Here is a 274,011-nt window from a genome sequence, read left to right on the forward strand (position 1 = left end):
GTCATGGAATGTATGAATGTACTTGCTGTAAAGATGTTTTCGGACTCCCTGTTACCTATCTATCTTGCATCACTGACAGTTGTGGAGAATAATTCAAAATACAATTCTGGATTATATATACTCCTTGTTCATCTAGTAGCTACTCTCACTCTTCATGTTCTCTTCATACTTTTGGATGACATTATGCTATATTACTATCGTGTGTGTGTGTGTGTGTGTGTGTGTGTGTGTGTGTGCTGGTAGTAGGGCTAGAACTTGGCGCCGGGGCACTGGCTCTTAAATGTTTCACTCATGGCTGGTTCTGTACCACTTGAGCTACAGCTCCACTTCCAGCTTTTTGTTAGTTAATTGGAGATGAGAGTCTTGAGGATTCTCCTGCCAGGGCCGGCTTTGAACCACAACCCTCGAAGTTTAGCTTTCTGAATAGCTGGGATTACAGGTGTGTGTCACTGGCACCCAGATCTGTAATATTTTTATGTTTTTATTCTTTATGTACAAATAAATACAAGTGGAAAAGGTAAAAGATCAAGGAAAATTTCTTGAGTACAAACTGATAGGACTGATGGCCTAGTGGCAACAGTGCTTGCCTCCCATATATGAAGGCCTGGGTTCAATTCCCCAGCACCACATATACAGAAAATGGCCAGAAGTGGCGCTGTGGCTCAAGTGGTAGAATGCTAGCCTTGAGCAAAGAGAAGCCAGGGACAGTGCTCAGGCCCCGAGTCCAAGCCCCAGGACTGGCAATAAATAAATAAATAAATAAATTGATAGGATTGGAATTCCAGCTTTTTTAAAGTTTGAGGGAGGGCTAGGAATATGGCCTGGTGGCAAGAGTGCTTGCCTCATATACATGAAGCCCTGGGTTCGATTCACCAGCACCACATATATAGAAAAGGCCAGAAGTGGCGCTGTGGCTCAAGTGATAGAGTGCTAGCCTTGAGCAAAAAGAAGCCAGGGACAGTGCTCAGGCCCTGAGTCCAAGGCCCAGGACTGGCAAAAAAAAAAAAAAAAAAAAAAAAAAAAAAGTTTGAGGTAGACAAAGAGAATAGAAAATAACTGAGACAGAAGCCAGAGTATGAGGATGATGGTTTGAGTTCCTGTCCCTCTACGCTGATTCCATACTCCCTAAGGAAACTTCTGGTGCTAATTTTGTTTCCCAAGCTGACTTTTCTTCAGGGATGGCATTATATTTCTTAGGATAAATTAGTAAATTGTACTCTGGTGACTTAATCACTACCTAGGTGAAATAATAAAATCAAATTCTTGAACTTGCAAATCAGAAATTTTAATCAGCTCCTTTAACAATCCCCCACAAGGATCAGTTTCATGATTGTTCTGTCACTCACGGAGCAGTCACGAAAACAGATATTTTCCACCGTCAGTATTCTGTATGGAAGTTCACAATAAGGGAAACTAAGATTATCCTCAGAAAGATTATCCTCAGATTATCCTTGCAGAAGTAACAGTAGCAACATACATAGATTACTCACTGAGGCAGGCCTGTTCTAGGCACTCTAAGAGCTCTGAGTAGAGAGAAACATTGTTGTGGGCTATCTGCCATAGTGACAAAACCTCCAACACACACCAAAGGGGGGGAGGGGGGGGCGGAGGAAAGAAAGAGGAAGAAAAAGAAAAATGAAAAGAGAAAGGGCAAGTGAGCTGGGCATGGTCATGCATACTGGTAATCCCAGCACTTAACAGGTAGAGGCATGATGATCACATGTTCACAGACTAGCCTAGACTACATAGTAGTGAAATTCTGTCTTAAAACACAAACAAGCTGGGTATGACAGTGCCTGCTTGTGAACCCAGATACTAGGGGAGCAGAGGCAGGAGACAACTCCATGAAAAAAAAATAAATAAAAAGAGAGAGACAAAATAAAAATAAAAGCAAGAGAGCTAGGGTCTGGAAGTGGTACAACACTTGCCTATATGCCTAAGACCCTAGGTTCAGACCTCATAGTACACAGAATGGAGGGACTGAGGGAAAGAAGGAGGGAAAGATGAAGAGAAAAAAAGAACTTGAAGCTTAAAGAGATTGAAAGGCACACATTTAAAGTTGGAGCTGGGATATAAACCCTACAATTTTAGCCTCAAAATCCTTTGGTATTAATCTGTGTTGAAAAAACTTCCATAGGGGCTTGGAATATGGCCTAGAGGTAAAGTGCTTGACTCGAATATATGAAGCCCTGGGTTTTATTCCTCAGCACCACATATATAGAAATCAGCCAGATATGGCGCTGTGGCTCAAGTGGCAGAGTGCTAGTCTTGAGCAGAGAAGCCAGGGACAGTGCTCAGGCCCTGAGTCCAAGGCCCAGGACTGGCAAAAAAAGAAAGAAAAAAGAAAACAAAGAAAAAAAAAAAACTCCCATAATCTTAGTACAGTTGTGGGGCTTGAACTCAGGACCTGGGTGCTGACCCTGAGCTTTTGTGTTCAAGGCTAATACTCTAGCACTAGGAGCCACAGAGCTACTTTTTTTTTTGTTGTTGTTGTTTGTTTGTTTCTTTTAACAATAATATTGTATTATAAAAGCATTTTACAACTTCATCCCATCTTTGAGTATAAGTTACGGGTATGTGTGCTAATGATTATCTGAAATCATTTCTCTATTCAGATCCATAATCCAAGTGCTCTCTGACTGAATATTACAAGGTTTTCTAGTGGTTAATCAGAGATAACTTTCCTGTTTACGCTAGCTTCGAACTGCAATGCTCAAATCTCAGCCTCCTGAGTAGCTGAGAGCCACCAACACCTCACTTTGGCAGAGTTTTTGAATGTGAGTAGATGAATATTAAAAAATTTAACTACCCTAATTCATCCCTTGTGAATATGTGTTGAGAAATACTGAAATTTAATCAAGGGGAACTGGGAATATCTGTAGAATCAGGATATGAAGATAGTTTTAACCGAATAAATTCTATCTAACCTGGGAATGGAAAAAATGCAAAATTCAGGACTTATTTTTGTCAGTCATGGGGCTTGAACTCAGAGCCCTTAGCTGTTTTTGCCCAAGGCTAGAGCTCTACCACTTTGAACCACAGTGCCACTTCCAGTTTTTTGGTGGTTAATGGAGATGAGAGTCTCACAGACTTTTCTGCCTGGGCTGGCTTTGAACCACAACCCTCAGATTTCAGGATGAGCCACCGGCATGTGGATTCAGAACTTATTCCCCCCCCCCCCCATAGTTTATCTTCAGCCTTAGGACAGGACCTGAGACATAATTGTTAGGTTTTTAAAGTAGGTAGCTGGTAAAGGAGAACGCCACGTGGTATTCAGGCAGGAGAGAAACGTTTATTACCCAACTGCTGGCCTGTGGCCTAGATGATGCATGGCTGGAGAGAAAGGATAGAAGGGACCACTAGGGCAGGGACAGGTGGGTGTGGCCAGGTGGATTAGGATGTGACCTCAGGGAAGGGGAAGGTAACTGCCTCCAGGTCTGCTGGTTATTCAGGTAACTGGATGGAGACATAACCAGGTTGGGGGCATCTGCATGGAGCCCTCCCAGGGAGGACCTTACAATAATGTACTATCAACGATTATTTGTTAAATGAATTACTGTCATTCAACACTGCCTTGCTAACCAAATAGATATACCAGTATTTTTCTAGCATATTTATATTATCTCGTATATACTGTTTCCTATCTCATTTTGAAACAACTCTAACAAAATTTTATGTTCCCTTTCTACAAATAAAACCATTGTTGGCATTTTCCCCAATCAACTGATGACCTTATCTTATATGTCATGGAGGGAAAAAAGCTTTTAGGCAACAACTCCCAAGTCTTCTACTATTGTGAGCCTAAACCATAGGAGTCACTCTGCTACCTTAGGCCCTGCTGTGAAGCATGGCCTTTCCCCAAAATTAGCTGACGTAAGCCTTATCTTATGGGGTGACACAGGCAGCTTCAACCATAAACCTTAATTAACCCCACTGCAACAAAATCCTCCCCCCACTCTCATGCACCTCACATAAACCAGACTGCAGAGTACTCCCAGCCCCTAGTGAAATTCTCCACCCCCAGCCTCCTAGCCATATAAACCCCCTTGGCTCAAGGACAAGTGTGGCTGCCAGATAGGGTCAGCCTGTCAGCTTGTTGTCAATAAACTTTGCTGCATGGGACTTGGTGTCTGCATGGTCTTCTGGACTTAGGCTTTCAACTACCAAATTTATACATCTACCTACAGCTCAACCATTCCCCACAGGTCTCTCCATTTGAAATAAAAATATGTCCTAAGCTGGACACTGGTGGCTCACACCTGTAATCATAGCTACTCAAGGAGAGCTGATGATCACTGTTTGAAGCCAGCCCAGGCAGGAAAGTCTCTAGCCATCAAAAAGCTGAAAGTGGGGCTGTGGCTCAAGGGGGAGTGGCGGCCTTAAGCAAAAGGTCAGGGACAGCACCCATGCCCTAAGTTCAAGCCCCAGGATTGGCACCAGAAAAAAAGAAAATAGTGTTCCTAATTTGTGTCCCAGGTCAAATTGTGTGTGTGTGTGTGTGTGTGTGTGTGTGTGTGTGTGTGTGTGTGGTTTGCCCTATATGCTATGTCCTCTTCTCTCCTGTCCAGGTTTCTAGTATCATTTCCAATAGTAAACAACCTTGCCCTTTAAGCCAATTTTGAGTGTTCTTCATTCAATTCACTGAGCTCCAGCAAGTCTTGCCATTATTAAGCAAAACAATCCTAGGACTTTTGCCTTTTACCTATTCTATTGTGATTTCTTCCCTGGGAGAAAGTGTTGCTTTCTCCTTTTTTTTTTTTTTTTTGGTTTGTTTTAAGGTAGCCTCAGGCAATCCTCAGGCCACCTATCCTAAGTACATGTGATTATGGGTGTGAACCACCGACTAGCGCCACTTTTTTTTTTTTATGTCTAAATGATATGGGCTTTAAGTATGGATATGGTTTGAGTTAGAAATTGATGTTAGTTTATTTTCTCTCAGAAAAAAATGTCTCAGCGCCGCTTCATTTCCCCACTGACATGTAACACCATCCCTTGGAGCTAACTTTCATTTGGGCCTAACAACCGTTGCGGTTTCTTTTCCTCCTCCCACTAGGGATGCTTTGTTTTGGTGGAGGTGGAGTTTGAACTCATGCTTCCCGCTTCCCCTCCCACTTGAGACACGCCTCCAACCTGGCGTTTTTCAGGAGGGGACTGGCTTCAGATTATGATCTTCCTATTTACAGCCCGCTCCCAGGGCTGGGAGCACCGGCCACTGCTCGCACCAGGGAGCTCCTCTCTCTAGGCTCTTAAGACCACTTTCCACCTTCCCTCTCATCTTCAACTTCCAGCTCAGTCATCTCCCTCATATCTAGAATGTCTGCAGAAGTTCCAGCTAGACGACTCAAGACTCCAAACGGCCTAAAAGAGGCGAAGTGGACCAGAACTCCGGACAAGCTGTTGCTAGGCGGTTGTTAGAGCGTTTGTAGCGCAGGCCTCACAGACACCACTGAAGCACTCGGCGCCCTAGTGACGGAATCAGGCGAGCGCCGGCGTCGCCAGGGAGTGCGTCAGTGCGCGCGGGCGACAGGGGGCGGGCCCAGCGGTAGGTCACGTGCCTCGGTTGCCTACGCGCTGCTGGGCCGTGGGAAGATGGCGGACGGAAAGGGAGACGCCGCCGTCGCCGCCGCAGCCGCCGTCGCCGCCGCAGCCGCCGTCGCCACCGAGGCTGAGGCTGAGGCTCCGGCGGTAGCGGGAACTGGAGATGGTACCGGGACTGAGGCTATGGTTCGGGGTCATCGCCCTACATCACCGGCACCTGGAGCCCCGGGTCTGAGACCGTGTCTGTGGCAGCTGGAGACAGAGCTGAGGGAACAGGAGGTGTCGGAGGTCTCATCTTTGAACTACTGCCGGAGCTTCTGCCAGGTGAGGGGTTGACTGGCTGATTGCGGGTAGCGGGGCGGGGAAGAGGCCCCGGATCCGTGGCAGCCTCCGAGCTGCTCTGAGAGCAACACCACCCCCGGGTCTCGCCGCGCCCCCAGGCTGGTAAGGCCCAGCCGAAAGCTCAGGGCTGGCCCCGCTTCGCCACAGCCCGACTTTAGCCACTGCCCTGGTGGGTTGGGCTGCGCTCACTGAGCCCGGAAAGCGCCACCGGCTCCTGGGAGAGGCCGTGCCCTGTCTCCTGTGTCTTAACCGGGTGGTTGGCGTTCCACTGCCTCCTGAGGGATTAATTGCCCGTTCCTGCAAGAAGATGCCCCCCTCCCCTTTAAAGTGGACTGCTGATTTCCTAATTGGAAAACCAAGGTTTTGAGTTTTTTTTTATTTTGTTTTGTTTTTAATGAATTTGCATGACTTGTCTGTTGAGTCAACATCTTCTGGCCTAATGACAGTTGGCTTTGAAAGGCATCTAAGGGATTTCTGTTTAGGGGTTGTGGAACTGGTTGGTTGGTTTTGCCCCTCACCCTTCTTGAGGGTTTAACCTTTTCTTGTATTTATTTGAGGATTCTGCTACCAGGAACTGGGCCGATGAGCCTTGTGGTGGTGACTAGTCTCGAGTAAAAGAAGAGACAGAGATAGACAGTATGGCCTCTTTTGGTAGTTATGTGGATTATTTCTGTGCTATAGGGGTCCCAACCTATAACACATATTTGTGGATGTATTCTGTTTGCTCTTGATCATGCTGAGGTTTTTCTCAATGTTTTCAAAACGTAAACATTTGCATTGTTATTTCGACACCAGATGTTTATACTATCAGGTTTCAGGTACCCCTTTTGCTTCTCACCGGGTGTACCTTAAGAAAATTCAAAATAATTGCAGTGTATTGGTGCTTGGGCTCCTAATGAGCAATCCAGTGTGCCCAATGAATTGTGGCATTGGAATGGGAGGAAGGGGTTAATCTAGAGCACAATCAAGAGTTGACTTGCACAGCCCCCCCCCATCCTAGAGCATTTTCTCTCTATGAATAGAATTTTGTCCTTGTTAATCTTTCCCATACATTGTATACAGTTTTGGTGTATACAACCTGTAATTGTTTTCTGCTTCCTTAATAGTAATAATCACTCTTATTTGATGAACTGGTTTTATACCACAAGATTTTTACTTACTACTTAGACCGATGCCAGGCCCTTTACCAAGTGCTGAGGGAGGAGACATGAGTAAGTCGCCAGTACTTACGATTAATGAGCTTACTGTTGATAGGATATTGTAGAAATGACATTATTTTCAGAGTAGTTTTGTTAATAATGGAAAAGGAGATGTTGTAGAGACAGTGGTGAGGAGAGAGCCCTCATGGGATATCTTAGAGCAAAGGCAGTAAAAATAATTTTAAAAAGGTTAATTATAGATTGTGATATGTGCTTAGTATTTGGAGAAGCCACTTTGATAGGATAAGGCCCTATGCTAAAAGATGAAAATGAATCATGTAAAGGTGTGGTGGTGGGGAGGGGACAGAATTCCTGTGTCCATGGTAGACTTGAGAAGGAACTCAGAATGCTAAGGGAAAAGAGGAAGCTACCTGGATGGGGAAGTATGGGAGCAGGAAAACAATTATAGGTTTTGTTTTGTTTGTTTTTTGCTTGTTTTGTTTTGTTTTTTTGCCAGTCCTGGGGCTTGAACTCAGGGCCTGAGCACTGTCCCTGGCTTCTTTTTCACTCAAGGCTAGCCAGCCAGCACTTTGCCACTTGAGCCACAGCGCCACTTCCGGCTTTTTCTATATATGTGGTGCTGAGGAATCGAACCCAAGGCTTCATGTATAGGAGGCAAGCACTCTACCACTAGGCCATATTCCCAGCCCCAATTGTGGGTTTTGAAGTAGGACTTCTCAACTTGATTTGTCTTCCTGCAAATGTAACAAGAATATAGATTAATTTTTAATGTAGATATTTCCAGTCCGATTGAAGCTTGTCAAAAGATAAATGTGTTTTGATGTATTTAGGGCTTACAGCTCCAACTTTATTTTAATGAATGTCTTGAATTTTATAACATCTAGAGATGTAAGGGCCCTGAAGAATTTTTAAAAGAAAGTTTCTCCAAAACATTTCCAGAAACAAGTGTTCCTGTACTATTAGGCTATAATAGAAAAGACATGATATTGACAGGTAGCTGGGTCCTATGTGACTACTACTTCTTAGCTCATGACCTTCAGCAAACCATTACTGTGAAACTACTTCTTTGACCTTTACCTTATAATATCTTACACATACAGCAGGACTGAAAGTTTATGTACAGCTATCACAAAAAATTTGTTGTCATATTTTTGCTACTCTTCTTTTTCCTGTAGCCAAGGTAAAGTCAACAGAAGCAGAAAAACTTTTACCATTGAATAGCTCTTGCTTCCCATTTGAAAGCCTGAATAAAGAAACATGATTGTGTGACTGAGTGCTGACAGAAGTTAGACTATAGAGATAGGTATAATAGTATTGCATTATAAAGGCTTAAACTGTGCTCATGGGATGTTTTCTCATCAAATGTTTACCCAGAAATGACTAAGTATAGATTTCTTGTGCAACATGTTTGGACCATATTCTCTTGTCTGTTGCTGCCCTTAATAGAAATGGAACAATCTTTGAAATTGCACTAACTCAAGAAATAAAATGATAGATGAATGGAATTGAGAAGTGGTTTTACTGTAGGCATATTTTCAATTTGTTCAAATTTGTAAAGACAGTTAAAAATTCCAGAGGTAATATTTATTAAGAAAATGATACCCAGATAAAGTTATATTCAATGAAAGTTTGTATTCAGTGACTGGGATATAATGCTTTTTATTTTTTACTTTTCTGAAAACATATTGTTTTTCTGAAAACATTATTAGATAAGATCAATGTCTTTGTTTTGTTTAAAAAAAATGATGTGGGGGCTGGTGGCTCATGCCTGTAATCCTTGCTACTCAGAAGGTTGAGATCTGAGAATCTCAGTTTGAAAGCCAGCCTGGGCAGGAAAGTCTCCAAGACTCATCTCTAATTAGCCACCAGAAAACCAGTAGTGGCACTGTGGCTCAAAGTAGAAATACTTGCCTTGAGCAAAAAGAGCTCAAGGATAGTGTCCAGGCCTGGCTTCTTTTTGCTCAAGGCTAGCATAGCACTCTACTACTTGAGCCACCATGCCACTTTGGGCTTTTTTCTATATACGTGGTGCTGAGGAATGGAACCCAGGGCTTCATGTATATGAGGCGAGCACTTTACCACTGGGCCATATTCCCAGCCCAAAAAGTTGAATTAATTCTATTTATTTATCAAAATAACTTATTGTAAATCCTTCCTGAGATGAAAGGAACTGAAAGATATAGGCATTGTCACTTACTTAGCCATTGGCTACTGTGTAAGTATTACTTGAACATAAGCACCTCATTGAGCTGGCTAACAACATGGAAGTAATATATACATCTTGGATAAAATGGACAGAGGGATTGTTTATTTCTGGGTGGGACTAAAGTGGATGGCACAAGATTTCATCACAATTCTTAGAACAGTGTGCAATTTAAAACTTATGTGTTATTTCTAGAATTTTCCATTTATTATTTTCAGACTAAAATTAACTGGTGGTCATTGAAGCCACTGATAAAGGGATGGGAACTACTATTCAGTCTTCACCTTTAAACTAGCACTACGAACCTCTGCATGCTATTTTCTATAAGTCTTAATTTAATCTTTTGGCAAATGAAATGATAATACTAATTGTTCTCTGTGTTACTATGTTGTTAGGACAGAACTAAAGAGTTGTCTTTGCGGTTATTTGAGATAATCCATATTTCATATATTTCTTAGTTTTTTAGGAGAATAAAATGAAATGTCTTTGAAACTTTAGTCCAAGCTTGCTTTTCTATTCTCATATAGCCTGTTATACTCATTTTTAATTTAATTTTTTTGAGATAGAGTCTCACAGTGTATCCTAGGCTGGCATAGAATTTACCATATATGTCTGGCTGGCCTTGAACTTGTGAACTTTCTTTTTTTTTTTTTTGCCAGTCCTGGTTCTTGGACTCAGGGCCTGAGCACTGTCCCTGGCTTCTTTTTGCTCAAGGCTAGCACTCTGCCACTTGAGCCACAGCGCCACTTCTGGCCATTTTTTGTATATGTGGTGCTGGGGAATCGAACCCAGGGCCTCATGTATATGAGGCAGGCACTCTTGCCACTAGGCCATATCCCCAGCCCCGAACTTGTGAACTTTCTATCTCAGACTCCTGAGTGCTGGTACAGGTGTGCAACTGACATTTACATTTATGCACATCCATGGATTCTTTACATGGAGTCCATGGACCAAAAAGTGTGATCACAGTTATGTATGTAATTAAAATTTTGCCTGTGAGTTTGTAAGTGCTTTATTAGGAAAGACTATTAAAGTTCTTATTTGATTCTTCAAGTCCAATACTTATTTACCAACCAACTGACCTCCAAAAGGATAGAATTGCTACTGGAACAAGATCTTAGGTCAAGCTCTTTTTTTTTTTCTTTCATTTTATTAAATTTCTTTATGAGTCGCTTGCATATTGATGTTAATAAGTTACCTTAGGAAACTTACCAAGATAATTTTCTCAAGGCCGGCCCTTAAAAAGGTTCCATCAAAGTTTTAAGTTGAAATGTGTTATTATTTTCATAGATCCTACCCCCTGCCCCTTTCTTAGGGCCTCTTTCATATTCAAACCCTCCATATCTCCACTGGATGTATCCCTTTGTCTTTTAAATACCCTAAAGTCTTTTCCATTTATTTTAAAGATAGATAAATAGATAGATAGGCAGACAAATAGAGAGGATAAGATAGGATAAGCTATGTAGACTACCAGGCCTACAGATAGATAGATAACAAAACTGCCTCACTGCATTTCTTCACAGCAATCAGGGTCCCTCTCCTACTTCACTTTCACAAACCTCTCAGTTCTACAATTTTGAATATTGCACTTTACAATTTCCCACCTATTTCATCCCACTTTGGTCTGACTGTCATTGGATCAAGCCAAAACAGCTGGCATTAAAGCCAAAATGTGCAAAGTGTGCTCTAGACAAGTCCATGTTAATATCCATGTACATCCCATGGATGCTAAGCTAAAGTGCTATCACATCTCATCCCTTCTGTAGTATTCAAAAATTTATCCATGATTGAAAAGTCCAGCCATTTACCTACCTATTTCATAAAAACATTAAAACATTTTTTGAGGAGCCTAAAACTTGGAGGAGTAGCCTGAAATGAACGATGAGTATCTCACCAAATATCAATACAATGCCTACCACTTCTAAATTCACCTTTTCTTTTCTTTTCTTTTTTTAACCTATTCTTTGAAAATGCACTTGAATTCTTTAAATCCTTTCCTTGGCCGGTGGACACAATGTTAAGTTTTGTTAGTGAGAGACACAAGAGAAAAGGATTGTGCTTCCTAGTTCCTATGTATTAGTTCAACATTCCTTTTGCAACATATGGTTTCTCCAGTGTTCAGATCCTGCACCCACTCAGTGTCTCCAGTATCCAGCGCATTCAGAGCTAGGGACTTAGGTGTGACCCTTAGTCAGTCAGCACTCAGCATCCAGCACTCAGTACCCTGCAACTCACTCCCCTTGGTTCCATGTCCCCATCCGCTGTATTCCCCTCTAGGCAGCTTTTGGAGGAACACCTCCAGTGAAATACTGTGCTGGGAACAGCTTTCCCAGAAACATAGAGGGCATATTTTCAGCAAGTTCCAGATGATAAAGAGAGCAAATTTCCAACACAGCATAGCCAGAAGATTTCCAGCAAATTCCAGACGGTGGCTACCTAGCCAAAGTTCCAGATGGTGGATTTCTGGCAAGTCCACCAGCACATGGGCATAAGGATTTTTCTGAGGGATTTCTTCACTTAGTGACCTTCAGCCATGCCCTCTCTAAGGTCAAGCTCTTTTTGGTGTTTTGTTTGAGACAGGATTTTGCTAGGTGAACTTACTATGTAGCATATGCTAGTCTTGAACTTGCCATGTTCCTGCTGTAATTACAGGTGTGAACCACAATGTTTGACTTTAAGCATTCTTTGTTATTATTATTGCTATTATTATAGTGGTGTACAAAAGGGTTGTCAGGTAAAAAAGAGTATGTTTCTTTTTGGACATTGTCACTCCTTTTGCTTTCTCCCAGTTTTTCCCTCCCATCTACACCTACAAGTTGTCTAGTTCATTTTCAACATAGTGTCTAGTGAGTACCACTACTGCATTTGTTCACCCTTTGTCATCAAGCATTCTTAATATCTTTCCTTTTTTCTATCACTTTCTGTCATGGGGGGGTATAATTTTCTTTCTTAGGGTTCAATGCAAATATTCCTGTCAAAAGTTTTCCTTAACTTCAACAACAGGTTTTCTCTCCTTTATTCTTTATATATATCTTACTTTTTTTTTTTCTTTTTTTGCCAGTCCTGGGGCTTGGACTTGGCCTGAGCACTGTTCCTGGCTTCTTTTTGCTCAAGGCCAGCACTCTACCTCTTGAGCCACAGCACCACTTCCTGCCTTTTCTGTTTATGTGGCACTGAGGAATCAAACCTAGGGCTTCATGCATGCTAGGCAAGCACTCTACCACTGAGCCACATTCCCAGCCCTGATAGTACTTTTCTTGTCTCTGTCAGCTCATGCTTTCTCCTGTTGCAGAAATGTTTTCATTAATCCCTTCTCTTTTTGACTGGCTTTATCTACATTTCAATCTTATGTTCTAAGTTGTAAATATACAGTGATCTCGTTAGTCACTTGATTCCCTTTTCCCCCTTCTTTTTTCTCTCCCCTCCCCCAGCCCTTCTCCTTCACTCCCCCCTCCCTTTCTTCCCTCTCCCTCTTTTCTTTCCTGTGCTAATATTGGGGTTTGAAATAAAAACTTACTGCTCTTGCTTGGCTTTTTCCCTCAAGGCTACCACTCTACTACTTAAGCCACACCTCTACTTCCATCTTTTGACTGGTTAATTAATTGGATATGAGTATCTCTGCTAGGGATGGCATCGAACTGGGATCTTCAGATCTCAGCCTCCTGAGTAGTTAGGATTATAGGTGGGATCCGCCAACTCCCCCCCCCCACTCCCCACAATCTCACTATGTAGCCTAGGCTGGCCTATTCTCCTCATTCTGTCTCCCAAGTGCTGGGGTTAAAGATGTGCACCACCACCACTGACTCCCAAGGCTATTTTACCTAAAACAGCATTTTCTGATCACTTCCACCTCCATATCTCTTCTTTATTTATCACTGTTAACTGATCTGTTTCTTCAACTGGAGTAGAAGTGCCAAGTGTTAACTGTTATAGTCCCTTGTACTTTATGGGAACCCAATAGATGCTTGCTGATCTTTATTTCTTCCTTTCTGGAATCCATCAGACTTTTTGAGGATAACAAACAAATCTTACCCTTCTTTATTTAAAAAAATGGTATTTGTTGTTGTTTTGTCAAATTTTTTTTTGCCATTTCCCAGCAGGAACCAAGCCTTACTATTTGTATCTTTTTGTTTTATTGTTTGTTTTTTTGTTTTGGTCGGGGTGCTTGAACTATGGGCCTGGGTGCCTTCTCTGAGCTCTTCAGCTCAAGGCTATTGCTCTTATCACTTGAGGCACAGTGCCACTTCCCGTTAAAGGGAGAGACTCACTACTGGCTTTGAAACCTGGAACCTAGATCCTCAGATCTCAGCCTTCAGAGTAGTTAGGATTGAGCCACTGGTATGAGTAGGTAGGATTATAGGTGTGAGTAGCTAGGATTATAGGCATGAGCCACTAGCGGCTACTATTTGTATCTTGATCACTTAAGAGTAAAACCTCATTTTTTGTATTAAAATACAATATATTTTATATAATGTAATGTGTGTGCGCACGCCTGGGTGTACGCACCTGTGTGTGTGTGTGTGTGTGTGTGTGTGTGTGCTGATTCTGGGTCTTGATCTCCTGGGTGTGTCCCTGAGCTTTTTTTCCCTCAACCCTGGAGCTCTACCACTTGAGCCATAGCTCCATTTCTGGCTTTTTGGTGGTAACTTGGAGATAAGAGTGTCACAGACTTCTCTGCCCGGGCTGGCTTTGAATCTTTGAATCATGATTCTTAGATTTCAGCCTTTTGAATAGCTAGGATTATAGGCATGAGCCATTGGCACCCAGCTAAAATAATCTTAATAAAAACTTTCATTGTTGGCCAAAAGCCAACATATAAACCATTATATGAAAAGTTAAGAGTTCTGGGGTTGGGGCTGGGGATATGGCCTAGTGGCAAGAGAGCTTGCCTAGTATACATGAGGCCCTGGGTTCAATTCCCCAGCACCACATATACAGAAAAAGGCCAGAAGTAGCGCTGTGGCTCAAGTGGCAGAGTGCTAGCTTTGAGCAAAAGGAAGCCAGGGACAGTGCTCAGGCCCTGAGTCCAAGGCCCAGGACTGGCCAAAAAAAAAAAAAAAAAAAAAAAAAAGAGAGTTCTGGGGTTATCATTGAAGGGTAAGAGAACTTGTGTAGCAAGTGCAAAGCTTTGGATTTAATTCTCAGCACTGTTTATCTTTGAGTGGTGGCACATTGGCAAATAGCTATAATCCTAGCATTTAGGAGTCTGAGGCAGAAGAGGATATTGAGTTCTAAGTTAGCTTGGGCTATAGAGTAAGTTCAGGGGCCAGCCTGGCTTATATAGTAAGATCCTCAAAAAAATTGAAAAAAAATCTCTCCTGTGCCAAACATTCAAGGGAGGGATATTTTCATTTTACAGATAGAAAACAAATATAGGGAATCAAGTGTTTCACAAGTAGTGGTGAGATATGTAGATATCAGAGCCCATGCTCTTTTTCCCATTTATCAGCATTTCCTAAACATTTTGTGCTTGAAGATTATGAATTGGCTAGGCATGGTGTCTCACATCTGTCATTCCAGCTACTCAGAAGATAGAAATCTGGAGGATGAAGGTTCCAGGCCACCCTGGGGGTGGGGGTGGGGGAGTGAGCACATACCATCTCAACAAATAGGATAGACATGGTGGGGTGTTCTGTAATCCCAGGAACAGGTGGGAGGATATCTATCCTGGGCATGGTTGTATATGCCTATAATCTCAGCTACAAAGTGGGAGTAGGAAGACCATGGTATGAAGTTTGTCCAGGGCAGAAAACACAAGACCCTGACTGGAAAATAAGCTGAAAGCAAAAAGACTTGGGGACATTACTTATTGGTGGAACAAATAATTAGTAAGTGCAGGCCTTGAATTCAAACCCCAGTACTGCACTCTTGCCTCCCCTCATATAAATCAGAAAGCCTTGTTCTTCGGTTAGTTTTCTGTATTCATATAAATTGGATAATTCTGGGATTAATCATTCCCTCTTTCCTTCCTTCTTTCCTTTCCATCCTTCCTTCCTTCCTTCTTTCCTTTCCACACAGCTGGTGCTCTGCCACTTGAGACATACCTCCAGCTGCCCATCCTTTTTTTTTTTTTAAGGTTGTTGTTAATTAAAAAATGATATGGCAGACTTTTCTGCCCTTGCTGTTTTGAATCAGCTCAGACCTCAGGTCTCAGACTCATGAGTATTTAGGATTATAGGCATGAGCCACTAGTGCCTGGCTAGGTTTTTTTTTTTTTAATTAAAAAAATACTTTTTTTTCTGATCCTGATGCTTGAACTCTGGGCCTGAAACTGTCCTTGAGGGTTTTTTTTGTTTGTTTGTTTGTTGTTGTTTGTTTGTTTTGCTCAAGGCTAATGTTCTACCACTTGAGCCCAAGCTCCACTTCTGGCTTTTTGGTTGTTAATTGGAGGTATGAATCTAATAGACTTTTTTTTTTTTTTTTTTTTTGCCAGTCCTGGGCCTTGGACTCAGGGCCTGAGCACTGTCCCTGGCTTCTTTTTGCTCAAGGCTAGCACTCTGCCACTTGAGCCACAGCACCACTTATGGCCTTTTCTGTATATGTGGTGCTGAGGAATCGAACTCAGGGCTTCATGTATACAAGTCAAGCACTCTTGCCACTAGGCCATATTTCCAGCCCCTCTAATTATCTCTTATCTCTACCAAAAAGCCAGAAGTGGAGCCACTGAGAGTCAAGAGGTAGAGTGAGCAAAAAATCCTCAGAGAAAGCAATTAGGCCTTGAGTTCAAGCTCCAAGACCAGGACCAAATAAAAAAATTTTAAATTACAAAAAGCTTACCAATAGAAGGTACACTTATTAAATTCCAAAATAATTTGTTTACATTAGTTGCTATGTTCACTGTATTTGGCTTTTTCCTTTGTAGTGATCATTTGGTTTCATCTTTTGTTTTGTTTTTTGCCAGTCCTGGGCTTGAACTCAGGGCCTGAGCATTGTCCCTGGCTTCTTTTTGCTCAAGGTTAGCACTGCACCACTTGAGCCACAGTGCCACTTCTGGCTTTTTCTACATATGTGGTGCTGAGGAATTGAACCCAGGGCTTCATGTATACAAGGCGAGCACTTTACCACTAGGCCATATTCCCAGTCCCTATTTGGTTTCATCTTTAAAGCACTTGGTAAGTGAAAATGTTAAACTAGAGTAAATTATCCTATGATGTTCTAACAGTAAATGTGGATAAAATATCACAATTTGGATCAGTCTTATATTTTGACATGAAAAAGAAAGCATATATGTACATTTGTAATTAGATTTCACTTTAAAAACCTCATCCCAGTATGCTGTTACTTTAAGTCTTCGTATGGATCTGTATTCTTACCTATAGAATTGAGTGTAGGGGCTGGGAATATGGCCTAGTGGCAAGAAAGCTTGCCTTGTATACATGAAGCCCTGGGTTCGATTCCCCAGTACCACATATACAGAAAACGGCCAGAAGTGGCACTGTGGCTCAAGTGGCAAAGTGCTAGCCTTGAGCAAAAGGAAGCCAGGGATAGTATAATACTCAGGCCCTGAGTTCAAGGCCCAGGACTGGCAAAAAAAAAAAATAGAATTGAGTGTAATAGAAAGTTACCCATAAATGGATGGGTGGATCAAATGGGACATTTGTTGCTTTTGATGGAAGATTGATCCTTTCTTATAGAAATAATCCTTTGTATTCTTTTTTTTTTTTTTTTTTTTTTTTGGCCAGTCCTGGGCCTTGGACTCGGGGCCTGAGCACTGTCCCTGGCTTCCTTTTGCTCAAGGCTAGCACTCTGCCACTTGAGCCACAGCGCCACTTCTGGCCGTTTTCTGTATATGTGGTGCTGGGGAATCGAACCCAGGGCCTCATGTATATGAGGCAAGCACTCTTGCCACTAGGCCATATCCTCAGCCCCAATCCTTGTATTCTTAACATTGTTTCAAAGAAGTTTCTTGTTTTTGTTTGGTTTGATTTACTTGAAACAAGGTCTTGCTGTAGTGTAGGCCCTAGTAACTTGAAACTTGATACTCTCTTTCTTCAACTTCCAGCTGGAATTAGATGCTTGACCCGAAAACTAAAGAACAACAAAAACAAAAAGACCTGTACCAAAGTTTGAACTCAGGACCTTGAGCTTGCTCAGCTTGCTTGCTGGTCTGGCACTCTCACCACTTGAACTTCATTCTTACTAGGCAGAGACAGTCTCATTAGGCTAGGATATGGTGTGTGAGTGTGTATGGGGGCGGGGGGGGGAATCCAACTATCTGTATATGTTCTTGTACTTCTCTTGAATATTTTAGTTAGCAGTTGAGTTCTCATGTGAGGTTTCAGCTATCATGTTATTGCCTAATCTTGAAGATATGCTGTGTCTTTTTCCCAAGTCCTTTATTATAATAATAGGCTATCAATAAATACTTGTCAAATGAATAAATTATTGAGTATTATATTCAGCAAACATTAGACTGGAGGCTCTCTAATAGGACTTGGAGCAGCTGAGGAGTGGTAGGCCTATAGAGTTTGATAAGACAAAAATAACTGACTTCAAGGAATATAAAATCTGGTTTCGAGTACAAACATTTTAAGCTTCCTAATTGTTAGATTAGCTGATACAAACAATAATTAATTTTACTGATATAAACTAGAATTTCTAACATTGATTGTAGTACATTTCATAAGGGCAATTAGAAGTTTGGTTACATAAAGGTATGCATATATTCTGCTTTCCTTCTCTACTCAGTCTAGCTGAGACAGGATTGTGTGGGGATTGGTTTTATGATCCTCCTAACCAATTTTTTTAAAATTAAGATTTGGGGTTTGATTAAATGATGATAATGTTGTTCTGATAATACTGAAGGCTAGTTATATAAAGTGATTTTAAGTAGCAAGATGCTACATAATAGGTATAATAACTTTGGACAGATTTTCAGATACCGTAATATGAGGTTTTAGTTCCAAGCCAGCCTAGGCAAGAGGGTCCATGAGACTCTTATCTGCAATTAACCACCAAAAATTAACCACAGCTCTAGTGGTAGCCTTGAGTACAACATCTCAGGGGAAGCTAGGTCCTGAGTTCTAGCCCCAAGACCAGCACAAAACTGACCAAACAAACCAATGAATAAAATTAAATTGGTTGGCATAAATTCTTAGAAGCTTAATCAGTTTTTGGTTTTTTTTTTGGCCAGTCCTGGACCTTGGACTCAGGGCTTGAGCACTGTCCCTGGCTTCTTCCCACTCAAGGCTAGCACTCCGCCACTTGAGCCACAGCGCCGCTTCTGGCCGTTTTCTGTATATGTGGTGCTGGGGAATCGAACCTAGGGCTTTGTGTATCCGAGGCAGGCACTCTTGCCACTAGGCTATATCCCCAGCCCCTAATCCGTTGTTTTATGTGCAGGGAAAAAAAAGGTAGATTTTTTTTTTTTGTAACCAAGAGCTAATAGCTATTCTCAGAGAATATACCTTCCCTACTTCTTTCCCTTTCTCTCTTTCCTTCTCTCCCTGTCTCTTCCCTGGTTTGCTTCTTCCTAGTACTCCTCCTGTTTTTTTTTTTTTTTTTGGCCAGTCCTGGGCCTTGGACTCAGGGCCTGAGCACTGTCCCTGGCTTCTTCCCGCTCAAGGCTAGCACTCTTCCACTTGAGCCACAGCGCCGCTTCTGGCCATTTTCTGTATATGTGGTGCTGGGGAATCGAACCTAGGGCCTCGTGTATCCGAGGCAGGCACTCTTGCCGCTAGGCTATATCCCCAGCCCCTCCTTCTGTTTTAATTGCATGTTGTATTAATGAAATTTGTGAATTTCAGAGTTGTTTACTCCAGATCTATAAGGAGAATAACTATAGAATATTTTTAGTTTATTCTTAAAATTTATTCTAATGTCAGAAGAACAGTTCTTTAACTCAACAGATACAAGTGATGAAAATAGAGTCCTGTAAACCAGAGCCTAAAAAGAAGCTAGGAGCTGGTGGCTTACAGCTCTAATCCTAGCTACTCAGGAGGTAGAGATCTGAGGCTCCTGAAGCCAGCTGGGCAGGAAAAATCTTTGAGACTCTCCTCTCCAGATAACCACCAAAAAGCCAGAAGTGGAGTTATAGCTAAACTGGTAGAGTGCTAGCCTTGAGCACAACAGCTCAGGTACAGTGCCCAGGCCCCCTGAGTTCAAGCCCCAGGACCAACACACACACACAACCCCCAAAACAAACTAATAAAAAAAGGTAAGGGGGAAGTTGGGAGAAAAATGAGGGAGGAGTTAACGAGTTTGATAAGAAATGTACTCACTGCCTTACATATGAAACTATAACCCCCTGTACATCATCTTGACAAGAAATAAATTTTAAAAATTAAAAAAGATAAATAAAGGGGCTGGGGATATAGCCTAGTGGCAAGAGTGCCTGCCTCGGATACACAACGCCCTAGGTTCGATTCCCCAGCACCACATATACAGAAAACGGCCAGAAGCGGCGCTGTGGCTCAAGTGGCAGAGTGCTAGCCTTGAGCGGGAAGAAGCCAGGGACAGTGCTCAGGCCCTGAGTCCAAGGCCCAGGACTGGCAAAAAAAAAAAAAAAAAAAAAGATAAATAAAAAGTATCTATTAGGAAAAAGGGGATATAGTAATGCATTTTGAAAAGAGTATTTGTTTCTTTTTCTTAAAACAGAAAAAAAACATGTTTCCATTTCCTGGATTGTTTCACTTTTACTTATAAAATAATCAAATGTTTCATTTTATTTTTTAGACTTTATTACAATATGCGAGCAACAAAAATGCATCAGAACATATTGTGTATCTTCTGGAAGTATATCGACTTGCCATCCAAAGCTTTGCCAGTGCACGTCCATTTTTAACTACTGAATGTGAAGATGTTCTTCTAGTGCTTGGCAGATTAGTACTGTAAGTTTAAGTTTTTAAATTAAAAACTTTAATGGCTCTGATTTCTTAACCATATCCTTCTTGATGGAACTTTAAACATGCCTTTTCTCGCCCATTTCATTTGGTTTGTTGTTTTTTTTGTTTTTAGTCTTTTTGTTGTTTTTTGTTTTGTTTTTTTCCAGTCTTGGGGCTTGGACTTAGGGCCTGAGTACTGTCCTTGGCTTCTTTTTGCTCAAGGCTACACTCTACCACTTGAGCCACAGTAGTACTTCTCTGGCTATTTCTGTTTATGTGGTGCTGAGGAATCGAACCCAGGGCTTCATGCATGCAAGGCAAGCCATATCCCCAGCCCTTTAAATCTTTTTACTCTGCTTCTTGCTGCCAACATTCACTATACATCTAGCTAAAAGCAGCTAGCAATAACCATGCCACAGCCTAAATGCTGGGCTGCCTTGAAACTTCCTCTGTGTCTGTCACAGTTAAACTCAGCCTCTCACTGTCTTAGGGCACAGACAAAATGCAAGCAAGTTATTTGCCATAGTATAACTGTCATAACCTCTAGTCATTTCCCAATAGTGTCCTTGTTCTTATCTGAAATTTCATGAGCACAGTTTTTACTGTCTGCATTCCCACTGGCTTTCTGAGTCTCTGGGTTCCTGCCAGAATCATCCAGCTTTGCTGAGATGAGAGTTCTAGAGCTGCTCTAGCCTTTAACTCCACCTACTCCCAAATTCCTTCTGTAAACCAGTTCCAAATACTGAAGAACCACATAGTAGGTTTAGTTATAGCAATAACCCACTCTTGGTACCAATCATCTGTGTTAATTTAATCATTGCCATGACCAGATAAGGAAAGAAAGGTTTTTCTTGGCTCACAGTTTCAGACCACCAAGGTGGGGAGGACCCGTCAGAGCAAAACAGCTTACATCATGAAAGCCACGAGGCTGTGAAGAAGCCTGTACTCAATGGCTTTTTCCCTTTCCCTTCATGTGGATTGCAGTCTATAGAAAACTGCTGCCAACTTTCAGAACAGGTCTTCCCTGCTTAGTTACCTGGAAACACACTCAGGTGTGCTTCACTAGTCCTCTCTGAGTCTCTCTGAATTCAATCAAGCCAACAGAATTAACCACCACAGGTAAAGTGCTCTAGCCTTGAGCGAAAAGCAGCTCAGGGATACTGTGTATCCAGGCCCCAAGTTCAAGCCCCATGACCAAAAGAAAAGAAAAAAAAAGAACCATCACAAGTATCTGATCCAAATGAATGAGCATCTGGAAATTATGGTTGTCTTTGAAGAACTCTCTGTGAAGGAAATTTCTGCAGTTTGATTATATTATTTGAACTGAGTAGTATTACCAGAAGAAAACTATACAAAAGTACATTTTAATAGTCTGTGGTCATTTAGCTGTTGCTTTAATATATGGCTGCCTTGTAGCAGACAGAATTACACCTTTAGTGTATTACTCATCTGCACATTAAGTAACTACAATGATTTTGAGGTTTGGGTTTGCATTAAATTGTTTAGTGGGTAACTTCTAGTCCCTGTGGTTGGTTCATTTCCGTTTTCTCTGGCCTAACCTGTTTTCATTCCTATTCTCTAAAGCCAAATCCTGTAATATACCTATATGGAATGTATGCATTCTTGGTTTTATAATCCCATTGTTTCCCCACCAAACCTCACTTTCTCTGTTAACTAACCTATCCTAATCTCTAAGGGGTAAAGTAATACTCTGTAGGATTTTAGAGACGTGTTGCTTGATTGGTTCTTTGAGTTCTTTATTCAAGTAGTTATGTTTCCTTTTTAAAGTCCTTCCTGCTTCTTTCTCCTTATGTATAGGTAATGCTTACAGTAGTTCTGGAGCTTGAACTCAGGTCCTGGGCACTGTCCCTGAGATTTTGTGCTCAAGGCTAATGCTCTACCATTTTGAGCCACAGTGCCATTTCTGTCTTTGTAATAGTTAATTGGAGACAAGAATCTCATGGATTTTCTTGCCTGGGCTGGCTCTGAATGAACCATGATCCTCAGATTTCAGCCTTCTGAGTAGCTAGGATTACAGGTGTAAGCCACCAAAGCCCAGCAAAGCAACTATTGTTGTCTTGCTTGGTTTATTAGAAATCAAACAGTAATTTTCCCAACTATTATGCTTCTGCAAGGGATAGAAACCTACACTGGCAACAGTTACATATATTTGTCACTCTGTCACCTAAAGTCATGCTATCATGGGCTCCTATTTTTCATTTATAGAGTCAGAATTATTCTATGGGTGCCTTGCCCTTCCCCCCCCAAACAAGCTAAATAAACCAACTTAGAATATAAGGATATATGTTCTAACTAAATGTATTAAAGCAACAATGTGAATATAAAGCCTTCTAAGTTTTTTCACTTTAAAAAATGTACTTAAAAATTATCTTTAAGGGGGCTGGGGATATGGCCTAGTGGCAAGAGAGCTTGACTCGTATACATGAGGCCCTGGGTTCGATTCCCCAGCACCACATATACAGAAAACAGCCAGAAGTGGCGCTGCGGCTCAAGTGGCAGAGTGCTAGCCTTGAGCAAAAAGAAGCCAGGGACAGTGTTCAGGCCCTGAGTCCAAGGCCCAGGACTGGCCAAAAAAAAAAAAAAAAAAAATTATCTTTAAGCAGTTGTATAGGGGAGGTATCATTTATCAAAGCAGTATATGATGCAGTGCATTTGATCTGTGTCCCCCCCTTCAACAATCTCAAAAGAAAATTTTGGGAGCTGGGAATATGGCCTAGTGGCAAGATTGCTTGCCTCCCATACATGAAACCTTGGGTTCAGTTCCCCAGCCCCACAAATACAGAAAACGGCCAGAAGTGGTGCTGTGGCTCAAGTAACAGAGTGCTAGCCTTGAGCAAAAAGAAGCCAGGGACAGTGCTCAGGCCCTGAGTCTGAGTCCCAGGACTGGCAAAAAAAAATTTTTTTTTAAAAGTTCAGAACAATCTAAACAGATGAGAAAAGTGTGTTCAATGTTGCTTTGTACTATAATTACTGCTATAACCACCTTCATATACTTATTCATATTGTAGGAGTTGTTTTGAATTACTACTTTCAGTGTCTGAAAGTGAGCTGCCATGCGAAGTCTGGGTACCATTCCTTCAGTCTCTACAGGTGAGTCAAAATTTTGGGTTGAGGGATATTGCCAGGTCTTGAACTCAGGAACTTAAACTCACACCTGGCTTTTGCTAATGATTGGTGCTCTACCATGTGAGCCATACCTCCAGTCTGGCATTTTGCTGGTTAGGACTACAGGTGTGAGATACTGGTGTTCAGCTCCAGGTGAGTGAAATTTTATTTATTTTAAAAAGTTCTCTGTATAGGGGCTGGGGATATGGTCTAGTCGCAAGAGTGCTTGCCTCGTATACATGAATCCCTGGGTTCGATTCCCCAGAACCACGTATACAGAAAGTGGCCAGAAGTGGCGCTGTGGCTCAAGTGGCAAGAGTGCTAGCCTTGAGCAAAAAGAAGCCAGGGACAGTGCTCAGGCCCTGAGTCCAAGGCCCAGGACTGGCCCAAAAAAAAAAAAAGTTCTCTGTATAGGAATTTGGTACATAGTTACTCCTAGCAAACTAAAATTGGTAACCCTGAAACAAAATAAATTCATTATATGTTGGCATTAAGTTCATGAGATGAGAAAAAGGACTTGTAGGTATAAATCCAAAAGAGCATGTTAAAACTTAAAAATATTAGCTTATATATACACATATGTATATAATTTTATTTATTTTTTGTTCATATAGTACTGAGAAATTGAACCCAGAGTACCTCATGCACGCTAGGCAAGCACTGTACCACTAAGCCACATTCCCAGACCCCCCCCCCGCTTTTTTATTTCAAATGCAGGTTTGGTGAGACATCTGTAATCTCAGTACTTAGAAGGCTGAGACGAGGTTCATGAGTTCAGAGCCAATCTAGGAAACTGTTTCAATAAAAGGAGAAAGAATGTTGTCTTCATTTAATTTTGTCTTTACATATTTTAGAAATTAAGAAAAAATTTCCATTATTAAAAAATAGAATAAATGTAAATATATACAAATATAATACATATATTAATAAAATATACAAGTATAAATTTAAAATAGAATTAATAGAAATAAATAGAAAACTAGAATATATTGTTATAAGGTAGCATATTTGTACACTTACATAATAATTTCCAGTATACAAAATTCCATTTTTATTACATTTGAGGTTTGTTTTTTCCCCTAAAACTTCAAAGATTTTCCCAAGCCTTCTAAGTTTCACAAAGAGCTATAGTTGCCATCATAGATTTTTGTTCATGCGTCTTATATTGACTCAATTATCACCTTTCTGTGTAGATGAACCAAACAGAAAGTGGCAAGTTAGAGTGAGATAGGGGGAGAAAAAAAATCAAGAAATTACAGCAACAGGAGACAAATTTGCCTGTCAGTGATGGAGACAGAAGTATTTAAAAATTACACATAATAAATAGCAGTTACTCATTTATTGACCACTAATTTTATTCACTGCCCCAGTAGGGGCCTTTCACTGATGGTTAGAGTATTTTCTAACTTCCTTGTATTATACTGTTACCTTGGTAAACAATTATCAAAGAAAACTGAGCCTCCAACAAGAAGGGACAACATCACTTCTTGGGTTAGGGTTAGGATAAAAACTGAGCTCTGGGGAGAATGGCAGACCACCCTTCTGTACAAAAGTAAAATTCTTGGATGGAATATTCTATATTTCTTGTGTGTGCATTCATTTTCTGATACTGGAGGGTCATTTGTGTTTTTGGCAACATGGACTTTTTTCTTTCTTTCTTTTTTTTTGGGGGGGGGGGCAGCCCTGGTCCTTGGACTCAGGGCCTGAGCACTGTCCCTGGCTTCTCTTTGCTCAAGACTAGCCCTCTGCCACTTGAGCCACAGTGCCACTTCTGGCCGTTTTCTCTATATGTGGTGCTGGGGAATCGAACCCAGGGCTTCATGTATTCGAGTCAAGCACTCTTGTCACTAGACCATATTCCCAGCTCTCCTCCCTCCCACTTTTTTTTTTTTTTTTTTTTTTGTGCCAGTACTGGGACATGAACTCAGGGTCTGGGCACTGTCTCTGAACTTCTTTTGCTCAAGGCTAGCACTCTACCACTTGAGCCACAGTGCCACTTCTGGCCTTTTCTGTTTATACTTGAACTTTTATACGGTATTCTATTTTTGGCCCCCTTTCCTTCACCCTTTGTATGTAAGTACTTAAAAGAGTACCTTTGGCAATTACCTTGTTTTTCTTATGCTGAGAAGGTAAAATAACACCTAATGAACTAAATTTTTATAACATTTTGTGTAGAGCCACCTCTTACTTGAATAATAATTTAATAGAAGAATTTAAGTAATTGTACAACAGTATTTAATAAATATTTAAGTAAGCAAAACTGGTGTAAATGAACTGAACAACTCATAGGGGAAAGGGGAAGGGGGGAGGGGGAATGAGAGACAAGGTAACAAACAGTACAAGAAATGTATCCAATGCCTAATGTATGAAACTCTTAACCTCTCTATACATCAGTTTGATAATAAAAATTAAAAATAAATAAATATTTAAGTAATATTTCTGGCTGAAGGAATAGGCTGAGAAGACCTCACAAATACTGCATAGTCATTTACATGAAAACTGTACCAGTGGCATCAAAATATTTAAATCAGCTCCTGTGAAGGGAATCTGGCCATTTTGATTGTGCGACACTGTAAATATTCAATAGTAATTTTAGGATTTAATTGATTATAGTGATAATTTTACCTGAATAAATAAAGGTAAACATTAAAGTATTTTTCTTTGGTTCTGGCTAGGGTGCTGTCCCTGAGCTTTTTTGCTCATGGATAGTGTTCTACCTCTTGAGCCACAGCACTTCTAGCTTTTTGGTGGTTAATTGGAGATAAGAGTTGCATGGACTTTCCTGCCCAGGCTGGCTCCTAACCTCAATCTTCAGATCTCAGCCATTTGAATATCTAGGATTTCAGGTGGTATGAGCCACTGGCATCCAGATCTTTCTTTAAAAAAAAAAAAATCGGGGCTGGGGATATGGCCTAGTGGCAAGAGTGCCTGCCTCGGATACACGAGGCCCTAGGTTCGATTCCCCAGCACCACATATACGGAAAACGGCCAGAAGCGGCGCTGTGGCTCAAGTGGCAGAGTGCTAGCCTTGAGCGGGAAGAAGCCAGGGACAGTGCTCAGGCCCTGAGTCCAAGGCCCAGGACTGGCGCAAAAAAAAAAAAAAAAAAAAAAAAATCAGTCTTGGGGCTTGAACTTTGGGCCTGGGTGTTGTCCCTGAGCTCTTCAGCTCAAGGGTAGTGCTCTACCACTTGAGCCACAGTGCCACTTCCGGTTTTCTGATGGTTAATTGGAGATAAGAGTTTCAGGGGACTTTTCCTACCTGGGCTGGCTTTGAACTTCGATCCTCAGATCTCAGCCTCCTGAGTAGCTAGAGTTACAGGCGTGAGCCATCCAGCTCTTAAAAGTATTCTTCAGCTAGTTGCTGGTGGCTCATGCCTGTAATCCTAGCTACTCAGGAGGCTGAAATCTGAGGATTGCAGTTCCCAGGCAGGAAACTCTGTAAGACTCTTATCTCTAATTAGCCACCACCCAACTGGAGATGGTGGTAGAGTGCTAGCCTTGAGCGAAAGAGCTTCAGGGACAGTGCCCAGCCCAGAATTCTAAGCCCCATGACTGACACCCCCCCCTCCAAAAAAAAAATACCTTTTAGAAAGTACAGAGCATTGAGTTTAAACCCTGATAGTCCCTTACCCCCCAATATCCTTTAGTTGAAAGCACCCTGGTTTTGTAAAATATGGCCATGACTTAAAGCTGTAATAACAGTTTTGTGGTTTTGTGTGTATGTATGACTTAGGAAAACCAAATTTAAATCTTTGAATTTACAGTTCAGATTTATTGAAAAGGTAAAACTACTTTTTATGGTAATTATTAGCTTATTTTCTGTATTTGCTCATTTGCTCTTTTTCTTTTAGGAGTCACATGATGCATTGTTAGAATTTGGGAATAATAATCTACAAATATTGGTTCATGTTACTAAGGAAGGGGTGTGGAAAAATCCAGTTCTTCTTAAAATTCTTTCTCAACAACCAGTAGAAATGGAGGAAGGTAAGTCTTTTTTTAATTATTGCTTTATAATGTTTGTTTGATGTACACAGGAATTACATAAATCAGATAGAGTACATTTCTTTTTGGACGTCATCCCGGGAAGATAATTCTTGAAACATTATTGCCCGTATAGAGTTGAAATTGTGTTTTACCAATATATATATACTTCATTTTTCAATTTTCTTGTTTTTTGCCTGTCCTGGGGCTTGAACTCAGGGCCTGAGCACTGCTCCTGGTTTCTTTTTGCTCAAGGCTGGCACTCTACCACTTGAGCTCCAGCACCACTTCTGCCTTTTCTATAAATGTGGTGCTGAGGAATTGAACCCAGGGCTTCATGTATACGAGCTGAGCACTTTACCACTAGATCATATTCCCAGCCCCTCAATTTTCTTTTAAGTAGTAGAAATCAATTTTTAGCCCTTAATATTTAGGTAGCATTTAAGTATCCCTTTGCATTGAGTAACAGTACTCAGTTTCCGAGTAGAAATAATCTTCTGTTAGTATTGGTGGATAGTAGAGCTATGCTCACATTTTTTTCACTGTTTACTACAGCTGAGACCATGGAATAAAGTGCTTTTTAATTTATACTTTTGAAAGAATTCAGTGTTTTATAGAAAAATACAAAGAATAGAATTTTTTTTTTTTGGCTAGTCCTGGGCCTTGGACTCAGGGCCTGAGCACTGTCCCTGGCTTCTTTTTGCTCAAGGCTAGCACTCTGCCACCTGAGCCACAGTGCCCCTTCTGGCCATTTTCCATATATGTGGTGCTGGGGAATCGAACCGAGAGCTTCATGTGTAGGAGGCAAGCACTCTTGCCATTAGGCCATATTCCCAGCCCCCACAATTTTTTATTTGCAAAACTGCTGCTTTAAGACCAGAGAAATTATGTATTTGAGTTGACCTTTGTATTTTAGAGACACTAAAGTATTCAATATAGTCAACAGCTTTAACTTTATTTGCTTCAAGTTTGTTGAAAGGTCAAAGGATCACATAAGTATTTCTGAGATTAAACATGTTTCACAACAATTTAAATCTTTTTGTCAGTGTGGAAATTTGAACTCAAGGCTTTACACTTGGTTAGCTCAAGGCTGGCATTCTTCTACCTGAGCCACACTTCCAGTTCTGGAACTTTACTGGTTAATTGAAATAAGAGACTCAAATTTGTCTGCCTCGGCTGCAACTCGGTCCTTAGATCGAGCCTTCTGGGTAACTAGTATCCAACCACTGACACCTAGCTTAGGTTAATTTTTAGGTAGGGGCTCGCATTTTTGCTTATGGCTGGCCTTAGACAGATGCCCTCCAAGCTATGCCTCCCATATAGCTGGGATGGCATGCCTTTGCCCTTATGCCTGGATGGGTTCTCCATAACTTTTTGCTTGAGAAAAAGTAGCTGAGTGGGATAAGCACCTGTACTTACTTTCATACTTAATTATTTGTCTGTATATTTGTGTTGGTGTCAGTCCTGGGGTTTGAACTTAAGGCCTGGCGCTGTCCTTTTTTCCTAAACGCGGGTGCCCTACCCTATGAGCCACAGCTTAATTTACAGCTTTTTGGTAGTTGTTTAGCTATAAGAGTCTTATGGACCTTCCTACCTGGGCTGGTTTGAACTTCCATCCTCAGATCTCAGTATGAGCCACTGGCACCCAGCCTTCCTTCCTTCCTTCCTTCCTTCCTTCCTTCCTTCCTTCTTTCCTTCCTTCCTTCCTTCCTTCCTTCCTTCTTTCCTTCCTTCCTTCTTTCCTTCTTTTCTTCCATCCTTCCTTCCTTCCTTTTTTATTTCCTTCCTTCCTTCCTTCCTTCCTTCCTTTCTTCCTTCCTTCCTTTCTTCCTTCTTCCCTCTCTCCCTTTCTCCCTCCCTCCCTCTCTTTCAACAAGTTCTCACTGTGCAGTCCAGACTAACTTGAAACTGGACATCCTCCTACCTCAGGAGCCTTTTGACTTTGAGATTATCCATATCTGAACAAGTTAGAACAAGAAATTTGATGCTTTGAAATATCCCAGTTAGCTGATTTCTTTATCATGTTTGATCACCATGTACATGCTCTTTCACCTTATTGTGTCATGAGAAGATTGACATGAAGATGTTTCACTTTATTCTTGGTTCTGTGCTTTGATTCTGTTTATTATTTGCACTGACAAGAAAGAATGAGGAAAAGAGCTGTTAAATAATAAAGAAATTGATGTTTATTGCTTTATGGTTAAGTCCTCAAATGGCATCCCTTTGTAAATGTAGGGAGATGAAGGCTAAAATACCACCTTATTATTGATAAAAGATGTTAAGAAGACAGTGCCAAGAACAGCTATGCACTTACTGCTTAGTGATGGGGATACATTCTCAGAACTGAGTCATTAGTTTCTATGTGTGAACATTGTAGAATATACTTAACACAAAGCCACTCATTCAAGGCTGTTTCTGGCAATCAAGAGGTATGGTAAATATAAAATACTTGACTGCCACTGGTATAACCTTGAATACTGTTCATACAGTTGGTTTGTGCCAGTCCTTGGCACTGCCCCTGAGCTATTTTGCTCAAGACACTCTACCACTGAACCACAACTCTACTTCCAGCTTTTTGGTAGTTAATCGGAAGTAAGAGTCTCAAAACGTTCCTTCCTGAGCTGGCTTTGAATCATGATCCTCAGATCTTAGCCTTCTGAGTAGCTAGGATTACAGATGTGGGCTACTTGCACCCTGCTTAAAAACTATTTCTTGTTTTTGTTTTTGTTTTTGTTTTTGCCAATCCTGGAGCTTCAACTCAGGGTCTGAGCACTGTCCCTGGCTTCTTTTTGTATACAAGATGAGCACTTTACCACTAGGCCATATTCCCAGCCCCTTAAACTATTTCTTTAATAAGTAGTAGGAATGTACTCTTCTTTAAAAAAAAAAGTAAATAAGGGGTTGGGAATGTGGTTTAGTGGTAGCTTGCTTGCCTAGCATGTATGAAGCCCTGGGTTCAATTCCTCAGTACCACATAAACAGAAAAAGCCAGAAGTGGCACTATGGCTCAAGTGGTAGAGTGCTAGCCTTGAGGGAAAAAAAAAAAAAAAGATGTCAGGGACAGTGCTCAGGCCCCAAGTCCAAGCCCTAAGACTGGCTGTTGTCCCCGCCCCTGTCCCCAACCCCCAAATTGATGTAATGGGGCTGGAGATGCAGCACAGTAGTAGAGCTGCATAGCTAGCATGCATAAAACCCTAGGTTTGATTCCTAGCACTTAAAAAAGAAACGATACAGCAATGGTTTAAGTGATTGTAATTTACTAAGTAAAGTTAGGGTTTTTTTTTTGTGTGTGTGTGTGTGTGTGCGTGTTTGTTGTTGTTGTTTTGCCCATCCTGGGGCTTGGACTCAGGGCCTGAGCACTGTCCCTGGCTTCCTTTTGCTCAAGGCTAGCACTCTACCACTTGGCCACTTCCGGCTTTTTCTGTTCATGTGGTGCTGAGGAATCAAACCCAGGACTTCATGCATGCTAGGCAAACACTGTACTACGAAGCCACATTCCCAACCCGTGAAATTAATTTTATCTCTTAGAGATAATAACTATGATTTGTAAAGTTCCTTCTATGTATTGGGCACTGTAGCTGTGCTTTCTTATGTCATTCACTGTATAAAATATCTGAGAGATCACACATTCCTGAGACCATGTAGTTAAAATTATGGGGGTAGAATTTGGACACAGATGAAGTATAAAAGCTTTGGCTAGATATTGATAACCCTTTAGTTGCTAAGTATATAGTTTTCTTTTAAAAATTTAATTGTCAAGATGACATACAAAGGGGTTACTGTGACATAGGTAAAGTAGTGAGTACGTTTCTTGTCAAACTTGCTACTTCCTCCCTCATTTTTCTACCATCTTCCCCCCTCCCAGGTATATAGTTTTCTTAAGTATGTTTAATATATAAGGCGTTGTGCCTAGTACTCTAGAGAATATAAACGATAACAAGACATGCTAAGATAGGTGGTAAGACATGGTAAGATAATAAGAGAGACAGACCAACAGAGATTGACAAGTGTTACCTACCTTAAAGAGAAGTTTAGAAAACTTATCACTGGGTTTCTTGTTAGGAAAACAGATTTTAATGCCTTATTCTAGACTGAAAGAATCAATACGCATTTTAATAAACTCTCCAGTGATTCATTAAGTATACTCTCAAGTCTGAGAAACTTGATTAGCTTAACCACCTAAAGGTGTTTTGTTTTTTTTTACTTACTTATTACTCCCTGGCTTCACATGCCAAATTCCAGCCTCTTCTTTACTAATATGTAATGTTACACATTTGTTGAGTATTTCTTACTCAGAAATGGAGTGTTTGTATAGTACATTGTACACTCATTGCTTAGTTGCTTATTACTCAGCCTACTCAGAGCAGCATTTTCCAAAGTGTGTACTAAACCAGGAACATATGTTTTACTGGGTACTGATAGTATGTATAAAAGGGTTCTCTGGTCAAATCAGTTTGGGAAGTATTAGGTTAAATAAAAATCGAACAGTTTTCTTTATTGCAGGACTGTTCAGAGATTTGACCAAGGAATCCTTTTTTTTTTCTAGGAGTATCTCTCAGGTCTTTTGGTCGGTGGAACACACTTTGAGAAATGCCTGGTTTAGAGGAAACAGCACCACTGGCTTTGGAATCCTTGGCAAGTCACCTAATCTCTGAATATTAATTTTCCTAACCTTAAAGCGGGGATAATACTTGCCTTGGTGGTGGTGTGAAGAATAAATGAGAAGTATATAAAAGCATCTGGCATAAAACTTGGCACTGCCTAAGTACTCAGTTGATAGGCATTAATAGTCAGTAGGTTACTTTTTGTATCTTTTTACATTTATGCTACTTTATTTCACCATTCCTAGTCTCATTAGAAAATGGAGATGATCAAATAATTTATGTTCAGAGTGAAACTAATGATTATGTGGAAATCATAGCAAATTTATTCTTCGCTCATCTTTATTAGATAAGTATTAAGACCAGAATTATCTTCCCACTTACATCAACTGAATTTTCATGAAGTAAAAGCAAACCAATAAGTCAGGTGTGAGTGGCTTACACCTGTAATCCTCGCTGAGATCTGAGGATCATGGTTTGAAGCCAGTCCAGGCAGGAAAGTCCATGAGACTCTTAGCTCCAATTAACCACCAAAAAGCTGAAGTGAAGCTGGGTGGGACTCAAATGATAGAGCCATCAGCTTTGAGTAAAAAAGCTCAGGGACACAGTATTCAGTCCCCATACTGACACACACACATACACTCACACACACACACACACACACACAATAGGATTGACATGTTGTGTGGTATGTTATCATAAAACTTTATTTTTTTTCTATTTCCTAGTCAATAAATTGATTGCACAAGAAGGACCTTCTTTTCTGCAAATGCGAATAAAACATTTGTTGAAATCTAACTGCATACCCCAGGCTACTTCTTTATCAAAACTATGTGCAGAATCCAAAGAAATTGCACATGTGTCATCTTTTCAGCAAGCCTATATCACATGTTTATGTTCCATGCTCCCTAGTGAAGATGCTATTAAGGAGGTAAGTAAATTTTAAGTTAACTATGAATTTAGTAATTTGTATAGGTATTACCTTGCTTATTTTTTCCATCAGAGTGAAAAACAAGATTCATTTTTAGGCAAGTAAAAAATTACTTAATTGTACATTTAGCAGTTTTAACAGATTAAATGTAAAGTTGTCCTCTTAAGTGGACTTGAAAGTAAATAATTAAGAAATCTAAGTGATGTTTATGTGTCTGGGTGATGATCTACTATTAAATCTTCTAATGTGAAATCTTTTAATGTGAAAGTTTTTTCTTCTTACAGTAATAATTTTATTCTTTTTAAGAAAATTGTTAATAATGGCATGAAGGTATATAAGCTAAGGAGAATGGGACTTAATTTAGCCTCTCTACATTTAGATTTAGACATTGAACTCTGAATGTATTTTGAGTAACAAGTGGCCAAATTGGATACCATGAGAAATAATAACATTGTTGAGATTTTAAGCTTTGTATTAATGATCATATTAAATGCTTTCTTAAACAGCCTAAATTATGCCAGGTGCCAGTGGCTCATGCTCTGTAATCCTCACTACTTTGGAGGCTGAGATCTTAGTATCACGGTACAAAGCCAGCCCTAACAAGAAAGTTAGTGAGACTCTTACCTCCAGTTAACCACCAAAAAGCTGGAAGTGGAGCTGTGGCTCAAGCATTAGAGTGCCTTGAGCAAAAAACTTGGGGACAGTGCCCTGATTTTTAAGTCCTAGAACTGGTACAAACAATCACAAGAACCTAAATCATTATTTTTCTTAGAAAATTTGAAATAATTTTTATTTTATTTTTATTTATATAAAAATTTTTATTTATTTATACACATATTATTATCCGTCATGGAGCTTGAACTCAGGGCCTGGGTGCCAAGCTTTTTCACTTAAGGCTAGTGCTCTATCACTTTGAGCCATACTGCCCTTCCAGTCTTCTGGTGGTTAGTTGGAGCTAAGTCTCACACTTTTCTGCTTGGGCTGGGTTTGAACCATGTTCCTCAGATCTCAGCCTCTTGAGTAGCTAGGCTTACAGGTGTGAGCCACTGGCACCTGGCATTTAGAAAGATTCTTTTTTTTTTTTGTGGGGAGATGGGGGGGTGTCGATTTTCTAGTAATTTTTGATTAATTAGGAATACTTCAGTTTTTTTTAATGATTTACTTTTTTTTTTACTTGCTATTTAGATTTGACTCATAAATTCTTGTTTTATTTCTGTATTGAAATTGTGGGGGTAGGGGTGGGGTGGGGGTGGGTGGGGGTGTGGTGGGGCTTGTACTCTGGGCCTGGGCACTGTCTCTGAGCTCTTCAGCTCCAGGCTAGTGCTCTACCACTTTAGCCACAGCATCACTTCCGGTTTTCTGGTGGTAATGAGATAAGAGTCTCATGGACTTTTCCTGCCTGGGCTAGCTTTGAACGTTGATCCTCAGATCTCCGCTTCCTGAGTAGTTAGGATTATACGTGTGAGCTACCGGCTCCCATCTAAAGGGTTTTTTTCTAAGTGTAGGAATCCCAAAGATCTGGTCCTGTGCTTAAATTTTTATGATAATTTTGTTTGTTTGTTTTGCCAGTCCTGGGGCTTGAACTCAAGGCCTGAGCACTGTCCCTGGCTTTTTGTTTTTTGCTCAAGGCTAGCACTCTACCACTTGAACCACAGCGCCACTTCTGGCTTTTTCTACATATGTGGTGCTGAGGAATAGAACCCAGGGCTTCATGTGTATGAAGCAAGCACTCTACCACTAGGCCAGCCCCCTATGATAATTTTAGCTCTAAGTATCCTATGGTATTGACTAGGATCTAGTGATCCTTAAACCTTTTCATTCTGCATTGTTCCTGTGAAGTACTTTGTGAGTCTCTCCTTTTTTCATATCTGCTTGATTACTACAAATCACAACTTTCTGGTTGGGTTTTTTTTTTTAATTGGTTTTTTTGTTTAACTGTATTTTTTTGTGTTTTCTTTTTTGGTACTGGGGATCGAACCCAGGACGTTGCACTTGCTAGGCAAGCGCTTTGCCACTGAGCTACATCCCAGCCCCAAATCACAACTTTCTGTATTTACCTATAGGCACAGGGCCAATTAAATGGAGAAAACTCCAACCTAATCTCACTTTAAATAAATGATATTTCTTTATTCCATCCACTCTCCCATCCCCTCAGATTACCGTTTCTTGCTTTGTCCCTTCTCTTCAAGCCTATATTTTAGTATTTTCTGCCCCATCTAATAATTCTCTGTTGATGAACTTCTCTTATTTTTCTGTGTAAAGTGAAGCACCTGGAAGAGAATAAGCTTCTTCTGTAACATCTGTTCACTCTTCTGAATACATGTATATATACGTTCCCCTTTGTTAAGGATGAGATACAGATTTCACCAACTCTTGCATTGGTTACCAATCCCACAACAGTTTAAAAAGAAATGATACTGGGGTTTGAACTCAGTACCTCCCATTTGTTAATAACAATAATAATAATAATAATAATAATAATAATAATAAGCAGGTACTCTGTGACTTGAGCCATGCCTTCATTCCTTTAGTTTTCATATAAGGTCCTGAAATTTTGCCTGGCCTGGCCATGGATGGTGATCCTCTCAAGTAGCTGAATTCAGAGGCATGTGCCTCCATCACCTGGTTTCTTTGTTGTTATAGGGTTTCAATAATTACCATCTGCCCTGGGTATCCTTGAACTGATCTCTACTCTCTCTAGTAGTGGAACTACATGTGTGAGCCACTATACCTACCTGCAATTCTCCTTTTCTCTATCATATTACCAGTTTCTCTTTCTCTGATGTAATCACTTCTTCAGCATTTACATTAACTTCTTAAATTTTGAAAAAATAAATCTTGAGAGCCTACTTCCCCTTGTAGCCATTGCCCAGTTTCTCCCTTGGCTTTCTAAACATTATTTCCTAAACTACTACTGAACATTTTTTTTCTCTCTTCAAGGCATTCTAAGAGGACATTTTCCTTTACCAATCCATCACATCATTAAATTCACTGTTGACTTTTATATTATATTCTTTTTTTTTTTTGCCAGTTCTGGGGCTTGGACTCAGGGCCTGAGCACTGTCCCTGGCTTCTTTTTGCTCAAGGCTAGCACTCTGCCACTTGAGCCACAGCGCCACTTCTGGCCGTTTTCTGTATATGTGGTGCCTCATGTATATGAGGCAAGCACTCTTACCACTAGGCCATATCCCCAGCCCCATCACTGTTGACTTTTTAGATTATGTCTTAACAATTTGACTTCTCAACTTTGCCTCCTTAACAGTTTTTTACTTGGATAGCACAGTATCCTGACTTCCTAACTACTTAACCTCTTATTAATTCTATTTTGATTTTTCCATGACCTAATGTTATAGTTCCCAGTGATTCTGTCATTGATCATCATTTCTCTTATCTACACTTTTCTTTTTATTTATTTATTTATTTATTAATTGAACACAAATTTTTTGACAAGGTGTTGTGCAAAAAGGGTACAGTTACATAGTAGGGCAGTGTGTACATTTCTTGTGATATCTTACGCCCTGTTTTTCTATCTCTTCTCTAGGTCAGGTAGACATATATACAATATACAATGTATCAAGAACATATACAGTAGCCACGTGGCCACACCCAAGAAAGTTTGCCTAGGGCTTTAAATGTAATGTCGATATTAGACCATATGTCGACAGTAGTCTTATATGAACGTACATACATAGCTTTTGAGCTATTGTATTCCCCTGAGAGGTCAATTTTTGACCTTTATATGTTGAGTAATTGTTTGGTTTTAGTTACATACTGTTGGGTCGCTGCCCCAATCCTGTGGGGAATACTATTTGACAAGCAGTTTTTGGTTATCTACACTTTCTTGATTATCTAGTCTCAAGGCTTTAAATGCCATTCAAAATCTGAATACCAAATGTTTCCTCTCCAGCATCAATCTTCTTAGAGGAAACTTGTTGCTCTGGAGATTTCTCACAAGTCATATTTGTTTCTGGTAATTCAGAAAAGAGGAGTTTGGCTGTAGAGTTCTGAAACTCCCTTATGGTTGGCTGATTGCTTAATTGGATTAACTGGGGAAGGAATGTCATGTTTTAGTCACAATATGTAGGCTTGCTTCCTTTTATTGATAGCTACTAGCCATTTAACCTTGCACACATAGTTTCTTTTTCTTCACCTGTAAAGGGTCCAAAACAAGTAGTTATATTACCAAATGGCTAGATAGTTCAAAAGAAATATAAGACCAAGAGCAGTTCCTAGCATATCATAGACACTATATAAATAGATTCTATAACTAGGGAGAAGCAATCAAGTACACTGATCAGAGGTAAAATACAGATTTAGATAGATAGACGCTTTGGTATACACAGATAATTAGCCTCTTATGAGATCATTTGCATTTGTGTGTGTGTGTGTGTGTGTGTGTGTGTGTGTGTAATTAACTATAAGCCTACACAGGTTTGCAAGTTCTCAGGTAGAGTAAGCAGATAGACTATTGATCTCTAATAGCAGCTGTAATATTTTGTGTTTGGGAAACTTAAAGAGTAAGGTGTGTAATAGTTTCAGTATCTGAGACATAACAAGAATTCAAAAGAAGCTGCTAAACTGTGGATTTGATTCCTCCCCATTCTGTAACACATTTTTCTTTAATCTCTCAACCTTTGCTTATTTAAAACCTGTTTTGTTTCTAGCATTGTAGTAGGCATTGGTAAATACAGAAGTGTATATCGGTAGTTTTGTTTTTGTCAGAAACAGTTCTAGGAAGATTAGTACTAAGTTATGTGATACTGGCTATATGTTCAGTAGAAATATATGTATATATACATATATACATTTGTGTGTATATGCATATGTATATACGTGTGTGTGTATATATATGTATGTATACACACATGGAGAGGGAGCCAGAGGCAGAGAGACATTTATAGAAGCTTTGTGGAAAACTTAATGCTTGAGTTGGACCTTGAAATAATGGTGGTGTTTAGATAGATAGAAAGGTTTAAGGATAATTGTTGGGTAGCAGAAGTACAGATATCAATGTATTCTTTGCCAGAACTCACTATAGAATATCTTCCTTGGGCAGAAAGTGTAATTTGATCTTGTGGGAAGTAAGATGTGATGTGTTGTGTGGGGAGAAAAATGACATTTGGGGGGGGGTGGCATCAGTTGTAGGGCTTGAACTCAGGGCCTGGGCTCTGTCCCTGAGCCTCTTTGTGCTCAAGACTAGTGCTCTACCACTTGAGCCATGCACTACTTCCAGTTTTTGAGTGGTTAATTGGAGATAAGAGTCTCATGAAGACTTTTCTGCCAGAGCTGGCTTTGAACAGCAATCCTCAGATAACAGCCTCATGAGTAGCTAGGATTACAGATAGGTGTGAGCCAAGCCATGGGCCTCTGGCTTGACCCTCAGGTTTTCTACAGTCAAAATTGGGAAGGTTTGGAAAGTAGAAACTGCTATGGTTGAATATAAACTAGATTTAGGACAAGATTGTGGAAAAAGAACTTGGTGGCAGGACAAAAATACAGGATGAAATACAAGATAACCTTGAGTTTGTAAGGCTTTTTGACTAGAATGGCAAAGGGGTAGAGAAACAGGGAAGGGAAAATCAGCCTTGTGGTGGATTTACTTATTTCTTTGCCTTTTTTTTTTTACAGTGTTGGGATAAAACTAGAACTTAGGACCTTGCTTGTGCTAGAGAACTCTACTTTTATACACGGTCTTTCTGGTTTATTAAAGTAACAAGTTAGGGACTAGAATTGTAGCTCAGTGGTAGTGTGCCTGACTAGCACGTATGAGCTCCTGTATTTGACTCCCTGTCCCCCCTCCCCAAATTAATTCAACAGATGAGTTCCAAGGAACTGTTACAGGAAATGTCATTTGCTAGTACTCTACAAGGGTTGGCAGTCCATGGCCTATAAGCTAAAATCCACCCGAATACATTTATGTTCTATTTAACTATGGGGATGTGTTCTGAGAAATGAATCATTAAGCATTTTCTTCTTAATACTAATATCATAGTATATGAACATGTATCAAGATGATATAACTTACTGTACACCTAGGCTATATAGCGTATACTGTCATTTTCAGTCTGGCTAATGAAGTACCTTTATGCAGCATATCACTGAGTATATCTGGCGTTTTGTTTTGTTTTTCTTTAGATTGGTTTGCCATATAAGTCAGGCTGACTTTGATCTTTTTATGTAGTCTAGGCTGGCCTCAAACCTCCTTTTTTTATTCTTTCAGTACTGGTGTTTGAACTTGGCTTTAGGCTTGCTTGGTTTACTTGCTTGACTGCTTACTCACTCTTTTCAGTTGAGCCACACCTTCAGCCCTGGCTATTTTGGAGATGGAGTCTCTTTGACTTTTCTGTCTGAGCTGGTCTTGAAGTACAATCCTGTATCTCAGCCTCCTGAGTAGCTAGGATTACAGTCATGAGCCAGTGACACCTAGCTTAAGTGAATGTTTTTTAGGAGTTTACACCATACCTGGATGTCACTAGTACAAAATCATGTTCATTTATGTCTTTGTGCTGTTCTGGAAGAGAGCTTGTAACAGATAATCAGCCTTTTTACAAAAACTCTTTTCTAGCCTTACAAGAACCATATATTTTTTCAATTATTAATTGTCAGTCTCCATATCAGTTAGTTCTTCATGTTCTACCAATAAGTAAATTGAAGCCAAGATGATAATATTCCCAAAGCCGCCCTACATGCCTTAAGCTAATTATAGAGCCAAACTCAGGCCACAATGCAGGTTACCTGGTTTCTTGGTCAGCCATCTTTCCACTGAATTGTATATCATCAGTGCAAAGTGATGAAAAACATGGCTTTTTTCTCTGTCTCTCTTGCTCCCTCTCTCCCTACCAACCCCCATTACTTTCCCCACCCCCAACCCCTCACCCAACAAAGTTTGGGATTTTTAACCCAGGGCCTCATGAATGCTAGGCAGACTATCTACCACTGAGCTATTCTTAGAGTTATCCTAAGAGCTGTTTCTCAATTGGGAAAATCTTGGTGGTACATCATTTTTGTTTATGTTTGTATGTGCACACAAATGCAACTTAAAAAATTCTTATAATTTGGATTATATTTATTCAGAAACATTTTGCACACATTTTTAAAGGGTGCATTATATGGTAATTAGTTTCTTATCTAATGATGCTTTCTTTTGCCATGGACAACTTTAGAAAATATTAATCACTAGATATTCATCAGTTGGAGACGACTTAAGTCAAATATTTTAAGGTTTCATAGTTAAATATTTGGCATTTGCTTCTTCTCTCTTCTGGAGAAGAGTTAAATTATCTTTAGGAGCAGCTGGGAATAAAAGTTCTTTGTACGTTGGCACCTGTGGGTATCTCAGTAATGGATGTGTGTAATGAGAAACCTCTGCTGGGGACAATTTTGCCAAACACATACAATTGAGATTAATTGACTGGGTCATGTGAAAGCCAGGACTCAGAATCATTGCATAAAAAGACCTGTCAAATCTGGTAGGTCTAGAAAGCAGAATACCTTGTCCTGCAGTTCTAGGTTATAATATTTTTTGTTTGGTTTTGTTTTTGTTGCCGGTCCTGGGGCTTGAACTCAGGGCCTGAGCACTGTCCCTGGCTTCTTTTTGCTCAAGGCTAGCTCTCTGCCACTTGAGCCATAGCGCTACTTCCGGCTTTTTCTATATATGTTGTGCTGAGGAATCGAACCCTGGGCTTTCATGTATACGAGGCGAGCACTGTACCACTAGGCCGTATTCCCAGCCCTAGATTATAATCTTTTATTTATACAGAATTTAGAGAAATAACATTGCTATTAATTTTTATTAAAAGTTACAGTGTCAAGTGGATGATTCTGATTTTTCTTTACTGAAGAAGGAAATCTTTGCAAAGATAAAAATTTCTACATAAAAAACAAAGAATAAGAGCTTGGCGCTCCTGGCTTACGCCTATAATTCTAGCTACTCAGGTAGTGGAGATCTAAGGATGACCATCAGAAACCAGCCCAGGCAGGAAAGTCCAGGAGACGCTTATCTACAGTAAACTACTCAGAAAAAGCCAGAAGTGGCACTGTGGCTCAAGTAGTAGAGCACTAGCCTTGAGTAAAAAAGGAGCTCAGGGACAGCACCCAAGCCCTGGATTTAAGCCCCAGGACCAGGAAAACAAAACAAACAACATTTTAAACACGAAGTGCTATTACTTTAAAGATCTAAAAGCATAAAAATTAATTAGAAACAAAACTAAGACTTCTGTCAATGTAGGGGGTCCATTTCATTGTTAATTTCTAAATGAACTGTACCTTCAATATCTAATGTGGTTGGTAGATACCATAGCAGACTTATTTCTTATCTTGATGGAGAAAGGAGAAGACAAACATGATATAATTTGCTTGCCAGTTTAACACTATTGGGAATTGACAGAGTCACTAGGTACAAATGATAAACACAGCAAATACATTTAAACAGAACCCACTGGGAATTCACTTTGGGAATAAGAGGAAAAGTAAACAAGAGCATAAATATTCCAGATATAGTTTAAATAAAAATCAATCTTAAGATTGAGTCATAAGCTAGATCTAAAATAAAACTGGACATGGAACTTCTACAGGGCTCTAGATATTCATACAGACTAAAAGAGGATAGCCTTAGGGCAACAACCCAAAGGTGTAACTTCTTTGAAATTTAAAATCCTATTAGTCAAGTCTGGTGCTGAGGCTCACCTGAAGTCCTAGCTAATCAAGCAGCTGAGATCTTGAGGATTAAGGTTCAAAGCCTACCCAGTCAGGAAAGTCTGTGAGACCTTTATCTCCACTAAATTACCAAAAAAAACTGGAAATGAAACTGTGGCTCAAGTGGTAGAGAACTAGCCTTAACTAAAGGAGCTCAAGGACAACACTCAGGCCCTGAGTTCAAGCCTTAGGAACAGCAAAAATAAATAAATAAATGAAAATAAAATACTGTTTATCAAAATAAGTTATAGGAAATGGAAACATGAGTTTTTGTTGTTATTGGTGGTGGTGCTTGTTTTTGCTTTTGGGTATTTTTGTAGGGGAGCAGAGAGGGGCGCAGAAGGGGAAGAGAGGAAGGGTGAACAAATGCAATCATGGTATTCATGGAAAATGAACTCTGTAACTTCTTGGCAGGGACTGTAGGAGGAAACTGATGGAAAGGGAAGGAATGGATTACATTGTCCAAAAAAAGAAATGTGCTCATTATCTGATTTATGAAATAGTAACTCCTTTGCACATCACCTTAATAACAACAAAATTATTTTGTTTAAGAAAAAAAAATTGAGTGCGGGGAGAGGTGGTTCACACCTGTAATCATAGCTACTCAGCAGGCTAAGATATAAGGATTGCAGTTCCAAGCCAACCTGAGCAGGAAAGTTCGTGAGACTTTAAAAAAAAAGAGAGAGGTTTTGTTTGTTTGTTTATGTTTGCCAGTCCTGGGCCTTGGACTCAGGGCCTGAGCACTGTCCCTGGCTTCTTTTTGCTCAAGGCTAGCACTCTGCCACTTGAGCCACAGTGCCACTTCTGGCCATTTTTCTATATATGTGGTGCTGAGGAATTGAACCCAGGGCTTCATGTATATGAGGCAAGCACTCTTGCCACTAGGCCATATCCCAGCCCTCATGAGACTCTTATCTCCAATAAATTACTCAGAAAAAAACCCTGAAGTGGCACTGTGGTTCAAGTCCTGTGGCTTAAGTCTTGGGGCATTAACCATGAGCAAAAAGAGCTTAAGGGCAGCACCCAGTCCCAGAGTTCAAGCCCCATGTCTGACAGACAGGTAGAATAAAAGATTGAATCCTAAACCAGAAATTGTTACAAAATCAGTAAATTTAAAATTATACTTAATACTTTCGCTTCATTCTTACAATCATTGGGGGAGATGTGACACATACTCAATATATACCAATATACCAATGATGGAAAGGTTGTAAAGAAACTGAGGATTAACCTTTTAAAATATTTTAACAGCTAGAGCAGTTGTTGGTTTATTTTCAATACAGGGTCTCAGGTCTCAGCTCTATAGTCCTAGTTGTAATTGAATTCACCACCATCCTGCATGTGTGCATCCTCTCTTGTGTGCTAAGATATAGGCACTGGCTGAGTTTACCCCACTCAGCTCATAGTGCTTTTTTTTTGAGGGAGGTGGTCATTAGTGGGGCTTGAACTCAGGGCCAGGGCACTGCCCCTGAGCTCTTTTGCTCAAGGCTAGGCTTTGACTATCACTTTGAGCCACAAGCCATCTCCAGTTTTTTGGTGGTTAATTGGAGGTAAGACTCTCACAGACTCTCCTACCCAGACTGGCATTGAACCATGATCCTCAGATCTCAACCTCCTGAGTAACTAGGATTATAGATGTGAGCCACCAGTGCCAGCTCAGAGTTCTTTTAAACAGCCTTGAAAAGATATCTTTCCAGGATTCAGTGTGCATCTCAATTTTACTTCTAGTCTCACTTTCATGGGTTATGTCTATTTTGGTGGATATATGGTTTCACTGGGTTCCGATCATTATGAAAAGTCACTGAGACACATCATTTTGAAAAATCTAGTAGGACATTTTAGCTTCTCTCTGATAACAGATAACCATGAAGTTTAATAGGAACCTTAGTGACTTGTCTTTTTTCAGTTGATTTTGGTTTTTGAGATGATGGCTCCTGTCTTCCCTCCCCCACATGATTTAATATTTAAAAACAAAGAGTGCCTGAGAATTCTTACTCCAAATCATAATCCTTTCTAATTTTTTAAAATAATGTAAAAAAATTAATCCATACCCTTGTTTGTACCTTTGTTCAACATTTGCAAACTGTCTTTGCCATTTGTTTTACTTAGCTTTTTTTCCTGAACTACTTACAAGTGGGACAATGGCACTTTACCTTGTATATACTTCATCATATAAAATGATTACATTAAGGTTCACTATAAAAAAGGAGAATCCTTTTGTTTTGTTTTTTGACAGTCCTGGAGCTTGAACTCAGGGCCTGAGCACTGTCCCTGGCTTCTTTTTGCTCAAGGCTAGCACTCTACCACTTGAGCCACAGCACCATTTCTGACCTTTTCTATAAGTGGTGCTAAGGAATTGAACCCAGGGCTTCGTGTATATGAGGCGAGCGCCTTACCACTAGACCATATTCCCAGCCCTGATGTCTACGTTCTTAACAGGCATAAAACAGAAGCACTAGTGCTAGGAGTCATGTTTAGCAACAGGAAATTATTTCAGTATTTTTGTGAGGTGTTTTTTGTTGTTGTTGTTGTTTGGTTTGGTTTGGTTTGATGCTAGTTCTGGGGCCTGGACTCTGGACCTGGACACTGTCCCTGAGCTTTTTTTCTCAAGGCTAGTGCTCCACCACTTGAACCACAGCTCTACTTCTTGCTTTTTGGAAATTAATTGGAGGTGAACATCTTAGGGACTTTCTTGTCCAGACTGGCTTCAAACCACAATCTTTAGATCTCAGCCTCCTGAGTAGCTAGTATTACAGTTGTAAGCCACCAATGGCCAGCAGCCTAGCCTTTTTTTAATAGACATATTTGTTTGTTAGCATGTTTTCCTTCCATCAGTTTTTTTATTAAGTGGGACTAGTTCATGGTAGGGTTTTTATATAACCTTCCATTGCAAGAACCCTTTTACCTTGCATATATTTAGCCAGTAGCACAAGCCATCCCACTAGACTTACTTTTGTTCTTTCAGTATTCCCCGAATACTTGTTTATTCTTCTCCTATTTTTTTTTTCTTGTGTCAATAGCAGGGCTTGTGTTCTGCCACTTGAGTCCACCTCCAGTCTGACTTTTTGCTGGTTAATTAGAGATAAAGAGTCTCAGGATTTGTTTGCCCAAGACTGGCTTCAAACCAAGATCCTCAGATCTCAGGCTCCTGAGTAGCTAAAGGATTACAGGCCTGAGCCACTTGGGCCTGGCTTGCTACAAGATTATCATGTTTTTCAGACATGCTTAGTTAGTGGTTCTTTGAAGTGGTTTCCTTTAGGCCCTTACTAGGATGGGGTAAGCTGTGTATTTTATTGTCTGTATCCAGAATAAAATTGAGGAGAAGGATGAAAGGAAAGAAAGGGAGGGAGGAAAGGGAAGACAGAAAGAAAAGAAGAAAAGCCAAAACCCTGCAATCTCATCTTCCCAGGAGACTGAGGCAAGAGGATTGCAAGTTCAAAGCCTATCAGGCAGCTTTAGAAGAACCCTGTCTCAAACTTGAATTAGAAAGGTGTTAAGAGTTTGGGGGGTGTAAATTTGGATGTAGAATACTTTGTAAGCATGTATGAAGCTCTGGGTTTAATTCTTAGTGTTTGGGAAGATGATGCTTGATATGAAAATAACATTAGGTTATTATGTATGATTTGACTGTATATGGTAGTAGTGTTTCTGTATGATTTTTTAACTGTATAGTATTTATGTCTGTATTGCAAATGTAGAGGAATTTACTTATAAATTCCTTGTTCCCTTCTTGTTTTAATAATTTCAAATATGAAATACTCATGTCATGCTATTCAGCCATTAGTCAGTACAAGAGAATTATATACTTAAAATTCTTGCCTTGTCAGTTATCAAAGATAGAAAATGTTGTAAAGAAGTTTCACATTACATAAAGTTTACAGGAAAAGTCACCATTTTCTTTTTAACTTAGTCATCTCATTTTTGATAGATTGCAAAGGTCGACTGCAAGGAAATACTAGACATCATATGTAATCTGGAATCTGAGGGTCAGGATAACACAGCATTTGTTCTTTGTACGACTTATCTTACCCAGCAGCTCCAAACAGCAAGTGTATATTGTTCTTGGTAAGTATACTTAGTTTGTATGTACATTTGTTAGTTTACAGCATAGCATTTAGGGTTTATTTGAATAAAACCTTGCTTCTAAATAAAATCACTTAAATAAAAATATCATCTTTATCTAGTCAAGAAAGGGTAAATAGTTCTTGATCATCCTATAAATGATTGTCTGATGACTCCAGTGTGTCCTACCTTAAAGGTAAAAATGTGACATCATTTAGGTGTTAGATTATTTTCCCATACATTTATTAGTATTTTTCTCTTAATCACTTGTTATTAGGAAACTCATTAATGAAAAGGATTGATTCATGTAGGTTTCTGGTTCATATTTGTAGAAAAGGAAAGCCTAGCTATACAAGAGACTGAGAGTTGAGGATCCAGGTTCAAAGCCAAAGTGGACAGACAAATCCTTGAAACTCTTTATCTCAATTAACCACCAAAAAGCTGGAACTGTAGGCATGGCTAAAGAGAAAAAGCTAAGCAAAAGCTTGAGGCCTTGAGTTGAAGCCCTAATACTGGTAACCAAAATTTTTTTTAATAAATCAAATTACATTATTTTGTTTTTAGTTATTTCTAAAACATAGGAAATCTCTAAAATATGACTTTTCAATAAGTCTATTGTAGTGTGGTTAAGGCTATAGAATATTAGGTGCTATATACAAGAGTATGTAAGAGAGGTACCAGGGAGGAAGTAGTTTGAGTGGGTTGGATTTGCATAATCATGATTAAAGAGAGTTCAAATATTTCCAAACCTAAAGATGGCTTAAAGCTTGAAATAGTATTTTCTTGGAAAGGTTTTCATATAGTTTATCCCTTACTTGTTTTCTCATGTCTATCTAGCTTTTTATTACTGTCTTATATGTTACTGTAGTATGTGTGTGTGTCTGTGTGTGTGCGTGCGTGTGCGTGCATGCATGTGTCCTGGGACTTGAAATCAGGGCCTTGATGCTGTCGCTGAACTTTTTAGCTCAAGGCTAGCATTCTACCACTTGAGCCACAGCACCACTTCTGGCTTTTTGTGGCTAATTGGAGATAAGAGTTTTATGGACTTTCTTTCCTGGGCTGGCTGAGATCCTGCCTGAGATCATCAGATCTTAGCCTCCCGAGTAGCTAAAATTTCAGGCATGAGCCACAGGTACCCAGGCACTGTATTTCTTTTTGTTTACTATCTTATACAGAAATATTATTTGTGCTGTAAATTATCTTGCCCAATCTTTATAATAATCACTGTACAGGTAGTCAGCAGGGGATCATAATAGGAAATGATTAATAGAAATGTTCCTCTGGCCTATTGAGGATCCATATTGAGTAAAGGAAAGAAAATTATAGTTGGGCTGGGATATAGCCTAGTGGCAAGAGCGCTTGCCTCGTATACATGAAGCCCTGGGTTCGATTCCCCAGCACCACATATACAGAAAATGGCCAGAAGTGGCGCTGTGACTCAAGTGGCAGAGTGCTAGCCTTGAGCAAAAAGAAGCCAGGGACAGTGCTCAGGCCCTGAGTCCAAGGCCCAGGACTGCCAAAAAAAAAAAAAAAAAAAAAGAGAATTATAGTTACCTCTTGTTTCCAAAGGCTTTTCTTTGGGGTGGGGGTGTAGAGGGATATTAGAGGTAGAGTAATCATCACATAAAATAATGAATTTTACTAGAGAAAGTTAATCTTAGATATTTGTTCAAATAGGATGGTTCTTTTGTTGTGCTGAAGATTTTCTGTACTTAGGAACAGGGCATAAGGAATATTTGTTTAAAAGAAATCACATTTGGGGCTGGGAATATGGCCTAGTGGCAAGAGTGCTTGCCTCGTATACATGAAGCCCTGGGTTCGATTCCCCAGCAAATGGCCAGAAGTGGCGGTGTGGCTCAAGTGGCAGTGAGTCCAAGGCCCAGGACTGGCAAAAAACAAAACAAAACAAAACAAAAACCCAAAAAACGAAATCACATTTATTTTAAAACACGTATCCTAGAATTTATTTCTTATAGGTGTGGGGAACCTTTTTTCTGCCAAGCCATCTGTATATTTGTAACATAATTTGATTACCATGCAAAATAATCATTATAGGAGGCGAGCACTTTTCCACTAGGCCATATTCCCAGCCCCAAAATAATCATTATAGGCAGATGGCTACAGGCAGCTGATGAGAAGTGTGCCTGTCCTGCCCTTATTTTCTCAGCCAGACGTTCTCCACCTACTATAAGAATTATCTGTCTTAAACCATGGAAGATAATATTTGAAATATAGACTGTGTACTTATTACTCGGAACAATTTTTATTTTCAGAAATTTCCTTCTGAGATATTTATTGACCATAAATAGATTTTAAAAAACCAACAGCAGCAAACTGCTGCGTCATTCCTCCCTCAGGTCCTGGGGCTTACACGCAAGGCCTGGGCACTGTCCCTGAACTTCTTTTGCCCAAGGCTAGCACTCTACCACTTAAGCCAGGGCACCACTTTTAGCCTTTTTTTTTTTTTTTTTTTATGAGTAGTTTATTGAAGATAAAAGAGTCTCACAGGCTTTCCTTCCCAGGCTTGTTTTGAATCCTCAGATCTCAGTCTCCTGAGTAGCTAGGGTTATAGGTGTGAGCCACTGGCACCCTGCTACTGTATCATTCTTAAAAAAACTTAAGCCCACACCTGTAATTCTATTCTAGCTGAGAGGTAGAAATCAGGTCATACACAGTTCTAACCCAGGCATAAAGTTATAATGAGGCTTCATCTCAACTAACAAAAGCTGGATGTAAAGTACACGCTTGTTATCCCAGATGTGTGGGAAACACAAATACTGATTGTAGTCCAGGCTGGCCTGGGCATAATTTGACACCGTTTGGAAAACTAAAAGCAAAGTTAGCTGAGCTGATGGCTTAAGTGGTAGAGTGCTTGCCTATCAAACTCAAAGCCCTTAGTTCAAAGCCCAGTACTACCAAAAATAAGATATATCACTTCACTTATTCATTAACTCCACTAGTTGTTTGCTATCTGAAAAAAATCTAGTCTTACAAGAATGCATACCATGTAGCAAGTAATAGCCATGCAAGTAATAAAATAACCATTTTGAGTGTCTTATATTAAATTGTGTAATTATTGTTACTACTGTGTAAATAAACGCAATTATTATACATCGAATTATCAGTTCATTGACTTGGAATTCTAGAACTAGTTTTCAAGCCGCTATAATAAGCTTTCAGTGAGCATTTGACTGTCTTCTATTTTCTGTAACATCTCTGTTTATTTGTTTTTGTTGCCAGTCCTGGGGCGTGGACTCAGGGCCTGAGCACTGTCCCTGGCTTCTTTTTGCTCAAGGCTAGCACTCTACCTCTTGAGCCACAGCGCCACTTTGGGCTTTTTTCTATGTATGTAGTGCCGAGGAATCAAACCCAGGGCTTCATGTATACGAGGCGAGCACTTTGTCACTAGGCCATATTCCCAGCCCTCTGTACATCTCAACTTAAATTTTCATATGTTGAACGTTTGGTTTCTTTACTTTTTTTTTTTTTTGGCCAGTCCTGGGACCTGGGACTCAGAGCCTAAGCACTATCCCTGGCTTCTTTTTGCTCCAGGCTAGCACTCTACCTCTTGTGCCACAACGCCACTTCTGGCCTTTTCTGTTTATGTGGTGCTGAGGAATTGAACCCAGGGCTTCATGCATGCTAGGCAAGCACTCACCACCAAGTCACATTCCCAGCCCACATTTGGTTTGTTTTTTTTGGTTTTGGTAGAACTAAGATTTAAACTCAAGGCCTTGCGCTTTTGCTTTTTGTTTTGCTTTTGCTTTTTGTTTTGTTTTGTGCTGGTACTGAGGCCTAGGCCCTGTTCCTTAACTTTTTTGTTCAAGGCTGGCACTCTGCCACATGAACCATAGCAATTTCAAGCCCAAGCTAGCTTTGAATTGCAATCCTCAGATCTCAGAATCCTAAGTAGCTAGGATTACAGGCCTTGGCCTACCTGACTATCATCTTGTTTATGCTTCCCACTGTAGTTGGGATGACAGGTGCATGCATACCATCACATAGGCCAGAATCACTTTCACCTGAGATTGAGACTTGCAAACTTTTTGCACAAGATGGCCTCAGGCAAGTCTTGATCTTAGCTTCACAAGTGGTTAAAACTTGGATTACGGTGGTGAGCTACTACACCTGGTTTACGTTTGATTTCTTTCTTTCTTTTTTTTTTTTTTTGGCCTGTCCTGGGCCTTGGACTCAGGGCCTGAGCACTGTCCCTGGCTTCTTTTTGCTCAAGGCTAGCACTCTACCACTTGAGCCACAGTGCTACTTCTGGCCGTGTTCTATATATGTGGTGCTGAGGAATTGAACCCAGGGCTTCATGTATACGACGCAAGCACTCTTGCCACTAGGCCATATTCCCAGCCCCTCTATTTGATTTCTTAGATGTATTTGCATGTCCTGTTCTGCCCCAACTGGATTATGATATGCCCCAACTGGACAGTAATATACCAGGATCATGTATGTTGTTTAATTCATAGTCATGTCCCATGTCTTGTAAAGACGAACATGTGTATTTTATTTAATCATATTGTATAGGAAAAATTTGATAAGAAAAGAGATTGTGAGAATCAGTTGTATTGTAGCTTTCAAGTATGTTTATTTTTGTTTCACTAAAATACTTAAATTCTGGATTTCAGTGTGACATTTAATTTTTATAAATTTGTTTATGATTTATTGAATTAAGATAGGCAATGGGTTAGTTTGAAGGTGCAGATACTCTGAATTCCAAATTTAATTGATAGGTCATCTAAACATTGGAGGCATGCATACAATAGACACGGTTTCACTATGGGTTCTTTTCTTTCGTTAGTTGTGGGGCTTGAATTCAGGGCCTGGGTGCTATCCCTAAGCTGTTTTATTCAAGTCTAGTGCTGTGCCCCTTTGAGCCACAACTCCACTTCCAGTTTTTTGTTTTTAAATTTATTTATTGTCAAAGTGGTATACAAAGGGGTTACAGTTTCATACGTAAGGCAGTGAGTACATTTCTTAACAAACTTGTTACCTCTTCCCTCATTTTTCTCCCACCTTCCCTCCTCCCCAGTCCCCTCCTCCCCCCACTTCCAGTTTTTTTGAGTTGGAGATAAGAATCTCACAGGGACTTTTCTTCCCGGGGTGGCTTTGAATCTTGGTCCTCAGATCTCAGCCTAGGATTAAAGGCATGGGCGTTTGTTTTTTTCTCTGTGTGTGTGTGTCTAGGGTGTGTACGTGTGTGTGTGAGCACGCATGTGCATGTGTGCAGCACACTCAGTCCAGAGAGGCTTGAATTCAGGGTCTGGCTGCTGTCCCTGAACTTTTTTATTCAAGGCTCTTCTACTTGAGCCACAGCTCCATTTTTGGCTTTTTGATGGTTAATTGGAAATAAGAGTCTCATGCACTTTAGTGCCAAGGCTGACTTCAAACAGTGATCCTTAGTGTAGTTAGGATTATGAGCATGAGCCATTGGTATCCAGCCACTTTCACTATGTTTTTAATAATTGCATCACTGAAGCAAATGAAAAAGGATTTGTCCTAGTGCATGTGTGAGCCAACAGATTGTTAGTCACTATTGATCAGTGACTTCAGTATTTCATCATGCAGATTTGAATTGATTCTTGAAATAACCAACCCTAGCATACTGGCACATTTATATGTTTGAGTAGATAGTAGTTTTAATTTATTGATCTGGAACTATAAAATAGTTATAGAGATACGTAACATAGTGAAAGGCTCCCTTTTTTTGGCTAGGAGTAAAGTTTGAATTCAGGGCTTTTTGAGTTTATTCAGCAGGCACTCTACCACTTGAGCTACCTAGAACGTTTTGTTTCTGCTGTTTAATGGAATAGATCTTTCATTTACCCCAGAGCCAGCCTGGACTGTGCTCCTTGGTTACACTTCCCATGGTAACTGGGTTAACTGGCCTGTGCCACCATATATGTAGCTTTTTAGTTGGTGAGATGGAGTCTTGTGAGCTTTTTTCCCCAGGCTGGCTCTGAACTGGTATCTTCATAATCTCTACCTTTCAAATAGGATTACAGGTATAAGGCACCATACCCAGCCAAAATGCTCTTCTTCAGTCATGCTTATTTGGAGTTAAGATAGTGGAGCCTAGATAGGGACTATAGCTCAGTGTAGATCTCTTGCCTAATGTGTGAGGCCCTGTGTTCCATCCCTAGCATGGGAAGCAGGAAGAGGAAGGAAAATAAGTGTTCATAGAGCCTAAAGTACTTAATACTTGATTTAGAACAAATCAGCCTACACATTCTGATTTCATATTTCAATATTTATTTGAGAAGCCTAACTTTTCAACCTGCCTTTTACCTCTTTAGAGATTTGGGCTAACTAAAACTGTTATCTAGTTTAGTGATGTTTTATGTTTTTAGACTCTTTTTTTTTTTTTTTTTTTTTTAAAGAAAAGGTCTCACTATGTAGCCTAGGCTTGCCTAAAACCTGTCTGTGATGCTCCTACCTCAACCTGAGCCCTGGCATGCTAGGGCTCTAGGTAAAGAATTTTGGATATTTGACATTGTTTACCTTTATCAAGTTTAACTAGCTTTGGTGAATATATTCTGTTCAGTAAGATACATTTCACATACATAAACCCACTTGTGTGTGTAATATACGTTATTTATTTTTTTCCAGTTCTGAGGACAGAACCCAGGGGCATGCCCCTTTTAAAAAATAATTATGCACTTAAAATTTTTTTTTCTCTTACTTTGGTTGCTTCAATTTGAAGCTAGGCTGGTGAGTTTGCACCACTAATCCCAGTTATAGGAGAGTCCATAGATAGGGAGACAGAAGTCCAAAGCCATACGTAAGCAAAAACAGCTGCTACCTAGAATTAACACAAAAAAAGCACAGATCAAGTGTAAGAGAGCCAGCCAAACAATAGAAAGACTCTTAAGTTCAAATCCCAGTACCTTGAAAAAAGAAAGAAGAGGATACTTATATCTAATAAAATAATCTTGTGAGTATAAAAAAATGAAGTCATCCCAATTTACCTGGCTGGTGGTTGTTTCCAAAGTGGCCTATCTTGCTTTTTACTTCTGGCTGGTGAAACAGAAGCAAGCAAATAAATACAACTATTCAAAGTCATTTTAAATTAAATGTATTCATTGTAGCTTAAATTTGTCATCATTAGCTATCATAATCCTTAAATATATATTTAATTTTATTTATATGTAAATATAAATTTATATTTATATTTATTTTAAATATATATATTTTTGGCCAGTCCTGGGTCTTGAACTCAGGGCCTGAGCACTGTCCCTGGCTTCTTTTTTGCTCAAGGCTAGCACTCTACCACTTGAGCCACAGCGCCACTTCTGGCCATTTTCTGTATATGTGGTGCTAAGGAATCAAACCCAGGGCCTCATGTATACGAGGCAAACACTCTTGCCACTAGGCCATATCCCCAGCCCCAAACTTATGGCTTTTTCTATATATTTGGTGCTGAGGAATCGAACCCAGGGCTTCATATATACGAAGCAAGCACTCTACAACTAGGCCATATTCCCAGCCCTGTATATATTTTTCAAGGCACTATATATTCATTTCTATCTTTGAAGCAAGTTTGAGTTAATAGTAGTATATTAGTGCCTTAAAACTTAAATTATTTTTATTGTTTGTTTGGTTTTTTTGGCCAGTCCTGGGCCTGAGCACCGTCCCTGGCTTCTTTTTGCTCAAGGCTAGCCCTCTGCCACCTGAGCCACAGCGCCCCTTCTGGCCGTTTTCCATATATGTGGTGCTGGGGAACCGAGAGCTTCATGTGTAGGAGGCAAGCACTCTTCCCAGTAGGCCATATTCCCAGCCCCTTAAATTATTTTTAAAATGTGAGGTTTAGCCAGGTGCTGGTGACTCAAGACTATAATCCTAGCTACTCAGGCTAAGAAATCTGAGAATTGTGGTTCAAAGCGAGCCTCTGCAAGAAGGTCCATGAAACTCTTACTATCTCTAGTTAACCATCAAAAAGCCACAAGTGGAGCTGTGGCTCAAGTAGTAGAGTGCTGACTTAGAGGAAATAAGCTCAGGAACAGTGCCTAGGACTTTAGTTCAAGCCTAAAGACTGGCACTAATTTTTTTTTTATTTTTTAATAAAAAAATACTTCAGAAATGCATATTATTGATTGAAGTTGTACTTAAAAGAACCACTTTAAAAAAATTAAGTAATAGTATTTTCTTCTGCTTTGGTATTCACTTTTTTAGGGGGGGGAAGTCTTTCTTTAAGTGGTTCCCCCCCCCCCCCAGTGCTTTTGCTTCATCCTTTTTAGCATAAATGTTTTTATTTAATTTATTCCTCTGGAACTTTTCTTCATTTTCCTAATATTTGTGTGATCTCTGTTTTGTTGTTCCCCTTCTCTCCCCCCAGTGCCATTTTGTTTATTTTAATGGTATTTATACATTCCAAAATGTATTCCTGGGGCTGGGAATGTGGCTTAGTAGTAGAGTAAGCCGCTTGCCTAGTGTGCATGAAGCCCTGGGTTTGATTCCTCTACCACATAAACAGAAAAAGCCAGAAGTGGCGCTGTGGCTCAAGTGGTAGAGTGCTTGCCTTGAGCAAAAGAGGGTCAGGGACAGTGCCCAGGTCCTGAGTTCAAGCCCTAGGACTGGCAAAAATAAATATATTACTATATAGCATCAGAGCAAGAAGGATTCCATAAGATCAGTGTATAGAATTGTATTATTGATAAGGTAGATTCTGAAGTTACAGTTGTCTTGTTTTTATTTCCCTCAAAACACAAAGAAATTAGAGTTTTCTGGGAGGTTTTATAACAAAGTTACTAGTTTGAGGAGGAAGTCTTACTGATTACAGATAACTTTTCATCTTTTTATTGTCACTATTTTTGGGTTGCTTTCATTAACCAAAATATGAAATTGCTTGAAATGGAGCAGCAAAATACCATTTAATTTAAATAATTTGACATAATCTTATTTTTCTTTATAGGGAACTGACTCTTTTTTGGAGTAAACTGCAAAGAAGAATTGACACTTCTTTAGATACGTTTTTGGAACGCTGTCGTCAGTTTGGTGTCATAGCTAAAACACAGCAGCATTTGTTTTGCTTGATTAGAGTTATACAAACTGAAGTGAGTACTTTATGCTTTCTGTGTTGATTGTGCATGACAGAAGACCTAAGTGAGGTGCTAAATTGTCATGCAATTCCTCTTAGATAAGGAAAAAAATTGACATAATGGAGTTTAATAAAATATGGAAATGCTATATCTAGCTGTTTCTTGTAGGTTGAGTTATTAGGAATCTTTTTGTTTTGTTTTTGTTTTATTTGGTTTTCTCCTTTGGTACTCTATTCTCCCTTCCTAGTGTAACTTTCCATATTCTGTAATGTATTTGAAATACATTTAGTCTTATCACACAGAAGATAGGAAGGGCAGAGAGAAGGGGAAAAAATCACCAGAAACATACTTGTATTCAAACAAGTTAGATGATCATTTTGTTTTGTGTATGTATGTGTGTGTCTTGAACTCAGAGCCTGGGTGACTATCGTTTAGCTTTTGCACTTTAGGCTAGCACTCTACCTCTTAAGATAAAGCTTAGTTTCTGGTTTTTTTCCTGGTTATTTTGAGAAAATATTCTCCTGACCAGCCTGACTTTAAACCATGCTGCTCAGCTCTCACCTCCTGAGTACCTAGGATTACAGATGTGAGCCTCCAGTGCCTGGCTCTTTTTTTCTTCTTCCTTTTTTTTTTTTGGGTAGTGTTTGTATGAGTATGTTAGTATTGAGACTTGAACCCAGGGCCTAGGGGCGGCCCCTTAGCTTTTTCACTCAAGGCTTTTACCCTGTCAATTGAACTACATTTCCATTTTTTTTTTAATAGTGCTAGTGTTTGAATTAAGGGCCCCATGCTTGTTGGGCTGGTGCTCTACTGCTGAGACATGCCTTCAGAATGTTTTCCACTAGATACTATTAGAATAAGGTTTTGCTTCTTGCTCAGACATATACCTGTACTATGATCTGCCTAGCTTATGTTTTTTGTAGTCTTGGGGTAAAAAATTACCACCATATTTGGTGTTCATTTTCCCTCCAGGGAGGTAGAGACTTGAGGATTTTTCTGCCTTTGCTTGCCTGGTATCTTGACCCTCCCAGTCTCAACCTCTCCCATGTAGCTTAGAATAACAGGTGCATACCACATGCCCAGTTATGGGTTTGAAACTTCTCTATCCCAGCTATGAAGTACAGTTCTCCCAGTCTCATCCTCTCGAGTAGCTAGATGTGATCCACTGGTACTAGTCTGATCATTTGTGCTTTTTTCTTTTTGTTTTTTGCTAGTCCTGGGGCTTGGACTCAGGGCCTGAGCACTGTCCCTGGCTTATTTTTGCTCAAGGCTAGCACTCTACCACTTGAGCCACAGCACCACTTGCAGCTTTTTCTGTTTATGTGGTGCTGAGGAATCGAACCCAGGGCTTCATGAATGCAAGCCAAGCACTCTACTGCTAAGCCACATTCCCAGCCCTTTTTGTCTGTTTTTTTTTTTTTTTTTTGTATTGGTACTGGGGCTTGAATCAGGGTTTTTTATTCTATTCTCACTTGGTTTAGCTTTGTCACTCATAGTTGATGCTCTACTACTTGAGCCATACCTCTAGTTTCAGCTTTTTGTTAATTAGCGATAAGAGCCTCTCAGATTTGTCTGACTTGGCTGAATCAGAATTTCTATTCTCAGATCTCAGCCTCCTGCGTAGCTAAGATTTCAGATGTGAGTCAGCGGCACCTGGCTTGATTTATTTTAATTTATGGCTTTCAAGCCCAGTGTTGACATGTGCCAATAATCCTAGTTATTGGGAAGCTGAAGTAGGAGGACCTGACTAACCTTGAATGTGTGAGACCCACCTCAAAAACAAAAATTTTAGAATTTGAAACTTAATTAGCCCTTTTTAAAGAATTATGTGATATAGCCAGGTGCCAGTGGCTCATGCCTATAATCCTAACTATTTGGGAGGCTGAGATCTAAGGATCACAGTTAAAAAGCAGCCCAGGCAAGAAAGTCCATGCAACTCTTATATCTCCAGTAAACTACTCAAAAAAGCCAGAAGTGGAAGTTGTGCTGTGGCTTAAGTGGTAAAGGGCTAGCCTTGAGCAAAAGAAGCTCAGAGACAGTGCCCAGGCTCTGAGTTCAAGTCCCAGGTTCAGCAAAACAAAAAAAGAAAAAGAAACATGTGATGTAGCCTATATGCTAGAATCTATATGTACTTTGAATGGCAGAAAATCCCACACTGATAGTGGCCTAAAGTAGATTGAAATGTTTCTCCTTTTGTATGTAGGAGTATACTCTAAGGAAATAGGCCCAGTTGTTTTATTGGCTCTCTATGTCAGAAACCTAAGTTACTTTTATCTGCCATTAGTGCTTCTCTTCCATTCCATATTCTTCCACCTAACTATTATAATCCTAGATAAAATGTTTCTATTCCATGTAGCAAGATGGGATCTGTGTGGGTAAAGCCTCACTGTGATACACTTTTCCATTTTTACACATATACATGTAGCCACAGTGCTCCAAATGAAGCGAGGAAATATGTTCCTTATTATAGGTGACTTTAATTAGGAAGCAGGTGTTCTGACTGGGTGTCATAGCACATTGCTGTAATCTCAACAATTGGGAGGCAATGGTAGGATTGTAAATTCAGTTCAACTAGAGCTACATAGTGAAACCCTGTCTCTAAAACCAGAGTTTAAGGAATGTAATTATAGATTAAATAGAAACATCCAGTGTTCTTGTTCAAATTGTATCTAATCCAGTCTTGCCAGTTGAGACAAGTAGGATCTAAATGTAACTTGCATGAAGAAAAATTTAAGATGTTTTACAATTCTATTTGCCTAAGCTTTTTTTTTTTTTTAAATGATGTTTTGGTTTGCAGTTGAGACAGAATCTTAATTACGTAGCCTAGGCTGACCTCAAACTTTCAATCTTGTTTGTCTTCTGGAGTGCTGGGATCATAGGCATGCTCTAAGAAGTTTAAAGCTAAAATATCTTATTGATGGGCACTAATATAATCTCCCTTTATACAAAAATTGTTTCCCTCCCCCCCTTACAGGCACAAGATGCTGGCCTCGGGGTGTCAATTTTACTATGTGTCAGAGCTCTTCAACTCAGATCAAGTGAAGATGAGGAAATGAAAGCATCAGTTTGCAAAACAATTTCCTGCCTTTTACCAGAAGATTTAGAAGTTAGAAGAGCCTGTCAACTTACAGAATTCCTAATTGAACCCAGTTTGGATGGCTTTAATATGTTGGAAGAACTGTATTTGCAACCAGATCAAAAATTTGATGAAGAAAATGCACCAGTTCCAAATTCTCTTCGGTGTGAGCTCTTACTAGCTTTAAAAGCCCACTGGCCTTTTGACCCTGAATTTTGGGACTGGAAAACTTTAAAACGACACTGCCACCAACTTCTAGGTCAAGAAGCCTCAGATTCTGATGATGATTTAAGTGGCTTTGAAATGTCTATTAATGACACGGATGTTTTGGAGTCATTTTTCAGTGACTATGATGAAGGTAAAGAAGATAAGCAATATAGAAGAAGAGATCTGGCAGATCAACATAAGGAGAAAAGAGACAAAAAACCCATTGGTTCTTCAGAAAGATACCAGAGGTGGCTTCAATATAAGTTTTTCTGTTTATTGTGTAAACGGGAATGTATAGAAGCCAGAATTCTTCATCATTCTAAAATGCATATGGAAGATGGAATTTATACCTGTCCAGTTTGCATTAGAAAATTTAAGAGAAAAGAAGTATTTGTTCCTCATGTGATGGAACACGTTAAAATGCCACCAAGTAGAAGGGACCGCTCTAGAAAGAAATTACTGTTGAAAGGCTCTCAAAAGAGTATTTGTCCAAAGAGCCCCTCTTCAAACTTGGAACAAAATCAGTCATTGAGTGAAGAAGCTAAAGGAGAGTCTCATGAATATGTCACATTCAGCAAATTAGAAGATTGCCACCTGCAAGATCGGGATTTATACCCTTGTCCTGGTACTGACTGTTCCCGTGTGTTTAAACAATTTAAGTACTTAAGTGTGCATCTGAAAGCTGAACACCAAAATAATGATGAAAATGCCAAGCATTACTTGGATATGAAAAACAGAAGAGAGAAGTGTACTTACTGTCGGCGACATTTTATGTCTGCATTTCATCTGCGAGAACATGAACAGGTGCATTGTGGTCCTCAACCTTATATGTGTGTGTCTATAGATTGCTATGCTAGGTTTGGATCAGTGAATGAACTACTTAATCACAAACAAAAACATGATGATCTTCGTTATAAATGTGAGTTAAATGGCTGTAATATCGTTTTCAGTGACTTGGGACAGCTCTACCACCACGAAGCACAACATTTTAGGGATGCATCTTACACATGTAACTTTCTGGGCTGTAAAAAGTTCTATTATTCCAAAATTGAATACCAGAAGCACCTCTTAATGCATAATGTTGAAAACTCAGGTGGAGACATAAAGAAATCAGTGAAACTTGAGGAGCCTGAAGTAGGTGAAAAGCAAGATTGTGTTGACCAGCCCCATGTACTTGACCAAATCAATAAATCACATTTACCTGAGGATCTTTTCTGTGCAGGACCAGCTGGTTCGCAAGTGGATGCTACAGAAAACCTGAAAGAAAACAGTGACAGTAATTCTAGTGACCAGTTAAGTCATAGCTCTTCGGCTTCTATGAATGAAGAGTTGATTGACACACTAGATCACTCTGAAACTATGCAGGATATATTACTATCTCATGAGAAAGTTTTTGTGTCCTCTAGTTTAAAAGAAAAATGTTCCGATATGGCAGTTTGTTTTGATGGGACAAAGTTTACCTGTGGTTTTGATGGTTGTGGTTCCACGTACAAAAATGCAAGAGGAATGCAGAAACATCTACGGAAGGTACATCCATATCATTTCAAACTCAAAAAGATAAAGACAAAAGACTTCTTTCCCTGTTTGGGTAATCAAACAACTGACACGTTTGATACAGAACCTAAGCCCTGCTCAGATACAAACAGTGACTCCCCAGATGAAGGTCTTGATCAGAATATTCACACTAAATGTAAACGAGAACATCAGGGTTATTCTTCAGAGGCCTCCATTTGTGCTTCTAAAAGGCCATGTACTGAGGATACCATGTTGGAACTTCTGTTACGCTTGAAACATTTAAGCTTGAAAAATTCAATAGCGCATGGATCTTTCTCAGGGTCATTGCAGGGGTACCCATCCAGTGGTGCTAAGTCTCTTCAATCAGTTTCGTCTACTATCTCAGATCTTAATTTTCAAAATCAAGAAGAAAATATGCCAAGTCAGTACCTTGCACAATTGGCAGCTAAGCCTTTTTTCTGTGAGCTTCAAGGATGCAAATATGAATTTGTAACTAGAGAAGCTTTGTTAATGCATTACCTTAAGAAGCATAATTATTCAAAAGAAAAAGTCCTCCAGTTAACCATGTTTCAACATCGATATTCCCCATTCCGGTGTCATATTTGCCAAAGGTCATTTACACGAAAAACGCACCTTAGGATCCATTATAAAAATAAACATCAAATTGGCAGTGACAGGGCAACTCACAAACTGTTAGACAATGAAAAATGTGATCATGAAGGGCCATGCTCAGTAGACATATTGAAAGATGATTGTTCTGCACAATTTGGAGGTGATCCCAGCAGTAATTCTGAGAAAACACAGTGTCATTCTAAAAATGAATGCAGTTCAGAAACAGATTTGGAGTCATCTTGCGAAGAGACAGAAAGCAAAACATCTGATATTTCATCACCAACCGGCAGCCATAGAGAAGGAGAAGGAAGAGAGGGGCGAGGCAGCAGGCGAACTGTTGCTAAAGGAAATCTGTGCTATATTTTGAATAAGTACCACAAACCATTCCATTGCATCCATAAAACTTGCAACTCCTCATTCACCAACCTAAAAGGCTTGATTCGCCATTATAGAACTGTACATCAATACAACAAAGAACAGTTATGTTTAGAGAAGGACAAAGCAAGAACCAAAAGGGAACTTGTAAAATGTAAAAAGATATTTGCTTGCAAATATAAAGAATGTAATAAACGCTTCTTGTGTTCCAAAGCTCTTGCTAAACACTGTAGTGACTCTCATAACCTAGATCAAATTGAAGAACCTAAAATACTTTCTGAAGCTGAGTCTACAGCAAGATTTTCGTGTAACCAGCCTCAGTGCCCTGCTGTGTTTTATACCTTCAGCAAGTTGAAACACCACCTGATGGAACAGCATAATATTGAAGGAGAAATACATTCAGATTATGAAATCCATTGTGATTTTAATGGCTGTGGCCAGATCTTTACTCATCGCAGTAATTACTCACAACATGTCTATTACCGACATAGGGACTATTACGATGACCTGTTTAGAAGCCAGAAAGTAGCAAATGAAAGGCTACTAAGGAGTGAAAAGGTGTATCAAACAGCTCACACTCAGGTGCATGAACATCAGACTAACAGGAGGTCATTTAATGCTAAAACTAAAAAATATGGCTTAATCAAAGAAAAGAAAGGTCCAATTACTTTTAAAACGAGAGCAGAAGCCCTCCATATGTGTGTAGAGCACTCTGAGCACACACAGTACCCCTGCATGGTTCAAGGATGCTTATCTGTGGTGAAATTGGAGAGCAGCATAGTGAGGCATTACAAACGCACCCATCAGATGAGCAGTAACTATTTAGAGCAACAGATGGAAAACCTTGTTGTTTGTGTTAAGTACGGTACAAAAATTAAGGAGGAGCCACTTTCTGAAGCAGAGCCCTGTATAAAGAAAGAAGAAACTACAAGCTATGAATCAGAACACACACAGCATGGTCATTCCCCGGGTAGCAGTAATGCAGCTCTCCAGAACACTGATTCCTGCCATCCAAGTGAAAGGGATGGAGGTCAGAAAGAGTGTACAGAAAACAATCCAGTTTTTGATGCAAACACACTACTCTACAGGGGAACTTTAAAATGTAACCATAGTTCAGAAACCACTTCTTTGGAACAATGTAATATAGTTCAGCCTCTTCCCTGTAAAGTAGAAAATTCCATACCTAATCCCAGTGCAACTGAAAATGGGAATTATTTCACGAATTTCCAGCTGCCTCTGCCAAGGATCAAAGAAGAACCTGGGCAGCATAATTCAAGTCAAGAAAACACTGTAAAAAATTCAACCCATGTCCCAAAAGAGAATTTTAGGAAGCCCTCACAATCCAGGTCATTTGATTTGAAGGCTTACAAACCTATGGGATTTGAATCTTCGTTTCTGAAATTTATTCAGGAAAGTGAAGAAAAAGAAGATGATTCTGATGATTGGGAGACTTCAGAGCACTTAACATTGAGCGATTCTTCACAGCCCAGTAATGACTTAGCAGGGAGTGTTGTGGCAAATGACAATGACCCTGAAGTTGACATACCTCATTCTTCCAGTGACTCTGCAATTCATGAGAACCTGACTGCAATCCCACCTTTAATAGTAGCTGAAACAGCAACAGTTCCTTCCTTAGAAAACCTAAGGGTTGTGTTGGACAAAGCATTAACAGACTGTGGAGAGCTTGCCTTAAAACAGCTTCATTATCTTCGGCCAGTGGTTGTCCTTGAAAGATCTAAGTTTTCTGCTCCAATTTTAGACTTATTTCCAACAAAAAAGACAGATGAGCTTTGTGTAGGGAGTTCCTAAATAACAGTTTTGCTTTAGAAACAGACTGGCTCCAACACTGGGGACAATTGCCAACATGAACAAAGGCTGAGAACCAGCCACACTTGTTTAGGTAGAATAGGCTGTGTATTTACATGAATGTATAATATCTATGTCAGCAGTATTGGCTGAGTCCATTAGCTCTCCAGTTGGTTTACTGATTGGGTTTTTTGTTTGTTTATTAAAAAGAAATGGAACTGTACTCTTGTTTGGTGCTAATTAATACATCAAAATATACTGGGGCTTCCTTTTTCAAATAAATGTGCATGATTGTATATGGAACAGATACTAAGATCCCAGGGTGGGAGGGCTAGGGAAGGGATAAGGAGTTCTCACTTGACTTGAATGTGCACCTGAGGGTGCTTTGTGTAATATATTGTACACTACAGCATCTTATATTTTTTGAGTTGAGTTTCAATAAATGACAATTTTTCACCCATTTTATGTTTACTCAAAAGGAGTTTTCATACTACATGTAAACTGGAATTGAACATGTATTTTCTGGAGTGTGTGTTCATATTTTATTCCAGTAATTTTTATGTTAACCAAACTATTCAAATCAAAGGTGGTTTTTTTTTTTTTTTGGTAACATTTGTCTTGAAATTTTGTAGAAAGAAAATTCTGAAATTGACTTTTTAGCCTCAGTGTTCAAGATAGTGCCTAAAGAAGGTAGTTCAGAAGTTGGTCCATTAGACAGGAAGAGGGTATGCCAAGCAGAACATGAAGGGCAGAGCAGACTCAGGCATGTTTTTTAGGGAACTACAAATAATTTGATATGCTGGCAATAATGGGATAAAACTATCACACAGATAAACAGGAGCCCTTGGGGCTGGGAATATGGCCTAGTGGTAAGAGTGCTTGCCTCGTATACATGAAGCCCTGGGTTCAATTCCTCAGCACCACATATACAGAAAAAAGCTGGAAGTGGCGCTGTGGCTCAAGTGGTAGAGTGCTAGCCTTGAGCAAAAAGAAGCCAGGGACAGTGCTCAGGCCCTGAGTCCAAGCCCCAGAACTGGCCAAAAAAAAAAAAAGATAAACAGGAGCCCATGAGCTTATGTAAACTAATGAGTTTGGTCTTAAGTCTATAAGCAACTGAGAGCATTTGATGTTAAGCATAATAATACACTCAACTTAGATAACCCGAAATGTCTAGTATGAGACTATTGAAGTAGTTGAGGCATACTTGGTAAGGCTGTGCTGAGAGTTACATCAGAGGGAATGTAGATGAACCCAGATACATAAGGAGCCAGGAAAGAGGAGTAGATGTTTGGGAAGATGGAAAGCCAAAATGAGGTTGGTCTCTGTTAAGTTTCAGTGGGCTATGGAAAATCTATAATGTCTGTAGTGACAAGAATAAGAATGTGCTGTTTGTTACACATGGTTTTGACCAAGTGTGGTCAAATTTTGTACTTGCTTGCCAGTGATACACCTTTCTGTACAGAAGTAAAGTTGCCTTGCTGAGACAAAAAAAATTACAAAAATATTTAATTCCCACTTAGACAGTATGCAACTCAGTTGATATGGAGAAATTATGTGTGATCTGGTATTTCCCTACTTTATAAGTTTGTGAGAATATGCTTCCCACAAAGCAGGTGATACCTAAACAAGATAATGTTAGGGCCTGGGAATATGGCCTAGTGGTAGAGTGCTTGCCTGGTATACATGAAGCCCTGGATTCCTCTGTACCACATATATAGAAAATGGCCAGAAGTGGCTCTGTGGTTCAAGAGGCAGAGTGCTAGCCTTGAGCAAAAAGAAGCAAGGACAGTGCCTCAGGCACAGAGTTCAAACTCCACGACTGGCCAAAAAAAAAAAAAAAAAATATATATATATATATATATATATATATATATATATATCTTAATTTTTTGCCTGTACTGAGATTTTTAACTTAGGGCCTTGTGATTGGAGTGCTCACTTGGCCTACTCAGCTTGCTCCCCCTGGTACTTTACCACTTGAGCCATGCTGTCGTTCTGGCTTTTTGCTGGTTATTTTGAAGATTATGCCTTGAACTTTCCAGGCTAGCTTCAAACCTTGGTCCTCTAATCTCAGCCTTCTGAGTAGCTGGGATTATAGGCATGAGCCACTGGTGTCCAGCTATGTGCTTGTTAAATGATACATTTTTTAAAATAGTTAAATTTTTAAAAATTTGTATTCATTAAAAGGTGGCATGACTTTATTGGAAGTTAGGCAGCTTTGTGGGAAAAGTTAAACTTCCATAGTGCCATACTAAACTCTATCCTGAACATTCATGGTTTGGGTTTTTGCTTAAAACTGACATTCTACTTTCAGCCATATCTCCACTTCCAGCTCTCTGTTGTGTTGGAGATCAGTGTCTTAGATTTGTTTGCATGGGCTGGTTTTGAACCAAGATCCTCAGATCTCAGCCTTCTGGCTTGAGCCACATTCACCTGACACATTCATGGTTTTTCCTCAGAACCATGTAGCTGCAGATATTAAGACTACTGTGGGCTGGGAATATGGCCTAGTGGCAAGAGTGCTTGCCTCCTACACATGAAGCTCTCGGTTCGATTCCCCAGCACCACATATATGGAAAACGGCCAGAAGGGGCGCTGTGGCTCAGGTGGCAGAGTGCTAGCCTTGAGCGGGAAGAAGCCAGGGACAGTGCTCAGGCCCTGAGTCCAAGGCCCAGGACTGGCAAAAAAAAAAAAAAAGACTACTGTATTTGTGGAGAATGGTCTGTTGTTTGGGATACTGTCTCATTTTGTTACCTAGACTGGCCTCCAACTTGTGATTCTCTTGCCATAACTTTCTTGGTAAGTGTGCTGACACCCTTACTGGGAAAGGAAAGCTTGCTTCGTGTGATTCAGAAAATTGTTGCTCTGCTTCCTACCACAAAGTAAACTAATGCATCCAGGCATACAGTACTGTCTTATAGCCTGTAGTGTTGTGCTAGGTCTAGAAAGCCTACTCTATTCTGACATGCTTGGTCTGCACCTGCAGGAGTGACACTGTATTTGGAGGTCTGAACCCATTTGAGGAAGGGATGGGCCTAATGGTAGGTATAGCTCAGTGCTGGGGCATGAGGCCCTTTGTTCAATCCTTAGCACCAGAAAAACCTATTAGTATTTGACATGTAGTCTGGGGGAAAAGTCCCAAGAAAGTTACTTAAATAATAAGCCAAATATTTACTAAGCACATACCATCTGCTAGCCTGAGGATGATGAGTGTTGAAAGACTTGTTCATTTTCCCAAGAGTCTAGTAGCAAAGACACAAACAGTACAGATAGTTAAGTAAAAGTTATGCCCCAAATGCTCTGACAATAACGACAAGCATAAACAAAAGCGAGATGAATGCTTCTGTGAGAAAATGTTTAAACAAATCTGGAGTAGCAGTAGGAGTTAGCCAGGTAAGGAAAGGGAAATTGTATTGCAGTACAACATCGTGCATTGGTAACTTGGAGCAAACTGCTATAGCTGGAGTTGGAAGAATCAATAGAGGGGAAGGAGGGAAGAATGAGAAGGTAAAGAGGGACCATGTACTTAGTGTCCTGCAACTCCGTTCTAAATTAAGATTTTGTTTGTGCTATGCAGTGGTGGCTCTTTTACACAAATTAACAAATTTCATTACAGCTCTGCAAAAAGCCATCTAAAGAACAGTTTGCCAGGCACTGGTGCCTCATGCCTGTAATCCCAGCTACTCAGGAGACTAAGATCTGAGGATCATAGTTCAAAGCCAGCCTGGGCAGGAAAGTCCTTGAGATTCCAATGAACCACCAGAAACCTGAAGTGGAGCTATGACTGGTAGGCAGTACTAGCCTTGAGCACAAAGTCTTATACACAGTACCCAGGCCCCAAGTTCAAGCCCCATTACCAATCAGAAAAAATAAAATTCGGGGCTGGGGATATAGCCTAGTGGCAAGAGTGCCTGCCTCGGATACACGAGGCCCTAGGTTCGATTCCCCAGCACCACATATACAGAAAACGGCCAGAAGCGGCGCTGTGGCTCAAGTGGCAGAGTGCTAGCCTTGAGCGGGAAGAAGCCAGGGACAGTGCTCAGGCCCTGAGTCCAAGGCCCAGGACTGGCCAAAAAAAAAAAAAAAAAGAAAAGAAAAAATAAAATTCATTTCAGTGGCAACAAAGCATGAAGTTAGTAAGTCCTAATGATATGATACAGAGAATTTCTTCGTGGTAGTGATGTGTGTGGGTGATACCACTAAAGAAGGGCTGAAATTCCTGCATTGACAGTAGTGGTAAATTCATTATTGAAAGTTCAGGTATTCAAAAGAATCAAAAACGTTGGATTATTTTGAAGCACACTGTACTTATAGATTCACAATATCATGTGTGGCTGGGAATATGGCCTAGTAGTGCTTGCCTTGTATACACGAAGCCCTGGGTTCACTTCCTCAGCACCACATATATAGAAAAGCCCAGAAGTGGCTCAATGTCTCAAGTGGCAGAGTGCTAGCCTTGAGCAAAAAGAAGCCAGGGACAGTGCTCAGGCCCTGAGTCCAAGCCCCAGAATTGGCAAAAAAAACAAAAACAAAAACAAAAACATAACTATATGTATTTGGTCTTAACTGCCCTTAGTAATAATTGCCCTTATCTGTATGTGTGGCACATGTTGATTTGAGATAGGTTTCATTGTATAGCCCAGGCTGGACTCAAAATCACAAACCTTACCTGGGTTTACAGGTATGCTGGCATAGCTCTTTTACACAAATTAACAAATTTCATTACAGCTCTCCAGAAAGAGCCATCTAAAGAACAGTTTGCCAGGCGCTGGTGGCTCATGCCTGTAATCCTAGCTACTCAGGAGACTGAGATCTGAGGATCACAGTTCAGAGCCATCCCAGGCAGGAAAGTCCATAAGACTCTATCTCCAATTAGCCACCAGAAAACTGGATGTGGTGCTGTGGCTCAAGTGCTAGAGTGCTAGCCTTGAGCTGAAGAGCTCAGGGACAACACTCAGGTCCAGAGTTTAAGCCCCACAACCCACAAAAAAGAATGAGGGCTGGGAATACGGACTAGTGTCGAGAGTGCCCTAGGTTCGATTCTCCAGCACCACATATGTAGAAAAGAGCCAAGTGGCTCAAGTGGTAGAGTGCTAGCCTTGAGCAAAAAGAAGCCAGGGACAGTGCTCAGGCCCTGAGTTAAACACACAGGACTGGCAAAAAAAAAAAAAAAAAAGAATGAACACTTTACCTGAATATAATGGCTCACACCTATAATTTGTTACTTAGGAGGCAGAGATAGGAGAATCAGGGTGGAAACCAACATAGGCAAAACTTCAGCAAGACCCTATCTGAAAGAACAAGTGAGGCAGTGTTACATATCTTTAATCCTGGCTGTACAGCAGGTTTAGATAGGATGGTCTTTTTGCAAGCTCTGGGCAAAAATGTGATATCTTAATCTGAAGAATAAAAAGAATTGGCAGTGTGGCTGTAGTACTACATGAGCCCCTGAGTTCAAACTCCAGTACTGGGGAAAAAGAATGGACAGTTTGGGGGCTGGGAATATGGTCTAGTGGTAGAGTGCTTGCCTTGTATACATGAAGCCCGGGTTCCATTCCTCAGCACCACATATATAGAAAAAGTTGGAAGTGGTGCTGTGGCTCAAGTGGTAAAGTGCTAGCCTTGAGCAAAAATGAAGACAGGGACAGTGCTCAGGCCCTGAGTTCAAGCCCCAGGACTGGCAAAAATAAAACAACCCCAAAACAAACAAGAATGGACAGTTTTGGGCTGGGGATATGGCCTAGTGGCAAGAGTGCCTGCTTCATATACATGAGGCCCTGGGTTCGATTCCCCAGCACCACATATACAGAAAATGGCCAGAAGTGGCGCTGTGACTCAAGTGGCAGAGTGCTAGCCTTGAGCAAAAAGAAGCCAGGGACAGTGCTCAGGCCCTGAGTCCAAGCCCCAGGACTGGTCAAAAAAAAAAAAAAGAATGGACAGTTTTGCTTATAAATACATTTGTAGAAGTGGAGGTGGAGCCCAAGTACTATCACACCAGCCTTGAGTGAAAAAGCCAAGCAAGCATATAGGCCCTGAGATCAAGTCCCAGAAAAGGCATGCATACATACATACATACATATTTGTATTCACCTATAATAAGTGCCTAGTATGTGCCAAACACTAGGGGTACATAGAATGATAGATGGCCTTGGTTCTTGTCTTCCTTGAGTTTACACTAGGAAAGAAATGTTAACCCCCAAAATTGTATAAATAAGGCCAGGTGCTAGTGGTTCACACCTGTAGTCCTAACTACTCAGTAGGCTGAGATCTGCAGATCACATTTCAAAGGTAGTTTCATCAGGAAACTCTGTGACACTTTTGTTGTTGTTGTTGGTTAAGGGGCTTGAACTCAGGGCCTGGGTGCTGTCTCTGAGCTTTTTTGCTCAAGGCCAGTGATCTTCCACTTTGAACCACAGTACCACTTTTGCTTTTCTGGTGATTATTTGGAGATGAGAGTCTCACGGGCTTGTCTGTCTGGGCCTGAGTTCAAACTCCAGGCACACACACACAGATTGCACAAATAAGTATAATTGTGCTGGGGCTGGGAATATGGCCTAGTGGCAAGAGTGCTTACCTCGTATACATGAAGCCCTAGGTTTGATTTCTCAGCACCACATATTTAGAAAACGGCCAGAAGTGGTGCTGTGGCTCAAGTGACAGAGTTGCTAGCCTTGAGCAAAAAGAAGCCAGGGACAGTGCTCAGGCCCTGAGTTCAAGGCCCAGGACTGGCAAAAAAAAAAAAAGTATAATTTTGTTAAGTGCTTTTCATGAAAGTAAAAATGTGGACTGGGAATGTGGCCTAGTGTTAGAGTGCTTGTTTCACATACATGAAGCCCTGGGTTTGATTCCTTAGCACCACATATTTAGAAAACAGCCAGAAGTGGTGTTGTGGCTCAAGTGGCAGAGTTGAGCAAAAAGAAGCCAGACAGTGCTCAGGCCCTGAGTCCAAGCCCCAGGACTGGCAAAAAAAAAAAAAAAAAGGGGCTGGGAATATGGCCTAGTGGCAAGAGCGCTTGCCTCGTATACATGAAGCCCTGGGTTTTATTCCCCAGCACCACATATACGGAAAATGGCCAGAAGTGGCGCTGTGACTCAAGTGGCAGAGTGCTAGCCTTGAGCAAAAAGAAGCCAGGGACAGTGCTCAGGCCCTGAGTCCAAGGCCCAGGACTGGCAAAAAAAAAAAAAAAAAAAGAAAAGAAAAAAGAAAAATATACCATGTGTTCCTAAGTCAAATTTTTTTTTTTTTTTTGGCCAGTAAAAAAAAAAAAAAAGAAAAGAAAAAAGAAAAATATACCATGTGTTCCTAAGTCAAATCTTTTTTTTTTTTGGCCAGTCCTGGGCCTTGGACTCAGGGCCTGAGCACTGTCCCTGGCTTCTTCCTGCTCAAGGCTAGCACTCTGCCACCTGAGCCACAGCGCCCCTTCTGGCCGTTTTCCATATATGTGGTGCTGGGGAATTGAACTGAGCTTCATGTGTAGGAGGCAAGCGCTCTTGCCACTAGGCCATATTCCCAGCCCCTAAGTCAAATCTTGAGAAGGAAGTGAAGTCCTCATCTGTGCAAAGATAAGCCAAATGAGGCTCACATGTAACACTTAGTCCCTCTGCAATACTGTCCACATTTTAAGCAAGGGGCCACCATATTAGGTAAGGCAAGTGTAGAATCACTGCATCATTGCAGAAAGTGCTGTTTGACCATGTAGCTAGGACTAGACAATGCTTCAGAGAAAGCAGGATGAATGAACTGAAACCACGCAGTGGCTGGCAGATTGTGAGTGAGAAGGGTCACTGGGTGAGTAGAAAGCAAGCTGACCCTGGAATAGTGACATCACAAAGCCCAGCTCACAGTGGCTCCAGAACACTTGAGCTCCTCCTGGACCACTCTCCCTAACTCATGTCTAGATTCCTGAAGCCTCTGCACATGTAGTTCCTGGAGCTGCTGCTTTAAAATGCCACCATCTCCACCTTCATCGTTTACCTGGGAAAGCCTCTTAGATTCCCTGTCTCTTGGCACAATATGGAATTGGCTACAAGCAAGTTTTCTAGGAGACACTAATGCTCAAATTCAGCAAACAAATTTAGGGCTGCTAGATAATCTTGGTGCAGTTATGCAAGCCATCCTGGGGATTTCCTTTTTGATTTTGTTGGCAATAGGATTATTTACCTTATGGAGACGAAGCGTTCGATCACTTCAGGTTGTACTCTTTCATTACAGAAAATTTTAGTTATAAATTGAAACTTTTCTCTCTCTCTTTTTTTTTTTTGGTGTTTTGAGATAGGGTCTTACTATACAGATCAAGCAGGTCTTGAACTCACTAGGTTGCCCAGGCTAGTCTCCTCAAAGTTGAGATCTGAGGATCACAGTTCAAATCCAGCCCGCGCAGGAAAATCTGTGAGACTCATCTCTAATTAACCACCAAAAAGCTGAAAGTGGAGCTGTGTTTCAAGTGTTGAGTGATAGCCTTGAGCACAAAAGCTCAGGGACGGTGTCCAGGCCTTGAGTTGCCCAGGACCAGAACACATACACCCAAGCCTCCGATTCCCAATGCTGGGTTATGAATTTCATTGTGATCAGTTATCTTCCTGGTTTCTGCCACCCAGTGTTAAGACCATACACATAACAAGGGTGACCAGCTATCAATGTTGGTTGAAACTAAAATATCCTTGGAAATCTCCATCACAGCCTTTGAATATAAAAATTTTCTCACAATGGTCTTGAATTTGTCTGCTATCATAAAATAGGTAAAGCAAGTTTTTAAGAGGAAAGTCTTACCCTAAACTTGATCATTTTTTCTTTAAGTGCCTATTGCATTACAAAACAGGCACAGTTTTACAACCAGGATCTTGGGTGTGGCCTTTCTGTTCTTACTATGCCACTGTCTTTCAACTGATGAAGTATACATATTTGTAAAGTCACATTTTTTTGTGCCAGTATAGAGGTTCGTTCCTCCTCCTCCTCCTCCTCCTCCTCCTCCTCCTCCTCCTCCTCCTCCTCCTCCTCCTCCTCCTCCTCCTCCTCCTCCTCTTCCTCCTCCTCCTCCTCCTCCTCCTCCTCCTCCCCCTCCTCCCCCTCCTCCTCCTCCTCCTCCTCCTCCTCCTCCTCCTCCTCCTCCTCCTCCTCCTTCTTTTTGGTTGTGTGTGTAATTTTTTTTTCCTGGGGCTTGGACCCAGGGCCTAGGCACTGTCCCTGAGCTCCTTTTGTTCAAGGCTAACACTCTACCACTTGAATCACAGTGCCACTTCCAGCTTTGTGCATACTAGGCAAGCACTCTACCACTAAGCCACATTCCTGGCTTGTCCCTTGGCTTTTTATTTTATGTTATTTTGCTCAAGGCTAGCACTCTACCATTTGAACCACAGTTCTACTTCTGGATTTTTGGTGGTTAATTGGAGATGAGTCTCATGTACTTTTCCTGCCAAGCTGAAGTCATACTTTCACTATTGTGTTTTTTTTTTTTTTTTTTTTTTTTGGCCAGTCCTGGGCCTTGGACTCAGGGCCTGAGCACTGTCCCTGGCTTCTTCCCGCTCAAGGCTAGCACTCTGCCACTTGAGCCACAGCGCCGCTTCTGGCCGTTTTCTGTATATGTGGTGCTGGGGAATCGAACCTAGAGCCTCGTGTATCCAAGGCAGGCACTCTTGCCACTAGGCTATATCCCCAGCCCTCACTATTGTGTTTTAAGAAGATAAGTCTCCATTAAATACACAGGGTATTTGGTGGAAGAACATTTCAAATCTTACATAGTTCTATTTAATCTCCAACAGGAATAAATTATTTGTAGCATAAGTGTTTTTGGAGAATCCCAGTAATTCTATGGAATGGATAGAGGTTCTTTTTTCATGAGGAAACAGGTATACTGAAACTTAGTAGAAATTTAAGAACTTAAAAGAGGGCTGGCTTTCTTTCTTTCTTTTTTTTTTTTTTTTTTTGCCAGTCCTGGGGCTTGAATTCAAGGCCTGAGCACTGTCCCTGGCTTCTTTTTGCTCAAGGCTAGCACTCTAGCACTTGAACCACAGCACCACTTCTGGCCTTTTCTATATATGTGGTGCTGAGGAATCAAACCCAGGGCTTCATGTATACGAGGCAAGCACTTTACCACTAGGCCATAGTCTCAGCCCCAAAAGAGAGCTTTCTTATAGAGCAGTTTGGTAAGTGCAGACAGAAATTATTACCGGGTCATTTTGTGGCTTTTACTTATTTTCCTATCTTGCTGCTGTTTAGGAATCATGGCCATGGGGCTGGGGTTATGGCCTAGTGGCAAGAGTGCTTGCCTTATATACATGAGGCCCTGGGTTCGATTCCCCAGCACAACATATACAGAAAATGGCCAGAAGTGGCGTTGTGGCTCAAGTGGCAGAGTGCTAGCCTTGAGCAAGAAGAAGCCAGGGACAGTGCTCAGGCCCTGAGTCCAAGGCCCAGGACTGACCAAAAAAAAAAAAAAAAAAAAAAAAAAAAAAGAATCATGGCCACATACACTTTCTATTTTAACCTCTCCAAACCTTTCATAAGGTGGGGACTGGTGACTCAGGAGACTGAGATCTGAGGATCACTGTTTGGATAGCACTAACCTGGGCATCCTAAACCACGAGTCTCTTACCACCAATTAAGCAGCAAGAATCTGGAACTGGGGGCTAGGAATATGGCCTAGTGATAGAGTGCTTGCCTCATATACATGAAGCCCTGGGTTTGATTCCTCAGCACCACATATATAGAAAAAGCCAGAAGTGGCACTGTGGCTCAAGTGGTAGAGTGCTAGCCTTGAGCAAAAAGAAGCCAAAGACAGTGCTTAGGCCCTGAGTTCAGTTCCTGGGACTGGCAAAAAAAAAAATATGGAACTGGATATGTGGCTGAAGTGTAGAGAACCAGCTGTGAAGAAAAAAGTGGATATAGTTTTGCAAAGCTAGAGTTTGAACCCAATTTTTAGGATACCAAATTTCATTTTTTACAACCTCATTTATTGTAATCCAACTTATCTAAATCCCCAGCAGAAGTGTGTATATGTGTGTGCATTTATGTGTATAGACACAATGTATACCTCAGCCAAAAAGAGGGGCATTATGGTGGTGCTAACAGCCTGAGCCTAGGAGTCAGAATATTTGTGCTCAAATTGTTGTTGAGCCATCTGTTCTGTGAATTAAGAACAATCACTTCACCTCCATACCTCAGTTTCCTGATCTGTAAGATGGATATGCTACTGTCACGTTCTTATGAGGCTTACAGGAGATACTGAATGTATCAAGTTCGGCCTATATAGATAGATTCAATAAGTAATGCTAGCTTGTATAAGGAAAAGATGTTGTTTATATCCTTATCCTAGCAGGACTCTCTCTTAGCATTTTAAATTATTTTTGGAGGGGCTGGGAATATGGTCTAGTGGTAAAGTGCTTGCCTCATATACATGAAAGCCCTGTGTTCAATTCCTCAGCATCACATATATAGAAAAAAGCCGGAAGTGGCACTGTGGCTCAAGAGGTAGAGTGCTAGCCTTGAGCAAAAAGAAGCCAGGGCCAGTTCTCAGGCCCTGAGTCCATGCCCCAGGACTGGCAACAAAAACAAAACAAATAAACAAAAATAAAATATTTTTGGAGGGTCTGGTACTAGGGCTTGAAATCAGGTCCTTCCTGTACTCTTGCTTGTGTTTTGTTTTTTTTGGTTGTAGCGCTTGAACTCAGGGCCTGGACACTGTCCCTGAGCTCTTCAGCTCAAGGATAGTGCTCTACCACTTGAGATACTTGAGATACAGTGCCACTTCTGGTTTTCTGGTTATTAATTGGAGATAAGAATCTCACGGACTTTCCTGCCTGGGCTGGCTATGAACCGAGATCCCCAGATCTCAGCCTCCTGAATAGCTAGGATTACACGTGTGCGCCATTGGCTCCAGCTCTTGCTTTTTTTTTTTTTTTTTTCTCAAGGCTGGTGCTCTACCACTTCAGGCATACCTGCACTTTTGTTCTTTTGCTTGTTAATTGGATCTAAAAGTCTTGGGTATTTTTCTTCCCTGACTAGCTTTAAACCATGATCGTAAGATCTCATCATTAAAACTTTTTTTTAATGTCCAGGAAGTCTAGTTTTTCAGACTACCATACATGGAAGGGAGACTTCTTGGATTGTGATAGGGTCCAAACTAGAAGAGACAATATCATAATGGTTACGCAGTTGTTTTTCCTGCATAAATAAGTCATGCATAGGCAAGGTAACTTCTAACAGGTCTGTTGGCATGTGGTAAATGTTCAAAAAATGGTATTTATTATTTGATACTTTATTAAAAGTAAATTAAGGGGGCTGGGAATATGGCCTAGCAGCAAGAGTGCTTGCCTTGTATACATGAAGCTCTCGGTTCGATTCCTGGCACCACATATATAGAAAATGGCCAGAAATGGCACTGTGGCTCAAGTGGCAGAGTGTTAGCCTTGAGCAAAAAGAAGCCAGGAACTGTGCTCAGACCCTGAGTCCAAGCCCCAGGACTGGCAAAAAAAAAAAAAAGTAAATTAAGGCCTGGGATGTGTGTCTCAAGTGGCAGAGCACTCATCTAGCAAGTGTGAGGCCCTCAGATCACCCCAGCACCACACACACACACACACACACACACACACACACACACACACACACACAGAGAGAGAGAGAGAGAGAGAGAGAGAGAGAGAGAGAGAGAGAAACTCCAAACTCCTACCACTTCAGATTGTGTTGATACTCAAAAGATTAGGTAGGTGTGAAAATGTTTCATTAAAGGCTTGATGTAGGAATGAGGGATTACTGTTACTATCAGGTTTTGTTTTGTGTCTAGGTGTTAACTGGGATTTTCATAAATGAACAAGTAACACTCAACTCTTCTTTGTTCTAGAAAATAATGATCTTTGTGATCACACTCTATCAACTTTACAAGAAAGGCTCCGATTTTTTCCAAGCTTTGCTAGCCAACCCAGATGGAACTGTTCGTCCGATTGCAGAGGGTGGTAATCTCTTACTATCTTTGGGGCTGCAAGAGAAAATTTTGAAAAAGCTTCAGATGGTGGAAAACAAAGTGAAAGATCTAGAGGGCATGATTGTTGCCCAGAAGCCTGCCACCAGGAGAGATTGCTCCTCTGAGCCCTATTGCAGTTGTTCCGACTGCCAAAGTCCTATACCTACATCAGGGTTTACCTCCACGTCTGAAATGTGATGACCCGCCAATCTTTTCCAGAAAAAGTACTGTTTCCCTCATGCATGCAGTGGTGTATCAATAAAGATAGAGAACTGCCGGAGCCAGCCAGCAGCGAAAGGGAATCCTGATTGAGGGGGCAAGGATTAAAGAAAAAGAAAGATAGACAAGAGAAAAAAGACAAGAGACAAAAGATGGGGTTCGGGAGGTCTGCAGCTCAAGATTATAACTCAAGACTGCAGCCGCGTTTATTCTTAACTTCCAGCTTATATGCAGTTTAGGAACCAGGGAATAGCATAGGGTTGCTAAAATTCAAGAACACAAAAAGGCTTTGAAGTTTGCTACATCTGATGGCAGTAAAGACAGGATGAGGTTGATTAACATAGGAATGGACTCGTAAAGCAATACCGGGTAGGGGCTGAGTTACTAGTAAACAAATGTCCTTGCACTTAGCATATCCTTGTGATGATAACACAGCCAGAGGTCAGAATGAGATTAGCTGCTGGCTCGGCTCCCAACATCTCCCCTGTCTTTGTTTAAAGAAGCGAACCCACCTGTCTTAGGTTGGGTGGGTCACCTAGTCTGCCTTACCCATCATGGGGAACTTCTTCAGAGCAAAGGTGAAGGCCCTGTCTTAGGTCAGTCAGACCGAGACCTCCTCTTACCCGTCTCTGGCTGCAGTTCCTCTCAGGGGAAATTCATTTACTTGGAGCTTAATCTTATGCATCTGGCTGGCTAAACTCATAAAAGAGTTTTGCAATAGACGTATAATGCAAGGAAGGCATAGGAAAACCATCAGCAAAAGTATCCCTGAGCCGAGCAATGTCATTAGCAGCCCCTTAACATCAGTCAAGGAAGGGATATACTGTTGAAGTTGTTCAAACAGTTCTTTTGCTGTTTTTGTCACTTCAGAGTCCAGAAGTGGAGCTTGTTCTAGCCCAGCTATTTGCCTATGGAGTTGAAAAAGATCTAAAGACAAATTATTATGGTGCCAAATACCATTAAGATGTGCTACAACTTGTTCCCATGGATAGCTTGACCCATTATATTTATTGGGGGGGGGGGTCACACAAATAAAGTCAAACCCAGAATGACAGCGTACCCATTGCAAGGTTTGTAAAGCACAAATTTGTTCTCCCAGAGACAACACAGATTCATACAATGCTTCTAATTTTTGTTCTACCTTATCATCAATCCTGCCTTGAAAGTGCAGGGCTTGCGTAGTATTATGAGCAAGCTGATTAGCATAGTGAGCTGTTTGCACACTTTGTGTTAAAGCCATAGTAGCTGCTGCAGCAGAGGCAGCTAAGGAAATAAAGGCTACAATGCCTACTATCAATAAGCCTATAAATCTTCGAGGGCGTATGAGCTCTTTTAGATGTTTTAACACTTGAATACCTGTTTCTTCATACCAAGCTTCAGATATGTTCACAGGAAGCATGACAAATGGAGGCTGCTTAATAACAATTGCAGAACCAGTAAGACCACTATACAAGCAGTTTGTAAAAAAACAGTTAGTACAAGTAACATTGAAATACATGGCTCCTATAGAAATATTAAAAGGTCCATACATAATGGCATAAGGAGGTGTTACACAACTCATAATATGTTTTAAAGGAGAAGAAGTGGGCCAGGAGATATTATTTAGGGCAGCCACTAACATCCAGACATGATGTTGAGGGTGTCCATTCATCCACCACAGACCTGGGTTGTACTTGTTGGTGAAGTTGGCTCCTGACCAGTCCATCAACTGAGAATTAGTCCCTGAAATATTGGTTATAAAAGGTTGTTCATGTCTACACTTTATGGGGTGCAGTTCTCCCGTGGATTCTACAATTTGAGAAGAATTGGTGCAGCGAGGTATCATGAAGGACGATGTAGAATTAGCATGTACAGGGAATCCAGTAGGCAATGAAGTCATTTTTATATTATACACTTGACTGTTATCAGGAATCCAAATTCGATGATTTATGGATTGCATTACAGTGCAGCCTGGAATATGACTGTTGGAGTCAGTTGTAAAACATAAAGGGGTTCCAATGCCAGAAGCTGCAAAATCTCCCATTTTAATGTGTTGGACAAAAGGATCTGGAGCTGTACTGTATGCTGATCTGTTGACATGGCCGAACACCTCAGTTCCTTCCCAAGGCGCAGAGTGTACAGTCAGTGGATCTGGCACATAAGCCCAGTGGGTCAGCACTTGTACCATTCTGATGAGTTTTCACAATCCGAATGCAACGCTCAGGTAGCCAGTGGGCATCATTTTCATCCTGTGAAAAAACACAAATGTCCTCGACCCCATGTCAATATTGGATCGGGCCTGTGCCAAGCACCTGTTAAAGGATTGTTCCTTAACTTAACTTGGGCAAAAGCTCTTTGCTCTCTCCTTTCCCAGAACCGCTGTGCTGCGGAAAGGCCATTACAGTCCAGATTTTAAAAATTTAGTACAAATAAAGCATGAGAAAGAATATTAACAGGAGAGGGCTGGGAATATGGCCTAGTGGTAAAGTGTTCGCCTTGTATACATGAAGCCCTGGGTTCATTCCCCAGCACCACATATATAGAAAATGGCCAGAAGTGGTGTTGTGGCTCAAGTGGCAGAGTGCTAGCCTTGAGCAAAAAGAAGCCAGGGACAGTGCTCAGGCCCTGAGTCCAAGGCCCAGGACTGGCAAAAAAAAAAAAAAAAGAATATTAACAGGAGAGAGGGGGTATAATCCCCCCCCCCTTTAATTTAGAAATTTGGTGTTTTAACAAACCATTGGCCTGTTTAACAATTTCTTGACCTTGAGGATTATAGGAAATTCCTGTAGAATGAACAATTTGGTAAGATTTGCAAAAAGTTTGAAAAGCTCGTCCAACATATCCCGGACCATTATCAGTTTTAATATGTTTAGGAAGACCCATAGTAGCAAAGCAGCATAAGGCATGGGAGATACAATGTTTGTTAGCTTTCCCATAAGAGGAGTAGCCATAATAAAATTAGAGTAGGTGTCTATGGTAACATGGACAAAGCGGAGCCATCCAAAAGAGGGAATGTGGGTAACATCCATTTGCCAAACATGGTTGGCCACTAAGCCTTGAGGGTTTATAATAGGGAGTTAACACTTTTGAGGGAGTAGCAGGCAAGGAAAGCCATAGAAGGGGTCCCTTCTGCCAGAGGACCACTGTTGGAGAATGAGGTGTAGTTAAAATATATGCTTCCCAAGGGGCTGAGTAATCAATATAATTTACATGTTGGGAAGAGATGGCAGAATTTACTATGCTTAAGTCTTCAGCTGCTTCAATTGTCATTTGTCTGGGAGATGCAGGGTCAGGCTCCCCTTTAATAGATCAAATAAGGGTTTTGATTTAGCTGTGGATAATTTAAGATAAGGGTGAAGCCAATTAATGTCTCCCAGAAATTTTTGAAAATCATGCAAAGTACGCAAGTGAGAAGTTTTAATCTGTAATTTTTGACTAATAAAATAATAAGGACCTCAAATATAACTAAAAGGGATTTTTATTTTTCTCTGCCTGGGCTGGCTTTGAACTGCAATCCAAGGAGTCTTAGCCATAAAAGCCCTTTTTATTTTCAATTAAAGCAACAGGAGAACAATAGGAGTAGAGTTTACCTGTAAGTTGTTAAGAATTGACCAACAAATAGCTACCAGAGTTCTGCTGTAACAGAGAACATCAGACTGAATGAGATCCATGTGCCATTAAATCAAATATTATTTAACCTTACCTTACTGGCAGGTGGAAGAGAACACAAATGAATAAAAATCAAGAGGGCAAAGGGTCAGGACAATGTAAAAGTCTCAGCTTCAGTGGATCTGAAGTGGCTGTGTCTTACATCCCAAATTAGCAGGCCAGCAGGAGAGATGGGTTGCATCTGGGCAAGGCTGTAGTGGCATCTCTCAGAGTCTCCTGGATAGATTGTCACACCTCCTGCTGGGTTGCCTGCAAATTTCTACACAGAATGGCTAAAGACATTTGAAACCTCCCAGTATTCCTTGGTTGCTTACTCTGAGTACTCTGGCTTTTGTAGGCTGGTGCCCTACTGGTTTAAGCAGGGTGACAACTTCAAACAGATTTCAGAAGGCTTGGGCCTTTGACCATCTTCCTAGTCACGAAATCCACATAGATTAAAGGCCAACCAAGTCTGCTCTCTGTAGCAGCCAGAACAGTTTCTGAGTCATGGAGGGAGAAGACACCAATGCTACCCCAATGCAACCCTGTGGCCACCAAACACAACTCTGATGCTTATAACCTTGGGAGTCTCGGTTGCAACTCTGTCATGATAGGCCTGCTATAAACCCAACTCTAATTTTGGGCAGGCAGAGCCAGGGTAATAGCTCTCTGGACCTGTCAAAATCCTCACAGGACTCCTAGATTGCCTGAGCAGTTTCCGATGCAAGAGAGAGGAATCAGTAGTGAAACCAGGCAGTTTGGGAGCAGACTGTGGAGGCAGTTCCCTGTAGCCACAGACTGCCACGGTCCACGCAGCTAGCACACAAGTCAACCTGTATCCTATAAAGCAAAATATTAATCCTGGGTCAGACAAATCTAGGTTAGCAGTCACATCTGCACAGTTGTTCCAAAATGACTCTGGTCCCTTGATCTTAAAGAGTTTATGAGAGCACAGGGAAAAAAAGAAAAAAAATGGAGAAGCAAAATATTAGTCTATACCAAATAATTGTCAGGATCAGATGTACACTTGACTTTTAGCATAGATAGATATAAAGAATAACACACTGGTTTTACATCATTGTACTTACATCACGTGCTGTATATTAGAACCTTTTGGAGTTTTTCTTAGACACATTTGCTTGGACCCAAACATGATCAGTTTGGGTTTAAAACATGTTCTTTTTTTTTTTTCCCCAAGTTTTACCAAACAGACAGACAGACAGACAGACAGACAGTTGTGCACAATCTTTGGGGCATGCTTAGAATTGTTCCTTAATTGGCCATGTAAGATTTCTGGAATTCCAGTGGCAAATGATATTATTTTGCCCATATTCTAGAACTAGAACCACGTGGTTAGTTAGAAAACAAAAAACCATTCCAGCAAACCAAAATTTTCACAGATTATTTGAGAAGCCACATTTTGAGAAACCAAGTGGGACACTATGACCAGAGAAGGTCCAGAAGATGGGAGACAGGACATGAACAGAATACAGACTGTGGCAGGGCATAATGGTGACAGAGCTGGTCAGAGCCTTAGCAGGCTCACAGCAAGACACCTTTTCACCTTCCAGCATTTGAATTGCAAGGCCACAGTTACAGAGAGTTACCAGGAGCTGGAATCTCAAAGTCCCTGCCCAGCCTCCAGGAATTTGGCATGCCCATCACCTGGGGGATGGGTGGGCTTCCACCTCCAATGAATTCTATTATGCCAGAGAAAACTTAGGATTTAGCCAAACAAGCAGAATTTAACTGAGTCTCCAAACTTAACATCAATAACAAAAATAGAAAACCTTTCTTTGAGTCTTTCAAAGCAGATGTTAAACAAATATTGGTACCTTTGGAAGCTAGCACCAGCCCATCCTATGTCACAGGCAGGCAGGCAGAGTTTAGAGAGAGGCAGAAAAAGAGACAGAACTTCATCTGCCTGAGCACTCATAGAAGTTAGGTAAGTCCTGCAAAAGATTCCAAATATGTAAGATTGGGCTCAAACTTGAGAAGCTTTCCTGAAGCATTTTAGACCGTCCCCCACTTGATGAGCAACCAGCAGAGCTGAACTAGAGATCAGTTGACTCCAAATACCCACAATTGCTGATCCCCTTGACCTATCCCAGTGGCTTTATGGAAAATCCAAGATCCCAGCTAATGGTCACTCACCCTGGTTGGAGTTTTAAATCTGTTATTGCCATGGTGGATGGAAGTAGAGCGCTCGGTCAGGAGAAGTTACCTCGGTGGTATTAGCATTTCCCTAGCCTTAGGTCCCCCCCCCCTCTGTGAGCAGCCTGCACCTAGGAGAGCTGTAACTCTGCCAGGACTGTTGGTGGGGGCTCACCAGTATCTACCTTTAAAGGAGTTAGTTGCTCTGGATGAAGCTGTGACAATAGGGCTATAACTGATTTCAACATACTCTCAACATGGGTCAATCTATCTTTAGTAGGCTCATTGTATATTTTTTCCTCAGTGTCTGAGCCATCTGAGTCTTCCTTATTAACTAGCCCAGTGGGTTCAGATTTTATTAATTTTCTTAGCTCTTCCCGGGCAGCTGCATAAGCTCCCAGGGCTGGGCGATGCTCATCAGGTCCCTGTTCAGTTTCTCTGGTCGACTGATTGAATCTAATCTATTCATGTCCAGGATCTAAACAATCTCTGACCAGGTTCCAAAAAGTAAAAGCGTCCACTGTGTTTTTTTCAGGGCCTTTTGTGTCATAATGTCCCTGAATCCTTTTTCCTATTTTTTGCCAAATTTCTAAGTTAATGGTTCCTTCCTCTGGGAACCAGGGGCATATTTTCTCGATGAAGTGAAAGAAACGTTCTAACTGACTTTGCCCCACTTTCACTCCCCGGGCATGAAGCTTCCCTTTGAGGGCTTGCACGTATAGTGTGCAACTGTTACCTAGTCCCATTATATTTCACTCCTGACGATACTTTCCGTACTCTCTCCTGCTCTCTTTCCCAAGTGATCGGATGTCCTCTTACCTCAGCGGGGTCCTCTGCCTTCATCCCAGGTGTTCAGGTCCCTGTTCAGGCGCCACTTTGCCAGAGCCAGCTGGCAGCGAAAGGGAATCCTGATTGAGGGGGTGAGGATTAAAGAAAAAGAAAGATAGACTAGAGAAAAAAAGACAAGAGACAAAAGATGGGGTTCGGGAGGTCTGCAAGATTGCAGCCACATTTATTCTTAACTTCCAGTTTATATGCAGTTTAGGAACCAGGGAATAGCATAGGGTTGCTAAAATTCAAGAACACAAAAAGGCTTTGAAGTTTGCAACATCTGATGGCAGTAAAGACAGGATGAGGTTGATTAACATAGGAATGGACTCCAGCTGACATAATAAAGCAATTCCAGGTAGGGGCTGAGTTACTAGTAAACAAATGTCCTTGCACTTAGCACATCCTTGTGGTAACAACACAGCCAGAGGTCAGAATAAGATTAGCTGCTGGCTTGGCTCCCAACAGAGAACTATATTGAAAGTACTCTGCAAGGCCTGGCTCTGTGTTCAGTGTAACAGGCTTCTAAGTGTGTGTGTGTGGTGGAGTAATGTGGAAGATATTGTGGCAGTTCAAAATGCTTAGGAGGCTGAAGGTCTAGCTTGGTGTGACACTACTTGCCTAGCATGCACTCAGCCATGGGTCCAATGTATACCACTGCTCACACACGTGCGTGTGTGCACACACACTTCTGTGGGATTTGGGTGCTTCCTCAGCAGGCTGAAGACTTTAAGGAAATGCAGCCATGAAGGAAAGAATAGCCAGAGTAGAATGAAAGAAGGTAGAGAAAGGGAGGGTACCCAGAATTAACAGTCTGAGGTCCATGCTGAAGAGGTTAGACAGAATTTAATATATGCTTTTTTTTTTTTTTTTTGGCCAGTCCTGGGGCTTGGACTCAGGGCCTGAGCACTGTCCCTGGCTTCTTTTTGCTCAAGGCTAGCACTCTGCCACTTGAGCCACAGCACCACTTCTGGCCGTTTTCTGTATGCGTGGTGCTGGGGAATTGAACCCAGGGCTTCATGTATACGAGGCAAGCACTCTTGCCACTGGGCCATATTCCCAGTCCTAATGTATGCTTTTTAAAAGTGCTGTTTGAGGGCCATGCTGTGGACCCATCCTGTACTTGTACGCTACTCTGTGCTCTTGCGCTGTGGCTTAGTAGAAGAAAAAAACTGCAGTCCAGGGACCCCCTGAATCAATTACTCAGGTGAGCAAACTTAAGAGTGAAATATTTAATTTTGGGCTAGGAATGTGGCTTAGTGGAAGAGTGCTTGCCTAGTATGCATGAAGCTCTGGGTTCGATTCCTCAGTACCACATAAACAGAAAAAGCAGGAAGTGGCACTGTGGCTCAAGTGGTAGAGTGCTAGCCTCGAGCAAAAAAAAGCCAGGGACAGTGCTCAGGCCCTGAGCTCAAGTCTCAGGACAGGCAGAAAAAATAATAATTTTCTCTTTTTGCTGCTGCCTGCTCTTTTGATGCCTTGTGAGAAGCTTGAGAGTTTGTCCTGAATGCTTCCGGAGCATTCATCCTGTCTTCCCGGACAAGTAATGTTACAACAGGGAACTTCGGTGCAGAGGGGTGATACTGTCTTTTTTGTTGCTGTTGGTCCTGGGGCTTAAATGCAAGGACTAGGCGCTGTCCGGAGCTTTTGTAGCACTTTTAAGCACATTTTTAGCTTTTTTTTTTTTTGGCCAGTCCTGGGCCTTGGACTCAGGGCCTGAGCACCATCCCTGGCTTCTTCCTGCTCAAGGCTAGCACTCTGCCACCTGAGCCACAGCGCCCCTTCTGGCCATTTTCCATATATGTGGTGCTGGGGAATCGAACTGAGAGCTTCGTGTGTAGGAGGCAAGCACTCTTGCCACTATATTCCCAGCCCAGCTTTTTTTTTTTTTTTTCAAAAAAGCTTTTTTAGCTAGCACTCAGCCACTTTGAGCCACAGCACCACTTCTGGCTTTGTTGTTGTTGATTAGAGATAAGAGTCTCATGGATGTTTCTGCCTGGACTGGCATCCTCAGATCTCAGCCTCTTGAGTAACTAGAATTACGGGCATAAGCCACCTGGGCCTGGCTTTGTATTAAAGTGAAGTGAGCTCTTATCTGAGGCCCAGCTTGGTAGGAAGTGAAATTGGCAGGAGGCTATTGTGGGGAACAGGGAAAGGCCTAAGGGGAAAATGGTGGTAGATTGTTTTCTTTTTCTTTTTCTTTTCCTTTTCTTTTCTTTCTTTCTTTCTTTCTTTTTTTTTTTTTTTCTGGCCAGTCCAGGGGCTGAACTCAGGGCCTGAGCACTATCCCTGGCTTCTTTTTGCTCAAGGCTAGCACTCTGCCAACTTGAGCCACAGCGCCACTTCTGGCCTTTACTTTTCTTTTTTTTCTTTTTTTTTTTTTTTGGCCAGTCCTAGGCCTTGGACTCAGGGCCTGAGCACCATCCCTGGCTTCTTCCCGCTCAAGGCTAGCACTCTGCCACCCGAGCCACAGTGCCCCTTCTGGCCGTTTTCCATATATGTGGTGCTGGGGAATCGAACCAAGAGCTTCATGTGTAGGAGGCAAGCACTCTTGCCACTACGCCATATTCCCAGCCCCTGGCCTTTTCTATATATGTGTTGCTGAGGAATCGAACCCGGGGTTCATGTATACGAGGCAGGCAAGCAAGCACTCTTGCCACTAGGCCATATTCCCAGCCTCTAGATTGTTTTCTTAACAGATCTGAGATTCCACAAGCTTTATAGTGTGTGCACTGTGCCACAATAAATATGACCAGTCATTTGAATCTGACATCTAAATGAAGCATGTCCTTTGGTGTGTAAATACACAGTAAATTTGTTGCTGTGTGGGAGAGAAACTAGCTCCACAGGCCAACAAAAAGTATGGCAGTCTCTTCATTGGCACCTTCTTAATGAATTTCCAAGAGTACGTGATAACTCATAGTTTCTGGTGTTAAAATGCAATCCTTATGTAAGATGAGACTTCACTTTACAGTGTATAAGTTCAAAAAAAATAAATAAATGGGGGGAAGGGTGGGAATGGCTTTGCTGAGAGGAAGTGACGATTTCCCAGACAGGATTACATAGACAGCCAATGAGTTAGAAGGTATTCATCCTGGGGATCATCCTGAAGACACATGAAAGAAGATGGCTTGCTTAAGGAACACAGAAAATTTCAGACTGGCTAAAGCACAAGCTATTCCTAGCTGAGTCATTAAGGATTTTGGCTTTAAAGAGCAAGGACAGAAATCTTACCTTCAAATCCATTTTAATTCATGACATGGTGACAAGAACAGATGGGAGTTGACAATGGGCAGCATCTGACAGTTCAGATGGAGTGCAGCTGCCAGTTTTTGAAAGTCAATGTCTATGTTGTGCTGTCCAAGCCATCTTGTCTTTATTGCTCTTCTGGGGCTCATCAAAGGAAAGCATTAGAAGGGCCCTGAAGAGTAGACTAATGTCAATAACAATGGATCTTTAAAGTTGTACTGTACAGTCTGGACATCACATTGGAAGTGGACCATTAGAGGTCTTTTAACTGGAGAATAATGTAGATTTAGCGGCCTGTGTGGAACACAAAGTAGAATGAGGAATTTGAAGAAGATGAAACAGACTGACTGCTCCTGTTAGGACGCACAGTATAGAAGAAACCAATGGGGGGGCTGGGAAGGTGGCCTAATGGTAGAGTGCTTGCCTAGTATGCATGAAGCCCTGGGCTCGATTCCTCAGCACCACATAAACAGAAAAAGCCAGAAGTGGCTCTATGGTTCAAGTGGTAGAGCACTAGCCTTGAGGCAAAAAGAAGCCAGGGACAGTGCTCAGGCCCTGATTTCAGGCCCCAGGACTGGCGAAGGAAGGAAGGAAGGGAGGGAGGGAAGGAGGGAGGGAAGGAGAGAGGGAGAGAGGGAGGGAGGGAGAAAAAGAAGGAAAGAAAGGAAGGAAGGAAGAACAAAAGGAAGAATGAAAGAAAGAAGCCAGTGGGATTGGCTTGATCTTGGCTGTCAGCTCCTCTACAAGTGTGTGTGTGAGACACAACATAGTCGTAAGAGGTTGATACCAAGAATTAATTCCTAATGGTAATCTGAACAGTTATAGTCAGAGCACCAATTAAGGGACCTTGGGATGTTTGAAGAGCAGAGAATCAGGGCAAGATAGGGAGCTCTTATCATTCAGGTCAGCAAACTATTTCTGTATCAGTGTCTGCCACCCCGGGGAAGAAAACCCGGATTCTCCAGTTCAGCCTTTTTCCACCGGCAAATTCCTACCAAGAATCTGTTCTGAGGCTCCTACTTTTGGCTTCCATGCAGACCAGTCTCTCTCTGTTGGCACTCGCTTTCTGCAAAGGAAAACATATTATTATTGTTGTTGTTAATAATAATAATAATCTTCTGTAATTCACTTGACTTTCCACTGATAACCCCATAGTCCAAGATATCACCTCACTACTGGACTTTGTGTGTGTGTGTGTGTGTGTGTGTGTGTGTGTGTGTGTGTGTGTATGTGTGTGGTCCTTTTTCATACTAATCACATGCTCCACTGCTGGGAGCAATGCCTCTAGCCCTTACATGGGTTCTCGAAATGGCCTCCTAAGTGCACACCCTGCTTCCATTTCCACATGGTAGCCAGAGAGATAATCAGCTCTCTACCCAAATCCCACCCATGGATTCTTTCATTACGAGAAAACATCAGGTTCTCAATGAGGAGGCTGTGCTTGATGGCTCGACCTGCACACTCCTCATTCTCTCCATTCATTCAACACCCTCTTCCTTTTTCTTAGATGTATTAAGCATTGGCTCACTTCAGGGTCCTAGCACTTGCTAGCCACACTGATTGACATGTCCCTCCAGCCCCCATCAATATACGGTACACCAGCACATGCTGCTCTCCCTTTCCTGCTTCTTTGTAGCACTGGTGCCCACCTCCAGTTTGACTTATTTGACAAATTTGTGACATAGCATTCCCTATAGAATGTAAGCTCAAGGGAAGGAGGGGCTTTGTTTGCTCTGCTGCAACACTGGGGTTTGGTACTGTGCAGACTATTTCTGAATGAGGAAACTTCACCTGGTCCTGTTTATTTATTTATTTATTTTTTTAAATTTCATGGCAGAGTCTTGTTTCCTCCATGTCAGATAAGTGTGATGGATACTATTCTAAGCACGAGCTAGGGGCATTGCAATCCTAGCTACTCAGGAAGCTGAGAACCAGCCCAGACAGGAAAGTATGTGAGACTCTCATATCCAATTTACCACCAAAAAGCTGGAAGTGGTGCTGTGGCTCAATTGGTAGAGTGCTACCCTTGAGCAAAAAAGCTAAGGTTCTATGTGCCCAGGCAGAGTTCAAGCCCCTCCATCAGCAGACACACACACACACACACACACACACACACACACACGCGCGCGCATGGGGGGTAGCTAATGCACTATTATGCTGTTTTTTACTGACAAGGAACTGAAACACAGAGTGTTCAAGGCATTAATCAGACTTTCATCACTGTGTCCAAATACCGAGGAAGGAAGAATTTATCTTGGTTCACAGTTTCAGAGGTCTCAGTCCGTCATGTCAGGGAGGGCATGACCAAGAGGGGCAGCTATATCGTAACAACCAGGAAGGAGTTAGAGGGGAAGAGAAGGGAGAAAAGAAGAGAAGAGAAAATAGAAGAGGAGAGGAGAGAAGAGAAGAGATGGCTCCCAAGGCCCCTCGGTGACCTACTTCCAGCTAGACCCTATCTCCTCAAGTTTCCAGAACCTCCCCAAATTAGCACAGCCATCTGGGGACTAAGGTTTTGAACAGTAAGTCTGTGGAAATGTAACTAGTATCTTGCTAATGGAAGGTGTAAGCAGCTTGATGATACACCTGAGCTCTTGCTCACAAAGATTGAGGGTGGTAGGGTCTTCTGTGAGGCCTTGGATTCTCAGGTGAAGATAAGGGAAAAGAGGGCATAGCAGCAATGGCCCAAGAAAGATGGTGTCTGCCTCATCAGATACTTAAATTGGTATCTAAGCATTTTTGACACAAGTTTCAATCATTGCTATGGATGTACATTCAGGTAAATCATAGACACTGACATTTTAAGATAAAATGGTTAAATCACTTTATACAACGTAACCACTAGAATCTACAAAATAGTAACCAACTTCATCCATTAGTGATCTTTATTGTTTCTAACTATATTCAGGTTCTTTTTGTGTATGTGAGCTCATCATACTGGGACTTGAACTCAGAGCTTCTTACTCTTATCTGGCTTTTCCCCCTCAAAGCTGGTACTCTATCATTTGATCTACAACTCCACGTTTGGCTTTTGCTAATTAATTAGAGATAAGAATCTCATGGATTTTCTGCCTAGACTGGCTTAGAACCACAATTCTCAGGTCTCAGCTTCATAAACTAGGATGACTAGTTCTTACTGCTAAATCAACAGGGTTCAGTTTGATCCCTGTTTGTTTTCTTAGATACAAGGGCTAAGAAATATTACTCAAACACTAAGTATATGAAAATGCTAGTAGTTTTGTTTTAGTAATGTCATTTCTTTGGTTTCTAAGTAATATTCCAAAAATTAAATTATATCCTTTATCAGCTGACAAATTGTTCAGGTCCACCATTGATTTTGCTGAAAGCAAAATAACTGTTAAACATCTGACTTATGAAGGCATGTTATACTCTGTTTAGCTAACATTAACTTTCTCACGTGATCTAATTATACAGATTACTTTCTCTTAGAAGGTTAAAGTAAAATTCTGACTTTGGGTTTCAAATGAAATAAATATGGTAACAGCCCAGTGACCACATTTCACTCGTGAATTTCAGAAATTATATGGAGCCTTATTTTTATTCTTTGCCAGTTCTGGGGCTTGGGACTCAGGGCTTGGGCACTGTCCCTGGCTTCTTTTTGCTCAAGGCTACCACTCTACCACTTGAGCCACAGCGCCACTTCTGGCTTTTTCTGTTTACTGAAGAATCGAACCCAGGGCTTTGTGCATGCAAGGAAAGCACTCTACCACTAGGCTACATTCCCAGCCCCAGGTTTGAGATATTTCTGACCTTGCTCTTGTCTTGCTCTAGAGAATACTCAGGGAAAATATCACCTTTGCCTTAACCTTGGGGTGGATCAGATGAGATCTGCTAATGAAAGTTCTTGTCACTACTGCCATCCTCCTCACTAATATGCCTGAGGTCCGAACGTCCCAATACCCAGGCCAAACTACCCCTTGGAAAGGCCTTTTTTCGCAATCAGTATCAAGTGGATGCACCCACTGCCGTTTGAACAGCTGAATTAAAAAAAGGGTGTGTGTGGGGGATGTGACTCCTTCCTTCCCAGCTACCTCAGGCAGTACTTGCTAAGTCTGCCTACTAGTGCAGCAGAGGCGACAAGGGACGGAAGAGAACTGGGACCCTGGAGGTTGGAAAGCCAAGAGGGCGCCAGGCGCGGAGGAAAACCAGAACCCGGATCCGGAACCCAGCTCTGGGAGCGGGGAGGGAGGGGGAAGCGTGATAGAGAGACACCGCTGAGAAACGGGAGGGGCCGGAAGTCTGCGTCTGGACTCGGGCTCTCTGGGGGCCGGAAGTGAGGACGGAGGGGCAGGCCTCAGTCTAGCAATCACTGCGGAGCCCTGTGGAGCGTCTGCACGGGGAAGAGTGTTTTTGTGACACTGCCGGCGGCGCGGTGCCGGTGCGATGGGGGCGGGCGTCTGTGAGGAGCCACTCGGAAGGGACCCATATCTCTGCGACACCGCTGGGACTCTGTGAAGGCACGGCCGTGCGTGCGGCGCCGGCGCACGCTGAGGGGAGCCCGGGCCGTGGGCTTGGGTGGCCATGGGGTCGTGGGCGTCGCTGGACTCGCTGTGGGAGACGCCGGCTGAGAAGCGGATCTTCGGAGCTGTGCTGCTCTTTTCCTGGACGGTGTATCTGTGGGAGACCTTCCTAGCGCAGCGGCAGGTGAGTGGACAGGGTGGGCCCGGGGCCAGCCTCGCCCGCGACCCCGCAAGTCTCTGCTGAGCCCCTGGACTCGTCCAGATGGCGGCGGCTGTGGAGTGCGCGCGCGTGTGTGTGTGTGCGTGTGTGCGTGTGTGTGTGTGCGTGTGTGACCTCAGGGAAGCTTTCCCCTGTGTTATCGGGGGGGAACCCCTCGACTGTTAGGGCCCGCAGAGAGGGAAGCTGCCCTGTTTCCCAGCCTCGTGAGACGGATCCCGCGGCCCAGGCTGAGCTTTTATCTTTGCTGTTAAATCTTCGAAAGGAAGATGCTAAAATTTCCGAGTCACAGCTTCCCCCAGAACATTGGTGGGATCATGATTCGGCCACAGGATTAGGAAGCTATATTCGGATAATAAAGATTGACCGATCCTTCTAAGGATTTGCACTCGTGTAAAAAAAAAAAAAAACAAAACATTGATTTTACACACACACACACACTCCCCGCCAAACATTTTGTTTTTCATAGAAGTGGCTTCATTATTAAATTAAATAGAAAATGAACATCAATAACAATTCCCTGGAAATAGTCAAGCTGCAATGAATAGCTAGAAAGATTAGAGATCTGGACTTTAAGTGAGAGCAACTTTAATTGACAGCGTTATTTCAATGTCTGACTGCTGGTTTGCTTCCCATATGTTCTTTTGTGTACTCACTGTAATCCTCTTGGTGATGGTAAGGAAAACCCTTTGACGTTTTGTCTTTGGTGGCACCTGGATTTGAACTTAGGGCCTTGTGCTTGCTAGGTGCCATTTTCATGAGCCATGGCAGCCTTTTTCTGCAAGTTCCTCCTTTTGGTTTATGTTCTGCCTGAAGCTTTATTGTTTTATTTTCTGGAACGTGGGAGGTGAAATGCTGGAGTTCTTGCCTGTCTAGTGTGTGTTGTACCACTTAGCTCTCATTTAACAGAAAGTTTAATTTTTCTTTATGAGTCAGTGTTTGGGTTATGTCTCAATCTCTTCCTTTAGCTCTATATTCAAAGATAAACGATATAGCTAGTTACACTGACATATGTGTTGGATAGCTTCATTAGTATAGAATCTTGCTGGCCTGGAGAAGATCCTGTGTGTAAAGTAAACACAGTATGTGGTGTAAAATTGGAAGGTGAGATACTGAGATAGGTCTCACTTTAGGGTAGTTACAATAACTAACTACCTTTAATAGGGTCTTTGCTGAATTATGCTTTAATTTAATGCCCTCAGCTTTTATTTATACACCATTATAGAGAAAGCATTTGTTTTAGGACCACTGTAAAAGATGAAGTCTTATATTTTTTTTGGCATCTTTCCTGTGTTATGTCCTATGGGCTGAAATTACTTTTGGTTGGCATAGTGAGAAACACATATTTGAAGACTTTATTTACTTATTCGTTCATTTGTTTATTTAATGTTGGTCCTGGGCCATGAACTCAATGTCTGGTACTGTCCCTGAGCTTTTTTTTTTTTTTCCTCACAGCTAGCACTCTACCACTTCAGCCACAACTCCACTTCTAGCTCTTTGGTGATTAATTGGAGATAAGAAGCTCATGAACTTTCCTGCCTGGGCTGGAACCAGGATTCTCAGATCTCAGCCTTCTGAGTGCTAGAATTACAGACATGAGCCACCAGTCATGACTCTGATATGTTTCTGTTACTTGTCAAAGCTTCTTTAGTTTGGCTTGTAGGCCATTAGACTGTTCACATTATCTGTTGTACTTGTTAGTGTGTTTACTTTTCTTTTCTTTTTTTTTTTTTTTTGGCCAGTCCTGGGCCTTGGACTCAGGGCCTGAGCACTGTCCCTGGCTTCTATTTGCTCAAGGCTAGCACTCTGCCACTTGAGCCACAGCGCCACTTCTGGCCGTTTTCTGTATATGTGGTGCTGGGGAATCGAACCCAGGGCCTCATGTACACGAGACAAGCTCTCTTGCCACTAGGCCATATCCCCAGCCCTAGTGTGTTTACTTTTCTTTTTCACGAATCTGGTTTCTGTGTTATTGGATATATGTTACACCCAGAATGAGTAGTACTCTTGGTGATGTTCCAACTTTGGTTTGTACAGGAAACTGAAATATTGAGGACATCTCTAATGGTTGTTTCTGGTCTGCTAGGTTCAGTTTCTCTGGTTCTGCTTTTACTTTTCTGCATCAGTCATTTCAGTGATGAGTTTATCTAACTAAATGTCAAGTATTTGTGTATGTTTGAAACAGATTTTGCAGCCTTATGTGGTAAATTAAGGTTATAAAACCTTTAATGTTTGATCACAAATTATTGTAATAAACAATTGACTATTTTGTTAAAGTGTCTTCTTGAAAATGTTTCAGAGAAGAATATATAAGACAACAACTCATGTACCACCGGAGTTAGAACAGATCATGGATTCTGAAACATTTGAGAAATCTCGACTGTATCAACTGGATAAAAGTACTTTCAGCTTCTGGTCAGGACTCTATTCAGAGGTCGAAGGCACTGTGAGTAATTCACTTCTTGGACACATAATCTCTCATTGTTTAATACTTTTCAGTTCTTGTTTTTATTTTTGTTATTTTTCTTGTGATACAAGAGAGTACAGTCCCTATGAATCTCAGGATGTTTTCTTTTTCTCTTTCCTTTTTTTTTTTGTTTTGAATTAATGGTGGAGGTCACATCAGGGCCTTGAGTATGTTATATGTTAGCCAAAGGCTCCACCACTGAGGTATATCCCAGCCATAACCTTTGTTATTGATAGTATTGTGGTGTAAAGGAGGCAGAAACATAACTGCTTTCGGTTGAAAATCGTAGAATATGGTGATTGTCACATGAAGGCCAGCTATGAAAAAAAACCTTACATTGTATGTTGTTCTCATAACAGGCCCTAACAGTTCTTCCTGCCTTTACCTTGGATATCTAACCCCTCCTCCACTTTGCAGCCACAGAAACCTTTCTAAATCATAGTTTTTATTTTTGTTTTTTAAATTTAAACCATCTTTATTGAACATATCAAGTGTATGTGATTACAAGCTGGGCGGTGGTTTTTCTGGTTCTGTTTTTTTTTTTTAAATTAAATTTTATTGACAAGGTGTTGGGCAGAGGGGTATAGTTACATAATAAGACAGTGAATACATTTCTTGTGATATCTTACACCCTCATTTTTCTTTCCCTTCCCTAGATCAGGTAGGCAAATATACAATATCTAGTGTACCAAAATCATATAACCACATAGGGTACACCACAGGAAATTAATCTAGGACTTTAAAGATAATGTCAACAATAGAATCCTCCTGTGTCCTTCTCTTGGAGTTGTTTTTGCTTATCCTCATCTTGTATGATCATGTGTACATAGCTGTTGAGCTATTGTGATCCACTGAGAGGTTTATTTAGACCTTTTTATGTTTAGTAGTTGTTTGGTTTTAGATACATAATATAAAGTCGCTGACCCAAACATGTGGAAATACCATTTGAAAAGAAGTTTGTTGTTTTGCAGACCTGGTCTCTACTGTCCTCCTCCCTCCCTAACAGTCATATGTCAAGGAGACCATGCCCCTTTGTTCTCTGTGTTCTAGGCTTGTCTCGCTCAACATTATTTGTTCAAGTTCTGACCATTTCCCTGCAAATACCAATATTTTATCGTTTCTAATCACTATGTAGTATTCCATTGTTTATAGGTACTACATTTTTTGAATCCATTTATCTGTAGTGGGGCATCTGGGTTGTTTCCATATTTTGGCTATTGTGAATTGTGCAGCAATAAGCATGGATGTGCAAGTGTCTTTATGATATCTTGAGACCTGTTCCAGATAGATGCCTAGCAGTGGTATGACTGGGTCATAGGGTATGTCTATGCTGAGCTTTTTGGGGAACCTCCATACTGTTCTCCAAAGTGGTTGTACTAATTTTCACTCCTACGAACAGTGGAGAAGGGTTCCTCTTTCTCTGCATCTCCTCCAGCATTTGTTGTCTGAGTTCAGAGTATAGGCCATTCTAACTGGGGTGAGGTGGTATCTCAGGGTTGTTTTTATTTGCATTTCCTTTACTTCCAGAGATGTTGAACATTTCCTCATATGTTTCTTTGTCATTTTTATCTCTTCTCCTGTGAAGTCTCTCTTTAGTTCCTTTGCCCATTTAATAATTGGTTTACTGGGTTTGGAGGGGGTTAGTTTTTTGAGTTCTCTGTAGATGACGGATATTAGGCCTTTGTCTGTTGCTGTGCTGGTGATCCTTTCCCATATGGTTGGCTGTCTTTCTAGTTTAATGGCTGTGTCTCTAAATCACAGTTTTGATCATGTTACTGCCCTACATAAAGCCTTGCAGTAGCTTACAGGTTCCCTCAGAAATATAAATTTCTTTTTTTTTTTTGGCCAGTCCTGAGGCTTGGACTCAAGGCCTGAGCACAGTCCCTGGCTTCTTTTTGCTCAAGGCTAGCACTCTGCCACTTGAGCCACAGCGCCACTTCTGGCCATTTTCTGTATATGTGGTGCTGGGGAATCGAACCCAGGGCCTCATGTATACGAGGCAAGCACTCTTGCCACTAGGCCATATCCCCAGCCCCAGAAATATAAATTTCTTGATGTGGTTTGATTAGTCCTTTTTGACCTACCACAGTTTCTTTTTGTTTTGTTTTGTTTTTTGCCAGTCTTGGGGCTTGAACTCGGGGCCTGAGCACTGTCCCTGGCTTCTTTTTGCTCAAGGCTAGCACTCTGCCACCTGAGCCACAGCGCCACTTCTGGCCTTTTTGCATATATGTGTTGCTGAGGAATCAAACCCAGGGCTTCATGTATATGAGGCAAGCACTCTTGCCCTATTCCTAGCCCACCACAGTTTACTTCTGCTTATCTTTTTTATTCCTTCCTCCAATATTTTTTGTCCCTTATGGGACTTGAACTCAGGACCTGGACGATGTCCCTGAGCTCTTTTGCTCAAGGCGCTTATAGTGCTCTACCACTTTGAGCCAACCCAGCACTTCTGGTTTCCTGGTGGTTAATTGGAAATAAGAGTCTCATAGACTTTTCCTGCCTGGGCTGGCTTTGAATCTCAGATCTTAGCCTCCTGCATTACAGGCATGAGCCACCAGCACCTGGCTCTCTTCTCTTTTTGACCATACTATATCCTGCTTAGTTTTATATGACTGAGTCTTTCCTCATGAAGTATCTCTGCTTTAGGTGCCATGCTTCCTCTCCATCATGTCTTCTTCTTTTTTTTTTTTTTGCCAGCCCTGAGACTTAAACTCAGGGCCTGAGCCCTGTCCCTGGCTTCTTTTTTCCTCATGACTAGCACTCTACCACATGAGCCATGGCATCCGGCTTTTTCTGTTTATGTGGTGCTGGGGAATTGAATCTAGGGCTTCACGCATGCTAGGCAAGCACTCTACTGCTAAGCTACATTCCCAGCCCCCATCATGGCTTCTAACTGGAGGCTGGTTACTCCCTCTTCCGTTAGAATCCAGCTGAGGGGCTGGGAATATGGCCTAGTGGCAAGAGAGCTTGCCTCGTATACATGAAGCCCTGGGTTCAATTCCCCAGCACCACATATGTAGAAAACGGCCAGAAGTGGCGCTCTGGCTCAAGTGGCAGAGTGCTAGCCTTGAACAAAAGGAAGCCAGGGACAGTGCTCAGGCCCTGAGTTCAGGGCCCAGGACTGGCAAAAAAAAAAAAAAAAGAATCCAGCTGAGGAAGTAGAGCTGTGGCTCACCCCTGAATTCTAGCTACTCAGGAGGCTGAGATCTGAGGATGAAAGTTTTTTTAAAAAATATAATTCTATTGTTATTATTAAGGTTTTTTTTAAATAGAAGGCTTACCATTTCATAAATCAGGTAATAAATACATTCTTTTTTTTAAAAAAAAACAAAACATCGCCACTTTCTTCACTTCCTCCCAGTCTCCCCCTCCCATCCCTGCCCACGAGTTACCTTGGTCATTTTCCACATAGTGTATACTGAATAGTGTGATCCTATTTGTTTACCCCTGTTCCCTCCCTTTCTGCCCCCCCAAAAGAAAATAAACCCAAAGCAAAAACAATACCAATACCACCACCAACAACCATAACTACAAAATTCACGTTTCCATTTCTTGGAGTTTATTTTGATAAATAATATTTTCAATATTCAGAGAAGTTACACCTTTGGGTTCCTTGCCTGAGAGTATGAGGATCAAAGTTTGAAGCCAGCTCAGGTAGGCAAAAGGCCTGGCTAAGTTTTGCCTTTAAAAACACTTTTTTTTTAAAATGTCTTTACTTGTATGAAGGAGTTTCATTCAACAAAACAGTTTATAAATACACTATATCTCAAACAGTGTCACTTCTTCCAATATTTTCACCCTCCCAATCCACCTCTTCCCTTAAGTTTTGCCATTTAAGCCTCATGTTTTTCCTTTAAAATGAAAAGTAGATAGATACTAGATCTTAACGTTATATGGTTTGTGGAAAGGACTCGGTAAGATAATGTAAATGAAGCGCTTGATACAGAGTTCAACACATAACCAGCACTTTGTCTTGGGTTTCTTTGGGAAGATTACTTAATCAATTTCTCTCTTTCTCCTCTCTCTCCTCTCTCCTCTCTCTCTCTCTCCTCCCTCCTTGCCAGTTCTGGGCTTCAACCCAGGGCTTGGGCACTGACCCTGAACTTCTTTTGCTCAAGGCCCTTTGAGCCACAGCGCCACTTCCAGGTTTTTTTGTTTATGTGGTACAGAAGAATTGAACCCAGGGCTTCTTGCATGCTAGGCAAGCACTCTACCACTGAGCCATATTCCCAGCCCTACTTGACCTCTCTTGTATTCATTGCCTCATCAATAAAATAAAAATGATTATACGTTCTACCATGCCTGATTTTTCAAGCACTAGAATTGCTTTTGTTGGGCTCACTAATTCTTGTCTGAGAATATCCCCAGGAGTGTGCTCAGTGAGATTAACATAGAGAAAGTTTATAGTTCCCTGGGCTTTGTGTTTCAGTCCCCAAAGTAAACTTAACAAGGTTTGGAACATCAGTTTCCAGTGTATTTATAAATCATTCAGAATTCATATTCCAACTACCCTTGATATTTATCTAAAAGCTGTACTTTTAATTATGGGTATTTTAGCCTTTCACCAAAAGCATTTTAAATCCTTACTTTTACATTATTTATTAGTATTGGGAATAGGATGAGAGAAGTGCCATCACCGGTCAATTAGCTCAACAACTGCCAGATAATGGTGCCAAGGCATATCTTTTGGGAATAAGGTTTACTTATATCTGAGATTGAGTTAATTGTAATAAAGTGGAAATGCCTGGACATTGAGTTAGGGGAGTGTTTACAAAGGTAATCTATTTAAGTAATGATTTTTTTTTCTTTCAGTATTGGGTTTTGAACTTGGGGCTTCATGCTTGCTAGATAGGTGCTGCACCACTAAGCCGTACCTTCAGCCCCTTTTTTCACTGGTTGTTTTTCTTTTAAAGATAATCGTTCACTTTCTGCCTGGGCCTGAGCCTGAGCCTGAGCCTGAGCCTGAGCCTGAGCCTGAGCCTGGACCTCGATCTTCCTATACCATGCTTTCTAGCCTAGCTGGGATGATAGGCACTCATCACCATGCCGGTAGTGTCTTTCCATTGGGATGAAGTCTGTTAGACTTTTCTGTCTGGTCTGGCTTGGAACCATGATCCTCTTAATCTCAGTCTCCAATGTAACTAGTATTATAGATGGGGACACTCTTGCCCATCTCTAAGCAATTATTTTTAAAAATTAATTTATTTATGTCAAAGTGATGTACAGAGGGGTTACAGTTTCATATGTAAGGCAGTGAGTGCATTTCTTATCAAACTTGTTACTTCCTGCCTCATTTCTCCCACCTTCCCTCCTCCCCAGTTCCCTCCCCCCAATTAATTTTGATTATTTTTTGTTTATATGGAATAGAACCCAGGGCCTCATGCATGCTAGGCAAGCACTCTGCCACTAAGCCACATTCCCAGCCCTGCAATGATTTTTTTTTTTAATGTTACGTGTTTAGTGTCTACCAGATTCACCTGGAGACTGCTGGGCCCACTTCCGGTGTCAGTGTCTGATTCAGTAGGGCTGAGAATTTGCGAGTGTGTGTATGTGTTGTGTGTGTGTCAGTCCTAGGGCTTGAACTCAAGAGGCTGGGCACTGTCTTTGAGCCCTTTTTTGCTCAAGGCCACCACTACCACTTGAGCTACAGTTCCACTTCCAGCTGTTTTGGTGATTAATTGGAGATAAGAGCCTCATGAATTTTTCTTCCCCTGGCTGGCTTCAGACCAAGATCCTCAGATCTCAGCCTCCAGAGTAGCCAGGTTGAGGTTTTGCATTTTTGATACATAAGCAGATGTCCAGAAATCATATTTGAGAACAATAGTGTTAACCTAATCTAGTTAAAGGTGTGGCTTAGGTGGTAGAGCACCGGCTATAAGCAGAAAAGCCAAGGAGAACATAAAACCCTTAGTACAAGCCCTGGTACAGGCACCAAGAAAACAAAATGAAACTGAAGGGGGGAATGAAGAAGAGTTAAAGTAAACCCCATTTTCAGGCAGCCCCCGTTTTGTTGTCTGTTTAAACTATGAGCAAACCCAGGGCAAGCTTATTAGGGCCCAGCCGGTCAAGAACTCTAACCGCCTGGGAATGCTTAACTCTAACCGCCTCCAGAATGCCTCGAGCCCTGAGCCCTAATCTTGCTTGCTTGAACACCTGATTGCTGTAACTTTGTTTTTTGCCTTTATAAGCCCTGTGCAATCGCAGTTTGGGGCTTCCTCCTAAACTCCGCTGTGTCGGTGGGTAGGACGAGGCCCGAATTGTAGCCCGCCTGAATAAAGCCTTGCTTTTGCATTTTGGAATGTCTGAGTCTCGGTGGCCTTCTTGGTGGTCATTTTGCGACTTGGCATAACAAAACTAGTCCCACACTTAAAATACCCTGCAAGACGTTGTATGCTGAAGTACACTGAGCTGCTCTCTGACTGCATTTCATTATTTCCTTCCCCCCACCCTGTTCACATCCCTTCTAGTCTCTAGTGACCTCGATTTGGCTTTTTTTTTAGTAAGATCAGTTGATTTCACTTCCTCAAAATTGCTGAGAACCCTGGGTCTCTTTTTAAACAGCTTGAGTATGTATAAGTCACCATACCATACAATCCACCCATATATAGCAAAAAGGGTTTAGTAGTCTAAACTTAGAGTACCTAAGTGGTTTATTCATCTAAATATATAAGTTTTCCTAAATAAAATAGATCTTTTTTTTTTCCTACAGAATTGATTGCTTTTTTCCCTTTTTTTTTTTTTTTTTGGGTGGGTGGGGCAGTCCTAGGCTGTGAACTCAGGGCCTGAGCACTGTCCCTGGCTTCTTTTTTGCTCAAGGCTAGCACTCTGCCACTTGAGCCACAGCGCCCCTTCTGGCCATTTTCTGTATATGTGGTGCTGAGGAATCGAACCCAGGGCCTCATGTATACGAGGCCAGCACTCTTGCCACTAGGCCATATTCCCAGTCCCTTTCCTACAGAATTGATTGCTTTTTTCCTTTCCTTTCCTTTCTTGTCCTGTCCTGTCCTGTCCTGTCCTATCCTATCCTGTCTTGCCAGTCCCTCAAGACCAGTACTCTACCACTTGAGCCATAGCTCCTTCCAGCATTTTTGAAAAAAGTGATTAATTGGAAATAAGAATCTCAGGGACTTTTGCACAGGCTGGCTTCAAACTGCAGTCCTCAGATCTCAGCCTCCTGAGTAGCTAGGATTGCAGGCAAGAGCTATTGGCGCCCAGCTTGTCCTTTTCTTTGCTATAACATGTTCTTTCACAGGATAGTGTCTAGTACTGTTCGTATGTGACCACTGTGTGCTTTGTTTTATAGTTTATTCTTCTCTTTGGAGGAATCCCTTACCTCTGGAGAGTTTCTGGACGGTTCTGTGGTTATGCTGGCTTTGGACCAGACTATGAGGTATGTGATTCATTCACATGTACTAATCAGAGTCCTTTTTTGTTGTTGTTGTCAAGCCTTATACTAAAGTTAGTTTTGTGTGTGACTCTGTGTATATGTGTGTATTGGTCCTGGGGCTTAGACTCAGGGCCTACACGCTGTCCCTGAGCTTTTCTGCACAGGGCTAGGGTTCTTATCATTTGAACCACAGCTCTTTGGTGATTAATTGGAGTTAAGAGTCTCATGGACACTTCCCTGCCTTGGTTGGCTTCAAACCACAATCCTCAGATCTCAGCCTCCTAAATAAATAGGTGTGAGTCTCCAGTGCCAGCTAAATTTAGTTGCTTTTTTACTCCTACTATCATTCACCTTGCTTCTCTGCCTGCACCATCCATGTGTGCTCATGTATTAGGATAATGTAAGGTCCACCCCTGGGAGGGCTCCATGAAGATGCCCCCACCAGTTTAAATCTCTATCCAGTTACCTAGGTAACTGGCATACCTGGAGGCAGTTACCTCCCCACTTCTCTTGAGTTCCCACCCTAATCCATCTGGACACACCTCCCACCCCTGCCCTAGTTAAGGCATGGCTGGGGAGTGACACTAGAGCCTGCCACACATGCCTTGGATTTAGCAGCTGGCTGGCAGTTGGGCAGAATAAAGTTCTCTCTTCTACCCACGTGGAGTTCTCCATCATAGGTTGTCCACTTGAAAAAATCTCTTACAGATAATGCTAATCACTTAAATAAAAGTGTCTGTGACTGTTCACACAGATTTTAAATATATAACTAATGTACTAATGATGAACATTTAGATTAACATAATTTTTTTCTTGTCCCCTTCCCTCCTTTCCCCTTTTTCCTCCCTGGGTTCAGTTCCCAGTACTGAAAAAAGAAAAAGAAACTTAAAAAAAGTACTTATCCTTTGACTGCAAACATTTCATTTCTCTGAATTGATGGAGAAGACCTTGTATTGCCTACAGGATCAAGCATATGGCTTGGGATAGAATAAGTACTAGCAAATACTTGACTTGTTTCCCCGCAGTTCACTTGAAACATGAATTACCTTACACCATAAAAACTGCCTTTTTACCTTTTCATGCTTAGATCACTCAGTCTCTGGTGTTTCTGCTATTGGCTACTCTTTTCAGCGCATTGACTGGATTGCCATGGAGTCTCTATAATACTTTTGTGATAGAAGAAAAACATGGCTTCAATCATCAGGTAGAGTAAAGAATAACTTTTTTTTTTTTTTTTTTTTTTTTTTACCTAGTCCTTAGCCTTGACTAAGGGTCTGGGTGCTGTCCTTGAGCTTTTGTGCTCAAGGCTAGTAAACTACCAGTTGAGTCACAGCTCTACTTTTGTAGCTTTTTGGGGGGTGAGGGGGAGTTAATTGGAAATAAGGGTTTCACAGGCTTCAAATCTCAGTCTCAAACTCCTGTGTAGCTAGTGTTATAGGTGTGAGCCATTGACATCTAACTTGAAATAACTTTTTTTCATTCTGTTTATAAACATTGTATTAAGTATTTCTGTTAGGGGGCTGGGGATATGGCCTAGTGGCAAGAGTGCTTGCCTCGTATACTTGAGGCCCTGGGTTCAATTCCCCATCACCACATATACAGAAAATGGCCAGAAGTGGTGCTGTGGCTCAAGTGGCAGAGTGCTAGCCTTGAGCAAAAAGAAGCCAGGGACAGTGCTCAGGCCCTGAGTCCAAGCCCCAGGACTGGCCAAAAATAAAAATAAATAAATAAAAATAAAAAGTATTTCTGTTAGGTTAGAAATAACTTTTTATTTAATGTATTATTATTATGGTCCTGGGACCAGGCTTGGGTGCTGTCCCTAAATTCTTTTTGCTCAAGGCTAGTGCTCTACCACTTTGAGCCACAGTGCCACTTCTGGTTTTTTGGTGATGTTTTGAAGCTGAGTCTCTCCTGCCTGGACTTTCCTGCCTAGGCTGGCTTTGAAGCCCAATTCTCAGATCTCAGCCTCCTGAATCACTAGGATTACAGATGTGAGCCACTGACACCGGCTCCTGAACTTCTTTTGATCAAAGCTGGTGCTGTACCACTTGAGCTACAGCTCTACTTCTGGTTTTTTTTTTTTTTTTTTTTGGATAATTTATTGGAAATAAGCATCTACAGATTTTGCTGCATGAGCTGGTTTTGAACCATAATCTTTAAATCTCAGCTTCCTGAGTAACTAGGATTATAGGTGTGAGCCTCTGGCACCAGGCTAGAAATAATTTTTTTGTTGTTGTTGGTCATGGGACTTGAACTCAGAGCCTGGTCACTGTCCCTGAGCTCTTCAGGTCAAGGCTAGCACTCTATCACTTTGAGCCACAGTGCCATTTCCCATTTTCTGGAGGCTAATTGGAGATAAGAGTATCACATTTCCTGCACAAGCTGGCTTTTAGCCTGATCCTCAGATCTCAGCTTCCTGAGTCTCTATGATTATAGGCATGAGCCACCAGGACTTGGCCAGAAATAGCTTTTAAATTTGAAGATTTTTTTTGTGGTTTTATTATTTGCTGGCAATAATTTAAACATAATTTACTATTTTAGAGGATGAATTAGAAAAAGAACTTCAAATGTAGTAAAGATCATAGTTTAAAATCATGCTATACAGTCTTTGATCACTTGAGTGCTTTTGGCTAATAATATTTAAATGAACTTGTTTTAAACTATCAGTGTCTTAGGCTGCCTGGTATTATAATACAGTCTTACTGGTTGTAATTTTTCAAATGGTTTTGGATTCACATACTAGTTATTTTACAAAGGAAATCGGTTCCTTAATTTACAATGGTGATATTTTCTCTTTCCAGACTTTGGAGTTTTTTATGAAAGATGCAATCAAAAAATTTATTGTGACTCAGTGTATTTTATTGCCTGTGTCTTCGCTTCTACTTTACATTATTAAAATTGGGGGTGACTATTTTTTTATTTATGCCTGGCTGTTCACATTAGTTGTTTCTCTGGTGAGTAAAAACATGATTTCATTTTCTTTTACAAAGTTGGTTGGTGAGACTGAGAGGGTGGATGGAATATAGAAAGTGCTCATATACATTTACCTCTTGATTTCTGCATCAGTTTTCTCTTTATGCTGACTTACAGATGCTAAAGGCTACTTTGTTGGATCACTTTCAGGGATCCAGTTGCCAGGGTAATAGGGCTTGGTATTTGTGACTTTGCACCAGAATGGCTGACTAAATGTGACAATCTAATGTCTTAATTGACCCTCCAGTACCTGAAAAGCATGAATATTTTAAAGAGAAAATAGATTTAAGAGGATTAAAAGAAAAAAGAAAGCATATAATTTCCCGGCTTCCTTCTGCCTTCTTTATCTCTGCCTTCTTGTCTCCTCTCCCTTCTTTCCTGATATCACTGGGGTTTGAATTCATTGCTGTCCCCTTGCAACTGGTAGGCGCTGTACCACTTGAGCCATACCCCCAGGCTTTTTTGCTTTTATTTACTTTTGTGGATAGGGTCTTGTTTTGTTTTGTTTTTTGCCAGTCCTGGGGCTTGAACTCAGGGCCTGAGCACTCTCCCTAGCTTCTTTTTGCTCAAGGCTATAGCACTCTACCACTTGAGCCACAGCCTCACTTCTGGTTTTTTCTGTTTATGTGGTGCTGAGGAATAGACCCAGGGCTTCATGTATATGAGGCAAGCACTTTACCACTAGGCCATATTCCCAGCCCAATAGGGTCTTTTTTGCATGGTGATTTTTGCCCGTGGCCAATTTCAGGCCTTAATCCTCTTACTTGCTTCTTGGGAAGTAGAGATCTGGAAGATTACAGTTCTAGAACAGCCTGGACAAAAAAAAAACAGAAAAACACAGAGCACTGAATGCCATTACAATCAGAGTGTACAGTTATAAACTACAGGCAATAGCAGAAAAATAAACCATGCATCAGAGAACTTATATAAAGATGATAGTCAAGCTCTTGTAATACTTGTTTAGCAAAGACTTGGTCCATCAAGATTACTTTGCAAGACAGAATATGCTTGGTTTATGAACTACCCAGAATCCTCAAGATGGTTTTGAAATGATTATTAATTTCCACCCAGAGATCTTGCCATTAGAAGCATTATCTTCTAAAGTAAGTTAGGCTGATACTTTGACTTAATTCATTAAACAGATAGCGGGCTCTTACTGTCTGTACTATTTGGGTCTGGGAATACCAGAGCAAATAAGTCTTCTGGTGTCAAGTTTTGGTGAACATAATTGTTGGAATATAATTAGATGTATATAATACGGGGTAGTTTTTCTTTAAGAACATATTCACAGGTTGTGTCATTTACTTCTCAGGTCCTTGTCACAATCTATGCTGATTATATAGCCCCTTTATTTGACAAATTCACACCTCTGCCTGAGGGAAAGCTTAAACAAGAAATTGAAGTAATGGCCAAGAATATTGACTTTCCTTTGACTAAGGTGTATGTTGTTGAAGGTAAGGCTACCTGGGGGTAAGGAGATATCATTGGAATGCTTTGTTTTGAATAGTTTTTAGGACTTAAATGAAAGAATGAATTGATTTTTACTGTTTGTTTAATTTGTTGTTTAAAAATTAGGATAGCACAGGTGCTAGTGGCTCATACCTGCAATCCTAGCTACTCTAGAGGCTGGGATCTAGAGGATCAAGGTTTCGAGCCAGCCTGGGCAGGAAAGTCTGTGAGACTTCTATCTCTAATTAAGTACCAAGAAAGCTAGAATTGGAGATGTGGCTCAAGTTGTAGAGCACTAGCCTTGAGTAAAACAGCTCAAGGACAGCACCCAGGCCCTGAGTGCAAGCTATCTCTCCCGACGAAAATATCCACTGTTCTGGAGGACTGTTAATCTTATAAATTTCCAAAAGCTTTATGTGCTACCATCTGGTACTTCAGATTAGCTAAGCTCTGCTTTTCTGATGATAGTCTTTGAAAGTTAAGCTGTTTGCTTGCATAGAATTACTGAAGTCTCGGGTGTTGTAGCTGAGCTCGTGTGCGGCGGCAGCAGCACCGAGACGTTTGGCGCGATGTCTCACACCATTTTGCTGGTACAGCCTACCAAGAGGCCAGAAGGCAGAACTTATGCTGACTATGAATCTGTGAATGAATGCATGGAAGGTGTTTGTAAAATGTATGAAGAACATCTGAAGAGAATGAATCCCAACAGCCCCTCCATCACATATGATATCAGCCAGTTGTTTGATTTTATCGATGATCTGGCAGATCTCAGCTGCCTTGTTTACCGAGCTGATACCCAGACATACCAGCCCTATAACAAAGACTGGATCAAAGAAAAGATCTACGTGCTCCTTCGTCGGCAGGCCCAACAGGCTGGGAAATAATTGAGTTGGAAGCATTAGGGCACAGGGGGTGGGCTTGGAACACAGGTGTGTACAGTGTGCTATAGTGGGAGTTTGTATTACAGTGATGCTGTTTCCATTTTGTTACACTCTAGCCAAGATCGAATGTATTAGATGAAATGTGGGGATCTTTTCAATTGAAAGCCCTCATTGTATCTTTTTCTTTTCTTTTTTTTTTATTTAAACATTTTTATGATGATTTAGATAGGGAAGTTGTTCATTGACAGTTAATGTTGGTTCCAGTCCTTCAAACTGTTCCTGTCTACTTTATAACATTCAAATACTAATCCTTCAAGATGGGGTGGGATGGAAACAATTTAGTTATGTACTCAGATAAAGTCTTAGTGCAAAGTAAATAAATGTTCTTTAGTTATAAAAAACAAAAAAAAAAGAATTATTGAAGTCTCAAGGAAGCCTATAACCAGGTAGAGAAAAAGTTGTTTGTTTTTTTTTTGAGAAAAAGTTTTTTAAGGTACTATTACTTCTAGAATCTGTACATGAAAATCCACATAAAGTGAATATGCCCTGTTCTGCTTTCTGAACTTGACAGCTGTGAGATCTTGGACAAATCACTTCCTCCCTATAGGTTTTGGATGTGCTTTCTCTAGATTACAGTTTTCGGTAAAGTTTTCGGCACCGTCTCTTTTTCATCTATTCAATTCTGCTATTGCAGAGCAATATGTAAGCCCATTAATATGAATCTGTCTCAGTGAAACTTCATACACAATAAGCAGCAGTTTGAATTTGGTTAGTGAGCTATATAGTTTGCTGGTACTTGCTTTAAAGTAAAATGTCACCATTGAGAAGCAGCTTTGTTAGATAAAGGTAAAGATGTAGAAATACAGAAGCCATTGCAGTGTGAGGAGAACAAAGATGGGCACAACTGGAAAGAATTAATTGTCAACAGTCAGAAAAGTACATACATCTTGGACATTGAGTGGCTTTTCAGGTTGCACAGCCACCTATAGCCACAATTGGAACAGTGAAGATTTTGTGGGGCATTGATAAAAGAACTGACATTTTATACTGATTTTTTTGTTGTTGTTTGTTGTCATGGGATTGAACTCTCAGCCTGGGCACTGGCCCTGAGCTCTTTTACTCAAGCCTAGCACTCTACCATTTGAGCCACAGCTCCAATTCCAGTTTTTGAGTAGTTAATTGGAGATAAAGAGTTTGACTTTTCTGTCCTAGCTGGCTTCAAACCGAGATCCTCAGATCCCAGCCTCTTGAGTAGCTAGGATTACAGGTGTGAGCCACCAGTGCCTGGCTTATACTGCTCTCTTAAATCTTTGAAACTCATGGGAAAAGCTGTCAGAAGCTTTAAGCAGAGAAAAGGCATGGTCTGGCTTATTTTAAACAATTACGGGCTTTTTTTTTTATGGAGAATGACCTATAGGAAGAGGTCAGAGTAGAAGCAGAGACCAATTAGGTAGGAAATTATACCTTTTTAAACTAGGGCAGTAGTAGCTGATGAAGAGAAATAGATGCATTTCGGATGAGTTTTAGAGGTAATCTGCTAAGAGATTACCAGTTGGGAAACAGAATTGACATCAGGGAAATAGCCTAGATTTTTTTACTTAAGCAATTGGGGTAATAGTTTTTTGAGAGGGAGAGAACTAGGAGCATGTTTGTGGGGAATTAGACGTTCTGAAGGCTGTGTTATAGACTGAGCTATATCTTTTTAAAACGTTGTACTGGGGCTGGGAATATGGACTAGTGATAGAGTGCTTGCCTTGTATGCATGAAGCCCTGGGTTCAATTCCTTAGCACCACATATATAGAAAAAGCCAGAAGTGGCACTGTGGCTCAAGTGGTAGAGTGCTAGCCTTGAGCAAAAAGAAGCCAGGGACAGTGCTCAGGCCCCGAGATTACTAAAATCCTGTCCCTGGCACCTGCAGAATTAATTCTTGACTACCTTGCTTCCTTGTGTAATTAGCTGACTATTCAAGAGTTCCCAGTGATGTATCTTGACTATGCCTGGGATTTTGGCTAACTGCTGCAGATGCTGGAGGAATGAGTACTTGACTTTTTTTAGATCTCCCATATGAGAGAGAAGCCATCTCTCAGATTTGCATGATGTGGGAGCTCTGAGCTCTGCAAGGAGATTCTAGAAGTGAGTGGGGAGAAAAGCACATGTAAGAATATACACAAGTTTGAGGTCTATCCTGATGGAGCTTTTCCTGTAGCCACACATCATTGGAAACGCCTCATACAGTAACTTGGTGGTTTTGCTTTACTCCCAGGTCTATTTCTTCGGTCTATGGGGTGGAACTACAAGACAGCTAACAAAGTGTGTGAAAGCCCTAGTATATATTTTTTTAGAATATGCTCTCTCTCTTCAGTATTTTTGATGCCAGTTCTGGGGCCATCCTTGAGCTTTTGTGTTTATTTGTTTTGTTTTTTGTTGCCAGTCCTGGGGCGTGGACTCAGGGCCTGAGCACTGTCCCTGGCTTCTTTTTGCTCAAGGCTAGCATTCTACCTCTTGAGCCACAGTGCCACTTCCGGCTTTTTTCTATATATGTGGTGCTGAGGAATCAAACCCAGGGCTTCATGTATATGAGGCGAACACTTTACCACTAGGCTATATTCCCAGCCCCCTAGTACATTTTTAACCTTAAGTATTAGCATAGCTCTCAGATCTGTACCAGATCCTGAATGATAGCTTGTGGATGAGTGTTATCTAAACTCATTCTTGTTTTGAGAAGATGTCAGCAATTGAAAATCAGGCAGATCTGCTACTCCAAAAGTGATCTAAAAGTAAGTTGCTTAAAGATATCAGATCCTGAAGATCTTAGATGGGGACTTTAGAAGTTAATATCTTTCTTATTACTAAAGAAGCAATAAAAAGAACCCAAATAAAAGAAGTGTGGACTGACAACTTGTAGAACACCTGCCTAGCAAGTGTGAGGCCCTGAGTTCAAACCCTAGCACCACAAGGAACATACAGTAATTCTAGGAGGAATGGTCACTAACCACCAGAGGATGACATTTAAAAAAACAAAAAACTGGGTACTGGTGGCCTGTGCCACACAGGAGACATCTGAGGGTTGTGGTTCAAAGCCAGCTGGGGAAAGTCTTCATGAGACTCTTATTGCAAATTAACCAAACCAGGATCTTCAGATCTGAAGTGTATAGGCCTACTGTAGGCCTCCTGAGTAGCTAGGATTATAGGCATGAGCTACCATTGCCTGACTAAGTGTGCTTAATTTAAGAAGCTCTAGAAAGAGAGAAAAGCAGAAGGGAAGAAATAAAAATTCATACCTGTGGGACTCAGTAATATATACTTCAGTATTACACATTTTTTCATAGGTTTATGTTTATGCTGTTCAATTTTATATTTCTTTTGGACAGTACTGAAACCGTACATATATGTGAAGTTTTGTTTCTTTTGCAGTGTATTTATCTTTTTTTGTTGCTAAAATCCTTTAAAAGCACTGCTTACAATTTCATTTCATAGCTGATGGCACTAATGGCTCATGCCTGTAATCCTACTCAGGAGGCTGAGATCTGAGGATCATGGTTCAAGGCCAGCCCAGGCAGAAAAGTCTGTGAGACTCTTATCTCCACTAAACTACTGAGAAAAAGCCAGAAGTGGCACTGTGGTTCAAGTGGTAGAGCACTTTCCTTGTGTACAAAGAGGCTCAAGGACAATGCCCATGCCCTGAATTCAAGCCCCAGGACTGGCAATAAAAAAAGAAATTCATTTCTTAGCTGTATCTTAAATTACTGATTCCACAACTGTCTAATATTTAGGCTCATTTTGCTTATTATAAATTGTAAGTATTCGTTGGCAGTGATGTAGGAAAGTAGCCAATTCATTGCCGGTGGGGCTCTCCATTGATTGAGTTTTGCTCCAGATACTAAAAAAATTGAGAATATCAGTGTCCTTTTCGGAAGTTCAACTTCTAGGAATTTCTTCAAGGGACTCCAGGCTTTTAAATTATATCCCCTGCTTTGAACTGTCTTTTCCTTAGGATCTAAGCGCTCTTCCCACAGCAATGCTTATTTTTATGGCTTCTTCAAGAATAAGCGAATAGTTTTGTTTGACACTCTACTAGAAGAGTACTCAGTACTAAACAAGGATATCCAGGAGAAGTCTGGTATGGAAGCTCGCAGTGATGGAGAAGGGGACAATGAAGAAGTGAAAGCTAAAGTTAAAGTGAGTTCTTTTCCCAAGAGGCTCTGCCTTAGTTTCTATGGAAGTGTCTTTGATAACTCAAAGTAACACCAGTTTCTATGCAGTGAGGAGCAAATTTAGGGAGATTACCAAGTAAAAATCCCATGACCCCTTATAAAGTTCTGGTATTGTGAGAGATTACTAACTAATACATGTTGTTGTATTTTAACTACCTTGGATTTCATGCTCTTGGCTGGCATTGTGCCATTTAAGTCATGCCTCCCATCTGGCAGTTTGCTGGATGATTAGAAATGAGGCTTCACAGACTTTTTTTTTTAATGGGCCTGCTTTGAACCTCCATCCTCCAGGTTGCAGCCTCCTGAGTAGCGAGGATAACGGGTTTGAGCCACCACTTCTCAGCTTCTGGCTATTAATTGTAAGAGATATCTAGGATAGCTCTTCTCTGGAATTTTACCCTTTTGAAGACAAATATAATAACTGGAACCATCTGTCTGAAAAACAATTTAAGTAAAGGAATAATTCAAATATATATAAGCTGTATATGAAAACCTTCTTGTTGTATAAGAAAACAAGTCCTGGCTGCTAAGTGTTATAAAAGGATGCACACTTCAGAGAGATGGGTTTTATGCACTTACTTAAGTCCAAGACATTTTACCTCAGCTTCTTTTTCTTTATCTCTAGAAAAATATAAGACTTCCCATCTTTCTAGCCTGCTTTGTGAGCATCTTACTGAGTCAGTGTATGAATTTTATGAAAAGGAAGTGCTATGTAAATGTGAAAAAGAGATGGTACTTATTTCTGTCTTTATGTAAAATTAGTGTGGAAAGAAAAGAAAATCCAGTTCTGCTTAAGAGTCTACCATACATCATCAAACTTAGGATTTTTTAACTGTCATCTTATTGATAAAGTGGTATATATTTTTTTCCTAATCTAAGTTAGTATAGACTGTAAGCCTAGCAGAATTGGGGAATGTTTGTGATTCAGTCTTCCTCATTTAACCCAATGTCTCACATGGAGCGATGGTTTGGTGGCTGTTTTATTAAGCCAAGTTTTGCACAAAAGTCTGATTGTTTAAGTTAGATTCTTTGAAAGACTATTATTAAATTCAGAGTTTTCCCCTCTGTACATCACCTTGACAATAAAATTAAATTTAAAAAAACTCAAAGGTTCAAACTTTTTGCATGTTGTTGATAATTTATGTTCCTTTTATTCTTAGATTCAGAATAAGAAACAGGGATGTAAAAATGAAGAGGTACTTGCTGTACTGGGCCATGAACTGGGGCACTGGAAGTTGGGACACACGATCAAAAATATCATTATTAGCCAGGTAAGTTTAGAATGACAGTTATATTTTTACAGTTTTTATTTTAAAGCATAGCAGACCCAAGAGGTCATATAGTAGAGAACTTAATATAGACTTCAAGGTAGGTATGTTGGCACACCTCTGTAATCCTAACACTCAAGAGGCTGAGGCAGGAGAATCTCAAGTCAGGTCTCATAACAAGTCCTGGGGTTTGAACTCAGCGCCTGAGCACTGTCCCTGAGTGTCTTTTGCTCAAGGCTAGCACTCTACCACTAAGCCACATTCCTAACCCCTTAAATACTTTTTTTTAAACCTTTTTTTCCTCACTTAAAAGTAATTACATGTTCACCAAAAATGGTAGAGCTCAAAAAGAAAAAAGTAACTCCTTAGGCATAGGTCCTCTGGGTATTACTATCTTTAGCCAGCAGGTTTTCAGGCCATGGATGAAATAGTACTACCTTGTTAACTGGTTGTGTACATATGTAGCCTTAACTGATCCAGGAGTTAGGTTTTTTTTTTTTTTTTTGGTTTGTTTTGCCAGCCCTGAGCCTTGGACTTAGGGCCTGAGCACTGTCCCTGGCTTCTTTTTGCTCAAGGCTAGCACTCTGCCACTTGAGCCACAGTGCCACTCCTGGCCATTTTCTATATATGTGGTACTGGGGAATCAAACCCAGGGCTTCATGTATATGAGGTAAGCACTCTTGCCACTGGGCCATATTCCCAGCCCAAGAGTCAGTTTTTTGTTTTTGTTGTTGAGACAGTGTCTCACTATGTATACCTGGATAGCCTGAAAGTGAAGATTGTACTGCCTCATTCAGCCTCCAGAGTGCTAGGATTGCAGGTATATGCTACTGTATCTGGCTTAATTGAGTCTTCAGTAGAGCTTGGTACCTTTCTGATGATCACCTTGTTGTGGGGGATGGGTTACATGTGAAGACTTTTGAATCCCGGGGCACATTTTTGTTGCTGTACATCTTTAGGTATAAAATGACTTCCTTAGGGCTGTGAACGTGGCTTTGTTGTAAAGTGCTTGCCTAGCGTGCATGAAGCTCTGGGCCCAATTCCTCGTTACCATATAAACAGAAAAAGCCAGAAGTGGCCCTGGGGCTCAAGTGGTAGAGCTCTAGCCTTGAGCAAAAGTTGCTCAGGGACAGTGTCCAGGCCCTGAGTTCAAGCCCCAGGAATGGCAAAAGAAAAAAGGAAGAAAATGACTTCCCTAGCTTCAAATTGGTTGTATGGGTACATGGGAGGAAGACATTATGTAAATCCAAATCCAGGTTCAAATTAAGTGGTCAGTCAATAAGGAAAATCCACTGTCATTTCAGTGAGGAAAGGCTCCAGTGGAATTTACCTTCTACAAGGTAGTGGGGCTGGTACCTCAGAACTGGGGTTGATTGTGCCTTCTGATAGATTGGGCAGCTGGCTCTTGTCGGGTGGAAGGTCAGTGTTGTCCAATGCATTGACTCCCATCTCAAACACTTTGGTCACTGGTCATGAACCCCTTGATCAAGTCCTGGAGTGGCAGTAAAAATACACTGGCTGACCTCCACAGATCAGGTGTTTATACCTGATCATCATGTACCTCCTCTACCATGAAGCTCTTTGCAAACTTTTGTGTTACGCCAAGGTGCAATCTTACTGTGAGCTGTTTTCCACATACCTTTTGTCCAGCTCTCCTTGTTTTAGCCATCCTCTAGTTTGTCCCACAGCCCCCTGCTCAGCCCAACTGTTACTTGCCCACTGACAAGTATCTCCTCAGCTCAACAGATGTCTCCTCCACCGATTGGGCAGACATGATTCCTGCAGCTTTCTTCACTGAGAGTATTCCCTGTACCATTGCTTGCCTTCCAAGACCATCCCTCAGCAGTTCTGTAATGCCACAGCTGACTATTCTCAGCCAGTACCACCATATTGCTACTTATATAATACGTTTTATTTTTTTCCTTCTCAGTTAAATGACTCTAGGGGATTCCCTATGAGTAAGAACTGATTGAAGGGTGGTGTATTGGCAGGAATGGACATACTGCAGAGCAGGAACACACACTCGTTAACTTCTTCCTACCTTCATAGCCTATTTGCTTCATTTGCATGCCTGTGCAACTTCTGTCACCTGATGAGTGATGGCTCCAGCCTGTCTAATGATAGGCGGCTTTACATAGCTCAGGTATCTCATGGCCAGGATTTCAGTCTCCAGTAGGGAGCAGTAGCAAACCAGAACTTAATTTTCAGGAAGACTCTGGTCACTTGACAAAAATATATGCATAGTCTCCTAAGTGTGGACATTGTCACTGGGTGTTTTCTGTGGGGCTTGCTGTGGTGCATGCACTGAGTTATCAAGGCCAAGCACCAGAGCAGCTTTATTTTATTCCGGGTGGTGGGCAAACCTCATAGTTCAAGCTGCATTCTATGCAACAGCTTCTTGAGATAGCTGGTAAATAGTTTGAATAGCACACTTAAATATGGTAGGTGTGGCTACTCTGAGTTCCTGATCTGCTTAGGGAAAATAATGGCATTTGTTCTCCAACTTTACTTTAAATATAGACCCCACCCCCTTCATTTATTGGTAAATATAGGTCTTGTCCTCCCCCACCTCCCATCCCTTTCTCCTTGGCCTTTGTAATAAATGATTCAGTACTGCTCCAGCAGTCCTAAAGAAACTTAAAGGAGCTCAAGGAGCTTCCACATTAAGGTCAGATGGGCTTGGTGTCTGATCATGGTCTCATAAAGCAGAATCTGTTCTGGTCTTTTAATACTCTTTTGCTGTTGGCCATGTCAGACTCAGTTATAAAAGGCTCAAGTCAATCCTACCACTGTAGAAAATTGTATGGTTTAAATATTTGGTGAATTTTTTTCTTTTGAGAATATAAGGGGAAAATTATAAAACTAAACATCCTCCTTAAAATCATACCATGATATTTTGGTTTTATTTTTGTGATATTGTTTATCCCACAAATGAAATCAGCTTAGTAATAACCTAAAATTTTATGTCCTCTCTTCTAGATGAATTCTTTCCTGTGTTTTTTCTTGTTTGCTGTATTAATTGGTCGGAAGGAACTTTTTGCTGCATTTGGTTTTTATGACAACCAACCCACTCTAATTGGACTGTTGATCATCTTTCAGTTTATTTTTTCGCCTTACAATGAGGTAATGTATAGTCTTCAAAACGATATTACATATTTCCTTGTATGTTTCTAATCTGGAACTCAGATGGAGGTTGCCATTTCTGGGGTTTGAACTTGGGGCTTTGCTTTGTCAGCTGGCACTATACTTTTGAACCACGCCTTTTAGATAGATGTGGAGTTTTATAATAGTATAAAAAGAAATCAATAAATTATAATGTATAGTTTTAAAAAGAAGATGAAACAATCTATTAGCCTCTGATTTATTGATTGGCCAGAAATAGAGAATCACAGAATAATGGTAAGTCCAAATAAAGAAAAAAAATAGACTTTAGTCTTGAAATCCTTGATAGAAATCATGTACCTCAGAGATTAGTAGATGGAGATAACTATTGGAATGCCATATCCTAGGTGATGTATTCACCAGTGCTGAGATGAAACTCTTTCATGTATGAAGCATGTGTAGAGCAAGTTTGAACAGTTCAAATAGGGTAAAGGCATCTTCCTAGGGAAAATGGGGTAATTGCTATTGTAGAGAATTTGAGAGAGAATAATCATAGCTACTCAGGATACTGAGAACTGAGGATCAAGATTTGGAACCATCCTAGGCAGAGAAATCCATAAGACTCTTTTCTTCAGTTAACCAGAAAAAAGCTGAAAGTGCAGGTTGTGCCTCAAGTAGAGCACCAACTGTGAGTAAAAAAGCCAATCATGAGAGCAAGGCCCAGAATACTAGCATAAGAGGGATGAGGAGAGTGATGAAAGAAGTGACATTGATCAAGATGCATTGCACTCATAAACTGATTTGTTGATTAGTAACTCCTTTTTACAACTAGTTGAAGATAATAAAAATATAGTTTAAAAAAACAGAGGGTCTGGGAATGTGGCTTAGCCGTTGAGTGCTTGCCTAGCATGTATGAAGCCCTGGGTTCGATTCCTCAGCACTATATACACAGAAAAAGCCGAAAGTGCCATTGTGGCAGAATAAGAAGAGTGCTAGCCTTGAGCAAAAAGAAGCCAGGGGCAGTGCTCAGGCCCTGAGTCCCAAGCTCCAGGGGACTAAAGGCATGGCTCGAGTGGTAGAGTGCTTACCATGCAAGCATGAGGCTTTGAGTTCAACCCTTGGTGCTGCCAAAAAAAAAATATGAAAACCTTCAACAAAGATGGTAGGTACTAGTTGGCATCCTCTATGTTTGTATTTATGTGTTACAGAGGGAATGAATGAACAGTTTGGGAACCTAAAATAGAGATGGAGGTAGGGTATGTAAGAAGAATTGAGGGCTGGGAATATGGCCTAGTGGCAAGAGTGCTTGCCTTGTATACATGAAGCCCTGGGTTCGATTCCCCAGCACCACGTATATAGAAAGAAACGGCCAGAAGTGGCACTGTGGCTCAAGTGGCAGAGTGCTAGCCTTGAGCAAAAAGAAGCCAGGGACAGTGCTCAGGCCCTGACTCCAAGGCCCAGGACTGGCAAAAATAAAAAATTAACAAAAAAAATTGAGATATAAATGTATTGAAGCCAGTTAATGAACTCTTATGAGAATGTGGGATCTTGCTATGTTGCCCACATTAGTTTCAAACTCTTGGACTCAAGCCAACTTTCCTGCCTTAGTCTTCAAGTACACTACTATACCTGCCTCAGTTAATGTTTCTATCCCAAAAAGTACATTCAAGGTTTGAAAACTTGAGACAGAATTAGATGATTTTAGAAACTTTGACTTTATTTGGAAATTTATTTACTAATTGGACAGATTTGAAAAAAATCTTTGTTTAAACATTTATATAAAAATATTTTATGTTAAGAAATAGACATTGTGAAGGCTAGGAATATAGCTCAGTGATAGAATGCTTGCGTAGTGTGTGTAAGGCCCTGGCTTTAATCCCAAGCACTTCCTAAGAAAGGAAGGGAAGAAGGGAGAGAAGGAAGAGACATGTCATTTAATTTTCAGTACAAAAACTACTCTTTTTCCTCAGAATTTGTGTGTGTGTGTGTGTGTGTGTGTGTATACCAGTACTAGGACTTGAATTCAAAGCCTTATACTCTTTGCTCAGGGTTGGCATTCTACCACTTGAAGTACTGCTCTACTTCCAGTTTTTTACTGGTTAATTGGAGGTAAAAATTTGGCGGAGGTTTTTTTCCCCCCATGCTGGCTTTGAACTCAGATCTGAAGATGTAAGTCTCCTGAGAGTATAGCTAGGTTTATAGCCATGAGTCACTAGAACTCAGCTTAGAATTTAATTAATTTTAAGTGAAAATTCCTTTTATAATGGTTGTCAGAAACTGTGTACATATATGCATGTGGTGTGTAAGTATCACAGTGAAACTCCTAGGTAATTAATTCGTGCTAATGAGTGTGTGTGTGTGTGTGTGTGTGTGTGTGTGTGTGTGTGTGTGTGTGCTTTGAACTCAGGGCCTGGGTGCTGTTCCTCAGTTTTTCTACTCAAGGTTAACCTCTAGCATTTGAACCACAGCTGCTCTATTCTTGGGGGGGGGGGTGTGTGTGTGTGTGTGTGTGTGTGTGTGTGTGTGTGTGTGTGTGTGTGTGTGTGTGTGTGTGTGTGTGTGTGTGTGTGTGTGTGTGTGTGTGTGTGTGTGTGTGTGTGTGTGTGTGTGTGTGTGTGTGTGTGTGTGTGTGTGTGTGCGCGCGCACGTGTGTTTATTGAAGATTAGAGGACTTTCTTGCCTGGGCTGGCTTCAAACCACGATCCTCAGATTTCAGCCTTCTGAGTGGCTAGGATTACAGGTGTGAGTTACCTGTGCCCAGCTTAATAAAAAATTGTTAATGGAATTACATCCAGATGCAAGTGGCTCACATCTATAATCCAATCCTAGCTACTCAGGAGGCTGAGATCTAAGGATTTCAATTTGAAGTCAGCCCTAGCAGGAAACTCAGCTCCAGTTAGCTACCAAAAAAAGCCAGTAGAGCTGTGGCTCAAGTGGTAGAGTGCTAGCATTTATCAACAACAACAAATCTTAGGAACGGTGTCCAGGCCATGAATTCAAGGCCCAGGGCTGGCACCAAAAAAAAAAAAAAGAAGTAAATGTGTAATTATTCTGATCTTACTGCTTTAGCTTAGAACACTTAAAGAAAATTCAGTTTGAGTCAGAAGGCTGAGGCAGGAGGACCATAAGTTCAGAGCCAATTTGGGCTACATAGGAAGACACTGCTCCCCGACCCTATTCCCTAAAAAAAAAATTCAGTTTTGGAAATTATTGTTGGAGGCTGTGAGCATGTTTTGAAAGGTGGATAAATGGTGAAGGATATTAAGAAAGAAAAAACAAAATGGCCTGAGTACATGAGTCGGATGTGACTTGGAAAGATGGTGTGCATTAAGTCTACATCACCAAGGAGAGGTGCACTGCATCCACAGCTGCTCAGCCTCCGGGGGCCTTCCCAGCTCCCCTCCTTCCCAGAGAGCTGCCCCTCCCTCAGCCTCTCAGTGAGAAGTATGGAGAGTGCCCATGTCAGGGCCTGGCACATGGCAGAATCTCATAGACGGTCATTTTATAGGAAGGGGGACTTTCATGTGGATGTATATCTATTTGGGTCTGTTTGTTGGGGGAGAAAAGCTGAATTTGTCACTGCTTTCTCACCCTTAGTTCCTAATTGTAGTGTTTCCCTGTCTAGCTGCTGTTCCTTGTATTGTAGGCCAAACTTTCCATACCCCAGCCTTTGACACTTGGGGTGATGATAAGGATACTGTGGATGATAAGGGGCTGAAGCACTGTCCTTTCCTGTTTCAGGTTCTTTCTTTCTGCCTAACAGTCCTGAGCCGAAGGTTTGAGTTTCAAGCTGATGCATTTGCCAAGAAACTGGGGAAGGCCAAAGACTTATATTCTGCTTTGATCAAACTAAACAAAGACAACTTGGGATTCCCAGTTTCTGACTGGTTATTTTCAATGTGGCATTATTCTCATCCTCCACTACTAGAGAGACTTCAAGCTTTGAAAAATACAAAGCAAGACTGAGGTGCTCATGTTCTGTGACTGGAGGCATTTCTGATTATTTCTGTCCTGGTTCCAGCTCTTGATGTTTTTAAATTCTTTTTTTTTTTTTTTAAAGAAGAATGATTGAGTACAGAAAAGTCCAGATTTAAATACATTTAATATCTCATTTCAAAAATAATTTTAAGCTATTCTTACAACATTGTAAAAAATTTGAGGCTTACTGTTTTTAAAAGCATAGTTTTATCTTTGACATTTGATTTACCATCTCTGTAAATTCTTTAACAAAACACAAAGCTGTTTTATGTGTACACTTCTGCAGGATCTGATGGGGGGGGCACCACCTGAGGCCTTCGGCAGAGCAGGTACTGCATCTCCCATGCTGCCCACACCTGAGTTGAAGTCTCTTTTTATACCTTCATGCTGTTATGACTTAAGCTAGCCAATCAGTGATTTAAATTAGAATGAAAAATAATAATTGATAAGGCTGTTACTTAAATGAAAGTCATTAAGACGTGTGTGCTACTGTGTCACCAAATTTCAAGTCTCTTGTGTTGCACACTGATCAGGAATTTTTTAACAGTGCTTTCAAAGTAGAAATTATGTACAGGATGTTTTAAATCGACTTTTGGGTTTGCTTTTAAGAAAAATCTCAAGTTTTATCTTTCCTCCCACCTGGTGAAATGGTTCCATTAGGAGCCTTTTCTTATTCTCTTTCCCCTCCGCCCCCCCCCCCCCCAATAAATAGTATTTCCTTTCACTAATCAGAAATTGCCATTTTGTACAAGTCTTACAATGTTCAAAGTGGCAGAACATCAAAGGAAGATGAAATGACATTTGAGAAGACATAAAGGTATTGCAGATTGTCTTATTACAGGCAAAGACATAGTTTTCTATCTCTTTTAAGAACAGAAGTTTGTTTTTATTTTTGTAAATTTTATCAGTAAATACTAAGCACTGTTTAATTAGGCCTGATTCCATTTTTTAAAATTGTAGTTCTTGATATTATTTCAGAAAAAGAGTTCATGAAATCTTTCCAGTTATACAGGCTTTGTGTGACCGCTTTGCACCTCTGTCCACTTCTGAATGAAGACTCACTTGGTAGCTGATGGTCTTCTCATGAGAACATTTAGCTTTTGCGCGTTTTCTCCCAAGGGGGCTCCACCATGCCTTTTGTATCTGGCTGTAAAGTCTTATGCTCAGCTGACATTTGAATGGTATCTTCATGTGGAAATATAAAAGTCTAGCACTGCATTATTTTTTTTCCTACTGCTAAAACAGAGCAGTCTCATGGTTTTTATCCATCCAGCAGTCTTTTTCCTATAAATTCATGCCCAGATAATTGCCTTTCCTTCCTTCTGTGCCTTTTAATACAAATTTCAGTTCTGCACAAGTAAAACATTAAAAATTGCCAATGCAGATTTATGTACTCTGTCTTTAGTTTGATGTGACTTGTGTGTCCTGTGTTTGTTATCTAGAGGAATAGCGTGGTAGCACGTGGAGAATCATGCAAAAGAATAGCTGTAACACTGAGTGCTGGTAATCCGATCACCATGCCTCCCAGAGTCCTCCCCGCAGCCTTCCTCCCCACTCCAGAGCATTACTGGTTCTCACTGATGCTTCCTCCAAAGCTTCATTTGGATTTACTTTTTTTTTTTTAGCATTAATTATTTTTAATTGTTATTGTAAAGATGATTTACAAAGGGGTTACCATTTCACAAGTCAGGTAATTCTCCTTTTTTTTTTTTTGTTTGGTCAGTTGTGGGGCTTGACCTCTGGGCCTGGGCACTGTCCCTGAGCTCTTCAACTCAAAACCAGTGCTCTACCACTTGAGCCAGAGCGCCAGTTCTGGTTTTTTGGTGGTTAAGTAGAGATAAGAGTCTCACAGACTTTCCCAGCCTGGGCTGGCTCTGAACTGCGATCCTCAGATCTCAGCCTCCTGAGTAGCTAATTCTCCATTTTTATAATTTCAAATGGTTTCGAGTCTGCCTACTCCATTTGCCTCTTTGGTCCTCCTCATGTATGGCATCAGGAATCAGCTTTTTAATATGTGACTGACTGGATGGCTGAGGTGTAGGGTAGGTCAGAAGGAGACTTGTGGGGCTCCTAAGATACTGAGCAGTAAGGGAGAAAGTAGGGAGCTAACCAAGGAAAGAAAGTGGTAAACTGCATTGCCATGCCTGACAGACATGAGGAGGATGGGATCAAAGCCTTGAGTAAATTGGCCTGAGCCTGGAAGGGTTGATCTCTGTGTTCAAGGCAGAATCTGATGAGGGTGGGGGTGACTTAGATCTTTGCTGAAGTCTAATAAGTAAATTCTGCCTCTATTTGTGTAAGAGCAGAATTCAGTTGCTTTAGTGATGGTTTCCATTGGTTCCTAAACATGAAGTATTGCCCTCTGAGACCACATACTTGTTATGCTGGGTACAGTTTGATAGCAGGTCACATGGCTAGGAGAAAATGGGTTCTTCTGTTATCCATAATAGTTTACTAAACAGTTTGACTTCAGAAGAGTAGGCATGTACCATGTATTCTAAACTCCCATGGTTTAGGAAACCAAGACTGCTTCTACTTCATGAGCAGATCACTGTCCTGTCTTTTGTGTCGAAGATCTCTGGTGCTAAATAACAGTTAAGACTGGGGAAGGGGACTGGGAATGTGGCTTAGTGGCAGAGTGTTTGCTTAGCATGCCTGAAGCCCTGAGTTTGATTCCTCAGTACCACATACACAGAAAAAGCTGGAAGTGGTGCCGTGCTCAAGTGGTAGAGTGTTAGCCTTCAGCAAAAGAAACTCAGGGACAGTACCCGGGCCCTGAGTTCAAGCCCCAGGACTGACAGAAATTTTTTTTTTAAAGGCAAGGTACAATAGTGTCCCCTTACCATGGTTTTACTTTCTGACCACAATGCAAAAATACTATCTTTAGCCTTTGAAGTGAGACCATTCCCATAACTTTATTACAGCCTATTGTTAAGGTTGTATTTTATGTTACTGCTGATCTCTTATTGTGCCTGATATGTAAGCTAAAGTTTTTCATGTATGTATGATAGAAAAAAAAATGTGATATGTCTTAATGACAGGGTGGTCTACCAAGGTGTTTAGGGGCATCTTAGAAAAAGAACTGCAAATGTAAAAGGCCTTAACATGGGAGTCAGCCTGGAGAGCCTGACTAGTGTGCAGAGAGGCTGGCATGCCGTGGAAGAGGCATGGGAGATGAGGTAGGGGGAGGACAGTTTTCAGGGCCTGGAATGCCTTTGTTAAGAATACTGGCTTTTACTGGGTGTGGTGGGAAACTGCTGCAGTTTTGGAACTGTAGTCTGACTTAACAGAATTACTCTGGTTTCTATGTTAGGAGCAAAAGTGGAAGCAGGGGATGATTGCTGGGTCTCCCTATGTTGGTTCTAGACAGTTGGGCGAGGGGGCCCTGGGGGAGCAGTGTTGAACTTTTACAAGGAGTCGGCCACCTTGCTGCAGTGTCCTTCCTGTTAGACTTCCTAAATCCCTTTTCCTAAAAGCAGACTCGGGGGGGTCTAGTTCCAACCCTTTGTTTTGGGTAAAGGGATCTAATCTAGGGCCTCATGCATGCTAGGTATGTTCTGTACCACTGAACTGTGCCCCCAGTCCTCTACTTCCTGTTGTGTTGGACTTTTTTGCCTCCCAAGATGCATCTGTGCTTGGTGGTGTGATGAACCATGGGAACAAGTTGAGCCATCAGGAATACACCTAGTTCTATACAAGCTGAGCCCAAGTCCCTGCCCCTAGCAGGGTGATGAGTTGAGTCTACTGAACATACTACTTACTTAATAAATACTGAACAACTGCTATGTCCCATCTCAGACACTAATGGAGAATAGAATAGCAAATAAAGCCAGGCGAGGTAGCTCAGATCTATAGTCCTAGCTACTGAGTAGGCTGAGATCTAAGGATCATGTTTTGAAGCCAGCCTGGGCAGTAAAACCTATGAGACTCTTATCTCTAGTAAATTACCAAAAAGGCCAAAAGTGGAGCTATGGCTCAAGTTATAGAGCACTGGCCTTGAGTACAAAAGCATCAGGAACAGCACCCAGGTGCAGAGTTCAAGCCCGAGGACTGGCACAAAAACAAAAAGAATAGCAGATGAGAAAAAAAAGTCCTGCTTTCGTGGAGCTCATGTTTTAGGTGGAGTGGTGAGATGTGCTGAGAAACTAGCATGCAGGGGATCTGGAATATCAGGATAGGGTCCAGGGTGAGGTTACTCTGAGTAAAAGCTTGAAGCAAGAGGTCTGCAGGTGGTTGGAGGGTGCAGGGGAGATAGCATTTCAAGCAATCGGATGGTCAGTACGTGTGGCACAGCATGTTTGGGGATCAGCTTAGCCCATCCTGGCATGGCTTGAGTAGAATGGACCAGAAACCTGAGCACCAGAGTGTGGTCAGAGAGGCATGTGGGAGACCTGAAGATCACATTAAGTGATCTGAGTGAACTCGGCTACCCATCAGGAAGTCTTATGAAGGGCACTGGTCCTTGGGCCTTAGTCCCCTTTCAGCCCTTTCAAATGCCTGAGTCACAGAAATGAAATTACCAGCATATGGCATTTGTGAATCACCTTCTTGGGTAGCAAACTATCTAGTGGACTTGGTCTCAGAAAGTCACTGAGAGGGACAAGGAAAGGACTCCGGTTCCATGCAAAGAAGTTTCAAGGAGCAAGCTGGTTCTCAAGGTCCAGTGTGAACCAGGTGTAGTCCAGCCTAGAAAAGGGAAAGGCCTTCCATCACCACTCCAGTGAGTATAGAGAACTTGCTAGAGACAAAGCTCATGGCTTTCAGCCCCTTCCCTTCCTCCACGAGGCCCTGGAATCTGCCTTCCATGGGTCGCATGCAGCAGGGGCCTTCGGTGGACTCTGGAATGCAATAACAAGGACCCACCAAAGCACAGGGCAAAGACACTTTGGTGACCTTTGGTGTTTTCCCACCTAATCCTTCTTGGGTGTCCCTGGACTAGGTTAAGTGGTTGTGGTGTCGCTTGTGCTAAGTAGGTGTGTTGAGGGGCAGGGAGGGATGATGATGGGCATGTTTTGAGGTCAGGGAGAACCAGGCTTCAGTGGTAGCCTTGTGTCTTTGAGATGGGCTGGGGTTGACACAATGCTTCACTGGGGGGCAACACATGCCTAAATCAAGCCTGAAACAAAGGAGTTGGTTACTCCTTGAATTCAGAAGCTCCTGGTTATCCCACAGAGAGATGGGCCAGGAGCCTCTAGACATGGGAGTTTTCTTCCCAAGCCTACGAGCGCCTGGAAGAAAACAGCTGGACCTTCCAGTCACTCCAAGATCCTATCCCAGAGCCAGCTCACTCAGCACTGAAACTCAGGGGCCCTCGACATGCCAGGTCCTGGCAAGACATAGGTGTGCTACGCTTCGGCTAAACATGATGTGGTTGAAACTTTCATCTCCAAAGATGTTCCTCAAATAGGCCATTCTATACCAGTGCACACAAAGGCTGTGCCCTGATGAAGATGCCCCATGTTCTCCCTCCCTCCTGGAACCTTTGAATTCCCACCCTGCCTGGGCAGCAGAGGCCACAACCTCCCATCTCCATCTGTAAAAAGCTGAGCCTTGCCGGGCTGTGGTGGCTCACGCCTGTAATCCTACTCAGGAGTTAGGAGGCTGAGATAGGAGGATTGTAGTTCAAAGCCAGGCCAGGCAGGAAAGTTCTTGAGATTCTGGTCTCCAATTAACCACCAGAAAACTGAAAGTGGCACTGTGGCTCAAAGTAGAGTGCTATTCTTGAGCAAAAGAATTCAGGGACAAGGCTAGGAATATGGCCTCGTGGCAAGAGTGCTTGCCTCATATACATGAAGCCCTGGGTTCGATTCCCCAGCACCACGTATATAGAAAATGGCCATAGGTGGCGCTGTGGCTCAAGTGGCAGAGGGCTAGCCTTGAGCAAAAAAGAAGCCAGGGACAGTGCTCCCAGGGCCCAGGAATGGCAAAACAAAAATAAAAATAAATAAAATTCAGGGACAGTGCCCAGGCCCTGAGTTCAAGCTTCATGACTGACAGAGAAGAAAAAGAAATTGAGCCTTGCCAGGCACCAGTGGCTCATGAGGAAATTCTAGCTATTCAGAAAGCTAAGATCTCTGTTTGAAGCCAGTTGCGGCAGACAAATCCATGAGGCTCTTAACCAGCAAAAAGTTGGAGTTGAAGGTGTGGTTCAATTGGTAGATTGCCAGCCATGGGTGATATAGCTGAGTGAGAACACTAAGCTCTGAGTTCAAGCCCTTTATCAGCATAGGAAAAACCGAAGAAAAGAAATTGAACTCAACAATGCATATCCTGGTTTGTACCCAAGTTGAGGGTTTATATTTACAAAAGACTAGTGTGGAACTTAGGAAAAAGGGGGTGGGGTAGGACAGAGCAATGCCAGAAAGAGAAGGGAGAGGGTGTTTAAATACTCAGCTGGAAGGCAGGAAGTAGTGAGGTTGGCCTTGACCAGAAAGTCCAGAGGGAATGGGACAGCACCGGCAGAGAACTCAGTCCACCTGCCCTGAGAACAGGATGACCAGTAGAGACTGGTGCAAGTGGAGGAGATGTTGGGGACCACCCGAGTGGTCCTCTAGGAGGGAAAGCCGCCCTACTCCCTTTGCGCGTTGACTCCCCAGTGACACTTGCCCTGTTGGCCTCATCTTTTCACCGAGGCTCTCCCCTTCCCCTGTGTTGTAGAATTTCTGCCCCTCAGGATCTCTGCATCCCAGACAAAGTCCTGGAAAAGCCTGGGCTGGGGCTGCGATTCATGCCACACCACCAAGATACTGGTGAGCTTCATCCTAGCCTGTTGTTCATGGCCCCTTGATGGTCCCAGGCTCTGTGAGACGGGCAGAGGCATAAGCTGAAGCTCCAAGGCAGGCTGCGGGCTCACAGAAGCCAGGCAGCCCCACGGGGCCTGGCAGGCCAGGTCGACCTGCCTCTCCTGGAGCCCCTGGGGACCCTCGGTCTCCATCTTTGCCATTGATTGCCTGGCCAGGCCGGCCAGGGAATCCTGTGAAAGAGAGAATCAAGACATCAGGGCCTGGGAAAAATGGGGGAAAGGTAAAGGAAAGGGTAACATTGTCTAAGAAGCACTGTACTCATTACCTGACTTATGGAATTGTAACCCCTTTGTACAAATCCTTAATAACAATGACAACAACAAAAAGACATCAGGACCTCATTGGCCTTGGCAGAAGATGAGGAAAACAAGGACAACTATGCCACAGAAAGATGAGGCTCTGGGCTGGGAATGTGGCTTAGTGGTAGAATGTTTGCCTAGCATGCATGAAGCCCTGGGCTCGATTCCTCAGTACCACATAAACAGAAGAAGCCAGAAGTGGCGCTGTGTGCTAGCCTTGAGAAAAAGAAGCCAGGGATAGTGTTCAGGCCCTGAGTCCAAGCCCCAGGACTGGCAAAAAAAAGAAAAAGAAGAGGCTCTTCCACAGACAGTCTAATTGTTCCCAACTCCCGATCCCTCTTTTCTCTTTCCTAAGTGATTGTGGCATGTCCCAACTTCCAGCCAAACCCCACCCAGGGGCTCCTGGGTGCTCCAAGGTGACTAAGGGTAAATCCTCAGAGGAAGAGAACCAGGTGTCCTTAGGACATTAGTTCCTAAGCTTAGTGACCCAACGGAGGCTGAGCAGGGCTAAGGTCTTACCTGGGATCCCTGGGGGACCTGGCATCCCAGGGTGCCCACGTCCTACTTCTCCTTGATCACCCTTCTCTCCACGCTTTCCTGAGGACAAAAAAAAAAAAATAAAAAGTCATAGTTTTCCAGAAATGAAGGGTGTTTTTCCTACTTTGGTGCTATCTGTTTCACAACCATCGATCCTTCCAGTATTATGCTAGTTTTAAAAAGGAGACAATTGGAAATGACCACAGAGGCCTTGTTAAATAAAAAGGAGGTCTAGAAAAATGGCAGAAAATTATGTACTTAATCAAGTTTATTTTGAGTGTTCAATAACAATATCTAGACTTTCCTTTGTATCAAGCAGGGAACTGAGAAGAACTCTCTAAATCCACTAGAAATGTAATTCCCACAAAGTGCTAAGAGGTTAGTATCATGAATGTCTCTATTTTACAGATGAGAAATCTAAGGCAATTAAATCCAAGGAAATTCATAAGTATAGGCAGCTTGTCTAAGGGCCAAAGCAAGAAAGTGGCAGAGTCTGAATTCACACCCAAGTCTTGTGGCTCCAGGGCTTCTCTGTCCTATCCCTGGTCTTCCCACCCATCTCTAAAAACACCTTCAGATGTTCATGGCAACCCAGGTGCTGGTGGCTCATGCCTGTAATCCTAGCTACTCAAGAGGCTGAGTTCTGAGAATCGTGGTTCAAAGCCAGCCCTGGCAGGAAAGTCCATGAGACTCTTATCTCCAATTAACCACCAGAAAACTGGAAGTGGTACTATGGCTTACGTGGTTGAGCACTAGCCTTGAGCTGAAATGCTCAGGGACAGTGCCCAGGCCAGAGTTCAAGCTGACAAAAAGAAAAGAAAAGAAAAAGAAAAAGATGTCCACAGAGGTACCCCATGCAAACGAAAACAAAACCTCCCACAGCTATAAAATAACACAATCATTTCCATCAGTCTGCTCCAGGCAGCTCCCAGCAGTGTCTCCTGGCCAGGTTGCTGAGGAATGCAGGGAAATGTCTGTGTCTCACCCTGGAACATGAACATGAGCCGGGAACACAGGAAGCTGAGCAGTCAGCTGCCTCACAGAAGCCCCTGGGGCAAAACTGCCCAGTCCCCATTTCTTCACAGAATGGCACTCACCCTTGGGTCCTGTGTTGCCAATTTGACCTACGGCTCCCACGATGCCAGGAATGCCCCGAGGGCCAGGGTGCCCATGCGCTCCTTGCTTGCCTGGATATCCAGGAGGCCCCGGAGGTCCTGGGGGACCCACCATGCCGGCTGCACCCAGGACTTCCCGTTTGGCACTCACAGCCACCTCTGCCAGTTGCTCTGGAGGGAGGAGATGGGTACAATGTGCATCGCCAGTGAGCCTCACTAGGGAAAGCAGTGTCCTGATGATGCCTGGTGCCTTTGTTTGTAGGTGGGAAAGGCCCATGGTTGAGGCCAGGCCCTGTTTTACAGAAGTCAAGGGTCCCAAGTGGTTTTCTGAGGTCCCCCCGCTCCCTGGGGACAGAGCTAGATAGGAAGGCCACGTGCAGTGTGAAGGGCCCGGACTCCTCCCTCACCTTGCATCATCTTCAGCGCCACGTCTATGATGTGCTGGTCACTGGCATCTCGACCCTGAAGGCAGAGAAGGACTTTGAGGAAGAAGCCCCCGGCTGCCAGGGCTGTCCACTCATACACGTCCATCTCTCCTGCTCCCTTCTTCTAGCCACAGTCCTGACTGTGTCAAACTCATCCCATCCTCTCAGGCTTGAGTGTGTAACTAGCCTCAGGGGAGCCAGTGGACCTCTGGGAACTCCCAGATTTCAGGTAGGGGAACACACACACACACACACACACACACACACACACACACACACACACCCTCTGGATTCCCTGTCCTGCCCTGAGCCAACTCACCGGCACACCCTGTCTTCCCGGATGGCCTGGCAAGCCTCTGTTTCCAGCTTGTCCTCGAGGGCCAGGCAGCCCTGGGTACCCCTGCACGCCTGGGGCGCCCGCATCCCCGCTGGGGCCAGGGTAGCCTGGCTCTCCTCGGACTCCTTGCTGCCGGGTAGGTGAACATAGGGTGGGTGAGAAGGTGTGGGTGGGTATGGAGGGTTGGTGGGGAATAGAAGGGGTTTCAGGGCTGCCTGGGAAAACGGGGCGACCCAAGAAGAGAAGGACAGGGACCACACTCACCTGTCCCTTTGGCCCTGGCTCACCAGACTCGCCCTGAAAGCACAGGAAGTGGGGGGATCACTAAACAGTGGGGACCCCAAGCCCAGTCCACATCCCTACCTGTTCCCGTGTTCCCATCAAGCTCACCTTCTCCCCTTTCTCTCCTGGGAGGCCCGCCACACCCGGGTCACCCTGCAGAAAGAGAACCATGGGTGAGGCAGCACCCAGCTGGGGAACTGGGGTTTGAATGTGGGAGCCAGAGTGGATGCCTGGAGATGGTAAATAGGATGGATTGGGGTGCGGGGTGTGTGGGCGGGGGAGAACTCACCACTCCACCACGGGGCCCAGTCTTCCCTGGGGAGCCCTGGAAAAAACAAGGTAAGAAGCTTGGAGGGCTCCTCCAGTGGAACCCACCCAGCCCCCCACACCCTTTTCCAGCCTCTCCTGGCTCACTAGACCAGAGCTGGGACCCCCAAGGCCTACAGCACTCAGGAAAATTCACTGAGTGCCACCCAATCAACCCAGCCCAGTAGCAGGCTGCTTTCCCTGGTATTGTCAGGTCCCGAGTGGCACCTTGTCTCCTTTGATGCCTGGTAAGCCTTGGGCTCCTGGAATTCCTGGGGGGCCTTGCTCCCCCTTTGGGCCCTGTGGAGAAAAGAAACCAGAGTTGTAAGTCAAATGAGGGGCCTAGGTTATCCTCCCTACTGCCCACCACAACCAGACTTAGCTTACCTGTCGTCCTTGGGGACCTGGCTGTCCCACTGGGCCCCTCTCACCCTGGTCACCCTGAAGTGGAAGAAGAAAGTTGCACCTAGGCTGGTGGTGAGGGCAGCCTCCCTAGCCAGTCCCACAGCCTGATACAGCTAGGTGTCCTCTCCATTTCTGCAGAGGTCCTTTGCACCATTTCACACATCAGAGAGAATGGAGATCCCATATCCGGGAGCACCAGCTGCTCCAAGGATCTCCTCCCCCAGAGACCACAGCACCCGGCACTCACCTTCTGTCCCATAATGCCCTGGGGACCAATTTCTCCTCGAGGCCCTGGCTCTCCCTGGGAGAAGGGGAGATGGGAGGAAGGAGTTACACAATAGGCTTCTGGGACTTGATCTTCCACACCTTGCTCACTGCCCCATTTTTCACTCTCAGATGATGGGCCTCTGCTGGGGAAAACATCCCAGAAAGGAGAAAACGCTTCCCTGGCTCAGTGGGGCAAGAGACCAGACGAAGCCGGACACTCTGCAGGCTGGGGCTCTCCTGGGTGGCCTCAGCCCGGCCCTGCACTGAGTGCAGGGTCCTTTGGTCCTAGAGTGCCAAAAGCCCTTGTTGGGTAAGCAGGAGAGGTACTCACCTCCTTTCCAGAGGGACCAGAGAATCCAGGGAGGCCCTGCTGGCCCGGCTCACCCTGCAGGAAGAGTCCTCCAGTCAGTCTGGTGGTCTGGTCAGGCCTTTGCTTTGTTTAGGCCCTGAGAACCCTGAACTAGTCTATAACCAATTGAGTGGGGTAGGGGAGAGGATGCTCTCTGTGAGTCCTTTGGGCTTCACCAATTTTCCCGAGTGTGTTTTTCCTTTCAAGCTATGTTCTTCTTTCCTTACTAAGCCAGGCTGAAGAGGGTGGAGGGAGGTGACAGGAGGGAGGGGGGCAGGCCCCCTCATTGTGCAAGGCCTTTTGGTGCTGAAGCCATGCCCTATTCCCACACTCTGGTTCTCTGGCACAGATGGGATCAATTCTGCCCCCAGCTTGGGGTTCTCTCACCTTGTCTCCAGGGCCTCCTTTTGTCCCAGGCTGGCCCGGCACACCCTGCAGAAAGAAGGTGACATCAGTTTCTGCCCTGGCACAGGAGAGCCCCACACACCTGCTTTGGCTCCCTCCCAATCCCAATCACTTTCACTTTGGGTGAGTTGAACAATGGAAATCCCAGGCATAGTAACTTGAACTTGACTGTACTTCCCACCCCTGCCTGGACCCTGGTAGGAGAGGGGTGGGGTACTGGGCCTGCATCCATGGGGAAGACATGAGCTAGGTGCACCTAAGCACATAGTGAGAACTCCTAGAGAAGTACAGATAAGCAGGCCCTGGCTGGTCTGTACCCCCAGCAAGGAGTCTGAGGTCTGGGCTTCAGATTGTGTGACAGAGATGGGCCTGGGTGGTGAGAAACACCAAGAAAATGGAGAGGACAGCAGGGGTCTTCCCTAGGTCTCTTCCTAGCAGAGGGATCAGCTAAGGCCTTATGATGTGGAGATTAAAAAGACAGCAGGCCGGGCACCAGTAGCTCATGTCTCTAATCCTATTTACTCTGGAGGCTGAGATCTGAGGATCATGGTTCAAAGCCAGCCTGGGCAGGAACGTCTGTGAGACTCTCATCACCAATAAACTAATCAGAAAAAGCCAGAAGTGGCGCTAGTGGCTTGAACTGGGCTTGAACCCAGAGAGGCTCAGGAAAAGAGCCCAGGTCCTGAGTTCAAGCCCTAGGACTGACAACAACAACAAAAACAACAAACATAACAACAACAACAACAACAAAAAGCCACATCAGTATTAAGAAGGGAGAGGGCAGAGGAATGGGACTGATGATGGTGGTCCTTGAACTGCGAGATGAACTTTGAACTGAAGGAGTGAATCTGTCCCATTTGTAACTGGGGAGGATTGCAACAGGCAATGATGAGGTCTAAACTGAGCCAGGGAATCACAGATGCCGTCATGAGGCAAGAGGAGTGCCTCACCAGACACTCATGCCCTCACAGGGAGGTAGGCAACAGAGTGCCTGGCCTCTCTGAAGCTGAGGAGAGCCCCTGTGGTCCCACCTGATACTCACCGCCAGGCCCTGGTGACCCTGGCTTCCTGGCCGCCCTGCCTGTCCTGCACTGCCCTGGAGAGACAGAACCAGAGGCACAAGTTAGAGTTCTGGCTAGAGGATCTGTGGCTTCCAGGTGCAGATAGGGAAACTGGGGTCCAAAGAAAGAAGGGGATGGAGCCCCTGGGTCCCAGAACTTTAGTATCAGTATGACAGAACTCAAAGCCCTGGGTAGGCTGGGCCCTGACTCTCCCCAGACCCACCTGCAGCCCCCATGCCTACCTTGGTGCCAGGTATGCCTGGAGTCCCATCCTTGCCATCGATGCCTGGAGGACCCTGCTCGGGAGGAATATTGAAGGGAGTCTCACAACTGGGGAGATGTCTGGGCTCCCACCCTTGGCCCCCTGAATGCTGTGGTGTGCGGGAAGTGAGCCTGTTGTGTTGTCTCTGGAAACCCCATCAGTTAAATAGGGGAGGGGAGCTGAACAGACAAAGGGTTTTGGGGTCCTAGCCCATCCTTTCTTTATATGGATAGTGCCCAGAGTGCACTTGTATCCCATGATCTCTCCTACATTGTCATCCCTATTCTCAGGAGAGGAAGCCAACACTTTCCCAGCTGGCAGGGCAGCCTGCCTGCTGCAGAGTTCAGTGGAGAACCTGGAGCTCGTCTTTCTCTGGAGTTGTAGACATCCTGGCCTCTGTCTGGGTGGGGCAGGGCCCAGGCCTCTGGCACTCACCGTTGCTCCCTTTGGGCCCATTATCCCCTGTGGTCCTCGAACACCTTGGCTACCCTGCAGAGCAGATAGAGATCAAGTCACCTCCAGGATGCTGAGCCCATCTGGCTGTGCAGAGAGGGGAACCCGTGAGATGGGGGCCTCTGGGTCCCCATGGCACAGGCCATACCGGGCAGTGTGTGGAGGAGAGGACTTAGAAGTTTGCTTCTGCCGTGGAGGCAGGGCAAAGGGGTCAGCGCCATGCAGTGGGCGGGGCTGGCAGGGTGTGCTGGGAGCCGCAGGCTTCCACTGAGACCAGAGCTCACGGTAGGTAAAAATCGAAAACAAGCAAAACAAAATCACAACAACCCAGGGGGGATGTGCGGGCTTTTTTGTGCGTGATTCAAATAAGATTTGATTTAAATAAGAACTACAAAGACAGTTCAGAGATTACTGGAAAAACTGAAGGCAGATTGGTTATTAGGTGATGTTAAGGGATATTTATTTCTTTGTTAGTTGTAATAGTGATGTGATCATGTGAAAAAAGTGGCTGAATTTTTTGGCAACATATTCATAAGTATTTACAGGTGAGGTGGCACAAAATTAAGGCTTTCTTGGAAACACCAGAGCAAGAATGGGGGTGTTTGTAGCTCAGTGGTAGAGTCCTTGACAGCAAGGCTCTGGGTTTAACCTCAGTTCCACAAGCAAGCCAAAGCGGTCTCAGTGAAGGAAGGCAGGGAGCAAGTTTCCATGGCACAGTGTTAAGAACTGTGGATCTGCAAGATAGGGACCCATTGTATCATTCTACTTCCTATATGTTTTAAAACTTGCCTTTAAAAAACAGTTCACTGCTCTTTGCTGCTCAAGTTTTGTGCAAACCTAAAACTGCTCTGAAAAGTCTGTTAATTAAAAGGAAAAATAAATAAATGGACAACTGGATCCAGACCAAATCCTATTAGCCTCGTGGCTGATCTGCTGGAATTTCATTCCCTGCTCCCAGGGACTTCCGGTCTGAATCCCCTGGCTTCTGTCCAAGCCTGAGTCTGGATCTACTGCACTCAGCACAGATGCTCAGACTCTCCCCTGGCAGTTAGCCGTAGGTACAGACAGACATGAACATGTGTACACACATGTGCACACACATACACACACACACACACACCAGCCTTGGGCAGGGCTGAATCCTGCCCAGTACTCTCCAAGGCCCCTTTCCAGACAAGGGGCAGCGCCCCAGGACTTACCACGTCACCCTTCTCCCCAGCTCGGCCTGGTGGCCCCCTTGGACCTTCCTCACCCTAACAGAAAGGAGACAGGGCTATAAGTCACACAAGCTGGAGGAAGCAGAAGCCACCCCAGAGCTGTGGACTCTCTAGCCTGGAGCTGGGAGACGGGCCCAGGCTTACCGGTAACCCGGCAGCGCCGATGGAGCCAACCATGCCTTTGTACCCACGAGGACCCTGGAGAGAAGGAACAGTTGAGGGTGGGACCTGGCTGGACCTCAGAGGCTCACCAGCTGGTTACAACAGCTCTTAACAGGACACCCATAGAGTCACTTACAGTCTCTCCCTTGGGTCCTGCCACACCTGGGTAGCCCCTGATGCCTTGGGGTCCCTGTCAAGACAGAAAAAGTGATAGCAAGGGCAACCTCCATGCCCAGTTCATGATGCCATTTCTGACCCCGCCTCTTTCACAATGCCCTGTTAAAAGCAGGCAGATGGGACATGCTATGTGTGTGTGTCGGGGGGTGGGGGGGAAGGTACTCCACTGGGACACACAAAGAACAGTTGCAGCCCTGGCCCTCAGCCAGGACTTCTGGCTGACAGCTTTGGCTGTTGCCTCTTCCTTCTGGATAGTCAGCCTCAGCTTCCCTCTCCCCGCCAAAGACACCCCTATGCTGGACACATTCCTTTTTTATGAGCTAGAGTCCTGTGCTGGGAGAATGACCCGGTTGGGGGGGGGGGGAGCTCCCAGGGTGAGGGAAGCAGGCGGCAGGTAGAGTGGGGAGGTTGGCAACCATTCCTTACCGGTGGTCCGGGGATGCCTTGTTCTCCAGAAGCACCCACAGCTCCCTTGGGGCCCTAAGAGCAGGATAATCTATCAGCCTGGCAGGCAGAGAGAGAGACTAACACAGAAACGAACAAAGACACCAGCCAGCTTCCCCAGTGAAGACAGCCAGAAGGCTGGTTGGAAAGGATATTACCCCATACCATCGATGGGAAAATGGAGGCTGAGCAAGAAGACAGGACTTGCCCACAGACACCTTGGTCTAGAACACAAGCCTCTTGTTGAGAGCTGAAATCTGAGGAAGGAAATTGGAAGCCAGCTATGGCAGACAAATCTAAAGAGACTCTTATCTCTAATTAACCAGCAAAAAAGCCAGAACTACAGCAGTGGCACAAGTGGTAGAGCACTAGCCTGGAGCAAAAATACCAAGTGAGAGCACAAGACCCAGAGTTCAAACTCCAGTTCAGAAAACAACAATAAAGAACATAGGGCTGGTGCTAGTCGCTCATGTCTGTAATCCTAGGTACGCAGAAAGCTGAGATCTGAGGATTGGGGCAGACAAGCAGAAATTGCCCCCCCAAAAAGCCAGAAGTAGATCTCCGGCTCAAGTGGTAAAGCACTAGCCTTGAGCATTAAAAAGCTCAGGGACAGCACCCAGGGCCTGAGTTCAAGCTCCAGTACTGGCACAAAACAACAACAAAGAACAACATTGTTCTTCCTCTTGTCTCTCATATCGAAGTCTGTTCCCTCAGCCCACAGGGACAGCGGAAGGATGACGAAGGGGACAAGCCTAGCTACCTCCATACAGCCTCCATTCCTTGGTCTCCAGCCCTTACACTCACCGGCTTCCCCTGACGGCCAGGATCCCCCAGAACCCCACGTTTGCCTGGATGGCCCTGAAAGGAAGGAGCAAACTTAGTGAGAGTCCCCTCCAATCACCTGCTCTACCTCCCAAGGCCTGGGCCAGAACCTCTCACCTTGACTCCCTGCAGCCCTGGAGGACCTTTCACACCTGCTGGACAATTGGTTGGACACTGGAAAGAAAATCCCCAAGGGCCTTGAGGCCTCTCACCTGGCCTGGGCCAGCTGGGCAGTGCACCCCATCTTGCCCATTCCCCAGCATCCTTCCCACCTCACCTGGTTGGGAATGCCCCACCCCACTGTCTGTGGACCCTTTCCCTGTGGCTACCACACCCATCGGGCTTGGCCCTGAACACTGCCTCTTACCAGGAAATCTGCACTGCCTTCCAGGCCTTGGATGGTTCCTGGGCGCCCCTGAGAAGAGATGTAGGACTATAAAGAGGGAGCTAACCTGGAACTTCCCCACTCCAAACACCTTCCCTGGAGGCGCACATGGCCTGTGGGAGGTCAAAAGACCCTTACCGGTTTCCCAGGAGGACCTGGGGGTCCTGAGGGTCCCTCTGGTCCTGGATCCCCCTGGAAGCAAGAAGAGCCTGAATCATACCAGCAAACAACCCTGGCCCAGGTCACCTCCCCTTCCCCTCTTCTGCTACAGCCCTGTGCCCCCAGCAGTCCAAGGCACCTACCTCCTGAGAGCTGCTACCTTACAGAGATCAACAAACTTGGCAGGAAGTGACACTAGCCCTTAATCTCGCTGAAAGACATTCTACAGGATAGGCTCAGAAGGACAGGTTTCTGCCCCAAACCTGGAGGAGCTTCCTGCTGGCTAGAAGCAGGCTCTGATTGATAATCCTGGGGAGGCCACCCCAACTTGCCAGGTTGGAGGCAAAAGGCAAGAAGAGGCAGAGTAGAGGGTGTCTGGGGCTCACCTTGGGGCCTGGGATTCCAATCTCACCAGGAAGACCAACAGGTCCAGGTGGTCCCTAGGAAGCAGCGATGTGGGTGTCAATGGTTAGCCCAACCTGGGCTGACAGGGGAGGACAAGCACCCCAAACTTATACACCACTATGATTAGGTAACCAACTCTGGAGAGACTGTTAAAGTGGGGCTTTGAGGACCAGATTCTTCCAGAGTCAGTGGATAAACCAGACAGGGCTGACCCAGGGTCTCTAACCAGCCTGCCCATTCCTAGAAACCCTCCTGTTGTTCCCTCCCTCCTTGGGAGCCCCGAGGAGCTTGTGCTATCCTTGAGGACTTACAGGAGGCCCAGCGAAACCAGGACCCTGCAACAGAAGAAAAAGAAATGGGTTCATGGCTTCTTCTGCAGGGTCTCCCCCCCTCCCTCACAGGCCCTTGCAGGTCATACTCACCGGCAGACCAGGGGGGCCTGGAAGTCCTGGCTGACCCTGAAGGAACAGTGGGAGAGGCTCAGAGACTGGGGTCTCCTGTGTCCCTCCTCCTCCCTACTGAAACCTCTCCCACACTGTGACCCTTGCTCATCCTCTCTGGGTACACAGGACATTTACCTTGACTCCAGGAGTTCCCATGGGTCCAGGCTCCCCCTTGGCTCCCATTAAGCCCTGAGGAAGAAAGAGAAGAGGGTCAGTAAGGGACAACTTGCCCTCCACCCATAGACAGGGAAGTTCCAGGGGATCCTCCAGCCTTCTAGACCCTATGAAGGCCTAGGGACTCCTTCTCCCTTTCCTTAGTTCCCATAGTAACCCCGCAAAGCAGACAGAACCATCCTCCTCTTTTAACAGAGAAGAAATCAAGATGCAGCCTTGTCAGCCTAGGCCTCATGCCTCCCAGTTTAAGAGTCTAGAAGTCTGGCCATGTGCTTGATGTCTAGGAACTTCTTCTGAGCCTTCGTTTTTTGTGTTTGCTTAGCTTTCTGGATGGATGCAAGGACTACTGTGTTAGTAGCAGACAATATGCTTTGTAATCTTCATAGGATGGAGTTGAGTTTGGAGAGGGCCCAGTGGCCAGGCCCAGGCTTCATTATACCTCTAGAGCCAGCGTGGCAGAGGCAACTCATGAAGCTTTCTCCTTTCTCCCACCATTCAGTGCCTAGGTGTGTCCCCCATCAGGAGACTGACGCAGGCCCCTGGAACTGTGTCCAGAAGTCCATGGCTGTGGGTGCTCTAGGAGCCTTTTGGGACACAATGTGTTTATCTTATGAGTTACACTTGGGGTAGTACAAAGGATGAGGAAGGAAAGAGGGGAGGAAAGGACAGGGGACATAGGCAGCCTATCAAGTATACTCCATATGATCCCTAGAGACCGGAAATGGGACACCAAGTCCCACACCCGACAGGAAACAGAGCTCCTCTCTGGAACTCCGGCTGCCAATGAGTCAAAGCTCCTGGGGCAGAGGCTCAGTGCTGGTGAGGCGACAAATCATATGAAAGTGAAGAGGTCACACCTACTGATGCTTCATCTGCCTCCCATCTCTGGACAAAAGCTGAGCAAAGGCTCTGGAAGTCAGCAGGCGGGGAGCCCCAACCTGCCCTACTCAGCACCCAGGTACTCACGTCAATGCCCGGCTTCCCATCGGGCCCATCGGGCCCCGGTTTGCCAGGCTCTCCTTTGGGTCCCTTGAAAACAGAGGCAGAATAAATATTAGCCAGAGGACAGCAAGAACTGGCAAGGTCAAAGTCAAAGGAGAAACAGCACTCACCGGAGGGCCAGCTTTCCCAGGGGGCCCCTTGTCACCCTGCAAGACACAAACAGGTGAGCCAGTACCCTATGCACAGGCTTGTCCAGTGAACCCTGGCCCCAGATGAACTGTCCTGTGTTCCTCTCTTCCGTCCCGGGTCCCCTCTGACTTGAATGTTTAGGAAAAGAGCTCCCTTTCCTCTAAAAAATTAATTAAAATAAAGGCCAGTAGCCAGTGGCTCGAGCCTATAATCCTAGCTACTCAGGAGTCTGAGAGCTGAGGATGGAAGTTTACAGCCAGCCAGCCTGGGCAAACAGATCTGTGAGACTGTTATCTTCAATTAGCCAATGAAAAGATAGAAGAAGAGACGTGACTCAAATGAGTAGAAAAAGCTAAAGGAGAGCAGGAGGCTCGGAGTTCAAGCCTCAGTACCAACACTTTGTGTATACATATATAAATCATAGATACATGAGCCCAACCAACCCCAGCCAGCTGGAAGAGGGGGTATCCACATGCAAGTGGGGTTTAGGCCTGCTGATGTTGGTAATGTGCCAAGGTTTTCTGTTTTGTTTCATTTTTATGCTGGCCCTGAGGCTTGAACTCAGGGCGTGGGCACTGTCCTTCAGCATTTGTGCTTAAGGCTAGCACTTTGAACTACAACTCCACTTCTGGTTTTCTGGTGGTTTATTGGAGATTAGAGTCTCACAGCCTTTCCTGCAGAGGCTGGCTTGGAACTGTTATCCTCAAATCTCAGCTTCTTGAATAGCTAGGATTACAGGTATGAGCCACCAGTGCCCAGCACGGTGCCAGTTTTAAAACCTGCAGATGGGGCTGTGGCTCCATCTAGGCTGGAAATACTGATGGGTCTATATTGGGACAGGGTGGAGGGAAGGCTAGATCTTTTGGAGAAGCTGAAAAAGGAGAGAGAAGGGTAAGGGGTGAGGTGGTCAGCAGCTCTAATTCTGGGCTCTGGGTCTGGAAAGTTAGAGATAAGGACCAAGGGGGACAATAACGGGGTTAGATCCAAAATGTTTCTAAGAAAGGACCTCTTGCCTAAGCTGCAAAGGACTCCTGCTGAGAGCCAGGCTGGGCATATGAAGCCAGACTCACCCCCAGTGCCCCCCCACCCCCAGAAGAACCTCAGGCATGCCGGAGCCTGAAGCAGTCAGAACCTGGCTGGAGTCCAGGCTCCTGTGTTTGGGAGTGGTGGGGGCACCAGGCTGAATAGAAGTCTGTCCAGACGGGTAAACATTCAATGGGCCTCCTGGGAGTCTCCAGAATGAAGCATTTAACCCTCACTCTGCTAGGGAGAGTAGGGGACACACAGCTGATTGTAAATCTAAAAAAAGCAAAGGGAGGAGACAGGAGTGTGGCCAAAGTTGGTGGCCAAATTATAGGCGCGCTGGTCATGGATGGCGCAGTGATGGCACCCGGAGACCTGACCGAGGCTCCCCAGCTAACCTGAAGAAATAAATGCAGGGGTGCCAGGGGCAACGGGAAGGGTTAAGATGCCTCCCAACCCAAGAGACGAGGAAGGGAAGGGCGAGGGATAAGGAGGCTTTGTGGGCTGTGGCCGCCGGACAGAACAGCAGTCCCTTGTCGGTGGGTGGGTTTGAGGCCCCTTAGAGCCGTATTTCAAGGCCAACTTGAGGTTTTCGCTCCACAAACAGGGCTCCCCGTGAGCCAGGCTGGCGCCGCCTACCGGCAGCAGCGAGCGCTGCGTCCCCAAAGTTCTCCCTCCCACCCACCCCACCCCGGGGCGCACAAAGTTCTCCTTTGTCCACAGCCTACCCCCGCTCCCCCCCACCACGCTCCGGCCCCAAATTACACACTCACGTCGATGCCATCCGAACCAGGCACTCCCGGCGGCCCTGGGGGTCCCGGGGGCCCCGGCTCTCCCGGAGGACCTCTCTGCAAACACACACACAAGAAAGGAGGCAGCGCTCAGACCGCGCGAGGAGCCGCGCGTCGCGTCCCGTCCCGGGAGCGGCCGGCGGCACCGGGCAGCGGGGTCTGGACGCTCGGAGATGGGTTTGCCAATTCCCTGCGAAAACCCATCGGTACCCAGGGGTCCCGTGTGCCACTGCATCCATCGACTTATGAACCAGAATCACGCACAGGACGGCTTAGGGCTGCGACTGCACGGAGGGGCGGATCGCTCCGTTGAATCTTAAAAGTGACACACAAGGTGCGCCCCAGCCCCCCTTTGGTCCTCAACGAAGGGTAATAATAACAATTATTATTAATGCATTTATTCTAACAACCGGTCTAGGAAGTGCGTGAGCGCCTTTTCCTTTTCCTCCGGGTGCACAGAAAGCCCCGTGGGGAACGGACAGGGATGGGTGTGAAGAAGGAGACCTAGGAAAGAGGAGCGGGTACTCCTTTCCCACCCCAGCAGCCTTCCCCAGCACCTCGCCCCCCACCCTCCCCGCCCCCCAGCCCAGGGCCAGCCATGCCCGACCCAGGCAGGGGCCCCTGCGCTACGCCAGGTACCCAGGCCCAGAAGTGCCAGGCTGGCCCTCTGCAGCGAGCGTGTCGAGCAGCCCCCACGCGGGAGGGGGGCACTAGGTCCCCCGCACCCGTCTACCCGCCCACGGTGGGGAGCTGAGGGGTTCGCGGGGCTGCAGCGGCGTCTGGCTGGAGCCGGAGCCCCCCCGGGAGACGGCCCGGCCCAGTGAATGGGCATCATTGTCTCCCCCGCCACCTGGACTCTCCCGGCTGCCAGGACCTGGCGCCAGAGCCTGTCCCCCGCGGCCCGTCGGGTCCCGGGCAGGCCCGAGCATCTCCGGATGGGGTCCCTCTGGCTCCCCCGGCTCCTCCGCGCGCGCGGCGAGGTGCCCGGCGTGCGCGCCCTCGGAAGAGAGCTGCGCTCCTGCCCTGTCCTCAGCCGCCCTCTCCGGCCGGGGGTGGGGGGGTGGAGGGGTGGATCAGTGGAGTCTTTCCCCCAAGCCTGGTGGTTGTGGAACCCCCCAACCCCGCACTGGAGTGGCCGGGGGACTTACGATCTGCGCCAGGACGAGCCCGAGCACCTGGAGGAGCAGCAGCAGGCTGCGGCCGGCGGCCGGGGTGGCCATGGCGGGCGGAGGGCTCGGGAGGACGGATCAGGATCCCCGCACGCCCCGGCCCGGGAGGCTGTTCTAGACCCTGCAGCTAGGGCCGCCTCGATGTGCGATGGGGCGGGGCGGGGGGGGGGCCCGCTGTCACCTGAGAGCCTGCGGGGCGGGAGGGAGGCCCGAGCCCGGGTCGGCGCCGCCCCCCTCCACGCCCGGCCAGCCTTCCCCCCAGCGCCCTGTCCTCTGCGCAGGGAGAGATCGGGATATGAAGGTCCTGTTTCTCTGCGCACAGGCCCAGGCCCAGGCCCACCCTAAATCCCCTGCAGGACCGAGCCTCAGGACTTCAGCCTCTTCGGCCGGTGAGCTGGGTTCCGTCTCCTCCAAGTTCCTGCAGCGGTCTCCACGTCTGCAGACTCTGCAAGCCCCCAGTTACTTGCCCCTTCCCCGCTGTCTCCTTCCTCTCCATACACAAACCACAGCGCCCCTTCCATGGTAAAATACACTGAAGTCTGGCCTGGATCTACCACCTCCCAACTGCCCCATAGGCCTCTCTCCTTGCTTGCCTAGCTGCCAACTCTTCATTGGAGTTGTGAACATCTATCCCTGAACTTCCCCTGCCTCCTTCCTTCCCACCAAGGAGCTCCATCTCAGAGATCCCCCGCCCCCAACCACGTGAAGCTCAGCCCTCGTCCATCAAGCAGGAGGCTGGTGGCACCTCAATCTGCGCTTAGCCAGAAGGACACAAGTCCTTCAACTTTTCCTAGCCCAAGCACCTGCCATCCAGCCCTTCTTCTACTCTAGTCACAGTTAGGACTGATATAGTGCTCCTTAGATGATGTCGTCCTTATTCAAACATCACAAAATGTAGTCACATCACTTAAGATGGCAGGTAGGAGAGGCAGGACGTTATGCCTTTTCTATGCTGTCCCTCCCTCATACACATCTCTTTTCTAAGCCATCTTCCCTGGGTTCATGGAAACAACCTCATTCAGCTGTTCACAGCATCTGCCTGTCTACCAGCCACTGTCCGGAGTTCCTTCCCTTCCAACCCCTGCAGCAGCACTGGGAAAGTGCCAAGGGAGTCTGGCAGTGTCACTAACCATACATTATGACCACAGGCCCCTCGACTGCACAGAGGAAGTGTCAGTTTCCTCATCTGCAAAATGGGGGAATGATAATAGCTCATATCCTGAAGAAATTTTGTGACGATTGAATGAGATGATGTACGCAAGGCACTTCAATGTAGTACCTAAACACAGTAGGTGCTTAACACTTCTCTCTTGAGCACGCTCGCTCGCCCTTGTGCTCTCTCTCTCCATGCCCCCCCCCCCCCGTAAAACTGGACCTTGAACCCAGAGCCTCACTATTGTGAGGCACCCCCACTACCACTGAGACATGGCTCCAAACCTTTTAATTTTGTGGGGGCTATTATTGTATCTTATTATTTTTGTGTGCGAATACTGGAGTTTGAACTCAGGACCTGGGTGCTGTCCTTAGTTTTTTACTCAAGGAGGGCACTCTATTACTTGACTCACAATTCCGCTTCTGGTTTTTTGATGATTAATTAGAAATAGGAGTCTCACAAGCTGGGCACTGGTGGCTCATGCCTATAATGCTAGCTACTCAGGAGGCTGAGATCTGAGGGTCATAGTTCAAAGCCAGCTTGAACAGGAAAGTCTGTGAGCTTTTTTTCCTTCTTTTTTTCCCCTTCTTCTTCTTGTCAGTCCTGCAGCTTGAACTCAGGGCCTGAGCACTGTCCTTGAGCTTCTTTTGCTCAAAAGGCTAGTCCTTTACCACATGAGCCACAGTGCCACTCTGGCTTTTTCTATTTATGTGGTACTGAGGAATCGAACTCAGGGCTTCATGCATACTAAGCAAGCACTCTACTGCTAAGCCACATTCCTAGCCCACTGTGAGATTCTTTTCTACAGTTAACTACCAGACAACCAGAAGTTGTGTTGTGGCTCAAAATGGTAGAGCATTAGCCTTGATCAAAAAGAGCTCAGGGGGGGCTGGGGATATGGCCTAGTGGCAAGAGTGCTTGCCCCGTATACATGAGGCCCTGGGTTCAATTCCCCAGCACCATGTATATAGAAAATGGCCAGAAGTGGCGCTGTGACTCAAATGGCAGAGTGCTAGCCTTGAGCAAAAAGAAGCCAGGGACAGTGCTCAGGCCCTGAGTCCAAGCCCCAGGACTGGCCAAAAAACAAAACAAAACAAAAAGAGCTCAGTGACACATCCTAGGCTCTAAGGTCAAGCCCCACGATCAACAACAACAACAACAACAACAAAAAGTGAATAGAAACATAAAATGCAATTCAACAACAGAAGGAGGCTGTCAGAAGGCATAAAGGAGGCCCCTCATCCAGTTGGTATTGACTAAAGAATGCTTTGTGGACTAAGTAAGACTTGGCTAAGTGAATGAAGGTGAATTAATTAGTGACCAGAGAAACCATTTGTGTAAAAGGAGAGTAACCTCTCCCCTTCATTAGCTTGCTATGCTATAGCCTGCTATAAACTTCTTGTCTCTCTCTTCAAACCAAGATTTACCAAAAAGTGCCATCAGATAAAGGAGATGAGGTTAGAGTTCTTTATTTGCTCCTGTCGGTAAATAAGCTCATCTTCCTCATAATAGGATTCCCCAAAGAAGCTATCCAATTCCATTTATCTTCCTTCCTACTCAATTCCCAAATCACAGGGGATGCTTAGTGTAAATAAGACAGAGGTGCACAGCTCAGTGGGCTGCCAGGGAGAATACTGGTTGGTTCTGGTGGTTTCTGTAGGACTGATTCTTTGATTTTGCCAGTTCTGAGGCTTGAACTCAGGGCCTGAGCACTGTCCCTGGCTTCTTTTTGCTTAAGGCTAGCACTCTGCCTCTTGAACCACATTGCCACTTCTGGCTGTTTTCCATATATGCGGTGCTGGGGAATCGAACCAGGGCTTCATGTATATGAGGCAAGCACTCTTGCCACTAGGCCATACTCCCAGCCTTGATTCTTTGATTTATGCAGATGTCAGGGGAGATCTCTCCAAGGATGTCACATTGAGTTGTGTATTGGGTGAGAATGTGCTGGAATGTGCTTGTTCATTGGCTTAGAGAGAGCATTCACAAGAGAGATTAAGGCAGGAACTCTGAAAGAACTTTTGCTTTAATTTTTGTTTGTTTGTTTTGTTTTTTGCCAGTCCTGGGGCTTGGACTCAAGGCCTGAGCACTGTTCCTGGCTTCTTTTTGCTCAAGGCTAGCACTCTGCCACTTGAGCCACAGCGCCACTTCTGGCTTTTTCTATATACATGGTGCTGAGGAATTGAACCCAGTGCTTCATGTATGGGAGGCAAGCAGTCTACCGCTAAGCCATATTCCCAGCCCAAACTTTTGCTTTAGTATTGGGTACTAAAGCACTGTTGTATTTGTCAGCCTGAGTCTCTGGCCTTCAAGCTAAACTTTTCTTCTATTTTGAGTTTGGCCGTATTTGATCTATTAATATTTTCTGTTCTATCTGTATTCATGAGGAATAATTGCTAATTATATCATCTGTTAGATATTACAAGAGGGTGAGAGTAATCTCCTAAAGTAACTTTGAAGTTTTTTATGAGAAGGAACCTTGAAGAAAGAGAAACTTACTTTGGAGTTTTGATGTCTCTTAATTAGTCTAGCAACAATTAGTAGTTTATAAAGGTGCTGTAGGTCTCTGGGTTAGTTTTCATTATCTACTGGTGATGACTAAAACACACTTTCTAGAAATCTTTTTTCTTTTTCAATATGGGGTTTGGAAGCAAGGCCTTGAGCTTGGATTATAGCATTTGAACAATGCCCCCAGCCCTTTCTGCTATAGTTATTTTTCAGATACAGTTTCCTATTTTAGCCTAATTTTGCTTCTTGCCTAGCTAAGATGCCAGGAATACACCATCATCACCATGTCTAGTGTTTATTGGTGGAGATGGGGTCTGAAGGACTGACCCTCGCCTTCTTTCCCCAGTCAAGCCAAACACCAGGTGTGTGCTCACATGCTTCACCACGGTGTGTGTATGTGTGTGGGGGTGTCATTCCAACCTAGGCCTGCCCAAAAGTTGCAGTCACCTCCAATGAAGCATTCCATTCTGGGCCTAACCAAAAGTACCCACCCTTAGTGCCTCAGTTGCCTGGACCACAGACTGTTTTTTTTTTTCTTCTTCTTCAATATTCTGTTTCCTCATCAAACCTGACCCCACCCCGACCTCTTCACACAACCTTCATCCCTTGGAAAGAAGGCTTGACCTTCCCTGCCCTGCTGTGTCTTTTTTTTTTTTTTTTGCCAGTCCTGGGGCTTGGACTCAGGGATTGAGCACTGTCCCTGGCTTCTTTTTGCTCAAGGCTAGCATTCTGCCACTTGAGCCACAGCGCCACTTCTGGCCGTTTCTTTCTATATATGTGGTGCTGGGGAATCGAACCCAGGGCTTCATGTATATGAGGCAAGCACTCTTGCCACTAGGCCATATTCCCAGCCCTCCCTGCTGTGTCTTTTTTTTTTTTTTTTTTTTTTTTTTGGCCAGTCCTGGGCCTTGGACTCAGGGCCTGAGCACTGTCCCTGGCTTCTTCCCGCTCAAGGCTAGCACTCTGCCACTTGAGCCACAGCGCCGCTTCTGGCCGTTTTCTGTATATGTGGTGCTGGGGAATCGAACCTAGGGCCTCGTGTATCCGAGGCAGGCACTCTTGCCACTAGGCTATATCCCCAGCCCCCCTGCTGTGTCTTAAACAGTCATTGTTTGTTGAAAATGAGGCCAGCCTGTTCTTTCGCCTCCATGTTCCTAACAAGGTCTAGTGAACTTTTTTGTCCAGGCTGACCTAAACCATGATCCTCCCAATCTCTTCTTCCTGAGTAGTTAGGATTACAAGTGTGAGACACTACATCTAGCTTTGGAATTCTGTGTACACACAGAGAATGTGTGTGTGTGTGTGTGTGTGTCTGTGTGTGGTGTGTGTGTGTACTCAGGGCCTTCTATTCTTGCTCGACTGACACCATACCATCTCCATTTCCTGAGATTCTTTTTTTTTTTTCTTATTTATTGTCAAAGTGATGTACAGAGAGGTTACAGTTTCATATGTTAGGCCTTGGGTACATTTCTTGTACTGTTTGTTACCTCCTCCCTCATTCCCTCCTCTCCCCTCAAACCTTCTCCCCCCATGAGTTGTTCAGTTGGTTTACACCAAATGGTTTTTCAAGTTGGAATTCTTAATTTGATAAATTGTGACAAATCCAATCTGTACTCAAACCTTTTGTCACAGTCTGTAGTTGCCCTGGAGAGATCTGTGAACGACTGAGCACAAAACCCTTGCCATTTACAGTAGTGACTGATCTCTTTAGAGGCAGTGGGCACTGAATGTCCAGCCTTAACCTCTCTGGGTTGTGGGGGTGGGGTGTGAGGGGTTGATTCTGCTTGTTTTACACACAAGAGGAGCAAGGATTCAAGGGTTGAAATATGCTACACAGTTGTGTGTCCTCAGGGTTTCCAGTGAGGCTGCAGCCCAGTACCTCTAAGGAGTGCGTACTGGGTGCTGTACAAAAATGTAAGACACAGGAGGAGTGGGGCTGGTGCTCAGCTCCTACTACAACATTGCCAGTTTTTATTTCACTGGGCTTAGCCTTTCTGAGAAGGATTCTTAGACTCTTCCATTTGATGTATGTCCTGAGAAATTCTATTTTACACACTACACACGCCTCAGACCTCTTCTCATCTTTTTTTTTTTTTTTTTTTTTTTTTACTTTTTTTGCCTAACATTTCTGACTTACATTTCACGACGAGGAATTTCACCATAACTTAGAAGACTCTGGACATCCTTCTGAGGGTTGGCTCTCCTGAACCACTGCAGTTCCCTCCAAGATGTAAAGCAGCACAAAATATAAAACAGCAGGGCTGGGAATGTGGCCTAGTGGTAGAGTGCTTGCCTAGCATTCATGAGGCCCTAGGTTCAATTCCTCAGTACCACACACAGAGAAAAAGCCGGAAGTGGTGCTGTGGCTCAAGTGGTAGAGTGCTAACCCTCAACAAATGCTCAGGGACAATGCTCAGGCCCTGAGTTCAAGCCCCAGGACTGGCAAAAAAAAAAAAAAAAAAGTAAAACAGCACCATGAAACCATGCAGGCAACCCAACGGCGTATTATAAGAATTGTTTGGGGGACTGGGAATATGGCCTAGTGGCAAGAGTGCCTGCCTCGTATACATGAAGCCCTGGGTTCGATTCCCCAGCACCACATATATAGGAAACAGCCAGAAGGGGCGCTGTGGCTCAGGTGGCAGAGTGCTAGCCTTGAGCAAAAAGAAGCCAGGGACAGTGCTCAGGCCCTGAGTCCAAGGCCCAGGACTGGAAAAAAAAAAAAAAAAGAAGACTTAGCAGATCGACTTGGAAATAACTCTCAAAAACTGTTACAAAAAAAAAAAAAAAGAATTGTTTGGTTTACTTTGTCAATGTGAACTTTTTAGGGACGTGTACAAGAGTCAGAATTCTCATCTTTAACCTTCTGGTCTCCTGGGCCTGCCTTTCCACTTCTGACAGGAAGGAGGACTGAGTGTGGGGAATAAGCAGGCCAGGCTCCTTCCCCTGCAGGCTTCTCTGCTGGGGAGTCCACCACCGGGGCTGCAGTATTCTTGCTGGATGGTGCTCTGGCGCCACCTGGTGGTCCTCTTTTACAGCACACCATGTTAACAACTCCAAGGAGGGTAAAAGGCCTGTTTTCTCAGGGAAATGAAATGAGAAACAGATTAAGACAATGATGATTTTGAGGAATTAGAACTTAGAATTAGAATTCAGCTAAAATTGGATCCCAGTTCAACTACATAGAGATTGTGTGACCTCATGCAAGTCATTTCATCTTTGAGACTCAGTTTCCTTATTCGCAAAGTAGAATGCCGCTGCCTTTCGATATCGACGAGGTGCTTAGCACAGTACCTGGAATTCCTGATTTTGTGATTGCAGGCAGGAGGCATGCTGTAGGCAAAGGCAGAGAGCCGGATGAGTGTTCAGAAAGCAGAGTCAGTGAGGGATGCTCCCTCTCTCCTGCTAGGGGACTGCAGTGGCAGCTGCTCAGGCCCATCAACCAGGTGGGCTGGGGATAAATCTCTTCAGTCAGAGCACACAGGAGGAGCTGGAACTCTTCCCAAGAAACAGCTGCCCATTCTGGGCTGAGCCCAAGATGAAGCCGATTTGCTCACCTGGACTCTGAAGGTGCTCATTGCCTAGGCGGGAAATGCCAAGCACATGCTTCCCAGATGCGCTGCCACCTCCAGCGACAGCAGAGCTCCTCCAGGCTCTTCTGAACTGCAGATCTGACCCTGTGTCCCCTTGCCCTCCCATGTGTTCCATCTCATTCTTTCCTGGCTCAGGTCCAGCAGTGAAAAGCTACAGTGCTGTTATCCATGAGCTACAATCTCCTGGCTTCTTCCTACCTCTCAGGCTCCCATGCATGTCAGGTAGGTGCTACCACTTCAGGCATACCGCCAGCAATTCTTGCTTTGGTTATTTTTTAAGACAGAGTCTTACCTTCTGCCTGGCTGGCCTAGGCCATGATGTTCCTCTCTGCTTTCTGCTATAGCTGGAACAACAAGTATATGCTACCCCAACCCGCTGTTTCTGTTGAGATGGGGAGTCCCATGAGCTTTTTGCCCAGACTAACCTTGAAACTCAATCCTCCCAATCTCAGCCTTCTATATTGCTACACAGCCATGAGCCACAGTGCCTCCCTGCCCTTCCCTTTTTACTCTTCATTCTCTTCCTGAGCTATCTTATCTCCCTCACTATCATCTGTATGTTTTCCCCAGAGCTTCGGACTTGCTTGTTCCAGATGCTCCACAGACACCACCATGCTGACATGTCTATCTTCTCATCCACAGATTCATTCTTCTTTCTATGGAGACTACACAGCCAATGGATCCACCTCTATCCTATCGTGTAAGCCAGAAATATGGTGTCAGCCTTAATTCTTACCTCTTCCCTTTCCCAGAAGTACCATCATTCATTGTCAAGTTCCAGTAACAATTGAGCTGGGAATATGGCCTAGTGGCAAGAGTGCTTGCCTCATATACATGAAGCCCTGGGTTCGATTCCCCAGCACCACATATATAGAAAATGGCCAGAAGTGGCGTTGTGGCTCAAGTGGCAGAGTGCTAGTCTTGAGCAAAAAGAAGCCAGGGACAGTGCTCAGGCCCTGAGTCCAAGGCCCACAACTGGCAAAAAAAAAAAAAAAAAAGTTCCAGTAACAACACTTGCGTATATTTAGTCCCTTTACTTCCTCATCCCCTCAGCTGCTTTACTCAGCATTAGCCTCCAAACCTGCCCCCTTACTTCCTGTTGTGTTCTCTTTATGGCCCCTGTCTTCCTTTCTGGAGGCCCTAAAATAGTCCATTTTCCAGCCATTTACTCCTTCTAAGAGCTTCCTGAATCCCTTGGTTCATATCTTCCCTTCCTTTATCTTCAAAGCCAGCAGAGTTCTATCTCTCTGACCATTTGTGTGTGTGTGTGTGTGTTTGTGTGTGTGTGTGTGTGTGTGTGCCAGTAGAGGGTCTTGAACTCAGGGCTGCAAGCAAGCTCTTGTTTAGTTTTTATCTGCTCATGGTTGGTGCTCTACCACTTGATCCACACCTCCACTTTTGGCTTGTTTGCTAGTTGATTGGAGATAGAAGTCTTTATGCTTTGTCTGCTTGGGTTGGCTTTGGTATTGTTGTTTTTTTTGCCAGTCCTGTGGCTTGGACTCAGGGCCTGAGTACTTTCCCTGGCTTCTTTTTGCTCAAGGGTAGCACTCTACATCTTGAGCTGCAGTACCACTTCCGGCTTTTTCTGTTTATGTGGTGCTGAGGAATCAAACCCAGGGCTTCATGCATGCAAGGCAAGCACTTCACCACTAAGCCACATTCCCAGCCCCTTGGGCTGGCTTTAAACTGTGAGCCTCAGATCTCAGCCTCCTGTGTAGCTAGGATTGCAAGCATCGTCTAGTAAAATCTCCCCTCTTCTTCTCTCTTCTATCTTCTTCCACCTTTAAGGACCTTTTTTGGCAAAATTCACCCTATCCAGTTAACTGAATTTAATCTTCTCTATCTCATGCTCTTTAGCTTAAAATCTCACATGGTAAAAATCACGTGGTAAAGTCTCTTTTTGCCATGGAATATACAATTTGCAGATTCTGAGGACTGAAGACATGACCTGTTTAGAAGGCCATTATTCTTCCTACCATAATGTGCTCTTTGGCCCCCAAATACTCCTGTCTGCATTCACCTCATTCCAAGTCCCCCAGTGTCTCAGGTCATTAAAGTCTTATCTAAAATCACATCATTGAAATAACCTCAAACAGGAGCCTATGAACACAAATCTGCCAGGTGTCCATCAAAACCAGGGGTCTGTGGGGTGACATTCCCTAGAGGTGCCTGAAAGTGGGACAGGAGTACATTTTTCCAAGGGATAATACCAGGCTTCTTGTCTGAGATTCCAGGTAAGAAGTGGGATAAATTAGACCTACTCCCAACTTTTTTTGTTTGTTTTTTTGGCCAGTCCTGGGCCTTGAACTCAGGGCCTGAGCACTGTCCCTGGCTTCTTTTTGCTCAAGGCTAGCACTCTGCCACTTGAGCCACAGTGCCACTTCTGGCCGTTTTCTGTATATGTGGTGCTGGGGAATCAAACCCAGAGCTTCATGTATACGAGGCAAGTACTCTTGCCACCAGGCCATATTCCCAGACCCTACTCCCAACTTTATACCTCATCCATCTGGTCTACCAGCATGGGAGGCCTGGAAGTCAGACCAGATTCACAGCTCAGCAGACGGTGCAGAGAGCAGTGTGCCAAATGTAGGTGACTACCCCTAGGGTGCCATGACAGTGCGACCAGAAGAGACCCAGGTAGCAGTGGGGACTTCAATGACCGAAGAAAGCAGGGAGCATGGATGGGAGACACATCTATTTCCTGGGGAGAGACAAAACCAAGAGCAAGACTGTGGGATGGGAGTAGAGCTAAACTCGTGTGACCACTTGCAAATCTGGGCCATTTCCTGTTCAGGAGCTGTGGTGGCAAGTATTTGGGTAAATGGGACAGCAGCTAGTGAGTCAAGGGAAGTTCCCACCCACTGTGGGCTTAACAAAGTTGCTTGCAGGTCTGTGCAGTCTGCTTGGATGACAATTGCAGGGATGTGGTACCTAAAGGTCTTTGTATACTCAGGAATACCAGGAATGAAGCCAAACAGCACCACAGGCAAACAGGTTTAGTCACATGAAGAACACATCTGCGCCTTATTCTAAAACAAACATTTTTTGGTTGTTATTCAGTGTGGTATGGGGTGTGTGTGTGTGTGTGTGTGTGTGTGTGTGTGTGTATACTGGTACTGGGGCTTGAATTCAGGGCCTGGACACTTCCATTTGCTCATTTGCTGTTTTGCTCAAGGCTGGTGTTCTACCATTTGATTCACACTTGTACCTCCAGCTTTTTTGCTGGCAAATTGCATATAAGAGCTTCATGGACTTTGCTGCCTGGGCTGGCTTTAGATCATGATCCTCAGGACTCAGACTCCTGAGTAGCTAGGATTATAGGTGTGAACCACTGCTCTGCGTCCTGGCCTCCTTAGTAATAAGGGTTGAGCCCTATAAATTCCAGCCACGAATCCTAGGGGAAACTGCTGGGAGTATCTGGGGAAATTTCTATTTCGCTGATTGAAAGAACAGCAGAGTTTGTGTAGGGGTGATTTATGCCTGTGATCCCAGTTATTCAGGAAGCAGAAGAAGGAGATCAGGGTCCAAAGCTATCAGAGGCAAAGGCACAAGACTTCATCTGAAAAATAACTAAAGCAAAAAGACCTGGGAGAAGGGGCTCATGGTGCACCCCTCTGATTGTGTCTAGAGCCAATAATTGCTCCATCCTAGTGGTTTGGGTGAAAGCAGAATTAATCTTCTAAGAATCCAGAATGAATTAATTTTCTAATCCTTTGGCAGAAGACAAGATCCTCATAATGAGTTCAACACATCAGCTAGTCTATGAACTCACTTTCTTGGTCTTGTCCATTGTAAGGCTTCTGTCTTGCTGGTTCATTCTGGTGCAAAACCATCATCCTGGGTTGTCCATTAGCATGATCCTCGCTTAGCCCTTAACTTTATGTCCTGAACACTGTTTTCTGTGTCCACTATATTCTTTCTCGATTTCACAGTCATTTTTGACAAAGTATGCATGGGATATACGTTGAAAAATAACAAAGAAAGTCAGGTGTAATGACATATACCTGACATTCCAGCTATTCATGAGGTGGAGTTTTGAGACTGACCTAAGGAAAAGTGAGACTTTACCTGAAAAACAAGATAAACAATTGAAAGCAAAAAGTTCTGGGTTGTGGCTTAAATTTTAGAGAACTTGCATGGCGAGTGCAAGGCCCTGAGTTCAATCCTCAATACTGCTAAGAAAAGAAGGAAGAAGGAAGGAAGGAAGCCACAAGGACATTCTGTGCTTTTCCGTGATTATTAATAAATTAATTATTATTATTAATTGTCTTGTATCAGTTTCATGGGGTGGGGGATTGTACTCTCTCCACATATTTCCGCTGTACCATTGTATTCCAGTCATTTTCACCCTCTGTATCACATTCCCTATGTGTTTCCCTTTAAGAAATAGCACCCCTTGCTGAGGGTAGGTGGCTGTAATCCCACGACTGTAATCCCAGCTACTCAGGAGGCTGAGATCTGAGGATTACTATTCAAAGCCAGCCTGGGCAGGAAAGTCCTGGAGACTTTTTTTTTTTTTTTTGCCGGTCCTGAGGCTTGAACTCAGGGCCTGAGCTCTGTCCCTGAACCTCTCTGTGGTCAAAGCTAGTGCTCTACCACGTGAGCCACAGCACCACTTCCAGCTTTTTCTGTTTATGTAGTACTGAGGAATCGAACCTAGGGTTTCATGCATTGATAGGTAAGCACTCTACCGCTAAGCCACATCCTCAACCTTCCTTGAGACTCTTATCTCCATTTAAATACCAAAAAGAAAAAAAAAGCTGGAAGTGGAATTGTGGTTTAAGTGGTCGAGTGCTCTCCTTGAACAAAAGAGCTCAGGGACAACAGGCTCTGAGTTCAAGTCCCAGACCCCTAAAAGCAAGAAACAGCATCTCCCCCCAACAGTTTTCTTTGTTTTGTTTTCATAGTTATAAAGTCTACTTTGACAGTATTCAATCTTCTTTATCCTCCCTCCAGGATCCCAATCTTCTGCTAGTAACCATGTACCCACAAAGTTTTACAATTATTCATCCTTTGTCTTTTTCCTTTCTCCCCTCTCCTCCTGAATAGTCTCTTATTTTGATTCATGTATTACATTTAATCTAAGTAATTATGTATATTCGGTTATTTTTCAGATAGAGTCTTGTGCTTTCTTTTTGCTTGTGCCAGCCTTAGGCTATGATCCTTCTATTTAAGCCTCCTGTATAGCTGGGATTACAGAAATAAACCACCATGTCTATCTTGTCGATTGAATGAGGTCTTACTAACTTTTACACACAGGCTAGCCATGAGCCACAATCCTCCCAATCTTCACTGACCTGGGATTACAGGTGTAAGTCACCAGGCCCAGCCCAGATGATGTGTTTTGAGACTTGTATCAGTGGAAAGCTGCTGCCCTTGAGAGGTAACAGGAAAGGATGTTGCTAGGATGTGATAAGAGCCATAGCTGCCTGAAAGCCCACCTTCACAGACATGGTTACAAGAGGGAAGAAATGGCTCTGCCAGCAGGGAGAAAGCAGAGAAGATAAACAACAGTAACTCTGTTCCAGCCTGCTGACTTCCTGTCGGTGTTTCCCATTGGCTGAACGCTAGCAGAAGCCAGAGTGTTCAGGAACTGTCTGATGCTGTCCATCCATCACTATCACCTCTTGGGGGCCCTGGAGCAAGGTGGAGAAGAGAGCAACTGTGGAAGGCATTGAGACCTTAAACTGGCACACGGGACAAACTATTGAAATTGAGTGTATGGGAAGATGTCCTTATTCAACCTCATCTCTAGAATGGCAATTTGGTTGGCATAGCTTCTGGGTTGGCAACTCTCTTCTCTCTTGGAATTTCGGAGGCACTGTTCCAGTGTCTCCTGGCTTCTGGAGCTGCTGTTGAGAACTCTCTGCCATTCTGATTCCGTATACTTCTTCCTGTCGTGTGCTTTTCCTCCGTGGATGCTGCAGCTGAGCTGCCTACCCCCCACCCCCCTCCAGGCTGTGTTATTTGGAGGTGATGCTCTCTGGAGTTGGGTGGTTTTCTATTATTGCACTACAGGGCCCTGGTGGGAGCAGAGGAACGGGCCCTGAACATGCACTGTAGAAGCCAGCTCTCCCCCATCATTGCAGAGTTGCAATCAAGAGCTCACGAGGCTGTTTGTGATTATCCCTCTCCTGCGCATAATGCAGGGAGCACACCATGGCAGTAAGCTGAGCTATGGGTTCCAAAGCTGGCATAGATAGCCTACCTTTACTCCAGCATCTTCATAGGGGGCTAGCCATGGAAACTGTCACTGGGAAGTCAGAGAAGGGCAGACATTTGGCCAAGGACCAAGAGAGATGCATTTGGTAGTCTATTTGGTAGTCTCTCTCTCTCTCTCTCTCTCTCTCTCTCTCTCTCTCTCTCTCTCTCTCTCTCTCGTGCTGGCACTGGGGCTTGAGCTCAGGGCCTGGGTACTGTCCTTTAGCTTTTTCATTCAGGGCTGTCACTGTGCCACTTCAGCCACAGCTCCATTTCTGTCTTGGTGGTAAACTAGAGATAAGAATCTCATGGGCTTTCCTTCCTGGGTTGGCTGTGAGCTGTAATCCTCAGATCTTAGCCTCTTCAGTAGCTAGGATCCCAGGCTTGAGCCACTGGTACCCACCTGGTGGACAAGTTGTCATGAAAAAAATGATATGTTGTTCCGACTTCAAGTCTCCTCTCAAGTTCCTTGAGTCTGGTATTGGGCCTGAGACCCTTCTAGTTGGAGGCACAGGTTCAAAGGCCATCCAAGATGTTCTAGAAAAACTGTGAGACTGCACACCATCAGGGATGGTTTGGACCCAGGTGATAACATGCGACTCCACGTGACCCATAGGCCATTCTCTTTGTCACTGATGAGCTGTGGGTATCTGGCAGTGCTGGTGCTGTGGGCATCAGTGCCTCTGTGAAAGATACAGTGTCAGAGGGGGCATTCTTAGCAATGGCCAACTGAAGTGCCTCCAACAGAGGCCGGATGGGGAGATGGGCAGATGGGAAGTGTGGTAGGAGAGCAGGGCCGTGTCATCGACACACGTGGAGTTGGCTTGTGTAGCAGCCATATGTTTTCAAGGCATACAGTGCAATCTTCTGCAAGGCAGCGGAGGCTTTAAAGAGTCACGAGTTCTCTACTTTGAAGAAAAGTTGGAGAGTTTGTTAGAGAGAGTTGGCTGAATGTGAGACAGCCTGGTGGGTGGTGGGGAATCACTCTGCAGGACATTGGGACAGGAGTTAAGCATTGTTAAAGCACTGATGAATGCCATATATATTGTATCTGAACTCAGGGCCTGGTGCTTACAAGGCAAACACTATACTACTTGAACTACATCTGCAGTTCTAAATCATTGTTAATATTAGCCATAGGACTTTATTGTCAGCAATTTATGCTAGGCAACTGCCTCAAAAAGCCATAATACCGTGGGGCAATTGTGTTTCACACTCAGGATATTGAGATCTGAGAATCATGGTTTGAAGCCAGCCCAAGCAGAAAGGTCTATGAACTCTTATCTTCAATGAACTAGTATAAAGCCAGAAGTGGACATATGGCTCAAGTAGTAGAGAGCCAGCCTTGAAGAACAAAGCCAAATGAGAGTGAGTGATCCCAGTACCAGAAAAAAAAGAGAGAAATAATTTAGGAGTAAAGAACCATGTGTTATCAGGACTCCGATTCCTTCCAATCTTCTGAATCCATAGATATGATGCAGCAAATTTCCCAGTGATCAGTGCAACAGATAACTCACTGAATGCATTTTGTAAGAAAACACACTACTGTGGAATAAATAGCTTGGCCAGGATTGTCAAGGGAAAACTCAAGATATCCAAAAGTATTGGTAAATGGAGGACTACTTTACTTCAGGGAGGGTGGTCTTCTTGCATTTATTTATTTATTTATTTATTTATTTATTTATTTATTTATTTCTGTATTGAGGCTTGACCTTAGTGTCTTGGGCTCTAGGCCTTGAAAAAAAAGTCAAATTCAAATGTTCCATATACATATTTGAGGTTTAGATGGTGAGATATTTGCTTTGTCTGGATCCTCAGGCCCTGGGGTATGCTTCATTCTTCTCTACCAGTAATTATGGTAATAGGACTAGGGGTGTAGTATGCTTGCCTAGAATGTGCAAGGATGTAGATTCAATCTAAAGCATTAACACACAACAACAACAACAACAAAAAGTAAAAACACACACTAAAAAGAAAAGCAAAACAGCTAATTGTTTAGGATAGGTTAGGTTAGGCTGTGATAAATAAATACAAGTAAGTTGACACAAAGAAGGCTTATTTCTTGTTCCTGCTCTGTATCCTTTATGAGCTGGCAGAGAGTTCTTGCTTATCAGTTATTCAAGACTCCAGACTAATAAGATATCCAACATCTAGCAATCATGCCAGAGAGAAAGGAACTTAGAAGAATCTCAAAGTGGCAAATAAATACTTCATGTACAAAATGAAAGTTCCTTTCTGCAAAACTCATTGACCATACCCAACTGTAAGAGGAAATAAATCCTATCATATACACAGAAGGCAAAAAGCCAGCAATATTTAGTAAGACACATTAATTATCTATCATTCTCTATCTGCCAAGTGCTATTCTAAATATATTACAAGCATTATCTCAGCTAAGCCTTGCAGTAATCCTGAGAAATAATACTGATAGTATTTATATCACCATCATCATCCTTGTTTTACGAACCAAATAACTGGCTTAAGAAACTTGCCAGGAATGTGGCTTAGTGATAGAGTGCTTGTCTAGCATGCATGAAACCCTGGGTTTGATTCTTCAGTACCATATAAACAGAAAAAGCCAGAAGTGGTACTGTGGCTCAAGTGGTACAGTGCTAGCCTTGAGCCCAGAGAGGCTCAGGGACTGTACCCAGGCCCTGAGTTCAAGCCCCAGGACCGGCAAGAAAAAAAAAAAAGAAATTTGGAAAGACACACGGATAGTCAACATAAGTCGAGGATTTCAATCCAGATACTCAGGCCCAGGCCCGTGTGTGTGTGTGTGTGTGTGTGTGTGTGTGTGTGTGTGTGTGTGTGTGTGTGTATAACTAACCTGTATAGTATGAAATCTCTGACTCCATGGAAAAATTGGAGAAGCACTATCAGATGATGGAGAGCCACCAAAGGATTTTTTAGCAGGCAAGTGTAATTCAAGGAGATTTGTAATTTAAAAGCTCCCTCTAAAGAGCACGGTGAGGGATCAGTTTAACTAGATTTAGATGGAGCAGGGAGGCTATTTGCAGAATGAATGGAAGATAAGGAGGCTTGAAACCAGGTACATTTACCACAGCTGGGTAACACTGACCCTCTACTTCATCAACTGAAAAATAGCTAAGATAGTAGCTATTTTGATGGGCTTTTCTTTCTTTTTTTTTTTTTTTTTTTTTTTTTTTTTGCCAGTCCTGGGCTTTGGACTCAGGGTCCGAGCACTGTCCCTGGCTTCTTGTTTTTTGTTTTGTTTTGTTTGGCCAGTCCTGGGCTTTGGACTCAGGGTCCGAGCACTGTCCCTGGCTTCTTGTTTTTTGTTTTGTTTTGTTTGGCCAGTCCTGGAGCTTGGACTCGGGGTCCAAGCACTGTCCCTGGCTTCTTTTTGCTCAAGGCTAGCATTCTACCACTTGAGCCACAGCGCCACTTCTGGCCGTTTTCTATATATGTGGTGCTGGGGAATCGAACCCAGGGCTTTATGTATACAAGGCAAGCACTCTTGCCACTAGGCCATATTCTCAGCCATTGATGGACTTTTCTTAAAGAAAACATTTTATGCACTAGTATGGAGTATTGATTAATTGATTGATTGATAGTACTTGAATTCAAGACCAGGCACTTCCACTTGGCTTTTTTGCTTAGGCCTGGCACTCTACCACTTGAGCCACAGCTCCATTTCCAGTGTTTTGCTGGTTAAGTGGAGATAAGAATCTCATAGACTTTTCTGTCTCAGCTGGCCTTGAACTGAGCTCTTCAGTTAGGATTGCTGGGGTAAACCACCAGCAACTGTGCCAAAATAGTGTATTTATGAAAATGAAATCCCTTAGGCATGGTTAGAATGAAAAGGTTTAGACAGAGAATTAAATTGTTCTGTCTATAGCCCAGTGTCGGTGGTTTATGCCTATAATCCTAGCTACTCAGGAGTCTGAGATCTGAGGCTCACAGTTTAATGTTAGCCCAGGCAGGAAAGTCTGTGAGACTCTTATTCTCAATTAACCACCAGAAAACTGCAAGTGGAACAGTGGCTTAAAGTGATAGAGCACTAGCCTTGAGTGAAAAAGTTGAAGAACAACACCCAGGCCCTGAGTTCAAGCCTCATGGCTGACAAAAAGAAAAAAAATGTTCTGTCTAGTAAAGTAATAGAAAATTGTAGTTTTCCTCTCGTGATGATTTTTTAAATTAAATTTATTTATTAATTGAACACAAATTTTTTGACAAGGTGTTGTGCAAAAAGGGTACAGTTACATAGTAGGGCAGTGTGTACATTTCTTGTGATATCTTACACACTGTTTTTCTTTCCCTTCCCTAGGTTAGGTAGACATATGTACAATACACAATGTATCAAGAACATATACAGTATACACGTGGCCACGCCCAAGAAAGTTCGCCTAGGGCTTTAAATGTAATGTCGATATTAGACAATATGTCGACAGTAGTCTTATATGAACGTACATACATAGCTTTTGGGCTATTGTATTCCACTGAGAGGTCAATTTTTGACCTTTATATGTTGAGTAGTTGTTTGGTTTTAGTTACATACTGTTGGGTCGCTGCCCCAATCCTGTGGGAAATACCATTTGACAAGCAGCTTTTAGTTTCACAGACCTGGTCTCTACTGTCTCTCCGTCACCTCATCTTAACAGTCATATATCAGGGAGATCATGCCCCTTTGTTTTCTGTATTCTAGGCTTGTCTCACTCAACATTATTTGTTCAAGTTCTGACCATTTCCCTGCGAATAACAATATTTCACCATTCCTAATTGCTATGTAGTATTCCATTGTGAATAGGTACCATATTTTTTGGATCCATTCATCTGTGGAGGGGCATCTGGGTTGTTTCCATATTTTGGCTATTGTGAATTGTGCTGCGATAAACATGGAAGTACAAATGTCTTTTTGATATCTTGGGACCTGCTGTTCAGGATAGATGCCTAGGAGTGGTATGGCTGGGTTATAGGGTAGGTCTATATTGAGCTTTTTGAGAAACCTCCATACTGCTTTCCAAAGTGGTTGTACTAATTTGCACTCCCACCAACAATGGAGAAGGGTTCCTCTTTCCCCCCACCCTCTCCAGCATTTGTTGTTTCCTGAGTTCAGAGTATAGGCCATTCTAACTGGAGTGAGGTGGTATCTCAGGGTTGTTTTTATTTGTATTTCCTTTACTACCAGGGATGTTGAACATTTCCTCATATGTTTGTTTGCCATTTTTATTTCTCCTTTTGTGAAGTCTCTCTTTAGCTCCTTTGCCCATTTCCTAATTGGTTTATTGGGCTTGGAGGGGCTTAGTTTTTTGAGTTCTTTGTAGATGACAGATATTAGGTCTTTGTCTGTTGCTGTGCTGGTAAAGATCCTTTCCCAAATGATTGGCTGTCTTTCTGTTTTGGTGGCTATGTCCTTAGCTGTGCAGAAACTTTTCAATTTGTAGTAGTCCCATTTGTCGAGTCGTGAGATGATTTTTTGTTTCTTTTCCTGGTCCTGGGGCTTGAAATAATGAGGGTCTGGATGCTCAGTGCTAGGGCTCTACCACTTGACCCTATAGCTACACTTCTGGCTTTTGGGTGGTTAATAGGAGAGAAGAGTATCATGGACTTTCCTGCCTGGGCTGGCTTGGAACAGTGATCCTAAGAGCTCAGCCTCCTGAGTAGTGAGATATGAGCCACTGGTGCCAGCAAGATGAATGTTTTGAAAAGAGTCTAGTTTTGAGAGAAAGTAGAGATGGAGACAAGATAACACTTGTGATTCTGGGGATCAAACCTAGATCCTCCTGCATGCTAGGCAAGTGCTCTGCCACTGAACCACAACCTAAGCCTCAAGCATATTCCCTTAAAAATTATAAACCGGATCTTTCCAGAGCATAGGGCCTGATTCTTAGCAATTTCTCACTAACAACTTGCTGAGTGAATGAAATAAGGATGGCAGATGTATTTCTAAATGAAAGGACAGCCACTTATAAACTACCTGTAGCTAGGATGGCTTTGGGTAAAATACTATGTTATAATCAAGCCCTGCCCCACCCCACCCCAAATAATCTTCAGTACACCAAACAGCATTGTTTCGGAGGACTTAAAGATGGAAAGGAAACAACAACAACCTATGCAATAGAATGATGTCCAAAGATGAAAGAAGTCGCAAGGGCAGAGCTGATACATATCAGTGGGAGCAGCCATTCTAAGTGAGAGGTGAGCAGAATCTCTGAAAATTGAAGAGTGTGGTATTCCTTTAGCCTGGGCTAGGGGCTTGGATTCTTATTTTAAGGCTCTGGAGTATCCATAACCCCCAAGTTACATAGGACTAAGAGCTTGGATCCTTGATTTTTCTTTTCTTTTTTTCCCGTTGAAGGAAAGAATAATCTGGAGGGTTTCGGTGTATCCATAACACCCAGGTTACATAAGGATGATAAATATGTAACTGTAGCGTTGTGGTGAGGTTGTATTGGGATAATTCATGTAAAGCGCTCAGCACAATGCCTGGCACTTAGTAACAGCTGGGAAATTTTTAGCGCTTTTCCATCACTTCTCTTTCATTCTTTCCCCTCCCTGACTGTCAGGCTCCATTCATTCTTTTCCAAGGACAAGCCAGGGGCGTGTCCGCCTCCCTCACCCAAGCCCCGCCCCCCGCCTCTCCCCGGATTGGTTCCTGCGAGGCGGAGCGGAGGGCAGAGCCCAGTGCCGCGGGGTGGGCGGGGCGCATGCGCGGGCTGGGCTGGGTGGAGGAGGAGAGGAAGAGCTGCCGGAAGTGGGCGGCGGAGGTGGTGGCCGAGCTGGCGGCAGCTGCCAGGGAAACCTAGGCGCGGGACGCCGGGTCCTCAGACAGGCAGGCTGGGGGGTCTCGTCTCCACGGCCGGCATCCGAGAGGAGGACGGCTCCCTCTGCCTGAGCTGAGTCCCGGCCCCAGCAGCCTCCACGGCACCCGCCCTTGCCCTCAGCCCTGCAGGGGGCGCCTCACTGAGGGGGCTGCGGCGCGGGGGCCGCGGGGTGCGGACCGGGCAGCGGACACCGGGCCGGGCCGGGCCGGGCCGGAGCACAGGCCTCACCCCCGCTCGGGAGGCGCCCTGGGCGGGGGGAACCCGGAGTCCGAATCCCCGCACTGAGGCAGGGGCTCCTGGGGGCGAGGAGGGCGCCTCGCCCTCTGCCCCCGCCGGCACCCTGGCCATGACAGGCAAGTCGGTGAAGGATGTGGATCGGTACCAGGCCGTCCTGGCCAACCTGCTGCTGGAGGAAGACAACAAGTTTTGTGCCGACTGCCAGTCTAAAGGTTAGCGCCATCCCCCGCGGCGGGAGGGGGAGGGGTGGCCAGCAGCCCCCCCCCCCCGGCGGTGCCAGGGGGCGGCCTGCGCGGGGAGGGGGCTTCTGGAACTTAGGGGGCACCACGTCGTCTTTAAATGACATCGCCTGCTACTCTTGCTCAGGAGGGTTGGTGTTTTTGGTTTTTCTTCCCCCGTCTCGGTGTGTGTGCGTGTGCGTGTGTGCGTGTGTGTGTGCGTGTGTGTGCGTGTATGGTGGGGGTGGGACGGGAAGTGGCTTGATGTGTTCAGGTGCAAATGTCTATTTCTGGGGCTCTGAATGACTTCTAGGCCCACTGTCAGTCCAGAACTAGCAGCCTTTCATTTGCAAAGCTGTGGATGAACTGCACTGTGTGTGTGCGCGCGTGTGCGTGTGTGTGTGGGGGGGGAGAGTAGGTGACAGTGTGTGGAGGGGAAGGTGAGATGACAGAGAGGAAAACTGTTGAAAGGATTTTTAAAGGTGGTGATTGTTGCTGCCTGCTATTTCCTCAGCCTCTCATTTCTCAGTCTTGCTGAGAACTGCTCAGGTGGCTTTCTTCTCCCAGGATGTGTGCAGTGGGAAACTGTCTTACGCAGTGACACAGTGCGGATTTCTAGACAGCCTTGGCCCTGGCTTGGGGAAAGCGTTGGAGGGCCTCATGCGTGTGTGATGGCAAACACTAGCAGAACTGGGCTTGTAGTGCAGGATTCATTTAATCAGGGAAGAAACAAAAGCAAGGAATTCATTGAATTCGTTGCCTTGGTGATGATTACATTTCTAAAGATGAAATAGGACCATTGCAAATTTTCAAGATTATTTAGTCTTTGTTTCCTGTGCCCTTAAAGATTCGTTGATTTAATACAATGAAAAGTCAATATAGTAGGAAAACTTAGTTATTAGTGACATGTAGCAGAGACAAGCTGCTGTATTTTGGGAAGGCTATTGTTGTTCATTACTTTTGTTCCTCAAGCTGTAGATTTGCCAGGGTTGTTTGCCATGTGCAGCATTACTGAGCATGTAGTATAAAACAAAAAAAAATCAAGTGCATTTGTATTTATCTATTTTGGTGTTTTCACCTGATGACTATTTATTTTAGAAGGTCATATTGGGAGGGGGCCAGAGGAATGATGCATTGATTTAGACAACCTAGTACAATTTTTTTTTTTTTTTTTTTTTTTTTACTGACCTCTATCAATCGGTAAATGGAATGGGTCATTAGAAAAGCAAATCCTCTGGCTTCTTTCCTGAAATTTTACATTAGCAAGAATTCATTTTTAAATGTATTTTAGAATCATTTTATGTTGAGTATGTTAATTTTTTTAATAGGTTGGTTCCTGGTAGATCTTGTGCCAGACCTATTGGGAGATTAAGTTTACAATCTACGACTGTCTGTCTTGGCTTTACTCAAATTCCCCTATGTCCTCAGTTGACAGATCTTGAGTCACTGTAAGGCAGTCTCACAGAGTGAACATTGCTGCATTTGGGGAATCAAATGCCATTTTGATTAGTCCCCCACCCCCATTCTCATATTGCTTTTGTACTTACTCATATTCCAATGAACATAACATGTGGAAGAGAAAGAGGTTGATTCACCATGTCTTCCTCCAAATCTTCCAATACTCTTTACTTGAATTCTCTTAACGAGAATTCATGAGTTGCTGTTGATGATATAATCCTGGATCCTGAAATAGTGTCTTTTTTAAAATAGGAGATTCTTTTCAATACATTTTGCTACTGTATTAAAAATTAGATGCCCTCGTGTCACATATCTTTCAGTTCTGTTAAGTAGGCATTTGTTGAGGCCTCTGTTTATCTAGTGTATGAGTTATCTAGTCCTTCCACCTTTCCAACCCCTCTCACTCATTTTTCTCCTTCCCATTTCTAATTTCAATATTTATAATGATGGTGTGGGCAACTGTCAGAAAGAAGAAATGCATTGATAAATTACCTGATAATTCTGATTAAAAATATACTTAGTTGGAAAAGGAATTTGAAACTGTGGTTAAAATGAGATTTGGGTTTGGGTTTAGTTTTCTACATTCCTTTCATCCTTCTTAGAAAATTTAAATCTCACTGTATGGACTCCATTAATATCCATTAATATTCAATTAGCTGATGTAGCCTGGACTATAGACCTATGAGCTTATATTTTTTAATGTTCCAAAATAACTCTTCTTTTATGATATTTCTTGATTAATTGGCCCTTCAAATATGTAACTTAAGCATCAGAATAAAGAACAAGCAAGTGTTCTTTGTATTTAGTAGACGTTCTATTGGGGTTTTCAATTCTCTTGAGCACAAAGCTCCCCAGTGTCTGAAACTGCTAAGGGGTATGTGGGGAAGGAAGCTGCTTTGCTACTACCTTAAAGAGATGCAGTGACATGTTTTCAGCCGAAAATGTGGTTACTTCATCATCAAAGCCTTCAAGTTTATATGACCTTCAAAAGGCAAATTTTTGGACTGACTTAAGTTAGGATAAACAGAGGACAAAACTATTAAATATTCCAGCTATATCAATGGTAACTCTGGCTAGCTTGTGACCAGTTCTGATTTTTAGTAAAATGGTTGTACTTCTTCATATTTGGGATGCGTGTACTAGTTAGTCCAGGATTGTTCTTTGGCTCTGCATTTCCATATTCTATCAATGTGCCTGGAATAATCCTTAAGCAACCTTCTCAGAGGGTGTGGTTTAAGCTAAATGTTCTTTTATACCATGCAAGGATCTGTCTTTCTGATGACCTAAATACTTATTTATTTGTGTCAGCATTTGTGAAAAATTGAGAGCTATTTAGCATGCAGAGAACCTAAATGAAAGTCATTTGGTGATCTTGAGAACTATTTACTTCAGACTTTGAAACACTATTTAGAATTTTGGACTCTAAGGGAAACTTTGTAGTAAGTTTTTATTTTTCCCCTTCTTCTGCATCTTGCCACTGAAATGTTTCACCTCTGATCATCTAGCCATTTCCTCTGTAACTCATATTATTTATGTATTTGAAAAAAGGTAGCATTTTCATGTGATTCAAACTTTAAAAGGTCCAAAAGATAACCTGCACAGTGAAAAGTTATTATCCTGTCCCTAATCTCCTAGTCACCTTTTATTCTTCCCTGGAGGCAACCACTGTTGGTCATTTTTTACCTGACTTGAAAGATGATATATGCATGAGTAAATAATGACATTTAAGTAGATTTCTTTTGAGTGCATTTGTAATAGATTATTATCCATAGCTTTTGGTACCTTTCATTTGTCATTCAATAGTATAACATGGAGACCATGAAGATTTTATTGTCTATATACACTGAAGGGCTTCTGCTTATTTCAGATACTGTCCAAGGCTATACTCAGATTGTCTCAATTCTGTTGGAAAGCATATTATATCTGTTTTTTTTTTTTCTGTCAGTATCAGGGCAAGGCCTCAAGCTTATTCAGCTTGCTTTTGTTCAATTGACACTCTACCACTTGAGTCATGCTTCCCACCTGACATTTTGATAGTTTTATTCCTTCCTTCCTTTCTTTGTCTTTCTTCCTTTCTTTTCTTCCTCCCTCCCTTCCTTCCTTCCTCCCTTCCCTTCCTTCCTTTTTGTGTTGCTTTTGGGGCTTGAACTCAGGGCCTAGGCACCATTCTGTGCTTTTTTTTTTTTTGCTCAAAGCTAGAGTTCTGCCATTTGAACCACATTTCTACTTTGAGCTTTTTAATAATAGTTAAGTGGAGAGAAAAGTCTTGTGGGTTTTCCCCTCAGGTTGGCTTTGAACTTCAGATCTCAGATTCCTGAGCAGCTAGGATTTCAGAATGAGCCACTGGTGCCCAGCTTCTGATGGCTCATGCCTATAATCATAGCTACTCAGGAGGCTGAGATCTGAGGATGGCCGTTCAGTGCCAGCCCAGGCAGGAAAGTCCATGAGATTCTTTATCTCTAATTAACCACCTGAAAACCAGAAGTGGAGCTGTGACTCAGAGTGGTAGAGGGCTAGCCTTGAGCAGAGAAGCCCCATGACTGACAATAAATAAATAAATAAATAAATAAATAAATAAATAAATAGGTCTGGGAATGTGGCTTAGTGGTAGAGTGCTTGCCTAGCATGCATAAAGCCCTGGGTTCGATTCCTCAGTATCACACAAACAGAAAAGGCCAGAAGTGACACTGTAGCTCAAATGGTGGAGTGCTAGCCTTAAGCAAAAAGAAGCCCAGGGACAGTTTCCAGGCCCTGAGTTCAAGTCCCAGGACTGGCCAAATAAATAAATAAATAGCTAGCTAGCTAGCTAGATAGATAGATAAATAAATAAAGGAAATTATAAGTCCACTGTAAGCTAAAGTGTTATTCAGATGTGAGCATCATTTATTTTGTTTTCCCATTGTTGATCTTACTTGTTTTATCTTGGTTTTATTAGTCTTGCCTTTTAACTTTCCTCCCTTAACATACTCTGGTTATTGGAAGCCACAGCTAGAATGACTCACAATATTTCCCTAGTTTTTAAGCCAAAACCCTTTTCTATATATGAGAGTTCTGACCTTTTCACCAGTGTGTTTTATGGTACCCTTGTGGATGACTTCTGATGTTTTCTGACTTTTCATATTTGGATGAAAGATTACACCGGGGAATTTCTTTGTGACGACTTTTTCTGCGAGTACTTCTGATTTTTAGTTTTTGTGCATTCATTTCTGGATTTTTTTTTTTGCCAGTCCTGGGGCTTGAACTCAGGGCCTGAGCACTGTCCCTGAGCTTTTTCTTTTGCTCAAGTCTTTACCACTTGAGCCACAGTGCCACTTCTGGCTTTTTCTGTGTATGTGGTACTAAGGAGTCAAACCCAGGGCTTCAGGCATGCTAGGCAAGTACTCTACCACTAAGCCACATTCCCAGCCCCTTCCCCTTCATTTTTAATTGGCACAAACTTCCTACAAAGTTTTAATTATTTTACTTATACCTTTTGAGAGGTAGAGATAAGAAATTCTGCTTCCATTTCTAGTACTTCTAATCATCACTCTGACAGCCATTAACACAGGTTTTTTGGTGTATGTGTGACAGTATTGGGGCTTGAACACAGGGCCTCTCATTCTTGCTGCTCATAGCAGCACTCTATCACTTGAGCCAGACGTTTACTTCCTGATTTTTGCTGGCTAGTTGGAAATGAGAGTCTCATGGACATTTCTGACCATGAGACTCTGAAATGTGATCCACAAATCTCAGCCTCCTAAGTAGCTAGGATTACAGATGTGGTTTTACTAAAATTGATCTGTCAAAGTCCTCATTAAATTTTCTTCCCATATCAACATATTAAACCTGTTCTCTGGGATATATTTTTTCCTATTTGTTCTCTTATTGTTTAAATATCATTCTATGGCAATGAGAAAATGGGTTCAAAGTCTCATATCTTTTAGGGAGAACTCTTTGCAGATGTGAGCTCCCACACCACACACACACACTCACACACACACCAGAAAATATTTATTTCCTTTTTTGTCAGTTGTGGGGCTTGAATTCAGGGCCTGGGTGCTGTCCCTGAGCTCTTTTGCTCAAGGTTAGTGCTCTACTACTTTGAGCTACAGTGCTACTTCCAGTTTTCAGGTGGTTAATTGGTGGTAAGAGTCTCATGGACTTTCCTGCTGGGGCTGGCTTAGAGCCATGGTCCTCAGATCTCAGCTTTGTGAGTAGCTAGGATTACAGGCTTGAGCCACTAGCATCCAGCTATAGAAAATATTTCTTAAATGCCTATTTATGTAAGACACTGAAGTAGGACACATTGACTCAATGATAAGGTCTTTGATCTAAGGATTTTATAGTCTAATGGGGAAGCAGATGTGTTAAACTTATTGATGCAATGTAATAATTACCATTGTAGCATTGTGCACAGGGAGGAATAGAAAGGTTGAAAAAGGAAGACATCTTCCTTAGGAAGCCATGGTTTCTGAGATAATTAGACTGTGTCTTAAAGTGTAAGCAGGATTTTGCCAGGTGAATTAGGGAGCTTTGCATTCTAGGAAGAGGAAACAGAATGTGCCAGACTCTAAGATGTTCTGTATCATGTATGTGTATGAAGGGAATGGGAGAATTCTTTAGTATATTTCCACTGTATGTTGGGATAGTTTGAGGAGCTAGTAAGATTAAAATTAAATGTCTGTAGTTAACTTTCTCTATGGCATTGAAATGATAAATATACATATGCTTTTTACTGTGTATAAGAAGCTCATAGTGTTGTAGGGATACTCAAATGAAATTATTAGTATTGCAATTCAGGCCTGAAATGCGAATTGCTCTGTATTAAGAAAGGTATTGTGTCCACATGATCTTCATGGAAATGTACCTTTTTGGCTACATTAAACTATCTTAGAAAAGTCTAATGAAATGCCAGCAGCAGATACTGTCATTTCTGGAATCAGTGCTTTTTTTGTGTGTGGCTGAGCATGCTCAAGACAGGCCATATGTTGAATATTTGATGTGTAAAGTGCTTGGGTATACTTTGCAGGAAATCTGTCATTGCCAGATAAATTTGAAAACTACCCTCTTTCTGCTTTTTTTCATCTGATGTTGTTATGGTATGTAGGTGGCAGCTTTCTTGGGCACAGTTATCTATATCATGAGTCATTGTCTGTTTCTATTCTGCCTGAAAATACCACCTGGGAAATAATGTCATGCAATTGGTGACTGTGACACACTATATATGATGTACATCGCTCTGGCTTTGTATGCTACATTAATGGCATTTACCTGCGCTATGAAAAAGGGATAAAGGATGAAGTCAGATTCTATTCCTCTAAATGATATTCTCCATGAAAAAGATGCAAAAAAAAAAAAAAAAAGAACTGCATTAAACACACACAATGTTTTCCATTCTAAGCATGCAGTGCCAAACTTTTGTCATTGTATCTGCTTAAATCCTTATCATAGTTGTACTTCTGTTTGAGCAAGTTGCCAGTTTAAGTAGGCACTAACTTTGAAGAAGTTCTGTATTGGTCCCTGGAATGTGACAGTTCAGCATACCACATGAAAAGGTAGGAAACAAGTCTCTGTAGAGTAGAGCACCTTAATTTTAATTCACTTTTACCAAGTTCTGTTGTTAGGAATGTGGCTTAGTGGTAGAATGCTTGCCTAGCATGCATGAAGTCCTGAGTTCAGTTCTTCAGAAAGAGCCAGAAGTGGCACACTGACCAAGTGGTAGAATGCAGCCTTTAGCAAAAAAGAAGCTCAGGGACAGCGCCCAGGCCCTGAGTTCCTCAAGCCCCAGGACTGGCAAAACAACAACAACAACACAGTATTTCTGTATTAATTCATTTCTGAAGTCATGATTTGCCACACTTGCCATGTCCCTTAGAATGTCAGTGTATGAAGGCAGGAGTTTGGGCCTGTTTTCCTTACAGTGGTCTTCCTAGTTGTGGATAGGGCTTGGTAAGGTCAGGCTCAGTAAATCTTTGGATGAATGAATAAATGAATGAATGGATTTTTGTCATCTATAAATCTTTTCTTACAAGAAAAAAAGTTTATTTTTCTTTATTCATGGGGCTTGAACTCTGGGCCTGGTGTTGTTCCTGGGTTCCTTTTGCCACTTGAGCCACAGTGCTACTTCCAGCTTTTTCTGTGATAGTTGGAAATAAGAGCCTTATGGACTTTTCTGCCTGGGTTGGCTTTGAACTGTGATCCTCAGATCTCAGCTCCTGAGTAGCTAGGATTACAGGGGGTGAGCCACTTGTACCTGGCAAAAGAAATCTTTAATAGATGATCTGAACAATTGTTTTAATTCTTAGGAAACTTGTTTTCTGAAAAATAATTTTTGAAATCTGTTTCATTGTGCCTGCTTGAAGGTCCTCTCAGGACAGTTAGGGACACAGAAAACACACTGGTCACATGAGCAGGAGTTGAAAGCAGGACATGGGTTGCTCAGATAATAGGAGGGCACAAGAGCTAAATTGGCTGAGGACCCCCCCCCCCCCCCCCGCTTCCCCGGATTAGCAGTATCTGGGAGCTCCTGTGCCACTGAGGAAATTAGCAAGCTTTGGTGTGACTATTGGCCAGAAGCTTTAGCTGTCTGGTGTGAGAAGCATGGGAAGTGGAGCTGTCCAGTGGCAACTAGAACCCAGGCCAGGTAAGAGAGAACCTGGGCCTCTTTCTTCTTGCCACTCATCCCAAGTCCCTCCCTCTGAGAGAGCTCATCCAGAAGTCAGTTGCCAAGGGAGGCTAGTAGATGTATTTCCCTCTTGTAGAGTAGAATGAGGGTAGGATCTAAGCACAAACAGGTAAAGACACAAAGGCACTTGAAACATCTCTAAGATTAAGAGTCTTTCTCCTATATGAGTTATTTTGGAGAGATAAGAAGGGCCTTTGGGTACATACAACCTGGTATGTTTCTGAAGGATCTTGACTTTTGCTGAAATCCTCCTAGGAAGTAATGTAACAACTCAACCATAGCCTGTGTAATTAGGGTGTCTGACTAGGAAATTAGTTCTGTTGAAACTGCATTTGACTCTTGCCAGCTGCCAGAAATGATTTATCCTGTGGTTACTCAGAAAAGTTCCCACCTTGTTAGTTTTGAGTTGAGCATGGTATATCTACCTTGTCACACATCCATTTACAGCTGGATGATTGAGTGAATAGCACATAGGATGCCCAGAGTTTTGGAGCTGAGAGCTTTAAAGCATGGTACAGCTTAGTCTTTCCTTGATTGTACTGGGACTATTTTTCTCTGTGCTGCACATAGTTTTAACTAGTCTTTTGGTTGGTTGGTGTATAGATAAGCACTGGATGGGACAGGTGAGATCTTTGAACCTATTTTCTTCTAACCTAAGCCTGAAAAGTATTTTGCCTTGTAAGGAATGTTGTTGCCATCCTGTTTAAAGATGAAACTTCCCAAAGTATTGCTGTAATTTTCTTCTTGATTATAAAAGCATTTGCTATTTGTGATATGAGTTCAGCACTTTCTAAAAGCTTTTTTTTTTTTTTTTTTGTCAACCAGGTCACCCGCATTTGCGCCCTTGTTATATTAATGGAATTGGTGGAACTAGGCCAGCAAAGGGTTTCAGTGAAGTGTGTTTGCTTTGGGGCTGATGTTCCTCAGAGGCTACAGATAAGGGGGTCTCATTGTTGGAGTAAAGTCACCAACTGAAAAAAGTCACCTATGTTTCATCATTTTTCACTGTTCTCTATAAAGTTAATTTCTTCCTGACAGGATGTTACGGTAATTCACAGATATCATGAAAATGTACTAAGCCTATCTGCTTCCCAGAGTCTCTGTTCTTTTCAGCCAGGCCATTTCAGCTTAAAGGTTCATCTGTGCCCTTTGGAAGCTTTATGTTTAATAATTACAATATTTCAGTGCTGTGTTTGACTCCTTTCTCAAACTGTCTCCTTCCCTGCCCTACTCTTCTGGATCCTATATTTCCCCACAGGCTTTGTGATTGCAGATCCATTGGTGGCTGAGCGGCAGGTCCCTCCCCACAGTGGAAAACCCCTGAGATGAGCCAAACCTACCTTCAGCTGTGGCCATCCAGCAGCGTAAGGTTTCCCTGGTGATTGTCTTCAGTTTGTGCAGTTCCTCCTTCTCTGATCCTTCCTCTCTGTGACTGGAATTTACCCTGGAATCTCACCTTTGTAACATTTCCCCGGGTGGTGATACACTTTTATTATCATTGCATCTTTTCATGTTCAATTAATGTGAAATGATTCTTAGACAGTTTCTGTTACCATCTCCCCTGCCTCGTGATTTCCTGTAAGTATTCCAGTTTGCTTTAAAATGCATATACAATACAATTTACCTAAACACTGGATTTTATAAGCCCACTAGAGACTACTAATTTCAAGTCAGAACTTTCCAAAGAAGGAATTTCTTGGGCCAACATTGGATCCCTCTGGTTTTGTGTAATTTTTCCTCAGTCCCAAACCAAATATGTAACATTTCCATTTTATGAGGTATCGAGAATAGTGAAACAAATGTAAAAGGGACAGAGAAACCTGTGCTCAGCTGAGCTAAACTGTCTTAGCACAGTGATTGCCACAGATACTGCAGCTTGAACTTTTTTCAGAGTCATATTGTCTTTTGCGGTAGCTGTTGGTGATGGAAAGACCATAAATCCCCACGGCTGTACCCCACAGCTTACATGTTTACATGGGGGTTATATGCTAAGTCCACAGTCTATTTTCACCTCATTTGCACACACAGCACATTGTCTTAACTTCTTCCTCTTTTCTTGTCTGACTGGAAGTCCCCGAATGTGTGGATTTAGAAATGAGTTCTCTAGTGTTTCTTTGAGTTTCAAATTTTTGCTTTAATATTGTTTAGATTTTTTTTTTTTTGCCTTTCAAGAATAATTTCTTAACAGACTTTCCTATGTAAGTGGGTGACTGCTTGGGCTGTAGTACAAAGCCTTGGGGGAGGGAGCATTGGCATCTTCTTGTTGATACTTTAGCTCATGTGATAGCTGATAGCCCTTAGAGGAGAAAGAGGAAGGAAACACCCTGTTCTTACCATGATGCTTTGTTCAGAATAGTTGTAAACAGCAGAGCTAATGGAAATGAATTTGAGTGTGACGGCTGACTTGAAAAAGAAAAAATTAAAAAATTCAGGCTCTTCTGCTGTGTTGAAAACATTTTTACCCAGAGTAACTGTTTGGAACAGGACTTTCTCTTTCTGAAAGTGGATGCAAGGAACTAGGAACTCTGGCAGCTGAGGAGAAATTTGAGGGAAGGTCTTTCTTCAGTACACCTGCTGTTAGGAATGCCTACCACTTGCCAGGAGTGAGCATCAGTGCTCCATTACATGCAGCTCTGGAACCAGGAAGACTCATGCTTATCCCCTTGGCTCTGAGCCTTGTCTGTGAGCAGCCTGACACAAGTCACTCAAATTGAAGGCCCATATTATGGCACAGTAAAAATAAGTCCTAGTTTCATTAGTCTTCTGTGCATTTAAGGGGGAAATTTGTTGCCATGGCAACAGACTTCCAAACCACTTGAAAAACCTTACTAGCTGGGAAGAAGGAAAGTTCTTGTGTTTATTATCTAAACATTAAAAAAGTCAGAGCCTTCATCTTTTCTGATTATGAAAACTACCCATATTCATAATAAAAATAATTAAAACCCCAGAATCATGCAGAAGATAGTTCCCATAATTCTCATCACTTATTTACTTGAGTTTATACCACAGTGATTTTATGTCCTTGTTTCACTTAACATGAGCATTCATTTAAATACCTTCATTATAGTTTTAACATGAGGGTGTGGATATATTTTATTAACTAAGTGATAAACATTTGGGTTTTCACTCCTTTTGTATTATAAATAATAGTGCAATGCAGTTTTGGTTGCTGCTAGAGTGATGAATTATTTCTGCATTTAGGTTTGAGTAGGCCTGAGGTCCTCTAATTTTAAAAAGTTGGGGGAGAGGGTACCTTGTGGGTTGGGGGCTATCATTGAGAAACACTTTGTGACAATATAACTCTGTTGAAACAAGGAATTGTGAGCTGGAGAGAGCCCCGGTTTGATCACAGGACAGCTTTATGGGCACAGCAGAGAGAGCTGGGCTGCCTGTTTACAGTATATGCCCGGTATAGGAGAGTATTGTACCATTGACTAGCCTCTTAGAATGTTCACACAGTTGACCTTAACTTAAATTCATCCACTGGGAAGGTGGACTTGAGGCCCCATTTTGGTAGAAAAGGGATAAAATGGCTTCACTTATTGTTTTGAACAAAGGCTTTCCTTAATCTGTAAATGAAGACAGAAACTATATCTTCATATCTGTACATCTATGTACCCACTGCCCACTGTCTGACAGTGTCTGTGTTCCCTGTGTGAATGGCATTATTCATTAGTATGTGCTCAGATCATGTTATTGTTTTGCTTGTTTTTGACAGTCACCTTCATCCCATTAATTCAGATTTGAAGATCTGTGACATTTCAGGAGGCTGAGCAGGTGAATTTCTTGGTTGCTTTATGCAATTGCTTCTTTGCACTGTTTCATTTGTGTGCTTCAAGCATCTGTGCTGCATTGAAAGCTCAAGCCAGTCACGAAGCTAACCTGCTGTCCTCTCTGTAGGAGGCTTCAGTGTGACACATCATTTTTGGGAGAATGTAGCAAGCATGTGAAATGGGAGGGCGAAATAGCAGTCCTTTAGCCTTTTGTGGAATGAGAGTAAATAGTCACTGTTCTTAGGTTCCACAGAAATGAATTAAAAAAAACAACAACCCAACTTTCTAGCAGTTTTAGAATCTCTCTTTGTATCAACTGGAACAGGTTTGTTTCATTTGAAAAACTTTACTTTGGCTCTTGTGAAGCTGTGATTATTTTCCTAGAGAAAATAACTCCTGGCTTGGGCTCTTCTGCATAATGTTTCCTGTGCACGATTTTTTTTTGCCCACGTGGCTGACATCTTTGTCCTACCTCCTGTGCACTGTTTGACCTGTATACCTCATTATGCTCCATTCTGAGACACATAGGATTTAAAGGGTTGTCTTTTCTTTGCAGCCAGGCAAACCTCCATCTTTTGCCTTTCTCCCTTAAGGCAGAGCTGTTTGGATGACTAACATTTAGCATGCAGCTGGGCTAAACATTTGTACTTTGATCCCAGAATTCATTTCTGTGCTGCCGTTTGTTTAGAAATGACAGTTCTCTAGCTTGTTTGGCTTCGGTTGTGATTCAGTCACTGTGTGTTTGCCATTGGTTGGAAAAGCAGCTGCACTTCATTGCAGAAAGAAATTCACGTGTCCATAGCCTTGCGCAAAGCTCATTTGCTGACTGGTTTTGTGTAGGGCCTCTGCTCAGGTGAAAGGCATGTGCTTTGCTGGGAATGATTGAAAAACGTTTTCTGCATGGGCTAGTCTAGTGTGTTACACTCTTCTCCCCTACCTGGGCTTCCTTTGGGGGAAGGGCATGTAGATGGGAAGTTGGGGAGGTAGGTAAGTCTCCACACTCAGCTACTGAACTTCTGAGCAGCAGAATGCGTCTTTTGCTATAACAATAAAAAGAACAGCTAAGTATGGTGCCACACACTATAATAAACCCAGCTACACAGGAAGCAAAGGAAGGATGGTCACAGTCTAAGGTTGGTTCTGGGCAAAAAACAGATCCAAACTGAAAAGTAAACTAAAGCAAAAAGGTCTGGGGGCTGAAATAATAAGAGTACCTCTCTAGTAAGTGCAGAGTTCTGAGTTCAAAGCTCAACACCACCCCCCACCCCCACCCCCACCCCCCAAAAAAAGAAAGAAAATGACTTTAAGAACAGAATATGCTTTTTAGAGATAGGGTGTTGCTATGAAACTAAGGCTGGGCTTGAAAGATGACATGTTCCTGCAAAACCTCCTGACTATAGGAGTAACAGGTATGTGCACCATGCCTGAATAAGATATAAATTTTTAGTGGCAGTTATTAAGCATATACTATGTATAACACATATTCAAAGTGTATAGAGATGCTTCTAATTCCAGTCCCCTGATCCTTTCTTCTATGAATTTGGGCAAATAATTTGACCTCTCTGGATATTTGTTTCTCCAACTCCACTTGGTCTAAAAAATCCCTGAAGTTCTTCCCACTTTCAGAATTCTATACTTGTTTCAGTCAGCTTTCTGTCACTATAATGAAGTAACCATGGAAATTCTCTCTCTCTGTCTCTCTCTTTCTCTCTCTCTCTCTCTCTCACGAGTCCTGGGGCTTGAACTCAGGACCTGGGCACTGTCCTTGAGCTTTTGCTCAAGGCTAGTCTTGAGCCACAGTGCCAGCCTTTTCTGTTTATGTGGTACTAAGGAATGGAACCCAGGGCTTCATGTATGCTAGGCAAGCACTCTACCACTAATCCACATTCCCAACCCTAACCATGGAAATTAACATGAAAAGAAGAGGTTTAGAGGGTCTAGTCTAAAACCAGCTGGTCCCTGGACTTTGTGACACATCATGGCCAGAGCACCTAGTGGAGTAAAACAGCTTACATTTTGAGCCACAAAGCAAAGAGGAAGAGGGTCCTAGAGCATCCTTGGAGGGCAAACCCCCATAACTTAAGATCCTCCCTCTCAAAGGTTCCACCATCACCCAGTACTACCCTGTGGTACAGCCTTTAACACAGGAACACTTGTCCTGTATCTGTTATAGAACAAGAGAAATATTTTCTTTATATTTCCTTATATCTCTTTATATTTCTTTATATCTCACCTGTCTCAAATTAATTGGCTTAAAACTGGTTCCTCTAGAGTAGGATTTCTTGGCCTCTGCCCTATTGACAGTTTGGATAATTCCTTGTTGCAAGGGCTTTTTTTAAGGATGTTTACCAGCATCCCCTGGCCTCTGTCCACTAGGTGTTTAGCATGTCCCCATCCCCTAGCAGTGTGACAACCAAAGATTTCGCCAGACATTGACACTGCCTCTAGAGAAATTGCTTCAGCTGTGACTCATTGGTCCAGAGGGAGAAGAGTGAGAGTATTTGAATATGGTCTGTTTTTGCTACTGCTACTTATTATGGTTTTTTTTTATCAGCAAGTAAGTATTTAGTGTCTACTATGTGCAGGTGAATGCCAAGACGATTATGATAATAATCCAATTTAATGATAACAACACCAAGTTTTGAAGTGTTAGGAACACTTGGCTGACTTTGAAGTGATTGTGTAGCTGTAAGCACACCTTCCCTACACATCTGTTTCTCCCTGCCTGCTGTTAGCCACTGGTTGGGGTGGTGATCAATGTGTATGCAAACATTTAATTGCAAAGGCTCTCAGGTCAGGAGCACAGAGTTTATGAGTTACGGATCAAGATGCAGTCTTGCACATCCAGAATGCAGTGGTGGGCCTACCTAGGAGGAGAAACTTATCTGTTGTCAACTTGACAGGGTCAAGAACTTTTCCTAGGGATGGAGGATGAAGGTTTGTCTCATGAGTCAGTGGCATATCACCCTTCTTCCATGCTCTCTTCTAAAGATTCGGCACTTTCCATCTTCAGTTGTTTCTTGAGGATATGAATAGATCCTATTTGTTGCAAAGAGGAAGTTAATGCCTTAACCTTAAGTAACCTAAAACCTATAGAGAGCCAAGTGTCCTCAGAAGGTGAAGAGTGCTGGCAAACGAAGTTCACATCTGTTACCTGCAGTGAGGTCGTGGGTGCTAGGAAATTAGTGTAATTATAATGTCAAGTTTTGAATTATCAGGCCAACTTTGCCTTGCTCACCTAGTTGTTAGCTCAGTGAACCCTGTGCAAACCCACTCTCCCTGGCCTTCCAGTAGCCATTGAGGTAATGATTAAAATATAGTAGATTTCTCAGGAGAGCCACCTTTTGTATTCATTCTTCTAAGATGTGAATTTGGCTTGAATAACTTGGAATTTGTCTTCATTGACCCAATTCTCCTCATCTCTTTAAACTTGCCGTCTTTGCTGGGTCAGGCACAGAATGGTTTTCAGTGGGGCAGATGTTCTGTGGACATCCTCTCTGGAAATCCTGAGATACCAATGCCATCATTCTGACACATAAGCCTGTGTCAGCCCCAGTCTTCAGCTCCTGGCAGGCTCGGCATTCCATTCCAGCTGAGCCTTCACTGGAGTAACTACCCATATGGAGATCTTCAAGCCAAAACAATTGTTTGTACTGAGATAGTCTCACTGTTTGGCTCCTTCCTGCCCTCAATGAAAGCAGCTTTTTTTTTGTGTGTCTTCCTTCTCCCCCCACCCCCCTACAGAGCCACATCTCAGCCACCCCTCTTCTAGCTTATTCATTAATGCTTGAAGCAGGGGCTTTGCGTAGAGGAGATTGGGAAGAGCCAAAATATCCTAGGCTAACCAGAAGACAAGGAACATTATGGACTAACTCCTGCCTCTGACTCTCTTTGTAGAATATTTAACTTCATGTGATTTTCTAGGTCACGTCAAATGTAGTTCACATAAGGAAAAAAATACTCCTACTGGGTTTTAAAAAGGTAAACTAAATTAGGCAGTTTTGTTACCCAAAGAGCTGACCGAAATAAGTAAAGGGAAAAGTAAAACACAACAACAGGACAATCATGAGTAAGTAAATGCTCAGGAAAAGCTGCAGAGTACTGGGAGAGTCAAGAGTAGGAACAAGAAAAGTCTTCGTTGAGAACGTAGCTGGAGCAAGCTTTCCACAAAAAGATGCTTTCTCAACAGAGGGGATGGCCTCTGTAAGGCTATCTATAATAGACCTTGGTAATCAGAAAGTGTAGGATGTTCTTTTTTTTTTTTTTTTTGCCAGTCCTGGGCCTTGGACTCAGGGCCTGAGCACTGTCCCTTGGCTTCTTCCCGCTCAAGGCTAGCACTCTGCCACTTGAGCCACAGCGCCGCTTCTGGCCGTTTTCTGTATATGTGGTGCTGGGGAATCGAACCTAGGGCCTCGTGTATATGAGGCAGGCACTCTTGCCACTAGGCTATATCCCCAGCCCTGTAGGATGTTCTTTAAAGCCTTTTCCAGAGAACATTTAAGTTAATAGCCTCAACGAATATCTTCGGATTGATTTCTGCTGATAGTCTAAGTGGTTTCTATTTTTCTCATTCCAAATTGCCATTATCCACCTAATTTACCCTAAAAGTAAACAGGCAAATTTAGCATCTCCAGCACAATTTCAGTGATGGACTAGTTGGTGCTCTTTTTCATTGACAACTGTATTCACTCATTTGTTCAAGTTTTCCAGCATTGCTCTCAGTTCCTGTACCCTTTGCTTCCACCTTGGGGTTCCTTGGGGATCGCAGTTCTAGTCTTTCCTGAAGGTAAGTGTAAGTATTACAGCCATGCCTCCCCCCACTACTCCCCTCAGAAAAGATTCTCTGTTTGCCTGAGATGCTTTTATTGTGTTTAGGTGCCAGCTACAGGGGAATAAAGGGCTTTTGAGTCACTTGTCTCCTTGGAGAGGGCCTACCATCATTTCACTCTGTAAAATAAATGCTTAGGGGGCTCTTTTTTATTGAGAAAGGGTACTGTGTAGTCAAGTGAAGAGTTAAAACTGTTCACATTTTATTGAGTTTTTTTTTTTAAGTTTTTAATGTTTTGGTGGTCTTGGGGCTTGAACTCTGGGCTTGAATGATGTCCCTAGCTCCTTTTGGCTCAAGGCTAGTGCACTACCACTTGAGCTACAATGCCACTTTCAGCTTTTTCTGTGATTAATTGGAGATAAGAGTCTTGTGGACTTTCCTGCTTAGGCTGGTTCTGAACCATGATCCTCATATCTCAGCTTCCTGAGTACCTAGTATTACAAGCATGAGCCACCGGTGCCCAGTGAGTTGTTTTATTTATTTATTTTTTGAAACAAGTTCTCACTGTGTAGCCCAGGCTGGCCTTGAACTTTTTGCCAGCCCTGGGGCTTGAACTTGGGGTCTGGGCACTCACTATCCCTGAGCTTTTGTGCTCAAGGCTAGCAGTCTACCATTTGAGCTGCAGCTCCACTTCTGGCTTTTTGATGGTTAATTTGAGATAAGAGTCTCATGGACTTTGTTGCTGGGCTTCAAATCACTATCCTTAGATCTCAGCCTCCTGAGTAGCTAGATTACTGTTGCCCAGCTAACATGACATTTTGATATATGTATACATTGAATTTTGCTAGGGTCAGGAGGCTTCCTGGTAGGAATCAGGAACTTAACCATAACTGAGAATCCCCCTATCTGTTTTGTATCTGAGTCAGAAAAATGCCTGAGATATGTGTAGGTAGGAACGACTTCCTTAGGTTTCTCAGCGTGGTTAGAGCCTGGCAACTGTGCAATTTTAAGGGGAAATGATGCCACAGTTGATATATAGAAGTGAGTAGAGGAGTAACTAGAATTGATTATAGAAAGTCCTAGATGAGGGAGAAATTTATGCCATACTTAGAAATTTGGAGTTCAATTGGCAGTGGGAATCCAGTTACATGTCTTTATTTGGGACAGTGACTATGAGAACACACCTTGGAGCTGAGCGCTTGAGATCTGAGTATTGCGGTTAGAAGCCAGACTGGGCAAGAAAATTCATGAGATTGTTGTGTTCAATTCATCACCAAAAAGTGGGAAGTAAAGCTATGGCTTAAGTGGTAAAAATGCTATCCTTGAGCAAAAGAAGGTCAAGCACAATGCCCAGGCCCAGACCTCAAGCTCCAGGACTGACATTAAAAACAAAACACCAGAGCCAACAAAAATTTTTAAGTAAGAACCACCATGCCCTGTTCCTCCTGAAATCTTCTGGGGACTAGAGTTTGATTAATTAGATGGCTCTTTATTTATTCCTAGGAGCCTCTAGTATCAACTAGTTACCTCTACTGCTGGATGGACAGAGAGGTCACAAGCCAACCTACTACAATACATCCTCATAAGCAATAATAAACCAAGGAAGGAAGATTGACTCAGCACTAACTTTACTCAAAGTAATTGAATGAATTTTAGACTTAATCATTACTGTTTTTTTAAGCAGGCAGATTTTTAGAGATAATCTAGATAGGGAAATTAACTCTCAGAACCTTGAATTGACTTGCTTAAAGTCACAAAGCTAATTAATATTATAGTTTAGATAATTCTTATCTTTAGCTCTGTGGATTGCTGGGTCAGGTACGTAACCTCAGATATGTTCAAACATGTCACAGGACCAGTTCAGAACAAGTATCAAGTTTCCTCAGGTTTATAGCAATCATGTAAGCAGCAGCAGGCAGAAGAAAGCTGTACCCGCTCTACACATGAGCCCTTTGGCTTTCTGGCCCTTTGGCTCTTTTACTGCTTTGGGATTTTTATCCTTTCTGTGTTCCTTTTCGCTTTCTTTTCAGTTATATTTCATTTGGTCATCCTTCCTTGCCCAGGACTGAGCAAAGTCAAGGTAGCTGCTTTGTGGTAAGCATTACTGACAAGCTGAGAAAAATGGAGAATGCCTCTTTCTTCTTCTAGACTTCAGTCTGCCTCCTGTTGACTTCTTACTGTTACAAGTTTGTTTGTTTTTTTTTTGGCCTGTCCTGGGCCTTGGACTCAGGGCCTGAGCACTGTCCCTGGCTTCTTTTTGCTCAAGGCTAGCACTCTGCTACTTGAGCCACAGCGCCACTTCTGGCCATTTTCTGTATATGTGGTGCTGGGGAATTGAACCCAGGGCTTCATGTATACGAGACAAGCACTTTTGCCACTAGGCCATATCCCCAGCCCACAAGTTTTAATGTCTTTTGAGAAAAGCACTTGGAGCTAACTGTGGCAATAGGTATAGATGCACCTTGATTGTCCTTTCATCAGTGACTACTTAGTGGTGTTCCACTTCACTAACCTTTTACCTTTCTCTGTTACCTGGTAGGAAGGTCAGATTGCTTTGCTTTACCTCCACTGATGTCATAACAATCTAATTGCTACATCTGTTCTTTTACTGATACCCTTGATTAAGATAGCTCATCTTGACTTGTATATTGGTTAAATATATGAGTAGTTTCTTGCCTCTGTTAGACTGTCCAAACATCCATCTTTATCTTGCATACTTTGATATTTCAAACCAATACAGGAGTTGTAGAAAGCACTAGGAGACAGAAGCAATAGGAAGGAGCTGAATGTGGAGTCTCTTCCTGAAATCCAGCTATAATCCCAGTTTTAGCGGAAATCAGAAGAATCGTGGTTCAAGGCCAGCTCAGGCAAAAAGGTAGCAAGTCCCTCTCAATAAACTGGGTATGGTAGTATAGGCCTGAAATGCCAGCTACAAAGGAGGCATAGGTAGGAAGATTGTGTAATCTGAGGTGAACACCTGGGCAAAAGAGTGTGAGATCCTATATGAGAAAAATTGTCTATAGAATTATCCCAGTGACCCATCTCCCCCCTCAAAAAAAGCCACCCCAACCTGTGACATTAATGTATGCTAATAATTCTTTAATTGCTAAAGTATAATCTAGAAGTGTGGCTAATGTGGTAGAGTATGTGACTACTAAGTTCAAATCTCAATACTATTTTTTAAAAAGTGCCAAAAGAGATTAATGAGACTCAGTAAAAGAAAAGCCTAACAATCTGTGCCATGGAGGTAGAACCAGCTACCTTTTGCAATGGTTTCTAGTTGACCTAACACCACACGAGCCAGGTGGACACCTCTAAAAGCATTTTCAGAATCCAGTGGGAAAATGGACCCCATGATTTCTAAAGTCCTAATTTTAAATTCTTTAGCTTTTTTCCTTACTCAGCCTTAGAAATGTTTCAGTTTTCATTGTCTCAAACATTTAGAAAGCTTCAGTTCTGCTCTTTCTTTATATGTATGAAGGTGGACAGTGTCTGGCAAACAGGAAGTGCATTCTTGCAAGATGGCCCAGATGGAGGGACTTCTCTTGTAGAGCCTTCTGAGAGCAGAGGTTGATTGAGCAAGCTCTTATTTTGGTTTCATGGTTCCTTAAAATGTTTGTTCTTACAGAAGTTCAAAGTTACTGTTTACTGGTATTTTAGAAGAAGGAACTAGACAAATCTCTTTTGTGCAGCTGGAAACAAGCTGGTAAACATGCCTCTTCACAGCTATGCTTAGTTTCTCTTTAAGATGGTGCTGCTGTTTCTATGCATGGGTCAGAGAATGGAGGCATATAAGGATGGAAGTTAAGGTTTGTTCTTAAACCAAATGCCAGGCTAGGGATACAGCTCAGAGGTAGAGCACTTGCCTCCTTGCAGCGTGCTAGGTTTGATCTCCAGTACTGCAAAACAAAAACAAGCCCAGCTTCTCATTTACTTTTACTTCCAAATTTTGTTCCAGTTAATGACAGGCTAAGTCAAAGAGACCTGACCTACCTCTATTTAAAAGAACAGCTCATTGATTTCTGTTCTTCCTATGTATATATCACATTTAAATTAATTTTCAATGCCAGTTCTAGACTCACCAACTGAATTTGATCCAGTGTTTTTGTTTTTTTTGCCAGTCCTGGGCCTTGGACTCAGGGCCTGAGCACTGTCCCTGGCTTATTTTGCTCAAGGCTAGCACTCTGCCACTTGAGCCACAGCACCACCTATGGCCATTTTCTATATATGTGGTGCTGCGGAATCGAACCCAGGGCTTCATGTATACGAAGCAAGCACTCTTGCCACTAGGCCATATTCCCAGCCCTGATCCAGTGTTTTTGGTTTATGAACAGCTTGACAGCTCCAGAAGTTGATTATTTCATTTTGCCTTTCCAAGCCATTGGATGTCAATAATGAAGTGTGATGGTTAATTTTGTTAACCTGATTCGATTTTCTAAGATTAGAAAAGCACACCTCTGTAATAAAAAGCATACCTGGATATTCTCTTACAGACTGAAGTGGGAGAAAGCCCTGAATGTGAGTGGTAACATTACATAGGCTGGGGAAGGTAGAATGAAAGAGGAAGGAGGAGGCAGGCCACAAGCACAAGGCATTCTACTTCTTGGCCACGGTGATGTAGCTGCCACTTGGTCAGGCCCTCCCTGCCATGATAGTTCAAAATCTCTGAAACTGTGAGCCAAGATAAATCTTTTCTTCCTTGTTTTGCTCTGCATGTTGTTACAGTGACTAACTTGGTAAGAGACATGAAAATTTTCATCTCTAGAACTGTAGTAGTATAAAGGCCCTTAAGGCTTACTGTCCACTGGGTTAATATGTGACCGTCATTTCTCTACCACTGCTGAGAGCCAATTATCCAGTTGGCCTCTGCCCCTTCAGAGATTTTACTACTTCTGGATATGCTGCATTTGTTTTCGCATAGCTGATTGTTAGAAAATTATTTACTAGAGTGTGCTAAGACCAGCTGCTAAGCATTGGTCCTAGTTCTGCTTCTGAAGCCTTGACAAAGTAGGCTCATCCCATTTAGTAAGCCTTTGGGGTCTTGAAAACTACTACCTTCATTTTACCAAACAGGAAAAAACGATGTGCTTTTATGTTGCTCATCGATGAGTTCCTTTAATGAGTATTTATAATGTGTCATCTTTATTTGTAGCTTGTGCTAAACGTTTAGGATATATGAAGAGGGATATGGTTCTTGCTTTCTAGAGAAAGCAGTATATCTGGAGAAGGGGTGGGGAACCTTGTTTCTGATGGCACTGTTTGGATACTTATCATTTATGGGCTATATAGAATCACTATTTTTATTTTATTTTTTCCAGTCCCAGGGACCTAGGCACTGTCTCTAAGCTATTTTTTCCCTCAAGGCAAGCACTCTACCACTTGAGCCAGAGCTCCACTTCCAGCTTTTTGATTTGTTGGGGATAAGTGTCTCATAGACTCTCTGTCCAGGCCAGCTTTGAACCACGATCCTTAGATCTTAGCCTCTTGAATAGTTAGGATTTACAAGGGTGAGCCATTGGCACCTGGCCATACAGATTTATTAATGCAGACGTACAGCCCAAGAGCAGCCAAGGAGAGCTGATGAGAACCATACGTGCCTGTCCTGTCATGTACCAAACGATTTGGGCCAGAAGTTCCCACCTCTTGACTAGGGCAAGAGTCCTGTAAATTACTGACTTTAGTAAGTTACTAAGTATTAGAAGAACAAAGTATGCAACTACTGTTAGCTTTGTAAAGAGGGTCAAGATTTATTCCATGGGAAGGCCTCATAAAAGAGGTGATGTGGGCTGAATTTTGAGGTTGAGCAAGGAATTGAGGAGAAAGCCATTCTGGGGAGAAAGAATGGCACAGGCCAAAGTGTTATGTGTGAGTGTGTATTGTATTATAGAATGAAGCTTGCTCAGCAGGTGAAGATGTAGGCCATTGGTGGGCTTTATGTGTTCTGTTTAGGACCTTCTGATTACCTGATAGCCAGTAAGGAAGGTTGGACAGTTGTTTTGTTTTTAGAATATCTTTACTGTTAGGGCTGGGAGTATGGCTTAGTGGTAGAGAACTTCCTTAGAGTGTAGGAGGTTCTGGGTTTGATTCCCCGCACTGCAGGAGAAAAAACCATATATACATACTTTTTTTTTGTTTTTTAAAACTTTATTTTAATGTAACTATGCTTACAGAAATACACTCGTATCGGTTAATAGAATGCAATTTAACTTTAACTTACCCTATACAATTTCAACCAAAAATATTGGTAAATGGTTTACAATTTATATACATACATTTATACCATTATTTGTCATTTAAAAACTAATACAAGTTCATAATACCAGGACTTGAACTCCTAGACTTCATACTTACTCATTATTTTTTTGCTCTTAGATGGCACTCTGCCACTTGAGCCACAATTCTAGCCCTCTCTTTATTTTTTAAAGACAGACTGAAGATTATATAAGTGAAAGGGGTAAGGTTTGGGGCTTGCATCTTTATAATGTAAGGTTTGTTGGTGACAGAAAGTGAGTAGGAATTTGACTGAAATGAGATGGGTAAGAGTTGGTTATTTCCAAAGCTGGCAATTAATTATTCTCTGCTCTTCTTTGTTTGATATTCTTCATGTTAAAATGTAAAGAAGCAAAAGAAAAGGTGGAAAATAGATTGTGATACAGGGGCTGGGGATATAGCCTAGTGGCAAGAGTGCCTGCCTCGGATACACGAGGCCCTAGGTTCGATTCCCCAGCACCACATATACAGAAAACGGCCAGAAGCGGCGCTGTGGCTCAAGTGGCAGAGTGCTAGCCTTGAGCGGGAAGAAGCCAGGGACAGTGCTCAGGCCCTGAGTCCAAGGCCCAGGACTGGCCAAAAAAAAATAGATTGTGATACATTGCAGATTGAGGAGGAAAGAAAGGATTTTTTGTTTTTGTGGGGTTTTTTTAGTGGTGCATAGGGCCTCACACATGCTAGGCAAGCACTCTGCTACTAAGCTAAATCCTGAGCCTTAGGAAAGGCTCATTTGAGGAACAAACATTTCAGATGAGATCCTCATGATGTATGGAAGTTGGCCTGACTACAAGCGATGGTTGGTGGTTGGGGAAAGAGCTTTCTAGGCAGTGGGAGCAGTGCACGCAAAGGCCTGAAGTAGAAAGGACTAGTTGGTGTCCTTGAGGAAATGAAAGAACTCTGGCCTCTTAGGAGTTGAGAGGCTGGGAACATGGGCATGTGCTAGGCATATAAGACTGTGAAGACCATGTTACAGATTTTGATCTTTAATCCAACAGTCATAGAAAGAAGCCTGCTGGGTAGAAGAGTGACAAGGTGGGTATTCTTTTTGAAGAGTTCAAGATGGCCATTTTGTGAAGAGAAGATTTGGTTTCAGTTTTGGGGGAGAAGAGAATGCAAAATCACAAAGGTATTCGGCAATGATGTCAACAAGTTTAGAGAACAGTAGTACAGTGCAGGAAAAAAGGCTATTGGTTTGGCAGATATTGTGGTCATGGTGATGTGGGGTTGAAGGACAGAGGTTTTAAAGATGAAAACATTCCTTGACAGTTTTACAGATTTGTCATGTTGAGATCTGACAGAAAATGAGATAATAAGAGTGTTTTGAGCTGGGCACCAGTGGCTCATACCTGTAATCCTAGCTACTCAGGAGGCTGAGATGTGAGGATCATGTTCAAAGCCAGCCCAGACAGGAGTCTATGAGATTCTTACTTTTAGTTAGCTATCAGAAAGGTGGTAAGGCGAAGTGGTAGAGCACCAGCCTTGAGCAAAAAAGCTAGGGGACAACATCCAGGCCCTAACACCCAGTACCAGGAAAAAGTTTGATGCAGTTGAATGGGTGGGGTATAACTGATGGGTAGAGAAGAATGGGAAATTATGTCACCACATTTAGAGAGATTGAGAGCTTGGTTTGAAATATGCTGTTTAGGAAATTCATACCAATTTACATTTTTACTTCTATGTTTGAGACTACACAGAAGGTTTGTAGTACACTTTCCTTGAAATTAAAAAAAAAATCTCATCTTGATTGTCTCTGCTGTTATATTCTTGGTACTTAACAGATGGAGTACCAATAACTAGTACCAAGAGAAAGAATACTTATAGGTGAGAGGCTAAACGATCTAGGTAGAAATATAGATTTTAGAAATTTCTGGGTACATTCAACAGACTTTAGAAGTAAGATGAAGAGATTTGTCTCTCCTCTGTCTTACCCTGACCGTTGAAAAACTTTCCAACAGATCCAATTCAAGATATGGATAGCCATCAGTTTATTTGTGGTTTTCTCCTAGACATTTTATTTGTCTGGAATTCCACAGATTAGAGACTAGACAACAGTAATTATCACATTAGCTTGAAGATGTCTGTAACTGTGTTCTTCGGAGCCCCACTAGTCCTGCCAGCTTTGGTGATAAGAATAGTTTTAGCAAGGGAAACTTACAGTAGAGCGGCAGTAGTTACTCAGCATATAGACATGTCCAGGAGTTGAGTATAAATTGAATATCAATTACATATTTTCCATTTTACAAGTGGAGAAACAAGTCCTAGAGAGACTTGTCAGAATGCATGCAATTTGTCCAATTGAGCCAAGATTTCTCCATACAGGACTGGTACTTTCTACTATGGTTTCTTGACTGATCAGCCAGATCTAGGTACTTTCCTCATTTTCATGAGTTCTTTGTACAGAGTGACTGTATGTGACTTCTGGTACACACAATGCCTGTCCTATGGCTCATGTTGAATATGTTCACACCACTGTGACCTGTTTCTAGGGTTGTGCTATCACTATCAGTTTTTGACATTTGTCTGTCCCCTTTGTTTTCAAAATTGTTCAGAATATTGCCTGTCAGCTTCTCTTTCCATTTTCAACTTAATTTCAAGAGAGTGTTTTTCTCATGTTCTCCTTGGCTTAAATTGCCAATGACTTGTAAACCCCTGGCTGATCTTTTCAAATATACCAGCCATATTAGGCTGGCCTTGGGGCAGCAATACTAATGCTGTAGACTCCAGTACCTACTTGGGCCATGCAGGCCTCTTCCTTTGTGTATGGTTGTTGTATAACACCATGACAAGGTACATAGCAGAAGAGGGGCACAGGTCGGGGGAGGGGGAGATTAGTGTATTGTGAAAGAATATTTTGAGGGAAATAAAGGCAATTACTTAAAATTTCATATATATATATATATATATATATATATATATATATATATAGTCTTGGGGCTTGAACTCAGAGCCTGGGTGCTATCCCTGAGCCTCTTTCTGCCCAAGGCTAGTGCTTTACCACTTGAGTCACTTCTGGCTTTTTCTGAGTATTTTATTGCAGTTAAAGGTCTGTCTCGTGGACATTTTTGCCCAGGCTGGCTTTGAACTGCGATCCTCAGCTTCTGAGTAGCTAGAATTATAGGTGTGAGCCACCAGTGCCCGGCTAAAATTTCATATTTTCTACAAGACTGAAATGAGGTCCAGTTTACTATAATAACTGTGTTCCTGTACAACGTGTTACATACCTTAAAAATATAAAAAAATATATAGCTGGGTGCCAGTGGCCTATGCTTGTCATCCTAAACTATTCAGGAGGCAGAGACCAAGAATTATGGTTCAAAGCCAACCCAGACAAGAACGTCCATTAGATTCTTACTTCCAGTTAACTACCAAAACACTAGAGCTGAAGGTCAAGTGGTAGAGCACTAACCAGACAGTGCCCAGGATCTCAGCGTAAGTCCCAGGACTAACAAAGAATAAATAAATTAAATAAATAAAAACAGAAGATACTGGACCCAAGATAAATTTTTCTGATAGTCAGTTTTGGTTTTGACATTTGAATTCATATTCCCATCTATAAAGCAGCATTCTGTAGTGTTTAATAGAGTGTTGGGGTATACATGTGAATGAGTTATATTGCCTTTTTGTTGTTGTTCAGGTTCTTTCTGTTGCATTTGTGTAACATCCAACCACAGGGAAGAAGTGTGACACTTTACATGCTTATTATTTTTATGGAAAACTATGCAAATTACCCTAGGGGTCTGAAGGGATTAAAGATCTTTTAAGAAGATAAACCTGAGCCTACCAAGATAATGGCAGTAAAGTATTAGGATAACATTTCAAGCAGAGACCACCACCTAGTGGTGATAGGAAGGATTTGACTTCTGCATTTAACCATTGTAAATGAGCATTAGTTTTGGTCAAAAAATTATATGCTTATAATGACTGTGGATTCAAATTAATATTAATAATTTTTGCCACAAAATTTCTAGCATTAATTTTTTAATAATTCTGTCAAAATCCACAGGCTAGGCAATGGGCTGTAGCTCAGAGTGGTAGAGCCTTGAGTACAAAAGCTCAGGGATAGAGCCCAGGCCCTGAGTTCAGACCCCAGGACCAGCACAAGAAGACAAAAATAAAAAGAATCCACAGGCTGACCACGCATTAATTAGTAGCTCATGCCTGTAATCCTAGCTATTTGGAAGGCTAAGATCAGGAAAATCACGCTTCAAAGCTAGCACAGGCAGGAAAGTTCACAAAACCCCCTTCTCAACCAATAGCTAGACACAGTGGCTTGTAGCCTGTCATTCTAGCTACATAGGAGGCTGAGATTCAGAGCCTCAAGGTTCCAGGCCAGCCCAGAGAGAAAAATCCTTGAGACTCCATCTCAATGGAAGAAGCCAAATTCCAGTTACAGGGGAAGCATAAAATAGGATCACTGTCCATATACAGGCCCTGGCAGGAAGCAAGACATTATCTCAAAAGTAACTAACACTTAAAATGGTGAGAGGCATGGCTTAGCAGTACAGTACCTACCAAGCATGAGGTGCTGTGTTTAAACCCCAGTACCGCAAAAAACAAATCCATAAGCGACTGATCAAGGTACATTATATGTATGGATATTTCATAATGTAACTCCCTAAGTAAACTAATATATGCTAACAAGAAAATCTTCAAAATTCTACACACCAAATAATTGTCTGTGTCCCATAGAGCTGAAGTGTTATTCCAAAACCAAGAAGTGTTATTACTGTTTATCTTGGTAGAAAATCAATTAGTGTCTTTTCACATTTGTGTTTCAACCTCAAATTCTGATATTATGCTTGTTTTATGTAGTAAATTTCTGTGGAATGATAGAGAAGGAAATATTCTAGATTTTTCAGTCTTTGTCAAATGTCATGTAAAAAATAGGTCACTCCTATATAAAAATTATAACGAGGAGTTTGAGAATTTTCCCAAATCATTACTACAATGAGCAAAGTTGACAGGGAATAGGGACAATTCTATAACAGTTTATTAAAATTCATGCATGAGCTTTCTGTTTCAATAAAGATAAAAATAATTGGATTCTTTAGCAATTTTGAATCCGGATAATTCTGTGGTAGGATAAAGTATAAGGACACAAGCCCTAGAAGAGAGGATCCCATTAAGTTAATGTGGATGCATATTTTATAGGTCTGAAGGGGAGGAGAGGATAAAGTCTTTGGTTTCAGGTTAAGCCTTTGGCTGGCCTGCCATATCTGTATCTTTCTTCCTACCAGGAAAACTGAATCCAGACCCACCACCCTGCAAAGTCTTTTGAAGGAGGGCTATTCATATAAGGTGCTGGGCTAAGTAGAATTCCACAAGACTTTGCACTGTTCTCGTAGAATTTTTCTACAGTTAGCACTGTATTATAGCATCTGCATTTCAACACTCATCAGAACTCTATAAAACTGTTCTATGCACAAATGCCCACTTATTGTATAATTTCACTTTTATTAAATGTCCAGAATTGGTAAATCCATAGAATGGAGATAAGAACTTGCCACGGGTTGGATGGTAAGGTTTGGGACTACTGAGGAGTACCTATTAATAGGTTTGGGATTTCTTTTGGGTGATAAAAATGTTCTGGAATTAGTACTGATTATTGCATAACTATGAATATTCTAACAGTCCCCATGTGTACTCTTGAAAACAATAAAAGATGATTGTAAATATTCTTTCACTCTTGTTCTAGCAGATTATTCTGCTTTATAATCTAAATGTTACAGTTTGGGCCTTTGACTATTGTTGTAACTTGTACTTGATTATCTTGTTCTTGACCTTCACAGGACCACGATGGGCCTCCTGGAACATCGGTGTGTTTATCTGCATTCGATGTGCTGGAATCCACAGGAATCTGGGGGTGCACATATCCAGGGTAAAATCAGTGAACCTCGACCAGTGGACTCAAGAACAGATTCAGGTACTTAAACCAAGAGCCAGCTGCTCCCATATAGCCATGTAAAAGTAGCTTTCAAGGAAAGTCAGTGTGAGCATAAAGGTCAAGTTCTTATACCTTAATAGAGAAATTTTTGTCTTTCTACCTACATCTTATTTCTTTCAAAATACAAATAACTGGGTGCTGGTGGCTCATGCCTATAATCCTAGCTACTCGGGAGGCTGAGATCTGTGGATCACAGTTTGAAGCCATTGCAGGCAGGGAAGTCTGTGACACCCTTATTTCTAATTAGCCACCAAAAAGCCAGAAGTGGAGGTGTGGCTCAAGTGGTAGAATGCCAGCCTTGAGCAAAAAAGCTTAGAATCATCACCCAAGCTCTGAGTTCAAGCTCCAAGACTAGCATGAAAAGCAATAACAATAAAACAAAACAAAACTACAAACCGTCTGTGGTCTAAGACTTCATTATGACCTAAGACTTCATAGGTTCATTAAGGCATTAAGAGGGAACTTCCCATTATTTTTTAATACTCTTGGCATTTACAAACCTAATATTTGTAGTTTCAGATATAGGCAGTCACTTAAAAAAAAAAGCTAACAATAAACAAAAATCCCTGCTAGCTAGTAATATAGTACTTGTCTAGTGTACATTAAGTCCCCAGTACTGCCAAAGAATAAAACAAAACCCAAACACCTTCAAATCGATATATTCCAACATTTTACTGTAAAAATACACATATGAATCTTGCTTGTTGCTTAGATGGGTGGACTGGGAGAGAGGCATTTAATAAGTTAATGATCCAGCCAGCCTAAATCTGTGCCTGATGTAGCTTCATTGTGCTTTATTCCCTTCCTACACTGAAACTCTTTAATTAAAACTCCTGTCCTCTTTTGGGAGGTAGAAAGGGAAGTTTCCCAAAAATTGGTGATGGAAATAACAAGTTCTTTTTATTCATTTGTTTATTTTTTGGTTGTGGGGCTTGAACTGTCGGTGTGGGCGCTATTCCTGAGGTCTTCAGCTCTACCACTTTGAGCCACAGCACTACTTCTGGTTTTCTGGTGGTTAACTGGACTTTCCTGCCTATGTTGGCTTTGAACCACAACCCTGAGATTTCAGCCTCCTAAGTAGCTAGGATTACAGATGTGAGCCACCGGCGCCTGGCAAGAAGTTATTCTTTATGAGAAACAGCTCAGAAATTTGTATTTATGGATCATTAAAGTTCTAAAAAGACAAGTTGCATTTTTCATTTGCACATTACTGTATCTAATGAAGGAGATTATATGACAGAGAGGTATGTAATTTGAGGGCTTGGGGGATTAGAAGACTTAAAAAGTTCTTGGTGGGCTGAGAAATGTGGCTTAGTGGTAGTAGAATGCTTGCCTAGCATGCATGAATCCCTGGGTTCAATTCCTCAGCACCACATAAACAGAAAAGGCCAGAAGTGGCAATGTGGCTCAAGTGGCAGAGTGCTAGCCTTGAGCAAAAGAAGCTTAGGGACAGTACCCAGGCCCTGAGTTCAAGCCCCTGGACTGGCAAAAAAAAAGAAAAGAAAAGAAAAGAAAAAGTTCTTAGAGTTGGGTATGGTGGTGCATACCTGTAATCTCAGCACTCAGGAGGCAGAGGCAGAAGGATTACAGGTTTGAGGCAAGACTGAATTAAGGGCTGTGTTTCAAATGCCTAATGGGAAGCATACCTTCGTTGGTAAGAGAGCTGCTGAATAGGTTAATTAATAGTAAAAATTTAGACTAATGCCCATTATTACCTGCCAGATACACATTTTGATTGGTAGCTATGTATCTTGGATTCTCAAATGTAATGTTAAATTATTACTGAATTAAATGTACTTTGGCTGACAAATCCTTTCTTAAAAAGAACTCATAAAAAGGGGAAAGTTTGCTCTGGGGGCAATTGATGGGGAATTCCTAGTAGGATAGAGAGAATCATGTATTAGAAACCAGCCATGCATAAGCTTAAATCTTGGTTCTGTTGTTCAGACGTGATTCTTTGTACTTTACAATGTAAGAATTGGATGAGAAGCTTTTCCTTTTGGATCTGACAGTCTGTGTTTCTACATTGTCTTTGATTACAGTGCATGCAAGAGATGGGGAACGGAAAGGCAAACCGACTTTATGAAGCCTATCTTCCTGAGACCTTTCGACGACCTCAGATAGACCCGTATCTTTTCTGGAGCAATTTAGAAGGCTGAGTGGTATTTTGATGTCTGGTGAGAGCTAGACAAGACTAAGATCTCTGGTCTGCCTGGGCCACTTCCTGTGGATTAGTGAAAGGCCTGAGTTTTCCTCTCTCCTGCAACCAAGACAGAAGAAGCACATGTATACCTACTGATGTTGGAATTGTTGGAGATGGGGATAACTCAGGAATTAGGACCACAGTGAGTTTACTATGAATTTTTCCATGAAATGGAATGGAAAATTTAGATATCTGAAACTGTTAATGTGATTTAAAAATAGTTTGCTGTATTCTCTTGAACCCTAGCAGTTAGCAAAACTTTCTTTCTTTTTTTATTCTTTTGCCTTTTTGGGGGCTTGAATTCATGGTCTGGGCACTGTCCCTGAGCTTTTTTTTTTTTTTTTTAAAGCTCAAGGCTAGCACTCTACCACTTTGAGTGACAGCACCATTTCTGTTTTTCTGGTGTTAATTGAGGATGAGAGTCTCACAGACTTTCTGCCCTCAGCTGGCTTTGACCCTTGATCCTCAGATCTCAGCCTCCTGAGTAGCTAGGATTACAGGTATAAACCCATCTTGCCATTCATTTTTATTGCCTCTTTATGTCTTACGTAAAAGAATTAACTGTTGTTGGGCTGAAGAAATGGCTCAAGTGGTAGAGTACTTACCCAAAATGGGCAGGGGAGAATTAACTATTGGTGATCAGTTTATTAATAAGGTTCTTCCTCTATTCCCTGAACAGGAAATAGACCCTAAACACAAACCAAACCTCAACTTGTTTCTCAAGATGTAGTTTGTGGACTACCATGTTGAGTTTGCCTTTTGGTGAGTTCAGGTAGAATCTGGAAAATGCAGGTGTAGGGTCCCACAGAAGAGCTACTGATTAGAATATGGCAATGGGAAAGAAGTGTTTATGTTTTTAAAAGATATTATTATCTGTTAAGTAATTTGTACAGTGTTTATGTTTTGGATGGGTACTTAGGTTGTCTTTGTTTGAGGTCCGTTGATCTAGAGGCTTTAAAACAGATCATTGTCTGCTTTCTCTATATTCTAGAATGGCCATAAATGCCTCTGGTGTCAGTGTGAAGGTTGTCATCACTGTAAAGGGAAATCAGGAAATAATGATTCCTTGTGGTAACCAAATAAACTGCACATGAAGAGACAGGAGTCATGTAGGGACTCCATGGACTACAAGTTAACCTTGTATATTCTTACTGTTGGAGAGATTTATTTGATTCATCCTTAATAAGCTTTTTTGCAGAGCCGTTGAGGGGTTTATTCGAGATAAATATGAGAAGAAGAAATACATGGACCGAAGTCTGGACATCAATGCCTTTAGGGTTGGTTGTAATTCTTTAAATTATATACATACATGTTTTTGGTAGGACTTGAACTCAGGGTCTGGGTGCTATCCCTGAGCTCTTTTAGCTCAAGGCTAGCACTCTACCACTTTGAGCCACAGCTCCATTTCAGACTTTCTAGTGACTAATTGGAGATAGGAGTCACATGGACTTTCCTGCCAGGGGATGGTTTTGAACCATGGTTCCTCAGATCGCAACCTCCTGAGAAACTAAGATTACAGGCGTGAACCACCTGCATCCACTTAATCTTTCAAGTCGTTTTTATAATAAATAATTTGCTTAGTAATCAGATCAGGGAACCTGTAATCCTAGCTACTCAGGAGGCTGAGATCTGAAGATTGCAGTTCAAATCCAGCCTGGATAGAAAAGTCCCCATGAGAATCTTGTTTCCAATTAACCACTCAAAAACTGGAAGTGGCGCTGTGGATCTAAGTGGTAGAGCACTAGTCTTGAGCAAAAGAGCTGGGGACAGCCAGTGCCCAAGCCCTGAGTTCAAGCCCCAAGACTGACACACACAAAAAAAAAGACACCAAAAATGCAGTATCAATGGAGTATCAAAATACTCCAACCCGGGCTGGGGATATAGCCTAGTGGCAAGAGTGCCTGCCTCGGATACACGAGGCCCTAGGTTCGATTCCCCAGCACCACATATACAGAAAACGACCAGAAGCGGCGCTGTGGCTCAAGTGGCAGAGTGCTAGCCTTGAGCGGGAAGAAGCCAGGGACAGTGCTCAGGCCCTGAGTCCAAGGCCCAGGACTGGCAAAAAAAAAAAAAAAAAAAAAATACTCCAACCCACAACTTAATACATGCAAAAGTAGAGAAAGCCACTTATTGAGTCAAGACCATACAATACCAAGCAGAAACTTTTGCCTTAAGTATAGGCAAGGCAAACCATCAGTGAATTCTTTCCCTTGTTCTGTATTTAAGATATTAGTAATCCCCAATTCCTAAGTACCTTTCTCCTCCCTCCCTCCCTCCTTCCCTCCCCTCCCCTCCCTTCCCTTTCCCCCTCTCCTCCCCATCCCCTCCCCCTCCCCTCATATTAATGCTAAGACCTTCATTGTCTTTTAAAATCATTTTAGAAAGAGAAAGATGACAAGTGGAAAAGAGGGAGTGAAGCAGCTCCAGAGAAAAAAATGGAACCTGTTGTTTTTGAGAAAGTGAAAATGGTACGTGGGAACGTGATTGACTATATGGATGGATGGTTTGGGGAGTTTACATGTGAGGACGAAAAGGGCTGAAGGCTTAATGGCTAGTTATGTGTGTACATGGCAATACATATTCTATCATTGCACCTGATATGTGCAAATCAATTTGCCTGCTGCCATTTCTGTTCCCCATTGCCTGTTGAAGCTTGGTGTGTTCTTTGCCACTTCTCTTTGGGGCTTGGGACTGCATCTGTTCTCTCTGTACATTCATGTCAGAATGCCACATCTGTGTGACACCTTCCAAACAGACTCCACCTCTACATTAGTTCTTCTCTTGCTAGAACTTCTGTACCTCACTTTCCTTCTGCAGTTAAGAGCAGTCAGGGGCTGGGAATATGGCCTAGTAGCAAGAGTGCTTCCTTGTATACATGAAGCCCTGGGTTCGATTCCTCAGCACCACATATATAGAAAATGGCCAGAAGTGGCACTGTGGCTCAAGTAGCAGAGTGCTAGCCTTGAGCAAAAAGAAGCCAGGGACAGTGCTCAGGCCCTGAGTCCAAGCCCTAGAACTGGCCAAAAAAAAAAAAAGCAGTCAGAAGTCAGGCCATACTGACTTCTTTTTCCAGGACACACTGCAGATCTCATAGTAAAAACTTAAGAGTCCTGGGAGAGGACTTTTTTTTACTATTGCTTAAGAAGGAGTTTTTTTGTTTTGTTTTGAATCATCACTGAAATGCGTTGTCTCTAGACATAGTTGCTAGGAATGGTGGAAAAGTAAATTAGGAATCTTTAGTTTGTTTTTACGTGTCAGTACTGGGGCTTGAACTCAGGGCCTTATATTCTCACTTACTTGGCTTTTTCTGCTCAAAGCTGGCACTTTACCATTTAAGTTACACTTCCACTTTCATCTTTTTTTGGGGGGAGGGAGTAGTGGCTGGCTAATTGAAGATAAGAATCTCTCAGATTTGGCTGTCCTGGCTAGTTTTGAATTTCAGTCCTCAAATCTTAGCCTTCCAAGCATTACAGATGTGAGACACCAAAAATTTGTTGGAAATTTGTTGGCTGTTGACTCTTATATAATCAGATACCTACTTTTATACTTGATTTTCCCGGGACCAAAAATTGTTGTTTCTGTTGGATCCCCTGGTCAGTGGTTGTTCTGGTTTCAGGAAGAGCAGGTACCTCCTGTCCAGAAGGCTAGCCAAGTACAGACAACACCTGTTTTTCACTGCAGCTCTTGTTTAAGCACTCATAATAGCTGGCACTTCCTGAATCTTGTTTCTTTGGTAATTGTCCTTGAATAACGCCAGCCACAAGAATATCTGTGGCTTTACAGTAGAAGAGGCTGGGGGTGGGGGGCTAGCTAAAAACACCTGCTTGATTTTTTTTAATAACATTGTTTTACCTTAGCCGCAGAAAAAAGAAGATCCACAGCTACCTCGGAAAAGTTCCCCGAAATCCACAGCACCTGTCATGGATTTGTTGGGTCTTGGTAAGAATTAGACTTTTCAACTCTCATTATCTTGTACATTTGATGAATACTCAGAGACCTGTGAAGGTTGGTAGAGGTGGGATTCCAGTGTATGTCTTCTTACTGCCGTTATCCTCATGTTCTTCCTGTTATTCTTTAACATTTGAGCAGTTGTTTGGAGCCAGAGTCCCCATGTGCTATCTATGTGACCTTGTGATTTACTTAACTTATCTATATTACTTTTCCTTTTTTTTTTTTGTCAGTCCTGAGGCTTGGACTCAGGGCCTGTGCACTGGCTCCTTTTTGCTCAAGGCTAGCACTCCACCACTTGAGCCACAGCGCCACTTCTGGCTTTTTGTTTATGTCGTGCTGAGGAATCGAACCCAGGGCTTCATGCATGCTAGGCAAGCACTCTACCACTAGCCACATTTCCACCTCTGTATTACTTTTCCTAACTGTGCAGTGAGGATGATAACAGACTCTACTTCCAAGGTGTTGTTGAAAGAATTAAGTGATATAATACTGCTAAAACTCCTAGTCCTGCCAGTGCCCATGGCTCATGACTGTAGTCCTGGCTTCTCAGGAGGCCGAGATCTGAAGATTGCAGTTCAAAGCAAGTCCAGGCAGAAAAGTCCCTGTGAGACTCTTAACTCCAGTTAACCATCCAAAACCTGGAAGTGGCACTGTGGCTCAAAGTGGTAGAGCGCTAACCTTGAGCAAAAGAGGTCAGGCCTAGGCCCTGGGTTCAAGCCCCACGACGGACAATAAAATAAAAATTCTAGTCCTATTTCTGGCTCATTGAGCACTCAATAAACATTAGCATTTTCACTAGAAAGTACTTCTAGGCCTTTTGCCTCTCTCCTGTACTCTATTTTTATGTCCTTATCCCTTAATTTTCCATGTGTGATCAGTTCTGAAATGACCTGTTACCTTATGGTCATTTTCTCTTTCAAATCTTGTTTGCCACTTGCAGGATGCAAGCCTGTTTTCTACCCCACTCAGCACTGGTGGCTGCACTTTAGTCCATTGTTGCTGGTTTAAGTTATTGGCTATTTAACTGTATTATTTTTGTACCTTTCATTATTCTCTGAAAATGAATTCCAAACAGGGAGCCAGCCCTGTCTCAGCTGTGGTGCTGAGCCTTTTGGTTTGGATTTCTTCTGTCCTGTGCCTACCAGCAAAGGCTATCAGCTACCCCAGAGCTCCTTTGGGAATGCGGGTGAGACTTCTTTTGAGAAGTCCCATCCAAGCTATGTGAGTCCAGAAGACTAGATTTCTAGGCTTCCAATGGAGCAGTAGACCTTGTCTGTCCACTTTGTTGTTTAGAATAGAAGAAAGGTGTGGTCTTACTAAGCAATGCTGCATTTTAACTTCATCTCTATTTCTAGATGCTCCTGTGGCCTGCTCCATTACAAATAGTAAGACCAGCAATACCTTAGAGAAGGATTTAGATCTTTTGGCCTCCGTTTCATCCCCTTCTTCAGTTTCCAGAAAGGTGAGTCTTCTGTGCTTTTTAGGATTAAAGAACATTCTAGAAAGCATGATCACTTCATCACAAAACTGAGTTGTGCTTTTTTTTGTGGAACTGGACTTGGATTTCCTTGATTCTTCTCTTAATGCTGTTTCATCTCAGTCACATCTTACTATTATTATTTTATACCATTTCATCTCCTGTCCCCCAAAGTGTGGCTCTTTGAATGGACTTAAATGGAAGTCATCGTATTATAAAGGCTGATACTTTGGGTCAGCTTTTCAGTGTGAGCTCTTGCCAAGGTACTGACAGCATGAAAGACTTGAACTGTCATGGTTATCAAGTATGTGATGCCTGCAGTATTGCAGCAGCATGCCAGGTATCTCTTTTTTTTTGTTGTTTGTTTGTTTGTTTGTTTGGCCAGTCCTGGGCCTTGGACTCAGGGCCTGAGCACTGTCCCTGGCTTCCTTTTGCTCAAGGCTAACACTCTGCCACTTGAGCCACAGCGCCACTTCTGGCTGTTTTCTGTATATGTGGTGCTGGGGCCTCGAACCCAGGGCCTTATGTATACGAGGCAAGCTCTCTTGCCACTAGGCCATATCCCCAGCCCGCCAGGTATCTCTTGTATAGCTTTTTGTATATTTTACTAATGACGTCAAATCTTCAGAACCCCACAAAGGAGATATAGTTAGATGAGGAAACATTTCAGAAAAGTTACAGGACTACCCTGTGGTCATACAATGGGTAAATGGGCACACTGGGATCTAAAATCAGTTCTCCCTGTTTTGTCATTTATGGGTAGTTTTGTTTTTTTTCCTACCAAATCATATCACTTTGCAGAAGAACATAGAATTGTACCAGAGCTTAGCTATCACATTTTGGGATATTTAATGATAAAAACGTCAGATATTGTCTTAATGTGAGTTTCCAGTTCTTATCGGAAAGGTGAGAAGCAGCAGAAGGTGAGGAGGTGATCACAGAGACCCCCCCCCCCCCATGAGGACCATTCTGATTCTTGCCTTGCCCTCTGCCTTAAGGTTGTAGGTTCCATGCCAACTGCTGGGAGCGCTGGCTCTGTTCCTGAAAACCTGAACCTGTTTCCAGAGCCAGGGAGCAAATCAGAAGAAACAGGCAAGAAACAGCTGTCTAAGGACTCCATCCTTTCACTCTATGGATCCCAGACGCCTCAGATACCTGCCCAAGGTAGAGTCCATAGTTACGAAGGTGTGCCAGGGACTCATGAGGACATGAATGCAGGTATTATTTGCTGTGACAGGGGACAGGTCTCTTGGAGCTGGGACATAATACAGCAGACAAGCCTGCACATGACATTAGTGTTGGAAGTTAAGGTACTAGAAGATAGATATTAATGTACCTCAGGACCATATACCTGTGGCCTGGAATCACACCTCTGTGAAGTCCCATTTGAAGTCTAAATGTGGCCTCTGAAAACAAATGGTGGGTCATTGTTCCACCGGTAAACCATAGCAAGTTTTGTAGAGAATCTGTCTAAATGCTTTGCTGTGTAAAGCAGTATTCTGAGCTGAGTAGTCTTGGAAATGTCTAACTAGAAAGGAGTGGTCCGTAAGTCCAGGCTAACATTGTATCCTCTCCTCCTGGCAGCAATGTTCATGGCTCCTGCTCAGATGGCGTATCCCACAGCCTACCCCAACTTCCCTGGGGTTACACCGCCCAACAGCATCATGGGCAGCATGATGCCCCCACCAGTGGGAATGGTGGCTCAGCCAGGAGCTTCTGGAATGGTTGCCCCCATGGCCATGCCTGGGGGCTATATGGGTGGCATGCAGGCGTCAGTGATGGGTGTGCCCAATGGGATGATGACCACCCAGCAAGCTGGCTACATGGCAGGCATGGCAGCCATGCCCCAGACAATGTACGGGGTTCAGCCAGCTCAGCAGCTGCAGTGGAACCTTACTCAGGTAAGTTACCCCATTTTCCCTGCAACAAAACTTCTGAGCCTTCATTAGAGTCCTACCCTCTGCCACTGCCTTATCCCTTGAACCCTTTCCATGAAAGGGTGCCAGAGACATTTCTAGGTTTGCCTTTTTTTCTAAAGGCCTGTTTGAAACCAGACACCGAGGAGTTCTGAATCCCATAGGAAAAGAGTAACTGCCAAAATATGAATCTTTCCCTCAAACAGAGGAGAGACACCTTTACAGAAAAAATTAAGAAATACAAGTAAAACCACCCATAAACAAACCAAAGCTACACTACCACAAGCTCCTAATGGCATGGTCTCAGGCACAGAAATACCCAGCTCCAACAGAGCCACACCACAGACAAGACTGCAAAAAGAGAAGTAGCGGGGACTTAGAGGTGAGATAAAGTCACTCAGTAAAGAGAAAGCCCTGTCCTGACAGAGACCTACTGGGAGGAGGCAACCCCGTGACCTGTGGTTTACCTCAGGGGTAGGGCTTGAAGGCTGGGCATGATGTGAATCCTAGTCCTTGGGAAGCCAAGGCAGGAAGATCATGAGTGTGAGACTAGGCTAGGCTACACTGTGATTCTTTGTCTTTAAAACAAAAAGTAAATCAAGAAGGGATTTGAAATAAATCCATAGGACTATAGGTGGCATCCCTGGAAAGCCACAGCTTATGAGAGAGATGAGTGTGACTCTGGAGGAGGAGGAATTCTTTGGAGACCCGGAAATGAAAGAAAAGAAACAAATGAGAAGTGAAAAGGAGAATCACAGAATTAAGAGGATAGACCAGCCTCCTTTTTTCCAGAAGGAGGATCCTCTAACAGAAAAGGAAATCAAGTAACCCTCCCAGACTCTCACGCACATCTGCATTACTGCTGATTGCGAGAAACATGGTTCCACAAGATAAGCAGAATGTGGTAGATGACATTTACATAAACCTATGAGGAGGAAACAAAATCAAATATTTCTCCTGGTGCCAGATGCTGGTGGCTCAGCCTATAATCTTAGCTATTCAGGAGGCTGAGATCTGAGGATTGTGGTTTGAAGCCAGCCTGGGAAGGAAAGTCCATGAGACTCTCATCTCCAATAAACTACTCAGAAAAGGCTAGAAGTGGCACTGTGGCTTGAGTGATAAAGCACTAGCCTTGAGTAGAAGAAGCTCAGGGACAGTGCCCAGGCCCTGAGTTCAAGTCCCAGGACTGGAACATTTTTTTTTCAAAGTCATGAAGCACAAGAACACCAAGCCTGAATTAATTGTCTTGAAATAAACATTGCAGTTAAGACAAAACAGTTTGCTGCTAAATATGGTGGCACACAAAACTGAAATTTCCTAATTATAAGAGTAATTTTTGTAGTGATATTGGGGATTGAAACCAGAGTTTTACATATGCTGGACATGTACTCTGCCCCTGAACTCCACCCCTGGCTCCTAAATCATTTTTAAACATTTTTTATTGTTATTACTAAGGTGATGTAAAAAGGGGTTACTGTTTCATAAGTCAGGTAATGAGTACTTTTCTTTTGGGACAGTGTCACGCCTTCCTTCACACTCTCCCAGTTTTACCCTCCCTTCCCTGCCTACAAATTGTATAGTTCATTTTCAACATATAATCTACTGAGTACCACTGCTGCATAATAGAATACATAGACTACAAAATGTAGCTAATATAACCAACACATTAAAAATATAATATGAAGTTGAGACCCAGTGTATCAGTCATATCAGCAAGTATGCAGATGGGCCCATAACTCATCGCTTAGTTATTAGATTTTAGAAAGTATACTGAAACAGTTATTCACAGTAAAATCAAAGGGATGGGGAAAGGAAAGTCATAGTAGTGATTAGCGTATACACAAGCTGTCTACCTCTAACTGTGTTTCTACTTCCTTTTTCCTGTGGCCTGGCATTCCTAAGTAGTATTGCTCTTTGAAGGTTTAGTAGAGGTGAAATTGTATGGCACCAACTGCTTGCTCATGCAGTAATTCTTTGATGATAGCTTTCTTTGTTTCTTTGATGGAAGTCAGCTTTTAGAAAACTGTATTTCCCACCAGGCACTGGTGGGAACACCAGGCACAGCTCACGCCTGTAATCCCATCTACTCAGGAGGCTGAGATCTGAGGATCCTGGTTCAAAGCCTGCCCAGGCAGGAAAGTCTGAGAGACTCTTATCTCCAATTAACCACCAGAAAACCAGAAGTGGCACTATGGATCAAGTAGTAGAGTGCTATCCCTGAGCTGAAGAGCTCAGGGACAGTGCCCAGGTCCAGAGTTCAAGCCCAATGAAAGAAAGAAAAGAAAGGGGAGAGAGGGAGAGAGAGAGAGAGAGAGAGAGAGAGAGAGAGAGAGAGAGAGAGAGAGAGAGAGAGATCTGCATTTCCCTAGATTATCTGTTACACTAAGATTGTAAAATTTCTTTATTAAAAAGTAGCCCATACTCCAAATCTCGTTTCCCCTTCCTGCCTTTGTTCATGTGGAACAATCCTGTTTCTTATTTTCTCCCACTGCAATCAATCAAGCAAGCCAGCCCACATGCAGACACTCTCTGCTGGAGCTGAGGCAAGTACACAGCAGCTGGGCTTGGCCTTGCACTCTCAGGGTTGGCTGAGGACTGCTAAATTTCTGCCTACTACAGCCTGGATTCCTTCTTTCTTTCCCTGACATTCGTCTTTGGCAAGATTGGCCTCCTGAAGAGTCCTTTGAAAAGATGCCAGGGCATGTATGTGCCCTCTGTCTCCCTTTGTCTCATCCTCCCATCTCTGCAGACTGAAATACTGCTGCCCTGTTTTGGGAACTGATTGGCTGAATGCTCCCAGCCTGCTCTGAAAGTCTCTTCTTTCCTTTTCAGATGACCCAGCAGATGGCTGGGATGAACTTCTATGGAGCCAACGGCATGATGAACTATGGACAGTCAATGAATGGTGGAAATGGACAGGCAGCAAATCAGACTCTCAGTCCTCAGATGTGGAAATAAAAGCAAAACACCTGTACAGCTGGCATTCTCCTCAGCTCGCTCTGCTCCTTTCTCTTCCTCTCTCTTCCCATCCCCTTTCCCACCTCTCTCTGTTTGGTTTAGAAATCGCTCAGTAAGTCATTTGGGGGTTTGGCATCCTGCCCAACCCAGCCACTTCCCAAACATGCAGGCCTCTCTGCTGCTTTATGTGTTCATGTCCCCTGGCCGTCCCCATATCTTCCCTCGCCACAGCCCCTGCCCTCTTCTGGCACCAGCACCTTAGAAATGGTCAGCCGAAAGCACTTGAACTGCAGGAAAAATGGGCACACTTTCAGTTCTTTTCCTCAAGATTGAGCCCCCTTGAAAATCCTCAGAAAGGTTTGTGGTGTTGTGTGTGAGGGAAAGGAAGGGTGTGGAGGTCCTTCTGCTGTTTCTAAGTGCTGGAAGTTTTGGTTGAAGAGGGAGGCACTGTGTTGCCAAGCTCGGGAATGAAGACAGTACTGCAATCACATACTCCTTGGGCCTTGGATCTGGTTGACCCTGGCCCTGGGGTGAGGCAAGCCCCTTCCTGTGAGGATGAGCAAAAATCTGACTTCACTTCATCCTGAGTGCTTCCTGGATCTGGGGCTTCAGGATGCTCTGCTTCCATCAGCCTTTATTAGCACCAAAGACTTCATGAAGGCCACCCCCAGACCCACACCCCTTGCCCGCCCCCTCCTGCCTTCAGCAGGATCTGGCTCATGGCTGGAGGGCCAATCCCTATGTGGGAATGCAGTGCATAACATGTGTGCTGTGTGTGTGTGTGTGTGTGTGTGTGTGTATGTGTGTGTGTCCATGTCTACTACCTGCTCTTTCCCCATCTGCTCTCAGCATTTTTTATTTTGTTTTAGGTTTATACTAGAGAGGAGTTAATTTATCAACAACCTGAAACTGTTGCCAGTTTTTCTTATAATTTTCAAAAAATTGCCGTCTCATTGACAGCTCCCTTCCTCCTTTCCCTTCCCCTGTCCTCCAGTCAGTTTCATGCCTGCGTATCCAGGTCCCCTGCTGCCCACCTTTGGCCTGGTGTATGAGGCAGAGGTCCTGGACAGCTTTCTTCTCAGCCATTGTTAACCCCACTTGAAAATTTAAACAAGACAACTTTGCTTAAAAGATTTCACATGTGGGAACCACAATGCCTGGTTGCCTTTCTCCTGTGTATGTGTAAATTCCTTAATAAATATTGCAGGGAAGGACTTTGCTCAGCTGTTACAGTGTGTTACTCTTGCAGGAGGGGGAGGGACACACATTTCCTGCCTCACTGCTATTTTAGAAATTCTGTTCTTTTTTATATCTTTTTTATTATTTGTTTATTAATAGAACACAAATTTTTTTTACAAGTTGTTGTGCAAAAAGGGTACAGTTACATAGTAGGGCAGTGTGTACATTTCTTGTGATATCTTATGTCCCGTTTTTCTATCCCTTCTCTAGGTCAGGTAGACATATAGAAATTCTGTTCTTAGTGTACCAAAGCCAGGCCTAGGCTCCAGCAGTCAGAAAGGATCCAGAGATGTAACTGGAGATGAACAGAGCTTTGTACCTATAAAGGTCTCCGAACATCAGAACCAAGAGCATCTTTTCCATCTACTGATGGAGACCCAGAGAAAGGAATCAGTTACCTAGATGTTTACTTCCTTGGCAGGATCTGCAGTGGATTCCAAAAGTCTAGACATCTAGCCTCTTGTTCTCTCCCTGTATCTGGGTGATTAAAATGAAAGTTTAAATTTCTCCCCATTAAGGGAGCAGTAGCTTTGCCTTGTAAAAGTGACCCATACCTTCTTAGGGTCAGAAGAAGTAGGAACCGAACTCCTGAACTGGTCACGGGAATTAGAGACAGAACACATGGTGTGTGTGGGGGGGAGTTATAATATAAAGGGAAAATGGTCTGTAGTCCTTTTCTTCCTCTATTTGATTCTTTGCTGTGGGCAGAAGTGATTATGGACCCTCTCCCACTTCCCCCTTCACTGTTCCCTTTGAGTACCAACTTGTGACTGCTACAGGTCTAAGCAGGAGAACAGCACAGTGACCAAGAAAATGGACTGTAGATCAGACCACCAAGATTCATAGTCCTTCATTTTGGGATGCCCAAAATACCTGGTGTGTCTGTGAAAATGGAGTGAGTAGGGCTGGGTGCTATGGTAGTGGGGCTAAAGGACAATGGAGTGACTTACAACAGCACTTCTATGATATAAGGTACATGAGACCAGCAAGGTATTCCTTAGAAAGTCTAAAATATAAAATAGCTTGAAAAATAGATTACTTGTTCTGTTACCACTTCAATACCTAGAATATAATATCCATATACTAATGGCTCTGAAAAGTCCTGTGGGAAAGACAACTCTCATGGTTTTCTAGCATTTACCAACATTTACTATAGAATCCAACTTTTCTGGAGCATCTAATATCCATGGAATACTAGTTGGAAAAGCAACCAGAAAAAATACTTCAGGAGATACAATTGTGAGGTTTGACTAATGGACAAGACATGTGATGGTGGTAGAGAAAGGAATCAAAGAAATCTGAATTTCTAGGTAACGTGAAAAGTTTTGTTTTATGTTGGTAGTCAGGCTTGAACTCAGCCTCACATTCTCACTCAGCTTTTTTTTTGCTCAAGGCTGGCACTCTTTATCACTTGAGCCATGCCTCCACTTCCATCTTCTTGCTGGTTAATTGGAGATAGAATCTCAAGTTTATTTGCCCAGGTTGGTTTTGAACATTGATTCTCAGACCTCAGCTTCCTGAGTAGCTAGGATTATAGATGTGAGCCACTGATACCAGCTGTGAAAGAATTTAAATTGTCTGTTGTATTTCTAGTTCCAGATGACTGGCTGGAAACTGGATTTAAATTTGAGGTTCAGGGAAGAGGTTATGAGCTAAGGTATGGCTCAAGTGGTAGAGCACTAGCCAGAGCAAGGAAGAGGTTAGACTGGAGAAATCAAAGTTAGCCCTTTGTAGGTATAATTTAATGCCATGGTACTGGGGAGGAGAGGATCATACAGGGTTTATTTAGCTAGGCACTGGTGGCTCACATCTGTAACGCTAGCTACTTGGGAGGCTGAGATCTGAAGGATCGTTGTTTGAAGCCAGCCTGGCCAGAAAAGTCCATGAAATTCTATCTCCAAAACAACCAAGCAGCGGCGGAGCGTTGGGGGAGCGGGCAGGCGGGCGCGCCGCGGGCTCTGACCGCGCGGCCTCCACGTGGCCGGAGCCGGCCCTCCCCCTCGCCCCCCCCCCCCCCCCGCGTCGGGGGCACGGCCGGGCGTCGCCCCCCTCCCCGCCCCCGGGCCGGCGGGCAGGGCCATGCGTGAGGACCCCGCGGGCCGTCGAGGCGGGGCTCGGCTGGGCTCCCGGGCGTCTCTCCGCGCCCCGGGGCCGGCCGGCGCGGCTCCGCCCGAGGAGCCCGGTAGCACGGGGTGTGTGTGGGGGGCGGCCCCCAAGTCACCATGGGGCACAACGGGAGCTGGGTCCCCCGGAACGCCAGCGAGCCCCGCCGCCCGTGGGGAGCCGGGCGAGGCGCAGCTCTACCGCCAGTTCACCACCACCGTGCAGGTCGTCATCTTCGTGGGCTCGCTGCTCGGAAACTTCATGGTGTTATGGTCGACATGCCGCACAACTGTGTTCAAATCTGTCACCAATAGGTTCATTAAAAACCTGGCCTGCTCGGGAATCTGTGCCAGCCTGTTCTGCGTGCCCTTTGACATTGTCCTCAGCACCAGCCCTCACTGCTGCTGGTGGATCCACACCATACACTTCTGCAAGGTCGTCAAATTTTTGCACAAAGTCTTCTGTTCTCTGACTATCCTGAGCTTCCCTGCCATTGCCTTGGACAGGTATTACTCAGTCCTCTACCCTCTGGAGAGAAAAATATCTGATGCCCCATCCCGGGAACTGGTGATGTACATCTGGGCCCATGCCGTGGTGGCCAGCGTCCCTGAGTTTGCAGTCACCAATGTCGCCGACATCTACGCCATGTCCACCTGTGCAGAATTCTGGAGCAATTCCTTGGGTCACCTGGTGTACATGCTGATCTATAACATCACCACGGTCATCGTGCCTGTCGCTGTGGTCCTCCTCATCCTCATCCGCCAGGCGCTGAGCGCCAGCCAGAAGAAGAAGGTGGTCATAGCAGCCCTGCGCACCCCGCAGAGCACCATCTCTATCCCCTATGCCTCCCAGCGGGAGGCCGAGCTGCATGCCACGCTGCTGTCCATGGTCCTGGTGTTCAGCCTGTGCAGCGTGCCCTATGCCATCCTGGTCGTGTACCAGACCGTGCTCAACGAGCCCCACGCGTCCGTCTTCTTGCTGCTCACGGCCATCTGGCTGCCCAAAGTCTCTCTGCTGGCCAACCCCGTGCTCTTTCTCACTGTGAACAGGTCCGTCCGCAAGTGCTTGGTGGGGACCCTGGTGCAGCTGCATGGCCGCTCCAGCCGCCGGAACGCGGTGAGCGCCGGGGCCGGGGCGCCCGAGGCCAGCCTGGAGCCCAGCCTGCGCTCGGGCAGCCAGCTCCTCGAGATGTTCCACATCGGCCAGCAGCAGATCTTTAAGCCCGCAGACGACGAGGAGAGTGAAGCCAAGTTCCTCGGCCCAGGAGACTGCCGGGCCAAGGAGGTGCCTAGCTCCTGCCCGGAGGGAGAATCGGAGCCACCGTGTACACCCCTGGTGCCACCACCCCTGGGCTCGGTGGACTCCATATCTCAGGTGGCCTCCGCCACCCCTGCGGAGCCTGAGACCTTTCCAGACAAGCATTCACTTCAGTTTGGCTTTGGGCCTTTTGAGTTGCACCCACAGTGGCTCTCAGAGACCCGAAACAGTGAGAAGAGGCTGCTTCCCCCCTTGGGCAACACGCCCGAAGAGCTGATCCAGAACAAGATGCCCAAGGTTGGCAGGGTGGAGCGGAAGATGAGCAGACACAACAAAGTGAGCGTTTTCCCAAAGGTGGACTCCTGAGCCCTCTATGCTGGCGTGGGAGCGGTGCGGTCTCCCACGGCAACCGCAGCATGGTCCAAGGCTTCCGAATGGAAGGGGAAGCTGTGTCAAACCCGAGCCCCTCTTGACTGAGGGTGTGTATGCACATATCACGGTCACATCCATGCTCCTCGTGGGGTGTGACCTGGGCCTTTGGAACACGTCCTGGGGGGCGGGGGGTACTTTCTTGTGCATTTGAGGGGATTCCTCATTTCCCTGGGCTCAGCAGAGAACACACAGGCAGAAGAGGGTCTGAGAGCTCAAAGGGAGCAGGACACCCTTAAAGTCCCTAGATAGTTACAGTGTGCAATGGCTACAAATAAGACACCTACTGGGGTCACATAAATATCGTAGCTAGGAAGTACTGGCCCGTGGAGAGGAGGGGGTAAGTGCACTCCTCATGGCTTCCCGAGGAGCACCATTGCTGGCTCACTCCTTCCCCACACCTCTCTTCCCTTTCTCTAGGATGTAACTAAGGGTCAACTCTCCAGCCCTGTCCACGTGCTGGACAGGGCTGAGGGGCTGAGGCTGAGGGAGACCTTTCTCCTTGCTTATCTTGACCCTCTACGTCACCATTTCCCCTTCCCAGCCCAGTGCCAGTGCCAGTCAGTGTTGGCTGGAAAACACTGCACTGTTTTCCCAGTAAATGAATGAGAGGCTTGGGAGTGGAGCAGGCTAAGAATTGCCCATGACCCCTAGGCTTTTCTTTCACACATGGTTCTCCATGAAAAGTGCTAAGTGACAGTCATAAAGTACAAAGCATAATGTAAAACATATTGGAAAATTTCCTAGGAACACTTTTGGAACTCAAGGTAGCTAAAAAAAAAAAAAAAAGCAATGTTAGGACAGAATAAGCTGGGTCCTTTGGAAATATCAAGTTAAAAATATTTGATAAGAAAAGATAATTCCAAGCCAGGTGCCAGTAGCTCACACCTGTAGCTACTCAAGATGTTGAGACCTAAGGATTGCAGTTCAAAGCTAGCCTGGGCAGGAAAGTCCTTGAGACTCAAAATTTCTAATTAACCATCAGAAAACAGGAAGTGGAATTGTGGCTTAAAATGATAGAGCGTTAACCCTGAGTGAAAAAGCTCGAGAACGGTGCCTACAACCTGAGTTCAAGCTCCATGACTGACAAAAACAAAAAGAAAACAAAAATATGATTTTTAGTTGGGTGCCAATGGCTCATGCCTGTAATCCTCGCGACTCAGATGGCTGAGATCTAACTATTGCAGTTCAAAGCCAAGCCAAAGCAGGAAATTTGGTGAGACTCTCATCTCCAGTAAACGACTCAGAAAAAAGCTGGAGTGGCACCCTAGTTCAAGTGGTAGAGTGCTGGCTTTGAGCACAAAGAGGCTCAGGGACAGTACTCAGGTCTTGAGGTCAAGCCCAGGAACTGGCAAAAAATGATTCTAGGTATGGAGGCATGGCTCAGCGGTAGAGTGCCTGCCTTGCAAACATGAGGCCCTGAATTCAAATCCCAGTTCTGCTCAGTTAAATACAAAACAGAACCAAGATTCTTCCCCCAAAGACTTAGAAAAGCCTGGCAAAGATGACTGCTGGTCTTATTTTCATTGTGTTATATGACTGTTGTTCCCACAGACAAATGAACCAAACAGGAGAAATTACCATTATAAAATGCCAATGGCACACCTAGCCCAGGTGAGCAGCTACTTCTTCCTTCGCAGTGCTTCAGTAGGAGCCACAGTGGGTGGAAGAGGGAGAGAGGGGGCAGGATCTTTGGCTGCTTGGCGTGGGGCGGGTTGGGGGGATGGCTCTCACAGTTTGCTTTGTGAATGAGTGACTTACCAGGCTAAATTCAAACCCACCCCTTCATTTCAGGAGGGCAGATCAAGGGTCAGCCCTCCCTACTCTCCTTCCTGGAGTGTGTTGTTCTGTCCCTGTGAGTGGCACGTGGTAGCTGCCTCAGCAAGTTTGGAGGGAAGAAGGTGGGCATCCTCAATGGCAAACTTCCTAACAGTCCCACTTTGCTGGCCATCGACCCTTGGAAGGAGGCTCAGCCACGGGAAGTGTTTCCTCTTCCTTTCTTCCCTTGAGTGTGGTGTCTTGTGACTCTGGCCTCTGCCTGGGGAGGGAGTGCCTCTTCCTGTGTGTTACCTTGTAGTGTTGTGTGCTCACAGCAGAATCGGGACTGGCCCCTCTCCCGAGACCCACCCCCTCCCGGCCCTGTGCACATGCCATCTGTGACGCCTGGCTCCGCTGCTGTGTGCTGCGACCTTTCCAGCTTGTCTCACAGCCTTTGTAGTTGTTATAGCCTTTACCAGGGGAGCAGAGAAGCTGTCAGAAAAGTCTGTCCATTTTAGAAGAATCTGTCAACTGTAGCCTTTTTGTGTTGTCCGAAAATGTATATGTACAGCTTAATAAATTCTGATAAAGCAGAATTTGGATGGATATATTTCTTATGTATGTTCCAAGATGGTTTAATTCTAACAAGATGTTGCCAGGTATATTTTTCTATTATGAAGAATGTTTTAATAAAAATTAAAAAGCAGTTTATGAACAACAACAACAAAAAACAACCAATCAGAAGCTGGGCTGGAGATGTGGCTCAAATGGTCTAGTACCAGTTGTGAGCAAGGAAGCCATTCAAGGAAGAATACAAGGGCCTGAATTCAAGCCCTGATACCTGCAAAAAGGAAACCGTGCATGAATTTCAAAACTAGACTTGAATTTAAAACACTGGATTATGAAAGTGTAAAAAGAAAAATAATCAGTTGTCTTCTTTCCCCTAAGAGAAGGATAAGAATTTTTTTGAGTAACATGTTTGTAACAAACAAATATATATGAGATATAAATATATACATATATAACATAAATGAAATAAATACTTCAAATATTAAGACTGTCAGATTGGACTTTCAGTCTATTCCTCTGGCATTTGAGACTTTCCTTCTAAGATGACTTTCCTTTACCTGCAGTCCCATTTGTCCTCTGAAAGTTCCTTTAGCAAAGGTCTCTGTGTCTTGCCTGAACATAAAAGAAAATGTTTAAAGGAATAGAACAGGGCTGGGAATATGGCCTAGTGGCAAGAGTGCTTGCCTCCTATACATGAAGCCCTGGGTTCGATTCCCCAGCACCACATTTATAGAAAATGGCCAGAAGTGGCGCTGTGGCTCAATTGGTAGAGTGCTAGCCTTGCAAAAAGAAGCCAGGGATAGTGCTCAGGCCCTGAGTACAAGGCCTAGGACTGGCCAAAATAAATAAATAAAAATAAAGGAATAGAACAAGCAAGATTAGGCAAATATTAACCTTATGACTTGAAGACAGAGCACTATTAGAATTGATAATTAAAGACTCAATAATTAAAGATTCCATGTACAAGGAAAATATAACCATTCTAAACCAGTAGGTATTTTTAAAGACTAAATAAGCCAGGCACCAGTGGCTGACACCTGTAATCCTAGCTACTCTGGAGGCTGAGATCTGAGGATTGTAGTTCAAAGGCAGCCCAGGCAGGAGAGTCTGAGAGACTCTTATCTCCAATTAACCACCAGAAAACCAGAAGTGGTGTTGGGGCTCAAGTGGTAGAGCATTAACCTTGAGCTAGAGAGCTCAGCGACAGCGCCCAGGCCCAGAGTTCAAGCCCCATGACCAATAAATAAATAAAGCAAGGTGGCTCAAAAAATCCTAGCTAATCAGAAGACTCTTCTTCAATTAACTAACAAAAAATTGAGGTTCAAGTGGTAGGTCTTGAATGAACAAGCTAAGAGACAATGCCTAGACCCTGAGTTCAAGACCTAGTACCAACACATACACACACACACACACACACACACACACACACACACACATTATTAAAGACCAGTAGCTCATACAAGAAAAAAAGACCATAAACATGACACATCTGGAAAGAGAAGCATATGCAATTTAGGTTTCATTAAGCATTTAGGGAATTAATCTGTAATATTTGTGAAAACAATTCAAATAACATATTCAACCTACTGAACACATGAGAATTCACACTGGAGAGAACCCTTCAGATGTAAGGAATGTGGAAAAGCATTTAGCCAAAGTTTATCACTCACTCCACATTAAAGAATCCACATGGCAAAATAAAAGAGAGTAAGGAAAGTGGGAAAATCATCAGACATTTTTCCTTGTTTAGTCAACATGTCAACAGAATTCACACAGGGGTGAAGATACATGAGTGTAGAGTCTGTGAGAAAGCCTCTAGGCAGATCATTGGGCTATCCAGCCTCTGAGAACTCATGCTAGAGGAAAGCCTTTCATATGCAAAGATGGTGGGAAAGTGCTTTCCAGATTAGATGCGGCATGGGATTATTCTTACTGGTGTGAAACATTGTAATGTATTCAGTAAAACCCTCAGCCATACTACCTGTCTAACTCAATACCAGAGAACTCATACTGGAAAAAGACAATGTAGGTGTAAAGAATGTGGGAAAACCTTTAATTAGGGATACACCTATCTAACCATCAGAGATTCTATACTGGAGTGAAAGCTTGTGAGTGCAGCCATGGTGGGAAAGCCTTTATGCATGATTCATCCTTTACTAAACTTCAGAGAATTCATACTGGAGGGAAAAAATGTGATTGTGATGAGTGTGGGAAAGCCTCCAGATGTAATTCATATCTTCAGCAATATGTGAAATATATTCAAGAAATTATATTGAAGCAAAAGTATTTAAGTCATTTGCTCCCTAACATAGATTTCAAGAATAATTTTTGTTGTGATTTTGAGGCAGGATTTTACTGTGTAGTCTTGACAGATGTTGGACTCACTATGTAGCTTAGACTGTCCTCAAGCTCCTGATATTCCTGCTTCAGTCTTCCGAGTGCTGGGATTACAAGCATATAAACTCAGTTTAAGAACCAATAATTCCATAGGTGCTAGTGGCTCATGCCTGTAATCCTAGCTACTCAGGGGGCCAAGACCTAAGGATTGATGTTCAAAGCTGGCCAAGGCTGGGAAGTCCAGTAGACTTTTATCAATTATCCACCAAAATGACAGAAGTGGAGCAGTGACTCAAGTGGTAGAGTGCTAGCCTGGAGCACAAAAGCTCAGGGATAGTGCCCAGATCCTAAGTTCAGGCTCCAGGATCAGTGTGTGTACACGTGTGCGCGCAAATGAGCCAAATATTTTTCTTCAGCTAGGGTCTCACTTTGTAGCCCAGGTTGGTCCAGAACTCATAATTCTTCTGCCTCAGCCTCTCAAATGTTAGGATTTTAAGGTGTGAACTACATAGCTACCAATAACTTTATAATGATTTGATGCAATGCTGCCAGCTATTCATTTTTCTATATTAAAAACCACTACCTAGGTGCTGATGGCTCATACCTATAACACTAATTTCCTGGGATGCTGAGAATGGAAGGATTACAGTTCAAGGCCAGCTCAGGCAAAAATAAAATTGAGATACTTTCCTAATCCATAACTATGTACAATGGTGCACCCTTGTCACCCTAGTTAGGTAGGAAGTTATGACTGATAGAATTGTTTCAGGACAGCCAGGGCAGAAATGACCATGACACTCCATCTAAATGAAAGAAGCTGGGCATGGTGGTACATTCCGATCATGTCAGCTAAGACAAGAAGTCTAAAGTAGGAAGATTCCTTTTTAGATCTCTCAATGGGCAGGCAGTGAGAACCTACCTCAACAATTTCTATGTATAAACGGGCTGAAGATGTGACTCAGCAGTAGAGTAAGCACCTGCCTAGCAGGCACAATGTCCTGAGTTCTAATCACATTATCACAAACCTACTTATCAGCATGGTTTCAGAAAAACAGCATTATATTTTAAGATACAGAAATGTTATGATCACTATGAAGAAAAGGTCTATATTAAATTGTCTTTATGTGTGTATGTGTGTGTGTGTGTACGTGCACACACACACAGACACTAGATCTAGGGCCTGGGTGCTGTCCTTTAGCTTTTTTGCTCAAAGCTGGCACTCCTACTTGAGCCACAGCTCCACCTCTGGATTAATGATGGGAAATAGGTGAGATTTGTCTGTTTAGGCTGGCTTCAAATCATAATGCTCTAGATCTCAGCCTTCTGAATAGTTAGGATTATAGGTATGAGGCACCAGCATGTAGCTTGTAGTGTTTTTTGTTTTGTTTTGTTTTTGCTGGTCCTGGGGCTTGAACTCTTGGCTTGGGTGTTGTCCCTGATCTTTTGTGTTCAAGGCTAGCACTCTACCACATGAGTCAGCTCTACTTCCGACTTTTTGTGGTTAACTGAAGAGTCTCAGAGACTTTTCTACCCAGGCTGGCTTTGAACTATGATCCTCCCATCTCAGCCTCCTGAGTAGCTAGGATTACAGATGTGGGCCACTAGCATCTGGATTGTTGTAGTTTTTTTTCTTTTTTTTTCTTCTGGTCCTGAGCCATGATCTCTGGCCCTGGGTGCTGTCTCTGAGTTCCTTTTGCTCAAGGATAGCACTCTACCACTTGAGCTACAGTACCACTTCTAGCTTTTTTCTGTGATTAATTGAAGATAAGAGCCTCACAGACTTTCCTGCCTGGGCTAGCTTAGAACCATGATCCTCAGACCTCAGCCTCTTGCATAGCCAGGATTACAGATGTGAGCCACCAACTAGTGCCTGGCTTGTTGTAGTCATTTTTTTTCTTTCTTTCTTTCTTTTTTTAAAAAATACTATTTTGTTTTATTTATTTATTTTGTGCCAGTCCTGGGACTTGGTCTCAGGGCCTGAGCACTGTCCCTGGCTTCTTTTTTTGCTCAAGGCTAGCCACTCTGCCACTTGAGCCACAGCGCCACTTCTGGCCGTTTTCTGTATATGTGGTGCTGGGGAATTGAACCCAGGGCTTCATGTATAGGAGGCAAGCATTCTTGCCACTAGGCCCTATCCCCAGCCCTGTAGTCATTTTTATATCACTTATTTTTTTGCCAGTCCTGGGGCTTGAACTTGGGGCCTGAGCACTGTCTTTGGCTTCTTTTTGCTCAAGGCTAGCACTCTATCTCTTGAGCCATGGCACCACTTCTGGCTTTTTCTGTTTATGTGGTGCTAAGAAACCTAGGGCTTCATGCATGCGAGGCAAGCACTCTACCACTAAGCTACATTCCAAGCCCTCTACTTCACTTTTTTTTTTGCCAGTCCCGGGGCTTGGACTCAGGGCCTGAGCACTGTCCCTGGCTTCTTTTTGCTCAAGGCTAGCACTCTGCCACTTGAGCCACAGCGCCACTTCTGGCCATTTTCTGTGTATGTGGTGCTGGGGAATTGAACCCAGGGCCTCATGTATATGAGTCAAGCACTCTTGCCACTAGGCCATATCCCCAGCCCTCTACATCACATTTTAATACTTTTTTTTAACCCAATAATTATTTTTGGAATATATATGCACAGGCCATAAATATTCATCTCTAAATATTTATCTCTGAGTGCTGGGAGTTGAAGCTATGACCTTGTGCATGCTAGACAGGCACTGTATCATTCAGGTACACTCTTCAACTGTACAGAAGTACTTTGTTTTGTTTTGTACCAGTCCTGGGGCTTGAACTCAGGGCCTGAGCACTGTCCCTGGCTTCTTTTTGCTCAAGGCTAGCACTCTACCACTTGAGCCACAGCGCCACTTCCAGCTTTTTCTATATATGTGGTGCTGAGGAATCAAACCCAGAGCTTCATGTATACAAGGCAAGCACTTTACCAGTGGGCCATATTCCCAGCCCCAGAAGTACTTTGGTAAGTACTTAAAAGTAGTAAAAAGAGGAGCAATCTTTAATATATAACAATGCTATTATTATACCTAAACAATTGAGTATAATTCCATAATAGATATTGTTGGTGTCTTTTTGAAGATAGATATATTGGGATTTGTGACTGACACTTCACTTTAAAATTTTTTCTTTTGCCAGTCATAGAGTCTTAGATATGAAAATGTGCATTCAGATGGAGGGGATGACTTTCAGATAGCCCCAGAAGAACATATCAAGAGACCCACCAAAAAAGGATCAGGGGAAGGTGACTGCAAGAGCTATACTGAGGCAGGAAGTAGGGAAGAGGAAGTGATGTAACTCTGACATTTCCTCATAGGAAGTGCATCCTTACAAATATAATTAGAATTAGGTGATGTTAGGCTTCTGTCTTACGGAGATGTAACACAAACTGTTCTGTTGCCTGAGTATCATAGATATGAACTCTAGGGTCAAGTTGTTAATCCAGAATATACAGTATTTCTGATTTTTTTAAACAATTGCCATATTTACTTTTTAAGAAAACTATCCTCTTAACTCATAAGTTGTGTAACTTTGCTGGACAAAAACAGAGTAGTACTGCATACTATTCCTTACATTTTGCCATGTTTTGGTGGTTTTAGATTTCACACTAATTTAGATTTCACCCTAAATTTGTTCTTTGAGAGAAGGGCCTGGCTCTCATTTTTTTTTTCTATGTCATCCCTGGTCTCAAACATTTATATGACTTAAAATGCTATGTTTATTTAACACCAGATACACAAGACCCCTTTACTCAAAGACTAGGACCACTCCATCTTGAAACTGCAACCATCTTGTTGTTTGTGTTAAGCTAAGAATAACCCAACACGTACATAAAACCCGGAAAATGGCTTGTTTATGGTGAAACTAGACATTGTACAGATTCCAGGAACAAAGTTGTTTGTGCCGAAACCAAGGCCATAAAAACCCATTTTCCAACCGGTTCGGGAATGTTCCAGATACATGTACTGCCCTGGAATGTCCTCAGACCAATTTTAGAGAACCCCTAGTCCCGAGCCAATCAGATTTGTCCTGGCACCCCAAACCTGCTTGCACCTGGTTTATGTAACTTTGTAATTTTTTTCCTTTAAATACCCATGTGAAACTCTGCTCATGGCCTTCCTCCTAACCTCTGCTGTGTCGGTGGGTAGGGCGAGGCCCGAGTTGCAGCTCGCCTGAATAAAGCCTTGCCTTGCTTTTGCATTTCGGAACGTCTGGCTCTTGGTGGTCTTCTTGGTGGTCTCCTCGCGACATGGGCATAACATTACAACCCAAAGCGGAACACAATGGTGTATGCCTATCTAAATTACATAGGAAGCTGAGGTTGGGAGGGTTGTAGCTCCAGGCTAACCAAAGCTAAAATTCACAAGACTCGATTTCAAAGGGAGAAAGCTGGGCCCAGCAGTGTACCTGTAATCCTAACTACCACAGGAAGTGTAAACATGTGGATCCCGGCCCATTACTACAAATGGGCTTGAAGTGTTTTTCTAAATTGGGTGCTAGAATGTGTCTACTTAATGGAAACAACCTCTCCCCCCGCCCCCCAAAAAACCCCAAACCAAACCGTTTTATTGTAGTTACAACAATAACATAGCTTACCACCAGCACCACCCAGCATTTTGTTGCTGTGAAAAAATACTTACCTCACCAATTGTTTTCACCAGAACAAAGTTATGTGAAAAGGAAGTAACTGGCGCAATGGCAGGAATGAACGAGTGAATGAAGAATGGCAGCGACCACGCTTTTCCAGGAAGAACAGCCCCGCCACGCTGTCACGCGAGGTCTGGGCAGAGCTTGGCGCAGCCTAAGCGTTAGGCAGTTTCCGGTTTCCTGACAGTCAAGCTCCTGGCTCTCAAGACGGGCGAAACCTGGGTGGGCGTGGCCTGCGCGGAGGGAAGGGGCGTGGCCTAGCGGAGAGGGCGGGGCGCTCCGCCTGTGCTGAGGCCCGCGCGTCCGCGGGGCCGAGGCCCGGGGGACGCTGGGCTGCGGCCTAAGGGGCGGGGGCTGGCTGGGGCGGCGACGACGGCTCGAGCGTTGGCGCTGCGGCGCGTGTGGGGCGTCCTCGCGCGGTGTTCTCGAAGCCGCTCCCCGCCGCCCCAGCGGGCCCTGGATGGGAATGGGGACGAGACCCTCGGAGCGCTCCCAGGGCGGAGGGTCCTCTGGGTTTCCGGAAGGAAGTCTGCGCGAATCCTGTCCTTAAAAAGCTGGCGAGGAAAAGGCTCTGCCAGCCCAGCCTAGCTCCACGGCGACGCTTCTGCGGCAGCCGCCCGGCCGCTGCCCACGCCATCTCCGCGGTCCCGGCGTCCAGGCATCGGTGAGTGGGCGGCTCCTCCCCGGCTCTGCGGTCTTTTTGTCCCGGGGTGGGGCGTTGCGGGGGAGGGGGGGTCTGGCCCGAAGCTCTTCCAGGACGGGGCATCTTCGAAGGGAAGCTTATCTGTCATGAACTGCTTCTTAAGGAAGAACGGAAAGTTGCTGCACTTCAGTAGCGACACTTTTTATATACCCAGGGGTAAGATATTTTCTGCACTTCCCAGAACCCTTCCCTTCATCACCAGCTTCAAGAAATCCAGACAACCCCACCCCCACCCCGGCCACCTTTCTGCTGTGGACTGTTGTTGGGACCTCAGATCCACTGGCCCTAGATTCCAAGATCCCTGCTAGATGCCAAGGCCTGGATGAGATGATGGATTTGGCTTGTTTCCAAATGTGCCGGTTACAAACAATTCTCCAGGGGTACTCAATTGTACTTGAAGTACTGTATTTCCTCCCTTTGAGCACATTCCCCCAAGTTTAACATTTCTGAAACTAGGGTGCAATTTTACCAGCTGCTGGGCATCTGCTGTGATTCTGGCATTTGTCTGTCTCTGCTCGCTCCCTGCCGGAACCTAACTGTGGGGTTATTCTATCCGTGGAGATAGAATAATGATTTAGAATTATTTTTTGAAACAAGGTTAAAAAAGAGAGTGCCATGACACAACATTGAAGTAAAAGGCTCAAACTACTAAGAGTTTGTTGTGTACCTAGTTTTGTCTGAATTAACATTGTAGCCCTATGAGAGGTATAGTTACTATTGGGATTTGAACTCAGAGCCTTTTGCTCTTGCTTGGCTTTCTTGCTCATGTCTGGTGCTCTATTGCTTGAGCCACCACGCCTCCAATCCAGCATTTTTCTGGTTAATTGGAGATGGACCCTTGAGGACTTTTCTTCCTGGGCTGGCTTTGAACCATGATCCTCTAGGTCACAACCTTCTGAGCAGCTAGGATTACAGGTGTGAACCACTGGTGGCCAGCTATTCCCCTTTTTGTGGCGAGTAAACTGAAGCTTAGAGACTTGCAGTGCCCAAGAGCTTTTGTGTGCAAGTGTCAGGCTTCTGACCAGGATGTCTGGTTTCAGTCTTCTTTCTGACTCCCAAGACTACCATGGCAGAAGGCGCCTGCGTCCTTCAGGGCAGGAAGTCAAGACAGGCTCCGTGCATTTTTGCACATCTTTGTATGTTTGTATATCTTTGTGTGCATCTATGAAATTGGGAGGTAAAGGTGCATCCGAGAACCTTGATTTTACTTATTCCTACATTAATGACAAATATTTCAGATCTTTTGCAGTTTTCACATTTCTGGATTTTGGGCTGTATTGCAGATGCTTCTGGATCCCTCCCTTCTATCTAGCTTTTTGCTCTAGAAGAGTGTAGAAGTAGTTACTACCCAGTGATCTTGTTGCCTCCAGAGCCCATTTTCCAGAGTTGTAAAGCAGCACTGGCCTCTAGAAAGTTCCAACTCCTGGCACTGCAGGGACACACCAAAATTCCAAAGTTCTTTGAAAGGCTGAAGATTGTGATCTGAGGACTACATAACTGTGAAGCCTATAGCAGAAGTTCTAGTACTTTCTTCACTAGAAAGAGGTGCTCCCAATCAAATAGGCATCATCATGCCACAGCAACTCCTGATCTCCCTGCCCACTGAGGTCAGCACCTGGGTGAAATTGCACCATCCAAAGAAGACCAAGGAGGAGGCGTCCCTGTGGGAGGATGTGACTAAACTGTTTGAAGGAGAAGGTGAGAATAGATGAATGGAGGTCCCGTTTGTGTGAAAAGATATACTTCATTGGGGTGGTCTTTGGGGGAGAAAGTTAGGGGGAAATGTTTTTGTGGGGTGTCTTTGGGGAACAGAGTAGTTGTAAAAGGAGAAATGGGCTCTCAGCTCTGGATCCTTGTGACAAGTGTCTTGCGCTGCTTCCATCCTCACATATAATACTCAATAGGAAGTCAGAACACTGAGTGTTCTCACAGTGGCTCCTGAGCATGGGAATGTGAATCTGGCAGAGGAATCAAAGGTCTCTGTCCGCTGAAGTCTCAGAGTCTTCTGCACAGGTTCTGGTCATTTTAGCCCTAGGCCAGTATTTTTCATAAGCATCAGTTTTTGTTTTCATTTTCCTCTTGAGAAGTAGGAATGACACACCTGACTGCTCTCATTTTTCCTTAACTCTGTGGACTCTTTAGTAGTATGGTCATGAGTAGGCAGACAGACACAGGAATTCATGGATATCATGTGCTATCTCTATTTATGCTCATAATACTTTGTATTCTGCTAGTTTTTCCCTTTTTTTTGTCAGTCATGGGGCTTAAACTCAGGGCCGGGGAACTTTCTGTGAGCTTTTTGCTCAAGGCTAGCATTCTACCACTTTGAGCCACAGCACCACTTCCAGTGTTCTGGTAGTTAATTGGTGATAACAGTCTCATGGACTTTCCTGCTTGGGCTAGTTTTGAACTGTGATCTTCAGATCTCAGCCTCCTAAGTAGCTAGGATTACAGGCATGAGCCACTGGTGCCTTGGCAGTCTACTAGTATTTTTATTGTGTTCTAGATTTTTTAGGCAGGGACTTGGCTAAGCGTCTCAAAAGATGAATAAAATGAATAAGTATATCTAATACTTATTAGCTGACAAGGTAGTCACATGCCCAGATTAAAGTAATAGAAGGTAGCTTAAGAAAAGTTCTTTTGGAATTCAAGGTCTTCTGGAATGAATCTTTCTGGGACATTTTCAGTAAAGCAGATAGCACTGAATCGGGCCTAGAAAAGTCTTAGTTTTCTGTAGTTTTTGAGAAAGAATAGAAAAGTGGGTACCTTGAAGAATGATTTACAGTGGGAAATATTTAGGCTTTTGTTATTTAGTATCTTTAAATAGCTGTACAAATGGTTTTCAATTCAACATGTTATTTTATGATCACAATGCATCTTCCTCCATTTCCCCCTTCCATCATTCTTTGCAGCTATCAAAGATTTAGTCCTAAGGGAGAATTAAGAATCTGGTGTGGGGCTGGGGATATAGCCTAGTGGCAAGAGTGCCTGCCTCGGATACACGAGGCCCTAGGTTCGATTCCCCAGCACCACATATACAGAAAACAGCCAGAAGCGGCGCTGTGGCTCAAGTGGCGGAGTGCTAGCCTTGAGCGGGAAGAAGCCAGGGACAGTGCTCAGGCCCGGAGTCCAAGGCCCAGGACTGGCCAAAAAAAAAAAAAAAAAGAATCTGGTGTGGCTAGTAGTATGCCACAAGGGAATGGAGGCAGATGCCTCCATGCTTGGAATTTGGACTGGATAAATGTGAATGAAATAACACATTTTTATGGCCTTAACTACATAGTAGGACTTCTTAAAACCTAATAGTGAGCCAAAAGGTCATGACCTTATACTCTGAATTTACATGGAAAGACAAGAAGAACTAGACTGTGGGAAAGAAAAATAGTGATGCTTCCTAATTATACTTCAGACTCATGCTTAATGAGACACATAAACATTCCTCCAGAGTGTCTTTATCTTGTTTTCTAGAAAGCTTCTGGAAGCTTTCAAGCAACTAGTTTTAAATTTTTGGCTAAGTCACATGTCATTTTAAATAAAATATATGAAAAAAAAAAAACCCAAGCCCCAAAACCAATACTTTCAAAACCAAATAAAGTTGATTTGGAGAGTCAAAAAAAAAAAAAAAAAAAGAATCTGGTGTGGGTAGTATCCCTGTGAACAGGATGGCAGTTTGGAGGTTGGAGAAAATAATGCTTTGGACAGCTCATGAGTCTATGGTGAAGTGTTCAGGTTTGTCTTTCTTAGCACTGGGAACCTTTGAGGATTTTTGAACAAAAGGGTAGCTGATGGATTTGTGCTTTTGGACCAACCTTAGCCTTTGGGAAATACTAGTGTCCAAATGAGGTCCTCCTCCTCATTAAGAAGGCTTGAAGCTGCTGAGTCTGAATGCCCTTCTCTGTCAGTACTGAAGAGAAGCACAAGTCATTGCATCCTCAGGCAGGGTTTTTTGATGTTTTTGTCTGTTGGTGTCTGAGCACTGTCCCTAAGCTCATTTACTCGAGGCTAGTGCTCTACCACTGTGAACCACAGCACCACTTCCAGTTTTCTGGTGGTTAATTGGAGATAGGAATCTCACAGACTTTCCTGCCAGGGAGGCTTTGAACCATAATCCTCAGATCTCAGCCTCCTGAGTAGCTAGAATGACAGGTGTGAGCCACCAGCACCTGGCACACAGACTGACTTTCTATCTAAGAGTTTTAGGGAGATGAAAGCCTTCTGGTTCTTTTTTCCCCCCAGGATTGCTTTCTCAGGATGTTGATGACAACCAGGGAGAAAGATCAGTGAATAATATGAGTCCTGGATTCCTGGTAGCAGAATCACAGGTGAGTTGGGGTTGCTTGCCATTTTGTCATCATGGTTTTTAAGGATACACCTTGTCTGTTTAGAGAGGTGGTGGCAGTTTCCTTTCTCATAGCAACCTTGTCTCTAACTCTTATTTCTTACCAACATCTAGAACTAAAATTGTGTTCATTTTTGTAGAGAAACAAAGTAACTGATACCATTCTAGTCCTCTAAGCAACAGATACTACTTGGAACTAAGATAAATGTCAATAAAATATTTAAAGCAAAATGAGTGAGAATTAAAATTTGAAATTCTTAGTGATAAGTGCACATCACTGTGTAATTTAAGAGGTGACCCTGGGTAGCAATAAGAAGAAGCACATGGAGATGTGAGCAGGGGAGAAAGGCTCCAGTCACACAGCATATATGCCTTTGACAGGCAAAGAATGGGAGAGGCCTGATAGCAGTTAGGACAGCATGGCAGAAGTGAAGTCATCAATGCTTCTGACAGAAACATGGGTGAGAAATACAAAGGAATTCTAGAATAAGCATGAAAGAACGATTGAAACAGCAGACGTTATTGGTGACAAGAGCTTGAAAAGAACCTCTTATCTGAAATTCAGTGGTATAGGATTTGATTTTTGCCTGTCCAGTACTCTAGGGTGGGTTGGGTTTTTTTGTTTGTTTGTTTGTTGGGTTTTTGCTTTTCTCTTCACAATCTCAGTTTCTTCAGTTAAGAAATTTAGATCCAGGCCCGAATGCATGACTCAAGTGTTAGAACTCCTGCCTCATAAGTGCAGGGTCCTGAGCTTAAACCCCAGTATTCCATGGCCCTTTGCACCCCTTTAAAAAAAGCTTAGATGTCAATATCTGCCTTGTAGGATTGAGAAACATTCCAGAATTATTTATGGCAACATAAAAGAAATATTAAAGAATTGTATCTGCATTCCATACATCCATCCAGAATCCCTTCTTGACACTTTTTAAAAACTTTTTTTCTGTCTACTGACTTCACACTTGGTAGGCAGGCATTCTACCGGTGACTCAGTCACCTGTGCATCTGCTTATGTTGATTTTTATTTTCTTGTTTATAGATGGTACTTTTTCACATGCTTAATAATTTCTTACTACAATTCAGCTATTATATATAAAAGAACAATGGAATATGAAGTGCATGTGTTTCTGTGTGTTTAACTGGTTTGTTTTGTTTTGCATTCTTTCCAAGAGATCTTTCCAAGAGAGCCCTTTTGTCTGTTTGGTGGTGAGGATGAAGGACTAATAATCTATGTTCTTCCTACTAGAACACTGACTATAGCTGAGCTCTGGCTGTGACAATTGAATTTACTTCTCATTAGCCTCCACTGCCCATGCTTCCTAACACCACTGAGGGACTGATTTTTTTTTAATCTCTCCAGTACTTGATCTAGGAAAGGACTAGACTATATTTCTAGGTTTGTTTTTCTTGAATTAAATCCAGCTGGGTCCCAGAATTCAAGCTCAGCAATGCATCAGTATTTGTGACAGTGTCAGGACCAAACACTCTTTTTCCGGCCCTACCTCTCAGCTTCCAGCTCCTCTGATCTCATCTCCTTCCACTCTCCCCTTTCCTAGTCTGCTTCCATCTATGCTGTCCACTTTCGTGTTTCTCAGACAAGCCAAGAATGTTCTCAGCTGCCTGGAATGCTTTTCTCATACTTCTACCTGGCTCTCCCTTATTGAATCCATGTCACTGCCAAACAGCACCCTTTCAGGGTATACTGCTTGCCACAAGCACCAACTAAAAGATCATTCCTAGCCTTACTGGCTTTCTCTATTTGCCTTAACCTGTTGAGTTCTTCAGGAGATATGTATGATTATTTATGCTAATATTGTATGTGTGTATGTGTGCTAGTACTGGGGCTTGAACATAGGGCCTGGGTGCTGTCCATTGCTTTTTTTTTTTTTTTTGCTCAAGACTAGCATTATGCTACTTCACATACACCTCTACTTCCAGATTTTAAAATTTTTAACTGGAGATAAGAGTCTCACAGACTTGGGGCTGGGAATGTGGCTTAGCTTTAGAGTGCTTGCCTAGCATGCATGAAGCCCTGGGTTTGATTCCTCAGCGCCACATAACCAGAAAAAGCCACAAGTGGGCGCTGTGGCCTAAGAGGTAGACTGCTAGCCTTGAGCCAAAAAAAAAAAAAAAAAAAAAAAAAAGCCAGGGACTGTGCTCAGGCCCTGAGTTCAAGCCTCAGGACTGGCAAAAAATAAAAAAGAAAGAATCTCACAGATTTTTCTTTTCTTTTTTTTTTTTTTTTTTGGCCAGTCCTGGTTGGACTCAGGGTCTGAGCACTGTCCCTGGCTTCCTTTTGCTCAAGGCTAGCACTCTGCTGCTTGAGCCACAGCGCCACTTCTGGCCATTTTCTGTATATGTGGTGCTGGGGAACTGAACCCAGGGCCTCATGTATATGAGGCAAGCACTCTTGCCACTAGGCTATATCCCCAGCCCCCCTCACAGATTTTTCTAACTGGGCTACCTACTTCGATCCTTAGATCTCAGTCTCCTGAGTAGCTAGGATTACAGACATGAGTTACTGGTGCCCTGGAATATTTAATTTTTTTTTTTTTTTGGCCAGTCTTGGGCCTTGGACTCAGGGCCTGAGCACTGTCCCTGGCTTCTTCCCGCTCAAGGCTAGCACTCTGCCACTTGAGCCACAGCGCCGCTTCTGGCCGTTTTCTGTATATGTGGTGCTGGGGAATCGAACCTAGGGCCTCGTGTATCCGAGGCAGGCACTCTTGCCACTAGGCTATATCCCCAGCCCGAATATTTAATTTTTTATAGCAATCTCCAGAGACTCTCCAGAATGATGTAGAAGAGTCTCCTGATAAAACTTGTTTGGAATCTCTCAGAACTTAGAATATTGTCAGAGTTCTTTGGACTTTAGTAGAAGTGGAGGCTGACTAAAAAGGAACACATTTGGTTTTCTAGGAGCTGTTGACCTTCAAGGACATATGTGTAGACTTCACTCAGGAGGAGTGGGGGCAGCTGGTCCCTACTTACCGGAATCTGTACCGAGAGGTGATGCTGGAGAACTACAGGAACCTGGTGTCAGTGGGTAAGAGTGGGCCAGCCATACTTCCAGAAGTGTATACTATAGGAGAGTCACTGTTTTTAAACTACAATGTGCAGTCATTGAAACTTCACCTTGTTCTGTATTAGAGATGTCTTATTCCTTTGAAAACCAAACCAGGCTATATTTGATTTACCTTCTTTGGGAGAACAGCTTTCCTTTCTAGAGCTAGAGTACAAAGGCATACCCCTTTCTGCTTTCAGAGCATATAAAAGCAAAGCTAGAGATGGTTTGTCAACGTCAGTATAAATATTCATACTTTTTTTTTTTTTTACTTCTTAAGCAGGATATCAGCTTTCCAAGCCCAGTGTAATTTCCCAGCTGGAGAAAGGAGAAGAGCCATGGATGAGAGTGAATGAAAGCCCAGGAGACCCTGTTTTAGGTGAGACCAGGCAGATAATACATAGGCTGGAATGGTCAGGATCTGCCCAGGCTCTAGGGAGGCTTGACTATTGTATAATACCTGCATTAAATCTCATCCCAAGCTAGGTGGCTGTGGCTCATACCTGTAATGATAGCTACTCAAGAGGCTGAGATCTGAGGATTGCAGTTTGAAGCTAGCCCAGACAGGAAAGTCTGTGAGACTCTTACCTCCAATAAACTACTCGGAAAAAACCAGAAGTGGGGCTGTGGCTCAAGTGGTAGAGCACTAGCCTTGAGCAAAAGAAGCTCAGGAATCGCACCTAAGCCCAGAGTTCAAGTCCCAGGACTAGCAAAAATTAAGAATTATCTCATTCCAGCACTTCACTGTTTGTTGAATAGTTAATGCTGCTATGTCATCTGTAAATTTCTTTATATTCCTGGATCTTTTTTAGGGTTCTCACTATTTAATTTTATTCTTTTGTTTTCTTATTCTTACTCTAATGTCAGGCTATCTCAATTACAGTTTCTCAGAGACTTACTATCTACAGGAGGTTGTTCACCCACTCTATTCCTTAAAATTATTCATCTCATTAGAGGTGGTTTGTGCTTTCTATAATATCAAGAACACTTTTAATTATAGCAAAGTATTTGAGTTCAGTGGAATTTAAAAGCTATCATTGGAATTCAAGGTTGAATCTTGGTTTTTTTTCTCCTCCCCAAGCTTTTACCAGCGTCAGCCTAGGGTACTCAACAGGGCAGGAATACGTAGGTGTCTTCTTTTTCTTTACTACATCCCTCCCTTTTTAGCACCAAAAGAAACAGGAGCCTTAGAACATAGATTTTTATTATTGCTTCTTTTCATTTAGAATTTAAAAGTGCTAATGAGCCAGGTGCCAGTGGCTCACACCTGTAATCCTAGCTACTCAGGAGGCTGAGATCTGAGGATTGAGGTTCAAAGCCAGCCTGGACAGAAAGTCCATGAGACTCTTATCTCCAATTAACCACCAGAAAACCGGAAGTGGTGCTGTGACCTCAAGTGGTCTTTTTTTTTTTGCCAGTCCTGGGCCTTGGACTCAGGGCCTGAGCACTGTCCCTGGCCTCTTCCTGCTCAAGGCTAGCACTCTGCCACCTGAGCCACAGCGCCCCTTCTGGCCGTTTTCCATATATGTAGTGCTGGGGAATCGAACGAGAGCCTTATCTGTAGGAGGCAAGCACTCTTGCCACTAGGTTATATTCCCAGCCCCTGACCTCAAGTGGTCTTGACCTAAAGAGCTTAGGGACAGCACCCAGGCCCAGAGTTCAAGCCCCACAAAAAAAAAAGTGCCAATGATCCTTCTGGATTGATCAGAAAAAAAAGTCTTACAAGGCTTGGCAGGGTTGTACATGCCTGTGAACTCAGCACTCCATAGACTCAGGCAGAAGGATTGTAGGTTTGATGTAAGCTTGGGCTATATAGTGAAATGCTGTCTCAGAAAAAAAAAAAAGGAAAACAATCTTAAAGAAAGCTGAGCATAGTGGTGTGTGCATGTAATCCCCAAAGTCAGGAGGTCAAAGAGGGGGATTGTGGGTCCAGATCAGCCTGGGCATAAATTTGAGACTCTATCTCAATAACTGGATACTGGGGGTGCACCTATAATCCTAGCTACATGGGAAATGTAAATAAGATTATGGTCCAGCCAGCCAGGGCATGTACCAAGGTCCTATATGACAAATAACATGGCTAGAGAGTTTTTGCCTACCAAGCACAATCCCTCCCCTTGCGCCCCCCCCCCGCAAGAAATGTTTAAAAGAAATTATACCTTCCATGAAGTTATATCTTCCATTTAAAATGCGAGGAAGATAGAATGAATTACCAAGTAATAAAACTAGTTAATGGCTAGGTGATAACAGTGGCTCATGCCTATCGTCTTACTAATCAGGAGGCTGAGATCTGGAAGATCGTGGTTTGAAGCTATCCAGGACAGAGAAAAGTCCATGAGACTCCCTCTCCAGAATAACCAGCAAAAACCTTAGCTAGAGGCATGAGTCAAAACGTAGACCTTTTAGCTGAGTGAGCAAGCCAAGCAAGTGCAAGCTCCTGAGTTCAAATTCTGATACAGGCAAAAATTGAAAAAAAAAAAACACAAAAAAACAGCTAATGCTTAAAGGAAATTTTCTCACCAGGATTATAGTTGGAAACTAGGCTGGGCAGGAAGGTCTGTGAGATTCTTATCTCCAGTTAACCACAAAAAAAAAAACATCAACACAGAAGTGGAGCTGTGACTCAAGTGGTAGAATAATAGCCTTGAGCAAAAAAAGCCCAGGGACAGCTCCCAGGCCCTGAGTTCAAGCCCCAGTACTAGTGTGTGCCTGTGTGCGTGTGCGTGCACGCGTGCACACACACAGACACAGAGATATTTTCCTAGCAGCACTAGCAATTATAATAGGCTAGGTTACTATTTTATAAATTATACTTGCATTGATATATTAATAACTATAGAAAGCAGTACTAAGTATAGATATACACCAATACAAGTTTAAATAAAAGATAGCTTAATGTTCTTAGGTAAAAATCTTTTTGAAGGGCTGGGGATATGGCCTAGTGGCAAGAGTGCTTGCCTCGTATACATGAAGCCTTGGGTTCGATTCCCCAGCACCACATATACAGAAAATGGCCAGAAGTGGCGCTGTGGCTCAAGTGGCAGAGTGCTAGCCTTGAGCAAGAAGAAGCCAGGGACAGTGCTCAGGCCCTGAGTCCAAGCCCCAGGACTGGCCAAAAAAAAAAATCTTTTTGAACTAGCATCTCCTGATATGGCCAGATTGGGAAATTCCTTTCTTGTATTTTTGAGGTTGTGTTCCAAAAGTAATTGTCAACTAAAAGATATAGCACTAAAATGGCATTCTTAGTGTTATTATGAGAAGCAAGACTCACAGACTCAGGTTTTACTATATGTATAATAAGACAATGCATTTAACCTGTTCACTGTTGGTTTGTATTACCTCTCCAGGCATATATTTAAATACAGTGAAAATCTCATGTACTCATTTCTCTGTAATTCTCTGTTCCATAACTACAATAGTCTTTGATTTTTTTCAAAGCATAACTAATATGAGTTACTAGGAGTTTTTCATTTCTTTCAGACTTGAAGAGTAACATAGAAACCAGTGAGTCAACTGCAAGAAATGACATTTCCCAGGACCAGCTATATCACGACATGGTGGGAAGGTTTATAAGGGATGACATCATTTATTCCACACTGAACAAAGTCTCCAGGTATGATGCCTTAGAAACACACCAGGAAACCTGTGGACGAGACATGAGACAAGTCATTTTGAACCACAAAAAGACAGACCAAGAAGCTAACAAATTTCAGGGAAATATTGTGAGTTCAAAAGTGACTTTAGAACAGAAGCACCATAAATTCAGCCCACCTAGCAAGCGGAACAAATGCAAACTAAATTTAATTAATCATCCACTAAGTTGCCTAAGAACAAAAATCTATGAATGTAGTATATGTGAAAAAATGTTCAAACAGCCTATTCATCTTACTGAGCACATGAGAATTCATACTGGTGAGAAACCTTTCAGATGTAAGGAATGCGGAAGAGCCTTTAGTCAGAGTGCATCTCTGAGTACACACCGGCGAATTCACACTGGTGAGAAGCCCTTTGAATGTGAAGAATGTGGCAAAGCCTTCAGACACCGCTCATCACTCAGTCAGCATCACAGAACTCACACTGGGGAGAAACCTTATGCGTGTGACAAATGTCAGAAAGCCTTCAGCCAGAACATTAGCTTGATCCAACATTTAAGGACTCATTCTGGAGAGAAACCCTTTACGTGCAATGAATGTGGGAAAACTTTCCGGCAGATTCGACACCTTAGCGAACACGTAAGAATTCACACTGGGGAGAAGCCCTATGCGTGCACTGCGTGCTGTAAAACCTTTAGTCACAGAGCATATCTAACGCACCACCAGAGAATCCACACTGGGGAAAGACCCTACAAATGTAAAGAATGTGGGAAAGCCTTTAGGCAGAGAATACACCTTAGCAACCATAAAACTGTTCATACCGGAGTGAAAGCATATGAATGCAATCGCTGTGGAAAAGCCTATAGACATGATTCATCATTTAAAAAGCATCAGAGGCACCATTCTGGAGAAAAACCTTATGAATGCAATGAATGTGGAAAATCCTTCAGCTATAATTCATCACTAAGTCGACACCAAAAAATACACAGGAGGAATGCCTTCTGAAATAATCTTAAAGAAAAAAAAGATAACTTGACATGGGAACAAAAGCCAAGTCTTAAGTTAGTGATTCTAAGCTTTAAAATTTGAGGATTCAAAAACATTTGAGAAAGTGACCAAATGATGGCAATTTTTATTTTTGCCTAGTGTGTAAATAAACACTATATTGAAAATGACTGTCTGCTATACCTCTATACAAAACACTTAAGCATAAAATCTGTTTTTTTGTTTTGTTTTGTTTCTTGCCAGTCCTGGGGCTTGAACTCAAGGCCTGAGCACTGTCCCTGGATTCTTTTTGCTCAAGGCTAGCACTCTGCCACTTCCGGCTTTTTCTATATATGTGGTACTGAGGAATCAAACCTAGGGCTTCATGTATACGAGGTGAGCACTTTACCATGAGGCCATATTCCCAGCCCAAAATCTGGCTTTTGAAGTTAAATAAATTCAGCATTATGAAAAATTCACAACATAAATTTTTTCTGATTTCATAGTCGTTTAATTATTTCCTCGTGAGCATTCACTTACCGGCTAGCATTTAGGAACTGTTTAAAAATACCAATACATTTGAAGCTTTGCATGGTAAGCAATTGAAAAGGCAGGATTGTATAGAATAGAAAGTTTCTTTCTTCCACCTCCTATCGCCAAATTTGCCTACTTAGAGGCAGCCATTTTATAAATAATTTTTGTGCAGCTTTTTCCATTTACATCCAAAATAATGCCAGTAGTTTTTGTACAAGAAAATCTGTACATTACATTCTTAAGTTTTTAATTGTTATTATAAAGGTGATACTACATAAGTTACAGTTACATAAGAGTACATTTCTTTTTGGACAGTGTCACCCTTCCCCTTGCTCTTTTTCCCCCGCCCACAAGTTGTATAGTTTATTTTTAACATAATGTCTAATGATTACCATTCTGTGTTTATTTCCCCCCAGTCCTGGGTCTTGAATTCCAGGCTTGGGCACTGTCCCTGAGCTTCTTTTGCTCAAGGCTAGTACTCTATCAAGCACTCTACCACTTGAGCCATAGTGCTACTTCCAAACTTTTCTGTTTATGTGGTACTGCAGAATCGAACCCAGGGCTTCATGAATGCTAGGTAAGCACTCTACCACTAAGTCATATTCCCAGGTGCATTACTGTGTGTTTTTTTACACATTACTTTTAATGTATCATGAGGTAGTTCCATTTCATTAAAGTGCCTGCTCATTTTTATAGTTACATACATAGCATGATATGAATGCACTATTATTTAGCTAGTTCACTATGGATGGACTTGGGATACTTTTGCTCTTTTGTTTATATACTATGGTAATGACATATTCTACAATTTTCACGTAAGCATGTATGTATACATAATTCCTAGGATTGGAATTTGTGCTAGTGGGTATATACTAGTAAACTGACCATAGAGATTAGACCACTTTTCTCACAAAGAAGTTACAAAACTGTAGGAGCTGAAGCATGACCTAGGTCAGCATTCTTGTTGGCCATCAAAGAAGCATCAGGTGAGCTGATGTATGCCCATAATCACAGGCTGAGGCAGAAGGGTTGCAAGTTTAATCAAGGCCAGAACACTCAAAAACTTGCCTCTCCCAACACGCACACACACAGAGAACAGCAATATCTTAACTTCAGCAAGACAGTCTGAAGTTCTAGCTGAGCTGAATCCCCCATAAGTAGCAGTACTCTCCACTGCAGAAGCCACAGAGAAATTGTGTGTGTGTGTGTGTGTGTGTGTGTGTATTTGAAGAGTAGCCAAACCTTCAAGCCAAGGTCTCATCTGGGGAAGGAGGGGAAACCTTTCTGCCAACTGTTCCATTCCCTGACTTCTAAGGCTGAGACTCCCTTTAAAGCTACTAACCCACTTAGAGGATATAATCTTGGCTGCAATCCTTTTGATTGAAATGGAGAATGACAATCTTAATGACAGAGTCTACAAGGGATAATTGGCCATTCATAGCATTTCACAAGATATTTCTATTAGCAAGTTAACACACAAGAGTGGTACAAATTTCTACTTAATAAGCATTTATTAGTATTAATTAGTTAACATTATTTGTGAAAGCTGAGCACTGTTTAGGATCACAGTGATTTTGTGTTTATTTTTCAATCTTATTAACACTTTATTAAAGCTTTAATTATTCAGTGTTAATGGATTTTCCCTCTGTTCCTTTCCCACAACCACTGCCCAAGTGAGACTTCAAAGCCCAGGACCTCCATTATATCTAGTCCTACTTTATAGCTTCATCTCACTTACCTTTCTTCTCCCCATATGGACTCTAAATTCAGTATATTAGGAGTTATTAGTTTGCAACAATTCGTTTAATTTCCATAGCTAAAATTTGATTGATTATAGTAATCTGAGGAAGTCATCAAAACAAATTAAGTGGGCTACTTTTAAGTTTCAAAGTATGGAATGGTTAGAAAGATCTTGAAAATATGGAAGGGAGTGGGAATATGGCCTAGTGGCAAGAGTGCTTGCCTCATATACATGAAGCCCTGGGTTCGATTCCTCAGCACCGTGTATACAGAAAAAGCCAGAAGTGGCACTGTGGCTCAAGTGGAAGAGTACTAGCCTTGATCAAAAAGAAGCCAGGGACAGTGCTCAGGCCCTGAGTTCAGGCCCCAGGACTGGCAAAAAGAAAAAAGAAAACATCATGGAACTCAGGAGCTTCAGTGCATGCTAACAGTATGAAGAGGAAAAAAGGATGCTTTCCTACAGAACTCCAGATCACTACTACACCAAAATTGACAATACCTAAAACAAAAAAGCACTTTAAAAATTGACTTCTGTAATGGAAAGAGACAGAGATTCTCATTTTGCATTTTTTTTCACCTAGGGATATTCTGTATTGTCACAGAACCTTCACTTAAGATACCATCTTTTTCTCTCCATTGCTATGAAATTCCAGCTGGTTGTAAATCACGTTTTCTGTGAAGAAAAGCAAAGAAGTGAATGTCATAAAAGTCAGACAAGTGGTTTCCTAAGGAAGTGTATTTGGGAAAGGCTTGCCATTGTTCATTTTTTTTGCTCCGATGGTAAGTCGGCTGCAAAAGCATTATGCTTTCCTTCGTCTTATATTTGAAAATGTAACCATTACATCTTTCCAATTAGAAGGTTAAACTCAAATAAACTGGGAAACCCACAAAAATAAAGTGGGGGGGCACCTGCGTCTTTGAACAGCTGGCTGGGATTCCTTTAGCAGGGAAAGGAGGGGCGAGAGGCTATATGGGTGGGGCACACTGCGCATGCGGGAGAGGCGGGGGGTGAGGCGGGGGGTGGGGCGGGAGGCCGGGGAGTGTGACAGGTCGGCGCAGACCTTCTCGCGAGAGAGGTAGCAAGTTCACACTGGAACCGAGAATCGCGCACACGGTGGGCTCCAGGGAGGGACTGCCCGGCACCGGCAAGGTCCCCCGAACTCCATCCTCGCGAGGACAGGGCGACGCCGCGGAGGCCTCTGGGAAGAGGAGGTGCTCACGCTGCCGCCACGCCTTCCGGGCTCGGGCTCCGGGCCGCTTCCGGGTGCTCGGTCGGAGAGAGTCCGTGCATTTCCGAGGCTTTCTGGAAGCTGGAGGGAATCAGGCCCGGAGGTTAGTGGAGGCCACGAACCAACGGGCTACGGGGTTGGTCTGAGCCCAGGCGTGTCGCCGAGACCGCCTTCCTCCCATCCCCCTCCTCGGGAAGGAGGGAGGGAGCAGCCCCACCTGTCACCCCTAGCGGGGCGGGCTCGTCTGGATGGATTCTGGGCCTCTGTCTTGGAAGACCCGGCGGTCATACTCGAGACCTTTTCTGGACCGGCGTCTTGGTCCGTCCTCCGGGACGTTTGTATGAAGTGTTTATTTGGTACATTTAGGGCGGTCTAGGCACTCCGGCGGATAGTGGTTTGGGGTTTGAGGAAAGAGAACTCGTCCAAACTAATCAGAATGTTGAGGATGAAGCAAGGAAGTGACAGTTCTGCAGGAGCGGAACCCATCGGAGAGGCAGAGCCCGTGGCCTGAAATGTTCTTCTAGAGTATCGAGACTGAGGTTGGAGCTAGAGGAAGGAACCGACCTGGCAGCTTCGGGAGCACCTTAGTTCTTAATCCTTCCACTTGCAGGGAGCAGGGGCTGCATCAAGTGACTGCGGGAGTCGTGCTGGCTCCCAGTGAGAATCCACATTGTCACCTAGGGTCTGAGGTGGATGGTCACGTGCACTATGGATAGAAGGAAAGGAAACATCTGAACGTGAAGGAATGGTCAGGTGAGAAAGGTCCAAATGCCCCCATTCTACCATAGCAAGGCTCCTAGTGATTAATTTGAGTTCTTCCATGCAGACATGATCTTCAGAGCTTCTTTCTCTTCCTCTAGCTTTGTCCTTTCCGTTTTCTTTTCTTTCTTTTTTTTTTTTTTTTTTTTTTTTTTTTTTGGCCAGTCCTGGGGCTTGGTCTCAGGGTCTGAGCACTGTCCCTGGCGTCTTTTTGCTCAAGGCTAGCCCTCTGCCACTTGAGCCACAGCGCCACTTCTGGCCATTTTCTGTATATGTGGTGCTGGGGGCTTCATGTATACGAGGTGAGCACTCTTGCCACTAGGCCATATCCCCAGCCCGTCCTTTCCGTTTTCTACCCTTCCCTGTCAAGTGGAAAACAATCAAGTCCCAGATGAGTTGGAGCTTCCTCTTTCCTAAAGTTGAATCATGTTTGTAGAGGGAATAGATTAGGATGTGAGAGGAAAGCCATATTTATTGTATACTACGTTTTATCACTCAATGGCTACATAGCTGACTAGCGTTAGAGGAATACTCTACTCCACCTACTACATGTGTGTGCTTGAACATGCATGTGTAGGTACTAGGACTTGAGCTCAGCGCCTGAGTGCTGCCCCTTAGGGTTTTTTGTTGTTGTTGTTTTGTTTGTTTTTTTGTTTTGGCCAGTCCTGGGGCTTGGGACTCAGGGCTTGAGCACTGTCCCTGGCTTCTTTTTGTTCAAGGCTAGCACGCTACCATTTGAGCCACAGCGCTACTTCTGGCCTTTTCTATATATGTGATACTGAGGACTCAAACCCGGGGCTTCAACATGAGAGCTGATATATTTGCCACATTTATCTCTTATTTGAATAACAAAATGGAAACACTTGCTCATAGTTACCTCTGTCAGTACAGATTCTGCTTAAAATTATTTTTCTGGCACTCAAAAGTCAAAGATGTGAGAGACAAAAAACAAACAATGTATATAGTCTTTGTTTCCTAAAGAACAGGGTGGGAAGTTCGAATATAAATTAGAATGTTAGGGAATTCTTCTGTTGGGTATGAAAATAGTATTGTAGTGATGTAGAAGAATCCTATTTGGAAATTTGTGCTGAAGAATTTATTTATTTTTATTTTTTTAATTTTTATTTGTTCTGTTTTTGTTGCCAGTGCTGGGGCGTGGACTCAGGGGCTGAGCACTGTCCCTGGCTTCTTTTTGCTCAAGGCTAGCATTCTACCACTTGAGCCACAGCACCACTTCTGGCCATTTTCTATATATGTGGTGCTGAGGAATCGAACCCAGGGCTTCATGTATACGAGGCGAGCACTTTACCACTAGGCCATATCCCCAGCCCCTGTGCTGAAGAATTTAGATCTGCAGTTGACCAATCATTTACTTTAAAATAGGTCAGCCAAGAATATGTACTGGTATATACATAAGTGCTCATTGTTCTGTGGCTTCGACTTCTATGTTTTGGAAATACTTCCTAGTTTTAAAAAAAAAACAGTACATATCCCTACTTAGGGTAATTAAATAATAAATGTAAATCACTGAACTTAGTGTAGCATACAATAACTGCATAATGCATGTTCACTTTTACTTACAGCAATATATTTTGGGATTTTAGGCATGCTTAGAGATAGTTAATTCTCTTTTTACCTCTACTTCTCTCTGGTGGTACTGGGGATTGAACCTATGACCCCACGCACATGAGACAAATTTACAGACCTGCCTCTTATCTCTCCAGTAGCTGGGATTACAGATGTACACCACCATGCCCAGCAGTAAGCTAATTTCTCATTGAGGGAGAAAATAAAATTAGTGGCAGACACTAATTTCTATAATGTAAGGGGAATAATATAGAAAGTCTGTAAGGATAAGTTAAATCCAACAAGAGCTTCTACTCACTGCCTTTCCGTTAACTTATCTCAAGATCTATAGTTATTAAGAATGATAAAATGATCAAGTCAGGAGACTTCAGAAGCAACACATGACAAACCTCAAATCTCCCTTTAAATTTGAGTGAATTGAGATGAAGAAAGGTGATTTACTTAAAGTTACACACAATATATTGTTGGAAAATCTAGGAATAAAATTATTCCTCAACTTAAAAAAATTCTACCATACTGGGCATGTATCTCAGTGCTAGATTACCTGCCCAGTACATACAGTATCCTGAATTCTATCCATAGCACTGAAAAAAAACATGGATGATAGAAGGACCAGTTTCATATAGTGTATGTATATGTAACTCGTAAGCATTATTAACTGGTTTCTTTAAAGAAGTAATTTGTAAGAGCTGGGGACACAGTGGTAGAATGTTTACCTAGCATGCACAAGGCCCTGAGCAGTTCAATCCCTAGGACTGCAGATAGAAGAGCTGTGTTCTTTTTGTCTCACTGGAATTTGAAAGTGCTTCTGAGGAGGTCTTTTTATTGGGAAAATGCATTTCTTTAAAATGTCATGCAGGGCTTCCTTGCTCACTCCAGAGCTGTGCCATGGCTGAGGCTAGGGAAGAGGAAACAGTGTCAGCAGAAGCCTCAGGGTTCTCAGATCTGAGTGACTCAGAGTTCCTAGAGTTTCTGGACCAGGAAGATGATGAAAAATCATGTGCTTCGCTTAGCAAGCCTGACTCTTCCTCTGAACTCCCTGAGAAGGATGACAAGCCTGCAAGTTTACAGAACTGGAAAAGAGAATTGGATGTCTCATCACCCATGGAGAGATTCCACCTAAAATATTTATATGTCACTGACCTGTCTACTCAGAGCTGGTGTGAATTGCAGATGGCATATGAGAAGGAGCTTCCTGATGTTTTGACACCTGAGAAGGCAGCTGTTTTGAACACTGGTGCTAGCATCCACCTAGCTAGAGAACTAGAACTTCATGATCTTGTGACTATCCCTGTCACCACTAAAGAAGACACTTGGGCAATTAAGTTTCTGAACATATTATCAATGATTCCTACCCTGCAGTCAGAAGGGCGCATCAGAGAATTTCCAGTGTTTGGGGAAGTGGAAGGTATGTTTCTTGTTGGAGTGATTGATGAGCTGCACTATACAGCCAGAGGAGAACTAGAACTAACAGAACTCAAGACACGCAGGCGCCCTATGCTCCCTCTGGCAGCTCAGAAGAAGAAAGACTGTTTTCAAGTCAGTCTGTACAAATGTATCTTTGATGCCATGGTGCAAGGGAAAGTGACGCCAGCAAGCCTAATCCAACACACTAAATTGTGTCCAGACAAGCCACTGGGTCCTTCAGTGCTGAGGCATGCCCAGCAGGGAGGCTTTTCTGTGAAGTCTTTGAGTGACCTCATGGAGCTAGTCTTCTTGTCTCTCACACTATCTGACCTCCCAGTTATTGATACCCTGAAGATTGAGTATATTCATCAAGAAACTGCCACTGTGCTGGGTCAAGAGATTGTAGCCTTTGAAGAAAAAGAAGTGAGAGGCAGAGTTCAGCATTATATGGCCTACTGGATGGGCCACCGAGCGCCTCAAGGGGTCGATGTGGAAGAAGCTTGGAAGTGTCGGACATGCAACTATTTAGACATCTGTGAGTGGAGGAAGGGTGGTGGAGGGCTCAGCTCTGCACTGGAGCCTCAACCCAAAAAAGCCAAATGAACCGAAGTTCTGCTTTCAGCAATGTCTATCAGCCTGTTCTAATGTATCTGAGTAAGTGGACCAGTCTCTGACCTGCTTTTGAAGATATTGTTCTCATTTTTTTATATATCTCCAACTTTAGATTGCATTCAAATCTAGGACTGAGGCTCAAGGACAAGTAGGAGAGATTTGAAGTGTACTGTCCCTTAAACTTTGTCATGGACTTCCAAGATGCTCATCATATCTGGGAGAAAGGTATCTTTCAGTTGTTTTCCTAAGAAAAAATTTCAGGTTCTAATAAATCTTCCTTTTGCTCAGCCAAGTCCTTTATTTTTCAAATATTTTCTATATTTCTATGTTTTTCATAATAAAATGTAATGCTATCTAGGACAGTTTAACTTATTTTTATTCTTATAACCTTTGCCTCCCAATGATACCAATTATACATAATTGTAGTCTATCACAAGCCCTTAAATACATGCATAAACATTTGGAACAGAGTTGATAGAATGAGCATATCAAGAAATTAAAATAAGTAGAGTGTTTTCCTTTATTTTTAGAATTTATTGTTATTGCAGAGGTGATAGAGGGGTTACATTTTCATGCATCAGGTAATGAGTACATTTCCTTTTGTACAGTATCATCTCTTCCCTCATTCTCCCCCATTCCCTCCCTTCCATCTCTACACACAAGTTGTATAGTTCACTTTCTTTTCTTTTTTTTTTTTTCCTTTCTGCCAGTCCTGGGGGCTTAAACTCAGGGTGTGAGCACTGTCCCTGAGCTAGCACTTTACCACCACTTGAGCCCAGCACCACTTCCAGCCTTTTATGTTTATGTGGTGCTGAGGAATCGAACCCAGGGCTTCTTGCAATGCTAGGCAAGCACTGTATCACTATACCACATTCCCAGCCCTATAGTTCACTTTCATCAATGTCCAGTGTGCTCCACTGCTGCACTTTTCACCCTTTTTCCTTGGATTCGGTGCCCTCCCTGCTCCCCTCTCATGCATACACACATGAATACATTGTATATAAGGTAAAAAATACAGACTCATCAGAAAAAGCTGGGAATGTGGCTTAATGATAGAATGGTTGTCTAGCATGCATGAAGCCCTGGGCTTGATTCCTCAGCACCACATAAGCAGAAAAAGAAGTGGTGCTGTGGCTCAAGAGGTAAAGTGCTAGCCTTGAGCTAAAAGAAGCTAGGGAGAGTGCTCAGGCCCTGAGTGCAAGCCCCAGGACTGGCAAAAAAAAAAAAAAAAAAAAAAAGAAAAAGAAAAAACAAACTTTAAAAAAGTCTTTTGGGAGGCTGGGAACATGGCCTAGTAGTAGAGTACTTGCCTTGCATACATGAAGCCCTCAGTTCGATTCCCCAGCACCACATATACAGAAAATGGCCAGAAGTGGCGCTGTGGCTCAAGTGGCAGAGTGCTAGCCTGGAGCAAAAAGAAGCCAGGGGCAGTGCTCAGGCCCTGAGTTCAAGCCCCAGGACTGGCAAAAAAAACAAAAACAAAACAAAAAAGTCTTTGGGGCTGGAATGTAGCTCAGTGGCAAAGCACTTGCCTAGCAAGTGCAACATCCTGGGTTCAATCCCCAGTACCAAAAAAAGAAAAGACCAAAAAAAAGTCTCTTCTTTTTTGTTCCCATATCTTTGTAGTTCATTTCAGTATGTATATTATTTTCTATAAATATAAAGAGGCGCTTAGGCATTGCACCTTTGTGATTCTCTCCTAAGATTATCCTCTTTTGGTCTCACTGTATCTAGAGTCCTGTGTAATTTGTCATATCCCAGTGTAATTTAGGTCTAACTTCCACATATCAGAGAGAACATGTGCCATTTGTCTCTGATCTTGGCTTACCTCACTTGACATGATTTGTTCTAGTTAGCAGAGTATTTTCAATGAGATATTAAAGGGAAGAAAAAGTCAAAGTGGCAGTATTAGGTATGGAAATTATAGATCAAATAACATTCATACACTGAAATCCAGCAATACTGCCAAGAAAAAAAAATATTTTTGCTTTTTGTGATCCTGTGGTTTGAACTTAGTGCCTCATCTTTGCTCGACAAGTACTCTACTAGCTTAAGAAAAAATTTTATGTGTACAACAAATATGAAGAACAAGAGTTGCACTTTCACAGTAGCAAAAGCCTAGAAACTACCCAGGCACCCACCACCAGTAAAGTTGATTATGTGGTACAGCTACAAAAACAAAAGAACTACTATAGCATGCAATATATGCATGAATTCAGCAATGCACTAAATGAAAGAAGTCCCAAGACATTACACACAGCATATTACCCTTTGTATAAAGTAAAAAATACCAATGGCAAAACATTTTAAAGAAAATCTAAAGGTGATGGAGAGAAATCTCTATCTCAAGACAGTTGAGTTCTTAGTTATAACCATCACCAGAAAGGCCATAGGAAATGATAGAGATATCACCTGGAAGGTAAGCACTTATTTATGGAAATACTCCTAGATAATTTGTAGAAGTAGGTGGATAGAAGTATGTCAGTTGGTGGAGATAGGATTTCTTTATTAATAGAAACTATTTTGATTGCAACTCATTCCATGAGATCAGATGTGGAATTTTTCAGTTTCAACAAGTTGGCATTAAAGATTTTCTTTTTTTTTTTTTTTTTGCCAGTCCTGGGGCTTGGACTCAGGGCCTGAGCACTGTCCCTGGCTTCTTTGTGCTCAAGGCTAGCACTCTGCCACTTGAGCCACAGCACCACTTCTGGCCGTTTTCTGTATATGTGGTGCTGGGGAATTGAACCCAGGGCCTCCTGTATACGAGGCAAGCACTCTTGCCACTAGGCCATATCCCCAGCAAGATTTTCTGATTTTGGTTCATTTCAGATGTTAGAATCCAGTGCTCAACTGGTATTATTATAGGCTCTACTAAGTTTGGAGTTAAACTAGGGGTTATATAGTAAGCTGGACTTTGTGGGTGAGCTAATAATCTTTAAGAACTTGCTCACGATTCTGTAGCATTTTATGAGGCTAGTACTTTACCACTAGGCCATATTCCCAGCCCCTCTGTAGCATTTTATTGGTACTATAAGGAAAGGAAAATGAAACCAGTTGTTAACTAGATCAAACAGACATATGGAACACTAACCACCATCAACAGAATAGCATTTTTTTCCTAAGCACAAATAGCACATTGTCCAAGACAGACTACAAGTTAGGCCACATAGTAAGTTTCAACTGATTTTTTTTTCCTTTTTGTGGTACAGAAATTTGCTTTTGGTGCTCTGCCAATTGAGTCCCACTTTTTGCTAGTTATTTTGGAGATAGAATCTCAAAATTTTTGAGCCCTCCCAGGCTTCAAACATTATCACCCAAAAATATGTGCAGACAGTGCCAGTGGCTCATGCCTGCAATCCTAGCTACTCAAGAGGCTGGGATCTAGAGATCTCAGAGATAAGAGTTTCACTAAGACTTTTCTGCCCAGCGTGGCTTGGAATCTCCATCCTCAGATTTCATCCTCCTGTGTAGCTAGGATTACAGGCATGAGCCACCAGCTGCCTCTCTGTGAGACACTTATCTCCAATTAACCACTAGAAAACCTGGGAAGTTACATGTGACTCAAAGTGGTAGAGTACTAGCCTTGGGCAAAAAAGCTCAGGGACAGCACCCAGGCCCCAAGTTCAAACCCCATATCTGACCCCCCCCTCCAAAAAAAATCATCCAGATCCCAGCTTCCTGTGTTGTCAGTGTGAGCCACTGGCCATTGCAAATCTTAATACATAAAACATTATTTACCAAGTGTTTCCTCCATCTGCAACTGGATGTGATTTAAAATCAGTAAAAGTAGTAAAACATAAATCCACAAGTTTGTGGAAACCAACACATTAATGAATCAAAGATAAAAGTCACAAAGGAGGGGCTGGGGATATGGCCTAGTGGCAAGAGAGCTTGCCTCGTATACATGAGGCCCTGGGTTCAATTCCCCAGCACCACATATACAGAAAATGGCCAGAAGTGGTGCTGTGGCTCAAGTGGCAGAGTGCTAGCCTTGAGCAAAAAGACGCCAGGGACAGTGCTCAGGCCCTGAGTCCAAGGCCCAGGACTGGCAATAAATAAATAAATAAATCACAAAGGAAATTAGAAAATACAGATGGATGAAAAGACAATATTGTGAAACTTAAGGGAAATAGTAAAGCATTGCTAAGGGAGCAATTCACAGCTATAAATGCTTACATTGTAAAATAAAAAATCCCAAATCAATAACCTTTCAAGCTTAAGGAACTAGAAAAGAAAAAACTAAGCTTGCAGAAGGAAGGAAATATTAGAGTAAGGATAAATAAAATAATAAACAATAGGAAAGGTAATAGAGAAGACTCAAATTACTAAAACTAGAAATGAAATAGAGATAATGACTACCAATTGCACAGAAATATAAAGGACTGTAAGAGAACAAGTATATGACAAAAATTGAATGACCTTCATGAAATGAACAAATTCCTAGAAACGAATATACCAAGAGTAAGTCATGGAAGACTAGGAGATTAACATCCATCTGTAGACAAAACATCTCTTAGCTATACACTAGCTTTGCATGTGTTTTCTGAGACAGTGTGCTTGCACACCAAACAAGTTGCACCATCAGATGGACTTATTACAGACAAGTAGCAAGGGATGACAGTAATTTGCCACGCTAGGTAAGCCGACCCTCAAGTCTCAGGACAGCTTCTCAGGGCTATGGAGGTTTGTCTGTGTGCCACTCTGGAAAGCAACATTCCCTGGGATTCATACCCTAGAGTTAATGACATGAAAATCTAAAAATCTTAAAAATCTATTTCCGAGAGGCTGGTCTGTTCCAGCCAGCTTCTTATCTCAGGATGCTGCCCTCCCAATACATTCTATATTTATGCTTGAGAACTCCAAGCAAGAAAGGGAAGAAATGACATCAGTCCTACGCTACCCAGAAAACTGTCCCACAATATGAGATTGAAAGAGAAAAAATGTAATTTTTGAGAAGAAAAGGGTCTGGATTTAATGGCTTTACTGGATAATTGTGCAGTTATTTACAGAACAAGTACCAGTCCTTTCCAACCTTTTTGGAAAAACTGATCATAAAAGAACAACATTCTATGAGGCCAGCATTAACCTGGTATCAAGGCCAGACAGTGTCATTACCAAAAAGGAAAACTACAGACTAAAATGCCTTATTTAAATAGATGGCAGTGGCAGGGTGGAGGCAGCAGCTGGGCGGAGCCAGCGCCTGGGCGGGGCCAGCGCCTGGGCGGAGCCAACGGGCAGCACGTGACTGAGTGCGGCTGGCCACGCCCAGGAAGTCAGCATCTGGTCCACCCGCCGGCCGGCCCCAGCACATGTTGACAATCCGAGAGCTCAAAGTGTGTCTTCTCGGGGACACGGGGGTTGGGAAGTCAAGCATCGCGCGTCGATTTGCCGAGGATAACTTTGAGCATAACGTCCATCCCACCATTGGGGCATCTTTTATGACCAAAACTGTGCCTTATGGAAACGAGCTTCACAAGTTCCTCATCTGGGACACCGCGGGTCAGGAGCGGTTTCATTCCCTGGCTCCCTTGTACTATCGAGGATCCGCCGCGGCTGTCATAGTGTACGATATTACCAAACAGGATTCATTTCATACCTTGAAGAAATGGGTTAAAGAACTGAAAGAACACGGCCCAGAAAACATTATAATGGCTATTGCTGGGAACAAATGTGACCTCTCGGATATTAGGCAGGTGCCTCTGAAGGATGCTGAGGAATATGCGGAATCCATTGGTGCCATAGTGGTTGAAACGAGTGCTAAGGATGCTGTTAATATCAAGGAGCTCTTTCAAGGAATCAGCCGCCAGATCCCACCCTTGGACGCCAATGAGAATGAAAGGAATGAAGTGATCAGGCTTGGGAGCCAGCACGCACCAAGATGCCAGCATCAGCGGCGGTGCTGTTGACTGGAGGACCATGGCACAGGGAACTCTATGAGGCCAGAGCCCTAGCCCCTTCAGGGACCTGCCGTTGGGGGCTGGCATCTACCACATTCTTGGAAGACCTGCAGGGAGCAAGCAGGAAATGTCCCTTGAAAGATATTTTAGAAAGCTCTGGAAAACCCTACCATATCACCACAATATGGCCTTTTAGTCCAGGAAATTACCTATTAGGTAATAGGTATAGTTGCCTTTTTTGTTGAAGACATTAGAAAACTTTTAGATTATTACACAAGTCTTAAAAGCACTGCTTACTCTGACTTCTGGTGTCCCCTACCTAGCCAGATTTTAATAACTTTTCCAGGGCCCATTGCCTTCATTGCCCCATCAATTTTTGCCAAACATAGTTAATATAAAAGCTAGCTTTGGATAAGCTTGTGTTACATTTCTGGTGAATATCTGAGAAGTGTAACTGGACCATCACTCAAGTTGAGACTTGGCTTCTCTAAAGAGGAGATAGATGCATTTGAAACCATCATCTTCATTTTTTACTTAATGAACATGTTGCTAAGTTTTGGTCATAATAAACAGATCACACCAGAGTAGAATATTGCATACAATTTGGGAATTGGGAGGTCTGGTTTTAAAGAGTCAATTAGGTAGTCATATGTAAGCAGTAATAGATGGAAGGTATGAATATTATCCAGGAGACCACTCAACATTCATCACTCCTAATAAACTTCTATACTCTGTAAGAAGCATTTACTCCACAGAGTATTATTTCACCAAGAGAATATAACATGTTATCATACCTAGGGCAAAAATTAACTGTAGAATATTAAGTCTAAATTGTAGGGCAGACTTCTAATAATAACTATCAGAAGTTACAGCAAAGTCAGACAGAGGAAGTATTGCCACCATAAAATCCTAGCCCAAGACTGAAAAATCAGTGTAGGCTTGAGGACCATAACAATAAGACCAACTAGAGATCCAACCTGGTAAATCCAATGAACTGAGATCAGTGAAAACTTTTCTTTTCAAATGCCCTGTCTGGTCAATTAGTTATCTGACTCCTAAGGACGTAAAGGCAGAGAACATATGGAAAAGGAAGAACAGCTTTTGCTACTGAAAATTCAAATCCTGTTACTACTCTAATGGTCATAAAAATTTGGCATCAAAAAGTATTTGGTTTTAGGGGCTGGGAATATGGCCTAGTGGTAAAGTGCTCGCTTCATATACATGAAGCATTCACTGGGTTCGATTCCTCAGCACCACATATATAGAAAAAGCTGGAAGTGGCGCTGTAGCTCAAGTGGTAGAGTGTTAGCCTTGAGCAAAAAGAAGCCAGGGATAATGCTCAGACCCTGAGTTCAAGCCCCAGGACTGGAAAAACAAAAAGTACTTGTTTTTTGTTTTGTTTTTTTTTAATAGGGCTTGTATTGGCAGATAACTCTTACCTTTTTCTTTTGTTTCTGTTTTGGTTTTTTTAAGCAGGCAATCTAAAGCTGAGCTACACATCTAGCTCTTTGTTGTGAGGACTGTCTTTGACAGGGTCTTCTTATCCAGATTACATGCCTAGACTATGATCTGCCTATTACAGGCTAGGATAACAGGTGAACACCACTGTGTCAAGCTTTCCATTGATCTGGAAAATTTTTTGCCAAGGCTGTTCTCAACTATGATCCTCCCAATCTCAGCCATGAGCTACCAGTGTCCAGGTTGGAGGTGATTGTTAGAGATAGGGGAACTAGTGCCTTTTGAGAGAGGCCAGAAAAGCTACATGGGCACAGGCTCAGAATTGAGTCACCATTCAATATCATAAAAACATGCAACTTGCTGGGCACCAGTGGCTCATTCCTGTAGTCCTAGCTACTCAGGAGACTGAGGTCTGAGAATTAAGGTGCCAAGCCAGCCAGGGCAGCAAAGTCCCTGAGACTGCTCCAATTAACCACAAAAAGCAGGAAGTGGAGCTGTGGGTCAGGTGGTAGAGTGCTCAGGGACAGGACCAGCAAAACAAGAACAACAACAACTAGTACCTTCTTTCCATGAATACTCATAACCATCAAACCTTAAGTAATAAGTTATGATGTGAAAGTCAGGAAAGAAACCTTGAGCTTAAGATGTCCATTCTCCCCAAGTAGATATATAGATTCAAGACTCTGGGCACAGACAATTCCACGATACATTTATAGAGATGAAAGGACAGATAATTTCCCCTTTCTTTGTAATTCACACTGTTTATTGAGTAGTATGTGGAGGCTCTGGAAATATAGTCATGAAAGAAACAAGAATATACACTATGATAAAACATGTTACATACCCTATGAAAAAAAGGAAAATAAACAAGAGTGAAAAGAACTCCCCACATTTCTGCTCATATAACCAGGTGTGTGATGGTACACTGAACTAGTCAACTGAGAAGTGCTAAATTGGGGATAGGAATTAGGAGATTGGTTTGGACCCATTAAACAGATGTTAGATATACTGAGAGAGCTTAAATAGATATAAGAATTAAGGTCTTTCTTCTTTTCTTTTTCTTTTTTTGTTGCCAGTCCTGGAGACTGGACTCAGGGCCTGAGCACTGTCCCTGGCTTCTTTTTGCTCAAGGTTAACACTCTGCCACTTGAGCCACAGCGCCACTTCTGGCCGTTTTCTGTATATGTGGTGCTGGGGAATTGAACCCAGGGCTTCATGTATTCAAGGCAAGCACTCTTGCCACTAGGCCATATCCCCAGCCCAAGAACTAAAGTCTTGAGTTGAGCTGGAATATGAGGGCTGGAGCTGTGGAGATTTGTCCACCAGTGTCATACAAACCAAGAGAGGACCAGGTGCCAGTGACTCATGTCTGGAATCTTAGATAGGAAGCTGAAATCTGAGGATCGCAGTTCAAAGCCAGCCCGGGCAGAGACAACCACTCAGAAATTGAAAGTGGCACTGTGGCTCAAAATGGTAAAGCCCTAGCCTTGAGCAAAAGAACTCAGGGACAGTGCCCAGGCCCTGAGTTCAAAGGCCAGGACTGGCAAAAATAACAACAACAAAATAAAGCCAAAGTACCTATAGAATCAGAATGAATTTCAAAAAGGAAAGGTCCAAAGCCAAATGCTTGAGTATTGTGATGTTTTTAAGGCAGAACAGAGGAAGAGTCCAATAAAGGAAGTTCAGAAGCTGTCTCAGTGAGGTGGGAGATGTTGATGTTCTAGAAACCATAAGAAGTATTTCAAATATAGCAAGGATAAAGAAGGAGGGGACAGAGAGACAATTATAATTTTCCAAGTAGAATTTAACTGATTGCTTGTCAAGAGCAGTTTCAGTACTGTAGTTAGGGTTGAAAACAAATTGCAATAGATTAAGGAAAAAAGTGGGGAAGACTGAGGAAAAAATTAGCAGTAAGCAACTAAATGTAAGAAAAATTGTAAAGGAATGCTAGAGAATAAAACCATTGCTCAAGCAAACTGTAGTCTGAGAAACACTTTTTTATTTTTTTACCAGATGAGATAAGTACGTGGGTAACATTGAAATTTAATGGCCATTAAGTCAAGTCAGATCTTTTTTGTTTTTGTTTTTGTTTTCTGCCAGTCCTGGGCCGTGGACTCAGGGCCTGAGTACTGTCCCTGGCTTCTTTTTGCTCAGGTTAGCACTCTACCACTTGAGCCACAGCGCCACTTCTGGCTGTTTTCTATATATGTGGTGCTGGGGAATCAAACCCAGGGCTTCATGTATATGAGGCAAGCACTCTTGCCACTGGGCCATATTCCCAGCCAAGTCCAATCTTAATGGTATCAAGTAATAGTACATCTCCTCAATTCATTCACCCTCCTACACTCCTAACATTTTATAGAATCTCAGATGTCATTCATTAGATGCTGTATTAATTTACATACTAATAAGAAAGAAAAACAATGTTTCTGGTTAAACTGTGGCATTCCATTACTTGTAAGATAGCAGTTTCACATATATTTAAAAAATTTTTTGGGGCTGGGGATATAGCCTAGTGGCAAGAGTGCCTGCCTCGGATACACGAGGCCCTAGGTTCTATTCCCCAGCACCACATATACAGAAAACGGCCAGAAGCGGCGCTGTGGCTCAAGTGGCAGAGTGCTAGCCTTGAGCGGGAAGAAGCCAGGGACAGTGCTCAGGCCCGGAGTCCAAGGCCCAGGACTGGCCAAAAAAAAAAAAAAAAAAAAAATTTTTAAGTATATAAGCTTGCTGGACTCTTGTGATTCATGCCTATAATCCCAGCTACTCAGGAAGCAGATCTGAGAATCCTGGTTTGAAGCAAGCCCAGTCAGAAAAGCACAATTAATCAGCATAAAGCCCAGAAGTGCAAGTGTGGTTCAAGTGGTAGAATACCAGCCTTGAATGAAAAAGCCAAGCAAGAATGTGAGACCCAGTACCGACACAAAATAACAACAGCAACAACAAAAACAGAACAACTGAATAGGCAGTTACGCCTCTCTCTTACTATATATACCTTGTTTTAGATTCCAAGTTAGATTCCAAGAACTGGGAGACCTAAATAAGGGGCTACCTAAATCTGTCCTGTTTACAATGAATAAAAAAAAAAAAACCATGTCAACTCCCTGTAAATGAGACAGGAAGGTGGGAAGCATGTGTGAGAAAAGGAAATCTTAAACCTGCCTAGTGTCTCTGTGCTACATTTCTAGAAACATTTCCTTGTTTTAGAATTATAACACCCATCTTGGCTACCCAGTACCATTTGTCTAGTGGCTAGGGGGTGGTTACTAGACTTCATGACCACATGTATTTCCCCAGCTCAGAAAGAATAAAGGCAGCAGATTTCATTTTGAGTCTTTAACTCCCAGTTCCTGCATGGGAAGCAGGAAACAGATGTCTCATTTTTTTCTATTCCTCCCTACTTTAATTCTGTTATACTAAAATAATTTTTTTTGTCTGAGACCGAGATTTGAACTCAGTATTTGACACTGATACTTGTCTTCAGTCAATGGCTGGTGCTCTGTGATCTGAGCCACGCCTTCAACCCCCTAAAATAAATCCTTGCTAAAACTTACATCACTAAAACAGCCTCTTTTTGTGAGATACCCTGAAGTACTTTGCAGGAATGGATCTCAAGCACCTCAGATTTTGTGTATAAGCTGGGTATAAGTGTATATGATGTGTGTATACATGTGCATATATGTACATATGTATTTCTATGAGCTGTCTTTTTTTCTTTTTTGCCAGTCCTGGGGCTTGAACTCGGGGCCTGAGCATTGTCCCTGGCTTCCTTTTGCTCAAGGCTAGCACTCTACCACTAAGCCCTATTCTCAGTCCTAAGCTATCTTTTTTTTTAAATCACAAAATGCTTTTATTTCAATTACATAACCCTTAGGCTTGCCTCAAATTCTGATGAGGTTTTGGTCCTTTTGAGTTCATTTATATCTTGTAACAGTAGTACACATTTACAATTTCATAAAGGGTTGACAGAACTCATAATGTACATTCCCTGTGTTAAACATTTTTTACAGTTACATTTTTATTCAACTTTACAATTATTTTTAAATGTTCCTTTATATAGAAAATATGTATTTCCTTCAAGTAGATCAAAGCAAGAACTTTCCAGTAAGACTATACCAAGAAACAACAAATAAAAATATTTATGCCAAAAAAAAATTTATGCCAAAATACCAAAAGTTATTCAACTCTTAAAGACACCCTACTATATGCAAACTACTAATTAGTAGTTTGTATGAGAAGTATTATTTTGTACTCTTCTTTGGAACAATGATTAGACATTCAAACAGACAGAGAAATAAAATTGAGGCTATATATTTTTGAAATGACAGTATCTCCTAAATACTACACTAGGAAGTGAAATGTCAAATACCACTCCCAGGAAAAAAAAACTAAGTTATCTTTTTATTGATGAATTTTAAGAGAGCTTTATTCTTTATTCTTCCATTTTGAGAGCTTTAATGTCCTATGAAGCACAATTTTTGTTTTGTTTTGGTGAATTCCAACTTAGTTGTTGCTACTTAAACTTTTTCTATCATGTTTAAGACAAGGTCGTAATATGACAAGACCTAATCCAAACTCACAAAGATTTTCTCCTTTGTTTTTGAAGAGTTTAATAGTTTTAGTTCCTTTTTTGGTCCATTTAGTTTTTTAAAATATTTATTTATTTATTTAGTGCCAGTACTGCAGCTTGAACTCCAGGCTTCTGCACTTTTCCTTGACCTTTTTGGCTGACTCTACCACTGGAGTCCACCATTCCAGGTTTTTTTGCTGATTAAACAGAGATAAGAGTTTCAGATTTGTCTGCTGTAAACATCAGATCTTAGCCTCCTGAACAGATAGGATTATAATCATGAATCACTAGCACATAGCCATTTTTTATATGATATGTGGCTCGTGGAAGTTCAACTTCATTCTTTTGTTGTGGATATCTAGTTGTCTCAACAACTTTTACTCTATTGAATTTTTGTGACACTATTCAGGTCATTTTAATAGGATTTTTTTCCTGCCAGTCCTAGGGCTTGAACTCAGGGCCTGAGCACTGTCCCTGGCTTCTTTTTGCTCAAGGCTAGCATACTCTACCACTTGAGCCACAGCGCCACTTCCGGCTTATTCTGTTTATGTGGTGCTGAAGAATCAAACCCCAGGGGCTGGGAATATGGCCTAGTGGCAAGAGTGCTTGCCTCGTATACATGAAGCCCTGGGTTCAATTCCCCAGTGCCACATATATAGAAAAAGCCAGAAGTGGTACTGTGGCTCAAGTGGCAGAGTGCTAGCCTTGAGCAAAAGAAGCCAGGGACAGTGCTCAGGCCCTAAGTTCAAGGCCCAGGACTGGCAAAAATTAAAAATAAAAATAAGAAAATAAAGAAATGTCCTCTATCTGACTTAGGAAATGGTAACCCTTCTGTACCTTAACAATAACAAAGTATTCTTTTTTTTTTTTTTTCCAGTCCTGGGGCTTGGACTCAGGGCCTGAGCACTGTCCCTGGCTTCTTCTTGCTCAAGGCTAACACTCTGCCACTTGAGCCACAGCGCCACTTCTGGCCATTTTCTGTATATGTGGTGCTGGGGAATTGAACCCAGGACCTCATGTATATGAGGCAGGCACTCTTGCCACTAGGCCATATCCCCAGCCCACAATAAAGTATTCTTAAAAAAAAAAAAAAAAAGAATCAAACCCCAGGCTTTGTGCATGCGAGGCAAGCACTCTACCACTAACCCACATTCCCAGCCCCAGATATTTATTTCTATTACAAAGTATACTTCTGAATCAACTGTATAGTCATTATACATAATGTTCTACAAACTCAATAATAAACATATGATATGAAGAGGCTGCCATGATTGTCTTGAAGGTCCCCAATAATGCTCACATTAGTTAGATGAATTTGCTATTGCAAGAATTAGTGACATTTCAGGAAATGGCTGTGGACTTACCACAGAGGAAATGGCAGCTGCTGTATTGTGATCAGGGAACCGTGTATTGGCAAGTGACACTGGAGAACTGCAGAATCCTCATTTAGTGGGTAAGGAGAGTGGGTGCTAACTCTTTGGGATAACTCAGAATGTACCAATTTAGTGCCTCCCTTTTTAAAGATTTGTCAAAGGTGTATTCTAAAGTATGAATCCATTTGGCCCTGAATTTTAGTGGCTGAAGAAGATTCCTAATCCCTTTTCGGATGAAGATTAAGATAATCTTAATTGTTTTACCTCCCAGATGGAGAAGGGTTACTTCTGTTATAAAGTCTATTTGTCACCCTTTAAGAGCCTTGAGACTGGCTGAGTGCTAGTAGCTCATGCCTGTAATTCTAGCTACTCAGGAGGCTGAGATCTGAGAATCACAGTTCAGAGCCAGACTGGACAAAAATAGCTGAGAGGTCTTATTTACAATTAGCTAGCAAAAGCTGAAAACGAATGTATTGTTCAAACAGTAGAGCACTAGCCTTGAGTAAAAGAGCTAAACAAGAACATGAAACTCTGAGTTCAAGCCCTAGCACACACACAAAAGAGCAGGAGCAAGTTTCTATAAGAAAAGAACAAATTTTTCAGCTTCAGTTTCATGTTGGAATGTGACATTTTTAGGTTCTGCATATTTTCTTCAAAGGATTAACCAACCATCATTTATACTAAAGTTTTTATTCCTCTCCCCAATGTTTCTTTTTCTTCTCCAATGTTCTTTTCATAACAGCATAAAACTTTGATGCCTTTTCTTGAGTGGTGACACAACTCAGCCTGAATTCATATTATGAAATCAAGACTTTCCTTTGAACTAGGTTGCATTTTGTTTTTCTTTCATTAGCCATTTTTTGGAGAGTAACATAATGTTGACGAATGGATTATAGTGCTTTTCTAGAACAGACCTACCTACTGAAAGATATAAATTAATTATTGCTTTCCCAAGTTATTTTAGGAATCTATATGCTAATTTCACTTATGCAACAATTCCATGCTTCTCGAATTTATATTTTGAATTGTCTTCAGAATTCATTTGCCAGCCACACAAGAACTTCTAGTTATTTATAGTTACAGGCTTGCCTTTTCTCAGTTCAACAGTTTTCTTTCATCTCCTACATAAAGTCCTCCTTTAGTCCTGCTTGGTGTTCACCATTCCCATCCTATACTTTCTCCTGCCCAAGCCCCTCATTCTGGAAACTCAATTCCACATATAATAGGAAGAGGATAGGGGGCCCCATTGCTGCCACTAGGGTGTAATATGGCCTGAAGGGGCAGGGCACTGGTTCTGAGCTACTTAAGAGACTGAGATCTGAAGATCACAGTTTGAAGCCAGCCTTTAGCAAAAGAGACAGTGGGCATTCCCTGACTTCCAGCCCCAGTATGGGGATAAAAGAAAGAGAAAGAAGGAAAGGAAAGGAAGGGAGGGAGGGGGGGAGGGAAGAGACTGTGTAGGTTAATAGTAAAACATGTACAATGGTCTGTTCCAGCTTACTGGGAATAAGATGGAGCTTGGAAATTTGTAATAGAACAAGATGTTAATCTGGTTCCATAAACCTGTTTGCTTTCTGTCTTAGATGAAAAAAGGATAAACATAGCCAAGCACTGGTGGCTCATACTAGTAATCCTAGCTACTCAGGAAGCTGAAATCTGAAGATTGCAATTTGAAACCAGACTAGGCAGACAAATCTGAGAGACTCTTATCTCCAGCTAACCAGCAAAAAGCTGGAAGTAGAGGCATGGCTCAAGTAGTAGAGCACTAAGATGGGAGCAACAAAGTCCAATCCAGAGTTTGAGACCCTGAGTTCAAGCCGAGTACTTGCACACACAAAGAAGAAGAAACACAAACTACCACCTAAAGAGATTCTCTTAAACTGTACAAGACTGTTGTTTAATTTTTATTTTTTTGTCGGTCATGGGGCTTGAATTCAGGGCACTGAACTGGGCACCGTTCCTGAGCTCTTTTGCTTAAGGCTGGTGCTCTACCACTATAAGTCACAGCACCACTTCCAGTTTTCTGGTAGTTAACTGGAGATAGGAGTCTCACAGACTTTCCTGCCTGAGCTGGTGAAGTGCCAGACTTTGAAGTCAGGCCCCATTTTACCACGTGAACCCCATTTTACCACATGAACCCCACTTTAGAATCAAACCCTAAGCCAATCAGATTTGTACCTGTGTCCTAATCTTGCTTGCTTGAACACCTGATTGTTGTAACCTTGTTCTTTGCCTTTATAAGCCCTGTGTAATCACAGCTTGAGGCTCCCTCCTAACCTCCACTGTGTCGGTAGGTAGGACGAGGCTGGAGTTGCAGCTCGCTTAAATAAAGCCTTGCCTTGCTTTTGCATTTTGGAATGTCTGAGTCTCAGTGGTCTTCTTGGTGGTGGTTTCGTGGCTTGGCACAACATTTGGTGGCTCGTCCGGGATGGCCCCAGAGACCCCCGAGACCCCAGACTCCAAAGGTAAGAAAATAGCGCTGTTCATTCTGTGTGTCTGTGTCTGTGTGATTTGTAGTTTTGTTTTCTGTTTTGAACAGCCGCCTGAATCTGAACCTGTAGGTAGTGAAGGACCAGCCGGAGTGGACACGCTCGTATGGGCAGTCCTGGAGGACTTGGGGAACACCTCAAGCCCTCCACAGGGGGCTCAGGCTTCCCACTACCACCCTGAACCTGAAGGACTGGACCGGGAGGCCCTTCTAACAGGTGCCCGTCCAGTCCACTCTATATTTGGGGTTGTCTGGTCCGCTCCTACACAGGAACGGGAGAGAGAGAGCCTCAAGACTGTGTGGTCTCCCCCTCACAGGGGCAGGAGAGACACAGTGAGACTCTGTGGTCTGCCCCCTCACAGGGGCAGGAGAGACACAGTCGAACCTGTAAGCCGCGGCTCCCTAAGTCTGTCTGTAAGTGTTGTCTGGTCTTTGTGCCTGTGATTATTTTTGTGTGTTTCTTTCTTGCGCTGTGCCTGACTGACAAACGGATGATGAGGAACGTTCCTTCCACTCCCCTGGACTTGACTTTAGCTCACTGGAAAGATGTACAGGTGACAGCCCACAATCAGTCAATCAGTGAGAGTGTCCGCAAAAAAAAAAAACTCTAGGGGGACCCCCACCCAGCCTTCTTAAGCAGAAAATTATTTGGTGTGCTAAAATGTTTTACTAAGACTAAAAATGTTTTACTAAAACTATCAAGCCCTGGAAAATGAGGCTGGAGAATGCTAAAATCATTTGTTAAAGGTTTTTGTCTTAAAATGTGCGGCCGATGCTTATTCTGCACGCTTTAAGATCTTTTGAAAATTTATGCGTGTGTGCATGTGTGAGTGTGAACATGTTCAAGACTGCAGTATGATGCAAAACTAAGTTTAAGTTTAAATTCAAAGGGTCATCAAGTTTGGGCATTACCAAATGCTTTAAAGGATGTCTCAGGGTTCTTTAATTAAAATTTAAAAAAATTAGAGCTAAGTGTCAGAAATTTGGATTTAAAAGGACATATATATATATATATACTAAACTAATGGGGATAAAAGTAAACTCTCATTAACTCTATGTATGTAGGAAGAAATGGCAAAATGGGCCAATGTTTCTCACTAATATATTGGAAAGCTGAATGGATAAGTATTTCCAATTGTAATTCTTGCATTAAGGAAAAATTCAAAGGTCTTCATGCCATGCAGTAACTGGGACTGAAGAAAAAAAAAAAGAGGCTCTTGAAACAAGCAGCTCATAGGCAAAGGGCGGCACCTGGTTTCAGAATGCCTGTGAGCTTCAGTTTTTCCGATGCAGATAAAAGCTAAAGTGTTGTGTTAGTGTTAAAAAGGCTTTGGAAATCAAGAATACATTTCTAAATAAGAAATTTGGAAGTAAAATTGTCCTAAATAATTATTGCAAAGTGAGAGAAAAGGAGAATTATGGCTACCAAAATGTTTAATTGCCGTTCCAGCTTCTTTGTAGGTTTTTTTTTTTTTTTTTTTTTTTTTTTTTTTGCCAGTCCTGGGGCTTGGACTCAGGGCCTGAGCGCTGTCCCTGGCTTCTTTTTGCTCAAGGCTCGCACTCTGCCACTTGAGCCACAGCGCCACTTCTGGCCATGTTCTGTATATGTGGTGCTGGGAAATCGAGCCCAGGGCCTCACGTATATGAGGCAGGCACTCTTGCCACTAGGCCATATCCCCAGCCCCATTTGTAGGTTTTTTGTAACAGTTTCCAGCAGGCCCACAGAGAAGCACAGGTGATTCCTACAAGTTTGTCAAGATCTAATACTGACCCTTAATAAGTTCCAGGTAAGAGAGCATGCTTAAAAACTACTTCTGTGTGGACTACCTTGTTGCTTCTAATTGGAGTAAAGTGGCCCCTTGTAAGACTGACTGATCTGAAATCTGTGGTTCGAAGCCAGCCTGGACAGAGAAAGGTCCCTGTGAGAGACTTGTCTCTAATCAGCCAGCAGAGTGCTGGGAACAGAGTAGTGTGGAGCTCAAAAGTGGTAGGGTGCTAGTCTTGAGCTGGAGAGCTGAGGGACAGCACTCAGGCCCTGAGTCCAAGTCCAGTGAAAAGTCACTCCTTCTGGGACAAAAGTGATGGAGCATCCAGAGGCAGTAAGCCGCTGCTTGGATGGCAGAGATGGTGTCAGATCCTAGAGTCACTCCTGTTTGGCCTTTCAAAAGTTAATCAAAGCCGGGAAGTCCTAGAAGAATAGTTCATAAGCATGCCTTTCCAATTCCCATGTCTGTCTCCTGGGCAGGAACTTTCCAGTCATCTGTGATAGTGGTTAGTCAGGGTAAGTTTGTCAAATGAGAGGATAAATTAAAATCTCAACCCCCCGCATTTACTCAAAGCTCTGACTGGCAGTGAGAATTTTAAGCTGATACATCTGTTTAGGAAAGAAAGCTTGTAGACCTGAGATTGTGTCCTTATTGAGATCTGTTAAAGGCCTGCAAAGGTAACTTTTTAGGTCATCAGAGATCAGTTCCCCAGCCAGTCAGGAGAGCAAGCGTTGTCTGTCAGATGCACATAGACTGTGCTGAAAATCCCTGTGCCTAAATCAGCCAGACAAGTCAGAGTTCCTGGGAATAGACTTTAGTAGCCCCAGGGCCATGAGCTTTGCCTCCTGTGCCCCAGTATTCCCAAGAAGGCTTGGGGTGGATAAAGAAAATTCCCATGGCCCACAAAACCCTTGCACAGAGAAGGAAACAATGACTGGTGGAAAACTTGTGAAGGGAAACTTATCTTGCCACAAGGGCTGGGTAAGGGGATCCTTAAGAGAATCCACTGAGCTTCTCACATGGGAACCCAAAAAATGCAGGACTTGCTCCGACACTCCAAAGTGAAAATTAGACAAGGAAATCAACTTATTGAAGATATTGTTAAAAAGTGCAAGGCCTGTCAACTTACCAATGCCCCCAATCAACAAAGCATGACTAAAGGAGCTCACTTCCGTGGGGATAGGCCAGGCGTATATTGGGAAGTAGATTTCACAGAAATCAAACCTGGAAAATTTGGATACAAATATTTGCTAGTTTTTGTAGACACCTTTTCAGGATGGGTGGAAGCCTATCCAACAAAGCATGAGACTGTGAATATAGTGGCTAAGAAGATCCTGGAAGAAATCCTACCCAGGTATGGCTTCCCATCCACCATTAGGTCGGACAACGGACCAGCTTTCGTCTCAAAAGTAAGTCAGGGAATAGCCACTGCACTGGGGACAGATTGGAAATTGCATTGTGCTTATAGACCCCAGAGTTCAGGACAGGTAGAGAGAATGAATCGGACTCTAAAAGAGACCTTAACTAAATTGGCCTTAGAGACTGGCGCAGACTGGGTGTCACTCCTTCCTTTTACTCTGCTTAGAGTAAGAAATTCTCCCTATCAGCTTGGCTTTACTTCTTTTGAAATAATGTACGGATAGCCCCCGCCCATTATCCGTAGCCTTCAGACTGAATTGCTTGCTGATTTGGATGATACTGAATTTTTGTGTAAACTTGATTATTTGCAGCTCGTGCACAAGAAAATGTGGCCCCAACTTAAGGCATTATATGATTCTGCTTCTGTCCCTACCCCCCATTTATTCAGACCAGAGGATTGGGTGTTTGTCCGGAGGCATAACCCCAAATCCTTAGAACCACGATGGAAGGGACCCTATGTGGTGCTACTGACTACTTCCACCGCCCTTAAGGTAGATGGCATCACCACTTGGGTCCATTGCTCCCACACCAGGCCAGCTGACCCTTTTGCCCTGGACGATGACTACCGTGGTGGATGGGAGGTCTCCAAGTACCCGACTCAGACGCTTCGCCTTCGCCTCAAGAAAAGAAAGTTAAACTGAACATTGTTATAACTTTCTTTTTGCCTTCTTTCCTTGCTACCCAGGCTAATGTTGATGTTATTTTGGCAGCTCACTCCAAAGGGAGGTGATCCCCTTATTTTAGGTAGTTTTGGGCTTGCTCAGGGATACAGGTATAGCCACCTGACCCTTAGAGCACAGCTGAGAAGTTTATGTATTATTTTGTTGCTTACATTTGGATACTAAACACTATACAGCTAATGGTAAGTCTGTATAGCTGAAAGTTAATTTTCAGTTTGCAGTAATCCTGCAGTCCCTTGGTAAGATTATAGGTTCCTGGCTAGGTAAGGTCAACGCCCCTGAGTCAGCCTGAAGAAGTTACAGAAGATGGATGATCTTCACCCATCAGCCCCCCTTTAAAACCAAGGGACCAGAGTTATTTTTGGTTACTACTTTGGGCTCTACTGGCCCATGCCTTACCTCTATATCATCCCCTAGACATGCAAGCCATTGAAATGGACAGAATGGAGCCATGATTGGCTCCCAAGGTACCAAAAAGAAAAAGGGGGAAATGAAGTGCCAGACTTTGAAGTCAGGCCCCATTTTACCATGTGAACCCCATTTTACCACATGAACCCCACTTTAGAATCAAACCCTGAGCCAATCAGATTTGTATCTGTGTCCTAATCTTGCTTGCTTGAACACCTGATTGTTGTAACCTTGTTCTTTGCCTTTATAAGCCCTGTGTAATCACAGCTCGAGGCTCCCTCCTAACCTCCGCTATGTCGGTGGGTAGGACGAGGCTGGAGTTGCAGCTCGCTTAAATAAAGCCTTGCCTTGCTTTTGCATTTCAGAATGTCTGAGTCTCGGTGGTCTTCTTGGTGGTGGTTTCGCGGCTCGGCACAACACTGGCTTTGAACTGTGATCCTCAGCTCTCAGCCTCTCTTAGCTACTCAGCTAAGATTACAGGTGTGAGCTACTAGCACGTGGCTGTACAAGATTTTTAGCGAGAAGAAACTTACACTCAGTTCTCCACAAACATGATTCTCATTACTCTAATTCTTTGTATTCTGTAGCTAAAATAGCCATAGACAACAAATCTGATGGTTTTCCCCATCTCTAAGAGAATTTTATACTTTGAATTTGTTTTACTCTATAAAAAAAATCTAGGAATGACCTCTTTATTTATACAGACGATAGACTGGCATTTCCCCCCCCCCCCCCCAGTAAAGCTATTCATTTACTGGGAATGTTAGCTAGATCACTTACCTAACACATATAAGGGCCTGGATTCAATATCCAGTACTAAAAAAAATCTGATTATATCATACATGCTAAATTTTAAGAATCACATGCAAAAAGTATAAAGAAAAGTAGAGGGGCTGGGGATATGGCCTAGTGGCAAGAGCGCTTGCCTCATATACATGAGGCCCTGGGTTCAATTCCCCAGCACCACATATACAGAAAATGGCTAGAAGTGGCGCTGTGACTCAAGTGGCAGAGTGCTAGCCTTGAGCAAAAAGAAGCCAGGGACAGTGCTCAGGCCCTGAGTCCAAGGCCCAGGACTGGCAAAAAACAAAAAAACAGGAAAAGTAGAAAGCAGATATTTGAGTTAGGAGTACTTACAGTAAACACTGTTATTGGTTGCTATACCCCTACTTATTTCTGTATTTTTGCTGTTTTCTATACCTAGGATTTTTTTTTTTTTTGCAAATTTTATCTTTCTGCTCTGATGGGTTTGGTGTCTCTTTCCTTTTTCTCTTTCTCTTTTTTCTTTCTCTTTCTCTCTTCCTCCCTTCCCTCTCTCGTTACTCTGACATTTAAAAAAAGTTAATTTACTTTATTGTTATTATGAAGGTGATGTACTGAGGGATTGAGATTACACGAGTCAGGTAATGAGTACATTTCCTTTCAGTGTCTTCTTTTCCCTCCCTCTCTCAGTCCCTCCCTCCCGTCACTACCCACAAGTTGTATAGTTCACTTTGAAATGTTTTTTATCTCTTCAAAAGCCTGTACTTTATTATTCTCCAGTTGTCTGAGGTTAGGAGAATAGAGTCTCATAGACTTTCTTGCCCCAGATGACTTTGAACCATGATCCTCAGATCTAAGCCTCCTGAGTAAGATTATAGGCAAGAGCCCAGAGCCACCAGTGCAGGCCTGTTACCTTTTTTTTTCAAAGGCATTTCGATCTCCCCCCCCCCCCCCCACCTCCCCAGGTTCTGGGGCTTGAACTCTGGATCTGGGCACTATCCTTGAGCAACTTTTGCTCAAGGCTAGCACTCTACCTCTTAAGCCACAGCTCCACTTCTGGTATGTGTATGTGGGGGGCGGGGCGGGGAGTGATTAGAGATAAGGGTCTCTGTCTCTCCTGCCTGAGCTATGTTCCAACCTCAATCCTCAGCTCTCAACCTCCTGAGGAGCTAGGAATATAGCTTAAGACACCATGTCCCACTCACTTAAATCTTTCTATAATTTTTTTGTGTAATCCTAAATCATCTTTTTTCCAATGAAGGTAGAGCCTTTGCACCCTTAACGGGTACCCTTTTCCTATAGGTGCCTTCTTCCTATTGTCTTAAGTACATCTTAGAGTCACTATAGGAAGAAATTGTATGTGTATTTTGTACAGAAATACAAATATAACTTGTATTTGTATTGCTTCTTTGCATGTTTGTAACAGACTTACGATGCAATTAGATTTTTTCAAAGATAAACAGAAAAATAAAATAAAAATAATAAAATGTTTTGAGAAGGGAGAGAAAATAAAAATAGGTTCAACAAACATAAGAAAGATAAAAAATGAATCAGATTGAAATCAATAGTGCCAGAAGTTTTTTTTTTGCCAGTCTTGGGGCTTGAACTCAGGGCCTGAGCACTGTCCCCAGCTTCTTTTTGCTCAAGGCTAGCATTGTACCACTTGAGCCACAGTGCACCTCTGGCTTTTTCTGTTTTATGTGGTGGTGAAGACTTGAACCCAGGGCTTCATGCGTGTTAGGCAAGCACTCTACTGCTAAGCCACATTCCCAGCCTCTAATACTAGACATTTTAAAACAGATACAATGGCTAGGACAGTCACAGGGAAAATGATTTAACTCTGGGATACTTTTAGATTTAAAGAAAGCTTTCAAAAATACCACAGAGATTTTTCCATAAGTCCCTCAACCATTTCCTCTAACCTTTTTATATTATCCGTGATAAGAGAAAATTCTCTTAAAGGCCCAAAGATGTGGGAGGAAAGAGATAAAGTTGTAAATGACTGCTTCAAACTAAACCAATAAAGAAAAAGTAAAACAACTCCACATTTCTTTCTTGTGTGTTAAATATTTGCCATTTAAGGCAGTATTCATTCTTGCCCTTAGACCCAATAAGGAGCAGTGAAAACTTCTCTGTATGGATTAGCCTCCTGTCCCATTCTTCTCTTTTTATGAACTTTTAAAAATTTTTGATTGGTCATGGGGCTTGATCTTGGCCTGGGCACTGTTCTTGAGCTCTTTTGCTCAAGGCTAGCACCCCATCACTTTGAGCCACAGCTCCACTTCTGGCTTTCTGGTGATTAATTGGAGAATCTATCTCATGGACTTTCCTGCCTGGGCTGGCTTTGAATCATAATCCTCAGATTTCAGCCTCTTGAGTAGCTAGGATTAGAGTCAACCATCAGTGCTGGGCTTCATGAATTTTTATTTTAACTAATTTGGGGCATGGTTGCAATATTCCTTTGAGCCCGCCCCCCCCCCCCCACACCAAATCTTCCTCTTGCTGGGTGCCAGTGGCTGTAATCCTAGCTACTAAGGAGGCTGAGATCTAAGGATTGCTTTTCAAAGCCAGCCAGGGCAGGAAAGTCCAAGAGATTTTTTTCTCCAATAAACTACTCAGAAAAAGCCGGAAGTGGTTCTGTAGCTCAAGTGGTAGAGTGCTAGTCTTGAGCACAAAGAGGCTCAGGGGCAGTGCCCAAGTCCTGAGTTCAGTCTTAGGACCAACAAAAACAAACAAAAAGTCTTCCTTTTGCCATTACAGAGGAATAAGTTTGGGTTTAAGATCTTGACCCAGTCTTTCCTCAGGACTTTGTTGACACTGTTTCTCTCCTTAGCAAGGGCAGAGAAGCCATGCCACCCTTACTAGTCTTTTGTTTTCTTGACCCCTGTAATTCAGAAACTTCATTCAAATGTTTAGATATGTTCATCTTTCTAAGCACACCAATATGGTATTTGGCAGCTACTTTCAACCAGCCTGTCTTCCTCAGCCTGCCTGCCTTCCTTCCTTCCTTCCTTCCTTCCTTCCTTCCTTCCTTCCTTCCTTCCTTCCTTCCTTCCTTCCTTCCTTCCTTCCTTCCCTCCTTCCTTCCTTCCTATAAGGTCCACCCCAGAGAGGGCTCCATGCAGATGCCCCCCACCTGTTTAGTTTATGTCTGTGCCCAGTACCTGAGTTATCTAGGTAACTGGTACACCTGGAAGCAGTTACCTCATCCTTCTCTGAGGTCAGATCCAATCCACTTGGCCATATCTCCCACTTTTTTCTACATAATCCGGCTCCAACATGGTCCCTGCTCTCTTTCCTTTTCTCTCTTACTCTCTCTTGCTCTTTTTTTTCTTTTTCTCTTCTTCCTTCCCGTCTCCCCACACTTCCATCTTGTGCATATGGGCCAGAAGTTTGCTCTCCCCCCAATAAACTCCTTTCTGCCTGAACCGTGTGGCGGTTTCCTTTCCTTTCTGGCAAACCTTACATCTTCCTCTCTCCCTCCCTCCCTCCTTCCTTCTTTCTTCCTTTTGGTACTGGCATTTGAACTGAGGCCTTATGTTTGTTTGGCAGGCATTTTACCACTTGAACCACTTTACCAGACCTTTTTTATGTTGCTTATTTTTGAAATAGGGTTTTGATTTATGCTCCAGCCAGCCTGAACTGTGATCCTTCTATCTGTGCTAGAATGACAAGATCTTCCCACATGGCTTGGATGATAGGCACTATCACCAGGTCCAGCCATTAGTCAAAATGGAGTCTTGTGACCTTTTTTGCAGGGGAGGCCTGAGGTCTCAATTTTTAGTCTTCTGTTCTCTACCAACAAAGTAGCTAGGATTATAGATTTGAGTTGCTATGTCTGGCTGATACTTTCAATCTAAAGAACCAAATTCTCTTTCAGATAAAGTACATTTTCATTATTGATCTGGATTTTTGCTGGTTAACTGGAGATAAGAGTTGCTTGGATTTGTTTGTCCAGGGTGACTTCAAACCACCATTCTTGGATCTCAGCCTCCTGAGAAGCTACAGTTCTAGGCATGAGCTACATGTACCCCAGCCTTCTGGGTCTTTCATGTGTATATAAGATGTAAATATTTTATTTCTAGCAATGTTTTCCTCATGATTTCACTTTCAAATATTTTTCCTCTGATTCCTTGCTTGCATATACTCCACTGAGAGTTTTAACTTCACATTCCTATTTTTCCACTTTGGAAATGTTTTCTTATTCACAAAGCTTCCCCATTTCCGTGTAGGAAAGAATGGAGTGACTGTATTGAATGTGATAAGAGCTGATACTGGAGCACAGATCTTTAGTATCATCTTGGAGTCCACACAGGCAAGGAACCATTGAGGTCAAGTAGGAGGAATGTGCCAAGGGCCTCCACTAGATTTCCAGTCCTCTCATTACCTGTCTACACAGAGAGAAATTCTATCACTATACTAAGTGTGGCAGGAACTTCAGTCAGAACATAGAGCTCTGTGTGCATCAGAGTCCACACCAAAAGAAGCTGTTTGAAGGGGCTGGGGATTTGGGGTAGTGGCAAAGAGTGCTTGCCTCGTATACACGAAGCCCTGGGTTCAATTCCCCCAGCACCATATATACAAAAAATGGCCAGAAGTGGCGCTGTGGCTCAAGTGGCAGAGTGCTAGCCTTGAACAAAAAGAAGCCAGGGACAGTGCTCAGGCCCTGAGTCCAAGGCCCAGGACTGGCAAAAAAGAAGCTGTTTGAAGTAGAACTCTTGGAATGCAAACTTTAGTGCTCATCACAAAGCTCACACAGGCAAGATGCCATTAGGTGTAAGGCATATGCTAAACATTCCATTAGAGCTATAACCAGCAATCCCTCAGGAGTGAAACTGGACTATAGTGTGATATGTGTGGTGAGAGTTTCAATCAGAGCATAGCTCTATGAGTTTATTAAAAAAAATTCACACAGCTAGGCAACCCATGTAACACATCTGTAATCCTAGATACACAGGAGGCTGAGATGTATGAGTCCCAGTTTGAAAGCAAGCCCAAGCTGATAATTCCAAGAGACTCTTCTCTCCAATTAACCAGCAAAAACCCAGAAGTGGAGGTGTGACGTAAGTGGTAGAACACCAGCCTTGGGCAAAAGGAGTTAAGAGAGAACATGAAGCCCTGAATTGAAGCCCCAGTGGCAGTATGTACGTACACACACACACACACATACACACACACACACACACACACACACACACACTCAAAGAAGAAAACCCCTTAAATGTTGGATCTGTGGTACTGCCTTCAATTACATCACACAAACCTTCATGTTCTACCTACCCTAGATCCTCAGTCAACACAAAACTGACATGTTTAGTCTTGCGTGTTAAAGAATTTCACTTATCAGTGTTTACCCTTTGTGTTTGGTTTCTTTGTTCAGCATGCTCTGGCATATTGAATATGCTCTCCCATCACATCTGTGGGCACACGTGACAAGTTATACGTGGGTTTCTTCTCAACTCCCACTCTACCCTTTCAGTTAGAACAACGTAGGGCTCTGTCAGCAGATGGCACTGGAGGGACACTACAGGAGGGGGAAACTTACTGCCCTGAGTTCCTGTTTTACTATTTTTCTCTTCCTGCCCCATTGCCAAAGGCATGGGCATGGAGACATCCATTAGCACATCCCAGCACATTAGCCCTGGCCCAGGCCTCACCTGGGTACAGACATTCCCAGTGAGGATCTGTACCACATCCCAGGTGACAGGCCTTGATGCTCAACCTCTGTGTCACCTGTCAGCTCCAGCCACCCAGCTTCCTGGAGCATTGTTTCCAATGTGCATAGCAGGCCTCTTGGGCCTCACACCACTCTGCCTGCAAGTCGGTTCCTGGCCCTCTTTACAGTCTTGGGCACACCCTGCTAGCCTCTACCTGTTTGTGCCCAGGATGTTTCCTATGTGGAGATCCAGGACTAGGGATGGCCTGGACAACCCAGCATGCTTTTCCACATCACCTTACATGTTTTCCAACAAAGTTTGAATCCTAGCCTTCAGGAGAGGATACCTTCCAATTTGCTCCAATTTGGGTATGCTCCCTCAGCCTTACAGATACTCAGTTTTTATTTGCTTTTGCAGTGCTGAGGATTAAACTCAGGGCCTTGTGTAAACTAGGCAAGCTATACTCAAGTGTTAGCAAGGATTGGTTTTTATTATAACAGTTAGGAATAAAAAAAGAGAGTAACATTCCAACTCTTTGTGTAGGAAATGAGAGTTAAAAGACCGAGTTAATTGTTTTTGTGTTGTGTGGTTTTTTTACATTAAAATTTCTTTGTTCAAATTACTGCCTGGTTTTAATAATCAGTTAGAGCTTTAAGAGACATTCTTGAAATTTGCCTTGTTTCCAATTTGTGGCTTTGATGAACTAAGCTGCTATGAACATTCTTGTCTTTCGATATATATATTTTTTCATTATTCTTGGTAAACACCTGTTGAGTGAAATTGCTGGCTTGTATGATAAGGATGTTTGCCTTTATGAGAAATTGTCAAGCTGCTTTCCAAAGTGATCATACCATTTTATCCCCACACACTATTTTGTCTTCCCCTTCTTCCATTTCCCCTTTCCCCTGTCTCTCTTTCCTTCTTTCCTTCCTTCCTTCCTTCCTTCCTTCCTTCCTTCCTTCCTTCCTTCCTTCCTTCCTTCCTTCCTTCCTTCCTTTTATTGTTGTTGTTTTTGTCAGTCATGAGGCTTGAACTCCAGGCCTGGGCACTGTTCCTGAGCTTTTTCACTCAAGGGTAGCCCTCTACCATTTAGAGCAACAGCTCCACTCCTGGTTTTCTGGTGGTTAATTGGAGCTAAGAGTCTTGAGGACTTTCTTATCCAGGTCTGGCTTTGAACCTCTATACTCAGGTCTCAGTCTCTTGAGTAGCTAGGATTACAGGTATGAGCCACCAGTACCCAGCCTTTTTCTTTCATACTGGTACTGGGGCTTGAATTCAGGACCTCAAGCTCACTTGACTTTTTTACTCAAAACTAACACTCTACCACTGGAGCCATACCTCCAGTTCCAGCTTCTTGCTGGTTAATTGGAGATAAGTATCTGATGGGCTTTTCTGATGCAACTGATTTTTAACTTTGATCTTCATATCTCAGCCTCCTCCTGAATAGCTAGGATTGCAGGTGTAAGTCACCAGCACCTGATGTGTTGTAGTCTTTTTTTTTTTTTGCTTGAACTCAGGGCCTGAGCACTGTCTCTGGCTTCTTTTTTGCTCAAGGCTAGCACTCTACCACTTGAGCAGCAGTGCCACTTCTGGCTTTTTCTATATATGTGGCTGAGGAATCAAATCCAGGGCTTTATATATGTGAGGCAAGCACTCTACCACTAGGCCATATTCCCAGCCCTCTGGTCTTTTTTTCCTTAGAATTTTCTGTGTTTTCAATCACACTATCTATTAATAAAACCAACTTCATTTCCCCAGTCTAATCTACATGCCTTCTATTTCTGTTCTTTTCTAACTGACTAGGATTACGGATACAATATAGAATAGTAGATAAGAATGTATATCCCTTTCTTATTCCTGATATTAGGAGGAAAACATCCAGCTTTCATCATTACATATGTTAGATCTTCAGGGTATATTTTGTTTGTTTGTGACTGGCTTTTGTTATGTAGCCCAAGCTGGACAGAAATTTGCGATCTTCCCACATTAGTTTCCTGAGTTCTGGGAATAATAATCCACATCTGACTTCAGCTCTAAGTTCTTCATAAATGCACTTTCAAGTAAGGAAGTTTGCCTTCAATTCCTAATATGCTGAGATTAAAAAAAAACATAAATAGGTAATGGAGTTTTGGTTGAGTTATCTTATGCATCTGTTGAGATGATTCTATGGTCTGCTGTCCTGTTTTGTGGTACTAGGGGTTGAACATAGGGCTTCGAACATACCAAGCAAGGGTGATACCATGTGAGACATACCACAGACCTTTCCTTTGTACACTCTTTGTAAAAGGGTCTGCTAACTTTACTTGGGCTGGCCTCAACTCAAGCTCAAGATCTTCCTATACACTCCTTGAGAAACTGGAATTATGGGTATAAACCACAATGCCCAGTTTTCTCCTTAGTTTTGGTTTATCCTATTATTCTTTATTTTCCTTACTTTTGGCTTATCCTAGTATTCTTTGGTTTACCCTATTATTCCTTCCCCCTCTTTTTCTACATTTCTTTTGAATTGTGTGCTTTTAGTATTCTACCATTTATCTCTACCACGAGTCTATTACCTTGGTGTCTCTTTTTCTTAGTAGTTTTTCTAGTGTTTATTCCATATATCTTAAATTATAGTCTACTTTCAAATATTATCCCATATCTAGTATACTGCCATTTTTCTCTAATTATTTATAGTTTTTACACCTTTTGCTTCTGTGTAAGTTTATGTTCCATAATAATGGTTATTAATTTTTTTTCTGTGCTGAAGATCAAACCTAGGGCCATCTATGTGCTAGGAAAGCACTCTACCACTGAGCTACATCTCCAACCCTTTTTTTGGGGGTGGGGGAGGCCCTTATTTTCTCTAGCTCAGTCTGGCCTTGAACTTATGGTATTGCCCAGACTGGCCTCCAATTTGAGATCTTCCTGCTTCTGCCTCCCAAATGCTGAGATTAAAAGCATATACTGCCATGTTTGGCTAATATTGCTTTAAATAATTATCTCTTAAGAAATTAAACCTGAGGCTGGGTAGGGAGAGAATGGGTGAGAATATTGAGGCAAGCATTCTTGCCACTAGGCCATATTCCCAGCCCGAGAATATTGAAAAGGATGACATTGATCAAGATATATTGTATTCATAAACTGCTTTGTTAAATGGCAACTCATTTGTACACCTACTTAAAGATAACAAAATTTTAAAAATTAAACCTGATATATATATATTTATATGTGTATTTCTGGTGCTCTTTTTTTCTTTTGAATAGATCTTAATTTATTGTTATTTTTATTTTTTGGCCAGTCGTGGGGCTTGGACTCAGGGCCTGAGCACTGTCCCTGGCTTCTTTTTGTTCAAGGCTAGCACTCTACCACTTGAGCCACAGCACCACCTCTGGCCTTTTCTGTATATGTGGTGCTGAGGAATCGAACTCAGGGCTTCATGTATACGAGGTGAGCACTTTACCACTAGGCCATATTCCCAGCCCAGATCTTAATTTTTATTGTATATTTTTTCTTTTAACATAACTAATTTTTTTGAAGTTCAAAATTGACAGTAACAAGTTTCCTCTTAATTCATTTCTAGCCCTAAACCATCACAAATTTACTCTTTCATCTCTATAGATTTGCTTTTAATGGCTATTTCATGTAAATGGAATCAGAATGTGTGATTTTTTTTTTTTTTTTTTTTTTTTGCCAGTCCTGGGGCTTGGACTCAGGGCCTGAGCACTGTCCCTGGCTTCTTTTTGCTCAAGGCTAGCACTCTACCACTTGAACCACAGTGCCACTTCTGGCCGTTTTCTGTATATGTGGTGCTGGGGAATTGAACCTAGGGAGTCATGTATACAAGGCAATCACTCTTGCCACTAGGCCATATCCCCACCCCCAGAATGTGTGATTTTTGTGTGTGATTGACTTACCATGTTTTGAGGCCATCTATCAGTGCTTCTTGCATTTAATTGCTAGATATTACTATATTGTATAGACATACCACACATTTTATTTATTCATCAGTTGCTTCACATGCATACTTGTTACATATTTTTGTATATGGTGCATGAATGTGTTGCTAGTCATACTGGCAAAATTTTTGTGTACCTTTTGTCTTCCTTCCTTCCATATGTTTTTATTATCTTTCGTAAGTATTTAGAAGAATTGTCAGGTCTTTGGGTAGCTGTATGTTTAGCCTTTTTATTTTTTGTCAGTCATAGGGTTTGAGCTCAAGGCCTAGGCACTGTCCCTGAGCCTCTTTGTGCTCAAGGCTAGTGCTCTACCACTTGAGCCACAGTGCCACTTACAGTTTTTGAGTGGGTAATTGGAGATAAGAGTCTCATAGGGATTTTTCTGCCTGGACTGGCTTTGAAACATGATCCTTAGATCTCAGCCTCCTCCTGAGTAGGATTACAGGGCACGAGCCACTGGCACTTGGCTGTAATAATTTTTTTTTTTTTTGCCAGTCCTGGGCCTTGGACTCAGGGCCTGAGCACTGTCCATGGATTCTTTTTGCTCAAGGCTAGCACTCTGCCACTTGAGCCACAGGGCCATTTCTGGCCGTTTTCTATATGTATAGTGCTGAGGAATCGAACCTATGCTTCATGTATACAAGGCAAGCACTTTTGCCACCAGGCCATATTCCTAGCCCCTGTAATAATTCTTTATGGAGGCAAAAAGTGAGCATCTACTCCTTTGCTTCTTCCAACTTCTCGAGGCTGCCCCCATCCTGTGTTCACATAACCCCTTCAGCCATCTTAAGTCAGTAGCACCACATCTCTCTGGCCATTCTTTTTTTTTTTTTTTTTTTTTTTTTGGCCAGTCCTGGGGCTTGGACTCAGGGCCTGAGCACTGTCCCTGGCTTCTTTTTTGCTCAAGGCTAGAACGCTGCCACTTGAGCCACAGCGCCACTTCTGGCCATTTTCTATATATGTGGTGCTGGGGAATTGAACCCTGGGCTTTATGTACACGAAGCAAGCACTCTTACCACTAGGCCATATTCCCAGCCCTCTCTGGCCATTCTTGCAATCAGATCTCTCCCTTGGACCAGAACTTCGAAAGACCTTCCACTTTCAAAGACCCAAAACAGCCAAGTGGTGGTCCACACTTGTAATCCCAGCACCCAGAAGTTTGAGGCAGGAGGATTATGAGTTTGCTTGAACTATCTAGCAAGACCTTGTCAAAAAAAAAAAAAAAAAAGAAAGAAAGAAAGAAAGAAAGAAAGAGAAAGAGAGAAAGAAAGAAAAGAAAAAGAAAAAAAATCCTAAAGCCTTGGGAGGGGTGGATTAGACTGAGCCCACATAATTATCCCAGCTAATCCAGGATAATCTCCCTGTGGTAAAGCCTTGAAACTTAATTCTACCTTCAAGGTACCTTTTGTCATGTAATTAGCATATTTCCAAGCAGTTTGAGAATTCAAATGGCAACAACTTTGCTGGCTATTACTCTGACCACTACTACAAATAATACTTCAATGCTCATCATTGTACATGTTCCTTTGATGGACCTGTATACAAATTTACTGGTCATAGACCCTGTATGATTGGACCAATTACTGGTCAAAAATGGCTGCACCAATTTACATTTTCAATAGCATCATCATCTTCCCATCATCACTTGGCATTTCCCAGATTTATCATTTTTGCCAGCCTATTCCAAGAATAAAGAAAATCTCATTATTACATTTCAGCCATTGTTAGTACCTTATCTTTTTTTTTTTTTTTTGCCAGTCCTGGGGCTTGGACTCAGGGCCTGAGCACTGTCCCTGGCCTCTTTTTGCTCAAGGCTAGCACTCTGCCACTTGAGCCACAGCGCTGTTTCTGGCCATTTTCTGTATATGTGGTGCTGGGGAATCGAACCCAGGGCCTCATGTGTATGAAGCAGGCACTCTTGCCACTAGGCCATATCCCCAGCCTACTACCTTATCTTAACCCCTCAACAATCCTATGAGGTATGTACTATGTTCTCTCTGTCTGTAGGACATCTTTCAGAATTTCTTTGAATCTCAGTTTGCGTTTTCTGTTCCTTTGCCCCTTGAAAAAGAAGTGAAATTCAGAATCCTGGGAAACGTGTTTTCATATATTAGTTTCACGAGCCTTTCTTCAAGAGTGCCTATGGTACTGCAAGGCCAAGTGCCAGAACCAAACCATGGGAGGGCTCTGAGGACAAAGGATGGCCAGCCTGATATTGCTATACTTCCTTTATCTATGTTCTGTCCTGACACCATAATCCCAGCCACAGGATGACAATGGCTCTTCCTGTTAATATACATTGTTGTCCCTTTTATGAGGTAGGGAGGGCAAGCAGTAGTCCAGAGATCAATAATTACTGTAGTTCATAGCCCTAGAGGTCATCTGCCACCTTTGCTGCTTCTGTTGGGTGTGGATGAAGTTAAAACCACATAATTTAGCAGAACCTTTGTCCCATCTTACTTCTCCTCTTATTTGAGAAACCCTTGTGCAGTCTGTGAAGATTGAAGGCTTTAAGGGTGTTTTCTCCTGTCAGGCAAGACATCTCACTTCTCTTTTATAGTCACCTAGAACCCTGATTTTTTTCCTCTCACCTAGAATTAAGAACCAGCTCCAAAAAGCAACACAAGATTAATTTCAAATGGACTTTAATCATTTTTTTCTGCCCAAATACTGTACATGCAGAAGCCATGTGAAGAATTTTCTCCTCGAGGGAATTGGCAAGAACATCATGTGAAACAGCTGGCAGCCCCTCCCAGCTGTCCCCCTGCCACCCAGAAACCACAAATTTGGAAGGATGCTGCACATAGAAAATGTATAGAGCACAGATATAAAAGGCTAATTGCTTCTTATCTAAACAGTGTGCTTGTCAGTCCCTAACAGCTATCTTTCTCTTTGCAGGATGCATTTGGAAATTCTAAAAAAAGGAGTTCCTGCCTTCTGTGAGTTTACATGCTAAAGGAATCGGTAGAACTCTCAGGCCCACTTTCCCTAAGGAAACAGCCACTCTGCCTTCTGAGATGATACTTGGTATAAGACATTTAGGAGGGAGGAATGGTTTTTAAAATCAAAATACTTGGAGGGGAAATAAGATCCCTCTCTCCTCCCACTAGAGGCATTTCCTTTAGAACTCTCAGATCTTCACTTTGTCCTGTGTCCTCTGAAAGCAGAGGTGAGGATGACCCAGCCTCTTCTGCTGTGAGGACATGGACCCATTCAGGATGTAGCTGAGCTTGTGATATCACATCAGCACCTGGAAACTTGTCCATTAGAGACAACCCCTAAGTATTTCTCATCCTGATAGAGAAAAAGAGGAAGAACAAACCATGACCTAGTGAAAGCAGTCTGTTAGGATTCCCAGAGTTCTTGTCAGAAGCAGCATCTGGGTGTGGACCAGATGAGAGTCTGCACCCAGCTTGGGCACCAGGGGCTAGATGGAGCCAATCCATAGAACCAGGCGCCAGAGGCACCAGGCTCACCACCCTCAGCAGCTCCCAATCAGAGATTTATAAAACCAGGAGGGAGCCATGGAGTAACAAGCGAATGCTTTGATTTTTGCAAATGAGGAAGCTGAGGCCCAGAAAAGTGAGAAATCTTACACAAGGTCACAGTTTCTGGCAAAACGATACAGAACAGCCATCCCTGTCCAGGTCATTGGCTAATATAACAGATGCTCAGTTGTCCCTGGAATTCCCAGGCCCCCTTTCTGTTAGCCAAGTGGTCTGGAACCCCCCATCCTAGGGACCCTTCCTAGCATCAGTGTGAACTCCCTGGGAGGTTCGAGGCTCTGTTCTTACAGGCCCAGTTTCCAGCCAGATCCCTGCAATGTTTCTCCAAAGCAGTAATGCTCATGCTGTTCAAGAAGCACCTGCCAAGCCAGTCTAGGCCCCTGGGAGAATGTAAGTTCCTCTCACTGTTGTAGCTTTCCTCACAGGCACAGCCACGCTGGGCCTGCAGAAGCCCAAGCTCAGGGATAGGGGGAGGGGGGAGTTGCTTTGCTACATGGGAAGATTAAGCCCTTTTGTCAGAGAACAAGGTCCCACCCTTAGGCAAGCCAACATCTCCACCCGAAGAGTTGGTGCCCAAGGAGGCCAAGTTGCTCTCTTTGGCATCACTGACATTGCTCTGAGATGCTCAGGCACTCTTTCAAAAATAACCCTTTCCCAGACAGACCAGACCAATCCAGTCACCACCAGCCCCATACATCTGATTGTATGGGGCTCCCCCTGCTTTGTGATCATGGTTGTTGTGTTCTGCCCCAGTCTCTTCAGACTTGGGTTTGAAGCAGACTGGAGAGAGAAGGCAGGGGATGTCTGACCATTTCCTGAAAGACAACCCAGTAGAGGGAGCAGCATTCTAAAGAACCTCTGTACATGTCAGGCCATTGAAGAAGACAACTCTGAGGAAAGGAAGAAAAATGGAGGAGGAGGCAGGGACGCAGCCCTCTTCTTTTCTACTTCCCTGCAGCCACTGCAGAAATGCTGCCACACAACCTTCTGGCCGGGGATAGAGGGCCGTGGCTCCCCACCCTGGTGGAGAGCAACTCATCCACAACATCAGACAAAGGCAGCGATTTCTTACACAGTTCACACAGTGCTAGAAGCAATCAGAGACACAGAAGAGCAGCCTTACTAAGGCCCTGCTGCTTTCTAGGCCAAGGGTGATGGGGGAACATTGAGGTATTGGGAAGAGGAGCTTAGCATCTCCTGGGCAGCAGGGCCTGGAGTGAAGCCCCTAGAAGTATCAGGACTCATGGTAAAGCAGTCTAGATTGTGCTACATTTCATTTCCAAAGAAGTGCCCTTAGAGGGCTATATTGTCTTTAAAAACGGAGGCTTCTGCTCTACTCGAGGCTGGCAGTACAGAAGAGAGCTCAGGCGATTTCCAGGTGGGAGGCCAGCCCCCAGGAGAGCTGGCTTGACCTCAGCACTCCATTCGGCAGTGATTCCACGAGTAAGGAGCAATCCATGGGCTCTTTCTGCAGCTCTCCTTGTTTCTGCCTCAGCCCCAGAAAAGGCTGGCATTGCCTGGGACCTGCTGGATCCCAAGAACCTCCTAAGTGCCCTTTTCCTGGTAGAACTGGGTAGCCGAAGAGACTGGATGGGGAGGGACTTTCAGAGATGGTTCTTCCCTGAAAGATCCAATCCTCACTGTCCAACCAAGATTTGGCTCATTTATTGGAGCCTGCGTTAAGCAAAGGCCCATCACAGACTCCCTGGTAGGGCAGAAGTCTCTTAGGAAAGTGGGACAGACTGAGCAGGGCAGAAATATGAGGACAGATGCTCTGAGTCATCTATCTCAGTCCCTGCCCACCACTCAACATCACTTCAGGGCTACTTCTGTCCCTGCCACATCCTTGATAAATCCAGCCTGACCAGAGAACCAGTCTTCTCCTGTGACCACCGTTAGGTTTCATCTGGGGTGAGAAGACAAAGGAGAACTCAGAGGATTATGTTCCTTCCTTCCTTACATCCCCTCCTCAGAGGGCAGATCTGTCTCCCCCATCCCAGGGAAGGCCAGAAATCACACTCCTATACTCTCTGCCTGGCACAGGCAGAGTGGTTTCTCAGGCAAGCTCTGAATCTAGGATCCTGAGAAACACAAGTTAAAATCCAACCACTCTCCCATGCATACACAGCCTCACACCATTCACCCTCACGGTGGAAATCCAGGTGGAGATTCATAACTTATTTGGTGTAAAGAGTTAAAAAGCTTAATTCCCCAAGGTCAAGTTTGGGGAGTTGCATTCCACTGGGGACTGGAACAGTGGCGTGGCCCCACTCCCTGGCACTTTGGGAAGCCAGGGATTATAGACAGGTCAGGTCTAATTTCCAGCCTATCAGGTGCCCCCCTCCCCCTGGCTGGAACTTTCCTCATGCTGACTTCCCCCAGAGGCAAGGGCACCAAGGCCTGGAGCTACCCAGGGACAGCCTCTCTGCTGGAAGCTCCCTCCCAGGAGGCAAGAGGGTACTGACAGTCCTCAGTTCTTGGGAGAGACTCGGTGCTACAACAGCAAATATCTGTGCTACCCACTAATGCTACTATCACTAATGCTCTCCCCACTCCCAAAGTGGACTTTTATACTATCTGGAGAGCGATGGCTGTACAACTGAATACACCACCAACAGAAGATGGAAATACCCTTTTTCCAACAAGCGTTTTCTCTGTCCCCCCTCTACTACAGTCAGAGGACAGAGCACTTTGGCCCATTTTTATGGGTACTGTCCAGTCCAAACATGACTGAGGGGGAAAACTTTTGCCTAAAGAGGAAATAGCCTGGCCAATCCCCTCCCTCCTCTGTGCCCACAGTTGAGCTTTTCTCTAAAACTGCCTGGATGGAGGCTCCAGTGGGAGACAGGTAACACTTGTTCTTTTCCTTCCTGCCCTTATCCACATTTTGCCTGGGGCTAGGGTCCGTGAATCCTAGGAGGCTGCAGCACTGGGAGGCCCTTTGGACTGAGATGTCCTTATGTCCACCCCCCCCCCCTTCAACTTAGGTACAACTGGAAACCAAACACTCAGGCCAATATCTCCACTACTACCTCGGTAGCTGTCTCTGCCTAGCTACCTGGGCTAGAGGAATGTCAGCACTTCAGAACAGGCTGGAGAAGAGGCAGAAAGAACCTCCTCCTGTAGGCAAGGACCCAGAGTGGCTCTGCCCATCTCCTGGCAGCCTCATCTTTCACCCTAGAGCTGAGGAGGAAGAGGGGGTAGATGTGGCATTCCTGAGCCAGACTTCAGGAGGCCCTGCAGCCATGTCAGGGTCCAGTCCAAGCACTGGTCCCCACTACAGGGCCAGCGGTCATATGGAGCCAGTGTCTGAGTGGCGGGGAAGAGCCCCAACCAGACAAGAGTGGGCAATAGAGCAGAGGCAGTGGGGTGCCCATGAAGGCCACTTCCTCGGAGGGCAGCAGGAGCAGGCAAGAAGGCAGGGAGGCCAGGAGGGGTGGAGTATTGCTTGTACAGAGCTGGTGACTGTGGCAGATTGGAGTCCAGAGGCAGGCTTCATGGAGCCAGCAGGCTGGAGCCTGAGTGTGTCTGAACTCCAGGTAGAGACCCGTGTCTGGAAATGAGCAAAACAAACAAACAAACAAACAAAAAACCCCAGTGCCCATTGAACAGCTTCATGCAGCTAATCCACAAGGCCAGACCGGGTTTTCAGCACTGTCTCACAACAAGTCAGCCTCAGCCCTCCTTACCAGGGCAGACAGCTCTACCCTGGGCACTTCTTACCAAGCCATGTACTCAGAGATGAGCCCAGAGGGGGCTCGCCCACCTTTGG

General features: G+C 43.0%; 10 protein-coding genes, 1 long non-coding RNA gene and 1 other non-coding gene across 16 annotated transcripts; 10 read left to right on the forward strand and 2 right to left on the reverse strand.

The window, feature by feature from the left end:
• The first annotated feature begins 4,831 nt into the window (after positions 1 to 4,831).
• Rlf (RLF zinc finger) lies at positions 4,832 to 62,392 on the forward strand. Its single transcript, XM_048350989.1, has 8 exons — positions 4,832 to 5,862; positions 19,918 to 20,072; positions 23,096 to 23,177; positions 27,044 to 27,176; positions 32,503 to 32,705; positions 45,328 to 45,464; positions 54,379 to 54,520; positions 57,480 to 62,392. Exons 1-8 carry the CDS (start codon positions 5,590 to 5,592, stop codon positions 62,097 to 62,099), a joined length of 5,745 nt encoding a protein of 1,914 aa, XP_048206946.1. The 5' UTR covers positions 4,832 to 5,589; the 3' UTR covers positions 62,100 to 62,392.
• On the reverse strand, positions 50,028 to 54,970 carry LOC125354977. Its single transcript, XR_007211578.1, has 3 exons — positions 54,950 to 54,970; positions 51,745 to 51,755; positions 50,028 to 50,297 (listed from the first exon to the last, which is right to left on the reverse strand). It is a non-coding gene; the product is annotated as an uncharacterized LOC125354977 (long non-coding RNA).
• A 7,540-nt stretch (positions 62,393 to 69,932) lies between the features above and the next one.
• On the forward strand, positions 69,933 to 75,250 carry Tmco2 (transmembrane and coiled-coil domains 2). Its single transcript, XM_048349887.1, has 2 exons — positions 69,933 to 70,288; positions 74,933 to 75,250. The coding sequence occupies exons 1-2, from the start codon at positions 70,043 to 70,045 to the stop codon at positions 75,248 to 75,250; spliced, it is 564 nt and encodes a 187-aa protein (XP_048205844.1). The 5' UTR covers positions 69,933 to 70,042.
• Positions 75,251 to 89,485: 14,235 nt separating this feature from the next.
• Zmpste24 (zinc metallopeptidase STE24) lies at positions 89,486 to 117,617 on the forward strand. Its single transcript, XM_048350992.1, has 10 exons — positions 89,486 to 89,791; positions 92,124 to 92,270; positions 99,595 to 99,681; positions 100,766 to 100,882; positions 102,480 to 102,632; positions 103,964 to 104,105; positions 108,977 to 109,161; positions 110,357 to 110,467; positions 113,444 to 113,587; positions 117,308 to 117,617. Exons 1-10 carry the CDS (start codon positions 89,669 to 89,671, stop codon positions 117,530 to 117,532), a joined length of 1,434 nt encoding a protein of 477 aa, XP_048206949.1. The 5' UTR covers positions 89,486 to 89,668; the 3' UTR covers positions 117,533 to 117,617.
• On the forward strand, positions 104,628 to 105,235 carry LOC125354980 (enhancer of rudimentary homolog). The gene has a single exon (XM_048350993.1). It carries the CDS (start codon positions 104,670 to 104,672, stop codon positions 104,982 to 104,984), a length of 315 nt encoding a protein of 104 aa, XP_048206950.1. The 5' UTR covers positions 104,628 to 104,669; the 3' UTR covers positions 104,985 to 105,235.
• Positions 107,155 to 107,286, forward strand: LOC125355804. Its single transcript, XR_007211737.1, has one exon. It is a non-coding gene; the product is annotated as a small nucleolar RNA SNORA18 (small nucleolar RNA).
• Positions 117,618 to 123,819: 6,202 nt separating the features above from the next.
• Col9a2 (collagen type IX alpha 2 chain) lies at positions 123,820 to 139,487 on the reverse strand. Its single transcript, XM_048350991.1, has 32 exons — positions 139,332 to 139,487; positions 138,166 to 138,240; positions 136,351 to 136,386; positions 136,205 to 136,267; positions 135,200 to 135,253; positions 135,044 to 135,079; positions 134,933 to 134,956; positions 134,603 to 134,656; positions 134,196 to 134,249; positions 134,040 to 134,087; positions 133,790 to 133,846; positions 133,655 to 133,708; positions 132,833 to 132,886; positions 132,366 to 132,419; positions 132,212 to 132,265; positions 132,050 to 132,103; positions 130,833 to 130,886; positions 130,378 to 130,431; positions 130,117 to 130,170; positions 129,057 to 129,101; positions 128,652 to 128,705; positions 128,301 to 128,354; positions 128,036 to 128,089; positions 127,877 to 127,948; positions 127,632 to 127,667; positions 127,451 to 127,495; positions 127,325 to 127,357; positions 127,043 to 127,189; positions 126,706 to 126,760; positions 126,281 to 126,469; positions 125,166 to 125,243; positions 123,820 to 124,517 (listed from the first exon to the last, which is right to left on the reverse strand). Exons 1-32 carry the CDS (start codon positions 139,401 to 139,403, stop codon positions 124,318 to 124,320), a joined length of 2,067 nt encoding a protein of 688 aa, XP_048206948.1. The 5' UTR covers positions 139,404 to 139,487; the 3' UTR covers positions 123,820 to 124,317.
• Positions 139,488 to 159,502: 20,015 nt separating this feature from the next.
• Positions 159,503 to 202,644, forward strand: Smap2 (small ArfGAP2). Its single transcript, XM_048350994.1, has 10 exons — positions 159,503 to 160,041; positions 188,770 to 188,903; positions 190,967 to 191,052; positions 192,326 to 192,404; positions 193,509 to 193,595; positions 194,985 to 195,066; positions 196,434 to 196,540; positions 197,554 to 197,719; positions 198,140 to 198,456; positions 201,304 to 202,644. Exons 1-10 carry the CDS (start codon positions 159,939 to 159,941, stop codon positions 201,427 to 201,429), a joined length of 1,287 nt encoding a protein of 428 aa, XP_048206951.1. The 5' UTR covers positions 159,503 to 159,938; the 3' UTR covers positions 201,430 to 202,644.
• Positions 202,645 to 204,747: 2,103 nt separating this feature from the next.
• LOC125355659 (G-protein coupled receptor 176-like) lies at positions 204,748 to 206,394 on the forward strand. The gene has a single exon (XM_048352103.1). The coding sequence runs from the start codon at positions 204,748 to 204,750 to the stop codon at positions 206,392 to 206,394; it is 1,647 nt and encodes a 548-aa protein (XP_048208060.1).
• A 9,962-nt stretch (positions 206,395 to 216,356) lies between these two features.
• Zfp69 (ZFP69 zinc finger protein) lies at positions 216,357 to 228,473 on the forward strand. 5 transcript variants are annotated; one of them, XM_048350996.1, is made up of 7 exons: positions 216,357 to 216,436; positions 216,678 to 216,874; positions 217,759 to 218,173; positions 220,712 to 220,797; positions 223,728 to 223,854; positions 224,153 to 224,251; positions 227,353 to 228,473. In XM_048350996.1, exons 3-7 carry the CDS (start codon positions 218,047 to 218,049, stop codon positions 228,468 to 228,470), a joined length of 1,557 nt encoding a protein of 518 aa, XP_048206953.1. In that variant the 5' UTR covers positions 216,357 to 216,436; positions 216,678 to 216,874; positions 217,759 to 218,046; the 3' UTR covers positions 228,471 to 228,473. The 5 variants fall into 5 exon arrangements, with proteins under 5 accessions (XP_048206953.1, XP_048206952.1, XP_048206954.1 ...); XM_048350995.1 differs by lacking the exon at positions 216,678 to 216,874; XM_048350997.1 differs by lacking the exon at positions 216,678 to 216,874 and having other exon boundaries at positions 217,846 to 218,173.
• A 3,422-nt stretch (positions 228,474 to 231,895) lies between these two features.
• Positions 231,896 to 236,605, forward strand: Exo5 (exonuclease 5). Its single transcript, XM_048351000.1, has 3 exons — positions 231,896 to 232,055; positions 232,563 to 232,705; positions 235,158 to 236,605. Exon 3 carries the CDS (start codon positions 235,187 to 235,189, stop codon positions 236,306 to 236,308), a length of 1,122 nt encoding a protein of 373 aa, XP_048206957.1. The 5' UTR covers positions 231,896 to 232,055; positions 232,563 to 232,705; positions 235,158 to 235,186; the 3' UTR covers positions 236,309 to 236,605.
• Positions 236,606 to 241,608: 5,003 nt separating this feature from the next.
• Positions 241,609 to 242,223, forward strand: LOC125355660 (ras-related protein Rab-31-like). Its single transcript, XM_048352105.1, has one exon. The coding sequence runs from the start codon at positions 241,627 to 241,629 to the stop codon at positions 242,221 to 242,223; it is 597 nt and encodes a 198-aa protein (XP_048208062.1). The 5' UTR covers positions 241,609 to 241,626.
• Positions 242,224 to 274,011: the final 31,788 nt, after the last annotated feature.

The sequence above is a fragment of the Perognathus longimembris genome, chromosome 7, assembly GCF_023159225.1.
Source record: "Perognathus longimembris pacificus isolate PPM17 chromosome 7, ASM2315922v1, whole genome shotgun sequence".
Taxonomy (NCBI): domain Eukaryota; kingdom Metazoa; phylum Chordata; class Mammalia; order Rodentia; family Heteromyidae; genus Perognathus; species Perognathus longimembris.

Coding starts and splice junctions, on each gene's coding strand:
- Rlf (XM_048350989.1), top strand. CDS start 5,590: ATGGCGGACGGAAAGGGAGACGCCGCCGTCGCCGCCGCAGCCGCCGTC. Junction 5,863..19,917: donor ACTGCCGGAGCTTCTGCCAG/GTGAGGGGTTGA, acceptor TTTATTTTTTAG/ACTTTATTACAATATGCGAG. Junction 27,177..32,502: donor ACCAGTAGAAATGGAGGAAG/GTAAGTCTTTTT, acceptor TCTATTTCCTAG/TCAATAAATTGATTGCACAA.
- Tmco2 (XM_048349887.1), top strand. CDS start 70,043: ATGCCACCATCTCCACCTTCATCGTTTACCTGGGAAAGCCTCTTAGAT. Junction 70,289..74,932: donor GAAGCGTTCGATCACTTCAG/GTTGTACTCTTT, acceptor TCTTTGTTCTAG/AAAATAATGATCTTTGTGAT.
- Zmpste24 (XM_048350992.1), top strand. CDS start 89,669: ATGGGGTCGTGGGCGTCGCTGGACTCGCTGTGGGAGACGCCGGCTGAG. Junction 102,633..103,963: donor TCACATTAGTTGTTTCTCTG/GTGAGTAAAAAC, acceptor TTTACTTCTCAG/GTCCTTGTCACAATCTATGC. Junction 113,588..117,307: donor TTTTTTCGCCTTACAATGAG/GTAATGTATAGT, acceptor TTCCTGTTTCAG/GTTCTTTCTTTCTGCCTAAC.
- LOC125354980 (XM_048350993.1), top strand. CDS start 104,670: ATGTCTCACACCATTTTGCTGGTACAGCCTACCAAGAGGCCAGAAGGC.
- Col9a2 (XM_048350991.1), bottom strand. CDS start 139,403: ATGGCCACCCCGGCCGCCGGCCGCAGCCTGCTGCTGCTCCTCCAGGTG. Junction 136,268..136,350: donor CTGGGAAAGCTGGCCCTCCG/GTGAGTGCTGTT, acceptor TCTGTTTTCAAG/GGACCCAAAGGAGAGCCTGG. Junction 127,496..127,631: donor CTGGGCCCCGTGGTGGAGTG/GTGAGTTCTCCC, acceptor CTCTTTCTGCAG/GGTGACCCGGGTGTGGCGGG.
- Smap2 (XM_048350994.1), top strand. CDS start 159,939: ATGACAGGCAAGTCGGTGAAGGATGTGGATCGGTACCAGGCCGTCCTG. Junction 195,067..196,433: donor CATGGATTTGTTGGGTCTTG/GTAAGAATTAGA, acceptor CTCTATTTCTAG/ATGCTCCTGTGGCCTGCTCC. Junction 197,720..198,139: donor GCCTCAGATACCTGCCCAAG/GTAGAGTCCATA, acceptor TCCTCCTGGCAG/CAATGTTCATGGCTCCTGCT.
- LOC125355659 (XM_048352103.1), top strand. CDS start 204,748: ATGCGTGAGGACCCCGCGGGCCGTCGAGGCGGGGCTCGGCTGGGCTCC.
- Zfp69 (XM_048350996.1), top strand. CDS start 218,047: ATGCCACAGCAACTCCTGATCTCCCTGCCCACTGAGGTCAGCACCTGG. Junction 218,174..220,711: donor TAAACTGTTTGAAGGAGAAG/GTGAGAATAGAT, acceptor TTTTCCCCCCAG/GATTGCTTTCTCAGGATGTT. Junction 224,252..227,352: donor CCCAGGAGACCCTGTTTTAG/GTGAGACCAGGC, acceptor CATTTCTTTCAG/ACTTGAAGAGTAACATAGAA.
- Exo5 (XM_048351000.1), top strand. CDS start 235,187: ATGGCTGAGGCTAGGGAAGAGGAAACAGTGTCAGCAGAAGCCTCAGGG.
- LOC125355660 (XM_048352105.1), top strand. CDS start 241,627: ATGTTGACAATCCGAGAGCTCAAAGTGTGTCTTCTCGGGGACACGGGG.